The sequence below is a fragment of the Numenius arquata genome, chromosome 14, assembly GCF_964106895.1.
Source record: "Numenius arquata chromosome 14, bNumArq3.hap1.1, whole genome shotgun sequence".
Classification (NCBI taxonomy): Eukaryota; Metazoa; Chordata; class Aves; order Charadriiformes; family Scolopacidae; genus Numenius; species Numenius arquata.
The window spans coordinates 12,431,389-12,719,746 of NC_133589.1; the positions used below are offsets into that span (position 1 = coordinate 12,431,389).

General features: G+C 38.8%; 1 protein-coding gene across 1 annotated transcript; it reads left to right on the forward strand.

The window, feature by feature from the left end:
* Nucleotides 1–25,906: 25,906 nt before the first annotated feature.
* GRIN2A (glutamate ionotropic receptor NMDA type subunit 2A) lies at nt 25,907–206,264 on the forward strand. Its single transcript, XM_074158266.1, has 13 exons — nt 25,907–25,924; nt 28,471–28,893; nt 128,832–129,424; nt 141,473–141,587; nt 154,459–154,664; nt 156,054–156,222; nt 156,338–156,491; nt 161,112–161,237; nt 163,833–164,062; nt 170,591–170,751; nt 188,197–188,384; nt 202,662–202,900; nt 204,474–206,264. Exons 1-13 carry the CDS (start codon nt 25,907–25,909, stop codon nt 206,262–206,264), a joined length of 4,413 nt encoding a protein of 1,470 aa, XP_074014367.1.
* Nucleotides 206,265–288,358: the final 82,094 nt, after the last annotated feature.

Here is a 288,358-nt window from a genome sequence, read left to right on the forward strand (position 1 = left end):
TTATGAATCCTTCTGTAATACACAACATATAAGATCAGCGTGGCACTTTTTCTGTCAAAATAGTTCAGCCTGTCCTAAATTTGGATTTAATAACTGTGGGGGAAGAAGGTAGAACCCTCCTTCCTTTATCAATACCTCAGGCCGTGTGACAGCTCCTGTATCATAAGACAGCACTGTGCAGTCCGTTATTCATATTGTGTCTGTATTTGCACTGGTTTGCTGTGGTTTTCAGCAGGTTAAACTTTAATCTTAATTTGTGTCACGAGAAATTAAAGGTGATTGCCTTCTCATCCTACTTTCAGATACTTACATATACTTATTGTTCTAAGCAAAAAAAAAAAAAGCTTTTCTATAAGCTTTTCTATATAGAACAGTTACAGAGCTATGGGATGTGTCAGAATGTTCTTAAGGCTTCAGGTGATTTTTATTTTTCTGTTTCTGTTCAAATTATCTTGTAGCATCATGATAGTGAATACTTTAAAAGCATTTGTTCAAATGTATTAATGGTGCTAACTTGCCTGCAGTTGCTGTACCTTGGGTATTTATGCTGCAGTAGCATCAAAACAAGAAAATAGTTCAGTACTTATTGTACTTAGAAGATTTACTCTTTTATTTCAGAATCTGTCTCTGGGCTTAATCAAGATAGTTAGGGACACGATTTCCTGAAGTATAATTGGACTCAGTACCTTGCTTGGACAGTGTTCTACTTGGAGGCAGTGAAGATGTGAAACAGCATTGTGGCAGGTGAGCAAAAAATTGAGTAAACAGAAATAAATATAAGGATTCATTTCTGCAATAAGGAAACATTTTGGACACTGGCTGGTAGAATCTCTGCTACTTAGGGTATTAGGTATTATGATATTTAAATTTTTGTGTAATTCAGATCTTAAAAAAAAAACAAACCAACAAAAAACCAAACAAAAACCCAGAACAAAACAGATGAATATTATTTAAACTTCATATATCTTTTCTACCCTCCTCTGTTTTCCCCCTTTTCCTTACCTATTTTTGATCAAATATTGGATTGTAAGGTAAGGTTTTTAGAAAAAGAATCACTGAATTGCGGAACATTGGCATCTTAATCAGAGGGTAGGTAGGTTAAGGAATCTCTACTGTCTCTGATCAGGAGTCCTTAACTGCAGGATTCCCACTGTAGACTATCCAGCCATGTTCTGTGCATTGCAGTGTCTGGGGAGGTTCAGGATATCTTTGGGTTTTGCAGAATCCCAATATACTTTTGAAATCTCTGATCAAAAGGTAATACTGGAATTTCCCAACTGCAACTGGGTGAGGAGTGTGGTGACTATCTTTGTGCTGCATTTCATGGCTTCAGATGGTGACAATGGAATTAAGGAAATCTGTTTTTTAGGATTTTGTACGTTTTCAGCCCCATCTTTCCCTTTTAGTCCACAACTAAGAATAGGTTGACCAGTAAATGTGATTGAATTGGTCTGAAGTCAGGCTTTAATGGTGCTAGCAGAGGGCAGGTACAGCAAGAATTCACTTGTTAATGACTATTCAGTGACTTATGCAGGGAAGAGAACTTGAAACAGAATTATATATAAACAGCCAATTCTTTAGCATCTTCTATAGGTCTTTTAAAATTTTAATGCACTTTTTGGTAAGGTCAAATTTTGTGATTTTTTTTTTTTTTCCTCTGTTTGTTTGTTTTGTATAATTATTTCCTTAATGCTATTTAGACCAGAGTGCTGAATACTAGACATCTGCTATGGTCATCCAGTAGTTCTATCCAAGTGATTTTGGGGATAGGGAGTATCTCAACTCTGTCAGTAGCTTCCATGGACTAAATCCTTCTTGCATTTGACAGTAGTTACTGTTTTAGTTAAATCTGTATAGTTTTCTTGTCTGTTTTTCCTCTGCTGTGGTCTTGTGAGTCTCTAAAATGAGATTAGAGCTTGCTTTTCCTGGAGAATTTGAAAGGCTACATTGCACAAAGGATGCCCCTCTGATGCATAAGATGCACTGAAGCTTCAACTTTGGGCACGCTAGAGGTACGTGAGAAGCAAAATATCAGGGAAGTTGAGTGTTCATGTCTGTAGTAGTGAAACCACTGGAATTGTGCCTTTGTCCCACTTTCATCCAAACTGATAAACATAATTTTTGTCTGTGAAAGTTGTACTTTAAAAACACCTTCATTTCAAAAGTGGTTCCTGAAATTCAATGATACTGAATATTTCACAAGATTATGCTTGTAATTAAGTGGGTCCCAACTTTTTGGTAGCCAGACCTTACAGACCCAGTGTACTGGGTACCCAGTGGGTAACTAGATCCCCCTCTGAATGGGGAATACTGTAAGGGGCAGCACAACACAAGTTTACCACAGATGTGTATGCATATAAAAAGTCATGTATTAGCAAATACAGTTTTCAGTATTAGTCTTCGGAATTTTCCAGACATAATTGCCTGTCCTAAGATGGTCTCCTTACATACATTGCTACTTTATTTTTGTTTTTGATTTCATTACAGAAATATATAAGGAAGAACTATGTTGTGCTCATGTATGCTGCTTTCAAGTCATGTCTAAATTGCTGTGGAGCTAATGAAAGCACTGGTCTTACTGTTTATTTGTTATCCTGTTCTACTGCCCATACTCTCTGCAGATATTAAAGTATCTTAACCTCTGGCAATCATTTTGAAGCTACTTCCTATGTGCAGTGTAATTTGACCTGAAGGAATGTTTAAGTAGCTGAGTAACTGGATAAACAAACTGTGAGGTTCTGGAACTTACTTGCAGAGAAAATAGATGTGCCTGTGAAAACAGAAGCCCATTAGCTCTACCACTGTGGGGAAAAAATAATAAATCCACCAACCTAAAAACTATTTTGACTAATCTCTGTTATTCAGGTAGTGTTTGTTACTGCAATTTGAATAGCATGAGGTAAACATAAAACTTCTTTATCATTCTTGTATTTAATTTTTGTACTTGACAGTATAAATACTATAAATACTCATGTCAGCACAAATTATACCTATGCTAATCACTTAATATTATATCTCAAACAGTAGGAATACCTACTCAAAGACAGAATAATTTTGCTAGGTATTTCCATAAAAGTCCCACCTATTGTTTCAAGGATGATGTTTCTAGTCATCATCCACTTTTCAGATATCAGTAAGTCACTAGTTTTCTGGAGAACTTTTTGGGAGGGTAAGAAAATTGAGATACTTAAGCGTATCTCCAAAATGAGTACTTTATAGACATATAGCTAGGGAAGTAAACTAACTGTAGTTTTTTAGTAAGTGTCTTCACTTCTTCGCTGCACAGCTGGTATAAAATTTTCTTTCTCATTTAGAGATAAATAAGTGTTAAGTCAGTTTAATTCTGGTGATAATAAGCAGCTTGTGTAATTGTTCTTAAGTAATAAAAATAGAACTTATGTGATTTTTAACTACGTTTAGATACCTCATTCATATGCAGAAAAACCTTGAAATTAAAACATTCATTATCAGCGATACAACTGTTTACAAAGTTATCTCTTTTTTATTTATGACTGCTAAACTTGAAATTTATGAGCAGAGTTTCAAATAGGAGCTGGCACTCAGGATTTCCCCTTTTGATATTGGTTCGTCTAGTGCACCCTCCCTCTGGCTACATGAATTGTTGCACTGCACCTTGTGGGCTGAAGGAACACTTCCTATAGAAAGGCAAAGCCAGGAGTTTAGTGTTAGTCTAACTGAAGTCTTAACAGTCTAATTGAAGAGTTAGTATTAGTCTAGGAATCATTATTGCAGCGAAAGGACAGTACTGATGTAGAAAGTCTCAGTCATAATACGGTTAAATTTGTTATTCACATGCACTGTAGTATCTACCCCTCTTTTTCCCCTGGTGTTACTCATCCATGTGCTACCCTTCTGTGCCTGAAGGTCAACAGTCACAGCCTTCATCAGCAAGGAATATGGAGGGAGTTAACAGCCTGGCAATTTTTCATAAGGAGGGCACTGATGTTGATGGTGGTGGTTTATTCTAGAGCCCCCTTGGGGCTCTATTTGTTTTCTAATGCATGCTTGCACCTTGCTCTTTCCACTCTTATATCTGGTTTTACCCAGCTCCCAAATTTGCATGCATTTAATGACCAGTAATCAACTATTCATGACTTGAATATAGCTGAGAGCTCTCTTTCCTCTTGTACTTTCACGCCCTTTGCTGTTAACAACAGGACAGAACAGGAGGAACTGGAGCTCTGTGCCTGGTCAGAAAGTTATGATATCATAGGAATAACTGAAACGTGGTGGGGCAACTCGCATGACTGGAGAATCATGATAGATAGCTAAAGGCTGTTTAATAAAGATAGTCAGGGAGGAAGAGGAGGAGTAGTTGCAGAAGGGCTCTTCAGGTACATAAACAAGCAGAAACAGAAAGAAAATATTGGCCCATTGTTAAGCAGGAGAGATGAATTAGTCACCAACAACACTGAAAAGGCAGAGGTTCTCAACACTTTTTCACCTCTGTCTTCACCAGTACTGTTGGGTCCCAGGCCTTGGGAGCGAAAATCCAGGTTAATGCAAACACAGACCCACCACCAGTGAAGGAAGAATTGGTATGTGAGCTATTGCAGGAGCTTGACACCCACAAATCAATGGGCCCTGACAATATCCACCTGAGGGTGTTAAGAGGAATAACTGCTTGTTATTACACTGTATTAATCACAGAAATCTCTTTTCCCTCAAATTCTGCAGGGAAGAGACAGTCCATAAATGTGTGTTTTTGCATACTCTTGTTCATGTGTTAGGTTTTCTTGACATCTCTGTTCTGATCTCCCTGTTCATTTAATCTGGACATGTTAGGAGCTTTTTGAAAAACAAGTCATGATTCTTCAGTGTGTTCATTTCTTTGTAGCCTGCTTGGAGATGCACTAAAAGTGTATTTTAGGAAAAATCTTGGATATGTTATTTTTCATATCTCATTGCAAAAATGCTAATCACTTTTGAAGGTCTTGGCTGTGCTTTTGATACAAAGTTAATTATATGTTTTCTTAATACACTGTGAGAGGCGAACAATGCTTTAATGTTTGTGGAAGAAATGCAGATACTGTCTGAAAAACTAGTAGTGAGGCAGTTTTCCAAAAATGTTCCGTGCTACAGCTTGGTGTTTGTAATAGGCTATTATAATAAAAGATAAACTTCCTTATAGGATTTAAATCTGTAATTAGTAAGCATGCCGTTGAGGATACGGTCAGTTAAAGGAGTAAAGTGGGTATTAAAATTCCTGTTGTGCTTACAGGCCAGTGAGAAACTGACTGCCTGCCAACCTTCTTGACTCATCTTAATAAAGCAGTTCGCTTATAGACTAACTTGCTCAAAGATTGAAGCTAAGGATGAGATGATTGATGGGAGATTAAACTGGAGTTTTGTGGTGTAAATAGAGAATTCCCAAGTATCAGGAATAACAAGTTCATGTTTCCATAGTTCTAGAAGGAAACAGTGGCTCCCTGGACTTGAGTGTACTTCAGATGGGGTTGGCTGCTATATGTCCTTCAGAGCATGGGAGTAATAGAGACAATTTGATTTATCAATGAAATTTCGTTAGCAGCTTTTTACCATTGAATTTATTTTCTGGGCAGAGGGGTTCAAAGCATTCAGACATCAATCTCAAGTGTTTTTTTAGACTTGTAAATTGTTAAAAGCATTGAGCGTTCAGCTTTTGGCTATTTCTTTCCTACTGCTTTGTCCTTTACCTGACTTCTGATTGTGCTATGAAGATGTAAATGTTGTTTGCAGTGTTTGTGGAGTCAACAATCTAAATAGAAGTGCTTTAGAAGTTAAATAACCATTAAGACTTTACTGTTGCACAACTTGTGATGGTTTTGTTGAGGATTCTGTATACCAGATTCCTGAAGTTGCTATAACATGTCACATGGATGCCATTGAGGCTTTCTACCTCTGAATACACTATTCAGCATCAGCTGTTGGAAGCTTACTAGAAGCATCTGGGTTTTTTAGGCATTTTTCCAGTTTTTTAAAAAACCACAAAGTACCAAGGAAATTTACCCATCCAGGTAAAGGAAATCTAATCCCCAAAATCTGTGTGGTGCACCTTTTCCCTCTGGTAAGAGAGCTGCTTTTACGGTTTTTACATAAGACTCCGGAGAGTTCCTTGAAACTGTGGATTTATGGGCACAGGGGCAAGAGCAGGAGATTTGTGGAAGTTGTCCTTTTCTACGTGTTGGTAAATACAACTAAATTTCGGAGCAATTAGTTAAATATTTATTTTAACATATCCGAAATTATGTCCCTTTTCATACTAATATACAGCATCTGATTTAACTCTGGTATACAGAAATCTATTGCTTTTACATCTTGTGTAAATCTCATCTCATGAATGCTTTAGATGAGACACTCACTTCTGACATGCTTCTTAAAGGTCTCTAGATACAGCATTTGGAAGAATGTCAATTTATAATTAATACTTAAATGTTGAAAGTCGCTAAGCTGTAACTTGCAACAGAATGAAGCATGTGGAAAAAAGTAATACATGGTAGAATGAGGCAAACTACTAAATTTAGATCAGCCCTCAAATATGAGGGCCTAGCCATAAATATGATTTATTACTTAATTTCTTCAACTTCGCATGATTATGTAATCAGGGTCTCTTGAATATCAGAGTTCTCAACTGATGGTGAGTCTAAGCTTTGTTAATTCTTGAATATGCAGTGATGGAAATCTTCACTGTTCCCTTTATTGGAACAGGAGAAGGTCAAAATTCCAAACCCAAACCACATCCAAACCCCGTCCCAGGCCAAAAATTATAATAAAAAAATTAATCACAAACCTAATCATGAGGCAAGTAAGGTATGGACTGAAAAATACATAAAAGCCCATCTAGTGAAAATACAAGTTATTTTTCCTAGAAAGGGTGTATAGAAATCTGTGTGTCACATTTCAATTGTTACTACTTCAAGTTAATTTTATGTTGAATTTGAGAAGAAGCTTTGATTTGGAGTGTTGAGTTCTACTGCTTCAAATTGTACATACCAAAAATATAAATGCTGTGCTAAGTGCAGTTCCTAATATATTTTTGTCTGGGTGGGTGTGGGGCTGAGATGCATACTTGGGTGTCTCTTACTTTACCAGTTACCGCAGAGCAGCGTGACTGTGGAAACTATAAAATTCATTAATGTTTTTCAGTGAGCTTTCTTTATTGGTACCTCTCCGTATAGGTAGCCATATCCAAGTGAGAGGGAGAGTTAGCTAGGGAGTAAAATCCTTGGCAATGCAAATTAATTCCCTTTACTTTATTACTTGTCCAGCAAATAAAATAAAGAAACTGCCCATTAGGCAGTGGGAGTTTACTACATGTATCCCTAGCATCTCAAGGAAGTAACGTAAATTCAGCTGGAACACGGTGTGTGATGTAAATCATGCACAACTGCAATGCTCAGCATCATCATTCATTGAAGGTCGTTATCCAACTTTTAATTTAAAACATTATTTCAGCTATGACTGTAAGGACAGGATATTGAGTGTAGGCTGGAAATTACCTTTAAAAGGTAAATTTAGTAAAGCTAAAGAAACCATTAAAAATGATCTCATACAGAGCTGGAAAATAAACATTGAAAATGCTTTATCTACCTTGTAGTGATGAATAAGTGTTAATTAAAATGGTTCACTATACCTGTTCAACAACTGCTTTAGTGGTAAATGTTTTTTAGTGCTGCTGAGTAAGTACCTGATCAAGAATGTTTAAAGCAGTCACGATTATCTGAACTGACTTCTAACCATGACATTTGTGCTCTGCACTTCTGAAGAACTGTGCATTTAAATTTTCAGTAGAATAATCAATGTGGAGAGACAAGGTGTTTTGTTTGATAACAGAACAGTAACCCTTTGCTTTATTACACAAAACTGTTGAAGGTAAAATATTTTTTGCTCAAACAATTAAGCAGAAAAATCAAGCTCCTGGTTTGCAATATAAGATATTACTGTTGATCTCAAATCAAAATTTGGCCAGTATTCCTTTCTTGTTGAAGGGCATTAGTCTGCAAGTCTGAGTTTATTGGTCTGATACCATTGTTGGTGGTGTGAGTGAATGTGTTCTAGCTATTTTTAAGCTTAGTTAGTCTTAAGGGGTTTAGTTGCATGTCATTTAATTTTGCATGGAATTGGGCTGACAACCCAAACCAATGACAGTAATGACTTTGGTTCTAAGTGCATGACAGATTTGTTTGAGGGCAGCTTCTGATGTGAAGTGCTAGAGTTGGGAAACAAACATGGAAATTGTGGTCTGAAGTTTGTTTCATACATTTTATATATATATTTATATTAATTTATATATAAATTTTATAGATGCAAGTTAGAAAGTAAGTTTCTAAAGAAAATTAATGAAATGCATAGAGCAAATAGAGTGCATAGAACAAAAGGAGAACAAAGTAGGTAAGAGTGGGTTTATCGGGAGGCTCATCTGAGTCATTAGTGAAGACTAAATTATTCATTGCTGTGTTTATTATGAAGAATGTGGATTTTGATTACATCACACCACCACCCAGCCCTGCTCCTCCTTTTCTCTTTTCTTTTTTAATGACCGTTGACTGTTATTATAGCAAGACAGGAGCCTTCTTTTCTCATTTTGCATAATTTGGTTTTGATCCTTAGTTTTTTCCTGTTCTGCATGGAGATAAATCAGCTTCTTCCAAAGCTCTTGAATTGGGAGCCAGTCTCTTCCGCATTATGTGAACTGAGTCTTTGAGTCAGGGGTTTTGTATTCCAGGTTAGTGTCGGTGAACTGTTTTCTTTTTTGGGCCACTTTCTGTGGAAATTCAGTAGTGGATTCTTTATTGGAGCTGCTACTCCCTGTGGAAACATTTATTTTCTAGAAGAGCAGCTTATTGACAAATTTCTGATATGTTCTCTCTGTTATGGAGTGAGAGGTGTAGGTAAATACTGAGAATACCTAGGAGAGGAAAATAAACCAGAAGGGAAATGAATTTGTGATTAGCTCATAATGAAAACAAATAGAGGAAAGTGATGTTAGGGAGTTTGAAAGAAATGCGTCTAAAAAACCATAGCAAAAAGATGATGTTCAAGTGGCAGATGAGGTATTTGAAGAAGCTGGACTGATGAATTATGAGGTTGAAAATCTTGAGAGGAAGGAGTTATTTCACCCACATCTGCAAAGAAGGTGCAAGTGGTTGGAATAAAAGAAATACAGAAACATAGAAATGGCTCTTGGTAGATACTGCTGGCTGGTTTTCTGCATTGTGAAAGAATATTACATTTTGGCTTTTGTTGCTGGACAGTGCAGCTGTGGGACCTGCATAGCTGAAAGAGTTTCTTCTTGAATCGCATCTGTGTTCAGTGGCAGAAATCTCTTCCTTTCCTCTGATTGCCTGTGCTCAGTGGATTTCAGGGGCTCTCTTGCTTAATGTTCCTCAATTTCACAAAGACATGAGTTGGTTGGAACTGAATAAATGATGAAATCCTAGTGACTCCTGGGAGAGCAGGTTGCATTACCAGCTTGCTTGTGTCCACAGCAGAAGGCCGCAGTCGCCTTTGGCAGGTCCACCAGAAGTTATCCATCATCTTACCCTAAAGGATGGCTCCTGTAGGTTTTTGTTGAGAAGGAACAAATGAATTGGCCAGAGTCACTCTCCAAATTTTTTTTTGCAGCATGACACTTTCTGACTTAAACAGACTTAAAAAGCAAAACAAGTAACATGTAGTAGAATAAATATGCGTACTTGGAGGATAAGTAGCAGCTCCATAGTGATTTCTGTGAAATTCCTGGAAGGGGAAATCTGTAAAATAAAAAAGAAAACCCAACATCAATTCCCACAGTGTGTTTAATTTGGGAGATGGTGAGTAGTTTTCAGTCAAGTGAAGGGATGGCACCTGCTGTTTGCCAGTTGTGCTGAGGCTGCAGTGGCAGAATATGCATTGTCTTGGCAAAGGAAAAGTTTTATTGCTTAATTCTGTTTTATCCCTTTTTATCCTTATCCATAATGAACGAGATGAAAGTAGAAGAGAATAGAGGCATTTCTACTGCATTGCCAAGAAGCAGGTGTCCCTACTCAGTTATTTATAGACCACAAGAACGCATATCATGGAAATGGGCTGTGAATGGCCAGTTACCCATCTGTTTTATCTGCTGGGTATCGTAACTGATTGTGTGGAAACTGACTTATTTTAGCTGATGAAAATTGGGGTTCTGAACAAACCATTATACATCTGACTTCTTGTTTCTGCTATCCCGTTAGCCCTGGAAATTAGTCAAACGTGATTTAGGTTTTAAACAAAAAAAGGCTCTTATTGCAGATCTTTTATCATTCCCGCTGAGCAAACAGATTTCTTCTATCTGGCCTTGAATGCAGCATTCTAGCTTGTAGCTATTTAGTACATTTGGTTTACGAACTGATTTTGCCCATTTCTTTATTATGGGTCTAGTGGTTTCTGTGTTTGCTTGTTGTCCTTTTTGGTTTCAGACACTTAGCTGAAAGAAATGTCAATACCCTCTTTCCAATATTTCCTCCTCTCCCCACATTAATCTAAGCCTGTGTCCCAGAATTGTGGATGTCACTGAGACTATGTAAGCTCTGAATTCTAGCTTGGAAACATCCTGTTACTTAAGATCTAGGTCAGAAGCCAATTCAAACGTAATAATTTATAATAATGAAAATAGGGCAAAACAAAAAAATAAATGCAGCTTTTTCAAGTATGGAGAGAGAGGAATAATCCATTACAAACAAAATAGCCAGCACCTCATGAGTTGCTCTTTAGCAAATGAAGCTGTATGGACCCGCTCGAGCAGTTTTCTTTAGTAATCATTGTTAGTTCCTTATTGCTTAGTTTTTCCCTTTCAATTTGTGAAGAACTGTGACATCTACAAATACTGCTCTAGCTTTCAAAGAGAAACTATCCGACCTCCTTTAATGCACAGTGGTCTGCTCTATGAGCAGTGAAAATCTGCTCATCGGTAGATTAATTTCTTATGCTTATGCATTAAAACAGGTAAATATTCTTAAATGTGTTGCTAGTATCCATGCTGATGTTATAAATAAACCAATCCTGTGCCCCCTCTGTGATGATGAGATTATTACATCTTGGAGTTGCTAATATTGTCAGGTCTGCGTTTAAAGTATAGCTATTCTGGGTGAAATAAAACGTTGAAGAATTTCTTTTCAGTTTGTGTACTTGTTTAAAAATTTGAACTTGTAACAATGATGTTGCTTCTGTTGCTCTGAAGTTATAACATAGAGCTTGTCTTTTATTGAAATTTTGTACAAATAATACAGATCCTATGTTCCACAGAGTGAATGCAATATTAATCTGAATTGAATTTATTGGGGAATATTTTTATAATTCAAAGTGTAAGTTCCTTCTACAATGTATCTATGTGCAATTTTGCTGATTTATCCTCTCTGATATCAGAGGCAGCGTTCATAGAGCATGTTATGGGTTAACATTCCCAATAGTGCCCCGGTGGAGAAAGGCTTATTTTAATAGTCAGTGAATAAAAAGGTTTCCCTCCTGGGGAGTAAGGCTGTAAGGTAGATACTCTGGTGTACTTTCAGTGGTTAACAGCAACTAATCCTCTTTCTGAACTGCTCAAAATATTTCATGAGGAAGACAGAGGAGCCTTCACTGGAGGCACTGAGATCCTACAGGATCAGCAGTTCTTTTGATGGGTCAGGACAGATAAAGGGGCACACAAAGTGGGAAGCTTCTAATGAGTTCTACTTATGTGTAGAACTGGGCTGTATTTTTCTGGCCACTTATTCATTCTGTAGAAAATACAGATTTGGGTCAGCCAAAGGTATGCTATTGCTATGTAATCCTATTGAATTTGTCCAGTTGTTACAGAAATAATTTTGACCTGGTGTTTTTGAGACAATGTTATCTTGCTTAGATATGCATTTTAAAGGTTAATATCCCAGCCTTTCCTTCAAAGTAAAGTTTTGATTTAAAGCGAACAAAATTATTTTCCTGTCTTGGCTTAACCAGTGAACTGAAAATATCCTTCATTTACATAGTAATATTTGTGATGCTTCTGTTGGAGGAAGCTGCAAACAATTCAAAGCTTCAAAGTAAGTCTGCTTTAATGTGTTTAAAAAACATGTGAGATATTCCTTGATGGGAAACAGAACACTTCTATATTATTATATAATATTATGTAAAGATAAAGGAGCTGAGGAAAAAAGATTAAATGACTCATCACCAAGAAAGCTGATGGAAAAACATTCACCCCTTTTCTCTATCACAAGAGTCCTGTGGATAAACATATTAAGAGATTGGGAGATGCTGAAATACAAGTGGGGAACATATCTCTAGCTAGAGGAAAATCTCACACATGACACTTCCTCTTCCATCCTGACTTTCATGCAGAGATCACTTAGCTGCTTTCAGCCATAATTTTTTAAAGTTTTTGCAAAGGCAATATAGATTTGGTTCACAATGATTACACATACAGAAATGTTAGTATGCTGGGAAAAGCAGGATGTGATGTGGAAGAGTTAGGATCCATAGGCAGGTGAGGTTCCTAGCTGTCCTGCAACATCTCTTTCCCTTCCATTTAGTGCCTTTTCACCTATTTAAAGTGATAGGAATAGTTGGGACTGAGGTACAAACTCAGACCCATTGAAGCAAATCCATGGTCCCAGTGCTGAGGAATGTTGGGATAAAACCATTCGTCTGTCTGTCCTGGCATACAAAGCAGACAGAAGTTCTTCACAAGTCATGGTACTAACACTTCACAAAAAATTGTGAAATAGTTGAAGCCTGTCCCTCAATGAAAGCCAGCTTTCTTTGGCTATACCTTAGGTTCCCTTTCAAGTCTTTCTTTAAAATCTTATAAAGGAAAAAACACCTGAATATAAAACTTTTATAGTGGAATGGAAGGAAAAACTCAGTTATAACTTGGGAATGGCTGCTAAAACCTGAATAATCTGATTTGAGCTCTGTGTGTGTGTATAGGATGGAAAAGGGATACAGAGAGAGTGGTATCTGCTTTCTGTTCTTTGTTTTCTCCCCTCCAGACATTTCCAGGCAGGCCATGGCAGCCAGGTAAGCTGTAAACTTTTAAAGGGAAAGAAGCTATGGTTCCACTTACAAACTTGGCATGCTGTTATATACCAGGGTCAGAGTATATGTCCAGAGCCTTCACAAACTGATTAGAAGAGCATCAGGAGAAATAAAGCAATCCTAGTGCTGCATTTCAGAAAGGAAAACCCCTTAAATCTCCAGGCAGCGAACTGAAATGTTGGTCTCTATTCAGAAAGGTCTTGAGACTCATTTTTTTACCAGGGTCTGGGAATAAAGAAAGCATCATCTGTAATTTGTTTTGCTTGTGTGTATACTCCAGAATACTTGAAGGCACTTCATGTGCACACATGCTGTGACTGCATGTTTGTTGTGTTCTATAAATGTTCCCATGCCCCAAGCAGATTAGTCTGGTGAAGAGCTAAATAAAGTGATTCCTCCAATGCTAGCTATGCTTTTGCTATTTGATGTGACCATCTCTGAAGAGTTAAATGTGCTATTTTTAGGTCTATCTGTTTCTTTGCTTGCTTGTTTCACCTCTGATGCAATGCAGTGCTGGAACTGCAATGCATTGTCAGTTTATATCACGTTACACCAGTAACAATTTTTAAATCAGCACAAGGTTACATGATTTGTTTTCCTTTCCTGTGGTTAGGTGCTTACTAAGTAATCAGGGCTGCAAGATAATGACTCAAGAGTAGTTACAGATCATACCTTGACAAAGTAATTTGATGTGGACAGTATGTGGATAGCTTCTCAAAGAGTTTTTGTGTAAACAATATAAATATAGCTGTGCACTGGAAATCTTCAACCCAGTTTTGAATGTAGTTTCCATGCAGAAGCAAACTAAAATAACTTGCTTATGCTGAACACTCTCTTTGGGCTGTTTCTTGCAGGATAGACTTTATTTTGCAAAACAACATAGTTGACTAGAATCAACTGATTTACTCGGTGTTCTGTCCAACTAATACTCTGTAAATATTAGTACAGACTGGGGGAATTCTACATGGTGGCTACAGTTTTGCTCTGAGAGCAAATATGCCCAATCATATGGCAACCCAGTCGTAGGGTGGTAATACACTGGCACAGGTTCCCCAGAGAAGTTGTGGAGGTCCCATCCCTGGAGGTGTTCAAGGCTAGGTTGAATGGAGCTTTGAGCAACCTAGTCTAGTGGGAGGTGTCCCTGCCCATGGCGGGGGGGATTGGAACTGGATGATCTTTAAGGTCCCTTCCAACTCTAACTGTTCTGTGATATATTTGGTATCATTCTGGCCTTGACTTCTTGGACAGTTGGACAGAACCACAAAGAAATTTTTCCTTAGCTTGTGCAACAGGAAGTGTCCAACCAAGAAGCTTTATGGACTAGTTTTCTAGATCCAACTGAGCGAACTGCTGTACAGTTGCAGGTCTCAATTTTAAACCTAGTCTGAGGCAACTTTAAGCATTTGATTTGAGTACAGTTTCTTCTGATATTTCGTTTCACTGCTGCCTGCAAAAGTGTAAGAAACTTGAAGACTGACATTCACACCACACAGGAACAGAGTTCTCACTAGGTGGAATTAGTACCCATGACTCTACAAGCAGCCTGAATGGTACACAGTTTTAACAAGCTTAGTCATTCTTCTGCTGCAGTTGGAAGGCATGGTAACTGCTGAAGTAGCTGTTTTCATGTTTTAAGTTTACCTTTTCTATAGAACAACGTGCAGCATGCAGTTGCTTTGTGCTTATGCAAGGCTGCTGTACTCTGGTGACATGCAGCATATTTTAGGTAATTGCTATTCAAGACAATGTATGGAGTTGCTTTTTGTCTCCTTGAGTAGTTCTAATGTCCCTTGACTTTTAGACCATCTTTCCATCCATTTTGGGGAGTGGATTACATCCTGCGGTTCCCTTTCCTTTTGTCAGAGGGAGGTTGAACACTGGGATGCTGTTCAGCTTGATAAGAGTAGTCATAGTGGAACTTTGGGATTTAGCCAGAGCTTTAACTATTCAGAAGCCCTTGTGAACGAAGTGAAGTGTCATGTGCTCAGAATAATTGAAGAGGAGCATTTTATACAGTGACATACTCAATACTAAAAATAGGCATGATTTCATGTACTTAGATTAACAATCGCATGCTCCAAAGGTGACACATATACAATCTGTTCCAGTCTGCATGTGCTTCTTGAAGATGAGGTGTGGTGGGCTCTCAGCATTCTCTGTAGTCACTAGAATGTATCTTTGTATGATGCTTGTTAATGTGTTTATTTAGCTGCAGCCGGGCATGGTTTGTTGAGATACGGCCATATAGGCTGCATCTTGGGCCAAGTGAACAACTATCAGGTTGGACCTAATTTTAAATGGTAAATCAGGTTATTATGGCCCATAGCCCTTTTCTACAGGAACACACAAAAATAATTTGAATATAAGAAATATAAGGGAAACATTTTCTTTCTGCAGCAATCGCCTTGGTGCAGTTTCTCAGTAAAATACCTACTGGGTTTATAGAGGATTAATCATTTACCCTCTAGAGAAGAAATTATTGATTACCTTTTCAGTCTTTCTTTTAGACACTGCGTGCTTCATACTATAATGCTTATAAGTTCAGATAGAATTTTGACTTAATGCTCCCTCCTATCATATGCTAGTGTCTTTTATGGATCTATATATAGAATCAAAGGTTCTGGTTCTGTGCTGATTTGCCAGATCAAGCGTGTGTTTATTCTTCATACTTATAAAATGAATTTATTTGCAGAACAGTCTAAATGAGAAGATATTTCATTTATCCCTAGAAACTGAGGTTCATTCCTCCATATGCTCTTCTCACTCAGCAGTCTAAGTGCCTTAATTGATCATCTTGAGATAAGGTTTAACTCAGCAGTTAATTGAACTTCAGGGAGCAAAATACACTTTGTTTACAAAAGTGCTTTTGTATCTGTGAAGGCCTGCCACTGCTCTACTGTATTGAGTTAACAATTTGCAGACAAAACATATGATGAAATCAAGGTAAGAAGCAGATTATCTCAAAGCTTACAAGAAGAAAGAAATAATAAAAGCTTAACGTGTTCAAAGTACCAAACCTTCATGGATTTATTATGATTGGTTGGAGAAAAGAAAAATTGACAAAGTTATTCAGCAATCTTGCCTGAAGTGTTATATTTACAACATATACATTATACTGTGTGCATGAAAAGCTCTATTTTGAAATAGTAAATGTATAGCAGTTTTGTATATAGATTATTTAGGTGATTTCTTAATTAACTGAAAGTCTCTGTCATTAAAAGGATAGCTGAGTGTTGGGTTTGTTTATTTTTCTTCAGAATATGTCCAACTAAGATTGTTGGAGGACATCTCTTTCAGGTCAAAACTGTACATTCTTCTCAAAGGGAAAAGAAAAAGTTTTCTTGGCTACTTTCTTACTCAGTTGTACAGTATTTATTGGTTTTCTGTATCATCATGTACATTGGTCTGTTTTTTAGATTTTTTTTCAAACTGACCTCAGACTTTAAAAAGGAGATGTAATAGAAGGCAAACCTGTCTCTTGTCTTGCCCTGGAAAGGTGACTTATTGTGCAAAGATAGTCAGATGGTCTTCAGGTTCTCATTGCTTCTCTTAACTAATGTAGTTGCTAATAAGTTGTGTGGAGGAATGAGTGGAAGGTTGTATTTTTTTTTTTAATTTTAAGCTAAATTTGGTTGTCCTTCTACAGATACACAAATGACAGTGTCCACTTTTTAGAGTAGTTAAGAGCTACTGGTCCTCTGAAGAACAGGAAACTGGAGAGAGAGTGCAGGCTTGAGGCACCACTTCAGTGTGTCAAGAAGTGATGGTGGTTTGAAGTTACAGTGCAAGATATTAGTGAGAATGTTTATGACACTTCTGTATTTGTTTGCCATAGTCTAAATTGAGTGAGGCAAATGGTGATGGGAGGGAAGGGTGAAAGTTGGAGTGGTAGTAGGTAAAAAACAGGATGCTTGGCTTACCTTAGAAAGCATATTGAAACAGTCTCCTCCCTGTTACCTTTGAAATGGTTTTTATATCTGATATTAAAAACCTTTGTTCTGGAAAGTCAGTCTCTCCATCACCCTGTACTCTCTTCAGTAACACTGCTCTTCTAAGTGCTATCTTTAACTTTCTGGGTGCTTGTGTGTGGATGTTTTAATCACTCTAAATCTAGAGGAACTGGCTATGCCAAACATCAAGGCTCTCAGGATTGTCAACATCAGGAAATTGTCACCTGTGAGCATGTTTCAAAGGTCATCATGTTAGCAAGGGCAAAGCAACTCTAGTTAAAGTAAAACAGATGTTCTAGGTGAGCTAAAATGAACATCTGTAAATCTGTCCTTATACATGTATACAAGCTGATGGCTAGTGGAGCTGATGAAGGTTTGAAGAAGGTAAAAGACACCAAACACTTATGAAAGTGTCTTCATACCATTTACAAAAACAAAGGGTTAAAATTAATTGCTTAAACCCCATTCCATGTGTCCTATTTAAAATCTGAGACAAGTCCTACTTCAAAGCATTAAGATATCCTTGTCCCAGCCCCTAAATGGGGTTATTGAGGAAAAAATTCCACCCTATCAACATTATAATTCACTTCTGGAGTAAACAGCCAGTCTAGGAATTAGTGTTATTAAAAAGATTGTTTTGTTCAACTTGGATAAAAATGAAGGCTGGAAAATCTGCAAAGACTAAACACAGAGTCTATTTTTCGTTTTGTTTTTGAACCTTGAAGTGTTTGTCTAGGATGAACAGCTCTTACACCTGCATTCAAGGATGAATGTTGATAACCAGCAAAGATGAAAAGTCAATTGGTAAAATATATGATGTTTAAAGCTTTTCAGACTTACATCAAGGAGAACTCAGAACCATGAAATAAATCTGTGATGGACTAGGACAACAGTGAGATCAGTGAGGTCAAGCAGTTATTACTTTAACACTTGCATGGGAGTGAATATAAGCCCAATATGTTTTGAAATTTCTTAAATAATATAGCTGGTTTTATATTAAGTATCTTTAACTTGGTATACTGCAGAAGCACATACTGTTTCTCCTGCAAATGCTCACATATTCTGTAGATTTTGATATGGGAATATAATCAGTATATAAAGATAAACACAACAGAAGGTAAATACAGATGGAGTAGCTCATGAACTCTTGCCCAGTGTTCTGTGCCTTGGAAGAGCTCATTTTTCCGCACTTAGCAAGGAGGTCTAAGAGGAAAGTCTTACCTTTTGGTTATCTTCCATCATTTTAGCTTTCTGTCTAAAATCAAGAAAGCAAGAAATCTGTCTGATTTTTGCAGATGAAAGATAAGATCTGGCAGGCTTAAACTAGAAAAATTTTCTTGTTCCTACATATATCACAGTTATTTTGGAATCTGTGTTACAGAAAGGACTGGTGGGAACAGAAATAGTTATGTGAAAGTAGAGAGCATACAACTGTCTGCCAAGCAAGATCCCAGTTAATTGGCTTATAAAAATTAAGTGATTGTAGATTAATTCCAGAGAAGCGGGTCTGGGACCATTTTTTTTTTCAATAGGTTGTTGAAATACCTTCAGATGTTTAGATGATTCTGCATATGTAATTGTTGTCTAAAAAAAACCCACCCCCAGCCCTGCATGTATTTTAATGTGATTGAATGTGTGCACAGTATATAGATTGTCAGGTAAAACAAAACTGAGGATATTTACAGTTTAAAATATATACTAGAGCATATACTTGAGTTGATCTTACGAGTTTAAAAAGAGGTTTAATACTTGTCGATATATTAGTGCTATTGTTTAGCAGGTGGTATTTCAGAGTAGTTGAGCTCTATTTAAAGAATGTCAGTAATGTAAGGAAAGATTTCATTTGTATCCATTTAAGTTGCTATAATGAGGTCATGGTCATGAAGACAGTCCAGTGAATCATAGAAGCCTCCTTATTTAGAAAAAGTTACTTTTTGTTTTGCTTTCAGTTTCTGTATTTCTTAATGGCTATTACTATAAAGTTTAGCAGAAAGCACGCACCCATGTGTATTTTAAATATAAAATGCACTTGGGTGTCTATGTTCAAATAAGAAAAAACCTTTGTGCAAGTGATTCACATCATTGAATGTGAACAGAACTGTGTCTTGAACACTGAACCAGCTTGGAAAGATCAGCTCGTAGCAATACTGCAAGCAAAGTCTGCAGTCAGCAGTATCCTCCCTGGTATAACTGAGGCTCCCAAGTATAGTATTCATATAAATCTCAACCTCTGAACTTGACTTGCTTTTCAAAGCAACATAGAACTGTATTGTGTAAAACCTGGAGAACTAGGGGCTTCCCATCTCCAGTCAAGTGTTTAAATCTATAGTGTGACCTTTGAGGTTTAGAAGTAATGATGTATAAAAGCTATAAAATAAGCCTGTACAGTCCTTGACCTCTCTTTGCAGAATTCATACAGGAATTAATTATTTTCTGTTGTCCCCTTAGGTTGGGAGAGGAGGAAAGACTAGGGTTGTCAACAGTAACTTTTCTGGGAAAAGACCTGTTTAAACCTGTAACTTTTGACAGTACGGAAACCACCACAAGCAAAACTCTTTCCTCCTAAGGGTTAATTCCATATGAGTTACCTTGAAGGTAGTCAAGAAGAGCAGACCTGAAGATCAGGTGTTCAGCACCCAGAAGAGCAGACAATTTCTGTATTTCTTGCAACCTGAAAAAATTCCTTGAATTCTTCCTTCTTCCATCCAAATTGACCTTCCCTAACATATGAAGCAGAAGCCAGTTCTTTCAGGCTTAAGAGCTACTGTCAGTCAGACAAAAAAGTTTAGAGGCAGGTGAAATGGCATGTGCTTTTTGGGGGGGGGGGCAGATTCCAGAAGTGTAGGAATAATTGATTTGGATATCAGTTCCTAGAAGAATGTGGTCATCTGGGTAAGTTAAGCCTGCATTTTAGGTAGGAGACAACTGTGTTTCAATGTTATTTTATTTGAAGCCCCTTTGTCTTATTTGTTGTTCCCACCAGTGAGATTAAGCTATGCAAGTTTTGAAAATGCAATAGAATGAAACTAATTAGATCTACTAATAATCACAGTTGGTGTAGAGAGCACTGCAGCCTAGAATTTTCCTTGATTAGGGAAAAGCAAGAGGCTTTGTTTCTATAGGAAGCAAAGAATGGGGTTACTTAGACTAGGGCAAGAGCAGACTAAATGCAGAACCTGGAAGAACCACGACAATTGGACTTTAAAGGAAAGTAATACTCAAGTGGCTCAATAGCATTCCTGTATATGAACAAAAGCCACATAACATGTATGGCAGAAATAGGTAACAGAAGGCTCTGACTCATAATGTGGAACTGTAATTTAAATCCGATGGGGGTTTTTCTATCTTGGATCTATTCCTACTGGCTCAGATGTCTCATAAGCCTTTAGCACCTAGTTTTAATAGAGCTAGTGCCTACAATTGGGAAATGGGTTGGATGCAAGGAGCGAAATGCTACTTATCTTAAAAATATCTTCCAGCTAGAGCTGAGGTAACTCTGTGTTGATAGGAAGCTTCCATCGACCTTTACTAAACTTGATTTTCTGGATTTAGAAAAGTCTCAACTCCCTAAGCAAAAATTTGCTTAGTGAAGCACTGAGAAGCAGATGCAGTGTAGGCATCTTGGTGCTTCCCACTCAGTACAGCTTTCTTCTAACAACAAGTACCACCAATGAACAATGTGTGAGAGGTCGCTGCTGTCTCTTACCAGTCATAAGTTGTAATTTTCTTTGTGTTGAATCAAATTTTAGGTGAAATAAATTCAGAATATTCCATGAAAGTTTGTTTTACAAGTAATACTGATATTGGTAAGACTCATAGCTCACCTGTCTTTGAGATTCGTAAGGTGTTTTTCTGATTAATATTTTCAACCTAACAAGTCTGTCCAGCCCCTTGAGTACCTTATACTTATTCAAGGGACTAGGCTTTAGAACTCAATACTGTATTGTTTCCTCAAAAGATCAAAATGATAGGAATCTCTGACTTAAAACAAATTTTTGGTAAAACTTTGAAAAATATAATCAGCTATATACATAGGGGCTTTTTTAGGTATATAAAATATGTATAAACATAGACCATCACAAATATGGAGACACAGAGAATGTTCCATGTGAGGCAGAAGCAAAACTACCTCTGTTATTATACACTTCAAGAATCCGAGCATCCTGTAGATAGACTAATACAAGCTAGTAACAACTTTGGCTACGAGGCCCATCATGCTGTCCAGAAATACATACAGAAGCGACAGATTTGTATCGTTCAGGGGGTGAGTGAAAAGACTTAAAATAGTATTTTTAAATTCTGATTCATGAAGGGTTGTCACTTTTACTGAATTCAGTGAGCATTAGGAGATCGTATATTGGCCCTAAATAAATAATGGCAATTTTTGACTGCTCCTCTACTTGTTCTAGGTATTAATGAACAAGCTGTACTGGCTATGCAGTACTCGGGTGTTTTCTGGGGTGTTCTCAGCAGGTTTTATTACAGATATACTGATATCTTACAATTTCGGGGGGGGGAGAGCAGGAAGGGGAAAAGAGCAGCAGTCTTAAACTAGGTATTTACCCTTGATTTGATTCTCTGAAGCCCAGATCTTGTGCAGGCAGTTGGATGTGTAACGGGATTGTTACTGACACAGTCTTCACAGGACCGCATTGCTGAGACACAGATTTCCTTGTTAATAGAGCAGCTTTAATTAAAAAGTACAGAGTTCATAATGAAATTCTGGCTTGACCCTCAGAGTTAGATTTGACTAATTCAGTGATTTCCCAGAGAAAGAGAATTTGTCTTGGGAACTGCATAGCAGAGTTTGGAAATAAAACTAAAGATTAATTTGATGTGGAAAATTGATTACAAAAGAGGCAAAGACACAATCCTGGTGAATCTCGAGTAACGCTGATAATCGGAGGTGAGGTGGGAAGGAGGAACTCCAGCTGAACTGTCCCTGGGGTGTTCCTTCCCTGCTTGAAGTTGTTTGCAGAGAAGCTGAAGTGCTGTAACGGCCCCAAGCTCCATTCAGTGATGTTGCCTCCTTTTTTTCCGTGGCAGCCAGCTCATGTCCTTTGCAAAACTGAGAGTAGCTTAAGGCCATCATTTCATGCATGACTTGGTAAATTGTGCAAGAAAGGACACTGCCAAATGAGGAGCGAAGCCAGTTTTCAGTAAGAGGGCCATCTGTGACCAAATGTTTTAGCAAGTTTGAGAACAATTGAGTTCTTTCCCATTTTTACTTTAGGTTCATTTAGCACATATTTAACTCTGCTGCCCCTCAAGAGTAAGCTCATGTTACTGTATCCTTGTTTGCTATGCATTAAACTTTTGTTGAGACAAGTGGGTTCATTTCAGACTTCATTTTACGTGGTACTGAAAAATGACTTTGCATCAATCTTGCTTTCAATTCTTGCTTGAGAGTTATCTTGGGGGTAGGTGAATTCAGATCTTTGTGGCGGATAAGATAGATGCATGTAAATATATTGTTGCAGCAATATTCTCTAAACGTAAGATGAGTTTATTGCTGGAAGTAAAGTTTTTAAAGTTGGAGTTAATTCTAAATTACCCTCTCTCCCCTAACCACACCTGTTACTTCTAGTCTCTCGTTACCATTTTGTTTGACAAAACACGAAGTCTTGTGTGATGGTGTTTCCATGTAGCAAGGATTACTGAGTAGGTCTGCAATTTGTTTTAGAGATCTCTTGAACCACGGCTTAAACTTTTACAACAAAGACTACTTCTATTGAAAATACAGCGGCAATAATTCGATATTTAGTGTGTTGAAGTATTTTTCTTGGCTAACTTTAGTGTCATTGCATGAGAACAAATTCTTTTTTAAAAGGGTGACTGCACTTCCCGTCTAACACTGCTCTTTCTAAGAGCAAGAGGAAAATGATGGAGTTGTTTTCCTGAATCTGGGGGTTAAATCTGGCTTTCAATTTAGCTGTCTAACATGTCTGAGGTAAGCATTCTACACCTGGTAAAGTAAAGCAAATGGAGAGAAAGTAATAGACGCAGTGTCACTAATGAGTCAGCAACAGGGACAGAAATGTGCCTTGTGCCAGACCATTAAACCCCGCTGCCTCTCTCGCCTCCTTGGGAAACATTACTTGTACCTGATAATTTGGCTGCTTGTTTCTGTTGATGAATGCACTCTGCAACAGGTAATATTCGGAAAAGGGAAACCTTTTTGTAATTTAATGTTGCTTTGGAAGGGACTGAGTAAGAAGAAAGTTTCTGACCTTTAAACACGGGTTTCTGTAGCAGGCAGGAGGTAGGGAAACCCCCGCTGGAAAGTATCCTCAGAAGAGCAGGGTTCCAAACTTCTTGAAGTTATGGTGTAGCTTCTTTTAGATAACTGCACAGCTGTTTGTGTGGAGAAGGCAATCACTTATGTATCAATCCATCTGCCTTTCGGAATGAATGTTCTCCATGAAAATCCTAAATTTGTAACTTAATCTGCCAAGTGCAGAGATGTTAGTGTTTGTTACACTGCTTTTGAAGTAAGTGTTCCGTTTTTACACGCAAATTACAAGCCTAAATTCAAGACACTTAAATGCAAGTTTTGTTTTCTGAGTGAAGTTGATTTCTTACCATGTTTGCAGGTCTTCCTTTTAATCTTAAATTAAACTGTGCAAATATACCTAGAAATGGACTACAGGTGTCTATTAAAATAGCAGTCTAATTTTGCAGCATGTACTCCAGTCTGTAGGCAGTAATCTGCTTGACTTCAGTGAGGCTTTTGGGCAGACTGCACATGTACTGCCAAGATTGGTCCCGATGTGTTTGGGCAAACTTCTAATATGTTTTATTTTAATTCTAATTTGTGAACTAATTTGAACTAAGTTTTAATGTGACATTTCACAAACTTTTATAAGAGTGAGGAAAAATATTTGAAATAATGCTAAAGTATGTCTAAATTTAGATTAATAAAAATAACATGGCTCTGTTCAAGTTGGAAAACTTGGCTATTTCTTGTATTGGTCTTTCAAACTAAGTTCAGTCACTGTATTGTGCACAGCCTATTGTATCCTAAGTATTTTCCAAAGAAACCATGTCACTTCTAGTAGTTTGTATACTCATGTTAGAGCCGCATTTTTTTACCACTGTAAATTTCACTTGTATTTAAGGCTCTTGAATCCCTGGTTTCACTGCTGTTTCAATAAATCTACTGAATGATAACACCGAAACAGCCCTTGTGCAAGGATGGAGATGCAAGCTCATCTCCAGTAAATGCCACAAACTTCCCTGTAATATTTACAGGAGAAAAGGTGCATCAAGGGTGAAGTGCAAAGGTGCCATGAAACATCAAACTTATAGAAGGCACAATTGTAGCTGCTTAATTGCTTTGCTTAGAAAGACTAATGCAATGTCTAAGGAAGTAGTCTCTAAATAAGTTAGGAGATGAAAGCTTTCAAAGGAGAAAAAAAAAAAGGCATAGACCTATTGGGGAATTTTATGAAGACACTGTCAAAAGCAGTAAAGCTGATGCATTGTTAAATGTCTTTGGGAGCGAGTTCTCAGTATTCTGTGTCTTAATGTGGTGAAAAACAAACTTCAGTGAGTGGACACTTGGCATTATCCCATTTGAACCCAAAGGTTTCCTCTGGCATAGGTGCCTCGTTGAATGGGTCTGTCAAAATGTGTGAATTGGCCTTACTCTGAAGTATTCAGCTTAGAAATACACGCGGTTGTAAAGGATGGAGCACAGAAAAGGACATCACCTGTGCAGTAGTTGGCCAGTATGTTCATTCATGCAAAACCAAGTAAATTGTGGCAGCTGGAGAAGGATGGTGGAAAAGGGAAAGCAGAAGAGCAATGGAACAAGGGAGGAGGTTGGGGTGGTGTGTGGCGGAGGAAGGTCGTGGTGGTGTGGGGTCTGGGCAAGGAGGAAAGAGCTGCTCAACAGCAAGGTGGCTCTGACACCAGAGCTGTGCTAGATGAGTGGGAGATGGAGAAACGGGCACAGTGCTTTGAAGGGGGGTGGGGGGTGGGTGGGTGGAGTAGTGGGGATGCCCAGATGGAGCCAACTTCTACGGAGCATTTTTGTGATATTGGGCTGCAGTCTGGAGCTTTTAGGGCTGCTTTTAGTGTGGAAGCTGCTGCTCCACATTCGTTCCCCTGAGCCCATGGCAGGGATTTCTGGTTGACAGCCCCTGCATCAAGGGAAAGGAGAACACTCTGGGGTTTCCTGGGCTACCAGCCTTTCGCTGGGGCTGTTAACGTGGGAAGAGTGCTCAAGTTTGCCACTCTTCTGCCCCAAACCTGGCGTTTTCGCTTCTCCCCCAGATCTGACACCCCCCTCCCCCGATTGCCTGGCTTTGATTCATTCGCTGGTGCTTGTGGAAGCAGAACGGGGCGGGGGGAGCCTTCAAAGTAGCCGCGATTGGTCTCGGTTTGACAAGGCGCCCGTGAGTTTCAGCCCCTGCAAGGGCGGCGGTGCCGGGGGCGGCGGAGCGGAGCGGGCCGGCGCTGCCAGTCCCCGCAGCGGCGCGCAGGCGGCCCCCGCCGGGTGGATCCCGCCGCGCCTTCAGCAACCGGCGCTGCCGGTCCCCGCCGCTTCCAGGGAGCCGAGGGGAGCGCGGGGGCTCCGAGGCTGCCGTCCTGGGGAACTGCTGCAGCAATATTGCAATTGCCCTTTAAACAGCAAAAAAAAAAAAAAAAAAAGGGGGAGGAAAAAAGAAAGAAAGGAAAAAAAAAAAAGATGAAGACGCTTAAATGCCTCCTGCCAAAAGTAAAGAGCAAATCTCAGTTGCAATGGCTCTGCTAAAACTTGATCATGCGGGATTTCAAGCGATAAAGAGCTGCCGGGTTTGTATTTACTGCGGTGGGAACAAGTTGCAGGATGAAATCCAGGCGTTAAGGGACCTATTTTCCACTTCGTTGTTTCCAAGGGAATCTACTGAAATGACTTTGAGGATCTTTAAACTGGAACTATGTGGAGGGAGAATGCAGTAAGTATCGCCTTTCTGGCCAGCGCTAATACGCGCCCAGTAGTTGGGAAGGGGCTGGGAGCCGCGGCGCGGCGCAGGGATCAGGGATGCCCGCTGCCGGCCCCGGCGGTGCCGTGCTTGGCTCTTAGTTTCCAGTCCGCACCGAGGAGCGCTTGGGGAACGCCGGTCGCCTTTGCCTGGCGCGCCGGCGTCCTACATTTAACTGAGGTTGCTTGAAGAAGTATATTTACTAGAAATAGTGAATGAAAAAATCAAAGCAACCGGAGCTTTTGGTGGAGGATCTGCTAAAGTGCGTCTCCCTGGGTTTGTTTATGATAAATTGAGAATGAATTTGTTCCGTTACAAGATCAAAAATAGCTTTATCCCACACCGATTTAGCTGTTTCCAGAATATGCTTGTTTTGAACCTGTCAAGAAAACTCCTGGCCTTGATCATGTGAATTAGTTTGCTTCTAGCTGCTCTTTCCAGGTTGGATGCCTCCCCCCTTAGAGCTCGAACCGGTGCATTTCTCTTGGAAGCAAACGAGCAGTTGGGAGCCCAGGATTTTCCTGACCTGGATAGGATGAGGCATATTTCCCGGGCGGCTGCGGGCTCACAGGCGCTGCTGTTAGGAAAGAGCTTACATTTATTTCTAAGTGAAGCGGGTTGGGGCGGGGGGGGGGGGGGGGGGGGAGGGAAACTTTTGAGTCTCGTCACTTTATTTCAGTTCGCGTGCCACACGAGATTGAATTATTTATATATGTATTTTTCCCCCTCCGTCAAATCTTCATCCTGATTAATGGCTTTTCCATCGTCTCCTCTTCTCCCCACGTTGTCCCGTCCCGTCCCCCGCCTTCCCGTGTCCAGCCCCCCTTTGCCTGTCTCCCTGTCCGCCTAGCTGTCCTCCCGGGATGCGATGTCGCTCGCAGGCTGCGGCGGGGATCACGCGTGCGGCCAGCAGCGCGGAGGCTGCCCCTGAGCCCGGGCACCGAGGGGCGCGACATGCCCGCGGCCGCGGCATGCCCTGCACCAGCACCGGCACCACCGGCACCACCGGCACCCGCCGCCGCTCCGTCTCCTGAGGCGCTGGGTACGTGGGACGGCGTCCCGCCGCCGCCAGGGGGCGCCATCGCGCCGCGCCGCCGCGGGAGCCGGGGGCGCTTCCCGGTGCGGTTGGTTACGGGGAGCGAACTGTGCCCGAGGCGGGCAAAGAGGGGTTCTGTGGGTGGTGTTTGTTGTTATAATTAGTATTTCTCGGGGTCTGAAGGAAGCTGAAGCAGCTTCGTGTCTGCGGGCATTTAGGTTTGTTTATTTCTACCGCTTTCCGTGCTACCTCTGGTGCTGCAGCGGCGGGAAGCTGGCCCGCAGTGCAATGACTTCGGAAGCACGGTGGCACTGATTTGCAATTAAATGGTCTCTCAAGTGCTTATCTCCTTGTCTGGCCCGAAAGGAGGTGATGATACAGCAAGCCCTTGTCTCGGTGTCTGTTTCAGCAGCAGATGACTCTGATGGTGGAGATAGGGCTGGCAGGATGAGAGGGGAGATCTGAAAAATGCCACCCCCGATTGGACAGCCCTGCTACTGTTTTCTGCGTGGCGCTTTGCAACAAGCTTGGCTTTATGTGGCACAGGGACTCCCTTCTTGCAGCTAGAGGAGAGCCAGTTACGGGGGTGGAAATCCCTCAGGGCACAGAAACAGAAGGAGATCTTGCAGAGTCAGACCTGCTCCCTCTTCTCCCTCCTTCAGGTAGTTCAGATCACTTCTATGGCTCATCTCTCTTCCCGTCCTACTCTGTCTATATTCAGCCCCCTACAGAGATTCAGTGAGGACATGAAGTAAGCCAATGCAGTGATGCTCATTTATGGAACACCCTCCCCTTCAACACCAGTGACAACTTTGTGTCTGAGATCAGCAGTTCTGAGATGCTCAAGTGAATGCCACGTAAGAGGAGGGAGAAGAATTAAGACAGAATATTGTGCATCTGAATCTGTTCCAGAAATGCAGTAGTCTGTGCTTGAGCAGCACCTGTCTAGGAGAGATCTTCAGAAATAAAACAACATGGTTCTGGGATGCTGTGAAATGTATGGAGTATATGGACTGGGGTTTCCAGCAGACCTCTGACTCGCTTCTCTCATTTTGAGCTAAAGCACCTCTTCCTGTTAGACTGACTAAATTTTAAACAGAACGTTCAGGAGAAAGGAAAATAGATTTCTGTGCTTTACCTGTTTTAGGACGGCAAGGATGATGATGTCTTTTTTAAATGATGTCAGTCATTTTAATTTTGTTTGCCATCCAGGAAGAGTTTTAATGGGTCTTTCCTCTGAACTTCTGCTACGTTTTTTGCCTTGCTTGTGGGAGACCAGTTGTAATACTGTCATTGGCAAGCCAACTTTTTGAGGGGATATAAGAGGCTTCAATTGAAACTAAGGTGAAGAATGTCTTATAAAAAGCTGGTAAAGTTTGCGTTGTGTCCAGAAGCCTTCTGTTTAAAACCTTCATTGGAGATATACAGTATATATTTTTTTTTTCCTGTCTGTTTTTCTCATCCAATGTGATCACTTTTGCAGGGGATAAAGCTGGCAAAGATGAGGAAAATTGGCTGTGCTCTCCTGGTACTCCAAGCTCTTCTGGCGCCTCTGGATCTTGTTCGTGGAGCGGAGAAAAGTTATCCCATCCTGAACATTGCAGTGATTCTGGGAAGGACCAAGGATATCACAGAGAGAGATATCAGAGCTCTCTGGACCAGGGAAATGTCAGCAGACCTGACTGTTGATGTCAATGTAGTGACCCTTCTGGTGAACCAGACTGACCCTAAGAGCATCATAACACATGTTTGCGACTTGATGTCAGGCACCAAGATCCATGGAGTGGTTTTTGGAGATGATACTGATCAGGAGGCAGTAGCTCAGATTTTGGATTTTATTTCATCTCAGACTTCTATTCCAATTCTTGGAATTCATGGCGGAGCCTCCATGATAATGGCAGATAAGGTAGGAAAATTTATCTAAAGCTTTTGCTAGTCTAATGTACTTCACTGTTGGTCTCTATCATGAATAATCCCTACAAGCAGTTCCAAAAGGATGGTTCTAATTGCCTCTCTGTACTTTAAAAAAGAAAAAAAAATAGAGAGAGCAGTGTCCTCATTGATCACTCATCAAATATCCTGAAGTATTTTGGGGTTCATTCCTGAAACTCAACTTTCCATTGTAAAAGCAGTCCTAATGAAATCTTACTCTCCAGTACACTGAATGCTGGTCAGTTTAGTAATTTTGCTAGCAAATACGACATACGGCTGTAAAAACAACCTCAAAATAGTAGATCCATAAAATGATTTTAGGGATCAGATTTAAAATTATAAGCAGATATTCTGCAGTGCTTATAAGAAGTAGCAAGCAATACACCTGAATGTATTTGAGGACAATAGTAGTAATAGGACAATTGTATCAAGTTGGATTTTTGTGATCCACTACAGTCTATAAATTGGCTTGCAAACTTTAACCAACTCTTGTATTCACTATATTTATTAAATTGGATTTTGCCTAACCAGATATTTCTAATTTCCTACTGTAGTTCATGAAAGTCCACAATGGAGTTGTCTGAACTCTGGAGATAATGAGAAATTGCTTTGCTGGAAAACATCTCTTTATGTAATCTGTTGTGAGACTGTGGAATGACAAAAGTGACTGGTACCCAGTTTAGGTTCCTTAACATTGTAACAGTTTTAGAAAAAATCTTTGCTAGCACTGCAGCATTGATCTTGTAAAGTGATCACTGCTGTTTCTGAAACAGGTGCTTAGCACCGCGCAGGACTAAGCTCTCTGGCCCAGACTGCTGCTTGGCTTGGGAGTCCGAGAGGAGCTCCCACCGTGGTGTAAAAGAGGATAGCTGAAGAGGGAGTTTCAGTGTGGGAAGTCACTTACTGGTTTTCCAGCACACAAGGGTTTTCAATGTTAATTGCAACTTATTTCCTGATATTTGCACCATTTAGGATTTCTTATTCATTAAATATTGTTATTCCCTACAAGTGGATTTTCAGTAGTACTTGAATAGTAAAGAGCTCTCTGAATCCATCTAAAAATTAAGGGGTCCAGATATGCTATTTCATAATTTGAGGGGGGAAAAAGAAGCAGGAAAGATGCAATGATTAACTACAATTGAGGAATCAGCTTTGAACTTTTGAAACTTTTTACCTCTGGGAAAGGCTTTTTTCATTGGGATAAGAGATCTGTCTCTCTTGTTATTTTGAATGGCCTTCCTTTAAAACTTATGTCATACAAGGGGAGGACAGCAAGTGCTGAATTATAGCAGAGATTCTATAACAATAGCTTTGACATCTTGATTTATGTGGAAAGATCATTATAGTCAATGCTACTATCTTAAATGTAATTGTAGTGACCAAGTTAGAGGCAGTTATTTCACATGCTTTTAAATTACTGTACCGATTTACCCATCTTTATAAAGCTGGTTTTATCTGTATTTAGGAATTTTATTTGACACATACCTCACTCAGCTTTCCATGCCAGCATAAGAACATTTGAAGATCCCAGCCAGTGCTGAATGATGAAACACTGGCAAAAATCCTTATGGAATCGACTTCACGCTTGGTAGCAGATGCAGGATGTTACTGATCTATTTTTTACTTTTATGTAGGAGTCTCTAGAAAATGAAATAGATTGTATTTTTCTTGTCTCAGTAAGTTAATACTTTTTTCATTGCATGTTAACATTGTCATTATTATATCGCCGTCTTTGATTTTAGGGGTTATCACAGTTTGCTAATAAAACATTTTTGTGCTGAAACTTGGCTTCTAAGATTTCCACTTGGGAAATCAAAATTGTTCTTTTGTGCTTTAAGACAGTCTAACAGAGCTATCTTCGGTAGCTCGAATTGGCTGAAGGAATTGTTTGTTCAAGTAACTAGAATTGCCTTAATTTTTAACTTGGCTTTCGCAACGTGCAATGTCTTGCAACTGGGTTTGGAACATCACAGTAATGAGACTCAATTAACCATTCATTTAGGAATGAATTCCTGGGAGTTGAGGGTGAAATGCACATTTCTGTCATAAAGGCAGAGGAGATGAAGTCTGAGGGAGAAGGACTGCAAATGTAAAATCTGTCTTCCAAGTCAGTGTCAGGATTTAACTGAAACACATGGGTGTTGGCTAAATTGTGAAGTTAATCAGTGTTTAAAATTTTCTGGTTTGTCTCATACATTGAGATGCTGCATATGCAAAAAAGGTGCTTGGTCCTAATCCTGCTTGTGGATGTAGTTCTCTGGCACTCTAATAAGGCCATTTCATTTATGTCCTTATTGTGTGACTCTTAACAGACACTTTCCTCCTCTGTGTCATTATGTTGGTACTGTGTTTTAGATTACACACAGACATATTTTTCAGTAAAAGTAGTACCTGCTGCTTTGTAGTCTACCAAGCACAGCTGACGCAAAGGCTGCACAGTAGTTCAGTGAATTCTGTGCCAGGGCGTTGTTATATGATGCTTAACATCCTTAACAGGCCTAAACATGAACTAAGGTGAATGCACAGAAATGAGCAGTCATCTATAATGCTCTATACTGCTAAAGACTTTACTGGAATGACTCAGAGTAGATAAGCTGACCATATTCTCTATATCTAATAAATACTATGTTAATATGAATCTTGCATGAAGAGCCGTGTTTTTAATAAAGAAAAAAGTTTCCAGGCTTCTAAATATGAGATACGCCCACATTTGGAGTATGCAGTGATTAATGCAGAACATACAGCTTTTGAAGTACTGAGTCCCTGTGCAAACATCTGCTGTGAACAGTGCATAGTTTAGACTGCCTCCACCATCGGCCCAGCTGGCTGTACTCGGCTTCAGTTTGGTTGAAGTTTGCCTGCACCAGCTGAGGAGATAAGTTGCTTGATATAGACTATGAAAATTGACAGGCATGCGAAGCCAACAAAACTGGAATGTTTTCCGAACCTAGCTGATCTGCCTTCACCTGACATCTGCTGTCAAAACTCTACCAACAAACCAAGGCGACACATAAGGATGTATGGTACCTCTTTGATCCCAACTGTGCTATAGAGATACCCTTTGGACAGTGCCACATGCTGCTTTTCCAGCCGATTTTATCACCTGCTGTTGGCAGGAATTCTCCTTCCAGTGAACTGCTCCTTGGCTTTGGTCCCCAGTTCTGCCCCAGGCTTAAAGCATATTCAGATGTGGGATAGTCACTGAAACAAGATGATCGTTGTGTCTGGGGCATCTGTGCCAACCTGCTGTGCATCAGCATCCCTTGGAGGATGCTGAAAACAGACTGGTTGTTTATTTATCTTCTATCTGTTGACATTTGAGAGATCTCAAAACAAACATTGCTTAGGAACTGTTTCCTGACTTGAGCATTTGGTTTTAAACTTAGTTATGTTTGTTTCACCACGTGTTATCATTATAATGATAGCATTTGGGATACTTTTCTGAAACAGAACATCATGGTTAGTTCTGTGACAATAATAAAAGATTTGTTTCCTTCACAAGTGGGGAAAAAGCCCCTATGTATTATAAATACCTCCAGGAATACTTAGTATCTTTGAACCATACTGTTTTTGCATATTGCAAAAGTAAGTCTTTCTAACTTCTCATTAGAAATCTTTCTGAAAGGTGTAACTTGAAGCATTTTATTGTTGTGGAAGTACTGACAGTTATAATGCGTGGCCAATCAGCATTAAAGGTGAGGCTAATTTTCCAGAAGGGCTATTACAAAGCTTCTTGAAGTAGCTCTGGAAATGTTACGCAAAATAAATCTTTGCTTTTCTGAAAAATAAGTACTATATATGGTTAAATTATCATTCTTCATTATTTTTTCTGCTGATAATATTGACAATAAGCGCTTTTAAGTTGGTTTGGTATAAAACCCCTTTTGCATCTACCATCACCTTCAGCTTTCATTGTTCACCCACATCCTCCTCCAAAATAGCAAACATAGGATCATAGAGCAATGGAAGTTAGAAGGGACCACTGGAGGTTGTTTAACTCAACCCTAAATCAGTGACGAGCTGATATTGAAGTCAGATCAGATTGTCCAGACAAATTTTGAATGTCTCTATAGATACCACAGTGTCTCTGGGCAATCTGTTCCAGTACTTAACCTTTCTCACCATGCAAATATTTTTGTTATATCTCATTAGAATTTCCCTCTGTACCATGACCAGAGGCTCTTGTTCTTTTGCTGTGAGTCTGAGTCCAGCTCTCTCTCTGTGTAACTGTAGGCTGCAATTATACCTGTCCTTTCCTGTCCCTTTTCTGGGCAAAAGAGTTCTCTCAGCCCTTTCTTGCACCTCTTGTGCTCCAGTCCTTTGGAGGTGCAGGAATATTGAAGTCTTGTATGGGGGAACCTAAAACTGGACAGAGAGGAACCTAAAACTGGACAGCCGTGGCCTCAGGAGTAGCAATGAGGGGAATAATCCCTGCCCTCAAGCAGCTGGCTGTGCTGGTGCAGCCTGGTTAGCCTTCCTCACCGGAAGGGTGCACTGCTGACTCATGTTCAACTCATCTGCTGGGCCCCCCGCCTCCTGTAGTGCTGCTGGGATATTTATTAAGACGACTAACTGTGAATAAGTAGAGGGAAACTACTTTTAAATCTTGTTCGTTCTTTTGGTGGGTATTTTTCAGGTGTTTTGCTGAAATACTTGCAGATGTTTGCATTACCTGTCATTTTCAGCTTGTTATGGACATAGCTGGAATTGCTCTGTTTTTCCTCAATCTTGAGATACAAAACCTATACTGTACTTTTGCAAACCAGAACTCTTAGCCCAGCTGGTAACTATGACCAGAGCACACCCAGACTCCTGGCTCGCATACTGAGAATTTACACTCCCTTATATGTATACCACTTTTTACGCTGCTCTTAAGGTTCCTCTACACATGTTACAGCTTCTTTGCTATACAGTCCCCATAGTGCAGTGATCATGTTAAAAAAAAAAAAAAAAAGTTGAAAAGCCACGCTTCACATTTGCAGTATGCATCCGTGTGCTTCAACTCGATGCTTTAAAAATTGTTGTGACAAATGAAGGGTGTGTGTGTCGGGTTTGTTGTTATATCTTTTCTGGAGACCATCATGGAATGTGCTCATCACTTTGCATGGCTTCCATATGCGTTACGTACATTTCGGTACAGTACATCTAGTTGGCTCATAAAAGCAGTCCTGTGTTTTTACAGAAAATCTTAAATTTTGTACCTTTTCGTTCCTGCCCTTACTGGTAACTGATAATAGCGCGTGTATGACACTATATTTCTGAGATTGATATTAACTTTTGCTTTGGTTGGTACTGCAAAAGACTGGAGGATTAAACTGTAGTTTAGTAAATGCTTTAGTGCAAAAATACCTGTATTCATGTAACTGGTGTTTCAGGTCTAGATATAGTAGCTTGCACTATTCTATTGCACACAATAATTCCAGCTTCTGCCTCTTTTAAAGAAGCATTTGAATTTGACTTTCCTCCTAGCTGTACTAATCCTGCTATGCGAAGCATAACTTTCTGATATTCTCATTTTTATTTTGAACTGCAACAAAAATGTAGCATCGACCTCATCTTGCAAATCTGTGTTTAATTAACCATATCCATAAAAGTCAATCTATATTTATTTTTTAAAAATGAAGTTGTCTTGCACATCCGTAAAGATTTTTTAGAACTTGGCTTGTAATCTGTGGTAGTACCTTTTACGCACACATGCCATAATCACTGTTATTAAACTATTAAAAACATTCTTGAAATCTGTTATACTGAGGTGAACGGAGAGGATACAGTATCGTCAACAGGGGCTGGCGCTCTGGGAGCGTGAGGTGGTTATGATACAGGATGCTTGGCTTACATTTCTATTCTTGTACTGTCATCGCTATGAGACAGTAAAGCTTCAACAGCGAGAGCTGCAGCGTTCACTGCTTTGAGCTGTGTCTCAGAACTCGGAGGACCATTATATTAATGATGTGAGCCTTTCATGCTCTCCCCCCCATGCTCTCTCTCCCCTTTCTAAAGGATTTTCCTAGCTATTTCTGAGATGATTATATTATTCCTCATTCTCTTGTCCACACAAAAGTTTCCCTCTCAATTTCGCAAAGGAAAGCATGGAGTATTTCCTGGAATACTGTGAGAGTAGACTTGAACTGTCACTCTCGTGGAGTTGAAGGGAGGGATATTTGGTTTAATTTTCCTAAGTAGAAGGAAGATAGTTTCCAAGAGATTGGGAATTTCTGGAACTAGTAAACACAGTGTAGGAAATGAAAATCTTTTAGAGTTTACTTGATTTTTTTGATACAGCTGAGGTGTGGGTAAGTTCCTATTTTTTTAGCTTGCTTGAGTTGGCACAGTTAAAGGTGAGCCCACCAGTAAAAGGTGCAGGGTAGGGTCCTATAAACCACTCCTGTTAGGAGAGAGGGACGTTTGGTTTCCCTTGGATCTAATCATTTGCAGTAAGAGCAGTATATTTTCATCTCAAATTTACAGTTCTCTTTCTCTTCAAACTGTCTGTTCTTAAAGTTCTTGAAAATAAAAATCCATAAGTGTCTCTGTTTTGAGCAACAACATTTTAAAACTGCTAGTAAGTCACTGTTGTAGATCATCCATGCAATCTCTCCAAACTATTGCCTGCCTATAGGTAATTGTAACGCAGCAGACTCCCAAGCTGTAAAAGTAGGACACCAGACCTTCAGCATAATTTTCTGCTTGCAGACATTCCTGGTGGCATCTTTGGAGTTTTTTTCCCAAGGACATTCTCAAATATAAAATGCAAGATTGTCTCCTTTAAGCTACAAAATAATAGTAGACTATTATAAAGCACATAAGACATTTCTGGCAATCAGTATATATCCCGAGAACAGACCTGAAAATATTCATCCAAATAAAATTATGCATTGAACAGAACAGAAGAGCGTTGATGCCATGTCAAACACACTTTTCATGTTTCATCTATTAATTATTTTTGAGAGCATGCTTAGATTTTTGAACAGATAGTTTAATAGTGTGTTTTATTTGTCACTTATTTGAACTAACAATTTAATTAGAAGAATGTCTTTTTTCTTTCTTTTTTTTTTTTGGACTTGCTTGGAAGATATCTGAGGTAGATCTGCATCAGAGATGGTACAAAGAGCTTTGTATAGATGAAGAGAGAGACTTTGCAGTCCACAACTGTTTTCGTTTGTTAGAAATCCGGGGTCATTTTGGCCAGTTTTGCATTTAGTATTTTCTCCCCCTCTTCCCTTCCCGGCTCCCTCTTCCTCCTCTGCCTACCCTCTTTCCTGAAGCTATGAAGTTGTGTGGATTTTACTGAGGGAGCCCAGCCTGGATTGTCTCCACACCATCTGTCACCATATTGTTTAAATCCTTGAGATATTTTCTTCTGCACTTCACTGAAATAAATAAATAAAACTGTAGCAGCATCATTGGCTATTTATATTAGATTTAGACTTAATGTCCTTAGGAGAAAAACCCTGTGCTTGCAATAGAGGTGCATAAGCTAGATGCACAGTTTGTAAAAATGGACAGGGTTTAATTCTCTTAGTGCAGAGCTCCAGTTACGCTGTGCGTCCAACCGAGGGCCCCTCTGGCTTCTCAAGATGGGGGGGGTGGTCTTATGGCCCTTGGGAGGCAGTGCTGCACAAGGATTATGCTTGGGTCTCCCCACTGTTTCTAGGAAAAGTTCTTGTGCTCTTGTTTAAATGCATAGCAGCTAGCAAGTGTCTCTTTTTTGAGTATTTGCACTCGAAGCTGTGCTAGAAGGCCCCTGGTGATGATGTATCTTCCTCTATGCTGAGACTTGATATATTGGGTCAGGGAAAAGTTGTGACTCACAGGCTCTGTGTGAAACCAGAACTGGAGATAAGATTGGTTAGAAGGGGAATATTTCTTAGAGGAATTAAATTAAAGTGTGTGAAAGAAATGTAGTATAGAAGCTGAACAGCCAACAGGAGAAACTAGCTTCTTTCCTGGTGTGTAAACATAATATTCCAAATTGCAGATGGAGGTTACTTGGTGTCCAGCAGCTGTAAGTTTGTGGTATGCAGTTAATGCTGTCTTACCTTTCCCAACAGCACTTCCCCCTGTACTTTGCATACACATGAAGCTTAAGTGATCAAAAAGTCCGAGTGTTTGGAGGAAGGAGGTCCCAGGTGTATGAGTTATTTAAGGAAGAGCAAAATTCCTCTGGAGAAAGGTCTGTGCCTTTGGGACTTGGGTGTGAGGGGTTCATTGCTGCCTACTGGGGTGGGCTGAGGAGGTGGGCTGATCAACCTTTGGGATTGATTTAAACCTCTTGAAAAAAGCAACAGTTTCTAGTCAAAATTTGTGGATAAGGTTTTGTTTGAATACCGACTCTTTAAGCATCACACACAGATTAACGAAATCACTCATAAATGCATATATATAGACAGTTTGTGTAATCCATTCCTTTTTCCCTCATCTCCTCAACAGCCACAGAGACTGAACTAAAACTGACCTAGGAAATCCAGCAACATACCTGAGGTCACAAATTGGTCCTAAACCAGTTGAGCATGGTCAGTGAAACATCTCCATTTATAGAACAGAGAATGCCTAGCAAGATTAACCTGTATTTGGAGGGGCAAATTGAAAGCAAAAGTGCAGTCCCTTTTGGCTTTAATACACTAAAAAGCACATTGGAGGCCTGTGGATGAGATTTGATTGAAACACTGTAATATTCTGCATACAGCTCCAAAATGACTACCTTTTCTTTTGGAAGTCATCTTTCATTTCTTATTTAGGTGTGATCAAGTCTGAGAAAGCTGGGTCCATTTTACTGGTGTATATATGCAGGTTTTTCTCTCCGCTTTCTTCCAGATTCCCTTGCTGAAGGTGGGAAGGAAGGGTGAGAGAATAAAAGGTTGTCATCTTTATGCTTTTAATATTTTTCTTCAAGTACATTGATTTACCTGCTCCTCAGGATGGAGCCTACAAGTAATGGTAGTTTGGTGTGTGGAATTGGCTGACAGTAGTGTAATTTCCCAGTAGGATCACATACACCCATCTTTGAGTAGCCTGGATAAAGTAGATTTTTTCAGATTGAGACCATACACCTTTCAACTTTAACATTATGTATCTCTTAATCCAGGTTTGGGGTAAGCTCTCTTGGGGAGGTTCTTCTTTACCGTTTGGGGGGTCCTTTACCAGCTGACTCCAGTCAGTGTTCTAGGCTTTCTATCTCCATCATAGGTTTGGAAAAGTAATTTCCTTTTGGGCTTTTAATGAAGATAGGCTGGACTATTTCCTTGTCATGAGTTATTTGATGCAGCATGACTGAGAACACCGATGCTGGTGTTGCTCAATGGCCTCTGCTGAGTGTGTGTAGCTGTTTACAGCCTGCCTTTTGTGCATCTCAGAGCAAGATGTTTCTATGAACATCTTTCATTCATGAGATTGCTAAGTGGAAAGCTGCTTCTCTTTTCCTTTTGTTTCCTTTTTCCTTTTCTTGACATTTGGGTGTCTCTTTTTTTTTTTTTTTTTTTCAGTGTCCTAACTTCTGGTTCAAGATGATCTGAAAGGTCCCTTCCAACCTAGGCAGTTCTATGCCTATAATTTTGTTGATAAAGTTTTGTCTATTTTACTGCCCAGCTTGCCTCTTCACGTGACTAGAATTAACAGTAGGATTGCTTTGTTTTCACTACATTGATTTTGTGTCTAGTGGAAACATACTACATATGTAGAATCACTATGAAAGAGGAAAGAGCAGGGATTTTATAGCCACCTTCCAGCTCAACACAATTTACAATACAATTAGGAACGACAGTTATAATTGAATAAACAGAAAATAGAATTAAGGTAATCTGTTCTAAGTGCACGACATTTCTGTAATGAGTTGCTTTTAGGAGTTACAGAAACATATAATTACCAGACAAATTACATGTTATTTTTTTGTGTGTAAGACTAATTAAGAGTTCTGGGTAAATTGTGTTGGCAGAGGCATCAGAGCTGTATGAAGTACCTAATTGGGATGAGATAAGGCTTGTGAATTCATCATAAGAAAACAGATGCAAAAACTCTGGAAAGTCTCTGTACTCTAGTCAAGTACCATTTAGGATGGTTGGATTTATTTTCAATAGTCACATTGTCTTTGTAGGTAAATAAGCTAACCTTGTCCTTAGTTTTGTTTTGATCTGTTTGCCATCCCCTCCTCTCTTTTCTCTGTCTGCATTTTAACTATTGTTATCTGCGAAAAGGCTCAAATCTGCTGTTGTGAAATCTGGTTTCTAGTGAAATGCGTTGTGGGTGACTCCAATGCTTAGCATGCACAATGTTAAGCTCTATCACTTAACTGTGTAATAGCAAACTGTTACAGAAGTTGTAAAAAAAAAAACAAAAACAAAACCAAAAAAAAACCCCCAAAAAACCAACCAAAAAAACCCACAACCATTTGCTTCCTTTGCTTGCTCTTATTCTGCATTTGTCTTATCCAGTCCATTCTGTATAAAATCTCCTTCCACCAAAAAGCTGCTTCCAAACACTCTCCTGTTATGCCGCCTTCATCTGCATCCCATCTATTTGCTATTCTACTTTATACTTGGCTGTCACTCCAATGATAGAGTTAGGGTGGGGTTGGGTTTTTTTCCTATGTATTGCCTTAGTTCACTTTTAGCAGAAGCGAGGTTGGCTAGGAGAGAATGTACACTCTGCTTAAAATTATGTATCACTTAATGTTAGGAGTACCGGGTCTCTTCCAGTGTACGCAGAGCACAGATGATAGTTGTGCTAAAATAAGATTAGTTGGAGCAAATAAAATTTTGAAAAGAAGAAAGTAAAAACTGTTATGACTCTAAGCCAAGCTTGTTTGTATTTTAAAAGCAGAAAATAGAAAAAGGATGAGAAACCAAACCAGGTGAGCTAGGGTACAGTTGGTGGAGAGCTGAGGTGGTAATAAACCAGCAACAGAAATTGCTGATTGATCTATTTGTGAAGAAAGAAGTATAAGAAAACCAAAAGTATTCAAAACTCTGAACAGTTTCCACCTTAGTATCTCTTCAGGGTTCCTGGCCTTGTGATTTTGGGCAATTCTTCTTTCTTAAGTGATTTGTTCTGCATTCACTGTGACCACCTTTACGTACTCATATAGGGGAACAGTTGCTTTCCCTGGTGCAATGTAGGGACTCTGGGCTGTAGTTAAGCATCTGGGAATTGATGTATTTGAGTCTGTGTGTTTCTCCTCTAATGTCATTTAAATTTCCCTACTGCTTTTATTTTTTCGTTAGCATAGCCTCTGGGACAGGGTCAGTCTATAGGCTTTCCTAAATATACAACCCTACCTTTATTTTGCTGTGCACTTGGCTGGCTTCTGTGTCCAGCACTGATGTCCTTCTATGTAAACATCCATTTCTATAAAAAATGGGAAGATTTTTTCATAATTCTCTGCTTTGTAGTAATATATGTACTTTTTTCTATGTGTCTATGTTCACTGTGTTCAGGTGCTTTGTGGGGGTGCCTACTACTGTGGATTTTTAGGAACTGACATTGAAAATGTATTTATGATTCCCTTTTATAATTGATTTTCAATTCCTTTAATCTGAATTTCAGATCTCCTGTTAGGGGCTTCAGAATACTTGGGGACAGGACAGACTGACAGTTAAAATATATGAAAATAAATGGCTTTCCACAGTGATAGGTGGCTTGCTGATTCTGCAGTCTTCCCTGTACATGAATGAGTTTTGCTGTTGCTTTAAAATATTGTTCTGAGACTTATGTTTACTGGCACTTATAACTTACTGTAGTTATATGCACAGAACAAAGTTATGGATCATGAATTATATAAATGCTGATGTTGTCTAAATGACTGGTTGTATCATGAGGGTGAAAATGAGCAATGTCTTCAGAGAACAGAGCATCGGAAACTGTCAGGCAAGGGTGGTTTTGGCTCTTTCCAGGGTAAACTCACTTGTGGAAGGAAAAATAAGTTTATGGTGTTCTTTCCCCCCTCAGGTTGGCTAAAGTCAACAAATGGTCTTCATAGCTGTTTCCAGATATACTCATCCTGTCATTTTTCCACTCTTAACAATTTTAAAAGTGGTGCCGCTCGCTTTTCTTTTCTAGCCTTTCCCAGGATACAGGCTTCTGACTACAATCTTTTTCCTTTTCCTGTTGTTGTTCTTTACTATTCATTACCATTTTATAGCATGAGTTACTGGAATATTTCCAATGGTCAGTGAATAAGTGAAATGACACTAATAGCTGACTTAAAACAGGTCTAAATAATAGAAAATCTTCACATTTAAAATATCTCGAACAGTTGCTCAGTAGCTTCTGACTGTATAAAAGTATTTTCAGATTCCCAATTCCTCATGAAAACACATCCCGTGGTCTCTGAATTAAAACTTAAATGAACATGTGGGAAGTTTATGTAGGAGCCAGCTGTCACCTGCAGTATGTGTGCCTTTAATGGTCATTGAAAGCCTTAACAATTATTTTTTTGAGTGCCTGCTTAAGTTGTTTTCTTTCTGTTTAAGTGCGTTTCCTTGTATGAGGGACTGTTGGCTTGAGAAGAGCTGTTTTGTGATTTACCTTTTTTGCTGTATGAGGTGGAAATGGTAAAATAGGGAGTTTTTTCATCCAATAATAAAATGTAACAGTCCAGCTCAGTAATCCTTATTCCAATGTAAGTTCTATTTACTTATTAAGCTGCAGTGGACACTGCCTGAAAGCGGTGGAAAACTTAAGCCAAAATAAGAATGAACTATGCTCATTTCCCACCCTTTACTGCTTTTTTTACTGTCTGAAAAGTAAGTTATAGGCATGCAAAACCTCAGTTTTAAATAAGAGAAATCAATTCTCTAGGTCAGCAAAGACATTTCTAAATGCTGAGGAGCATACTTCTACAAGGAAAAGATAGCATCCAGGTCAGGTATGAGTCTCACATCAAACGCAAAAATTCTGCTTGTGGGATCCTGGCTACAGCATGATTGATTTCATTGTGAAGTAAAGGACTAGGAGCAACTGCAAAGTAAGGAAATACTTTAAATATTTAGTCCTTTAATGCCTACTTAAATGCTTTTCCTGAAGATTTGAATCCTGCAATATAAAGAGAAGATGGAAGGTTTTTTGCCTTTCTAATAAGGGGCTTAGTATGTTTATATAAAAGGCATAAAGATGCAGACATAGCTGCTTAATATCTGAGGTGCAAAGTCCAAGCAACACATTAGACTGAAGGCATATTCTGCCTACAAGAGCCGCCTCTAGCCAAAGGAATGATTCGGTATGTTAAGGGCTGTGATGGTACATGGGGTGCTCTCTTTCAAATTACTTACTGGTGAAATACCTTGCTGGCATGCCACCTGATTTTACTTAAGTTAAACCTGATATTCTATTTAACGTTCATTTTTTGTCTTACCAGGTCACTTTAAGGTTTCATTTGCATGTTTAAGCCAGTTAAAAACTTTGTTATTAAAACAGCTTTTCTGATTCAGCTCAGATGGTGGTATATTTTCCTTCTTAACAAGCATTCTGGTGTTGCATTAAAAAAACCAAACCACACATTCTCCCTCCCTTAGCTTCTTTTTAAATAAAGTATGTACAATAAGTCTGACTCCCTGTTGAGCTGGTTTAATCATTTGTTTTTCCATCTGCAGAGAGACAGTTCCCGAAGTAACTTCAAAGAACCTTGCCTCAGTAAAAGCTTCCAGCTTTGGAGCAACAAAGATTACAGAAATATGCTTATGCAATAGCTTGAAACCTCTGGCTATCTTGGCATGGAGGCTACAGCTGAGTATTTGCCTCTATTATTCTGGTACTATAGACCTTAAATCGTTTGTAACTGAAAGTTTTACTGCCACTTTGCTCTTGCTTCCCACAGTAACTGTGTGTAGTGTGATGTGTTACACGAGTGCGCAGACATGGCATTTGTAGGCTCAAGGGGAGCACTGGCTTTCTGGAACTTGAGATGATCTCATATGTAACTTCATCAAGAAAACAACCATACACTTCAGGCTTGACATAAATTGTCTATAGACAAGCCTGAAGACTTGCAGCAGCAAACACGGAGTATTTGTTATATTTCAGATTTAATCCAGCCTGATTTGTGCAGGCTTTAATCAAATGACGAAGAAGCTTCAAGTGAAATGGCTCCTGGGAGAGTGGTATATTCCCTCCTTCATTTTTAAAATTTTCTATGTTGACATGTGTAATCTCTCAGTTTGCTGAAGATAAAAACAATCCCCTGCCCAATACAGATAAATAGATATGAGATAAATGTTTTATATCTAATGGGTATCTCATGTTTTTGAGTACAGTAACAAATATAAAATAGTTAAAATTGCCACTAGGGTGTTTGTGAGAATCTGCTTCATAAAATCGCAATATAAGTAATTGCCTTTATTTCTGCGGTCTTCCTAACGGATGCTGTGCGTTATTCATGGCATTCCAATCCGTCATTGTCGTTTTGGAGAAATGCTTTTATTTTATTTTTTTCTTTTTTGACAAAACTACTAACTGAGAATCAGTGTATCTGGGATTTGTCCCAAATTAATTTCCTGTGGAGAGAAGGGCTATGAGTTTGATCTCAGTACAACGACTCTTCTGGATTATAATATCTGTCAGTAGAAATGCACTACTTTGATTTTAACTGAAGCTATTTCAGATCTTAATTTTTGGCTTAGTAGAATCCTTACCACAAGAAAATCTAATTCTGACATACTATTTCAGTTGCACAGACTTTCATTTCTGACTAAGGATTGGAAGGCTTAACCCAGATTTTAGCAGCTCTCTCCATGACCGGGTGGATAGGATTAAAATCTCTGTGCTGCTCATTGTGCCTGTTTATTTCAGTTTTTGAATAATAGTTATGTCTGTTGACTGGGACTGGAAATTTTCTGAGAATAAGAGTACAGCTAAAGGACAGTATATTGAATTCACTGGATTGCATTTTATATCAATTAAAAAAAAAAACAACCACGAAACAGGACCACAATGTGTAGTTTAGCATATTCTAGATGAATTTTGCAGCCTGCAGTATTAATAAATTTATTGGCTATTAGACATTGTAGCAATAGATATTTTAGAAAAAATGAAAGGGGTAAAACAAAGACGGGATTAAGTTTGATAGGACCAAATTGTAGCATCTTGCTAAGAACTAGTTGCATGCAACAAACTTTTCTGGGCCAGAAGCTGGCAGAGCGTTCCTGTATTTTTTTTCTGTCAGGGTTGCTATTAGAAATAGAAACAATTTCATTCTGCTGTGCAGGAAATAGAGGAACTTCTGGAATATTGTCTGCAACTAGTCTCCCACATTCTAATAAGCCCTGGCTAGCCTTAGAATGGGTTTAGAAATCAGTTATTTCAGTGACTGAGGAATGGAGAGTCTCACCTGTAGGAGATGAGGTGAGGTGGTTTTGTTTAATCTAGTAAAAGGAGCCTGAGAAGGGAATATGGTAGCTGGACACAGGATGAAGAAAAGCTGATTAAACAACATAAAATTATTAGTTGATAGGAGGACTAAAACTAGGGTGGGAATCGTTTGGGTGGGAAACTGGAGGTAGTGAAAAGTATTGTAGTGGTTTATTGTCTGTTCCAGCTGAAAGCAGGACAAGTATTTAGAAGGAAAATTAAGAAGTTCAGGAACGGCAAGAAGGCAGTTAGCGTTATGATGAACACTGGTCAATGAATGAAGAAGGATGAGGACTTGCAGCATGAAGTTCTTTCTAATCCTGCATTCTTATTTACATTTATAAAAAGCTTGAGATAGCCGTACAATACCATAAAAAGATTGTCTCCAAATCTAGCCAGGCTTGTAAAAATGCTAGATTTGGTGAAGATGAAGTGGGTTAAGTAGAATCCTGAAGTACAGGTGATCAGAAAGTCAAGAGCTGTGCTTATCAGTGATGGAAAGACAGACTGGCCTTGGGATCCTTGTAGGAATATAGTAAACCATGTTCCAAGAATTTCAAAAGCCTCAGCTCCTAGAAAAACACATACTTTTTATTTCCTGGGGAAATGTTAATTTTACCTTTTTATTTTAAGTAGGAGAATTTATGACTATTCTTTGGCTATTTCTGCCTTCTTGTGTTTTATTCTCTTGTGCCTCAGGCAGCAGCAGAATTCTCAAGAGAGATGTGATGAAGACACACTCCTGACTTGGAAAAATGGTGCTGTTTGCTGCATGTCATCCTGTTTTATTAGGGGGAAAAAGAGAATCTGTTAACAGCCGTGGAGCTGCGTGGTTGGAAGGTTATAGTATTCCTATCAGTGAAAGCCTTGTGAGTTCTGTGGCCTTGTCTCACCATAGTCTCGGTGTGATGTTGCCTGCATGTCAGACATGCTACGCAGTAGTTTACATTACAGAAATTTTTGGGCAGTCTGGGTTACAGTTGCAGTTGAACACCCAAAATGCTGCAGTTTTCAGTGGCTCTGCTGGACATTAATTGCCATTCTGTGGATTGAAGACAGAATTGGGACAAGCAAGAAAAAAATCTGATGTTTTGCTTGATGGCAATGTGTACATAATTATGTAAAAATCAGATCCCTGTTGTGGTTTCTTCCAGTAGCTGAGTGGCCTTGTTTTTCTTTGGAAAAGCAAGCCATTAGTACCCTGTTTGCATGAATATGTTCCACAGGATGCTTTTAATTTTGTTCTGTTTGGCTTATGGGTTACACAGGCATGTAGAAGCCAATCATAAACTGCTTATGTTTTTCATGTTCTTGCAGATTACCAGGTTTAACAACTTTCTCACTCCTATCCAATTGCTTCTGCCTATTATCAGTTACTGTGATAATTTCTTCCAAAGATCTTAGTTTTGTGACCTCCAAATACTGGAAAGAAAGATTTTTAAACCCCTGTATGCTCAATTAACTGTTTTCAGGTTCAAGTCTGTGGTGGTATTTCTGTGTCTGTAAAGAATCAGGAGTTCTAGACCGATGAACTGCCTTTGGCACTGAGAATTGACTTACTGAATGTGCTGACTGACTCTCATTCAAAAGTTGGGTTCATAGAACAAAATCCTTTAGTTCTTTCTTTTGCTCTGGAGAGAGGAGTTCTAGTGGGTGCCATGACATGCAGGGGATATGTCCTGTGCCATAAGCTAATATGTTCGTAGTGAATATAGAGAGGTAATGATGGTGTGATTATTTTAAGTAACCAGGTAAAGGAAGTAGAAAGTGCTGTGTAAGTACAATGATTTTTTTGTTTTTTTAGCTGATGGAATGGTGTCTGTGAAGAGATGTAGAACTGTGTTTCTTCATATCTGAGGAAGGATACACTTAAAAAAAAAAAATCTAGATAAGTGTACAGATGACCATTTTTCTGGATTTTAGGCACTTTGTAATTTCATTTCAGAGTCCTGCTCCCCAGTCCCTTGCCTGGCCACACTTGACTCCTGAGTTTGTACCTGGAGAAAACTGTTTCCCTCCAGATGGAAACTTGAGCTTGACAGGCAGGATAGGTTGCTCTAGGGTGTGCTCCTTGCAGGTAATAGTGTGTGTAGCAGATCTGCTCCCATGGGCACTAAGGGGAGCACAGCCCTAGACCTGGAGGCCAGCATTTGCCCTGTAGCTCAAGAGCAGCAGTAATGCAGGTGGTGCGACTTCTATTTGTGGCTGAATTAAGCTGCAAGAAAGTTTCAAAGACGCAGTGAGACAGAGAATGAGAGTTAGAGATATTGATAAGTATCCTTTTAAAACTTGAAATTTTCTCCTGGCTGTTTCCCCTGGGCTACTGTGGTTTTTCTACACAGCTGTCCCAAAGAACTGACTATTTCTGCTCGCAGAGCTTGCACAGTCTTCAGCTGTGGAGGGTTCCTCAGAGACAAAATGCTTCATCTGTCCTTGTTGAGCAATTGGAAATGAGTGTTACTATCACTGAGAATTTGATTTTATTATAGAATAGGTCTTAAAAAGGGCTACAGAAGGTAATGCATTTCAGAATCCATAATTTTTGTGCAGATTCAAGCTGGGTAAGGATGTATTCTCAGTATGCGAGAGAGGCTCTGCTCCAAGTGCAGGACATGATATACATATGCAGCAGAACATTAGCAAAGGAAGACTGTAAAAACATTAGTTACGCTGTATTATTTGTTTGCTGTTCTGTGTGGTTGTGCTTAAAGGACTGAAATGATGTCCTTGAAGGAATGGAATATCTTCCTAAAATACTTTAGGGAAATGGCTAAAGTCTTCCCTGGTAATTTACTGTGGCTGGAGAGGAAGGCTAAAGTGATGTGCTAATGAATGCTACATATGGGGGTAGTACTGTGTATAAAGAATTTTTTGCACCAAAAAAGGCTGAACAGCAAATAGGACAAAGTTCTGCTTCTAAGTGACCAAGCCTGTTTCTTCCCTGAAGCAATTCAGACTTCTTCCAGACTTCATTAATACTGGAATTATCATAATCTATTTACCTCTTACAGCTGTTTCATTTTCAGAGACCTGCAGAAGCCAATTATTTTGTGATAAAGTGCTTATCAATAAAAATATGTGGCCATGTGGAAAGAGAAGGCCAGTGTAGGTGTAAAAAAGTGCTTCAGAAAGTTTAAGGCACTCTTAGCTGTGCTTTTGGGAGAGAAGAAAAAAGTCAGAGCAGCATCCTTGGTCTTAGTGTTGTTTCGTTGTTTGAGTGATGACCCTCGCTTTCTTGCAGTGGGAGTGAGGTAAGAAGGATACATCTCAGTTTGAAAAATAAAACAGATGAGTGCTCTGTTTGTACTCATGTCACTAAATAAGGCAGTATGAAGTGCTGGAAAACGTTAGTGTTGTTTTGTGAATTCCTTGTCCAGGCACAAGGATTTCTTTTTGAAGTGTGTGGCTTAATTGCTGAGTTAGCGAGCACAGTATTACTTAGTGATTCCCTCTTCACCAACTTACCTAACAGAAGGGAGTACGTGCAGAGTCACGAAACAAAGCTGTGTTACTCATGCAGCCAAAACTCCTGGAACCGCCTTCGTGTGTACCAACAAAGCCAGTTCCTCTGAGCACCCAGGGCTTCATTCCCAGACTCTGCAGGGCGGTTGGTATCTTTCTGCTTGGGGCATTTTTATTATAATAGTTCTTCCTCCTCACAAAAGCATCTACTTTGTGAGCTTGAGCCCACATGTGATTTTCCTCATAAATATAGTTCTAATTGCATGGTGTAATGTTATAGTTCCCCTGATTCTTACAAACATTCTATGGGGAATGCCTTCACCATTTTGGATTTTTTTTCCCCCTTTGTTTCTTTTACTAATTGAGATTTAGGTTTTTGACGTTGAGATGCCAGCCATCTGCTTTCAGCTTTATGTTCTTCATATCAGTTGTGCCTTGATTCCCCTCTTCTTCCCCCGTGTTGCCCCCGTCTTTGTGTTCTAGACCTACTTCTGCTGCAGATAAACTCAAAATACCTCTCCAAAGCTCTCTGTGTAAGTTGTCTTTTACATTCTTTTGTTCCTTTGCCGCATCTGATCTAGTCTGACTGGCACACAGAAGCCCTCAGGGCCTCAGCTGAGTTGCCCATGGTCTGCCTCTGCTAAAAGTGAGAGTTGGCCTCCTGCCTCAGTTTTGTTTGAAATGCCTTGGAATGGCAGCTGTGCTTTGTGTGCTATTTTGGACAGAAAATTGGCAGAATTTACCACGTGCTTCTTCCAAAGTGAAGATCAACATGCTGCAAAGAGAGCAAAACAGTGAGAAACATCTAGCAAGTCAACAAATGAACAGTCTAATCTCTTGTTCAATGGTACTTTTGAAAAAAACCCCCAAACCAACAAACCAACTAAACCCCATGCATCCACAGTTTCTACTTTTAGTCAAGTTACAACATGCACTCAAAATCAGACCCAGATTTTCAAACTTGACTGTTCTCAGAGTAAGCATTTAAGTTTATAAGTACCTACATGCCCAAATAGACATGCAGGAAAATTTGTAATCTTCAAAGGACTTAAGTACAATACAAAGGCAGATATTAATGTGTAATTGTTGCTCACATATGAACAACTGATACATGTGTTGCCTTCTGTGATATCGTCTTCTATTGATGTATTTATTTTCTATTGCTTTTCTCTAAGAGGTGATCAAGTAGTCCCGGTAAGAGAGAAATTTGCTCAAAAAGTGGCGCTGCTCATGAAGAGTTATTTCTGTGAAGAGGGATAAATCCAAAAGGTTGCAGGCAAGAGTCCTAGAGAAGGGTGTGTGGGTCAGGTTCCTTTGCTCATGTAGGTACCAAGAGCTCTAAAATTCAGGCTGGCACTTTGTCCAAGGGACAGTAAATCTGGTTTACCAAACTTAATTTGTGGTTTGGGAATAGCAGTATTTTTTACTTGTTATTTCAGACTTGGACTGTTGAACCATGTTGCTGTGTTAGCTTATTCCATGTACTCTCTGCTCATAGACAATTTGTGTCTATATTTGTAATATTTTAGGGTGAAGCTGTAGACATTAGCAGATGAGCAGGTTTGGAAGAAGAAAATAGCCGAAATATAATGACAAGAATGAAGCAGAGGATCCTGTTTTTCATGCTGTCAGAAAAGTAGTTTCTGCCAATTCTATGACCTTACTCTCTTGGGGTGGAGGGGTGGGGAATCCGTAACCCAACATACTTTCCCAGTCTGGGACTTACTGTTCTAACTTTTCTCATTTTATCCAAGTTAGTCCAGTGAGCACAGTCTCTTATTGACCCCACCAGGTACATGAAAAGTGTTTTACTTTGACGTTTAGAATACCTGCTGTGATGATTAAAATCCTGCTGATCTATTTCTCTTTGGGAACTGCCTTGGTGAAGTTTTGAGTGGTGAGCTAAGAAGTGCCTGTGCTGCTGCAAAAAAAGTATCAGGTAAATAAGCTGGAAATCCCAACTGAGAACAAGTGCCCTAATAGCATATTAGGTCTGAATATTAATTTTGCATTACCAAGTATTCCCAGTAGACGTGTAATCCACTAGCTGTTCAAGTAACCTGATTTTCACGTCTGAATAATCAGTAAGGCAACAAGTACCTATGAAATAATGTATTGGTAATGAAATGTTCCCCTTCTATAATGTTTGATTGGACCTTTCATTGTGGACAACATAGCTTTTGATTACTGGAAAAGACAAACAAAGCAACAAACCAATCTACTGTTTATTTTTCCTTAGCTTAACTTAGCTTTTACATGGTTGCATGTGCATTGAGAAGAAACCTAGGAAATACATTTTTTCCACTGAGGCACATCTCTAGAGAGTAAATCAATTGAGCTAGAGATACATGCTGAAACATATTGAAATATACCAGTACTGATACTGTAAGCTATTAAGCAAGTGTTAGCATGCTCTTCTGTGAAAATACTTTTGATGTGAGGCTGCATTGAATTGCGGGTATGCATGTTGTATAGTAAAAGAATAGTACCTAGAGTCTTGAATGATGCTTTTACATTGAAATTATTTCTTCCTTTTATATCTGTAAGAGTATTTATCTCTGTGTCACTAGATAGTGACTAGAAATAAATCCCATCTCTGATCTTCAATTATTATTGCATAATACCAATAACTTACTGAATTGTTTCGAGCAAGTTTGTAACATCACATGTGACACTAACTAACGTTAATCAGAAAACTTTACAGACTCCAACACAGTCCACAACAATCAGGTTTTGCATTGTATCATTGGCTCTCTTTCTGCTCTTTTTGAGAAGAATAAGCACAGCACGGGAGAACCACAGGGGAAAACACAGTATGAGGAAAGATCACTGTGCTTTGACATCTGAAACAAAGCAAACAGCCTTGAAAGAAGGCTTAACAAACTGAAGTTGGCTGATGCAACAGTGGATGTGTACAAAATGAAAAAGCAAGCAGAGCTCTTTATATGGTGGCCATGTCTCTCAAGGAGAGACAAATTGTGTCCCGTCTGTGAATAATACCACAGTGTGTATGTAGAAGATAGACAAAACTGAGAATTTTTCCAATGTGGCAGTGTGCAAAGTAAGTCCTGCAACTAGTATGCTATTGAATGCAGTGATTTTAGTCCAGAAATAGGTATCTTGTTGCCTCTTTTTGTTGTCTGTCTTATACTTTTCACTTGAACTTGCTAGTCATTATTAATGGTAATTAATATTAGTTCACTCTATCAAATGAAGTTAAAATGGTAGCATTGGTGAGGTTATGGGGGGGAATGGCTATGTGAGATACTGTTGTAGTGGGAGAAAAACCACTGACTGACATATGCATAAATGCATTTTCTGCTTATCACACAAAAAGGTGTTATAATTACTAAGAGCAATGTGTTTTATGTAGTTCAGGCTATGAAATCCATTATTTAATGTAGCTGCACAGTGTATGCAAATGGATTACAACAGAAGCAGTACTTCCCATTTTAAAAGTGTTTTGTTCTGTCATATGAAAAGAAGATGAAAATGGACTATATCTACATAAAAGAGCAATCAAAACTTACCAAAGAAGTTTCTAAATAAGGTTTTCAATGGATCCCCCCCGTTTGTGTGCTTGTGGCAGGTAATTTAGGGCTTTACAAAAGATTGTTCTTGTCTTGAATACCCTTGAAGTGCTAGTTACAATTAACTGTCCCTTTCTTGGAATATGGAATAATGCTTTATCTTAAAAGAAAGAGGAACAGTGGTCTGTTTAAAGATAACTGATAGCTTGCCTCCTTCAAACTGTGACTAATGTCAAGATCCCCATCTTGGCATGCACTACTGAGCTATTTTCAGGATAGTGCAAATAAAAGCTGTAATTCCCCCTGGCACATCAGGGGTGTAATGGAGGTGTCTGGCAGCGTTTCAGTAAAACAATTAGGTTTAGTGAAAAGGATTCCCTCTTGGCGTGACTGACAGTCAAAGTATAAATAGGGTGAGAACCTACTACCCAGCCTTGGTAGCTCCCGGACAGCAAGTTTCAAGCCTTTACCAGGTAGCATAGGTAATATATGACTCTTACCACAATATTTTTGGATTTATAGCTTATGTATTGACAAGTAAGATTGAGCACGCTTGAAAATTAGACAACATGTACAATCTCTGAGATGGGGCAGAACCTCAGCTATTTCATTGTTCACAATTTGTAAGAAGGTATGTGTCAAGGGGAGGCAGCTGATATGTGGATAAATCTTTGGAAAGACTTTCAGACTGATTAATTAAAAATAAGCTTTAGGGAGAGATCTGAAACACTAAACTCCATTGGCTTAGGCTTTACATGTGCATGATAGCATGATGATTCATATGCTTTGTATAAGTTGAAAAAGTAGAAGCACTTGATATTTGTCATTTGCACATCCATAGCTCATTGAAGGGAACATAACAAGTGTTAAAATGACACACAGACAGGTACTTGAATGCTTCCCTGAATAGACAGGACTAGGAACAAAATAACAACTGACCAGTGGTTATTTATAGAAACATAGAATGTTGTTGGGGTTTTTTTTTTCAAAAGGTTTTATAATGAAGTGTTTTTCTGTAAACATAGTGAAATGTGCTTTCTTTAACTTTCATTTCTGGTGATTCAATCTGGTGAAATGTCAAAAGGGCACATTACAGCGGCATAAATGGTGACAATTCCTTCAGAGTGATTGCCTTTTAACAGAGAACACAGGGCTGCTCTTGAGGGCGCAGCTGTGCATAAGCTGCTGATTTATACTTGGGATGGGTATTTTGAAATCTAGTAACTTCCACCGCTTAGTTATGTAAAATATGTAGCAAAACAGTGAGGATAATTACATTCCTAATTTAACTTGTAAAATATAATATGTGAGACCATCATCTTCTTATTTTGTGTGTGGGAGATAACTTTTTTTCAGCTAGGATGTATAGAGCAGGGCACGAAAATGTGGGATGACTTTCTCCTTTTCATGTTAGAGTGACTTTCCTTAAAATACTTTTGCATTTCTTGTTGCAGCATTAGAAGTCTTCATTTCCCCTACAACATGGAGAGCCTCAGGGCTCTGCACTTCACTAGATTTCTCTGCCAAGGCGCTTCAAAGTGGTGAAAATTCAGATATTATTTCCTTGCGGTTAGATTCCACCTTTATCTCTGACTCCAGTGTTTTTGTTTGCCGTTGGTTGTGGTTGTGCCCTATCTCCTAGTTACGCCATAAGGCTGCGCCTGAGGAGGTTATTTGGGCAAGGGGTTCCACTTCTTTATCTCCACTAGTCTCCTGCAACTGACTCTCACAACATGGGGTTTTTTACCCTCTTGCTCCCTCCTCCCAGGAGTTTGCAATGACAGCTCTCCCGGGTATAGATCATCTGCAGCAACATTTCCAAAATTCAAGCTGATCTTCATGACAATGTAAATAATTGGTTAAAGCTTCAGGGTCCCAAATCCAGAATATGGCATGCGGTTTCATTCCGGGCAGTTACCCATGGATTGTAGAATATTTAGCTGACGGCTTGAAGACAGATCTTGTGAAAAAGCTCTCGCATCCTTTAGATCACTGCTAGAGATCACTAAATGAGATCGCTTTAAGCATATTGTATTCAAGCGTTTTACATAATGGTGAGCAGAAGGAAGACACACAAGCATCGGAAAAGTAAACCTTCTAGTTGTATCATTTTCTGATTCCTATTTGTTGGAAATTTCAACTTTTTTTTTGTGTTCTAGAAGCCCATTTTGGAGCAACTTGTCTGGTATATGGGGCAACTTATCTGGGCTCTCTGTTTTTCTGTTGAGATATGTAAATGAATCTTGCTTTTTTCATATGGAGCTGCCCTGAAGATCAGACAGACTTATTCTGTGGGAGGTGTGGTGTTTCACTTTTAATTTTAATGTGAATTAAGAGTTCAGATAGGTAAAAATAAACCTTTTTTTTTTTCCTAGTCCACCCTGTAAATTTTCCTAGCTACATTGTTTTCTCCGCTGTTATCTGTTTCCAAAGTTTGATTAAGTGCTGGTAAGCACATTATCATGTGCAGTCAAGGCTGGCTGATCAGAAGGAGGTTTTTTATAAAGTATGCAAGTTCCTTTACAGACATGTTCAAGACTTTGGGCAGGTGTATCAAAGTGCACTAAGGTTTGCATTCAAGGGGAGTGAGCAGCTTTCTGCAAAAAAGTAACTCATGCTTTAGTTCAGAGGAAGTACTTTTGATTTAACAAGCATCTTTCTTTCGTCACATTTAACATACATCCTGTATGCTTAAGCAATTGAAATGGAAATTGAGGTTGTGGAAAACTACCATTAAGAACAACTAAACGTCATGAATCAATTTTAGGTTTATTTTAAAACAGGGTTTTTAAAATTGAAAATGGATGTGACCTTATACTTAATGTCATAACTTTATGCCTTGCCTCATATAAACTATTTTGGTATGAATAAATCTCATTTATTTGATGTTTTCCATAACTCCGGTTTTCTTTGCGCCATAATTATTTATGTTCATGCATAACTGCACCACTGAGGAAAAAACAAGTGAGGCCGCAACAGTCATCTGGAAGATGACTTAAGCTGTTGGATAAGCATAATAGTTGGGTGTATTTGCTAGAATGATCAGTAGCGATTGGAAGTTACAATTCAGAAACGAGGACTGCACTTCCTAATGATCCCTCTGAGATGAGCAGTTTTGATTAAGTGATCTTCTGAATATTCAGGAAGATATTACCATAGCATTTTACATCTGCTTGATGTATTTAAGACTGGCTTCATCGGTATGATGCTAGCCATAAAACTCCTTACAAAAATTGAAATCTGGGACTTGGGTTCAGTATTTTGCAGAAGATGATAAATTTTTTGTGCAAAAGAGTTCCTTTTGCACTGTTTTTGCATCCTTTTGTACACTGAAGGTGAACAAAAGGAATCCCCTGGTTTATTACAGTGAGGATCTATCTTACACATCTTACATTTAATTCTTTCACAAATTGCTTGAGAGCTCGCAGGTGTCGGAACATGATGTCACCGGAGTGCTACATCTGTGGTTCCTGCTTCTAAAGATGATGACTTAGCAGCCATCATTTCTCTGCTGTAGCTTCATTTGTTGCCTGTATGAGGCTTTCAGCTGCAAACTTCAGGGACTGTCAGAACTGCTTGTCTCATGGAAAAATTGACATACTATGCAGTAGGAACTTCTGAATTGGTCTGTCTATATGAAGTTGTTCCTACTGTAACCGTACCTCCTCTGTACACTTAGCAGCCACTGTGTACTGTTTCTGTGTGGTTATCTGGTATGTGGGTCTCATGTCCATGGGTATAAATAGCAGCAGAACAGTTGTCTCCAGGTGTGGGACCTGTGCTGGTACTGGGCACAGTCACCAGGCTTCAGTGTTTAGTGGCCTGGTTCCACCATTGGAACCTTAATGACAATAGCCTTGGAGTTTGTGTTGGGGTAGGAACTCTGTCCCTGACAGCAGAGTTAAAAGGGAAACTGTTGTTGATTGGTGTCTGTACCAAGTCCTGAGGGTCTCCTGGCTGTTTCTAAAATTGTGTGAGTCATAACTTCATTGGATCCAAACTTACAGGATTAGGAATTATCTTGTGTGGGAGTGTGCAGAATAACCTTGGGAGGAATTGCAGTGTTTTTTCATTTCTGCCTGTTGTGAGGAACGCAGTAAGAGAAAAAGGAGTTGTAATCATGATAGCAATTATGACTACTGATTTTCTTTGCAACTTATGGTCAGTAAAGCGCCCCTCTGTTACAAGCTATAGGGTTTGAGATGACAATGTGCTCCCTCATAGCATTGGTTATTCTAGGTCATCATTGATGTGCATTGGATTTCAGCATCTATGAGTGGCAGTCTGCCACATCATTAATGTTTGGATTTATTTTTAGTTTTTCTAGTTGAGTAAACTTAGAGTTTGTGGAGATGCTATGGACTTCGAACGCCCAGGAGACAGAATTTCAGCACCTGCAGTCTTGTGCCTCACTAAAGAAGTAAATCTTCCTTGGCAGAGTGTGATGAATATCCTTTTTTCCTAAGACCACGAATGCAGTTCCTGCAGACTATTACAGCAGGCTGTTTGGTGCAGAGTACATGTGGAGATCCCATTGACAAAGTTACTGAATAATAATGTTACTGAATGATGCCTGAAGGTACAGGGATTTTGTTGAGAAGGGGTTAATTAACTGCGTATGCATTCCTACTTGTTCAGTTCCTGGGATGCTTGCCAGTTGAGGCCATGGATCCAAAAAAAAAAAAAAAGAAAAGGTCAACTGTATCCATCACAGTGTAAATCTCCAGTACCATGAATCTAAGCTGGATTCTCTTTCTCTGAGCCTACCAAACCTGGGACAAACATGGTTCTCCAGTATTATTTCTGTGTTTCCTACCATACATGCTTGGCTGTGCAGACCCTTCTTAAAAATTTTCTGGCAGCCATGCAAGGGGCATAACATTTTACTTTGTGAAGGTGGGAGACAAGCCAGTCTAGAGAGCTGTGGCGATTTTGAATTTGGTTTATTCTGCAACCTGTTTTGGTTTGGACTGTCAGTCTGCCTGGGGACAGCCCCACATCCTTGGTTTCCCTCTGCCCTGGGTAGCAGTGAATGCAGGTAGGGAACGCGCTGCGTGAGCTGCAGTGGATGCTGGGACTAGAATAGGGAGGGAAAAGCCTCATTGCAAGGCTTTTGGGAAGGTTGCAGGGGACTAGACAGTGAAGAGGATGAAGGAAGTGTCTGCTGATAGTTGGGACTGAGGCTTTTTTTAGGTTGGGGAGAGACGGAGGAGGTGGTTAAGGTTGCAGTGTATGACGAGAGGAAAGCTGTTTGAGACAGGCCACATACTGGAGTTATATGTACATATATGATGAAAGGAATGAGATGGGTAAGGAGAAGAGGAATGAAATTGATGTGGGGGTTTTTTGTTTGTTTGTTTTTTGTTTTGATGTTTTTGTGGGGTTTTTTTGTTTGTTTGTTGTTTTTGTTTTTTAAAAAATTTCCTGGACTACTGAAACAAATGCTTTTCTTCCATCCTCCTCATTCTTTCTTCATTCAGATCCATTGCAGCTCATGCTTGGCGTCTTATTTTTTTTTTTCCCCAACTCCATCAGGAGGTTTTCTCCTCGGTGGCCCTTTTCCCATGAGAGGAGGGAGAGCAGCTTGCTGCTGCGGGAGGAGAGCGTCTGTGAATAACTTCTAGTCATGTTCCATTCTGAAAAATCAATACAGCTGGGAGACTTCAATCTGAGGCAGTATGCTTGTTTTCATCTACAGCTCACATGAAACCTAAAATTTATGTGCATATTTCCTACAGAAGCTCCCATCTGTTACCTTAGAGTGAGTTTTCATATGTATAAATAAAGTTAATTTGCAGTTGAGAGAACATAATTACCTAAAGAGTCTTTAGGATCTCAAGGGTTGCCTTCTACATTAATGTGATGAAATGAAGGCTGTCCAAGAATTAGTATTAATGTTAAGAGTAACTCTTGTGATCAAGGATCAACTTAGATTGCACATTTCCCTTTAAAGGTATGTTTTCATTTTTCATAGAAAAGTTTTATTTTTATTCAGCCTGTTAAACTGGCTGAAAAAAGATACTTGAAAAGCAGAACTTTACTTTTTTGATACTTAATACTGTATATAACTACGTGAAGTTTCCAGAAGAGGAAAAATTGCAGCTTTGTAGTCAGCTGTATAAAAAACAGGTTACACCTTGTTTTGAGTGTAAATTATTATTGGTGTTTCCTAAGTACCTCATTGAAAGCTTCATTGCTGTCATATTTCTGGACCAGAAGGCAAATAGAGCAAGTCTGAATCAATTCAAATGAGCTGTTTATGAAATGGATCACTGGAGAGGTTTTATTTTGCAGCTTAAATTAAGAATGATGCTTTTAAGAACATCTTATTAACTGTTGCTTTTGCTGAGGGATTGTAACCAGTGCAAATTCACCTTCCTTTTCTAGGACCCTGGTTTTTAAACTTTCTGGCCACACAACTATATTGGTACTTATTCCATTACTGCAGTTGTGCTTTTCATGTGTAGTTTAGATTGTGGTTGAAGAGGGTCCATAGCGTTAAAGGACCAACTATGCAATTTCTCATGAGATTTTTCAAATTTTTCAAATTCAAATTTTCATGTCAGGTATAAGAAGTCACCTCCCTTCAGTTATCTTCCTCTTACAAAGCTTTCCTGCAGTACACTTCTGTTAAATATCAGTGACTTTTGACCAATGATTGGAGGTTTGTGACACTCCCCCGGTGTGCAGGAAAGTGAATTGGGAACGAACTCTACTTGTGTTTCAGAAATGGGCATCACCTCCAGGCTGGGGGCAGGGTGGGTGGACTTGTAGAGATCTCTCTAGTGCTGTTCTGCTTTGGATAAGTAAATACTCATTGACTAAAAAGTTTGAGCCTTTTTGGAGAGAAAAAGCCTTGAGTGGTGGATGGAAGGCCTTGTCTAGCATCAAGTAGGAACTGAATCCTGGTAGGCCAGAGAAAGCACATTTAATTCCAGGAATTCCACCTGAGTTGGAGAAACAGCAAGAGAAAGGCTTCAATAAATCACCTTTTCTGGTAAACTATTTCACTGTGCTGTTTCTACGATCAGATATGTTTTCCCTGTCACTGAAAGGTTATGCAGTAATAGTTCTCAAAGCCTCTTCTGTTCCTCTTGGATAGCTCAAAAAAGTCTTGTCTGTGGGGAAAAAAAAAACCCTGGTCTTCTCTATGATACTTTAAACAACAGCAGGTAGTGTTTTCTCAAGTGATGTCATGGTAAAGAAGACACCCTGTTTTTCGTAGTACACTGCCTTCAGCTGTGCTTGACAAACTTGTAACTGTATCAGCTATAATTAGGTAATATCCCAAATGCTATACTGCAAACACTCACACTCATCTGAACTAGAAACTACTTCATTTTGAAAACTTGCTGGGATTGAGAAATAATGGCCCATTTTGCATGAGAGAACAAGTAATGAAAATTAATGTGCAGTGAATTTGTCAAAAAGCATTAATAGGGAAAGTATGTGTGTGTTGGGAAGCAATTAAACCTGAGCTGATGAAGGAAGTTCACTGTACTGTGAGTGAGATTACCTGCCAAATATGCTTATGCAAACAAAATGTACATCGTAGAGAAACATTTCATGTCGTAGCCATGACCTTGAGGGATATTTTAAAAGGGTGTTTAATGATAAAACTCATTAATTTGTGCAAGTTACTCCTGTGTTTTTTAAAGATGGTTGGCTTTGCAAGCTTTGTTGAGATCTAACAGGGAAGCAGTACAACCAGGCTGAAAAGGTCCATTTCCAATAATATCACTGAACATGTAGGGTCCTGTTGTATAATGAATGATCTAGATTAAAGTTGCTGACATTCAAATAAATGCACCCAGTGAGAAAATCCCAACAGTTCTCTTACTGGTTCTACTCACACTTCTGTAATGTATTTTACACCTTCTTGAACAGATGAGTTTGAGCTTTCTCATAGTGTTTTCTTTACTCTATAAAGAAGTGTGAAGGAGCCTTCTGTAGAGAAATAGGCCAGAGTCACTAGAGGTTCTTTGACACATTCTCACAATCTTCTAAATTTTCATGACTCCATAACAAGAACTCCCATCTGATGTCTATTTTAATAAATACAAGCCATGCATTTTAATTTTAAATAATGGTTGCTTGTAGATGAAATACACAAGCAACTTCATAAATATAGCAAAGTGTTACTTAAACATCCATCAAAATTGCCACCTCATCCTGCCTAGTTTCTTAATGTAGGTAGGAAAAGAGATGCAGACTGCTGGCCTTGAGGCTGCTACAATAGATATTGAACCCATGGCTATTCTGATTATTTGTTCCTTAGGCCTCTACAGTTGTTTGTAGGATTCTGCAGTATAAACTGGATACTAGTTGATGGTGAAATGGTCAGGGAGGAAAAACTCTGTCCATTATCTCAAGGGATGTTTTAAAGCGCTTTAAATTAAAATTAATTCCAAACATTTTGAGACAATTAGCTGGATAGGAAATAGCTGTAAATGTCATATATAGCTTCTTTAACTTTTTATAGGGTTCATTAAATAGCGCTTTTTTTTTTTTCCCCTGAACTGCTGTCTAACCATAGACAGGAAAGTAAGCCACGTATTTTTTTTATCTGAACTCACATTCCCCATGTTTTGGTTTTCAGTGCAAAATTTCAGCATGATCCTTTCAAGAGAGTGTTGGGCTACTATACATGTGCAATGACAGAGGAAAAGGAATTGCTGACAAAGAAAGATATGCTACTCATATCTTTGTAGCAAAGGAGCTTATGAAAGGCTATCTGGGAAATTAGTTTAGATCTTGCCTGTAAATAGAAACTGTTTTTTTCCAATGAAGTTTTTCTTTATTCCTGCCCTCTGCTCTCTACTTTTGAATGAGACATGAGTCAACCATTTATTCACTTCTGCTTCTGAGTTCTGAAGATAAAAGAATGGGGGGATAATTTGAGTGGTGCAAGGAAAATGATTTATCTTCCTATTAGATCTGCTGCTAAAGGTAGTTTATTTTATTAGATCACCTCAACTGCTGCACATAAAGATCTCATTCCTATCTGCAAACCTTGTCAGTGATACTTAACTGCATCTACAGAACACGGGTTAGTCAGCTAAGTAGAGATGCTACACTCAGACTGAAATTTGCTGGATCCTGTGTGCGTGGATAAAAATATATTCGGGGATGTGATGAATAAGTCTCACTCATCCCATGTTATTCTAAGGAACCTGTCTGTATCCAGAGAAACAGAATTGCCCAGCATTTTTGTTTGCAATAGCAGCCATGTTTCTAATAAATCCTGTGTGAAGAAAAGATCTTTTCAGGCTTCTCAGAAGCTTTTCCTTCTATCTTGCAATACGTGCTTATAATCTCTTCCAGTCTTTGTCCCCTAGACTGGCTTTGTACTCGCCAATTGACAAATCTGCACAATGGAGGAAAGAGATCTTGAAATCAAGTAAGCCTTCAGTACTATGAAATTAATATATAGTATTTGCAGTTCCTTTGCTTATGCTTAAGTTAAGAATTCATGTTCCCCAAACAGATATTGAAGAGCAGTAGTTCATGCAGAGGACCCAAGTCAGGCTTTGTGCAGTGTCTGTGTAGGAAATGTAGCTACTTAAACTAGATGTTTAAAATGGTGATGTAAATACCCTTCTCTCCTGACCCATTTTACTACAAAATGTGCGTATCTTTTCTACTTTGTATTATGAGTTTAGCTTTTAATTCTGTAACTGCATTTAAATGCAAACCATTTCCTTTCAAATTTGAGTTCTTAAACGATGTTTTTCCAATTTAAATATCATGGTAAAATATATTCCCCCAGAGGCTTGGTACAGTGTGAAAATGTGCGAGTAATGGATGCATGTGCATTGTACATCTTCCTACCAGATGGTACTGCTCAAATTTATAGTGTTGCGTAATCACTTTAGAAGAGGCTGAACGAATTTCGTTAATTTTAAAATTTCCTTTGTAAATGTTAAAGGATTTTTCCTGCAATGTGTGACGTTAGTTTCATCTCCAGTTTTGCCACAGCACTGATCTAGGCCACAGAAACCTGAGTTAAAAGGAAAGTCAATATTGTGTCTGCTACCAGTTGGAGGGCAGACAGCTTTTGATTGCTGAAGAATCAAATAGTTTAGCTATTGATTTTGGCATATCAGTAAAATAAGAATTTTTGCCTGTAGAACTGCAATTCACATGAGGCAATGCATTAGTATAAGGAATGATTTTGGTTGATTATTACAAGAAAGCTTGGTAAGCTTCAATTTCTGCTTCCCTTCCCCCCGGCCGTTACATTCCTGTTGGGACACAATTGAGTGTCCAAGCTGTGGCCTTGCACAGCAGTAGTTGTTGGAGTACAGCATTTAGCTACTTCTAGTGCATGTATTTCCTAGTGTGTCAGAAATGACTGTGGAAACTGAGCGATGTTAATGTTGGCTTAGGATGCTATTTCAATGAAACATGTACTCCTTCAAATGTACTTAAACTTAAGAAAACCTTTTGTTTCTTAACGTTATGTTAAATGTAAAGAAAACCAGTAAAGCTGTCTGAGAAAAGATGGTTGACTCATTTTGTACAAGCAGATGTCTTCACTGCTCAAAATGAAGACCATTTGTGAAATACCAATTTTTATAGATGGGAATCATCAGACTTATGCAAAACTTGACCTTGGACAGAATTCTGTATATAACTAACAATATATATGCAAATATTACCTGTGTATGATTTCAGCTTAATGGCAGTTTACTTTGGAGGAGGAAGGAAGAAAATCTGAAAGGCTTAAGGTGCAAGCAAAAGGTTTGTGTCTTGATTTTTCTCTGCAACTTTATCTGCTGTCTTCTGAGTATTATGATCTTATTTCATCACCTATTTCTGTCCAGCTTATAACTCAATTTTGGTTTTGACAAGAGCTTTCCTAAGCATAGTGAAATACTGTCTTTGGATGAAAGACCTTTTACTTGTGTTTCAGGTTATTATGCGAAGTTTTTTTAAATTTTCAGCCTTGTTTTTAGTATGTCTTCCTCTCATTGATCTTCTAATCCATTTTGGTTTTGCTTTTCTCTAAATTCTAGTGTCACTGCCACCTCTTGTCTGAGGCTGAGTCAGAATAGAGATGATCTATTCAAAATTCAAGTAGAGAATTCTAATATTTAAGTGTTAGTGTCCATCTGGTTTAAAATCTAAATATAATAGCACAGCATAGTGCTAGACTAGCTGTCCTGTAATTCTGCCTGCTGCTGAATGTTCAGAGGATCTGACAGCATCTTTTTAATTTTCCTCTTCGGATGAAAGGAATGTTTTGGCTGGTCTGGAAAACCTTTGCACAATGACTCGCGGTCAACTATGAGCTTGTTTCCAAGTGGGCTGTGACTTACAGTCAAAGAACCTCTTTGCAAAGTTAGCTTTTTACATTTCAACCTCGTTAGTTTTTATCAGGAAACTTCCTCTCCCATTCAAAAACACCACTTTGTTTCCATCTCAAGAACTGTGTAACAAAAATCCCTCTCATAAACTGTGTGAATATTACATTAAAGATTGCTTGGTGCACACAAAATTCCTTTTAAAAGGATGATGTTTGATAGACTCTTTATTTTCATGGTTAGACACCTTTTCTTTATTTTTGAACCTAAATTTATTCAAGGTTGCCTCATACACACTGTGACTGAGTAAGCAGCATTCTTAAATTTAGACAGATCTTACACTTTGCTAATGCTCCTTTTTCGTCCCATTCACACAGTAGACAAGAGTCTCTCTGTCAGTCTTCACTTTGCTAGGCTAAACCAGCCTGTGTGAGGGCTTCTTGATTTACTCTGTCATTTCTATAACCTTTTTTTATACTTGTAGAGTTTCGAGTATCTTTCCTGAATATGGGTAACAAGACCCATACAAAATAGGATTATTTCAGATCATTGTCCACTAGTGCTTTTTCAACTATCACTAATATTTCTACAGCCGTGCTGCAAACACTGGCTGACGCATCCTGAGAGGAACTTTTTTTCTCAGGACTACGTTACATCATGATCAGTGATAAATAAAATTCATGCCAGGCTGTACATTTTTCGGATAAAATAGCACATTCAGTGATATGAATGTGAGGTATTTTAATACTGTTTATCTTGTCTACTAAGACAAATAGAAATATTTATTTCTGCAATAAATGTTATTTACCAAGAGTAGCTTGTTTACCACTTAAAGTGTGTTTTTTTTCAAGGTTACATAGTGTTGAATGTACAACTCTCCTCTCAATTCAACATATTCTACAGGAAAATGCTCATTGTAAGAGTCTATGATTTCTTTTATTTGCAGGGAGCAAGGTGGAAGCCCGGTTCTGCCTCAGATTGTCCTCCTTTTTCTTTACATTTACAACACAGTTCTAATCCTAAATTTGAAAAGCCCAACATAACTTTTTTTCAGTGCATCTAGAGTGGTATCCATATGACTCAGTCTCTAAGGTAAAAGCAGCCTGTTTTCTGCAATTAAAGTACTGTAACTTCATGGTACCTTCACGGTTCTAGCTAAACAGCTAAAATAAGATGGTGATTTAAAATCACTAAATGGTTTAAGAGCAATGAAAGTTTTCTATCTGTTTCTCATTATAACTTCTGAGAAATTTCTGGGACTCTAGACTTTTCCATAAGATCTGTGGGCTTGAACAGGATGGATTAGTCAGGGCTATAAAATCAGGAAGAAATAATAAAAAATGGATATAGCTGCTTTAATAAGCTAACATTCATATTCTGGTACAGACAAGATCTGTGAAATTAAACAGTCATTAACACCAAATTAACCTTTATGTTAATAAGTATTTCTTTTGGTCAAACACTGTCATTGGCAGTCAAAATGCTACTAATGACTGTTTACCAAGACTGGGACTATCTATCAGAGCAGTTCTTCAAGTGCCAAGACCAGCTTTCCTTGGTCTTTCCCGTACTCTGCCAGTTGCATAACAACTGAAATTATACCTGTCACTCAATTTGTCTGCGTTTTGATAATTACACAGCTTGCTGAACTTTGTTCTGAATCTGTAATTAGCTATTTCCAGCAGAAAAATGAGTTACTATTCTAGTCTACTTAAGATCTGTAATGGACTAAATTTGGATCTTCCAGGAGTCAGTATGTCTGTCTATATTTTAGCCTCATTTATAACTTCATGGAAGACTGATCTTTGCTTTGTACTTCATGGTCCGTTGTGCTCCCATAAGGTTAAATGTAGCCTACTTTGTATAACTGGTTTATAGATTTAAAAGAATACATTTATTTTACTAATGGTTAACTTCTAAAAGTTTCAGTCATACTTGTTCCTGTACTTACAGCATATGGGTTTCAGGCTAAAAGGTTCACACTTAATTATATTGCATTTAATAAATCTAGCAATCAAACCATGCAAAGTATAATTGATGCGTTGGCAATGTAGCCAGACTGTCTAGAATACAAAGTGATTTAGAGAGAATAGCAGGACCTTGGGAGGGAAAAGACTGTGCTATAACTTTTCAGCTTTCAGATGCAAGATTTATATTTTCACTTGTTTTCCCCTTTTCAGTAGAGGGATAAAAGAATGGAGTTTTGTTAGTAGAATAATAGCTAATGAGTTTAGAGGAAATATTTTACAACTGCACAAGGAGAGTAGGTTACGTGCATTACACATACATACAATACCATGGTTGATTTATATATGGCCCTGGATATTTGTGATAATTTATACCTAGATTTTCTATCTCTAAAACAGATAAAGAGAAGGATTGTTGTTTTAATGGATTTTCTCTTGTGACAGTGGTTGATATTGTTAATTTTGCATCTTCTCATCTCAAGGTTTTACATGGTGGATGGTTCCTCTGTATAACAGAGCCTGTATAACTGAGTTTTATCCTTTAGAATATTACAAAATCCCTTTGTTAGTACAGAGGTACCGTAGTCTAATCTAGCAGTAATAGAAACTGAAGTCACAAGGAAAACCATGTCCTAAGAATGTGACAGTTTGTGCACTGTTTTGGTGAGCTCTTGCTCACATGTTGAAGAATGTCTTGAAGGGGTAGAAGGAAGGGCTTGGCACCATTTGTTCTTACTTCCAGACAGTGCTGGTGACAATATAGGTTACATCTGTTCCTGTGGACATGTGATGCTGACTAGTGATGACTTCTTGAAGTCTGGCATATGTGTCAAAGCAAAGTGGCGAAGTGCAGAACAAGGCCAAACCATTTAAGACTTTGGCGTAACCTGGAACAAATCCTGGAATATTTTGCTTCTTGGCCTGTGATAGATCTGTCGCGCAGGTCTGCACCTCAGTCAGCATTACCAAAGCATGAGAGAGATCCAAGAATAAAAGAGTGAAAAATTGTTCTCTGTAAATGGCTATAGGCAAAGCTAATTTGTTGGAGAAGCAACTAGAACACCTGTGATGAACAGGGCAGCGTGGGGTGGGAGTGCACATCATGCTGTCTGCAGCATGGGGAGACAGGTGGTTGTGAGGAGCTTCTCCCCTTCCTCTGCTGCAGGCTGACCTACGTGTCTGTTGGCTTTGAAATGGCTACTGAATGCTAGGAATGCTGCAGTCCTCAGCCTGAACATCCTTCAAGGGAAACTGGGATTAAGGCTTCATGAAGTGTTGCTGGAGAGTGTGTGTGTAAAAATATATGCATATATGTATATAAACACATTAAAAAAAAAAAAGCATGAATTTCTGATGTGACATCAAGAAATCTGACTGTTTCCTTTGAAACTTCCCACTGTTCCCTTTACAGAGGGAATATCCAAGTCAACCTGAGGCATAAAAATCAAGAGCAGTGAGTTTCCGGCTCAGTGGAGCATATTTCACCTCTTCCCCAAGGGGAAATGTAGAACATTTCCTTATAATTCAGGTGTGTAAATGAGAAGCACTTTGGGTGCATTACATCAGTCTTCTCTCGTGGCTGCAGCTTACTTACAGAATCATTTTTTCAATGAGGGTATTTATTCTGTGGTCACTCTTATTACAAAAATAACTTGGTGGTTCTGATTCATGTGGAGCTGACTTAGATGTCAAATAAGAAATTTAGGATATAGCATGCTCATTTGCATAGTTTCACACATTGCAGGAGAATGAACATCAGCATATAAAAGATATATTTTGGAAAAGAATATCCGATCTATGAATGTACCAGCTTTTTCTTTAGACCTCTGCACTGTTCAGTTAAATAAATGAAGATACCTAATTTATTAGATAACGAAATACTGTTGTTGCTTACATTTATAGAGGATCCTGCAAGGTATATAAAATGTGAGTTTGATCCAAGTTGAAATGACAGCGCTGTCCTACCCTTTTATTCATTAGATACTTTGAGGAAATAGCCTCTGACATATACACCTCAGAACAAATGTATTTTACCATATTATTGACAGACTAACGGCCCTGTGTAAATCAGTGTTTTCTGCAGTTCAGCTGTTAGCCTAATTTGCCCTAATAGTAAGTTGCCCATGGGCTGAGATTGCTGTACAGAGGACTGATGATTCCTCATTCTGTTCTCTTGACATGACTTTCATCAGTCGTAGTTTCATTATTTCAATACTGCTGCACCATTAACCACAGAGCATTCATAGAGATGTGCATGGATATTCAAAGGATTTGCTGGATCAGTGAAACAAAATCACAGAATGGTTGAGGTTGGAAGGAACCTCCAGAGGACATCTGGTCCAACTCCCCTGCCTCATCAGGGCCACCTAATGGAGGTTGCCCATGACCATGTCGAGACGGCTTTTGAGTATCTCGAAGGATGGAGACTTCACAACCTCCCTGAGCAACCCGTGCCTGTGCTCCGTTACCCTCACAGTGAAAATGTGTTTCCCGAAGTTCAGAGGGAACTTCCCGTTTTTCGGTTTGTGCCCATCGCCTCTGATCCTGTCACTGGGCAAGAGTGAGAGGAGCATGGCTCCATCTTCTTTACACCCTCCCTTTAGGTATTATATGCATTAATAAGAAACAATGAGAAACATTCATAAGAAATGACTGGAAACAAAAATGGAAGGACAAAGGAAGCTGGATACTGCTGTCATACCACTTGCAGCTATTCAGAATTGGTGTGGAAAGGTCTTCAGCATTTCAAGTGATATAAAAATTGCCTGCCTTGAGGTCTTTATCTGGTTTTATCTTAGTATTTGTTATTTGATACGTACAGATGGAAACACCTTCCTTAGATTTTAACATAAGAACTGAATGTGTTTTAATCTTTTCACTGTTCTGTTTATGTTGAGATTATGATATGGGAATGATCAAGTGTTACAGTTGTCCTAGTTTTCTTGTCTGAGCATTTTCAAGGATGATGTGCTTTCAAAGAGAGACAGCAAAACAAAGCATGGATTGAAATATGGTGAGTGCTGCAAATCTATTTACATGAAAGAAAAATCATGCAACTGAATGCAATATTAACCAAGGAATGAATCCCTCATGCCTGGAATAAGGCATCTGCATTCACTTGCTACTGTTGCCTGAACCAAGTCCTTCCTCCCTTTGTCTTTCAAGAAGAAGTTTTCTTTAAAAGGGTTTTATATAGAGCAGGAATGTAATTAAAGTGGACTGCAGGTAATTTTGAATAAGAACTGTATGAGTCCTGAGGATATTTGCTTATGTATCTATTTACTTTTGAGGTTTCTTTATACACTTTTTTATTTGAATTCTGGAGAACCTTAAGTTGGCTGGAAAACTTTTCTCAAACTCAGTGTCCAAGACAAAGTTAGATGTGACTGGTTTATACAATGGAATACGCAGGGTCTCATTTGCATATCCTGTGCCAAAAACTGGAGAATTGCAATGCCACGAGGTTGACCTCATAGCTTAAAAATTTAGGCTTTAGAGCATAAAATTTAAGAGGCTGAAAAAAAAAAAGTGCAAGACTATCCCCAAAATCTGATAATTTACTAGTAACTTAATCTAAGTATATTTTTAAATTGTAATCTTACAAGTTGTAGAAAAGAAAACTTCTGGGTGAAGATGGTTGAGGCACCATCCCTGGAGGTATTTAAAAGACAGGTAGACATAGCGCTTAGTGACATGGTTTAGTGACGGTTTTTATCAGAGTTAGGTTGATGGTTGGACTAGATGATCTTAAAGGACCCTTCCAACCTAGAAAATTCCATGATTCTATGATATAATCTGAGAAAAAATAATAATATAACAGATTTTTAAAAGTAGATTGGATCATCAAATTCCACTCAGGTCAACTCACTACTGCAGCTGGCTCTGCAGGGTGTTTCAAGTAAAGATAATCTGCGTTTATGTGAGTATTTGTTAATGAAACATTGAGTAAAATACTGCTTCCTTTGACTCCATAAGGACCTTAAAAACCCTTTTGATATAGTAAAATATTGCTCCAATATAGCTTCTAAACTTTCCTTCTTTCTCTCTGTCCTTATGTACAATGTGATGTGGAAGTTTCCAAAGCTGTAAAAAATCCATGGGTTCTGGATATACCTAATATTTTGTTAATAATTTGGAATGTGTGAAGAAGTATACGTATAAATAATCCAAATCCCAGACAGAACTCTAAATTTTTTGAAAGAAGTGCACAGTATAATAGGAAGTCAGTGACCGCAGTGTGTATGAGTGTAATAGATTACTGAAGCACAAAGAAAATCTAATAATCTACAAGTCTAATTCAATGTTGCAAAGTTTTATTAGCTGCTAGTTTTAATATGATTTCAATTAAATCAACAGCAGAGGATTTATATTATCTTCATTTCTCTGTTTATCATATAAATGCTTTATCTTCTTTTCACTGGTGAATGTAGTGCTTAAAATAATTTTTCTCTGTCTAGCTAGGATTGTTTTTCTTGACAGAAGGATGTGTTCTTGCAGCATTGATAATGATCAGAACATATTCAGAGAAGCTCCATGCTGTTCTGTAACGTAGTACATGAAACACACTGAGATCTGAAAAGCAGTTAATCAAATTTTAGTTCCCCCTTAGCCTTTTTTTTATTAACTACAGAAGTATAAATGTGTTTCTTTAATGTATTCCTCATAATCCAATTTCTTTAGCCGTTTAAGTAATTTTATGTTCTTTAAGTGTCCTTCTTTTGTCTGACACTTCTACCACTGAGTTTTGAAATGGCAGACAGTTTTATAGGTGAATCTTAGAGATTTTCTCACAGAGGTTTTCTTGATTTGTTCCAAGTCTATAAAAGTGGCAAAAAATGATAATGGCTTTCTCCTACCTTTGGTACATTCTTTTATAGCTGGTTGAAAAATAGAAAGATGTTTAAGTGAGAACTTCTCTCTGTCTGTCATTAATATTCAGATAATTCATTTTTTGACATGTTCAGTGATAATTTTCTAATGGACCACCATTCAAAATGGCGTACAGCTTCTCGTAATTACAATCCAAGTTCAGTATCTTGTTTTCTATTGCCTATTGAATTACTCCAAGTTTTATGTTTTAATCTTACTGCCGCCATTGGCATTTGGCTGGATTGCTCTGTAGCTGTTGTCTAACCTCTACTGCTCTATTACTGCCTTTTAGTGTTAGATGTACAAGGTGCCCTGATTCATGCAAAGGCAAGGCTTGAGACTATACTGTTGATTCTGGGTCTGATGTGAAATGGCTACTAAAATATTCCCATGTTCAAAAAGCCAAAGTTGATTAAACTTTACATAGTGCTGAGAAAGCAAGTGGTTCAATGCACAGCTGTTGGAATAATAATCAATATGAATATTTGAGTCTAGACCTTAAACAAAATGCAAATCCATTCTCTCTATGGAACTTTTTTACCTATCTCATTGTCTGTTCTGTAGATCTGTCTCTGTCTTGTTGGCCAAAAAAATATAATGAAGTCCCTAGAAAAGTTTCAGTGGCATATCCCTGAACAACCCTTTGCTTAAAAAGGACTGCCTTCTAGCCCAAGAGCTATGTTGAAGTGTTTGTGACTGGAAACGTATCAGAAGGTCTTTGGTCTGAGGTGAAGCTTGAAAAAAAGCTCCATTCTTAAAACTTCACCTTGTAGGCCTTAAAATGCTTAAACAAATGCTGAGTCTCCTGACTATACTCAACTCACTGTAAAAATCAGACCTTTTTTTTTTTATTAAGGCTTTTTTTTTTTTTTTTTTTTTTTTTTTTTTTTTTTTGGAAAAGAGCTTTTTCTAACCCTGCCAAAACACCAAAACATACTTGAATGATTATTTTGGATTTAGTGTAGGATTCACTTTTGTCACCAACTGCAGAAGTACTGGCTAATGTAAAAGCAAAGCTGGCAGAAGCCAGATCTCTAGATGGTCTTCCAAGGCATTGTCCAGCCTGAGAACTCAATAATCCACTGTCAAAAAACCTCCCAGTTCTAGTAACTCAAAAAGTTTGCAATTAATTTTAGAGAATTTATGTAAGTCTGTTTCCCAGTGCTGATATTCCCATGATTTTGCAGTGTTCACATTTCACTTACAAGTTTGCAACCTGCCAAAGACTAATCTCGCTGCAACAAAGGTAACAACATTGGTGAATATTTAGATTAAGAACTGGGAGAAAATCTCAGTAGAGATTTACCTAATTGTTCACAAATGTTAGTCGTTATGTTTAGCAATGCCCTTTACAGATATGGAAAAGGGTATGATTTATTCTGAAGGAGGTACAGTATTCTTACCATCCTTTGATAGCTTCTCATTTTTTGTCATTTTTTCTCTGTTGAGAGCTTTGTCCTTCCCAAAGAGAATTCTGGTAGAAAAGATTATCCCTCTTCCAAATATACACATTGATATTTAATTTTTTAAGTGTTGTCCGTTTTTATGGTACCTGTGCAAGCCATGGCAATTTACATGTCAAATATGAGTACAATACCTTCTGTGTGCCTACAGCACCTGCCACAGATGGAAACATACTGAGTGTACCTGGTGAGAGGTTGAAGAAAACATCATACGTTTCATCATAGACTTTAGAGAAACGTCTGAAGATCTGTGGGCTGTTCACAGGACACAGTGAGATTGCTGCGGTCCATCGTGAGACAGGCATGGGAAACATCCAGTGATCCTTTCTGGTTGGATATGAACGTGCTTTCTATTGGAGAATGAATCTTTTCAAACACATTGGTGGATCTCAATAAGCTTGTTAATAAACCCTAGATGATAGGATATGTGCTGAGTGGTAATCCGTATAAAAACTCCGAGGGCACAAGGGCCATTTGCACAACGCTTGACTGCTGATTGAGGAAAAGAAACATCAGCAGTGAAAGGCTTCCATCTGCTTCTGACATACGATAACCTTATGACCTGTGTGCTGGATGGCCGTGAGGTTGTGGGGCTTGCAAGGGGTCTAGGGGAAATGTTCTATGTCACAGGCTGTTGTAGCAATATCTGCTGCACCGTTCCTCTCTGAAAAACAAATGAAGCCTCTATGGAATGAAAAGGAGGGAGCCGGATTTTTTTTTTCTTCTTTCAAAGTCATGGAAGACAGCAGGCAAACATCACTGCATATAGATAAGCCTACTTTGGGAGACCTTTGCTGCTTTCTGCTTTGGCATTTCTGTACTGACACTCTCCTGCCTTTGAGAGTCCAGTATAGTTTGATTTCTAAATAATCATAAATCAAACCATTCGACTAGCAAAGAAATAAAGGAGATGTTTAAGACTGAAGGGGTTTGCAGATCTTTAACGTGGTTCAGGAATTCTATGATATAATTTTTGTATTTTAAGACTGAACAGGAGGAACAGACGTGTCCTCATAATATTCTGAACCTGTTGCCTGCCTGGGCAGTAGAGGTGGATGATTAAATCTCATCCACAGTGCTAACTTGTGGCGCTCTGCCGCTGTGTTAACACACAGTGCACGCTCTCAGTGATGAAATACGAAAACATTTTGATGGTACTTAGGAACAGGACACAGCAATAAAATTTGCTTTCCACTGTGGTTTACTGCTGTCTCTTGAGCAGCATATGCTAGTGCTTTGCTTGTCTGCTTCATCACTGCCTGCGTTGTCGGGCAAACAGGTTGTCACAGGTAAATCTGCAGATGGTTTTATTAGCTTTGATCCAATTTATCTAATTTGTAGGTTCCCTCCGACTTCCTGCTTCTCCCCTAACTGTGAGACATAGCAACGTTAGAGCCACATGAAAACACCATGCAGCTCATTTTCAACTAAATTACCCTGAGCATGTAATTATAGCTATTAGTAAAGCTCCCTCTGTCTTTCAGCATTCTCCAAAAAACACCCTTCTCAGGCAAGTCAGGTAAAAAGCCCACAGAGGTTAGTAGCTAGACAGTTAAACAAGTCAGTCATACAAGAAATCTCTTGATGTGACCAGGACAGAGTTTATTGCATGCAATAAAATAATATCTTGACTAGGCAAAAGATCTGTTTAATGATACTGTTGTTTGGAATTCACAACTGGAAAAAAAAAAGAAGTCTTTGTTTTACAGTTTTTATAGTTACCTCTCTGCAGCATACTCATCCATTTGAATAGTGGGGGAATTCATAAATACCATTGGAGAGCGTTCAGAATGTTACAGAAAATATCTTTCCAGAAGATAGTTTCATTCCAAGGATCCGGTTTCTTCTCTACTTTGTGGTCTGGAATCTAAAGGTTATTTTTTGTTTGTAGGTTTGGGTTTTTGATTGTGGTTTGGTTTGGTTTTTTGTGTGTGTGGTTTGATTTTTTTTTTTTAAATTCAGGTTTAATTTCATTTCATTTAACTGCCAAAATGAGAATACTTAAAAAGAATTAAATATACAAACCACTGGGGTTTAAATTCTGGAAGGAAACACAGCTTTTAAAGCAAAATTTATCTTTCTTTATTGCTGATTCTGTACTGGGGTGGGATCCTTCTCATTGTTGGCGTAGTTGACAGTCCACATGGCGGTGTCAGAGTTCAACACTATTGAGAATTGGCTTGATCAAGTGTTCTCGAGGTAAAGACCATTCTGTGCCCCAGGAAAAATCTGTCTAGCGCTGCGGGGAAAGCTGAGAACACCAAAAAATGCAGCCATGTAAATGAGTTCAGCTCAAGACATTTGTTTTCAACGTTGCGTCCATGATGGCTTGGTTTAACTGGTTTACTGCTCTTAACTTTTTTGAACCGAATCTGTTAGCTGTGGGTATTGTGGTGGGCTTGTGAAGTGGGCGTTCTGCGGCATATTTCTTGGGTAATTCGAAGATTTGAAAGTGTTGCAGAGGTTACTGGATGGAGAAGTGTTGACTTTCTCTCATATTTTTACCTCTGCCCTCCCACCTACTTCAAAAAGATTTCAAGAAGAGTTTTGTACTGAAGCAGATTTCTTGCAAACTCCTCACTTTCCCTATATGTCTTTGCATAAGATGATAGGGAGTGGGCAATTATCATCTGAGGGATATTTATATAGATACTAGCTCTGTTGCTGCGTGTACGCTAGTATATATTAGTTCTTTCTTTTTATAGACTGGTGATCTGAAATAGAAGTGACTGGCAAAGAGAAATGTCTTAAGGGACTTGGGCATCTTAGCAGAATACAAAATGTTCCATGATATATATTTACCTACCTAACCAACAAACCTTCCACACGATTCCTATATTAGGTTTAAGTGGAATTGTTAATTATTCACACTGGTCTTCTCTCTCCTGATTTTACTTTTCTAATCATATTTGCTTATAAGTGTTCTCAAGACAATCATTGCACGGCACAATTTCTTAGTATATCCAGTATTACAAGAGGTGTTTATGCAATATACCAAGCAGTGTATCATTCTATGCACTTGGCCTGATATTTGTTTATGAATCTCACCTTTCGAGCTCAAGCTTGTAATAGCAAATGTGCCAGTCTCGGGGGGGGGCACAGACGTTCACTTCTCTCAGTGGTAGCAGAGGGATGGTCATTGTAGCACATTTTATTACAGCTGCAAGTAGACATTACCATAATCTACCCAAAATGCAAATCCTGATTACATAAAGTACACAAACACAATCAGTTTCTTCTCCAAAGACTTCATTGATTCAAATAAATTATTTTGCCCGTGTCATGATTTTGGTGACAGAATCTATATTAGCCACAGGATAGTATCAACTATAGGGAGATACCACTGTGTAAATGCTAACAACTAATAGAAGGCCAAACTGAAGATGACCAGCTGTTTTATGTGGGAGCTGATGTTAGCAAGCAGCAAGGGCAGGCTGCAGTGGGATGGAAGGGAAGCCAAGAATGAGAGCAAGGCAGTGTCCTCACCAAGTGTGCTGTCTTGTAGCCAAACAAGAAGGGCAGTGCAAGTTTGGTGATAGTAGCCAAGTTCAGCCACAGTCATTTTGAGAGAAGTCTGTGGTGACCAGACAGGTTGGTGGTCAAACTGGGAAGTCAATCGGCAACCAGTGTCAAGTCCAGATCGGTGAAGTAGGTGGCTTGCACAGACCTACTTGGAAAACAGCTTGTTCAAAGGCCAAGAGCCTGAGCTTTAACAGAACTCCCAGTGAGTCCCCAGGAAGGCTTCTTTCAGCTCTTTCTCCCACTGGTCTTTTCCCACCAGTCAGACCCAATGTTACATATCTGCACTGTATCAGTGGGTTGCCCAGCAGGCAACCAGACACACAGGAGAAGGGGGAGAGGTTGCAAAACCCTGATGGTGCGTACAGAAGCCTGACAGGTGGAAGATAAACTAATACTAATAATTGAATTTATAATATAGTTTGGAAACATTCTTGTTCAGTTCCTGCTTCTGACAAATGAACCTACTTCTACAATAGTAACTTTCTTCATCTCCTTCTCCTCTTTGCCCCTTCTCCATGGTTTGCCATGGTTTATCTTTCTTTTATCTCCAAAGAGAAAGAAGTCACAGATTTTAATAGTTTTCTCCTGACCTTTCCAGCTCAGCTCTTGAGAAACTCCGTATTTTGATGTGCTTATTCAACCACGTCTGAACAGCCTTATGCCTTAGAAGAAATATATTGTCTAATTACATCTGTGTGCCATAGGCAATTGAGAATATTTATTTGGGTACATAATTGGCCAAATATTTTTACAAGCATCCCTTATCTCTTGTGCTGCCCTTCACTACAACAAGAAAGAGAAGAAATATAAATGTCATTGGTAAGTGAATAAGTCATTGAAACAATAAAATCCTTTATGTTTATAAAATAGATAACTCAGTTAGTGTCTGCTTTCGTAGCAAAGCATGGCTTGTTGAACTGGTTGCATCACTTATAGAAGCCACATACAGTTTTCGTGCCACAAAAAGTGTGAACAAAGTCTTTCCATACTAACTTTTTTTTTTTCTCTGAGGTCCTTGAGGTATCCGAATTCAACACAAAATTGAAGTACGTACACCCAAGTAATGCTGATATACTAGAATGCAGTAAGGACCATGTTTGAGCTGGAGGTAATTAGATTAATCCCATGAATGAATGAAGGATAGCAGGAGAGCAATGAGCTACCCTGAACAAACTTTCACAGCGTATAGAATGCCAAGTAACATTTATCAGTAACCAGATCAGCTTCCTACCAGGTGCACTGTAAATCTCACTTGCTGCAGTAAGTCCCCTTGTGAATCCTGCAGCTGGAAAGGCAGAGTTAATATGAAAACCTTGCAATTACTTAAGAGGTTTGATTCTTGTAAAATTATATATGATAAATAAAAATCTGTTTCCATGCAGATTATGTCATTCCTTCTTTTACATAGGAAATGCTGTATTTTTACATTTCTCAAAAGTGCTGTTAAGTCTTCTGTGAATGATCCGAACCAAATACAGTGACTTTTTTCATGGATCTTTTTCATTTTTTAAAATATTTGTTGCTGGTACAAAGAAAAGGGACTTAGTTTGGGGAAAGGTGAATGTAGAACTAATTTTTTAGTCATTACTTTGAATCCTGCCAAGAACAGTCTTCACCAGCACTTTGCCATTGTGGGTGGCTTGTTCCTAGTCACAGGGGAAAGAATATCTTGCTGCAGTTCAGATGGAGGTGGGGTACTGTTTGTTTTGTAACTCTAAGGATGGTTTCCACACTCAGCTATAGGGCAAGAAATGGCATAAATATAACTCCAAAAATTAGACTTCTGGGGTTTTTTTCCTGCTGTGTATGTGCGCATAGCACAAAACCCTGGAGTGTTGCATTGGTCAGGCTGTGCCAATTTTGATTTTGGTTGTCTAAGTTCAGTGAAACAGTACAGTTAATGTTTCTGACTGATCTGTTAAGAACTGGCTTTTCTCATTTGTCTGGGCATGGCCACTCGCCCTGTATGTTAGATGCAGCTTTGTTTGCCTGTGGATTGTTTCTCCTGTTTCTTGACCTTGAAGGAGAATTGTGCTTCTGCTGTCATCGTGAATAGTTTTGAGGGGGCACATACAACCTTTTCATCCATGTACTTGACCACAGGCAGATGCTTCTTCAGTGTAAACCTTAGTGACCTCACCAGGTCTCTGTCTTTTTCAATTCTGTTTACGGTTGATAGTTTTGGTCTGTATTAATGTTCTCTGTACCAAAATAATAGTAGGACCGAATTATTCAATAACTGCAGTGTGCTTGTCTTATGCAAATAGATGAGAACTGCACAGAGGGCTGTACAAAGTGTTGCACAAATAATACGAAAGAGGTGGAACAAGAATGAATCCTCTGGACATTTCTTCTTCTGAATAAACGTCTAGGTAATTCACTAAACTACTAGTAATTAATCTGCTGGTCAAACACATAGAATCTACTATAAGAGTAATTGTGAAGAGATTCCTGGTCAAAAGTCACTGTAGTTATTATCTTGAATCTGATTATCCAGTTGGACTAGATGATCACTGTAGGCCCCTTCCAACTGAAATATTCTATTCTAAGTTTGAGTTAAGCTGTATGTATTTTAAAAGACTTGAATAGAGCTGAGCAGATGGAGTCGTCTTCATGTCAAAGACTTCATAAAAACAGTTTAAAAAAATAGGAATTTAATAACAACATGAGTTAGTTTTCAATGTCACTACCTACTGTGCCAAGTCCTATGGCTTTGTTACATACATATCAGCTTTTGCAAAAAAATAATTTTCTTTAAATGCAGAGTTATTCCAGGGCCGTTTGTAGTCTGGCCAGAATCCACCTTGGCAAAATACAACTAAAAGATTTGATTCAATAAATAATTCTTTAAGGAGCCGATCATTTATATTGTTGCTTTCCACTTGGAAAGAGTTTCTGTTCTGAAATGTGGATTTCCATGTAGGGCTGCAGCAAAGTTTTCCTGTTTGGGGTAATGATATGAGGTACCACTGCTGGAAATGATGCTATTAGGTTTTTTTTTTAATGTAATTTGCTGGTGTGACCTCTGTTAGAAGACCCAAACTAGTCACACTGGGTTTGATTCACTGCAAATGTAGTGACAGTTTTAACGGTATGATTTCTTACTTTACAAAAAATGGGTTGCTATTATATATGACTATGACTGCTTTGCGTTGTGACTCCAGATCTTCGAAATCATGTCTTCAGAGAAGACATCAGGCTTGTGTTCTATTTTGTCACGTGACAGAGGTGAGAAAGACCTATATATTGATGTATATATTCTATGTGTCTAGGGGAAAACGAAGGAGATGAAATGAAGGCAGGCAGGGAGGGAAGAGGACACAGCATTCATTGACTCTAAAAACAGAGCTCTGCTGATCGGAGTTTTCTTCCTATGTTGAACGTGAGCAAGTTGTTTAGCTGTTGTGTATAACTGCAGCTGCAGGGAATCCAAGTTATTCCCAGCTTCTGCAGCAGATCATCACTTGCTGGATTTGTTTTTCAGTAATCATTTTGAGCCAAGGAGGCTGAAAGAAGTCTGCTTCGTTTGGTGTCTGCTTCTCACAGATCAATATTGTGGATCCTGAGCTTCTGTACCACCTATCAGCCAGGTCCAGCTGGTTCAGGAGAGCTTCTTCTATCAGAGAGCACTTTTCTGTTGGCTTTAAAAATGGCTTTTAAAGCTGCAGATGCTGGACATAGATTTGTGGATTATTAGCTTGAAATTGGAAATATGAATCTGATACAAAACAAAAATACCACTGCCAAAAATAAAAATACATTGAAGTAATTAAAGTAGTAGAACAGTTGTATTAAAGTAGTAAGAAGAATTTATACAGCTTCTCCCCCAAAAATCCATGGCACATATCTAAAAAAGTCTAAGATTGTAACAGGAATAAATTAATCATTAAACATTTAACACTAGAAAAAATTCTGCTCTAATAGAGACACTTTAAAAAATACCCGTAATTAGAGCTCTGTACATAGAGGTTTTCAATGTCTTTTTTTTAAATCCATAAATCTTATCTTGCTAGAATTGGAGCATCTGGGATGTTTGCCCAGGCCACCTGGAAATCCTTGGTATATCCACTGAAATGTGCAGATGACCTGTTCCTATACAGTAAATTAATCATATTCTGATGTATTAGATTTCCTGACCAGATGGGTAACCTGTATAACACATGTACAAGGTTTGGAAATTCTAGAAAATAATATAGTCTCTATGTTGAAAAAAATACTGTATAAGGGTCAGTGGATATTATTATCCCTTTTTGCTGAACTGGGAGATGACAGTGTCTTTCATTTCAAAGCTCCTGTTGTATAGGAGTTGTTTTTCTGCCTGCTCTCAGGTCATTCTCACATTTTCTGAGATACAGTAAAGATCTGTTCAAACAACCGTGCAGATAAAAATGCATAAGAGCTACACTATATAAACTAAATGTGCTATATAACTGTATGGTATATTACCATTATGTAAAGATAGATACCATTTAAATCTTTTATTTTCAAAAAATTCACACAAAGGTGAAATGTTGGAGGCTTCTTCAAAGTCAGCACAAAAAATGAGGGCATTTTTTTTATTAAGCAAGCAAATGTTGGGGAGAATACCTGTAGTTATTAATTATAAAGCACTTCTAATAACCTTGAAAGTTGGAGGGTTTTTTGGTGGGGTTTTTTTTTGGTGTGTTTTTTTTTTTTCTCCTCTTTATGACAGAAAGATAGAGAACATGGTTATCTCAGAAAAAATAAATGATTAGACAGGCATGATTGGAGATGAGGGAGCACCCAAGGGACAACTTCACAAGCCTTTGCTCAGTCAACCCTGCAGTGAAGTGCAACCTTGTGGAAGTAAAGACACCCGAGAGGCAGCGGCAAGGCACATCCCAAACTTGGAAGTCTCTAAGTCTTCTATAGGTGCAGCTTCATGCTAAAATACTTAAACATTACCCTAAATGCAAACTGTGATTTGTTGCTGAACTTACCAAATCATGTACATTCTGCATGAAATCAAATGCATTTTGATTATAGCACACAGATGCAAGTATATACAATTAAGATAACTGAGTTTCATTGCTCTGGCAAATGGAAGCAGGCAAGGACTGGTCACTAGTCTGAGCTGATGTTAGCTCTAACAGCATAACGGGATCACTTTAGAAGGTAAAAAATTAAAAGGTTGCGTATAGAAGATGTCACATATTTGATTTGACTATTTCCTGGATCTCTTAAAATGAATTCTCACTAATATTTAAGGAGTTGCAGACTAGATCGAATAGTAATTTTTTGTTATTGTTTCAAATAAAGCCTCTCAAACTATTTTCTGATCAGAAAATCTATTAATACTGTATCTATTTAAATAAATAAAAGACTAGTGCATTGATACCATCTAACATATGAAAAAGATTTGTTGAGACATGGCTGGATACTGGCAAGTGTATTTTCAGGGAAGTGGGCAACGTGAATGTGACAATGACTTGAAGTGCTGGTTCAGTGATTGCTGGTGGGATCCGACTGTGCTATGCAAGTGTTAGTTTGATAGATCTCGAGGACACAAGGGCTGTTTGCACACTGCAGTGAAAGAAACAGGTCTCGTTCTTTCCGTGTGGGCAGTGATCCTCAAGTGAGTCTTTGCTGAGGTGCCTCTATGTGTGGAGACCTTGAAGGAGTTTAAAAAAAAAGTGAGAAAGATTTGATCTTACTGAACCAGGGGGCAGTGGTCCCACAGTCAGAAGAACTGAGATACGTCCAGCTCTGAGGAAGAGTTCCAGTGAGTATCAGAAGTGAGCGGGAAGGTAGTCATCCTAATGCCTAGATGTTGTTACAGATAGTTATGACTGAGCAATTATAGAAGTTTTACATTGGATGTCACGCTGAATCCAGCAGTCAGCCTTAAACGGCAGTAAGTAGCCAGCTTCCCAGTGAAACAGTCATGACGTTACCCAGGGAGCCTCCGAGGCTGTTCTGCACCTGGCATCCCAGGTGTGCCCAGGGAATGGAGTGCCTCGTGGTGCTGGATGCTCACCACGTTGTGCATTGGTGCATTACCCATTTCTGTGTAGACTATCTCCACAGGCAGATGGTAATTCAGCGGTATCAGAGAATTCACTTATTACTTGGTGCTGATATTTAGTTTCCTGAAAAAATGAGATTTGACTTTTCCAAAAGAATTACATGGAGGTTTTTGCTACCTGCTTGAGACCTAGAGGACTGTTTGGTGTTATGTATATTCCATACAGGTTTGGGATTTTGGAAAAGTTTAATAATATATTTAATTACATTTTATAATGCCTTCTGTTCCTGGATCCTACACTGACACCCAAAATGTCATTGGAAATAAAACTAATGCTCAGTAAGTGGATTAGAAGTAATGTCCAGTCCAGGCATAGATGTCTGTAGCTGTTGGGTAGTGGTTCTGTTCCAGACCTTCAGCAAAAAGACCTGCTTTTGCAGCTTCCTTCCCAATTATAGTCTGGTATATAGAGGGGCAAAATGATTTGACTTTGTGTTGTAAAGCTGTTAGTAACTATTTAAATTCCTGTGCTCAAAGCCTTTTAAAGGTTAAGAAAGATTGCACATGTACTTGCGCCGAGTTGGTGTTTGCTCTGAGGGATGAACTGCCAAAGGGCATCCTTTGCAGTAAAATTGAACAAATGGATATGATAAAGGCTGACATACTTTTAGCAGTGGTTTGTATAGTTAAGAGTTATTACTTTGTTTTTCCATTGTAGTTGGAGAACATAAGAAAAGGGAAAAGTTGCTCCTCCTTGGGCTGAATATATCAAATTGTGCCTGAATGGCTTTCGTTAGACATTCTAATTTTTAATGTTTGTGCAGGGAGGCAAGTATTTAAAAAAACATGGAAAAGCAGAATGAAGGCCAGTAAAAAAAGGTGGAGTGAATTTTTGCAAAGAGGTTTCTTCTAGCAGTGTCTGTTTTATATGTAACCAATCTTTGGTTACAGAATTAGCAGCAAACTTGATTATTTGCCATGACCTTTTTAAAATATTTCCCCCTTTCCTCCATGTGATGTCTGTTGAAAAGTTTTGGCAGTTTTTCTTCTTACATCATTTTTTTTTTTAGGCAGGTACTTGCTGTCTGCAAGAACCTGCTGGTGAAAACCTTCTAATTAAAGCGTATCCTCTGTGCTCGTAATTTCAGAGCTGGCCTTAGCTAGTTCTGCTTTCAACAGATTTTGTATTTTCAGGCTTAAGATAGGCTGCCTAAATCTTTGGCTTCTAGATAACTGTCATCTTTAAAATAAAACTAAGTTTTTAAAATTCATATGAAGTTAGAATAGAAACAACTTCTCTCCAAGTTATGATGTGTACAAAACTTTATATATAAAATTAAAGCAAAGGCGTGTTTGCTCGTTTGAGCTTGCTGACATGTTTTTCGCATGGTGCTCAAGGGATCATCATTATCTGTGCTCCGCTGTTCCTCATGTTACATCCTTCCATCGCGTGGTATGTCATGAACGCAGGGGAATGAGCTAGAAATGGAGGTTGAAAGGGCCTTTAGTATCTTGGATTTCTTCCTTCAAGTTTTCTGTAAAATGGGCAAGTTGTTAAAATCTGTTCAGATGCTGTTCAAGGCTGTGGTAAAGTGGAAATACGTCCTTGCACGTCAGCTGGGGAGGTGTTTATTTGTACCTGCACTATGCTCTGCAGAAGTATCTTTCGAAAAGCTTCTGGTATATGGTGTGACAGCCAAATGGTAGAAAAAGTCACCTGGTAGACATTGTAGGTTTTATTTTTGCTAGAAAGAGTGGGAAGATACCAGTATCCAGTGGCTCAGCATGTGTGACAGCAGCATTATATTTTCATGCATGTGTGTAGCTTGGGTCTCTGATCTACGCTAACATCTCATTGCTGTACAAAAGTGACTGGAACATTACTGCCCAGTGGCTGAATTTTGTGAATTACTGAGCATGAGCTTTGAAAGTATACAGCTGTTAATGCCACCCTTTTTATTGACAAGTTCTGCTTTTGAATGTCACTTCCTGGAAATGCTGGCTGCTGTGAGAGGGCATATGTGCCTGTAAAACCCACTGCATGCTGGGTTAACTTAATCATTTTTTGTAGATGCTTTGCTAACATTTTCATAAACTTTTTTCAGTTTCCAAGGTGCTCACTGTAGCACCTTGCTGCCTCCCCTCTGAGAACGGATTGGTGCTCTGGGTGGAAAATCAGGGGTTTTACCATGTATGCAATGAATCCTGTAGGTACAGTTACAAGTGATGATCACTATTAGCTATCAGATAATCATTTGCTTAAGGTGCCAGTCAGCAGGAAAATAGGAACTTGCTGGAATTAAAAAATATAGCATGGATGAGGAGCAAGCATTGTGCCCAGGACTGAGCTGAAATTTTTGGCAGATCCTGCATAATTCTTTGAACAGGCATCAGAATGATCACATTAGATCTTGAATACGAGCATCCCTCCTGGTGGGAGTGCGGGAGGTGGTTGGTCTAGGAAAGGGCTGTGAACAGGATGAAGGCTTGGAAAAGGCAGGGCCATTTTTCTGAAGGGATGCCCTGGACAGGAGGAGCCATTGGTGGGAGAGGACAGCGTCGGCTGTGCCACGTGAGGAGCAGAAGCTGTGGAAACAGCGCTGGCAGAACCAAGCTCTTGTGGTTGGTCTCTTCCAGCAGCATTCTGAAATGCTTTATGGCACAGGCTTAATTTTCTTTCCTGGTTTTCAACCTGTCCTGGCAATGTGTGCAGCTTGAATAGCCAAAGATACTTTATAAGGAATCCCACACACAGAAGAAAATTAGTCCTTTCTGCATTCAGTTACCATGTCTGTACTGGAGTGGCGAGGTGTTGGAGCAAGGCCAGCTCTCTCCCAGAGCAGACAACACTGCTGGGGCTGTGGAGCTAACCTAGCACTGTATATTCAGTTAAAGGTTTAGCACTGGAAATACATGAGCAATTATGACTTCACTTCCTAACTGGAGGGCATTTTGTGATTACAGAAGAGAACACACTTTATGGGATTTAGTGTATTTGGGGCTGAAACATGGTCTTACACAGAAGAGCTGACTGAAGACAAGACAAAGCAAAGTTTTCACCATAATTGTACCTTCTAGAGTGAGATTTATTTACATTAAAGAAAGCTGCCTGAGTTTGTAGTAAATATAATTCAAAGCACCATTTCAAATTATATAGGTTATTGTCTGTATTGTAAAGACCAAATGTTGCCGTAGAGATCGTTTTATCTATAGAGATCATTTTATCTACTTTCATTTGTATTATTTTTGTCATATTTTTCACTTAGCTTTTTCTGTGTAGAGATTTGCTTGTACCTTCTGAAAGCTGGTAATTGTGACATGAAGCAGTTGTAGTGGTAGATGAAATAGAAAATGTTATTTTTTGAGATAGAATGCATTTATCAGAATGAATTATTTATTTTAGTCATATATTTATTTACTTTTATGTGGAGAAGTGAAAGAAAGGTGATAAAGTTCTTAATACACTGAAGGTTTTTTTAGTTTTAGTTCAGCTATTTGAGTGCAAATCTTTCACTATTCTTCCTTGATTTTTATATTCCCTGTATACTGCTGAAGTGAGTGGTGCATTACTACTGCAGGTGACATTAGCCACAGCAGCGTGAGCGGATGTGACTGTCTCTGAAATTGCTTGGAAATCATGGTTATCCTATGGCTCTTTCCCCCTTTGTTCCCCCAAGAAAAAAAATGCATAGAATGTAACTCTGTTTGGGACTACTGCAAGTAGAAACTGGTGGTGTACATTTGGTTTCCAAGCAGTTTATTATTGGGCAATGCAAAACCTCAAGGTCTTAATTTAAAAAAAAAAAAAAAAAATTATTTTGATATGGAGAAACGCTCTGTAGGTGGCAGCATTGATGAGGCCTTACTGGCTTTCACTCTCAAGTGAAAAGCAGCAAAAGTGTGGTTAACTGAAGGCATTTTCTTAGTCTTTTTTTTGTACAAATATAGAAGTAGCACTTGGCATTTTGCTTACATAATAAATTGAAGTTGCTTCGTAGTCCAATGAGGTTCATTTTAATGCTATAGCTACTGTAGGTAGAAGGGTTTTTTATAATATACAATTTCCACTTTTAGGGAGACATATCTCTTTTCAAACTGTATATGATCAATTTTATTTTTGAGACTGGAAGCAGGCATTAACTAGATCAGTCATTGGTCCTCTTATTTGGTTAGATACATTATGAAAGATTTTCTGGCTTAACTCCGAAAATAGCTCTACATGGTGTATGACCAGAGGCGTCATTAGTGTTCTGTGTACTCCTCCTGAATTCTTTTATACCTAGTGTTGTCAGTAATTCTAAAAGCCTAGACCTTCAAGATGCTGTTCCCCTACCTTGATTAAGACATTTTTCTTGCTAAGGATCAAATAAGCTTTATTAGGAAAAGAGAGAGCACTTGTTTAATAACGTAGCATACGCACTCAGAAGCCACATATCACGTACACTGAAATTTTAGGTCCTTGCAGTAATTCTGGCTTCCTCCACCCTTGTTTGTCTGCATTGAACCTGTGTCGTCTTTCATGAAGCAGCCACAGGATTTTGTAAGCACACAAGGAAAGCGAGGTTTTAAAGGAAGTGATAGTTATTTAAATATGTTGACTTATTAAATAGATACTTATTTAAAAAGTGCATTTAAGTTCCAGGACAATGTAAGATGTCTTCTTTATATCAGTTGTATTTTCCTTTTCATTCATCCTGAAATCTATACTCAGGACTCTGCTAAACTGTAACATCAGTGGGGCATCCAGCATTTCCTGGTGGCAATGATGAACAGCAGACTGAAGTTAGTAAATTTTCCTGTCATCTGTTTGTAAGAAATACTCTTCTTGCTTGGCATCATCTGTTTCTGTCTATAGGGTAGGGAACCATGGCGATAGTGTTTGATGGTTTTTGTATCGTCTGAACACTACTGTTTTCTTATTATTTCTAAACTTAGCAGGCTTATCAAAAGCTTCCTTCTTTCGGATGCTTATAACTGCACGAAGTTGCATCCTTAAGTGTGTGTTGGAAAAAATACTGAAAAAAATGCTGAATAGATGAAGCTAAATTTTTTTTGCTGGCTTCAAGCTTCAAAATTTGCAACCTCTTATATTCACACAATTTTATTTTCAGGGGAGAATCTTAATTATTGTGCATTGGCAGTTACACTTGCTCTAAGTACCGGTTTTGAGAATGCAAATGAAATAACACTTAATGGAGTTGGAGGTAGCAAAGTGGTCAGAGTTTTATGATTTAATAATTGTCACTTGGCTGTAAAATATTACATTGATTGTTTTCCTCAGTCACTTCTGATTTTCAGTGTATGAATTGAGAAATATAAGTCTTGATCCTCAGAAGTGTGGACTGTGTGCAGAGCCTAAGCTGCCGCTGAAGTCAAGCCTAGTGTGGGAGCTCCGGGGCTGCAGCCTGCACTTGAGGCCACATTCAAACACGACTGCGTGTTGCTCAGTACATTGCTTTTGCCCCTGGAAGATACTTCTTGCCTTGTAGGGCATTGAGAATTAATTTCTTTGTATCAGTACATTGCTTTGAAACCCTAGACAGAAGAGTCAGAAGACTGTCAGAAAACTGAAAAATACTAATTGTTGTTGCAATATAAGCGTAATACTTTAATCACTGATGAAAATGAGACTCCCTGAGAATTAAATAGGAATGTTCTTGGCTTGCTAGCATATTAACATGCTAAACAGTCTGCTTATACCTTCATTTACAAGTGAGGCAGCCTAGATATTAGCTTCGAATAAGCCCAAAGCGGTTTTGATGACTTTTCAATCAATGAGACAAAATATAGATATGAAGGTAAAATCAATAGTAGCAGCTGCTCTACTGCAGCACCACAGAATGGACTGAGTAGCGGTGATGTACAGAGATTAAAAATGAAAAACCTCCTCTTCAGATATGTAGAAATCACTACTACAAAAGGTGTTAATTAAGTTGTATTAATAATAAAACAGGACTTACGATTTCATCCTGGTACTGCTTTGATGCCTACATGGACTTTCTGACAGTAATTTTGAGGAAAAATTTGACTTAGAGTGACTTTTTTTTTGCCAAATTAGATCTAACATAATTTGGTAAGTCATAATATCTTCCAGTTCAGAGCAGATATTGGATGGATACTTCATTTGCTGTTCCATTTCTATCAGCTGCAATGAAGTCATATTATAGACTCTGCTTAGTTTCTGCTGTTAGTTTCTGCATTATGCAAACTACTAAAAAGCCATATGAATTAGGGAAGAACCTTTTATGTACAGTTGAAGTGACACAAATGCACAATCTAAAAATAAATGAACTTCAGTGGTCTATTGTCATGTTAACTTTTTTTATTTTTTACATGCTGAAATATGGAATATTTTATTCATTATAATAAGCCCTATTCTTTGTTAGTCTGTTGTGTTCCTATTAGTTTGCATAAGCCTTCCTGGCTTTGAGAGCAAAGGTTTTTTAGGTGATGGCATGTATGTTGGTGCAGAATGCTTGCACTCCTCGCCTTTTTCTCTGAGACTGTGCGTTACCCCAAGTAATTTTTGAAGCATATGTTGGGAGCTGGATTTGTCAGCTAAAAAATGAGCTAGCATCATGCACTCTGCATATTGAAGCCCTCTTGGTATACTATACAGATAGAGAAGAAGCATTATATTTTCTCATCCAACCCTTTGTATTCTACTGAAGTTTTACCTGCAGAGCCCTGTTCTAAAATTTCTGAGATAATAGTACCTCTGGGGTCATACAGTTTTTCACCCTACATCTCCTAGCAAGAGCTGGTCAGCCCAAGGGATTAGGTGCTTGAAAGTGCATGGAGACCTTCCAAGTTTTTCCTTTGGAAAGTTCTGGTTTAACTGGTTATCATAAAAAATGTTTTATTTTCTGTCCTATGGGCTAGTGATTGCCTCTTTCTAAGACAATTTTTATAGTGTGGCTGATGTATTTTAAGATCATAGGAGAGAAACAGCAGTGAGGAGGAAGGGAATATCAGAATGGTTCTAGAGAGCACTGGTCTTATTAAAGTGATGCTCCCTCTACATACCTTGCATGATTTTAAAGCAAAAGAAAAACCCTCTAATATCAGCAGAGCTAAGTATTTAAATCAATTAGGATGGGATTTCCTAAAATGGCAAATGATTTCAGCATGATTAGTCCTAAGTTATAAGCTTTCTGCCATTGTTTCCTCAGCACTATATCAGTGTTATGCATGAAAACCAAAGCCTCTTCACTGCAGCGATGCTTGTCCTCTGCGGTATGAGGACGGTGCAGCGGCTGTGAATCACCCTTGTTCTGTGGGACAGTCTGGCTTTCACAATTTCACAGTTTGCCTCCCCTGAGATGGACTTGCAGTGTTTCTTTTTTCATATTTCCTTTCTAATCCTTCTACTCTGACCATGTTTTATATCATATGCTTCCTTGTTACTTTAGATATTTTACCATCACTGTGATTTAATGGACTGCATTGGAGACCAGGACCAAGAGGCATTCCTCAAAGTGACAGAGCATTAGAATTTAGATCTAGATTTTTAGCTCAGTGGTCAGTCTTTTAAGTCACTGCTTTATCTTGAAATACAGCTTAAAATAGCTATCAAATAGGGAACAAGACAGTTAATGTAGATATTTAATGTGGAATGATGGAGATGGGGGGGGAGGAGGAAATTGGGGCTCTGATGCTGTAACTCAATGTGACCCATTTCCCATGGGTACGTGTGACAGAGAAGGGCTGCTGATGCCCCAGTGGAGGACTAGGCTGTCATAGGGCATGTGAATGCCATGACAGAAACAAAGGTTTTGTACATCTCTTTGTTGCTGTCTCTGAAACAAATTGGAAAATTATGGACTTTCACACTTGAGAGGGAAATAGGTATAAGAGGAAAACTAAATTTTCATCTGTGACGCATATTACTCTTCTGTCACAGCACAGAGGAGGACTTCTATGCCAGAAAGAGGTAGACACTGCCATTTCTCAGACTACACAGCTTCTCTCAATATAAAATGACGCATGAAAATGTTATATCTTGATAATAGACTCTACTTAAATGTGAAATATGTCCTTGGAGCTCATTTTTACAGTGCTGTACTCTTCCTGTGCAAGATTTCCTTTTGTAAAATAGAGCAGGCTTCCATTAGTGCTTCTGGACCTTCTCTTCTGGAACAAATTTTTTTTATACATTAAACATGTCTTCGATGGGATGAAAGGGCTGTGGGATACCTGAACACATTGACTGTTCAGTTTGGCGTTGCCATGTTTATACCTCAGCACTAGAAACTGAAGGATTTTGTATGGTTTTATGTGAAGGTCTGTCTTTCATGTGTCTTTTAAAACAAATCCTATAAAGATTGTATCTAATAGCAAGGAAGGGATAATTTAATATCATTTCATAAGTTGACCTTGGTGAGCATTTAAAATTGTTAGTTTTCCCCATCCCTTTCTATTTAGCTGGACAACAGTAATGAGTAGAAGATATGCAGTAAGAGGTGGCTGAAGTTCATTTAGTTTTAAAGGTGTCTCATTTTTCTTTGCTTATTTTGGCTACATCCTTGATGCCCACAATCCAGACAAAGATTCTCTCATCAGAACTTACCTTTCATTAGTTTGTCAAACTGATCAGGTTCTCACTACTTGTAGCAGTGCAAAAAAGTAGGTCAGCTTTGCATGACCTGATGAATGCAAGCATTAATTATATCTTCGTTAAAAAAATTAAAAATTTGATGCTTATTAGTCTGTAAGAATTGGACAATTGAGTTGACTTGTGTCCTAGATTGCATGAAGTAACTCTGAAGGAACAGAAGACCTCTGTGCACTGAAGGAGCTGAGGTTATGATCTTCCTGTTCTGGACCCTCTGAGTAACACAGAGATGATTTACCAACCCGTGTAGGTCTGTGTGATTGCAACAGCACGTTTGAGTGAGGTAACATGAAGGAAATAGCAACACGATGGCTGGATTATCTCTTGTTGGTGACTCCAGACCAGTGAACGTTTACTATACAGCTTTCTTCTGGGATTTGAGAGCTAGATAACTATATACTTCTTGGTGTCAGTGTTAGCCTCTCACATCAGTGAGTCCTGAAAAGACACGTACTACAAAGCTGAGACCGCTGAATCACTTCCAGTTAGAGCCGGTATGATGTTATTTAGCCTGATGCTGCTTGGTAAGCTGTTTAGCACTTTGTCTCACCTATAATATGTGCTAGAGAACTGTGACTTTTTCCTTTGAGTGAGCCAGTGAGTTTCTGGAAGTAGTAAAACTGCCTTGAGATTTAGTCTGTTTACATGAGGACTGATTTCAGACAGGCAAAATTTCTCCTACTTGTGAAGCCCCATGATCCACAGCAGGTCCTTTGCTTATAATCTAAGTGAAAATTCTCTGTGAAATTGTCACATAACATTAATGTGTTTACCTACACGTTCAATCTAGAAAAAAATGAATATGGAACTGTGTGCAAAGCAGCTGAATTAATGCTGGCTTTATTCCACATTTCCTGTGCTTTTAGCTGTGCCAGTTCAATGTAGACTTAATTGCTATATATGCATTTTTTGCATATATTCATTCTTTTATAGAGGTGGTAGATATCTTGGAGTTGGCACTAGTACTTAAGATGTTGCTACCTACTGAAAAAACTTCAAGTGACTTAAATAATAATAGCATGAGAGAAGCTTAAATGCTTAAACTGGTTGAAATCTTTACATGGTGCAGGGTTTTAAGGCAAATAAACTACTAAGTGCTCGAATGGTTGTTCTGGCAGCTTTAAAGTGCTAGTTTGGCCTGAGAAAAATCATAAGATTACTCCAAACAGAGAGCACCTGCTTATTCACATCTGATCACCTAGAATGAAGCTAGGAAAATAATGTATATATCATATCATGTGAGCCCTGCTGTCTGAAACTAGGCTGATACATTGTCACGCATTCCTTAACTGAACAAAAGAAACTAACTTGAATTCCAGTTGTGTCTATTAAAAAAATGGAAGTTCCTCCATCCTCATCTATAAAATAATAAATACCTATTTTTATATTCTCCATGTACCATGGCCAATACCTATTCCATATCTTTAATATGCAAGATGTGTTTTTTAGGCTTTTATATAGGTATTATTATCAAGGCAGCTTCAATAGTTTGCATGTTTGATTCATCTTCCTGGGAAAGTTTTTGACAGTGCTGTCTTCTCAGCCTTCTGCAATGATGCTGGGGTTTTGCTCAGAAGTTCAGATAAACATACACATAGAGCAGAAACCTCGTTTGACCTGTCAACCCTCGAATGGCATTTTTATATGTATTTTTAGAAAGCTGTGTGTGCTGGAGGAAACGTAGTTTAAATATTGGGAAGCTTTTTCTGGTCATTAGCTAAACCAGTACTATTGTAGTTTTAATAGAGAGGTGTATAAAAATTAAGGAGTACCTGCTGATTTGTTAATACATATCAGTTTGTATATTTACATGTAATTTGAAAAAGTTTTGTAGCATGTTAATGGAAAAGGCTCAGTAACTAAACATGGAAGCAGTATCTTCAGCTGAGCACCGAGTACAGCGAATGTGGTGGTTTCTATTTAATTAGCTTTAAAACAGCCTTGCCTTGAGGGAGCTGTGTAAGATCCAATAAAAGTACATACTTGATAGATTAATAGAGCTCATGAATTTCGAATGAAAAGACGTTGGTCCTAGGATGCCTTTTTTCTTAAAAAGCTTTATTAAATACTCAGGAATGGTTTTGTAGCACTGACAAAGTGATTTCATCTGTTTATGCTCAGTAGGTGTTTTGTTTGGATTGACATGTCTCTTAGTTTAGGCCTTTCACAGAATCGCCTGGTGAAAATGAGGACTGGCACTTCATGTGACCATATGATAACTTTGACTATAATAAAACAAAGATCTCATCTTTGCCTCCTTTTGAGAAAAATAATGATATTAATAATTTAAAACTCAGTCAGTCTTATAGGGATTGCAGTACTGTTCAGCAGTCTAAGATTATAATTTACACAAACATTGATGCTGGTGATCAAAACCCTTAAATTTCAGGAATCATGGAGAAAAAGCAGCTGTAATGATTGCCTGTTGCAGTGCCACTGTTCATTTTGAACCTTTTACCCCATGCTTCTGAAAATGCCCAAACAGGATGCCCGTTCCTGTTTTGCAAGAGCTAAATTTTATAAAATTTCATGAAGCTCTTTGACTTTGAGAAAACAGCAAGCTCCACGATGGTGCGGTCAAAATTTCCCCCCCCAAGCTCTGGTCCAAGCACCTGTTGGCCTGGCAGCTGCCACGATCGCTGCTTGTCCTTCCCACTAAGGAATCGCTTCCATCCAATGCATTTCTAGGTGGAGATCTCAGTGGGGAAGCATCTGGCTCTTAGAAGTAACTTATGTAGAAGCTGTTAATGTGCAATTATTAATGTGGTTGGATGGGAATGTGATGGGGTGGGAAACTGGGAGAAGAAACAGATCTGCCGGGTCCCAGGCCCTCCCAGCAGTCACTGAAGTGGTTTTCTCTTAATCATAACTCTCTTTTTTGGTCATCTTATTTTCTTAGCTTATTGCTCCATTTGTTCGAAATCCTACCTCTAAATTATATTTCTCCTGAGGAGCAGGGATATGCGCAGAAAATTCATGACCTTAGGAAAAAGAAACCCTGAGTTATTACAAATAATCTAAATATTGTAAAGTGGATGCTTTCTCAAGGAGTCAGAGCAGTGTGTGGAAGATGAGCAGTGCTGGGCTCTTAGTACTGTTCTGAGTATGAAGCTCTTAAGGTTGTATTAGTCATTTATTTAAACCCCCCGTGCCTCACATTAATGCTGACTTTTCCTTCCTGACTCTTACAAGTCATCTTTATTTCATTTCTGTTTTTATGTACAAAGCTGAAAGGAATTCTCAGTTCAATTTTTTGCTTTCTTTATTCCATTCTCTGCTGAAAAATGCAACAGAATCATTTTATTAAAACAGTCTAAAGAGCATTACTCATGTTTCTGTAAAAGTCTTGAATATTTGGGAATCTGCAGATAAAATATAGATACTATAAATAAACTTTGTGATGTGGCAGCAGCTAAATGTTCTGCAGGCTTGGTAAACCTGTGTTGAGGATGGGCTCTCAAACTCCAAGCTTCATTTAAAGGGAAGCCTGTGCAACAGGGGGATGCTGACGTCTGCTGTTGTCAGATTTGATGGCAACTGCTACAAAATGCCATCCAGCATGGAGCACAGAATGGTAAAAAAAATGCGGCTCTCAGGGGTTCTCCTGTTTTCAAGCAATCTTTGTTGTTGGCTGGGCAATTCTCTAACTGGCATGGAAGCTTTTAGTAGCAGAGTAGAAAGTGATATTTGTATCATAGCAAGTCACATCAGACTCTTCTGCTCAGAGGAGGTTGGGGAAGACTCCAGCATGACAGGTGTTGCACAGATTTTATCAGGGTCTCAGTATAAATAAGCTGGCATTTACTGCTAGGGAGAGACAAATGATAAATAAAGATAGTGAATGCCCAGAAATATTCTTATCAAATTAAATGAAGGGAATAGTATTTGCTAACTGAAGATGCTGAGTGGCAAGGAATGAGATCAGTTTTAATTGCCTGTTTTCACCCAGGCGTGGTTCACTATGTTTCCTGCTGTTGTGTATCAAGCATTTGAGTGGAGCCTGAATGCTGGCAGCTGATGTGTCCTGTCTGGCCCTCGCTCCCATTGCACTGCGAAAGCACTCACCTCCTCATCAGCTGCAATCGTAAGAAGATTGGTGGCTGAGAGAGGGGCATGTCTTAGTGCAAAAAGGGTGCAGCAGAAAAGAGGAAAATGCAAGATGAATGTAAAAGGCCCATTCTGATAATTTGCCTAAGAAATCATGTCTGGTCTTCACCTGTATTTGTATCTAGAGCAGGTGTCTTTTCAGAGCATTGGTGTGTCGGGTTTTTTTGCAAGAACTTGTTAATAGTTTACAAGTTAACTAAGATTCAGTTTTTGTTCATTTTAGGCTTGAATGAGATTGGATGTAATTTCTCTCTCAGTCTCATTATTTTTCTTTTATATATTAAGGAGTTTGAAAGTCCATGTCTGATTGTTGTATACTGGATACTTGCCACAACATGATCTTTTTGGTGTTTCCAAGACTTTAATTACAGTAACTCTTTCAGATATCTTTTATTACAGTAGCCAACTTTTTTTTTTTGGTGAAGAAACTGTTGTCAATCTCTCTGGAGACAATTAAATGTGTAATTATCAGAACTTGGCTTACTGGCTGCTGTATGAAAACTGTGCAGTACTCTGCACCAAAATGACTTGTTTTGATTAGGAGTTTTGGAGTATTTTCTTTGTCAGGGAAAAAAAATGCTGCTTTTTGTTTTGGGGAATTTCAGTTGTGAGTAGCAGTAGCTGAGGATGGAAAACCCAAATACCAGTATAATGGGTTTATATTCTTGGTGAACTGCACAGTACAAGAACAGCGAGAATTCTTAGGTCAGGTCTGAATGAATCACTCACAACTCCTCAAATCATGAAAGATTAAACACTTCATGTCTGTATAGAGGCTTTATTAATGGGCAAAGGTGCTGAAAGAATAGGAGGAAGAGAAACACAAGATTGAAATTCAAGACTTTCTGAAGAAGTGGGAGACTTTCTGCTCCTAGTTAGGTACTGCCTCAAAAATGAATATGTTTGGGCAAAATAGAGAAGTTATTTGTGCCTCAGAGGAAACTCTGTCTTAAAGGTGATAAAAGCAGTACCAAAAAAATATGGCAGGTGTAGGCAGAGACTATGAAAAGCCACGTAAAGAAGGGAAGTGATAGCAGTTTCTCCCCACTTTCGATCCTCCAAGAAATGCACAGAAAATGGCAGTCTCCAAGCCAATGGTGTAGAAAAGTTGCAAGCTGGGATATTGAATAGTGCTTTCTTTCAACAGATTTCCTGAGGCTATTATGAATGTTTCAGAAATACCCAGACAGGCCATTTATGAACTTTCTACATAAATAGTTTTCAGTTTAAATGACTTTTATGAATATTAGCTATATGAAAATATGAACATGGGATGTGTGACAATTATAAAAACAGAGCACTTCCGTACATTTTTCAGTTGGGGTGCTCTAGAATTTTGAGATTAGTTTTTCATCCCAATTTTAAATTGGAATCTTTCTTTGCCTCAAATTTTTGTTGGCGTGGAAAAAGGGTTTCCCACTCATCTGCATGTTTTCAGAATCTATTTTATTAGTCTAGCACCAGCTATTTCCTGAGCATATCTGCATAGCACAGTGCCAGCCCATGAAGGGAGATCCTGACTGGTGTGAGCGTCAGGTGAGTAAAACTACTTCAAAAACTTCCCTGCCCCTCCTTGATAAGGCCTTCCAGGCAGGGACTCTACTATGTTTATTCCTCCTGCCTTCAGTAGCTGATTTTGATTTACCCTTACAATTGCTGTAGTAATTACAGTCAAGAAGGTACGGAGTCTTTTATCATTAAGAATCAAACACGCAGTTTTCAAGGGATGTTTATTCTCTAAGTGGCTACTTATAATTCCCATCTATTTTTCAGAAAATAGATAAGAAGTTAAAAACAGAAGCTTTCATGGTGTAAAGCTGTAGTCAGTACAGTCAGGAAGTTGTCAATAGAGAATAAAAAGCACTTTGTGTAAATAACGCATTTTATGCTTGAGGGTGCAGAATAATTAAATAAGGGCATGAAGTTTGATAACTGAAAAATATTTTCACTGTCTGAATCTATCAAAGGTCCGATTATATATAACTAGCACCTGAAGCAAAGCAGAACAATGAAAGTTTCCTGCCATTTGACAGTCCAAACATCCTGTGCCATATTCACTGAAGTACAGGATTATTTTTATGTAGTGAAAGAGTTTACATAGGAGGTAGGACCCTAGTTATGAGGATGTTGTTACTGTATATAAAGTAGATTTAAGTTTTTTAAGTGAAAATCCTTCTTAGATTTTCTTATGACTAGTGCATATATTGGGTACAATCAATTGCTTCTGGATAAAGGAGATTATTTGGTGGGCTTTGCTTCCAAGAGATTAATCTGTATTTCATTTCTGTATTTCAAGTTTGGGCATTAAGCATTCCAGAAATTAAAAAAATAAGAGTAACACTTTATGTTTTAGGTTGAGGAGCAAGTAATTTGTACCGAACCTTCTGCTTGAGCCAATGCCTCTGTAGATAATTTTCTTTCCACTTATCTTGTCATTGTAGGCAGGCTGGGTAAGTGGGCTGTGTTTCTTTGTTCCCCTCCAGAACACTTTCTCTCTCTTCTAGGCAGCAGTCTGTGTATCAGTAATAAGCAGTTTTAAGCCATAGCTGATTAACATTATATTTACCATTATAAGTGTGTACTTTTGAGGACTGTGTTAGCAGTGTGTTTTGATGCTGGGAAAACCACACACTGCAGCAGCTGAGCCGTTCTCTGAGGTGCTCCTGCACCCTGTAAACTGTGACATGTTGGCAGCAAGAAGGTAGATGCTTTTCTAGAGCTTTTATCCACAGAAGCTTGTATTTGAGATGATTATACATTGTGATTAGCCATATATTTTGAGTAATTACACAGAAGGCTGATTGATTAAAAATGCATGTCCTATATAAATCAATCTCAGTATAATCAAAAAAATTAGGTTATGAATACAACTGCAGTATTTTAGGGACACTCCTCGATCTGAAACTTGGGACACGCAGACTTAATGGCAGAAGCATTCAGGAATTTTTGCTCTGATTTTGAAAAATAATCAGGTGAACTTGTTCATATAACGATAGTGCAATACTTACCAACAGCTACTCACAAACTACGTAACAGTTACTAAAAAGACATTTAAAAATCGGTAGCACATATCTGACACCCAAGAAGTGGGCAAGGAGTTCTCCGTAGTGTTAAAGGGGAGGGATTTTATTATTATTTTTTAAATAAATTGTGAAGCACTAAATATATACCAGAGAGGGGAAAGAGAATGACCTGGGGATTTCTTGCCTCAGCCTTACATCAGTTCCAGGTAAAATAGGAGAACAGGTGATATGTGACTTGATTAATAGAAAATTAGGAGAGTAACATAATCAGTGTCAATTCAAGTGAAAACTAAGCTATTTTTAACTTGTAACGGGATTAAAAGTAATAGTATTGATTAAATCTATTTCTGCAAGACCTTGAATTTGGTTATACTAGATATGAGTTTTTAAGGAAAAGTTACACAGTGTCCAGCAGTCCTACATTCAATTGACTATCAACGTTGATATCCTGCAGACGTCCAAACCAAAATATAATTCCAAATGGAAATCTGTGTTCAGTAGATGTACTTCTGGCAGGCCTGGGACTGGCTGGACATCTAGAAGAAAATTAGAGACACATGCTCAGAACAGTGACTCTTTGACTCTTAAGACGGTTTGCATTTGCTGATTATCCACCAGAAACTCCAGTATTATGGGTGAAAGAGCAGATAGGATCTTTTTACTGGTGGGGAGCTCTGAGTAGCAATAATGAAGCTGTTCCTGACCTAAGGGTAACTGCTGTAAGAACTGATTGTCCAGTTCTGGTGACAGTCGTTAGGAAATCTGTTGAGGGAGAAAAGCAACCAGCCAACACTTTTCTCTCCCAGAAGAACCATGAGGAGACTTACAAAAATTGGAAACATTGCTTCAGCAATTTTATTTACCAAGATGAAGTGAGCTGATGTCTTGACCCACAGGACATAATTAAGTGGACAACAGAGCCTTCTCTTCTGTTGAGTAACAAAGATGTGGGATGAAAGGTATTTGAGCTTAAATTTATAGAAGACAGGCAAGTTTTTAACTCAGAGTGATTAATTATTAGAAGATTTTCTAATGTGATGGATGGACTAAGATGGATACTTCTTCACTAAAAATGTGAGAATCTAGGTTTGTCTCCTCCCAGGGTGTGTAATGGAGTCCCAGTAGGAATAAATTCACGGAAGGACTATGTCTGCCAGAGAAAGCCTGCTAGGTATCAGTGGCCTTTCCTGGGCTTCAGATAGACATGTCTTTTACAAAACAAAAATAGCACATTCTTTGGTCCAAACTTAGGCTGGAAGGAGCACTGCTTAATATCAGTGTTATATAATAGATTGTAGTCAAATCACTTCTTATGTGCAGTCTTGTCAAATTTTTTGGTATCATGCCTAGGGCAGTGCTTTTCTTCTTGACTAATGATAGGATAGCATTTGGATTCCATTTTTTTTTTGTACTGTAACTTCTTTTCATTTAAGCTAATGTTTGGAATCTTCTTAATTGTTGTCAGTTTACTATCATTGAACAACAAAGACTTTACAGAAAATGGAAGATATTAGAGAACTTTTGTTTCTTTGTGTCTGTTGGCGGCTGTACATTTTTCAAATGATTTCATCTTGGATTTATTTGTATATCGTCTGTGTATGGAGGCTATGGCTTCATGGTAAGTTGTCTTTGATAGCAATACAACATGAAGCATGCCTGTTTCCTCACCTTCCCCCAGACATCTGTTGTGCCAGCACAATGTTTGTACGGCTGTGCCGTGAACCAGATCAAGGAACTTATCTAGCTTTTAAAACAACCTTGTAAAGACTGTATGATATTTGGCCTCTTTCCAAAATGTGAATGAATTTCAAAAGGCAATGACTGTGTAACAATGTGCCCATACAGGTATTTCCTGTGTATGGCATGAACTTGTTTCATTATCAAAATGAAAGCACAAGTTCTCTTCCAGAAGCATTTCAGACCTGTGCCGTAACTTGGTGGGAGAACTGGTTAATGTTGGATGAAGAAGCAACTGTCAGTGAATTCATTCACTACTTTTACAAGAGGCTAGATGATTTTGAGATGAGAACAGTGAGGATGACCCCATCATTTTGAGAAAATTTCTTGGAACGTTTTATGTTCACAAAAATAGATGTTCACAAAACTCTGCAATGCCAAAACCCACTGATGTCACAGGGTAGTGCCAGTTCCTAAATTGTCTGTGCAGGAAAGAGTTTAATTTTAGGTCTTAGAGACCCTCCCTCCCAACCTGTCAACCAATCTAAGTTCCACAGCTGAAGATATTACAGACAGAGTAATTGTTGGAGGTTCTTTTTTTGAGTAACTTTGTATGGGATGTGGTACAGTCATGGAGTTGGGTTTTTTTTTGTTTTGGTGTTTTGTTTTTTTTTAAATATATAGCCAGTATGGGAATTGATCCTAGACACAGTGTAATAGTGTTGTGAATATAGCTCTTAATTTATCAGAAAATGCTGGAGGCTTTCCTTCACTTTCTCATCTATTTGATTAAGTTTTCACTCCATTTTCCACTATAATGGATATTTTCTTTGTAAGAAACATATTAAAGTCCTTAGGTGTCCTCCCACACACCTAAAAACTCATTTGGCAGATTGAAAACACTTTGACAGCTGGCTTTTTGGGTCAATTAAAAAATAATGCTACATTGCTAATGGTAATTTTCTCTTTACCGTGCCTGGTAGGATCCAGCAATCCTGAGGGAGCTGATGTCTGAATGCTATGTTTGGTTTTTTATAGTGGGTTGATAGATACCATCGCAAGTCAAATTTACTGTGTTTGATCCAGTCCACGTTTTACTTGGTTTAAAAATACTATTTTCCTACCACTTCTTTCTCTACCACTGACTCTCCTCAATGCTGTTAAAGCATCGCTCCCTTGTAGCTCTTTACTAGAAACTGTCTCCTAATATACTCCAAAAACACCCGCTTAGACTTTTAAAATCAGCCAGGCAATGCTTGCTGCTTGGTGTCCACAGCTGCTCTGCTCCTCACTGAAAAGAGTGTAAAAGCAGCAGTTGCAGATTTGTTTTCAAATGCCGATTTTGACACCAATCCAAGGAGCAGCCTGTGGCTGGCCTCCCGGCTGCCCACGCTCACTGGACCAGAACGGTTTGATCATCTCAGCTGGACGGGGTGAGGCTGAGTTTAAGGACCTGAAACTGAAACGTTGTTCGCTCATGTGCAGCTCCTGTGGGTAAAATCCTGTGAGAGAGGATCCCAAATGCATCAGGTTGTTCACTGCTTTGATCTGTGTCTGTATTTCTGTGCCTCTGTGTCTGTATGGATATTTTAAGAAAAAGTAATTATTTTTGTACACGTTTGATATTGATACAATATATTCAACAGCTATGGGCTATCTTTGCAGATCTAAGACCCGTATTTTGATCCATTTTACATTCTCAGCTAAGTGTTTTGGTTTTTTCCTGTTTTGTCTCAGGTACAAGTGTATTTTTCCTTTCAGTGATTTTTGGATGAGTGTTAAGCCCGTTGTATCATCTGCTGATGGGTGGAATACTGTGAGCTCAACACCACTCGATAATTAGGAATTATCTATGTCGCAGGGAGTTCAGCAATGATTTTTATTATAATTGCTAGACTTTTTAGTAACTCTCCTGATCATGCCTCAACTAACTGAGACCAAGGCTGGAAGAATGAAAAGCTTTGGAAGCCGTGGAGGCACAAAGCTGTAAAAACTGCATGAGGAAATCTAGTATTTTTCAGCAAAAATAATAGCGTTAGTCTATAGGGACTAATCATCTTTGGGGCTCCATTCTGTGTTGGCATTGCAGATGATCACTGTATCGCTGTGAAATGAGACAGGAGCACCCACCCTCTTGGAGCTGTGGAGGCTCATGTGTCACCTCAAGTGACAGGAACTATCTGCAGAGAGCTTGCATGGTGCTATAATTTTAATTTAAATTTCCGTGCCCTGAAAAGGCTTCCACAAGTTGACAAACTAGCTCAACTTACAGGAGTTACCGATGATGCACCACTTCTTGTTGATATATGCTTCCTTTGTTAAAATAATTTGAAATTCTGATGTAACATAAAGACTACTTAAGAAGTATTTTGGAAGCTGATTAAGAATTGATTTTTCTTGTGCCATGCTCTGAATGGTTCTGTGTAAGCAGGCTGCGATTAGCTGCCCCTCTTTAATGACTTAAATGTAAAACTGCAGCAGGTATCAAAATAGGGGAGTGTTGTAATATTTTGAAACATAATACTGTCGTGGCTTGAGACGTTCGTTTGTATACAAGACTCTTAAGTTTAACAACATTCTGTTAATCACAAACAGTTCCTTAGTCTTTGGGAAGGTTAATATGTAGATTAAACAATCAAAGAAAAATTCAGCTTCAAAAGTGCCTCTGGAGGTTGCCTGGTCCGATCATCTATTCAAAGCAATGCGATTTTTGGAGATCAGGTGGTTTGAAGCCTTACACTGCTTTACCGCTTTATCAGGGTCTCTTTAGTATTCTCTATCTAGAGACTTGCCAAGGCTGAACTTCCCTTTAAAGATCTGAGGTTTTTCCTTCTTGCATAAACTGGAACGTCAGAGGCTAAATTGTTCATGGAAGTTTTAACGGAAAAAGCAGGATAAACACTTCTGCTCTAACCATCCAGCTGTTGGAAAGACAGACATTGGGTAAATGAGATTGATTTTGTGAAATTTATACCGACTTTTTATTCCGCTGCAAAATGGTCTATTTAAGACTATTTGCAAACACAAATGCTGTATTTATGCACAGTTTATCTTACTGAGGATAATTAAAATTAGCATTTTGAAGTATGTATGAAGAATAGAGGGAAAATTTATACCTTGTGCAGTCAGCAAACATTTGTACCCTGCGTGATAGTAAATCAGATGCATCGTACTGTTTCTCCTCTTCTGGCAAGTTATGAAGAAACAGGTCAAAGAGTGCTGGCAGCCAGCACAGCCTCTTAGACCTAGGTAGCTGGTAACGTACTGCCTGCACTCTTCAGTTCTTGCCAGGGAAAAGAAATAAGATTTGGTACTGCATTTGATTTGTGCTGCTTTAAGTTCTTCAGTTTCTGCTGAGGCAGCAGAATCTCCTCTTCGTTTTACATGCTGCAGCCTGGTAACAGCTGCAGCCCCCAAGGAACTAGAATTTTGAGATTTTAACATTTGGTCCTCCTGTAAGTATCATGAAATATTAACCTCCTTGTGTGGCTTCCTGTGAAAGTAGAAATTATCTAGATTAATGTAACCATATAACCTCAGAACCTGTTAAATTTCAATACTGATACAAGTTAAGCAGAGTTGAGGGGACTGACTGCGAAGTCTGTTCAGGTAATGTTTTCTACCATGCTGCTTTCCAGCACTCCTGCATCTGACTGTTTTCAGACATATATTATTTCCTGCTTAGGGCAGAAGTCCTTAAGTGGCAGGTTCAAAGTCATTTCCCCCTCAACCGTATGGTACTTTAATGGTGACAAGTGAAAGTGAGGAAATATGCCTGTGTTTCAGTGTTAGCAAATGCATTAGTTTTGTGTGTTATGGGCTCGTTTCAAAGTGTGCTTAGCAAAAGGAATCAGAAAATCCAAGAAACAGGACACATGGATGATCCGCTCCGTGGTATCTCTTTCATCTTAAAGGCTTCAGGGAACTGGAATGAGATAATAAAAGCTTCAAGTTGTTTATATTGCTTCCAGAGGAATTGTTTTGCCTGGCTGGAAAGGGTGTAATTTAAAGGTCCTGGCTATTTAGCCAGTAATGTGTATTTTCTCTGTCTTCCAATGAGTCTTTGCACATGCTCAGAAATGCATGTATCCAGTGTCTTGATTCACCTTTAAATTGAAAGATAACCTTTCCGTCTTGAAATTTAGCTTTTAATTAATGTTTCAAGCATTTCCGTTCTTGAACAGGAAAAACTTTTTTTATTTTCTTGCAAGAGAAATTACTGGTTTTTATTAGGGATGATTTTTAGTAGGATTCTTAGTGAGAAATCAGTTTGTAGCATTTTGAAGCCTCTTTTCCTTTGCCTTGTCTTACAAAATGGTGTCTTCCATTCTAAAACCATTTTAGCACACCAGTGAACAGATTGTGCATTACGGTGTACTTTAATTTGTCCCTTTAGTGGTATTAATGCTGAGGCCATAGTGCAGGAACAGGGTGCGTTTGGCTGAGGATGAGAAATGCCTATATGCATAATTCTAATCTCTCTAAGAAGGTGGTATAGTTAGTGAGTTAGCCATTTCTGAACATACACAAGGAATTTTTGTTTAGGTTTATTCCAGGTCTTCCCTAGGGTTTTGTCTGTGCGGAAGCTGGGGGAAGGAGGATGAGGCTATAAATACAGGTGTTAAGGAGTGATTGATGGGATGGACTGAGAGAGATCCATCTCAGTATATGTTTAGGATAAAGATCTGTGACAGTGGTAGCTGAGGACACTAAGCAACTGTTTTCCAAAGCATGAACCGCTATTAGGGTTCAGAAGCTTGTGATTCCTGTTTGTTTTCAAAATTCCCAAGTGTTTAAATGGATGTGGAGCTGGGGTTTGCTTAAAGAACTGTATTTAGTGGCAGCAGATACTTAAGGTAAGCTTGAAAAGTTAGTGTTCCTGGCGTCCCTCCTCTCCCTTCCTTTTTTCCTTCTACTCCCCCACAAACTCCTGTGTTTTTTGTACACGTTAGTGATTAATTTTCTATACAATTTTTATGGTAGTCTTTTGGAAGTTGCTTGGCAACTACTAATTCTCATTTGTTAAAAGTGTGCATACAAGAGTCCTGGGCTTTAAAGTGTTTATAACAATCCTAGAAGAAGAGAGTCGTGTCCAGGAAAGAATTCTGACTCATACTGGGAGGCTTATGTGCCTCACAGAGGCTCTTCTGTGAGGATTCACTTTAGGACAACGTCTGCTGACCAAGGTAGTTCTTAGGAAAATGAGGATACATTTTCAGTGTTTCTAACAGTGATTACAATGAAATCAAAGGAGTTGGCGAGAGTCTTTGCATAATATGGGGAGTGCTGGATTTGTGCTCTCACTCTTCAGTTTGGTGGCACAAGGAAATGATAGGGATTTGGCCAGTACAGCCATGACTCAATCTTTTATTCAGTAGGAGCTTTGCTGACTGCTGGGAAGAGACTGTGCCCTACCTCTGGCTTAACTCCAACCTTCTGCTGAAACATTTCTCCCTGTGAATGGCTCTTATGCTTATTCTGTTCCCAGAAGGGCAAGAAATGCTATTTGCCACTTGTTTTGATAATGAAAGATATAATATGAATTCAGTCTTGACATCAAAGCACCATACTATCAGTTTCCTTGGTGGAGGTAGGTGTTCTTGGTATGTCAGTTGTCCTTATTTACGTCCGTCCCTCTCTGCAAGTGGTCCGACTTTCACCCGAGTTGGCAATGATGAACTAAGATGATCTGATTTTTGGTGGTCTTTGGAGATACCTACACAACACATGAATGTTGTTTGCTCTCTACACACCAATTACTTGTGTCAGCTTATGATTGCTGTAGTTCTGAAGCTTGTGCTTTCTTATTTTGTAGCCCTGTTCTGTCATATTTAAAATTGGTTTGAAAGTTCCTTGGGACAGTATAAAACCACTTATAATTAATCATGTCAAGGATCTAGCATACATCCAGTACAAGATGAATGGCCATAGACGATATCAGCTGACACTCGTGCATGTCATGATCTGTAAAGCTATGCTTATCAGAGGGGGAGAGTAAAGAATGGGGCAGGGGGGTCCAGAGCAAAGTCTATAGATAGTAGTTCTGCTTATACCAGTGTCTTTCTGAAGTTTCTAAGGACCTTAAGGCGCTGCAGTTGCCATTTGGCAGCTTTCAGAAATGCTGTCTCCACTGCAAAGGCAGATAGCTGTGGGGTTAACCTAAGATCTGTAGCCTTAATATGCTTAATTCCCCAGATACTGCAATGTAATCCATAGGGTATACAAGCTTTCACAGTTACTGTATTTTGTTGCCTCTATTGAAATTATAGATGATGCTAGGTAACTGTGATATTTCTCTCAGAGGAATACTGACAATTATTAAACAGACAGGACTTTTTGAAAATTCCATATGTGTTAGGAACATATTAAGAAATGGATCCCAAAGGAATTTGGGCTCTGATCTCACTTTGAACTTAACTGAACTGGGCACCTACCTAAATATCGTCAAGAATTTGAGCCTTGAGCCCATAGGACATTTTCCTCCTGCAGTGCATGTAGCCCTGGGAACAGCATTTAGCTTTCAGAGGAACTTGACTCCTGTAGAGTGAATTAAAACGAATAATGTTTTATTCTTGTAAGACACTCTTTTTTTCCTAAAGGAGAAAGAATTTAAAGCCTTTAGCAGTGCAAAGCACAGAGTTAGAAGTATCAAAGGAAAAAGATAAGGATAGATGGTTTCTTTGACAGTTTTGTCTCCCTGCTGTGCCAAGTGACAGCCAACATCTTATTTTAGAGAAAAGCTTTCCATGCTGAAAATGGTGGCACAGAAATTCTTTCATTTGGTCTGATCCAAACCACATCTGATCCTGGTGATGCTTCATGCTTATGGCAATTTACAGTATTGTGGATCCAGATATAATGGGATTCATTCAGAAGCCATCATAGCCAAGTGGGGCCAATGGGACATTCCCCTTAACACTTTTAAGTAAATAATGCTTTATTTATTTACATGTTTATTAGTTTGAATGGTATTTTGTGAAACAAAAAGTGAGTAATATCTATTTACTGTTAACCTAATTCTGATGGACAGTTTGGCTCGAACACTCCTGTCTAAAATTACAAAGCAGTTTTAATGACTGCATTTATTCATGGAAAAGTTAGATTTAGTTTTAGAAGAGCACAGCAAAAAGCACTCCTAATGAAATTAAATCTCTGGTCTCATCTGGCTATGTCTCTGGAAAAACTGCTAAATTCAGCATTTAGTCATGAGACTAAATTATTCTAATTTTATTTATTGATTGGAGCAGTGTTAGGTTAAACTAATATCACATTAAATTCTTGCACTGTTCAGCATTGATGTAGCATTTTGCAAAAGCACAAATAAGTATGTAGTTGTCTTCTGAAATTCTGAGAGATCAATTTTTAAACTCTTTTACAGACCTTGCCAAATTAATTTATGCAGTCATAAAAAATGTTTTCAGAGGCACTATTCTTTAGGACTATTATTGAAGATTTTAGAGTTATAAAAGGACACTTACTACCTGTTTTTAAAAACTATCCTCTGTCATTAGAATTTTTTTCACAAAGAATGCATGTATACAGGGAAGGATTATGTGTGTAAATGCAGAATGTGTGCTTTGAAGTAGGCAATTTTTGCTGGTGGACTATTAGAAAAGTCCATGGTTGAGTACCATGATTGGGACCCTGAGAGAAATGGAGGGAGTATTATGGAATAGCTGTTTCCCACATGTGAAAACGTGGTAAATCAATAACTCAGCTGGAATAAAGATGCTTCTATATATGTGCTCATAATGAAAGTTTGATGCAATCTAATTGGTTTTGTGTGCCTGTTTCCACTTCATTTTTCAAGCTGATTCAAAGAATTTTGAATGTTAATCACAGTTAGTTTGTTGATCACAGTTTTGAAGAGACAGGTAAATTCTTAAAATTGTGTTTTCTTTGTTGAGTGTACTTTGCTAAGTGGCAACATTTGCTTATTTACTTGGATAAACATATACGAGAAGGTAGAATCATTGGAAAAGACCTTTAAGATCGTTGGGTCCAACCACACACCTAACACTGCCAAGTCCACCACTAAACGATGTCCCTCAGTGCCACATCTACCCGTCTTTTGAATACCTCCAGGGATGGTCACTCAACCACTTCCCTGGGCAGCCTGTTCCAATGCTTGATAATCCTTTCAGTGAACAAATTTTCCTAATATCCAATCTAAACCTCCCCTGGTGCGACTTCAGGCTTTTTCTTCTCATCCTATCGCTTGTGACTTGGGAGAAGAGACTGACACCCAAAAAGAAATTTTGGGTAAAAAAAGTGTCAAATAAACACAGAAACAACCAGCAAACTCTGAAACCTTACTTTTTTTTTTTCCTTATATCTTTTCTACTAAAATGGAAAGCATCAGGGAACTAAAGAGGGCAATGACCAAAGAGTAGGATGCCAGCAAGAGAACAGAATGACAAGCTTTTCTTAGTAAGAGATCCCTTCCATTTTGCCTGGCGACCTGGTGACTTCTTAAGCATCTTAAGCATCGAGTGTGGGTGTTTCTTTTGGCTTGGCATGTCAGTTTGAACTGTGATTATACTGAATTACTGGGTGGCCAAATTGAAGATGTGATGATACAGTAGTGCTATAGTTAAAAATTCAGTGCACAGCAAAGGTAGTAAATCACACTAATTGGTTCTATTAGTATTAGTAATTCTGTAATAAATAATACGTTATTATTAATTTTTATTTAGTACTATACTACAGTATTAATAACATTATATATATAAAGTTATGTAGAAATAATAAATAACCTAAATTTTAAAACTGCAGGTTCGTGAAAAGAGTATATGTTTTCCTTGGTGGTAAACCAGTAGCAAACCAGACTGACACTGAAATTGCTGAGAACATTTTTCTTGGAAATAAAATATAGAGGACCTGGAGTTGAAAACTAGATGTCTACTATTTAGTCCCTGTAAAAACTGAGAGTCAGGGTTTTCAGTACATGATTTGGATCTGCCAGCATGTTTATTTTTGTAAATTTAAAATCGCAAGAATTGGTGGTGAACTGAAAGGAGAAGATGGAAATAATCTCTTTGCTCCTTTGGTTTGCATTTTACACGAAATAAATCTGTGAAATGTGGGCTGCAGTTCTCTGAACTGACTCCACTGGGGGTATACTGAGGCTGATGCTGCACAGAGCACTGCGGTAGTGAGCACGGCTGGGTTATCTCTGAAGGTGAGAGAGAATGTGCCACATGGGCAAGCCGTGCTCTCGAGAGGAGGAGATGGGCTGAGCTGCAGCTGCCCGAGTCCTGGTGAGCTTCATACTCGCTCTGGGCCCTGCCTTGCACTCAAAGCGCTGCCTTGTGCAGCTTAGGCATATGTATTCTGAATTTCAGTCCCTGATTAGTAAGGACTAGGATGGGAGCTACAGGACTCTCATCATTAATTAAGAACTTGCTTTATCTTTTTCTTGATCCATTAGCCAGGCCAGCAGGCCTGGGAGCAGACTGATCCAGACGACCAGCCTGATACATGGCAAACTCTGCTCTCAGAATTTATAGGCAACAAGCACTGCATCTCTGGCTGAGCCACTTTATAATCACTGCCATCTAATCAGTGCTGCATTTCTAATCTAAAAATGAAGGTTTCCTGTTTGCTAAAAAAACAGTGATTCCAGTCAGACATTTTATCTTAACCTACAAGAAACGGATAACTTAGCATATGCCATTTTTTTGGTCAAGCAAAAGGGAAGCGCAGAAGTTACTGTGAGATGTGGATTCTGGTTCAAGCTGATTGTTAAGGTGGATGTGCTTAGCTACACCTTTCCCTCTGCAATGAGCTCCCCTCCGCCCCCAAACTCAAATGGTTTTAAACTTAAAGCAAGGATGTATTGTAATAAGTAGAAGCTTTTAAAAATGTATTAAGTAAGAAAAATTTGAAATGGCTTTAGAAGAGAAGACAGAAATAGGAAAGGTTTATACGTTGTTTTCCCAGGAATCACTTTTCTAAGATGTGATTGCTCTGCCTGCTTTGCCTTCCTTCAACAGGATAATTACAGTCAGACGTGTTGGGATAAACTCCTCTATGTTTAGGAATCATTCAAACACTATAATGCTATGTTTATGGAAAGCCTGTAAATTAGCTGTGAGCACTCCAGAAATCATCATTATGGCTCAGCACACGTGGGGTTCAACACCCACAAACAGGCTTTTCTTGCTGCAAATGACATTTTTGTTTGTCTCAAATGAGGATCCATGCGCTATAGGTCACTTGGGAGCTATGTCTCTCTTCTAATTAAAACAACTCATTTAAAAGAGGAGGAATTTAATTTTCTCTTCGTTATTTGTAAAAAGCCCTAAAGTGATTTCTATCATAGCCTTTTAATGACAGAAGAAAATGTCTTCCACAAACCAGCAAGATTCCTCACTTGAGACGTCATGCCAAGAGATTCTGAAGGGGTCTCTCACAGATCTGGAAATTAAGGATTCACCTTTTTTAAAGTCTTATGGAAGAGGTTTGCACCCTTTTTGTTACAAAGAGACAGATACTTGCTTTCCTTTAGCAAATGTGAATGCTTTCTGTTCCTGGGTTTCAACCAACTAAGCACTTGGTTACTGTGAAGCTTTACATTTAAGTTTGGAATGTCAGATTTTTCTAATCTGACACTTGTCATGTATGGAAAACAGGGTATGCCAGCTCTGGACAGATGAAGAAAAAGGTTGTTTTCTTTTCTGCTTACTGTTTGCAAGTTTTCATATGCACTTGTAAAATGTGGGGAAAAAAAAAAAAGGTTGTCTCCAGTGTAATTCAATAAATGAAGCATAATATGGAATTTCCTGGTCAAGAAACTTTAGAACGTGTTTGGGTTATGTTTGGAAGTTATGAACATATGCCAGTTCTGGGACAATCCTGCCATTAAACTTCAGTAGTCCCCACTGCCAACGCTGCCGCCTTCTGATGACACTTCCTGGCCTTTTTGGATCATTTTTACCTGAGACAAGTTTGAATAGTTGAACAGCTCTGAGATTGTTAGTGGTGATGAATGTGGTGTACTGGTCATAAGAAGATGACCTCTGTATTTTGGAGAAACATACTCCTTACGTGGTAATGACTCTACTGGCATCCCTCATAGACCTAGAAATCAAAAAATAATTTAGGTTAAAATATTATGGAAAAGTCTTGCATAATTTGTAACAGGTAATAATATGGGTGTTCACTTTTTTTTGTTATTAGAAATGCAGGTTTTACAGCCATGGATGTTGACCAGCTGTAGAACTGTTTGAGAATTTGGTTCAGGCCTTGACTGTTTTAGGATTTTGCTTCTGGAAAACTGCTAGAAATATTTTTCTGGAAATTGATGAAGTCTTTAATTTCTTACCAGCACTAAAGGAAAGAGCTTCCCTGCAATCTTACATGTGTATTTGTATGCCTGATCTGCATGATGTGTTATGAAATTTGCTACTCCTTTCTGCAGTATTTCATCAGGCTGCCTGTGTGCAAGTGTAGTAAAGCTAAGTTCAGTTTCTGTCAGTACGTGGAGTATTACTGACATGAGAGACAGGGATGAAAGCACTGTGGAAGAATTGTAGCCTGAAGACAATTTCAGCCAGTCCACCTTCATTAACTTTAAACGGCCTTGGCAAGTCTGAGGTGTAATCTGGAAAGAAACTTGGAAGGCAGCAGGACTCCGGAAAGGGAGTTGGGATATGAAGAGGATTTGTGGCCCACGTTGGAGAGGGAATGCATACAGAGCTCAGAACGTGACCTGGGTTCTGAAAAAAAAAACCAACAAAATGCTTTATCACTTCTTGTCTTCATGACAAGTCTTCAAAACATCCTTTTAGATTAGTGTTGCTATTCTAGTGCTTAATTTGGCTGATGGTTAAATTATAGGTAATGTTCTTCCAGTAGTAAGCGAACTAGAAATCACTGTTCTTGCCCTCTACTGGAAAATAACTGAAAAAGTTTTGGCATTATAAAATTTGCTTGATTAAAATAAAATCTGATACTTAAGCCTTCAATGACTAAAGTATTAAATATCTTTGGTTCTGCAGTGGTTTCCTGGTTTCTTCAAATTACTCGTCAACTATTAAGGCACCACTTAGTATGATGGAGTCAGTATGACAGGAGGAATATGTTGTTGTGTGTATATCAGTGTGTATATAAACATTTGGGTATTTTTGGCTATATATAGGGATTCTATCTGTGTATTGTATGTATTGTACACGTTATTGTTCGTATTTTTTATATGCAGTAGTTGTTATATTGTGTAACAAATAGAGTCCACAAATTTGTTCTGAAACAGATTTTTATTACGTGGTCTCCAAATGCTGGATGTAGCGGTACCTAGATAAGAATAATGCCATGATGTGGAAAAGACTGAGAGTATCCTGCAGGGAACTGAACACCTTAATGACCATTTAGAAGGTAGAACTTGGTTGAGGAACAGTTTATTCCAGAGGTTCTTGTAGCTGTAGTCTTTGCTTTTAATCCTATAACTCCAGTCAGCTGGTGCCACTTACTCATAGCCCTCAAATTAACTGGATACTGGTAAGCATTCTGTTATGCAAGAGGGAAGTATGCTAATCATGCCTAATGAACTGTCACGACCTTATATCAGAGCCGTCACCAGTGCTATTTCAGAAGAGGTATGCATTCTGTGATCTGTTCTGATGGAAATTACATTTGTTACTCTTTTGGCTTATTCTCTTCATGTAGTTTACCCAGCACGTTCAGTTGATTGCATTGTTTAATTGGCTGCATCATTAGTATTTGTTCTTAAATGTACAGGTTATCATATCTCTCTGCAAAGATATTAAAAAAAACCCACAACAAAACAAAACAAAAAACCCCCCAAAAAGGCACTTCTTACGCTGGACTGCGTGGCCAAAATTAGAAATACCAAAGGTCAGTCAGAGGCCTGTGTTGTCTTCTAGTGTAACAGCATTACTTGGACTATCAGTTCACAATGGGAAAAGAGGATGTCATATCTATATGCTGGGCAGGAAGAAGAAAAATGAAATAATTATTTGTTGTCAAATAATTATTATATATTCAGGTAATCAAATAATTATTATATATAATTATTATATGTCAAGGTCTTAATAAGAGTGCAAAGCAGAATGAAGCTGAACAGCTGATGTGTAACACTTTACCTGCAAAAACTGCGTTAAATAAATGCAAAGCTTACTTAAAGTGTTAGGTTACATTTAATATTTCCAATTAGTCCCTTGATGCTACAGATCAGAGATAGAAAATATAAATCCTGCATATGAGTTTAAATAGGAGGACACGTGATTTTGAGATAAAAAAAATCAGATCAGGCAGATTAATTGGAATAGGGTATAATTTTTGCTGTGCTTTGCAGTTAGTAATATATATCATTACAAACATCACTGAGATTCTCTAAATGTAACCTAAACTTTAGAGGTATAATTAGTTTAATAAATTCCAATAACAGGAGACTAAGTGTATGATCAGATAATAATTGCAGAAATAAGTTATTTCACTCCGGTCTGCATCCCTTGCTCCAGTCCCTGCAGTATTCAATAGCATCTCTCTCCTTCAAGGCTACTGCTCTGGCAGCACTGAAAATCACCACACAACCTTCTTCATCTTCAGAGTAGAGCTGGCCATTTTTAAGATGAATGAGACACAAGAGCCTGTTTAAGACAACCTGACTGATTTTGCACTGAAGCAACCAAGGAGTATTCACATGAATCTTTCTTTCAGTTGCATGAGGATGACAGCTGTCAATGGGAGGTAACAAATTAGAGGTCAATAAAAGGGGGGGGGACGGGACACATCAGTTAAATAATTTCAAACACAGCAGGCTTTAATATTGATTATGATTTTTTGGCCTGAAAAATCCAAGCAAAGTCTGCCAAGCTATCTGTTTTCATGATTTACAAGATTTCCCAGCATGTAGATTGTGGAGTGAAAAACTTGTGCAATGGTAGAACATGTTAATAAGAAGGTCTTTGAGCAGTGTGCTCTCCCAAACTTTGATTAGAAGCTAAAATGCTTGGTCTGAAGGTCTAGTGCTTGAATTGCATACCTTGCCAAGAAAGTAATGGTAGTTCAAACACTAATACAAAGACTAACAAGATTTGTAGAAAGTTCTATTCAGCCAAAATGTCCTACAGTTAGCTATAAATTTGTAATGGTGTGACTGCTATGACTTCCCATGGCAGCTATTTAAAGATCATGGCTTACTTGTGATGTTTGAGATTCATCATCCGTCCCTCCCTCCCTCCCTAATTTTTTACCTTACTCCAGTACATAGAAATTGATCAACGTACCCTTTCAAAAAATGTACATTAAGCTCTTGGTGAGTATGGGACCACAGACTGGTCTTTGTGTAGAGACAGGGCTCTGAGAACCAGGTGATGAGCATAAAAGAAGTTGACTTCTCTGATTTGTGTGGTGAAGGGAATAAATGAAGCTGGTTTGTGAGTATATAGCCAACTGAATTGCACTCACTAAACTTTTGCTCCTCTTAGTCATCAAATACCCTGAGTCTGTCTGGAGATACTGAAGAGTTTAAGTGCATGGGTCCCATCTTTCTGAATTGGTCACAAATTTGTCCTGCCCAATTTATTTACCTTTATTTGCAGTAAATAAAGGTGCTCGTGTTTTTCTATAAACACATTCTTTACCTGCTGCTTGGTGGGAGTTTTAAGAAGTCTCTGTTAAAGATGTTAAGAAACTGTGAAAATTTTGAAATAGTTTGGGAAATCACCTCCTGTTTATGAGTAGGAATACGCAGCTCTCTGTGGGCTTCAGAGTGCACCTCTGTGCATCTAACTGGGTTTCTGAAAGAAACTGAAGAGATGACAAAGGCTTCCCAGACAGTGGGAATCAGGCCCCATTTGTATCTCTTCTGCTGGTTTGCTGAAGGAACTACAATAGTTTTTAGCAGTCTTCTCAAATTCTTCTGCTCATTGTACACCAATTTATGAGTTAGACTATCCCTTATGCATCTATTTAATTTTCAAATGCACCAATATATGTACAAATATCATTGCTCAGTTGAGCTCTCATTTTGATTTAGAAGTCTAATTTTCAAGTAATAATTCGAGTCCTTCCTTATGAGCAGACAGTACTTTTCTGTATATGCTTATTTCTGCCGTAGCACCAAGCACCAATATGTTATTTTAATGATGGTATTTTTATTTATTTTTAATTCTGTGCTTTGTGTTGTATTTTGCCGACAAATACTCCATAAAATCTGTTCTTTCTTGGGGTTTTAGGTGAGGTTGTAAGAAAAACAATTTTTTATAGAAAAAACAAATGGAATATTTTAACTGATTGCCACAAGCTGATTGATATTTTCACAGCAAGCAAGAAAATGTTAGTGTGTCTTGTTTCTATAGAGTGATTGTATAATAATAAACGTAACTCCTTTGTAAGATTGGTTGGGCAAGAAAAATCAAAGGAAAATGTGCTTCTTAAACTCCTGGAGAGGGATGAAGCACTCAGTGTGCAGAATTCTTTCAGTGTACATAATTCTATATGCAGTATATTTTACAGGTTTTAATATTTTGTCAGAATACAATAGTATTATGGGTATGTAAAGCAACACGTTATCATCCATATAGTAAAATTGTAAAACCATCTTTTTGACCAGACTTATGGGCGCTTGAAAGAGAGACTAGAAACTATTTCCATATGGACGGTTGTAAACCATTTCATGAGATGCGCCACTGTAATGTGACTTGTGCTACGTTATTCTGCGTATCGCTGGGGATAAATAAATATTCCAGGAGGGAAGGCTTACAAGGAAATGCATTATACTTGCTTATTCTAAGGCTGTACTCCTTATTACAAAGGAAACCTGTTATATCTTTGAAAATTGATAGCTGTTGAATTGCCGCTTTTATAAAATGCCTTTTTGTGATACAGTCATTGTGCAAATACTGTCTGAAGCGACAGACAGATTATTGCTGACTAAGAATAATGGATAATTACTGCTGTAATTTAGTGAGTTAAAATCAGTGAGGGCCAGTAAAAGTTTATTTAAAATCATGTTATTCTTAGTATTTGTTTAATAATAAGGATGATTAACTTAAAGAAAAAGGGCTTTTTTAAATGGCATTCCTTAACTGCTTGTGATTTGTGTCCAGTCACCTGTCACATTGTATTAATTCTGCTCTATGCTTTTTTTATATTTTCTGAAAGAGACTACGAATTCAAGTGACAGAGGATTTTGTGTTTATGTTTTCAAATGAAGGTGTTTCATTTTAAAATTGGGTAAAACTTTCATACTTAATATTTTCATCAAGAACCTGCGGCTGTCCAAATATTTATTAATAATAGATGATCCACAAATAGTGAAAGAAAATCTGCTACCGATGAGGGAATTAATTTGTTTTACAATATTCATCTATTTGTAATGGCGTCTCCAGCATGCTGAATGTTTGGTTCTGTCAGGTCTGGACAGCAGAGCTGGTATAGGATGTGTTGGAAATAGCTGAGCTGTCACCAGAAATGGGCTTTCCGAGGCAGTGCTGTAGGTGACATTTTTCCCTTGTGGGCTGCCTCACAAGGTGTCTGTTGGGAGGAGGAAGCTCAGCCTGTGGGTCTGTAGTTACTTTCATACCCGAGTCTTCCTCTTTTGTGGTGCTTTCTAACATCCACCCTTCTTGTCCAGGCTTACGCTGAGGAACTGCTCATTTTGCTCCCCTCCTTCACTCCTGTTATCCAAGGTCCTTCACAGTAGCTCAGTGATCCCGAATTCCTTGCCAGTGATTTTGAAGCCCGTGCCAGGCTGCCCTGTGCAATGAAAGCCAAGTAGAGGAAAGAAAGATGCATGTTGTGGGACATCTCATTCCCTGCAGCATAATACAAACACCATCATTTGTTCTTTGCATGTTTTATAGTGACACTTTTGTTCTTAGTACCTACTCCTGTCTTGATCTTCAGCAACCAAGTTTACTCCCATAGAAATCAGGGAGGATCAGAACAGAGCTTTTCTCTCCGTGAGCTTGTACTTCTCTGAGATTTCTAATGAACTGACAGACAGCAATTGTAGCAACAAGTGTCTGTCCAGTGAGAAGAATCATGGATCTCATGTGAACTTCCATCCAGCCAGGTATCCATCTCCTGAAGAGCTTCTTGTGGGGGAGCAGTTCTACTTTGTGTGAAGTGGAGCACGTCAAGCGATATGGCATAGTTTTTACATCACATTTTTCTTTTCTTTCCCAATTTTCAATACACACTGGGCAGGTAGTCTACCTTATTTGGTAGGGATTTGAAAAAACAACGCTTTTCTCCCTAAAATGAGCTGTATCTGTGCCTGAATACAGGATAATCCCTGCTTGCTCCAGAGATCCATCTTCCTTGCACAAAAAGGGGGGATTCAGTTCAGCTTCATTATTCATCTTCTTTTAATTATCTGTTAATATAACATGAAATATCATCATCTGCCGAACTCGAAGTCACATTGCTTTTATATAGAGAATTATGATTCATGGAAAGGAGTGCCAAAACTGCCTAGTGAGAGCTGTGCAGTGAAGCCTTCCTCTGCTCTTCCACATTTCACCCGCATTCCAGGAGTTTGGTGGAGTATATTCAAAGAATCAGGTCGGGGCTTGTTCTTTTCCTTTTTGGGAGTACATCATGTCACAGTAAGCCGTGGCAAGTTTGAGGATCAATCCTAAAATACTTAATTTAATAAGATGTTTAATCATAGTAAAATATTACACCTGCTGTGAAGAGCAAGAATCAGATGAAAATGGGTAGGATGCTGCTTTCAAGTCCTGGTATTTTTCAGGCTGGATTTTGGACACCAGAAGGTCCACGGGTTATTTCTAAAGGACACAACCTCAGGCAGCGCTACAGGCTTGGGGCAGAGTGGCTGGAGAGCTGCCTGGCAGAAAAGGACCTGGGGGTGTTGGTCGACTGTCGGCTGAACATGAGCCAGCAGTGTGCCCACGTGGCCAAAAAGGCCAACAGCATCCTGGCCTGTATCAAGAACAGTGTGGTGAGTAGGACCCGAGAGGTGATCGTCCCCCTGTACTCGGCACTGGTGAGACCCCACCTCGAGTACTGTGTCCAGTTTTGGGCCCCCTACCACAGGAAAGACATTGAGGTGCTGGAGCAGGTCCAGAGAAGGGCAACGAAGCTGGTGAGGGGTCTGGAGCACAAGTCTTATGAGGAGAGGCTGAGGGAGCTGGGGTTGTTCAGTCTGGGGAAGAGGAGACTGAGGGGAGACCTTATCTCTCTCTACAACTACCTGAAAGGAGGCTGTAGAGAGGCGGGGGTCGGTCTCTTCTCCCAAGTTACAGATGATAGGACAAGGGGTAATGGCCTCAAGTTACGCCAGGGGAAGTTCAGGTTAGATATTAGGAAATATTTCTTTACTGAAAGGGTTATCAGGCATTGGAATGGGCTGCCCAGGGAGATGGTTGAGGCACCATCCCTGGAGGTATTCAAGAGAGGAGTTGACATGGTGCTTGGGGATATGGATTAGTGTTGGGTGGTGTGGTGGTGTGTGTGTGGGTTGTGTGTTGTGTGTGTGTGGTTGGTTTTTTTTGTTTTTTTTTTTTTTTTTTTCATTGGTTGGACTAGATGATCTTAAAGGGTCCCTTCCAACCTAGGTGATTCTGTGACCTGCAAAAGAAGAGCAATCTTGCAGTCTGTAAACTTGAAATTGCTATTTTAGGGTACGGCACTAGGGGACACAACTAGAGACAAATCGAGATACACTAGTTAAAGGTAAAGCACAACCCCTTGTGCCTATTACGCTGAAATCTAAACGGCAATTGCAACTTTCTTAACAAGCTTTGTTACATAAGGTCTCTGGGATGTCATGAGCTCTCATGTTTTATGTGTGGAACTGAAGGCACTTAACAACTTGTAAGAACAGGTGTTTTGTTTGTTAGCAATCCTACACAAAAAGGCTTTTTTTCATAGGAACCCGAAGGATTGGCGTCTAAATCCCTTTGATGCACAGTTTCACTGATGAAAATGAGCAAGTACCCCAGTACCCCCGCTTTGTATCGGTAGCCAATCTAGTTCAGTTAACTGAGAACTTAAACACTTTTCTGAGGGCACGCATAGTAGTATAAATGTTTCAACTGGGCATGACCAAACTCTCACATCTGTGCAGATGTTCCTTTCTGCATGAGCGTACCCACCTTTGGAGGTTGTTGAGCACACTGAGCTCCCATTGAATTCAGATGTGAGCATAGTTACAATTTAATTGCGTTATGGATATTTGAAGAAATTTATTAACTGTTGTAGTCTATACTGAGATTAGTTAAAAATCTTTTGTTTCCGGCCTAGGTTAGGAAAACTCTGACAATTATTTTTATATTTTCATAGGAATCTGTCGAAGTCATTGATTTGTGTGGTTGTTGTATCTATCTAGGAAATAGCTATATGCATCGTGTTGTTGAATGCAACTAATAAACATTTCTGGCATTAAAAACATCAACCCAAATAATATGTTTTCTTACTTATTTGTATTCAGTATGAGAGTTGTTATGTCTCTCTCTTCAAAGTATAAAGATATTGTGCAGGTTAAGGAAGATAGCTTCAGTCCTCTTCACACTGTACTGAACATTGTACAAACATGATTTTTATAGCTGGAAATGAGATACTCAATTTGCTGTAGCAGTGTGGTATTTACTGTATCTAGTATGACTGTCAAATCTGTAGTAATTTCTAGAAAGAATTACTATGCCTTGTAAGGACCTAAACTTAGCATTTTGAACATGTCCTTTCTTGAAGTGATGTTTTCCCTCTGTTATTTTGCCTCTACTTAACTAAGGAAAAGTAATTTGAGCTGAGCTGTTTCATAGAAGAAATAGTTTTACTGCCCGTATAAAAATCTCAGTAATTTGAATATATGTTGGTAAAACTTGTCTGCCCAGAATATTATTTGCTTATGGGAATAATGTTTGGCAAATCTCTTGATGTGTGATACTCTTGCACGTAAGTCCTTAAACAGAATGCTAAAAAGAAAATGTAGATTTGAGTCAAAGGTGTGGACCAGAGCAGGTAGAGCCAGAAAAAGTAGGTACAAGAGAGTTTTATGTCTGAATATCTCTTACATTACTTACCGTCCATCACACAATAAAATGTTAAACGTTCGTGTCCTTTATCTGGTTAGCACATTGATATTGCAAAACTGTTGTATCTGCCTACAGGTGAATTCCACATTCTTCATTCCGCATTCTTCCTATGTACCTTCTGGTAGGGATGCAGGAGCTCTGAGTACTGGAAATTTTGCAACTACTTTAACGCAAATGTGTTCTGTTTTGTGATTTCCACTGTGATTATTCAAAGGCCCTGCAACGAATACCAGTGAAATATCATGCACTGTTGGTGTGCTTTGGGCTATGTTCTTATCAGTAGGATTCATTCTTAAGATATGCGGTTAGCCACTCTCTCCTCTTGAGCTGGGGTAATATGTAAGTACTGATATAGATCACTTACTTCTGACCTGCTGCTATTAAAAGTACAATGGAAAAGGATATTAATTGCTAGACTGACGGGCTGATTGCTCACTTTGAGAAAGCATGTAATTTCTATTAGCATAACAGAAGAGCAGCTGTAGCTTTGCCCAGAGGCCAAAGATGATGCCTAAAGAGGAGAATATAAAGGATAAGCATACATGGTATTTCCCTTGAGTATCTTCTTTTCTTCAGATCTGCTGATTGTACATAAAAGCAGAGGAGCATACTGAGTATTTTGAAACCCTTCCTTCTAGGAGAATTTAAAAGCAGCATGCACATTTTGGATAAGCTATGATTTTTGTGACTTTGCCTTCCAAAGGTGGGTGAATCAGGTTTGCACTTCTTTGGGTCTAGCACCCAAACTACTTGGGGAACCAAAATGCATGTCTTATCAAAGAGATCAAGAATTTTGAGTCTCTCGTCTTGTCATCATCTTCCTCTGCTGATGAATATACCCTACAAATCTCTGTTGCCATGGAAAGCTGCTCTGAACAGCTCCTTGAACTCTGTTAAGCCTTCCCTTTAAAAAATTTCCTTCCATCTGTCTGTCCTCCTCAGCTAACCTCTTGCTGTTGGATTTCTCTCTTCAGCCCAACTCCACTGAAGCAGACTGGGTGCACAGAGGTGGCTAGTCCAAGAGTGCTGCCTCATAAAGGAAAAGCATATAGTTACAACCAAACAGTAAAAAATTAAATTGGCTTTTTATTTCTTTTATTTGCTTAATATTTTATACTCACCATTTGGTGAAAGGAGGTGGAGGGGGAGGTTGTTTGTTGCCTTCATTTTTACTTGTTAAGTGTAGATGCATGGAAATGACTTAGTTAATGGTTTTCTGGCTTCTCATCATCAACACAAGTGAGAAGTATTTTAGCATTCAATTGAGACCAAATGTTTTCAGATAAGGAGATGATGTCTTAAGGCATTTTTATTGATATTAAATTATGGATATCATTCTATATAGCGTAGGGTGTTTAAGCCTATTTGGCTTGATTCAGCTGCTATTAAATGATAAATTGTTACTGATTCTGGATTTAATGCTGGATTCTTGGCCGTAGCATATTTCAATGTTATTGTGGGCCACTAAAGTTTTGATTCTGTTTACATGATTAAGCTTGGATGGTGTTGGTTTTAAAGCTCCTAATGGCAAAAACTGTATGAAAATACTTTCGCAAATTTTGTTGATGCGTGAGCTGGAAGTAGGTTGTTATGCAGAATTTTCTTGTGTAATATTTGTGCTAGATAAGATAGAAAATTTGAATAGAGAATCATACTTGTCTTCAACTATTCTAAATTCTCGTTCTGAATCACTTTTCCAACAGGTTGGGGGTATACAACACATATCTAAATTACTCTGTGATGTCATCTTGTAGTTAAATGAAATGGTTAGTGTGTTACATACCAAATAGCTGCAATGAAAATTTGTCCCAAGGATGAATTATTGCATAGCATTGATTCTTGAAAATTTCCATAAGCTATTCCAACAATTTATATGTTTTATTCCACAGCAATAGTAATGTAAGCACATGAAATTTTGCTTAGCTAAAATATTAGCATTAAACTGAAAAAATATTACCAAATCTATGTATTTTAATTTAGCAGGTACCCAAAAAGATGTCAAGTAAATTGGATTCTAGTAGATTCTGTGGATAGCTCACAGTAATTTGTGTGCGTGTTTAAACTTATGGCTGGGATAGAGCAAAATCGATTTGGAAAACTCATTTTGAGAAAAAAAAAAAAAAAGAATTAGGCTGGTGCTGGAAAAAGCTGTTAATCAGATAAAATGTGGCCACTGTGTTTTTTAAAGACTAATGACATAACCCTTTTGGGCAGTAAAATCTGTAAGACTAAACTATTAGAATGAAATTTTATTTGCTGAAAATTTAAAAAATAGAGATTAGCAAGCTTCACTTTTTATTGAAAGATGAAGATAAAACACTGCTTTTTCATTTGTTTCTTTTTTTGTACTTCCTTGGAAATTTTGGGGTCTTCTTTTGTGTCAGAGATCCATCTGCCTGTACCAAAACCTGGCTATCAGGGTCTCATTTTGCAACCAGACCCCATATACAAGGTTGTTTTCAGTAAGCATGGCCGTCAACAGCAGGATTGTTTTCAAGATTTATAATTAGAACTAGCTCTCTGTTCCAAGAAATGACATAACTCACTGTAAACTAAATGCTTTGATTTTTATATCCATTAAAGTTCCCCAAATTGCCCATGAATAAAGAGCAGCTCATTTCTGATGGCCTTATGGGAGCAGATGTGGTTCAGAGTAAATGAACTAATGGATTTGATAGGTGATTCTCTATAGTCACACACTGAAACTTGAGGAAGGCGAGAAATTCCACGTAGCCCAGCATGTTGTTTTGGTAGTAAAATACGTAGTTTCTCAAAGTTCATATGACAAAATGTGAACGTTGGTAAATAATGCCCCAGTGAGAATGTAAGAGAGTGGGATAGTGGGGATGGATGGTCATTATACCAAGATTTTTAGTTATTTTCCACAGACCTGTCCAGCTTATTTGGCTGGTGTCCTTCATTCATCCTATGTCTTTGTGATATTTTATTTCTATAGGTAAACTATGTGAGTTCCAATGAAACACCAGTACTAGGAGAGGAAAGTTATCCAGATTTTTCATTTCCTCAGATGTCTGTGTCTATCCCTGCTGGGTTTCCTGAGTCTTGACCTTTCACTGGGCTAATTCACAAGCTCACTGATGCTCTCTTAATGCTTTTTATTTCTGTTGCCTGGTGAAAAGCTTGCTATGATTCTGCAAAATGAATTTTTGTGCTTCTGAAAATAAGTTGAGGCTTTCCTTCTTCCAACAAGCACGTTTTGAAAATCTTGCAGTAAAATCATAGTTTGGGTTTCTTTCTGCCTCCTTCGTATCGTTTCATGGTTTATTTTTCTCATCCAGGTAGGTAACGTGTACAGAATAGATCATCATCAGTTTGTTCTAAACTTTTTCCCATTGCCATGGGGAGAACAGGAACTGGACCCATTTTCTTCTAATTTTGTTGTGGTGTATTGAATGTGAATTGTTGGCAGATGGGTGTTTACATAGAGCAGAAAGGCAGTTACTTTCACCAGTGTTGTTGGAGTATCTTCACAGCGATTGCCTTCTCTGACTCTGAAAAGTCATTAACTTTCCTGATTGCTCTCCAATCATTCATAACTTCTGTTTGAAGAGTTTTCACTGAAAGGACATACTCAAGAGCTCTCCATGTGAACTCAGGTGTTCCTAGAGGTGAAGATGTGCTGCATTGGCTAATTTAAAGTCATTTTCCCATAGAAAATGTAGTCTTTTGGGCTCTTCAAGAGACTGTTTACTTGCATCACTTTAGTCTTGACTAATTACATGAATAAAGCAGAAGGATGCTGCTTGTACAAACCATGAGAAAATCAGACACCCAAATTTAAAAAATGTCAAAACATTTATCTGCAGTCATGCCAAGGGGCATAAGAGAAATTATACACAGCTTAAGTCTATGGCCTGAAATTTGTCCTTGGTAACTAATTGATATATTAGGTCACGCACATTTTTCAGTATTTATTTTCGTGGTCAAATACCTAAAGGAAAGGAAAACCTTTTGTACAAATCTCATCTTCTCCAAAAAGGAAAAATCTTTTAGGATAATGCTAACACTTTGTGCTGACATAAAGTACCACATGATCCTGTATGGGTTAAAGAGTGACTGATGCACATTCAGGAAACATTTGAACATACAGAGCAAATTTAATCTGTCTGAAAATACTCTTTATTCACTCTCATCTTCCTTGCAGGCATCAGTACTCTACTTCTTCTTACATGTTGGAATTCTGTTTCACCCCAAAAGCTGTATAATAGCTATTACTCATCCAAATAGCGATGGTCCAACCAGCTCCATGCTGCCTTCTTGTAGAACCATGATTTTGCCCTTCCTCGGTGAAGGGTGTTCCTCATATTCACGGTGTAAGACATTTCTGTAACAGTGGAAGTAGGAATTTATCTAGAGAGGAGGCCTCTTGTGAATAAACCTTTCATCAAATGACCACACAAAAATCCCTGCTGGTTTGCACGAATCTTCAGGATTTTGTAAAGTTGGGTCACAGGCTTGTTGATATCATTTCAGCCTTTGAAAGCATTTTTCGCTTGCCTGTCCTGGTTGAACAGGAACCCAGACTGAGACACCATAATTTCCAATGTTTGAACAATCTGTGAATGGAACAATCAGTGAATGGAAACCCAGACGTGTTGAAAATCCAAAGGGTGTGCTTTAGCTCAGGGAATGGCTCCTGAGCTCTGTGCTAAACCAGTTGTCTGCCATAATTAAGTCATGTTGTTTCACTCTGATGGCATGTTGAGTTACTTCAAACCCTTTTCTCATTAGTTTTCATTTGTTTATTTGCTATTTGAGTATAGAAAAAATAGTGACAAAGTTCAACTCTTGTAGCAGGCCCAGATAAACCAAGCAGGTAGTATAAAATTAAATGGATATACTAAAGAAAACAAAAAACCCAAACAAAACCCCTTATCTGTTACCTAGCAAAATTCTTAGGATAAAACCATGACCTGAGAATACAGAAACCTCTGCAAAATGAATCCCTGCAGGCTCCCTCTGGAAATGGGAAAGAACATGCTTGATTAAACTCGTGCTAACCTTTCAAAATCATGTTTCTCTGATATTTATTCCTTGAAATAATAAAAGCAACATGTCAGATGTTGGAAAGCCATAATGTAGTCCCTTGCTGGCTACTGCCCTTTTCTAACTTGAGCGTTCCTCTCCCAGAGCAAACTTTAAAAATAAAAAATAAGGCCTTGGTTTGTCCTTTTTGTTGACCTTTATACATTTTGTGGCTCTGCATTTGAGCCAGTTCAATTACAGAGTAAGAGAATTTCCATCCCTTTTCTAGCTCTGCTCGAAGGCCTGAGTCTTTGGAGTGGCAAATGGTGAAACACATTCCCAGGTTCTAGGTGGGCAGATTTGGAGAGCTTCAAATCTGTCATGTGGGGCTGCAGGAGCCCACACGTCCTTGTCTGCAGAGCCCCTGCCCTGCTGCCCCCTCCCTCTCGTTGAGCTCAGCCCGTGCCTGGGGAGGGCTGGCATGAGGTCCAGGCACTGCTGGACAAGGACAGGGGATGAGCTGGGCTCCAGGTCAAGTGCAAGGAGCAAGTCATCATCCGCTGGGGCTGGGCATGGGCCTCACTGCAGCTGGGCTTGGCAGAGGGTGATGGCAGCTGGGCGTCCCATGTGGGGTGATGGTGGTCAGTGGGGGATGCCCAGGGCCTGGGCAGCTCCAGAGCCCCAGTGGGAGGGCAGGAGCACCACTCCAAAAGGAGAACTTGGTATCGGCAGAGAAACCTGCTGGTGGAGGTCCTGCATCTTTGTGCCACATGCGAGGCCAGAGAGGTGACAGGTCCTTGGGAAGCAAGTCTTTTCTGCTGTTTGTGATGATTAGTAAATTATTTCCACCCTCGCAGCTCTGCTTTGCCTGAAAGTACATAATATTGTATAATTTCCCCCAAATTGCTCCCATGGTGATAATGGGGGAGTTTTCTCCCTGGGCGCCTCAGTGAGATGTTTGTGTTGGGAATTGCATGTTATATGCTGTTAATGAATAGAGGCAGGAATTTAGTAACTTAAGAGTTTAGTAATGTGCAGGGTATCTTGGGAGGAAAGGTTTTCCTTTCAGCTCCTCCACTTCAGTGTTTGCATTTACTGAAAGTTTTGCATGAGTCTGTATAGTACCACAAAGGAAGATCGTATGGCTGAAACCTAGATATTCATGACGGATGAACATGATTTACTTCATGTTTACCTGGGGATCATTGCATCATTTCAAGTAATCCAAGAAAAATGGTACCGAGTTAACACACTGCGAGATACATTATTTACCTACATTTGAGATTGGTACAAATAATTTCTTTCTGTGTATTTTTGATGTGGTGCTAAATTATTCAGCTTAAATTAATGACTAATCTCTGGCTTTCAGTTTTTCCATAAAATGCTAAATAACTACTATCACTCATTAAACAGGAAACAGCTTGCACTGTATATGTAAACCTATCACCACATGCCTTAAATCTGTTATAAAAATGGAATATCTAAGTTATAGTGGTGTAAAAGAGGAGAAAAATAGTTTTTGCTGGATCTCTGTGGAAGATAGAAAGTGAGTAAGAGTGAAGTAATTAAGATAACTTTAAAGTCCTACTTTTAGTCCTGTCATAATAATCTTGTTTGTAGCTGAACAAAATCATCCTCCGGATTGCTTTTTAAACCGTATTTCATGTTGTTTTTTGCTTCCTGTCATAGTATTGTCTTTCCAGCGAAACAACTGTCCTCGACAAGTCTGCCAAGCGGAAAATCGATTTGGTCTTATGTTGACCCCTATTTTATTTTGGTTTAGCATTTCATTTTCATTTAACAGTATATTATTTTCGATAACAAATGTTTCTTTCTTTAACCAACTATTGCCGCTTTTTCCCTAGTAGGCATAAACTGCTGTCAGGGCTTACCTCAGCTGTTGGAGCAGCTGTGAGTATGCCCTGCTGATCCCAGGGAAAACCTGGAACTGGGAAACTTAAGATGTCGTGAAAATAGCTGAGGATGAGGTTTTGAGAGAAATATTCCTGTAATTTGTTGGAATTGGGGAAGTGAAATGTGTGATTCTGACAACAGTGACAGATTTATAGACTCAGTACGCTAATTAAAAAGCAACTTACTCTAATATATTAATCTAGGAAATGACAGCACCAGAGCGAGCTGTTCTGTTTTGTGCGCAAGCATGGGAACACTGAAGTGCCCTTCTCCTGTAATGACAGGATTTTATATTGTATACAAAATTCTAGAATAATGTTAAGCAAGAGGCAATTGAAGGATTACTTCCTTCTGGTGTGAAACATATGGGGAGATGTTTTGCTATAAACTGTTCATACAAGAACAGAAAGAAACAAAAAGTTTTAATTTGTTCTTTACCTTCTCTTTCATTGCTGTTCTTTGTTTCGGTGGCTGTGGTAGAATTCAGCTAAGAAGCTAGAACAGAAACATCAAATTAAGCATTACTTAATCATTTCTACAACTACTTCTAAATAAATTTTTGTTCATATCAGTGTAACGTCTTGGGATTTTCATGCTTGGAGATTTATCTGTGGAATCCCTTTCTATAAAAGTTTTTTTGTGTTGGATAAGTGGTACAGCTTCCTTGCATCCTCCCCCAATAATCTCAGTAGGTGGGGCCATCAGGAAAGAAAAAAAACATATTTCTGATGTGCATATAAAGCACCTCTGATATTACAACTGTGTATTCCTACTTCAGCAATGAATTAGAAAGATGTCTTGATAGATGACAAGATGACAATTAAATGAAAATAACTGAATAATTTTGGGTTTTTGCAAACATCACTTTAGTTTGCTTATGAATATAGGAAAGTAGAACTTAAATTCTACATGTGTAACAAAATACTAAGTCTGTGTAAAGCAAAGGAATAATAATGCTCTTCAGGAGGAACGTGAAGCTTTAAAAACCCCAAAATTAAAAGTTCTGTAGATGTTTAAGGTTATAGTAGTTGAATGTCTTATAGATTTATTTCTTTATTTGCTATTTCTTTCTAAACTTTCTTTTTATTCCCCCCCTTTCCCCCTCCCCCAAACTGAATGGATAATATGTCCTTGAATATTCTCCTTACAAGCATCTAAATATCTGCCAAAGTTCCTAAGGCTGCAATTTGCTTGTAATCTTCCATCTGTTTCAAATTTATTGTAAACACATGCAGTCAGATCTTCAGTTCTATAAAAGCTTCACATGAAGTCAGTGGAGCTACACAGAATGTCTTCAGATGAGATTCTTGCTTGTGATATTTGTATCTCCGCTTTTTCTGAACCCAAACTTATTTTCACCATATAATTACAATTTTTTCATCATTCGGTTCATAAATTGATATCAATTGCCTGATTTTACTAAAGTTCACATTCATGATTATGTGAAAAGGGTTCATCTAATATGGGTGTGAACTTTAAAAAAATGTTTAATCAAAACTCCTTTTATAAACTATTTTTCTAACAAAATGTTTGCAAAAGCAAAGGATTTATTTTTAGTACTTTACTTGTCTTGTCAGACACCTTTAATGGTGACACAGGCCGTTTTGCACAAGACCCCGTGGCCAGGGAAGGTGGCAAGGACTGCTCTAGGTTAAAATTCTGCATTTACTAGTTAGAAAGGTCATACTTGGGAATGCCTATGTGCATTGTTTTTTGCTCTCAAAGACTTCATCTTCAGTTCCCTTATTGGAGAAGTTCCTTGTGATGCATGAAAGACCAAGTTGTATGTATTGTTTGAAAGAATTATTCCACTATATTAGTAGCCATAAATGACATGGTGTTCCTTGGAAGCGTTCAAGATCAGGCTGGATGGAACTTTGAGCCAACCTAGTCTAGTGGGAGGTGTCCCTGCCCACGGCAGAAGGGTTGGAACTAGGTGATCTTTAAGGACCCTTCCAACCCAAACTATTATATCATTCTATAATATATAGACATAGGGTAGAGTGAAAGGGTATGATGGAAATAATATATTTTAACTTATTGTAAATTATTTTACTTATTTTTACTGTTATTTAGCATACTCACAAGTAGAAACCAGGATAAGAGCTGGGGAAGAAAACTAAAGTGATTGACTTTTATATAGCTTGACAGCATTATGTACTTTTTTTATGTTCAATTAGGAAGCTACAGCAACCTTGGATTCATGGCATTGTCTCTAGGTATCTCATTTACTTCGTAATAATAAATCAGTAACTAGACCATTAAATGCTGACTCTCAGCAGATTTTCTGTGTGCAGGGTTTCCTTAGCTGTAAGCTGTAAGTGTCTCTAGATGAAAAGCTTGTTAGTTGGTTGATTTTTAAGTATACAGCGAAGATCACCAGGAAATAGCTCCTAGAAGCATTCAGCAATCAAATCTTCCTAATTCAGTTCTTCTCCCAAATATGTTTTATAACACCTGTAATTAACCCCAAACCACTGCAGATCTGGGACTGGCATTCAGAACGCCCTCTTGGAGGTACCGGAGAAGCCATGGCAGATGATTTCCTTACCACCAGTGGTGTGTATTTTGTGCCTTCAATATCAGTCTTCGTGGTCTTACACAAGTTGTAAGATTTCTATTGCTGTCAAGCTATATAAAATCCTGGTGTCAGGTTCTTAACACTTGGAAATTAATAACACTCCTCATCTTCTATTTTAAAAAAAAAAAAAAAGTGCTCAGTTTGCCCTTAATAGATTTCCATAGAAAAAATACAGAACTTGTACAGCTGAGTTACTGTTCTCAGTAATCATTGGATGTTTAACACCACCTTGCCATGAAACCTAAGTCAATTAATCTGTTTCTCCGCAAGTGTAAAATAGGATAGCAGTTCACAACCACGTTCATAAAACTCTAAAAGCACCATGTGTCTCTTTCCTGTAAAGGATACGTAAGAAATCTTGCATGGTTAATATCTTATTTTTAAACCATAAGCTTTTCTTTCAGTGGGAGTTCGTGCTCTCTGTATCTGAAAATGATGCACTAAGTTGCCACTACTGGTCAGGAATAAATACTGAAGTAAAATGAAAATAAAGAATTATATAGCTTACTGTATATAGTTTTGGTACAGTAATAATTGTGATGTATATAAATCTAGAATGCAAATTTCAAAAATGAATTTAGATCATACAGCAACTTGGCAAAAATAGACCAATGAAAATGTTTGTAAATGTAGTGCTAACGAAATAGACTATTGTGTTGCCTATTTCTGGTAGATGTTGTTAAGATAAGAGGCACCTGACCTTAAGCTGTAGAAAATGTTACGAATGCTGTAAAAGCCTAAGACAAATATTAGAAACAAGTCTCATAGCAAATTGACAATGCAGCTGTGGCGGGCAATGCAGCTACCAGTTACAGATTATGAAACCAGTGTTTGAATTTACTTCCATTTAAGTCCTTTAATGAGGACTCTGTCAGCTTACTGGTTGTCCCTGGAGTCCCATCCTGTTAATTTTACATCAGACATCAATGGGCCATGTGCTCTGAATGGAGCACGGTCAGGAGTGAGCCCATGAACAGTAGTGAACCTGGCGACGATAAATCTACTTCTGCAGAGTTTGGCAGCTTCCACCAGGTCCAATAAACCTGTGGAAATGAGGTATCCCTCACACAGTAGATCTGGAAGTACAGAGCTTTTTCATATATATATACAGCATGTGCATTGCAATTTATTTCTATTGTAATTGAAAATTGGTATGAATTTATTGGGTCCTATTCCTACTAAGTTTGATCAATCTAAAGCTACCTGCTGGAGATGAGGTTTTTAACAGTGGGTGACTGTCTCTAGGGAGCTTCCTCAGTGAGTACTGCTTTGAGTTGTTGTCTTCAAGTGATCAAGCACTCAGAAATTTCCTACGTAAATATCTGTTTGTCACTTTTTGGCAAATATTTTAATTAGCTGTGGTACTTACTTATGATCAGTGTTGCTTGTTAATGATATGAATATGATAAGGCATAGAAAGTTATTTGAATGCAACAGAAGTTTGGTAGCCATGGTGGACTGAAGAGAGAAGAAGGATTAGAGATTCTATTCCCTTCAGACTTGTACAAAAGCAATAATCTTTCACTGTCTTTGGTATTCTAGGACGTGATGTCCACATTCTTCCAGTTTGGGGCTTCCATCCAGCAAGAAGCCATCGTCATGCTGAAGATCATGCAGGATTATGACTGGCACGTGTTTTCTCTGGTGACCACCACCTTCCCTGGATATCGAGACTTCATCAATGTCATTAAGACCACAGTGGAAAATAGTTTTGTGGGCTGGGACATGCAGAATGTCATTGTACTCGATACTGCCTTTGGAGATGCCAAGACCCAAATTCAGCTGAAGAAAATTCATTCATCTGTCATCCTGCTATATTGTTCCAAGGATGAAGCTGTCTACATACTGGATGAGGCTCGTTCCCTTGGCCTTACTGGCTATGATTTCTTTTGGATAGTTCCCAGCCTGGTTAGTGGTAACACAGAAATCACTCCCAAGGAGTTTCCTTCAGGACTCATTTCAGCAGCTTATGATGAATGGGACTACAGTTTAGAAGCTCGGGTACGGGATGGCCTTGGGATTATTGCTACAGCTGCATCAGCCATGCTGGAAAAATACTCCTTCATTCCTGAAGCAAAAACTAGCTGCTATGGACAACCAGAGAAAAATGACCGGCCATCTCACACCTTGCACAAGTAAGCTTTATTGATTTAGGGGCTTTTTACTGCATAACCTTGGTAATTTTTCTTTCTATTGCCATTATATGTTCTTGAAGGAGAATACTGTTTTTCGTTAATCCCGTCATGCCCTTTTTAAGCAGTGATTTTCAGAGGGAACATGCAAGAAGACTTGCTGCACTGGTAACTGTGTGCATGGAAATGATGTTATGTGCTGTGGAGAATAGATACTGCTCTGGATTTGATATAGAAAATGACAGAAATTGGTCTTAGAGGGTATAAAGCTGAGCTAATAAAATCATGCCATTGTGTACTTTAACTATGAGATAAAATTGCCAAAATGCTCTGGAGGCTGTGCCTGAATCACTTGCATCAGCAGGAACCTGGTAATAGTTTAGAAGACAGGAGATGTACAGCATTAAAGAGGTGTCCCTGGAAATTATTAAAGTATTAGATTAGTTAGGCAGCTTTTATCACCTAAGAACTGAAATCTGTCACTTCTGCTTGTGAGGATTTTATTTTTGTCACCTGAGCTAGAATAGCTGTAAAAATTAATCTGCGTTAATAATCCAAGTTGATATGGATGTTTTCTCAATACAGTTTGTCATATGGGAACTGCCAAGGTTTAAATCGTGATTCTTTGCACTTTCTTTTTTGCCTTTTAATTATCTCTTTTAGACAGGGTACTCCTGATTACTGCTACCCAAGATGTTGCATAATACATGCCACGCAGTAATAAATTTCTTTATCTGGTTTGTGAGAGGAAGTAAAGGGAATCTTGCGTGTTTTTTCATAGCTCTTTACAATATCTCGTATGGAAGCTACTAAGGAGTATTTATGAAATTTGTTCTAACCAGATATTGCAGATGAAGGGCTTCCTACAGAAAAGCAAGATGGAATTGGCACAAGAAGGAAAGTCAGTGTAGATTTCACATAGGAGATTGTGGAACATTTTTAATCTTCTAAGATGTATGTGCATATTTAGATTAGGCGTTGATTGCCATATGATGTCCTGAAACAGTTGTTTTCCATGAAAATGGGGTCTTTGTGCACAGCATTCTTTAGAATCTTTCTTAAAAGCCAAATACAGCCAAGTAAATGGATTTTAACATTTCATACATGTATTTCATAAACAGTGCAACCAAATTTCAGAAACTTGCACAGCTTTCCTCAGAGAGGACTTGCCTTTAGTATAACACTTCCACATTTTTTTGGTCTCCCCTTTCCTATTCCTAAGCCTCTACCTTGAAAACTGTACAAATTTACCAGAGGTGTTGCAGAAAACCTGTACTACTTCTCCTGCTGCCCCACTTGCCCCTGGGGAGTGACAGGAGGCAGGACCCCTATCCGATTGTTTTGCTAATACACTGGCATAGACTTGAATTAGGTATTCAGTATTCAGCGTAAGTTGTCTTTCTTCAAACAATCTTTTTTTTTTTCTCATTAAATCTGTATAACTACAAGAATAGGGCTTGTGAGTGTTAGGGCAGTGAGATTAGACTTCACCAGGAGATTCTGCAGTGTTCAGCGCGTGATGCACAGAGAAATTATTAATAGGAGAGGTTGTACTATAGTGCACTGTGGTTAATAAAGTCACTTCCCAATGCAAAACACCAAGCTGTGAAGTGAAGAATGTATTTCCTGTACCAGAGATTCTTTGAGCTTCTCCAACACCACAAGAACAAGAAGCAGGCTGTTTTTAATTTAGAAATGTCAGAATTACACTAAAATGAATAAACTTTAAATAGTTCTTCTTATGTAATAACTCCCCAAGACTATTCTTGTCACATATAATCTGCAAGAAAAGCAAGTATATACAAGCATTTAGCAGTGCTAAGTAATCTCTGGGAGCTGACCAGTCTCTCCATGCCAAGGTGAATTACACAAATTCCTTGCTCTTTCTTATCCTCATCACTAAACTGTAGGTTCCTTCCTTACATCAATGCCTAAATTGGGGTTTTATTTTGAGATGTAATCTTTACCATTTCAGGTCACAGATAGCGCAGCTTTGTATTTTAAACTACAAGATAAATGTATATCATGCTGTATTAAGGAGATAACTTGAACAATGGATTTTAGAGCATCCTTGCAAAAAAAGGGGCTAAAGTAATTGTAGACAGCTTATGGAGCTGGAATCTGCTGTACTGTGCCTTCCTGTTTGTGCTGGAAATCAATGCTGGAGAAGTAGGATTACACGAAGGGACACTCCTTGTGAGCTCAGGAGCAGAGAACTCAGTGGAAAGCAAAGAGGCATCACTGTAAGGTGATGCTTGAGCAAAACCAAGCTAGAGAATGGAGCACAAAATAGACTCCATCTATTTATAATGACAGTCTAATTCAACTTTAAACCCAGTATAGTATTCCAAGGCTATGCCATAATAGCTAATTTGCTTGTAAATGGAGGTTGGTTATGCTTTATGTGCGACTTTCTGCATCTAGATAGAGATTTTCATCTCCAATTATGAACAAATTCTATGAAAAGAAAGCCATGAAGTGAAAGCTCCTCCTCCCTCTTTCTCAAATCCTTTGAATATTAAATTGGTTTGAAGATATATGTTTTGAAGCACACAATTTATCCTTCCTCTGTCACTGTAATTTTAAGATACTTTTATTGGCTTTGTAGACCTAGAAGAAAAAACAGATTTGCTTTAGTTTTTGGAATTATTTGATCAATGTTCAGTACTGATACACATGGGAAAACTAGTTTTTCCCTATGAATAAAGGATTTAAAATAAAATACAGGGATAATTTTCAATGCATTAAAAATATACACATAAATAGATACATGTATGGATTCAGATCATCTTTTCCCATCTGTGTAAGACCCAGATTCTCCCAAGACAGAAAAATAGCATTGGTAAAATCCTGGTACTAGCACAGCAGGATAGATAGAATTAGCAGCTCATTAATGCAATGTCAGTTGAACAAATGCTTGCTCTCTCTCAAAAAAGGAAAACATGTAAGCAAACAAACAGCCAAACAAAATAACCCTGCCAGTCGTCATGGAAAATGCTGATGCTTTGTGAATAGAAATGCTTCTGCTTTGTCTAGAGGAGTGCTCATGTTGTGTATAAAAGTCATAACCCTGGGAGATCCATTTCACAACAGCATTTCCAACAGCTCTGATCTGTACAGGGATGGATGGAGATGGCAAAGCTCTTTCTCTATTGTCATTATCCTGAAAAGCAAAAAGATGTGTCTGTCCATAGGTAGGCAGGCATTTACCACGCCGTGCTTACATTTAATTGCATTCAGTTTCCAAATACAACCAAATAACTCTCAGGAATTAGAGACTCATCCTACTTTTGGTGGTGAAGGTGTAGGGGTAGCAGGCTGTCCGAGCTGCTCTGGGCAGGCTGTCCCTTCACACCCTTCCCAAGCAGTTTCCTTTATTTGTCATCACCCAGCCATGGAGCAGGAGCAATGTGAGGTCCAAAGGGCCAGGTACAAATGCATTAGTTGATCCTGCCCTGAATCACCCTTCCTTAAAAACTTGGGGACTCGGTGGGAACAGTGTTCTGAAACAAGCTACACAATGTTGCTGTCTTTCCGTGGCCTACCATGAGGTTCATTTTCTTCTCCTTGCTGTTGTGCTGGGCTATGAGACAGCGTCGTCTTCAGAGGGCCAGGTTATACTGTCTCTCTTGTCTTGATATTCACTCAGCAAGTTCAGTATTTTGATTCCAGCTTTTAGCAATGACAGATAAATTTTCCTCTTTTTCTTCTGAGCAAAATCAGGTATTAAATGGACACAACGGTTTGATGAATAATCCAGCAAATCTGTTTGTTCTTTTCCTGCATACGGATCAACAGCAAATTTACAGAGGAATTGTTCATTTAAGTTCTGTGAAAAGACTAGCAAAAATAATTCTCATCTGCTCCATTGTATGACTGAAGAGGTTCTTTAACTAATTATATATTAAGCAAAATGCATTTTCACTGGTAGCATACTTGCTGTGCAGAAAAACAAAGGCTCTTTACATTCACCTAAGACTCTCCAGTTTATTTTGTTTGTCTTTCCTTCACATTTTGTGATCCCACTGTGGTTTTACGGGAGCCACTGCAAGCTCACAGGAGTGCATTGCACGCAGAATGATGATCTGAGACGGTAACCCAGGTTTCAGTACTCACATGCATTGCTTATGGGTCATGGAGGGAAAGCAGCTAATTTGAGTATATTTTAAATTTAGTACTTCATTTTTGGAAAATTTAAGCTTGAAGTTTCGGGTTTTGCGTGCTGCCAGATTTGCTTATTCTCCTTCTTTGCTACTGTGAACACTGCTCTACGGAAGCAAATCCGAATGAGGATGATCCACCTAAATGGCTGAAGGCACAAAGGAAGCTGGAAGCCTTCATGGAGCATTGAGGCTGCAGGGATGTGGAGAGCAGCAGATTTCCAGGGAGGACAGTATTTTTAGGCAAGTGTCTCCAAATGAAGACGAGGCTGCCAGTCCTAGATTTAATGTTAAGAACTTATTTCAGACGTCCTGGATGACAAGAAATTATTACCGTCAACATGAAAAAATGAATGAGAAAAGATACTCAAGAAAAGAAAAAAATTTTGTCAGTGGCAGGATCCCACTTAGCCTCAAGCATTTGCGTGGAGATGCTTTCTGAACAGGAGACTCAGTAGAGTATTGTAGCAATTAGATTGGTACACAGAGATACACAGCCTAATTTACAGATTACAGATGAACAGATTTTAAACAGTCTCAACTAGATATTTGCACTTCCTTTAATCCATGTGCTGTAAATGCCCTTTTCTATAGTATGAGGGCATTTTCTATATAGTTGCATTAAACAGGAGGAAATGAATTCATGAAACTCTTGTCATGTTCCTCCGAAAGTAAAATTAAACTTCACCAACAGCAAAAGAGGGGTTGTGGAGGAGAACACTCCACCAAAGAGATTCCGACGTGGTGCTGGTTTGCTGATGAAGTGATTCAAGAAATTACAGAGAATCTGTGTCAGAATTTTCTCCCAGGTTAGGTCAGTTTAGGAAGCAGAAGGTACCAAACAGTTACCAGATTAAGGGCTTTTAGAACATTTACCCCTTTTTGTGATAATTATAAAAATTTTAAAATGAGAAAACAAGCATGGCCTGTGTTCTGGAATTGAGCCAGCCTTCAGGGCTGAAAGCAAGCCTTAAAATTCAAAATATGAGTGAAAGTTCTTGGACATGGAGTTGCTGTAGACACCATCCCCTTGAAGGAAGCCAGACAGGTTCATGGGAAGAGCTTGGGCTGTTTCTGAGCTGGTGCAGCAAAAAGTGACCATATTAGTGCTTTTTATGAAATGTTATTTCGAACAATAACATTAACTCACTAAACCTCCTGGTGTTTTATGAGTTACATTAGTCTGTGGCACACTCCCAGGCATCTGGGCCCTTTCTGATTTTGCTTCCCCCCCCCTTTCAGAGTGGCTCCCCAAGAGTTTTGTGGCTTGTCTGGCAGAGTTGGGGCAAAATTACTTTTCCAGACCTAGTGGCAACTAATGTTTTAAGGAGCAGCTGGCAGGAGGTACAAGTAGTTGGCATGCCATTACTTTTTTACAGTCACTGAGCATATTGTTCCCAACATTTTATTCATCCATGCTGGCTCAAGGCCTAGGGAGATACAGCTCCAAAGCAGGGTATCGTCATGGAGTTTTATTCAGGAGAGCGAGGGCTGGGGGAAGTGGAGGAGGAGGAGGAGGCACAAAGAGGAAGAAGAGGCTCTTTGCATCACTACGAAGGATTTGAATTTAGAAAAAAAAATCCTACATAGCCTAAGACATAAAATTGTCTTTAAAAAAAGCTTCACTGTTTGAAAAATGTATCCCTACCTTGTTTAATAGCGATCTATGTCAGACCTATTTCTATATGTACTTCAGACCACACATTATACATTCTGCATTCAACATTTCTTGATTTAATTTTATAGATGTTTTTAGGAAATTCGTTTCTTAATGTTAAATAGTTTGTCTTGGGGTTTCTATTGACAAGTGTCTTTCAGATTTCCCACTAGAATCATATTAAGGCAGTTCAGCAGTTCAGAACCTCAACAAGATAAAGAAGAAAAGACAAAATTTGGATTCAGTCCTTTTTTAGGTATGATGCTGGGTGAATGCCAAGCCCAGACAGGCTGGCTGTCTAGGTTATTATAAAATGGTTGGTTCATACTGTTTGGAGGAAAGAGAAATATCACCAGATGACACGTTGGTTATAAGGTATTTCATCTACTTTAAATCTCAGTTGGGAAATTCCTTCTTTGGGAGAGGAGGGGGAGAGTTTCTTTTATGAAACCTGTATTTCCCAAAGTCTCTGCTGTTTCCTTTCATTGCCTGCAGTTGTCAGGGATTTGAAACACTGGCCCATGGTGAAGAAGGCTCTCAGTAAAAACTGATAGTCCCCCAGTGATGGCACCTGAGGAATTTATCAAGTTTGATCATCTGATCTGGGCTGCAGAATGAGAGCAGGAAATGTGGGTCTGACCTCATGGCAGCAAGGAGTCCCGTGGGCTTTCACCTCCCTGCGGCTCTCAGGCCACCTGCGTTATTTTGCAGGTCTAGTAACCAAGTTCTCTTTTGTGGAGGTAGCTTAGGAGTGATACGTTTTTATTAATGCCTATGCCTTACCCATTATATTTTTCCCAGCCAGTGATCTGTTTGGGAGCTGGATACTAGGTGGATTTCACACTAGTTATAAACCAGCCTGTTATTGCAGAGCTGGCTCTGTTCCTGAGCCCAACGAGTCCTGAATTTCTACTTCTAAAAGTCTGGATCTGTATACATTATACAACAAAAAAAAAAAGGAAGAAGCAAGTATCAGAGCAATGAGAAGAAGGGACATCTGAGACAGCCTGTGCTTCTGTCTCTATACTTGCTTTTAAAACCACGGGAGGTTGGCTGAGGGTGTTCTTACGACCCGTTTGGTTTCTACACGTGTAATTCCCTTTGGGCGGGCAGCCCCTGGCCAGTTCCCCCCTGGGCTGGACCTCAGAGCAGTTTCTCCTGTGATCACACTTGCATCCACCAGACTGAAGGTTTTAAAGGTAACCCTGGGAATTCAAAACGTTCCCCCCCTCATTCTAGCTATTTATTTATCGGTAGATGCTGTAATGTTATGAAAAGAGGTTAGTGGAGAAGAAGGCTTAAATCTTGGCAGGGGAGAAACCAAAGAACCCTTTCTGTAGGAAAAGCAGCTGTTGTTACTAATTGTGCTCAGTTACAGAACTTAATTCTAGCACAGACAGTTTCACAGTCATATTTTAGTGGATAGATTGAAAGAAAATAAACATGAAATAGAGAAAAATGGAGAAAACATCAGAATATACAGTTTGGAGGGGAGGAGAGGGAATTTTTTTACTGTATTAGTTTTGGTGAGATAATTTTTTGTCTTATATATAATAATTATCACAACTATGTTGTATGCATTTATTTTTAAGGGTTCCGGTAATTAAAAAGTTTTAATTTATTGCATTGCTCCAAGGACTTCCTGAGTCTCTGTAGGGAGACTGGCCAGAGAGGTGCTTCTGTTTCGGCAATATTGTACTCTAGCAAATGGTCTTCTAAAAATAGAAATCTTCTAAAAATTGAGGTCCGATCCTTTTGGTAAAGTCTTCCCCCATTTGTTAATGGAAATTGGAGTCAATGAAGTTGTAATATAATATTTACAGGATAGGAAAACCCACCTTATTCAAATGTGTTCTGTCTTTCTGCGTAGAGTCAAAATTTTGACTTGGGTAAGTATTACACTGTTCTGACATTAATCTGAAGCTTTGTCTGAATTACTTGATCTTTCTGAGTGTATAAAAATCAAGTTGGAAACCTTGAGAGCAGTTTGTAACCTTGGTGCTTTGAAAGCTTGCTGTAAATACAACAGGAACAATGTTTTGCAGTGATGTTTCAACTATTCTCTTTTCAGTTTTGTTGGGGAAGGTGACAAGCAAAAAAGAATTGTATAAATGTTTAAAAATGTTTTAAGTATATCGTACAGGCTTGTTTCATTGCATGATAAAAACCTGTTTTGGATTCAGTGTGAGAATAGCTTAACTTCTGCCCCAAAAAATCCCCTTTTTCAAACATGTATCACCTGGGGAATCTTACTCACAAACTTCAGTTTGCAAAAGTTAATTAAGACTTCGGTGTCATAATAGCATCACAAGGCATTTTGCTATCATGTCTTTGAACAGGTTATAGCATTAATGAGGTATGAAAGCAGATTAACTACTAAGCCAAGGTGTATGCTGAATTGGCCCCTTAGAGTAACAAGCTCAAATAATGAAGCATCTCATTTAGTTAAGAACTCAGAAATGTATTTTGACCAATTCAGAAACTAACATCTTGCACGGAATTAATCTTGGGCTTAAGACTCTATAAGAATAATATATAACATAAATGGTTTCTTTTCCTTACTCTTCCTCACTAGGAACAGAAAAGCACAAAGAGACAAGCAGTTTGGGATCTTGGCCAGTAAAAGCAGAGCAGCACTTCTGTCCTTGGTGGAGGAAAAATGACAATTCAAAAGGGATTGTAGATTGTAGGCATTGGTTTCTGAACCATCAACAGAAGTGGTTGATGAATTTTGTACAGAAGAGTGTGCTTGGGAAAACAAGAATCTCTTTGAAGTTCTTTTTTATTGCTGCAATTTGAGAAACTGGGGTGGCTCAGTCTGCATCATTCACTGATACCTTTGTATATGACTCAGGCAATGCAATTTGAAGAGACTTTTACAGATTAGGGACTTTTTTTTTTTTTAACTTGCAAAATGTGTTTCACTGCTAAATGGCTGGTACATTCACACGGTTTAAAAATATGTGCTGAGTTCAGTTTTTTATTTTAGATTTGTGGTTCATCTTTCTATTTGGAGCATGTGAGCATCACTGCAGCTACAGCACTGCATCTTGTGATGGTCCTCGACTAGCTTCTAGGCTAGGGCTTTTGCATATTAATCCCAAAACATCATTTGTGATCACGAGTGGTGTTTCAAATCTGGGGTAGCGATCCTACCAAACGACATAAATTAAGGGTTCAACTCAAGTCCAATCACCAATGGCTACATAATTAAAAACCCAGCTGGACACAAAAGCCTGATGTAGTAAAGCGTGCGTGTTTGTGGTCCATCCCTTAGGAGCAGACAAAATGCTTGGTTTTCAGATTTATTGAAATGAGGTGATTTCTGCCTGGCCCCATAAGACAGGGGGTGTGTGTGTGGTTATTTAATGTGTATGAATTAGGAGGGAATCTGTGAGGACGGGCATAGAAGTAGAAATACAAGTAGTGCATGTTTTCATGGTATGTCATCTTCCCCGTGCAGTGGCTTCCTGGGCATTTTATTCCTTGGGTCACAACACATTTGATTTTCAGCGGTGAGCGAATGTTATGCCGGTTTCTTACATGGAAGCACAAGCAAATCCTGTCTGGTGGTTTGCCACTTGCTGTCAAGGTGGCAAACAAGCTTTTTAATCCCAAGCAAGCTCTTTCAGTGCTGGATAAAAAATGTAATATACAGGAAATTAGTTCAACTGAAAAGAAGAGTTCTGCCAAGGGGAAAATTTTCACGCTGAAAGTCTGTCACAAAATATGTTATTACAATGGGTGAATTTACAAATTGCTGTCAAACCGGTGCTGAATGATGTTAATATGTCTGTTTAGGGCAGCGCACATTTAATTATTAACTGTTATGATACACTGCCGTTATTTCTTCTGGGTGTATACACTTTTATTTGGTGTGGTTCTGCTATTGGGATTTTCAGGCAGCGATGTCAATACAAAACCTTCTCCTATGAATGTGGAGCTGAAGAGTTTTGTCTAGGTCAGATTCACCAGGGGCCCGTGCTACTTCTGCTACAAAAAAAACCCCAAAACAACAAAAAAACATGTAAAACATGTAAACCGGTGTCTGTTTCTTGTGGGTAAAACATTACAGAGCAATGTAGAAGAATAGTTAAAGTAACTTTGGTCCCCTTCAAAACACATATGTTTAAGGGATGGAATGATATAGGTGTTGAGTTGAATTCCAGAAGGAGAGCACCTTGGTGAGAGCTCAGACTGAATTTTGTTCAGTGAAATACACTGAGAATTCGGTAGAATTCAATGCAATTAATTTCAGACCATGCGTGTGGGCTGGAGAGCACATTATCTTCTGGAAGTGCCATGGGATCTCCAGGATCTGGAATTGCAGTTTTACCTCTCACCTGTGGGGTAGCCCTGTCAGGCTCACGTTAGCGGTCTGGAGTTTGGGTTTTTTTTTTTTCAATAAGACCAAAGAACAGCAATGCCAATACCAGCCTTTTACTCTCTTCCCTTTTGTGCCTGATTTTTATAGGTGAGGATATTTCAGATAATGTATAAAATGATAGATTTTTGCAATATCACTGTCTGGGGAGCTTGACCTGTGTGCTGTGATAGTTCAGCCTCTTAGCAATAAGTTCCCTGTATTTGTGCTTTAAATAAAAACTGCAATTTCTCATCACTCTTCCTGACCCTGGAGCAGTGGAAACAAGCTGTTCTCACTGAGAAACACTGAAGCTATGTGAGACTGGAGCAAATATAAATATGGATTTATGTTATAAATCTGTGGAAAATTTTGAGAGAAAATTATTTTTGAGGAAAGTCATGTTTGTTAGATGGCCAGAATGCTGGCATTTCTGAATCAACAAAAGGATAGTGCTTTGGAAAAGAGGGCACATGGTTCAATGACGAATGGAAAATAACAGTTAGAAATCAAAAACTGTACATACTAATCAGGAAATTGAAAGACTAGGTAGACTATATTAGAATTACTGTAAACTCAGTAATGAATTTAAGAACTTCAGGGTCAAATCAGTGGCTAGAAAAGCTCTAGGACTCTAGAGTTGAAGGATGTCTCTAAGCTGATGAGTGGAGTACTGAGATCCCTACCCCAGGGCAGATCATGTCCACTGCAGTGTGTGGCAGCCAAGCGCATCTGGTCCATGGCCGGTATTTGTGAAACCACCTGCAGTGTCATTCTCCAGAGTTCGGAAGTGTCCCTCAATGGCACAGTCCAGGTCAGAGCAATGACTTGTACAGTGGATGTAATCATTGCTAATGACAGGATTGCTTATAAGAAGTAGTATTCTATCCGTAGAACATGCAGGTTACTGTGGCAATACAGGAGAACAGAGAGCAAGCAATGGTATGTGGCGCATCTTAGGACAGGTGCCTCTTGTTGTAGCATTCCGAGTAATGTCCTTCTGTTGACATAAATTCATACAAAATTTTCAGTTGAATAAGTTTTCTCCTTTGTAGCTGAACAGAGAGCGTGTGGTTAATAAACAATTTTATTGATTCAGTGCCCAAACTGATAAGTCTAAAGGCAGGAAATTTGGGATTTAACTCACATTTTCAACAAAATTTTAAAAATTCTCTTTCTTCCTGTACATTTTATTCTGAGTCCCTCTATGGATTTTTTCCCATTAGTTTATGCATGTTTTGAAAACCATTGAAAATTAACCTAGATACAAAAAAGTTTTTTTAAAAAATCTTTTTTTCTTTTTGGAAATACTGAACTGAATATTATCAACCCCTTCAAAGTTTTCATGTCTCTTTTTTTGGCTGAAGGCATTCATGGAATTTACCCAAGTGTCGCAAAGACACTGTGTATAGCTACAGTGTCAGGAAGGGCTGATACAACTCTTGGAGGTCTAAACAGGCGAAGCCAGAGTAGATGCACTTAACTCTGAGTATTACTCTGATGAGACAATAGTATAATAGTACAAAGAGAGCTGATGTAGACATGTTTAAAATGGTCCTGAAAAACTGGTGAGCTTGCTCAAAGTGCCAGAGAGATTATTCATGGAGTGTACAGGTCATGCGTAATGTGGAAGCTGCTTTAAAAATGATGTTTGCATTAAAAATCATATGTAATCCATACTTGGCTTTGTCTTCTCTAAGGACTGCCTTGAAATGCTCATGCTCCCCATGACGCAAGCATAGGCTTTTCGCAGTGTTAAGAGGATTTGGTGCATGTATTTAATCAGTGGTTCTGATAACTGAACTAGCTTGCTCATTAACTGCTGGACAGCTCATTAATTTTTCAATGAACTTTTTTTCCTTGCCTTCTAGGTTTATGATGAATGTGACTTGGGAAGGTAAAGATTTGTCCTTCACGGCAGATGGTTACCAGGCGCACCCCAGGCTGGTGGTGATAGTACTGAACAACGATCGCGAATGGGAAAAGGTGAGCAATACCTCTCGGTAAAAGACGTGAGAGACTTGGTAGAAGCCTATTAATGACAAGCAGACAGATTAACGTCACAGATGTCAATGATGATATTCTGCTGTAGCAGGTTTGTCACAACAGTTCAGAAAAGATAATTTTACCGTATTCTGAGTAGGTCTGAGGAGTTTTAACAGGGAAAGCAACATATCAGTGAAGATATGCCATGTGGATTTCAGAAGATTTCTGTGAAACACACCTTGGGTTTCTTCTTACAGTTTAGTAAAATAAAATGGATGAGTGAAAAGTCTCTAGAAATTTGCACCTTAACTACGTAGATTTGTTTGGATTTGTATATGTTGGCAACTCCAGTCCTCTTATTTGCTTGGGTTTGTATTCTTCAACAGATTTTAGAGTAAAAGTACACATTTTAAAAAAACAAACAAACTGTAAAATTCCTGTTGAATTGGAGGATAACCCTTATAATGTTTGCCTAAAAAATCAAAATCTTGACTTGTATTCTCCTGATAGGCCAATGATCTCCATAAACTTCTATATTGACTAGAAGGAAAAATGTCTTAATATGAGGGCCAATCATATATGCAAGTAATAAAAGAAAAAGTTTATCATGAGTGCTTTTTCTTTAAAACTCCCACCTCAGCCTGTGATTGTTTTGGCTCTAAGGATTGCAGGCTATCTGTGCTCCCATGTTTTAAAATCAAGGGACTTTAGACTGTTTGCAATATGAGGCTATAAGGAAAAATACATCTGTATCATCCACCAGTTTTAATTTAAATTCATAAAGCATATCCTACGTTATCTAAATTGCCGATGAAATCTATGAACTCTTTTTCTTATAGTTTTAGGATCCCATAAAATCAACTTACAACTCCACTTTGTAAGACTGCAAGATTCTTTGTGATGTTGAATAATAATGTCGAAATAAGAATTACTGAAGGACATCTCAGTAAATATGCTAGTCATGCAAAAACAGAGAGAGTAGTCCTAGATTATGCTATGTATTTCTTTATGTTCATTTGATGCAAATTTAATTCTCTGGATAAATTTAATCCTATCCAAATGTGTCAATCTGAATCTTTGGAGGAATCTTTTGCCCAGTAACCATTAAAAAAATTTCTTACCCTATTTTAAATTCTTCAGCAGTCTGCATATCATATATAATGTTCTGGAAAAAATATTATAGTACTTGGGGAATATTAGTATGAGGCTCCAAAGGGAAGAAATGGTTAGAGAGGCAGCCAGCAATGCTTATGGTATAATAATTTCATATATTTTGTACCTTGAAACTTCTTTAAAGAGGCCACTCAAAGGACAAGGGAAGATAGGTTTGATGTTTTTGAAAAATGAGCTAACAGCAACAAAGAAATGCTGAATATATGAACTGATATAGTTTGCAAGAAATCACTTGAGCCTGTTTTAACCTTCAAGTGACTCCCCTATCAGAGAATGAAAGATTTGGTGCAGGTTTTGCTGTACCTAATGGTGCATCTTGTATGGCAGCAGTGCATGCTCCACCTGCTGCGCTGGGCTACAAGACTCTGTAGGCTGAGGCCTGTGTTGTCTGTGCAGTTTTCCATCTAGTAAACCCCTTCCTGCTTATCGCTGTGTTTGGGGGCCTTCTAGGAGGAAAAAAAGAGTGACTGAAGGGGGGCTCCTGGCCAGAAAAAATGTATGCATCTGCTCCTAGCTGCCCCTTTCCTTCAGAGCCCTTTTGGTAGCTTTAGTCGAGTTACTTGGGCAGAGACAGCCTGCCCCTAGCTGCAGCTTGTGTCTCTACTTCTGTCGTAGGACTACGGAAAGGGGGCCAGGTTTAATTATGTCAGAGGGGAGAAGTGAAAGGCGGCCAAGAACGGGCTGTCACCACCAGAATCATTCTTCTGACCACAAGCTGGTCCCTGCCTCTGAGGATGAAGACGAATAAACTGACTAATCAATTATCCTGGCAAGCTGGATGTAGCTCTCGGCTATCTCGGAGCACCCCACATCTATGTCAGCAGAGCGTCACTGTGCACTGCAGAAATAATAGGACAGTTCCTCACACTTAGAGACCTGAGAAGGTCTTTGCACACCCCCTGGTTTGTTTGAACATTCCTCTAGTATCATCTTGACATTCTTTCCAAGTTGCATTTCCCACCCCATATCTCTTAGCCAATTTTTTTCTCCTTGTTTCCTTCTCCTCGTGCTGTTTTGCTCAATTTCAGAACTGTCAGAGTTACTCATCAGAGATCTAACATTTCCTGCTTTGAGTTTCCAGACAGGTACATGCTTTTACTTCCAATTACAATATTGCAATGAGTATCACAGAATTGTTTTATTGAAGTCTTATTAAATATCCTCAATCCTATATGGAAAACATCAAGTCCTAGAATCTAATTAAATGATTTACTCATGTGAAAAACTGACAATGCAACAGCCTGCTAATCCTTGTAATGTAACTAGCGTACACAGAAATTGCGAGTAGCTACTTTATTATTTATGTAAGAAAGAGTAATTGTGTTTTATGTGAAGATTTTTTATCTGGTGTTCTCCTGAAAATACGAGTTCTAATTTTAAAACTCAATTTTCTTTGGTTTTGGTATAATAATCTGCTTTTACTTAAATACAATTTTCCCTTGGTCTCAAAATTGATATACTTGACTTGAGGCTTGAGGTTATAGAAAATCCATTCAACCATAGTTGAAGAGCATACATCTTACCCCTAGGAAACTAAGTTCCTTTTACTTTAGAAATTATCCAGTATGGAAACTTTGAAGTGGGAACTTCACATATAAATGGGGTTGACAAAGAGATTTGTCCCATATCAGATTCTGAAAAAAGCTGGTTGAATGATAATAGTTTGAAGACTGAAAATCACTTTTGGGCATGTTCAGCAGGCATCCAGCAAGATATTTTGACAGATCCTAAGGCAGCTACTCAAACTTCTGACATCAACATTCATATACTTGCTGCTAATCTTGACAGGCAAAGGGGCTGCTCTTCTCAGGCGAGAGATTTTTAAGAAGACAAGTGTAATGTGCTTGTTTCAGTGAAACTTGATAAATTTACCAAAGTTAACAGTGTTGCCCAAATATCACCAAAGCACTGCAGGAACACTGTGCTAGTGCTGAAAACCCCCTCAGAGGTCCAGCAGTACCAGCTGCAACTCCCCCATCAAGCTTATCGTGGCGAGGAGCCTATCTTTTTTTGTTGTTGTTTTTAATTTTTTTTATGTGGAAATAAAAGATTGAAGTCATACACTGGAATCTGATTAGCAGTGGCAAAATCAGGTGGTTTAATTAGCTGTGTGTATCATATATGTTAAGTAAGGTAGGGAGGACTGTATAGCATTTAAAGAAGAGTGTATTCCATGTGTAAAGATGAGTTACAGGGTAAAACTAATTTTTTCTGGTGCTCTCAGATAGATACAGATAAAATTACCATGGTGATCTGTATTCTGGGTGAATTTGGGAATATAAGTGTCCTACATTTTTGTAGCCAATGAATTTTTACAAGAAACAAGAATAACAGGTACTACATGGCACAAATGCTAGTTAAATGCCACTGCAAGAGCCGTTACATCGAGCTTTATTCTAAACGTAGCCAATTACCTTTAACTTTCTCCTAATGCAGGATTTAATGTAGAACTTGATTTTTCTCTGATTAACTAGCATATGCCAGATTGATAAGCTCTGTGTGAAGTTGTACACATTTGTGTCTAAGTAGGAATGAGTGGGCAGAGGGTACGCGATTCCTGCCTGGAATAAATGAACCAAGGTCTTCACAGAGAGCTCCATCTGGCTACTAACATCCACTGTCGTGTAGCCGAGAAAACACAGCTATCATGTCTAATGGTATGGCTGAAACTTCACCGGATGAGAACTGATAAGCCTAATGCTTGGTCAGATTTCTGTCAGAGCTTTTTGTCAGAATACTGAGATAATCAAAGGTCACTGAGATGATACAGGGTAGTTTCTTGGGAAATTTCAATTGATTTCAGAGCAAAGGTTGTGACAGCTGAAGGATCCTGATGCCTTATGAAAGACATTCCCTAAAAGTTGTGAAGAAATGCATATATTTTAACTAGAACAGATGAAATTGCATGATCTAATCATCCCTTTGCTGTTGTATCTTTTGTTGGTAGCTCTGCGGCCTAACATGATATATTATGTTCGCCCATAGGAGAAACAGCTTGCTCTTTAACATCTGTTGGATTGTCATTTTCTTTGTCCCATCCTTGTTGCTTCGTTTATTTGGTCTTCCTGTAAATATGCCTATCCTGACACTTACTGTTGGGTAAAAATTGCATATTGTTTCTGCATCAGTGAACTTTTACTTAGCCTAAAGGCCTTTCCTTTGACCTTTACTGTACTGAATTGTTTGAATTGCACCAATTATTATGCAGCTTCTCTTAAATCCCATATTCCCAAAGAGGATGGTTCCCTGCTCTCTGCTGCTGTAAAGGAATCGCAGCTACCGTGGAAAGCAGTGGCAAAGTGTGCTTTGCTCCTGTTCTTTGCAGCTAATATTAGAGAGGAGATTAGGAAGACTTTCAGGGCAGCTCTTCCTCTCTGGAGGTAAAGGTATGGCTGTCTGGGTGTTTCTGGCGAGCTGTGAGGTCTTCCCTGAGTGCAGAGGTGACAAAAAGTCTTCCCTGTCCAGAAGGTGGAGAAAGGGGCTGTCGATTTGTTTAGCTCTTTTCTTTTCTAATGACATAATCAACTCATAAAACGGCTTCTCTGGCATGAGTTTGAACTCTTGCGCTACATAGAATTATTTGGGACATTTCCCAGTACCAAAACTCTACCAACCACTGAGGATTTGGTAAGTGCTAATTACTAATTCTGTACGGAAAAATGAGGCTACAGGAGGTGGTAGCTTTTCTTTCTCCCACTGTTTGTTTATAATCTCGCTGGGTACTCTCTTTTCCTCCGAGCCCTGTCGGTTGCAGGGTTGGAGCCTTCCTGGCAGCGTAAGGAGCAGCCACAAGGGAAGAACGGTACATTTGCATACCCCCTCTGAGATTTTGCAGCAAATTTTGAAAACTTCAAAGCCTTTAAATGGATGTCTTCGAACCACCCAGGACTGTAAAACACTCCCTATTAATAAGACATGAAAGTGCTCGCATCATATTTTGTCATTTAAATTTAGAGTGTCATTGTGAAATACGGACCCTCAGAAATGTAAAGCGGCCCCAAGGTTTGGGGCAGAAGGTAGACAAGAGATGCTGCTTCTGGAGGAAGGATTTTGCTCTTGAGCTTTGTTCTGCAGCTGCCTGTTATTGCTAACCCGACAAACTCAATTTATGCTTTCTAGTTATTGACTTAAAACTTGCCAGCGTAGCTCTTCTTGTAAGTGGAAAAGTGTGATGAAATAAAAGTAGTAAATAGTTTTTCTATAAATCAAGATGAGTTAGAGTTTGCGTTTGCTCAGCATTATTTTCTTCACAAAAGTGAGACAGCTCAAAAAGTATGTTTGCAATATGTGTGTGTGTCTTTAATGTAGAAAGAATATCCCTGAAATTTTTTCTCTATTCACAGGTTTGGCCGGGTAGTCCTGGGAGTGCATTTAGTATCCATGTTGCTGTGTAACATTTTTTCTTACAAAAGGATGATGACTGTGTATTGCACACAGTTCCCATCTGCTGGGAAGAGGGTGATAGGACCAAGCTATTTGTTTGTTTTCTGTGAGATATGCCGGTGTGACAGACTCTCTTTCCGTGCCAGCATTGGCACACAGGGGAGAACATACTCTGCTCTTTTCTCTCTCAGCTCAGGATCTGGCCTTGCTCCTTTTCTCTGATTCAATGGTCTCTGTGAGGGTGTGTGATTAAGATTATGTCAATCATCCTCATATTATTTAGAGACTGCTTTAGGGTGCAGTGGGAGAGGGGTCTCTGCGAGGTACAGCAATGCGTAACTTTGCAAGCAGGCTAGCTGTATTTATCTAGCTGTTACACAGAAACACACCAAATACTTCATTATCAACCTCCTCGACTGCAATATTCAAAAAATAAGTAGGCATGCATGAGGTCGTCAGACCATGTATGTAATACAGTGAGTTTGTAAGGTGCTTTAGACAACAGTGGATGAGACGAGGACCCCATGATTGCTAATTCGGTCTGACGTCAAACAAGCTCTTCTGTGCTCTCAGCTATTTTCTGCTTTCCTTCCTGTATCCTATAGAGATTCAACCAAAGGGAATATTCCAGGCTGCGTATCAAGATGGAGAAAATAGGAAAGAATGTGCAAATTCAAAAGAAATACAATGGTGTATGTACCATTGTGCAAGTCCACACTTGAGTGGACACACAGCTGAGTTTTGCACCTACAATAGTGAATCATAGAATCATCTGGGCCGGAAGGGACCTTCAAAGGTTATCTAGTCCGACCCCCCCCGCAGTCAGCGGGGACACCCCCAACTAGACCAGGTTGCCCAGGGCCTCGTCGCGCCTCACCTTGAATGTCTCCAGGGAAGGGGCCTCAACCACCTCCCTGGGCAACCTATTCCAGTGCTCCACCACCCTCATGGTAAAGAACTTATTCCTAATGTCTAATCTAAATTTGCTTTTTTCCAGTTTAAAGCCATTACCCCTTGTTCTGTCATTGCCGGCCTTTGTAAACAGACTGTCTCCAGCCTTCCTGTAGGCCCCCCTCAGGTACTGGAAGGCCGCTATGAGGTCTCCCCGGAGCCTCCTCTTCTCCAGGCTGCACAACCCCAGCTCCCTCAGCCTGTCCTCGTAGCAGAGGTGCTCCAACCCCCTGATCATTTTCGTGGCCCTCCTCTGGACCCTCTCTATCAGGTCCGTGTCCTTCTTATATTGAGGGCTCCAGACCTGCACACAGTACTCCAGGTGAGGTCTCACCAGAGCAGTGTAAAGTGGCAGAATCATTTCTCTGGATCTGCTGGCAACACATCTCTTGATGCGGCCCAGGATGCGATTGGCCTTCTGGGCTGCAAGTGCACACTGCCTGCTCATGTCCAGCTTTTCATCCATCAGCACCCCCAAGTCCCTTTCCTCGGGGCTGCTTTCTAATGCCTCATCCCCCAGTCTGTATTGATAGCGAGGGTCTCATTTGCTGTTGACACTATTTTTATGAGAGTCCCAGTCTTCTGACCATAAATTAAAGATTTTTATAATTTGAGGCAGGATCTTTCCCCAAAATAATTCTGTTGCCCTTTTTTCAAGTGAGGGAGATTTGTATTTCTCTGGGATCACATCATGATCAGTCTGACTAGAAATGACAGAAATTTACCATAAATCTCTGGATATTTTGTGGCATTTCCACACAGTAGAATAAAGGTATTTGCATGCAGTTTTTGACAGTTCCATAATGGAGCATGTCTGCATTCTTTGAGCATTATCCTCAGCTTGGATTTTCTTTTTAAAAAATATTTGTTATACAAATACACACTACTGTGTTTATTACTTAAAAATCTTTCTTAATGCAGTTTCGTCTTCCCTTTCCATTTTTCAATGGAAATTGATATTTCATTGTATATGATGAAAAAAAGCTCATTTTCCCTTTTAATTTCTCTAGTAATGCTCTTTTTCCAGACACACTTGTGTTCTTTGCACTCCAAGCATGCTATTCCATTCTTCATTGCTCAACTTGCTATAGACTGTAACTAAATGTAGTACATTTGGTTTAAGGCTGGAGCATAAATCAAATTTTCAGACCTGTCTTTGAACTATTCAGTAGTTTTATCTTTCAGATTGCCTAATCCAGAAATCCAAATGTTCCTCCTGTACTTTATTTAATATTCCATTAAATAATTGTCATTCTAAAAAAGCCATGTTACCTAACTGAAAAAGAGATTTTACAGAACAAAATGGTTGTATTTTCCCCATGTTCTACATGTGCCTAGAGGTGCTAAGGAAATGATTCCTCAGCCCATGAGATTTTGTAACAGCATATGGTTGCGTGTGAAGGTGACTGTGTGTTACACCAAAATGGGGATCTTAAATACTCTTCATCTTCCAGGTTAGAGGCAAGGAGTAGGTGAGGAAAGGGATGCAGGTAAGACTGAGAAAATTGCCCTGATTCATCCACAGCAAAATTTCCTGTCATTAGGCAGTGGCTACACCAAGTACAAATGTTTTATCTTATATTGGCCTCATTTAAATTCAGCATGGCTGGGCCTGCCACACCAGCTGAAATACGAGAGATTCTTCTTGATGCAGTTGGCACATGTCTCTGGCTGCCTGCTGTTAGTGAGCTGTGCTTTCAGCTGAGTTCTCTGGGCAGCGGTCTTGCTTCCAGGAGCTAGGGGAAATTATTATCCCGACCGACACAGAGTTTTGAAATCTTAAAAATGTTTCCATTCTGTTTCAGAGAAAAAGAAGTTAAACTTTGAAATTCTATGAATCAGTAGCCCAAACAAAACAAAAAATAGATTGGAGTAGTTTAAATTCTTTCACCTCAAATTCACCCCTACATATTTTGATAACTTAGTATGTGTTTCTAGATAGCAAGTCCAGAACTATAAGTGCAATGTCTTTATTAAAACATCCTTATTTCTGTTTACAGGGTATTTCAAATGGTGATTTCATGTTTTGAACAGTAAAAAGCCCACTTTCTCAACTGTTTTCTTTAAGAAATTATGACAGTGGAAACTAAAAGGTCTCTGCTGCCCATTTCCCATGCTATCAAGATATAATTTTGGGAACCTGGCAGGCCTGTGCAGTATTTTAACTCCCTGTTGTCCTCTGGCTACCCTTTTCCAAGCAGTGGTGACTTGAAGACTGAGGAAAGAAAAAGCTCCTGAATGGCAAAGAGTTCCCTTGAGATTGATCAAGTACAAGTGGGAAGTTTTAAGCTGCAGATGGAAAGAATGAGTGTCATTCTTCACTGTAATGTTAAAATTTTCACAGTAGAGGCAGTGTGTTTCTATCCTACATGTGAGTTTACCACTGTTTTATTTTTGTGGACCTGTTAGTCTTTGATAGACTGGGTATGAAAACCGTTTCTGGACTCTGCTAAGAGTGTGTAGAGTTATTGTGCACTGCTGTGCCCTATTGGAGGCTTATAGTTTAACCTGCAAATTAATGTGTTCTAGTGTCCAAATAAATTGTCATTAACATGAGAAAATGTTGCATAAAGAATATCTGCATCGGAGATACCAATATTAGTATGTTAAGCATGTTAATTTAAACACAGACCCCTTCTACCTCAAGATGCTTGAACTTGGTCGGAGGATGCCATGTTTGGTTCATTTCATCAGTAGCTATAATGATCACAGAGTAGCACACTCTGAAAATGAGTGCTGCAAAACACTGGAGGCAGTTGAATTTTGAAGCTGTCTGGGTTGGTAAACTATTTCACTGTAAAATGGTTTGTTCAAATATCACCGTTGTCTCCTAGTGAGAGCAGAAACTGAACTTTTCATATTCTACTTTTCATATTTTACATATGAACTTTTTCATATTCTACAGCATTTATAATGACCTTCACAGGTCATGCATGCTTTTTTTAACTCGGATATTTTGCTTTGCTGTAATAGGTAAACCACTTTAAGAATCAGTGTTGAATAAGGACTTAACATTTGGGTTTGCACACGAATTCTTACACTTTATAAGCACACCTGTTTACAGTGTTCTGAAATAAAATGAGCATGTGTAATTGTTATAAGCTGTTGGGTTTTTTCCTAAGCATTTGAAGGTTTTAAAGACATTCAAAATGGATATTTACTGCATGTAATAATAGATATGATGTCCATAAGTGACATAAATGCCATCCTGCAGGACAGCTACAAAGGGATGCAATTTCATAAATTCTCTTTATTTCGATGAGAACCTGCTCATGTTTCAGTTTTGCATATTCTACAGCTTTTCTGTGTCATTTCAACCTTCATCCTGTAAAAAAGGGATACTATCAATTGCACAAGGATGTCAGAAAAATGAAATATTTGAAGATACAAAACATTGTGTAAATAATTAATATAATTCATATTTTTGATAACAATGCTGTGATTAGTTCTGCACAAACTAAAAGGCTTCTAATACAATTACAAAAATCCTCCCATATTTTGACTATGTGCTTTAATTGTATAAAACTAAATTCTTATAATCCACTTAAAAGAGAAAGAAAAAAGTGTTTTGGTCATTCAAACCTGTAGCAGAATGATAGAAGTGCAGCATGTAATCTTCAACAGTGTAACTTTTCAAAAACAAAATACCAAATAAACACGGAAACTGTTCACTTGTGAGTTCAGCATCAGCAGCAGAGCAAATCCAATGCCGGTGCTAACCATTTATTAATTAGAACAAGCAAATCCAACAGAAACATTTCCTAAACAAAAGGAGTAACCTACAGGCTCTGGCTAATTACTACCCTTCCTCATTTGCCATTCTTAGCCCACTAGTGAGGATTTTCAGAGCTTTTCTGCCATTCTTCATGACATTGATAGCTTTCTCCTGTACTTTTTTTTTGTTGTGCTTTCCGACCCTGTGGGTTGCTGAGCGTACGGGTGGTAGTAGGGCTGACCTGCAGTGGACAGGCAATGTGTGCACCATGTAAAGCCCAGATGAAGTTAGTGTGACTCCCTGGGACTGCAGCAGTAGACCTCTTTGGACAGAGAAGTAGGGATGCCCCGAAGACCCAAGATGTCATCTTAATTTTTAATTATTTTTAAAAAATTTAAAAAAAAAATTGAGCAGTGAATATTGAGATAAAGGAGATTATGAGATTACAAGGAGTGAATATTGAGATAAATCCATAGAATGCAACAGATGAAAAAAAATTGACCTAATGTTACAGACTCACTCAGCACATAACACTTCAATACAGATGCAACTGTCAAAAGAAATTAGCGTTTCCTAAATTCAACCATTTAAAAATATCATGGGTTTATCTTTCTCAGAACAATAAAATGGCAGTTACTCCAGTTTAAGTATGAAAGAGAATCATGATTCATTTTTGTAACAGCATCAAACCAGTTGTTACATTATTGGTGGGCTTAGAGTACTCATATTGTCATGGGCAGCCGGTATTGCGGTTGGTCCATGGGACAGTTGTTGGGACTGTGCTGCAGGTGCAGGGGGGCTGGAGAGGGAAGTGCTTCAGGGTCAGGCAGAGCTGCCTCCTCGCAGAATCCTGGAGCGAGTGATGTAAAGGCAGGTCCTCGACGTGCAAATGCAACTGACCCTTAGTCACGTTTCTTTTCTTCTTGCTGGTTGGAACAGGCAGACAGTAGGGCACATTTTCCACTTCTGAAATTCATCGTAGTACTTGGCACGTTTGGTGTTTGACTGAAGAACTGAACTGGCTGGAATTCTCCCTGTTCCAGATGGCCAACTTCATGGTGTACTTAGGGCATAGATATAAACAACACTGTGTAAGCTAACGTAAACCAGCACAGACTCTGCTGTGACTGTGCTTACATACCATAACTTGATGATTAAACTATTTGCAATATAACTGTCTCATACGGTGTTAAAAAGAGATGTTTCCCTGTTTATGAAATTGTTTTTCTCCCAAAGGCTTCATCCATTGTATTTTGGTTAAATTTCATACTAGAACTGTAGGTAGTATAAATCCTGTGCCCAGTTGCCATTGATTTAGGTGTGAATTCCTAATTCCCTTGAGAAATTTTGAATTTCCTAATTTAAGTGTATAGAGATTTGGCATTTCTGCCTCCTACGTTAAAGTTCAGCAAAACATCTTGACTTACGCACAGGATGGAAAGGAAATGGCGAAAGGCATGTACTTATAGGATTCCTTAAATAGTAATGGGTATAAATCATGTTCTTTGGGAATTTTTGTGATTAATTTTAAGATCTTTAGAAGACAGAAGGTACAGGACAGAAGAATGACAATTTCTTTACATTTTTGGGGTGGACCTGAGTATCTCATTGTACTGTAATTCCCACCATTTTCCTTGTAAAACAACTATTTTAGCAGTCTCTTGATTATGTTATAATTTATTTAGCCTAAGCAACTGAAGAATTATTAAAATGCATTAGGTTATAAATTTTGTGGATTGCTAGCTCATTTGTATCGTCGCTATTTGGATAAAACATGCAATTAGATTTATGGATACAAAGTAGCCAAACGCAATCTGAGGAAGAAAATGCAAGAGTTTTCAAAATACTTAAAATATATGCCCCTTTCTGGTGTTCTGGAAGTGGAAGTAAATGTAGGTTAATTTAGAAGGGATAATTTATAATAGTAAATAAATAAACAATTTTAATGTAAAGTGCAATATGGTTTCTTAAACTTCCTCAATAGTTGGCCTTAACTAAAGCAGAATAAAAGATGTTCTTTCTAATAAGAACTAAATCATGCACAATTGAACTTGTGTTTAATAAAAACATGGTTTGCCCTGGCTCAGGTGTGATGGAACCCAAGGTAAAAGCTTTCACAATGGCTTTTCAAACTATAAGAACAGAGGACTCTTCCGTTTTGAGAAGATACAGAAATGGTATTATGATACTTCGGTTATCAGTCTGATGTGTGTGTGTAGGGATTAATTCTCTTTTTCTTTTTTTTTTTTTTTTTTTGAGAGCTGTTTTCTTATTACTGCAATTGGTCCTGATTACAAATGGAGTGCCTCGTTGCTGTTCTGGCTCAAATAGAAATGATACATGCCAAATTTCAGTGCAGCTATAGCCAGGTGATAGACAGTGTTAACTGATGGTTAACTGATGCCATCCAGTCTCTATAAAGCTGTTACGTCTTAAAGCAACATTACCTTACTTGTCTTTACTACAGCTCATTTTCTCACTTCGTGCAATTACTAAAAAGTTCTAAAGTAACTTTGATTAAAACAAAACCAAGACAACTGTCTTTGAATGTAATTTCCTGTACCTGTATCCCAGCACATTTAATATTAGGTGTCATTTGTCAAAAACGAGCAAGCAGATATCAGCAGCCTATGTATCTTGGCATTTCAGGTGGGGAAATGGGAGAACAACTCCCTGAGCCTGAAGTACTCTGTCTGGCCAAGGTACAGCTCCTTTGCAGACAGCGACCCAGACGATAACCATTTGAGTATTGTCACCCTGGAGGAGGCTCCCTTTGTCATTGTTGAGGATGTGGATCCTTTGATGGAAAGTTGCCAAAAAAACACCGTGCCATGTCGTAAATTTGTCAAAATTAAGTAAGTAAACATACAGCATTCCTTTTTCTTTTTTTTGAGTGCAAAATATATTCCCCTATTTTTTCATTAATTCACTCCCTTGCTTCTTCAATTATATAATTGTATTCTGATACTTTGCTGTTCTTTTCCTCTTGCTTCCTATATTTGCTTTTCCTTCTCCATTTCATTTCCTCTTTCTTTTTCCCTTTCCCACGCGGTATGCTCTTGTTTACACATCTGCCTTTTTAATAAGTTGAAATGTTCTGGTTATATGCATGTAAGTCACATTGAATTAATGACAAGATAGTAGGTTTATAGAAAATTCAAAGTCAACTAGAATTAGCCCTTTTCAGTCACATGGAAGAAGATCGTGTTCTAAAATTGGATTGTTTTAATGAGTCCTCTTTGAATTGTTTCCAGTTATGTTGAAATATGCCTGTTTTAATTAGTCTTTAACAATTGGAGAATGTCTCCTATTGAAAATGCATGTTTATGCTGAAGTTTGGTAAAGTTTGAAAAGTCCCCTGCTTTGATTGCTCTATAACTTTGGAGTAGTCATTAGAAATCAGTGGAAAATTTCTCATTGTGCGTTTATCAGTATTGTTTCACCTGTTCTGTGCTTCAGTCTATATGTTTCTGAATGGAATATAATAATAACATTTTTTTACTGAGCAGATGTTAGGGAATATAATGAATGCTTCTGAATGTTTGCAGAGACTGGTTGTGCGCGTGCTTCCTCAGTCCAGAGAAACTTTTTTTTTTTTAACATAGCTGTACTCAGTCAAGTCCTAAACTATTTTCTATTTCAATTTTGAATTCTTTCAAAGTCTGCAAAATATTGCATTAGCTTATGAAGATGCTTATGCTGGAAACTTCTAGAGGTCATGAAATGAGCATTTCAGAAAAAAAATACAGAGAAAGTCCTCATCTTTGCATTCAAAGGTGGCCTGAAGTTCACCTTCTCAAAGCGTAGAAAAAGGTGCAGCATCCATTCTCATTATGGTCAACTGCTGTGCCTTTATATAGCTTACATGTTGGGGAGTTCTCTGCTTACTAAATGGCGTGTAGTCTTATGTCTTGAGAGTAAAAGTAATGAATATTTAATCTAAGCCTAAGAGAGAGATTAGTAAGAGGAGACTGTACGTCTTGATGGAGGAGTGAAGTGCAGTCGGCTGGATACTGCAGCAGAAAGCGTGTCATACAAGGTCTACCATTATCTTCTATTTATCTCCCTGCGTTATGATTAGTAAGAGCTACAAACACCATGTAAAGCATCCTCTGGGTTATTCAGAAAAGCATGGTCACTCACAAGCATGACAAAATATTGTTTCACAGTATTCTAAATCTTGCTGTTATGGTTCCTCTGTTTTTCCCAGTAGGAATGTTTATGTCTCTCCTTTCTGTTGACAGCAACTCAACTAATGAGGGAACTAATGTAAAGAAGTGCTGCAAAGGATTCTGCATCGATATCTTGAAGAAGTTGTCTAAAACTGTCAAGTTCACATACGACCTGTATTTGGTGACTAATGGGAAACATGGCAAAAAAGTCAATAATGTGTGGAATGGAATGATTGGTGAAGTAAGTTCTGTTAGGTAAAAGAGCTCTTAAGTAAGAACTTAGCAATGTTTGTTTTTAATTCTTTTGGAGAAATGAGGTATTCTCTACTGAGTGGTGTCTTTTCTTTGTGGCTCAGGTGGTATATCATCGTGCAGTTATGGCTGTGGGGTCTCTCACTATTAATGAAGAGCGCTCTGAAGTGGTTGACTTTTCAGTGCCATTTGTTGAGACTGGGATTAGTGTCATGGTGTCACGGAGCAATGGCACAGTTTCACCATCTGCTTTTCTAGGTATGATTCTCCAACTCCTCCAGATCATTTAATTGCATTCCTGTAGAGTTGGGTAGGTTTCTCATTGACGTGTTTCTGTTGAGTTTTGAATTTTACATTTGGAAGCTTGTACCATGTCAACATGCTGATTAACGTGATTATTAGCACATTGGTACTGTTGGTTTCAAATGCAGTAAGTGAAAACCAATGACAGTGCTTTCAGTATGAAAAAGAATCCCCCAAAATCATCGGTTGGGAAAATTACTTCCTCAAAAGCTACTTCTTTACAAACTATTTTATGCTTCTTTAGCCATTATAAATGGTTTAATATCTTTTACACTCGCATTCACAAAATAATTTTAAAACCCCTTGTAGAACAGTTAAGAAAAAGAGACTTCCTTATGATTCTAGAGGTCTGACAGCTACTTTGATAACAGTTACTTCTGGCTTCTGAACACCATACTACTGCACTGGAGAGCTTCTGAGCGTTTTCTCCATTGATGCAGTTGAAAAGTGGCAATACAGCAGAGAAATCAAAGGCTGGACAGAAAGATGATGGATACAGAGAAACAAAGATGTTGGTTTTCTTTCTGTTTGCTTCTTGTTTCAATTGTTCATTTCTCCTTTTATTATTTCCCTCTCCTTCTCTTTTAGTGCTTATTGTTTACTTCAATATTTGGTGGTTAGCCTGAATTTATCTGAAGCTGAAAAGAGAATGAGCCACCAGATGGATCAAAAGTGCCTGGAATGCTATGCTCCTCATAGTGTATTTGAGCCGAGTATTTATAAAGCTATTTTGCACAGGAAAACAGGGCTAGTGACACTAAAATCCTTTAAGTGAAATTGAACAAAAATATCAGTATATTCCAGATATCTTATTGAACAGTTTAGTATGTTCAAGTCCATTGGGTCAGCAGTGATGCCAATTTTGCAGCACTGACTGGATGGTTCCTTCTTAGATTGCTAAGTGTGAAAGTTCTTCACTTCCACTGAAATCGCATGTAGCCATTGAGGAACAGATTGTTGGAGTAGTTTCAGCTACAAGGAGGCAAATAATCCAGTTTTCTTGCACAAAAATCATCATTTAGCCACAGAGCTTTTTTCTCATACCTGTTCCATAAAGGCACATTACAGAGATGACGCAAATAAATATAACCCAGTGAGTAATCAAATAACTCCCAAACCCGGTGACCAGATTTTGGTGGTGGTTATTATTTTGCTTAATGAATGAAAGACTTTTTAATGAAATTACAACAGGCTGTACTTTTAATGAAAATATTCAGATAGTGGCTTTTCATTTCTATAACTTGTAAAGTTAATTCATTTTTAAAATTGCAGTTGCAGCATGTTGAAATTATCATTTGAAATAGAAGTACTGGGGTGTTTTCTAAATGTGCTGCAAGTGCAGTTGATTTTTATTGTGGACTTTGCTTACCTCGTAAAAACCTGCTTACAGCTGCCATCAAAAGAGGTGCTGCTTTTGCATTTTTCACAACAACGTAGTTATTAGTTTTCTAAAAGACATTTAATATTATTGGTTTAGTTGGACATACATATAATTCAAAAAGTAAAAATAACCCCTTCTTGTAAAGCTCTATAGAATAGCATTGTTTTGGAAGAGATCTGATTTACTGCACCGATAAATCAAGTCTGTGCTCTCAGAAGTATGTTCTGGTTTTTTAGACGTAGATGAAACTGTCACTTTACTGGAATTGACTGTGTGTTTCGATGAGGTGTGCATAGCAGTAAAGTGCTTTGCCCAGCAAAATGCTAGCAGGTAGATAACTGAGTTTATTCACAGGCGGAATTTGTTTCAATTAAGTGAATGTCTAAGAACAGAGCCATCTTACATAATTATTTTAAAAGATTTTTAAAAATATGTAAAATACAATATTATTTTTTTTTAATTGGCACTTGATTACAGTTCATGAAATATCAATTTTTTTGTGATCTGTTATTATAAATGTAGACAAGTGCAGGATTTTGTCTGAACTAGGTTTTCCATTCAGTGGTTGTGTCCAATAGATCTAAGTAACTGATGGGCTGACAGCCTCTTCCTCATTATCTGCTGTGTTCTGTTTCTGATGTGGGTGTCTCCTTCAAAGGAGAATTTTATCCACATTAAAACATTTTCATATCGTACTAGAAATTATATATAGTAGACCCACAAATAATGTTTTTAAGGATTCTGTGGATATTTTGTTCTACTTAATTTAAACAAACAAGCAAAGGGAAACCTCAAATCCATATTTCTATATTTTTAAGAGGGAGAGAGTTCATAGGTGAGGTCATTTTTCCCTTTTGGAAGCATTGGTGGAATAGGAAATCTGTGCCCCTGTTTAGTTTATGTATTGTTTAAGCATTGTTTGGGTGGTGGGAGGTAAAACTCGAAGTTAGTGGAGTACTGCATCTTTTTCATTGCCCAATATTCTCCACTGCCAATCATTTGAAACGCACACTGGCAAGTCATATATTAGTATTTTTCTGCCATATCATAGCTTTTCTGAAAATTCTTATAAAACCTGCTGCTTGCCTGAGGGAAGTTCTCTTTCTGTCCTTTGAGAATCAAAGAATGGTGCTGAATGTGTAATTTGAGCTCTAATATGACAGGAAGATTGACTTTGCTATTCAATTGATTTTGTAGTTGTTCAGTCTTACTGCTTGCTATTCTAAATAGCTTTCTATTTTCCTATTGCTTCTTTAATCCTCCACCTCATTACCAGACTGCTTAAATTATTAAAGACCATTCTGCTTAAACTGCTGTTGTTTATAGCTCACTTTTTCACATCAGCTTGTTTTGCCCTTTGCCTTTTTAGATTTTGACAAATTAATATTGCTGTTTATACACTGTTGCTTTTGATAAAACTCTTATCAGGCTTGCTTTCTTCTATGAAAATGCTCTCAAAATTGTATGATGGTTTTATGTGAATTCCAATTTATTCCAGTTAATATATGAATTCATAGAATATTTGTTATTAACTGCATTTGGCTACAGAATGTCCTTTTACCTGCCTGCACCTCAATGGATCTTTCTCTGCCTTTGAAGAATTCTCATTTTTTGCCAACTTACTATTCTCTTCCAAACAAATAATTATAGTGATTGAAGTAACTTCATAACCTCTCTCAAAAATAAAATAATTTTTTAAAAAATATTTTTTAAATAATACTGTTTCTTACCCTTATCTTAAAAGCAGAAAGAGAGCAGTTTGACTTAAAATTTCGCTGCCTTGCCTTTTTAGTTCACATCCAGAATCACCAGTGGGGCTATTTGGAATTTGTTCTTTTCTTGGTTCCAAATTTCTGAAGAAATTGTAGCAAAGGCAAATGATCTCATGAGATTTCCATGCTTGGACCCAAATTGTTACACTTCATTCTGGTTCTGGGTGAACCGTTCATGGTAACTCAGGCAAGGTTCAGACTGGGCTATTGGGTTTAACACACTTTAAGTCTCACTCATTATTGTTTCCTGCAATGATGGAAAATGATGGAATAATGGTTCAAATCTTAAGTACAAAGAATGAAGAAGTCAGAATGGAGGAACCTTTTGGGCTTTCAAAAACAGGCAAAGCATTGGAACATACTAACTTGTCATTTCAAGGGCTTCTTGATTCTGTCCTAATTTGCAATAGTATACTAAGTTTTTCTTCCTCACACTTCAGAGCCCACTCACACTTGCATTATCTATCAAAATGAGAATATAAAATGCCCCCAAATAACCTGACCTAATGAAGAGATATTACTTTGCCAAACAAAACCTTTGTTATGTATATCCTTGTACCATGACAGCCACCACAGGGATTCCTGAAATAACAGAGAATTTGTGATTGGGCAAAGGTGTTATTTAAGAACTTTGTGTTATCACATAGTATTACTATATCCAGTACTTTCAAAAAGTTGCTGCTTAGTCTGGTATTTGAAACTGCTTTTAGTTTTCTGTTCCAACCTACTCCTTTTACTTAATCATGTTTTTTTCTGTCTTTCAAACTGACATTCAGTTTTCCATGAAAACCTTTTGATTTCAGAAATTTACTCCCAGATGAGAAAGAGACTTTCAAAAGGATGTGTTTGCAATTGGTAAAAAACAATATCTTCATTTCAGGTAGATGAAAGTGAACACAGAAAAGAATTCTGAAATGAAAAGAATTAGTTGAATGCAAGTATTTAGCTTTTTCCCATAACACTTTTTGTTGGCTTGAAAATGAGAGAGAATTCACTGAGTTACTAAATGTATTAAGCATATGCTTAATTGCTTTTGCTCTGCATAAATACAGTCATAATGGTAAGATCGTTCTGTTGATACATATATATAGTATAGGATAAATAGAAATGGGTCACCTGATTGTAAACCGAATAAGCAACAAGTCAAACCAATTTGCCACTCGGTGTCAGTTAAGGCTTTGTCGAAGAAAAGTGTACAGCCCTTCTTTTTTGAATTGTAGCTTACATTAAGATTTTGACTGCATGAGTTGTGTGTATAGCAGTTCTTCATATATTGCTACTTAGTTATTTGCTAGCACTTTGGTTGGTAAAAGCTAATTTAAAGCAGGCCGCTGGGCTTGCCTAGCCAAAGACATTAGAATTCTTGTGCTGCAACTGGTTTAATGAACTGTGTTTCTGTTTCTCTTGTCTGTTTTGCTGCAGAGCCTTTTAGTGCTTCTGTCTGGGTGATGATGTTTGTGATGCTTCTCATTGTGTCTGCCATGGCTGTCTTTATATTTGAGTACTTCAGTCCTGTGGGATATAACAGGAACTTAGCACAAGGGAGAGGTAAGCTTTGCATTTTACACAACCCTAAAGCTATTAAAAAATCATGTATTTCCCATCCTTTGCCCTCTATCTTTTAAAATAAACATAACATAGGAATAAAACAGTAAAAGCAGCTATGAAATAATGTTTGCTCTTAATTTAAAATGTGATTTCTTGAGGCCTTATGTGCTTACGTTTGTATTCTAATTCACTGGAATAAAGACATATAGAAAGGTAAGTGATATCAGAGAGAGCTGTATTCAGGCAGTGTTTGGTTAGTATACTGTATCAGTTGTAAAGTGTCAACTTAAAAAAGCATTGGAGTAAGTTTGACAGGCTCCTGACTCTTATGAATTCACGCTTAGCTCAGAGATAATGACCTAAACTGGTGTGGTTTGGTGGATAATATGGAAAAATAGCAGTTATGTTGTATTTAGTTTTATATAGTCGCTATAAAAAGTGATTAACTCAGCCTTGAAATGAGGCCAGTGGCAGAAGGGCATCGCTTCTTTCTGTGTGGCATCCATGGTTATAGACACTTTGTTTTTAAAATATACCAGCACAACAAATTCAATACAGCACTTGCCTTTCTCAGTGAAAGCTGCAGTTATATATTATTAGCACTTTGACCCGAAAATGAGGATTCCATGTATTGTGGTGCCCTCATCCTTTCCTTTCTTTACTTACAGTTCAGAGTGCAGTTTGTTTTTAATTTCTAAATCATACTTGCCTCATTTTCTAAGAAGAGATCTTCCAGTTTGTTGAACACAGTTCTAGGGACTATTACAAGCTAATGGTTTCTTCTAGATTATGATTGGTTTGTGCACTGAAAAAGGAGACTATTGTAATGTTCGGACGATGTTATCAATTTGGTAAGATGATAATTGTATAACCTCTGTCCAAAGCAAACACTGTGTTTATGAAGGGGAAATCAAAGGTGAATAAAGAGACAGGGGATCCAAGGGCTAGGCTGTTCTCTTCTGTGCCACCTCATGTGCCGGAATTGATTATTTTGTGTACTTATGGCTACAAAGACGTATTATGGTACTAGACCAAGCTAACTTAGGTCAGGAAGCTTGCCATGTATCCAGCTGCCATACATTTGAAACGTGGGAAGCTTAAAATAAACGGGAATCTTTATGCAGATTACTCCTTTCCCTAAGCATTTTTGGCAGGATGAAGCTCAATGGTCGTACAATCTCCAGCAGCATAAACAGAACTTTAGACTGCTTTCTTGGCATATGCTTTCCTTATTGTTGCTCAGAAAATGCATATTGTCTCGGCATCAGCCCGATCTTAAATGCCTCTAGAAGGTGGTTTTATAAACCAAAAGTCAGCTGCATTTTACTGCACTCTATCTTTTTAGCACTTTTGCAAAATATAAGACAATAATCTAAGATGTTGTCCTTGATTACATTGTGAAAAATTTGCAGCGTATTAGAGAGCATTTCCACTGAAATGAGAATATGCACTGAGTACACCCACTTTGGGTTTCATTCTTTTAATAGTAATTAAATTATTATTAAAATAAATTATAATTACATTAATAACTAAATCAGAATTTGTAATGTGCATCCCCTTTGATAAAGGGGCAGGGAAGGAGGTAATATTACAGGTATCTGCATCAGACCTTATTGTCTGAATTGCTATTTAATTAAAAAATACTTACATAAAGGTCAAATGAGTCACAGTCAGGGGAGGCCTGTTTCTTTTGAGGATGTAGGGAGTCTAGATGATGAGCAGTATGTGATGACTGCACTGTGCTTACCTAGAGCTGGGTAAGAACAAACTTCCCTTTATTTTCATAGCGCTCGACAAATAAGGCCTTTTAAGTGGATAAGAGCGTTGCTAACCCCTATGTGGGCATGAGGGCGTCATGCTGACCACTTCTTCTTGCTTTGGGATGAATTTAGAATGGACTAAAAACAGGAATAAGAAAAATTACAGAATGGATTAGCTGGGTCAGGTTTTTACCTGTAATGCCAACAGGAGCTGACTCTGAAGGTGTGAGGTAGCCAGAGCCTGGGTCGCTGTAGGTCACGTGCCTGTACAGGTAGGTGCTTTGTGTTGCCCTGCTGATTTATCCTCTGAGTGCAAGGTTGCTTAGAAGTAGGTGACGTATTCACGCATTTTGATCTTAAACATGCTTACATAAAGTTCAAAAAGCATGATGTTGGAAGACTGGAGAGGATACAAAATAATTTGTGTGAGAAAGGTACTAGAATTGAACTATTAAGACCTAAACCCCCAGTTTTCCATTTTACATATCCGCTGGCACTGACGACTGAAAGGGGCAATACAGTGGCACGTACCTTACTACAAGAGCCGTATCACTTTGCTTCTCCTCCAAACCTGTGCTTTCCATGTTAATTTTAAAACTTTTGAAGTAAATGCCACATAGAAAAATGTTCAAATATTTTTTACAAATACAGAAATAAATGTCATTACAATAGAGAGTACCTATGGTAAATCCTGTGGTTCTGTTGGGAGTACAGTGAATATGTTCTGCGATATTTTTTAACTATATCTTTGTGAGTACTTTTTTATTATTATGTAGGGTAGCTTGCCAAGGTTTAATTTAATTGCAACAAAAATAGCTGCTCTTTGCAATTACAGATCCCCATGGACCATCGTTTACCATTGGAAAGGCAGTGTGGTTACTCTGGGGCTTGGTATTCAACAACTCTGTGCCTGTGCAAAACCCCAAGGGGACGACAAGTAAAATCATGGTGTCGGTTTGGGCTTTCTTTGCTGTCATCTTCCTGGCTAGTTATACTGCCAACTTAGCTGCATTTATGATTCAAGAGGAATTTGTTGACCAAGTGACTGGACTGAGTGATAAAAAGGTAGGTCTTCAGCTCAAAAGAGGTCAGTGTCCATTCTTCATAATCCTTCTACAAATGTGTACTTTGTGCTAAAAGTACTCTGAGCAAGATAATAAGCTAAAACTGGGTGAATGGATTCTGAGTGTAAGCCTTTTTCTAACAAACCTGAGACCCAAAGCACGAAAATATCAGACTGTTTTCAAAGTCTTTGACTAGCCTTTTCAGAAGTTTCTGCATTAATTTAAAAGTACCTTTTTGTCACATCATTTTGTGATGAAAATAAATTCCTGTTTGATTAAGAGGAATGCCTCACCAATATAAAAAGTTTGAAAAATAAAAAAGCTTGAGTGCAGGGACATTATTTGGACATCACTGTGTGGAATATTAATAATATATTAATAGGAAAAATATTCATAAACCCAGCAATTATCCAGTAATTATTGGAAGCCAGTTAAGGCTCCTGAAAAAGTGTCATTTTGCTTTCTATGTAGTGTGCAAGGAAGTTCTAGAAAGAGTTCAGATTTAAAGTGGTGCCAGCACAAATAAGCAAAGAGAAATGATAAAAAGTGATAGTTGTCTGTGTATGTTTGAATGTTTTCCTTGTATGAAATGGCAAGAGTAAATAGGAAAAATGAACAGAAAATTTTGGGGTTTGTGTTATCATATTGAAGTGAGATGTAAATTACATAGGATAAGGCGCAGAATTTTGATGTGTTTGTGGAATACACTTTCCTAATTCAAAAACTTTTGTGAGAATTGCACTTTGAGCAGTAGACTCTGACAATTCACTTCAACCCTGCTCGTTTCACACAAATTGACAAATAATAAATATGTTTATTTTTCATATTGTTGTAGCTTGACTGAACTTTCTTCTGAAAGTATACTTCCCAGGTGTTTGTACTTGTGAAGTTTAATCGATAGCCTTATAAATCAGAAACCTGGCAATTACTTCTTTTTTTTATTTCATTTGTGTGTCTGCTTCGTAACAGTGGTATTGCATGGAGGGACTGAAGCCCATTTGTAAAATGGTTGTTGAGGTGGATATGCACAAAATACACGAAGGCCATGCTGTTTTCAAGTTTGTGCCCAGTTGTTTCAAAATGAAACTAAATATTGACATTAAGAAGTAATATTTAAATATTACATAGCACAGGGGAGAACTTCACAAGGGATTTATCTCAAAGGACAGAAAATACAGGAAATCGTTATTCAGAAGAAGGCAAGAGCTCAGATAGCCTTGTGTCTGGTTTTTGTTTTAACTGCTTTTTATGACCCATCTTTGATTGATCTCCTGAAGTATCAAAGCATGAATTGCAAGCGTGGCTGGGGGAAAGACAGATAAAAAGAAACAAAAAATGATAGTAGTTTTGTTTTCATTAAGGTGCGCTGTCGCAAAACCTTTGAAAGACTATGAAGACTGTTAAATATACCTCTATTTTAAGATAATATTCTTAGTAAGAGACAGATAAAAGGCATTCTTCTCTTGAGGATAAAAAAAAAAAAGGATTTGAGAAATGTCTTTCTGCTGTTTGTGAGAAAGTACAGAGTGTTTTCCTGGGAAGTCTTGGTTTTGGCAGGATTTGGCTTGCACCTGGCACAGCGCTAGTGTTCGGGTCTGGCAGTGCACCCTTATTTTCCTCTCTGCTGGCTGTTTGCCACTCTCACCTATGGGCTGGGAAAATGTCAGTATTTATTCTGTAGCTTTTGGCTAATAACTTCCTTATTTTTGTTATTTTTCTATTCTCTCTGCTAAGTAGGATTTTATTTGCACAAAAAGCAAAATAAAAATAGAAAAATACTTGAATCAGAAAATGCCATCTGCTTTTGTGTAGTCTTCTGATTATTTATTTGATCTGCCACCTTTGTTTTTATTTTACAGTTCTTTAAATTTTGCCTGAAGCATATAGATGTAAATCAGGGGAGCCATGCCTTTTCTGATTAAATTAAATACGCTAGAAGTCCAGAAAAGCAATGATGATTTATTCCAAAATATTCCGTGTCATGCACAGTTTTTGCTACAATCCTGAGGCTTCTCAGATTTTAAAAATTCAAATAATTTAGGATAATTTATAGGGATATAATTAAATTATTTTTTTCCCCTCTGCCTTGTTGATGCAACATTGTTAGTAGGGGAGCAGTTCAGGAATTTGATTTTACTGTTGTTCAGTAGAGAACTCTGATCCTTGCTGCAAGCAACGTGGTAATAGGCAAAGGCCAGTGAGAAGGGACTGAAGTATGGGTAAAATTAATTTTAAGTAAGTAATATCTAGAAGTTCAATAAATTTTTGAAAAAACTTCTGGGCTGGTAAAGCAGTTTATGGTTCCCTCCTCTCCCCTTTTTCCTACTGCCATAACTGAAGAGTCGAGCTCTTTGTCAACGCTCTATTGTCAATGCAATAAAGTATTCCCAATTAGAGGTACCGAGGTTTCTCAGTCCGGCTCCGTATGTGACAGACTATAGAGCAGAGAAGCCGGGAAAAACCCCTTCTCTCTCTGAGGAGTCATCCGTGACCCTCAGCGTTTGATACCTTCCCGTTCAGGAAACGTGTTATGCTCTAGCACCTGGTTCACTAGGTTTGCTCAACATGTGATAACGCCCTCTTTACCCTTCTATGCTTTGAGACCTCTTGATAGTTTCCTCAGCCTTCATAATGTTGCTAATGAATTTCTGAATGCCATGTCATCTATGTGTCACCCAGAAATATATGGCACAGCATGTACTGGAGTTATTAGGGGTGGGTGTTCATAAACTCAAATGATTCAGAAGATGAGGAGAAAATTATATTTTGACATCCTTGTGTATGTAAAAGAATTTTAAAAGCTTTGTGTTCATAAAAAGTTACAGAAAATGAGTCCAAAAGTATCCAGCACAGCTGCCACTTGTAGCAGTTGTTCCTTTTGATACCATTTATGCCTTTTTCATGTAATGAAAGAGACGACATTACTGAGGGACAATATATAGCAGTGGACAGAATTGTCTTGCAAAGCATTTATCTGCTGTGATTCCTCCACACCGTCACGTTTTGAAAAATGCCCCGTGTGCATGTGGTCTAGGGGATTCTCTTCAACCTCCAAAAGAAGCCTTAGTTATGCCATTTACAGGTTCCTTATTTTTGCAAGATTCACAGTATTCTTGCAGTGTTGGCTTTCTATTTTTGTGCAATAAGATGTTACAAGTTCTATAGTTACTTAGAGATCTGTCTGTGTCAAAAGAGAGCAGACAGGTCAAAAGGCAGCGTGGATGATGGGGCAGTTAGGGTGACCCTCTTACCCCAGTCCATCTTTCCACTTCAATATTAGACCTTTACAGTGCTTTTTGAGAGCTGTCAGACAGATACTGACTGCATTTCAGTAACTGGTGATTATAATAATAGTCTTGGAATTGCTGAACACAGTAGCTATATTTTACAAAGATCAGAAATCAGATTGTCAGTGTTTTCCATCTGATAAAATAAGAAAGCAGAGAGTTCAATTATGGGGGTTTTTCTATCACTCCAAACCAGCCGTAATTCCCATTAAAATCTGAGGGAGAATATTTATTATTTTTTACTGTTTTAGTAATGTTTTCCACAGTTCCTTAAAATACTCCAGAACAATAACAAACAACTGCTCTGAATACCACCTTTTCAGACAAGCATGCAAATCTTCAGATTAAGTCAATATTTAATGTTTGTGAAAGATCTCTTTACTGACTTTAATGAAATTTTCAGTTGTATTAAGGCATATAGGTAAAATACAAGAAAACTAATAGGACTGTTTCTTCAGCTCAGCCATCCTGTTTGGGATTCCTAGATGAGTAGGATTTGAGTTTTGTTACCATGTGCCACAGTTCTAGCAGCTGGCAGAGCATGGGGGAACAAGAACTAATTGATTAGTCTTCTGAATAATAGTAGATCTCTCCACAGTTATGATTCAAGCAGGGGGCTCGTTCATTCAATTTAGGGATTTTATTAGCGATTAAAAAAAATTAATATTTCGGAAAATGTCTAGGGAGAAAATTGCTTCCTAGCAGACATGGTATATTTTATTTCTCACCATGGGGCTTCAGGGAAAATGAGTCCATGTAGACACTTGATACTTTTTTCTTTCTTGTCTCATGCCTGCCACATAGATCTTTGCTGCAGTCTCAGAGCTTATTTGCTTCTCCAGGACACGTCAGTTCACAGAATATAAGTTTACAATTATTGACAAGAACTTTATACACTTTAAATGTGAGTGCACCATTAGTAAAAAGACTTTAAACTCTTTCTTTCTTTTTTACAAGTAGTCTGTGAGCAGGCAGTAGTAGCAGACAATCGCTTTCAAAAAATTGTCTCCTTATGACTCTTGTATTTGTTGGTTAGGTGCCTTGTGCTGGGAAATTCTAGTCAATGGATGGTGTTTGGAACCATTTATCTGTCCGAATTTTCTGTATTTGAATTCCTGTATTAATTATTTCATCCCTTGGATTGAGTGTCATCCCCAAGATCTTTGAATGAACTAGTACTTTTTATTAATCTTTGCTCTCCTGCAGAAATATTTTTGTGTTCCATGAATGTTCAGTTTGGGACAGATACCTCAATTTCTTCAACCATTCCTATGGGAGGAAACTCCTCCCAAAAACTCAAACTCATATGCATGTTCTTGAAAAGTGAGAATAATCAGAACCAAACTCTGTTTCTGAATTACCAGGACACTCCACCATAACCTTCCTGTTCCCTCAATTCCCCTGCCATGCCCCAGGATTAGGAATTGAGCTTGCAGAATACTCACCACAGCTGAATTTCCAAAAAACGTCAGCTATAGGAACAGCAGCAATTTTTACAGGTCTTGAAATTCGTGTTGTTTCTTTAATTTTTTTTTCAGTTCTGTTGATTGGAAAATTTGATACAGACATTAGGAGATAATGGAAGTCATCTCACTACTTCAGGGATCTGTAGATTTAAGTAAAGTTAATAACAAGCTACATCTATATGAGTAGAATCTCTAGACATATATTTAAGTGCTGGGTTTGTCTCAGTGTTGCATAATAAACATTAAAGAAGATAGCAAATATAGACTAAGAACCATGACTAGTATACAGTGTAATTTTAGTGCATGGGTCAATTAGTATGTGTAAAGTAGTAGCAAAGTAATAATTTAAACAGTTAAGCTATGAAAAGGGGAAATGAGAAAAGACATCTGTTAGCTAAACAAATAGAGAAAAACAGTTCATTATGCTTTGTCAAAATATGCTTAATTAAAATGAAGCATTTAATTGTAGTACTGTAACATGAAAATATTGTTGCAGCAATAATTTCACAGTCAAGGTTTGATGGAATTGAAAATACTCCCAGTTGTTGTATAAGCTTATTTATATTCTCTTTGCAAATTGGCACTGTATCCTGGGAATTCTTGATGCACTGAGACCAAACTTTAAAAAGAGAAGCATTACATATGTAGCCCAAAAGAAGCAGCAACTGTATAAATATTAGCTGTCTCTTGCAGCGCAGAATATATACCTTGCTCTTCTAACTTCAATAGTAAAAACAGAGTGCATTTTACCATGGAGTTTATGGGTGACTGCTTTTATCAATGCTCAATTGAATCTCCTCATTAGCCAATAGTTCCTCTAATTTGAGTGGCCTTTTTCATTTATTTCTTAAAGAAGCATTTTAACTTAATCCTGAAGTATCACTTGGTATTTAAAGGGAGATATTGAAAAGGCGCATATAAAAGTTTTGGGTCTGTTAAGAAAAGTTTATGTGCAATTATTTGAATGATTTCCAAATCTGAAACCTGAGGGTGCTCTGAGCTATTGCTATTCCTTTGCAGATATTCCCTGGCTTGTTTGTCTCTGCTGATGCAATAGCGATATAGAGGGTAAAATGGTAGAATAAACCTATATGCCATCAAGCAAATGGTTTGTAGTTTTAAATTGTAGGGATAAATAGGGACTAGGATTATAGGTGTCAGAGCTCAAGAAACACTTTTCATGTCAAGTGATGTAGCTGCTGAGTCCCTGGGGAAGATGCAAGAACTTTTTTTCCCCTTGAATCATGGCGGTGGAAGGAAAGCCAGCCCTCACCCTGTCCCTCCAGGAGCAGCACGTTAGGCTCCGCTCAAGTAGCAAAAATGATCCTTTTGCCTTCTTTGTGTGGGGACCCACAATGTCTTAACTGAGATGAAGGTGTGAAACGACGACCAACAAAATACTCTTTTCTTTTGGCTGCTGTTTACCAGTGTGTCTGCTTGTAGTTTGGGTTCTCTAGAGAGATGTTGGTAGATGAGGAACATCTTCCAGTATCTCTCTGCTGCAGTTTCTGCAGTCCTGCTATATATTTCAATGCACGGGAGAAAGTCACATTAGAGTGGTGAAACTGAGCTGGTTTTACTTTGGATGTAGATGTTTCTGTAAGTTCAGCCAGTGTGAAGACACAGATTCTGGTATAATAGAGCTGAATTGACTCACAGCATTTGCCTAGAAGAAATTTGAGGCAGCTCATACAACTTCTGGATTTTTTAACCTGAAATTGCCCTTCTTCACATTTTGAATGCCTTAAACACTTCACTTTTCCCGTTTCTCTCTAGTTCCAAAGGCCGTATGATTATTCACCTCCTTTTCGATTTGGAACAGTCCCAAATGGAAGCACGGAGAGGAATATCAGAAACAACTACCCTGATATGCACCTTTACATGACGAAGTATAATCAGAAGGGAGTTGAAGATGCCTTGGTCAGCTTGAAAACTGGGTAAGCTTTTCCCGTTAGTTTTAAAGAATACTGTAGACTTTGCAGAAACTGAGAAATATTGATCTGTACTTACTGTGATACTGAACAGACTGATGTTAGGCATGCTGTGTACTACATGGCTCTTTTTTTTTTCCAACTGCACTGTACAGAAAGGAAAAGGATTGTCTGGGATTTGTATGACTTTTAAAATTGCATGAAAGCTTTAATGTCCTATATAAAATAGATTCAAAGGGCAGAATTAGTATTTCTCAAATTTAAAGAGAGATGATACAGATGGACCTCGATTTGGGTGGGGGCTCAACACAGAATATATTTTGTCCAGTTCCTCATTATCTTTGCAGAACTCTCTCTCATAGGAATGTGCTTTCACAGAGTGAATTTCTGACAAAGCTTGTTTTCCTGGCCAGTGTGCAACTACTTGTTATTTCTTTTCAATCTCCCATCCCTTTGGTATGCTTTTAGGTCTACTCTTACGTTTTCTTCCCTCCTCTAATTAGCATGGCCCCGTACATTTACTGTGGCATCTGAAGTATTGATGACTTTGATGTTCATAAAATCTGTACAGATGAAATAGTCTCAAATGCACTATCTAATCCTGCTTCTGGAGATCTTCGTAAATATTGTGGCAAATATTCTTGTCCTTCTTCCTCAAGATCTGAGATTTAGACTTCAGTGCCATCCATCCTTTTCTCTCTCTGAAGTAGCTCATTCTGCCTGGTTGGACAAAGAGACTAAATTCTCATTCTTAATCCTCAAAAGGCACAAGAGTTCCTCACTACTTGTATTAGTATTCATCTGGGGACAGGAATGTGTTAGCTGTAGTAATCTTTTCTAAACATATAGGCTTGATAATAGCATGTGTATTTTTGTTAATAACACTGGATTATAATAATCATAACTTATCAATACAGTTTGTTTAGGTTTGTTCTGTTTTGAAGTGAGAAGGCTAAGTTACCCATAGTGGATTTGAGTACATCTACTCTAGTGGCTGTTTCAAGGCACATCTTGCCTGCTATTGTTTATGGTGAACACGGACACATTTCTTCCAGTAGTAATTTAAGATGTCAATTTTAGTGCTTTTTTGGGAACCGCTTCTCCTTTTAATTTTTAGTCTCCTTCTCCCAGACATGTAGGGGATTGTAACATATTTCTTACCCAAAAAAACCTGAAGTCCCCAAATCTTCCCTTAGAGTGCAGGTTCCCATCTTTAAAATGTTATCCTTCCTTCCTTTTCCTTCTCTGCTGTCTCCATGTTGCTGTCTAGAGTCCCTTTGTCATAACTTCTCAAGGCATTCTCAGCTGGCATTTCTAAGCATGGTTTGTCCCATCCTATGATAGACACGTAACATAATGTGAGATGAACCTCGCCCAAGGTCTTCCAAACCAGAGGCAGAGCTCCTGCTCTGACCGAGCCTGTGGAAGTTGTATTTCCTGGGTGACAGCTAAATTATGCATTGTAGATAGTCAGCTGAATGCTGCTGTTCCTGCTGTGAATTTGTAAAGAAGAAGCTATCCTTAATTTCAGGCAGTGCTAGGGCTTGTTCAGTTGGGTTGATAGTTTATTTAGGGGGTGTATATTCCTTGTACTTTTTACCAACCGTTTGTGTTACTGAAAGCCCTTAAAAACTGCAGTTAGCTTTAAAATCAGGACACCTGTCAGACACATAAGCATGAAAAGGGGGGGCTACCTGACTGCAGGGGAGTTCAGGACATTCGCTAAAACTCGGGCTGGCTGCTCTTGTGCCAGCTGCTGCTTTCCTCAGAAGCTTTAGTCCTTTTTGACAGCATAAGCTATTCATTTTTTTATAGATAGATTATTTTTTTTTTTCCCTGTTGGAATTTCTTTCCTCTTCTAAGTGATTTCTCAGTGTGGACACCCCAGGTGTCTACTGTGCTCCCCATGACTGACATTTCTGTAGCAGATGGTGCAAATAAGCTACCACGTACAGTGTTTTCCAGATCAATATAAGTAACTGCTACATACACCTGTGCTCCTCAGTATTTTGTCTGATGGCACCTACAGAAGGATTAAACAGCATGCCGTCAGCTGCTGAAGTTTCTCACAATAGAAGTGTCACTTTGTGTTTGCTTATGTGGCAGGTTTGGACATTCCAGCAGGAGAGTAGTGTCAAGCGGGCTTACATATTCTCTGCCTTCAGTTTCTGTAGAGCAAGAACTGTGCAAAGACCCAATCAGTGTGGTAATTGTGGGCAGTAAATTCAGTTACAGACCAGGCAGCATGATTGTACCTTCTTTTTGCCTCAGAGCAGTTTCTTTCTGGAAAGGTGATTTCATTTAGCTGACAAAACTGATCGGGCTCTGTCATCCTCACCCGCCACTGTCACCTTGAGCCCGCCCAGATTTTCCTTTTTGCTAAGACCTTCGGTGAGGATGTGATGGAAGTTCCCGTGGGGGACACTTTAAGGATCTGATAAAAGTGTTCTGAATGAAAGAGATGAGACTGTAAACTGTGGGACTGTAATAACTTGCATTCCCTGTAGAGAAGACAGTAGAAAAGCAATAATAGGTATTTGGTCATGTATTACAATTGCTTGCCTCTTTTTCTCCGGACTCATATTCTTCAAAACATCATTTTTCAATTCTACGAAATTTTCTGTTCTGTTCCTCAGTATATGTAACTGTTTCCTCATTTTTTATATACCTGCTCTCTATCTTCTTCGTTTCTCCCTTGTGAATTATTTAACCAGATTGTTTCTCTCTTCCATGTAGTTTGCTCTTTCATCCTTATCTAGACTTGGTCAAGCTTTCACTTTCCCTACTTTGCTCGATCCCATGATTTTTAATACATCTTGCCCCATGGAGCCCATGTTGTCGCTGCTTTTTTCGGGATGACCTGTCTCTCCTTCCTCAAACTGCATCTTGCTTCTGTTTTCCTCTTCAGCATGTGTGTGTTCTGCTTACCTTATTACAGCTATTTTGTCTGTTTTCATCTTCATTTCTTGTCAAAGCTATTCCTATACTTTTATCTTTTTTATTTTTTCATCTTCATCATTGGTAGCATGCAACAAGCAATTTTCCTTACATATCATAAAGCTTGCTGCTTCTGCACAGCTTTTTGAAGATGAACTACTTGGTAATTATAGAGTCATAGACTATAGAGCTGGGAAGGACTTGAAAAGATTGTCTGGTTGATACTGCTGCTGTGAGTCAAAATAAATAGTACCTGTGTTATTCCTGAAGAATGTTTGCATAACCTGTATGTATTTCTAATCTCACTTTTAAAGTAAATTTTGCTTAATTGAAGACATAAGATTTAGTCCCCTTTAATTCCTTATGTATATTGTTCGACTCTAATTTTAAGTAGGAGCAAAAAATACCAGCAATCAGGCAATACTTAATAACTGAATAATGCTACACATGTGGCATCTGGTCTACATAGAATCAAACCATCAAGTAGCTCCTGTCACAGTTCAGTCTGGTTTTATTGTATCGCAAACTCTTTAAGTCTTTTGCTCAGCTTTAATTAGTATTAGCCTATTGGCATGTATTGGGAATATCTTGGTCTTTGAGACCATTGTGTTTAATACATAATGTTACTGAATTGAACTGGAAGGAGAAAGCGGGAAGGAGACAAAGCATAAAGCTACAGATGCACAGATTTCTCTAAAATTTATTTTTTGTTGGAGATGTGCTTGTGTTCCTTTCCTCATTCTGAAAACAAATTAAAAAATAAACTGGATTTTTTTATCTTGCTTTCTCACAAGACGTGAAAAATCAGCTGCCTGAGTCCAGTCCCTAACACAGCCAGGGAAAACCTCAAAGGCAGATATACCTATAGGAATGTGTATAAAATAAATTATGTTCCTGCCTTTATTTCCTGTCTGGTGTAGGGGTTAGATAGGTCTTTTGTTGGAGCAGAGATGAGTGTGCACACATTTGTGTCCAAGAAGCCTTGAACAAAATACCTAGCCCTAGCTCATGTTGGAGAGGTGAAGCTAATAGCATTTCAAAAATTAGCTTACAATGAAAGCATCTGCATTTGGTTTTTTTAAATAGAACAACTTCACTACATGGGCAGTAGGCTTGGACCTGTCTTGTTCAGTTAGCGTCGGAAGTGTTTAAGATCATTCTAGAAAGGAATCAACTGGGAAATGCTGCAAATCAAAATGGAAATGAGATTTTTGCTTTAGACTGGCATTGACATTATACCTCCTCCTTCAAGTGAATCCCCTTGGGGGGGTTCATTGCAGCTTACTCATGAAGGTTTGGTGCTATCAATGGTGAAGGCAAATTTATCAGCTATATTGGCTTTTCCCCTTCGTTAAGAAATCAACCTTTGTTTCTGAAAATATTAAAAAAAAAAAATCTATAAAGTCTCAGTAATATCTACCTCTTGTTATTAGTGTCTTATTTCTGTGATTCACAGATACAGTTCTCAGCTGCTGAAACACCATTTGAACAAACAGCAGAACTTGCTGTACTCCATTTATTGATTAAAAGTATCGGTTTGCAACCAGGCCTGTTAAAAAGGAGCAAAATTCATGCATCTTGATATTGAAGTACTGCTTACTGTTTTTCAAAATAACAAATTATTGTACCTGCTTTAATGCAATTTAGTACTGAAAGTAATCACAATCTTATGAGCTTGTCAAAAAAAAGTACCAGTGTTTTTCCCTAAATTTCATGCATTGAAGGGATCAGCTGAACCACATGTGCTGTGCTACCTGGGGAGCTTCGGATTGCTCTTTAGGCAGGAGTGAGCAGCTCAGAAATTCTCCAGAAGTTTTTTTTTTCCTTTTCCTTAATGAAAACAAAAATGGCTGTTATTTTCCTGAGCATTATTCGGAAGAGTAAAGTCTGTAAGACATTAGCTAATGTATTCTTGGCAGGTGAAGTCCGGCTCTGGTAGAGCCGTGGTGGCTCCTCTGTGTTTTTTAGACGTTTATTGATCAAATAAAGTTCTAAAAACGCATTGCAAGCATTTCTGTCTATGCTGTGTTCGATTAATCTACATTTCTAGAATCCTCTCTATCAGAGAGACAGATCCTATTGATTTTGCTTCTTTAAGAGAGAATAAGTCTTTGACTAGGAAGTAGCTAATTATTGTGTTATGTTTACAGTGGCTGTTTGGGTTTGTTTGCTTCTGTTTGCCATGCTATACTTTTCCAGAAGAGATTATAGTTAAAGAATGCTATCTTTTCCCAAGCAAAACAGCCTTCCCTGTTGTAATTCTTTGGTGTGGGTTGAATCGGCTCGTAGCTGTTGAGTTTCCATGTGGTGTTTCTCCGTGTATGAATCTTCTGCTGCTGTAAAACTGTCAGGAGTAGAAAATGCAATGGCAATAAACTGGAAATGTATTTCATGTTCTCACCTTTGCCCCAGCACATATACGCTGGAATATTGTCTGGGATTTAACTGCTAATGGCTGAAATCAGGAAATTTAATTGGGAGAGTCTCTTCTTACTATAGAGATAAAATGGGAAACTTTCACTTGCCTGTTGCCCATCACTACTGAATCCATCTGATTTTTTTCTTCACTTAATTTTCCTAGATATGAGGACTGCAGCTGAGTATCACACAGTGTATATCTTGTTTAAGAAAAGAGATGTTCTAACTGATGCTGTGCAGCATATTGATGTGAGGACTTGATTTCAGTTTCATTGCAAAAAAGCTGAGAATACAGCTCGTTTCAAGGAAACTGCAGTAATGAATCCCTTGTGTTCCACAGGCAAGCAGCCCCTTGTACAGCTGCAGACCCTCTCGCTGTCATGAGCAGTTTTCAGCTTTTATTTACAGCCACAGCTGTGGCTATATATTCAGGGATTTGAGGGTAAAGTTTACTTGGGACTCCATCTGCCTTCCTGTTAAAGATTGCTATGCTTGGTAGTTTATACACATCAAATTTAATACCTTGTTCCCCAGTCATCTGTGGCAAACTGGCAGAAATATGAAGCTGCTTGGGAAGAATGTTGATTTGAGTTGTCCCCCGAGAAGATGCTACCGGCCTGCAGGCATGTCCTGAGCTGCTAGTCGCTTTGGTAGAAACGTGATAATTCTATTCCTCAGCATTTTTTAATGATGAATAATAATGCTGGAAGAAACACCTGAAAGTATCTAACTGAACAGTGTGGATGGCATGAGAAGTTATTTCCTCTCTGCCAGCACACTATCCCATGTGAAAGCAACAATATGATTATTAATACTTTTTTTTAGAATCCAGTGGTACTAAGCAGAGAAAGTGCAAGCAGAGACCCTAGAAGGCTCTGATGCCCTTTTAACCCTCAATCTCTATGTTTATTGGCCTGAATTGGATTTTTGTTGTGCTTACAGTGCTTGTAAATTGTGTCCAATTCACAGCTTTGCACACTCTGTTACTGGCTGAGCAGCTACAAGCTGGTCAGAGGCTGTGCCGGCAGCTCCGGCAGCGCGGCTCGGGCATAACCGCGAGGCAAACGTCTCCGTTTCTGTCAGCTGGAACGCAGTTCAGATTGTGCCCAGCAGGTCCTTCTGTTAATTAGGTCTGTCAATTAAAGTGGTGGTGTACTTAAAATTAAAAGAAAACCAAACTTGTCTTTTAGGCAGCCAGCTGACATCTCCACTTCAATGCAAAACCAATTTCAATATTTTTTGCGGTATTTTAAATTTATTTTTACAGAAAAAGGTTATCAAAATTTTCATCAAGGGAAAAACTTGCTAGTTTTTATTCTTTCTGTGGTTCATACCTTTTCACCTAAAAAAAAGGAAGGAAGCTATGAGAGAAATTACCTGTTTGAGAGAAAAATTATACATTTTAATTTTTCATAAAAAGCACAAGTTCTTCATCATTCTTGTGAGCAGATAATAACAGCTTGCAACTGGAACTCAAAGAAATGTTCAGCAGACATAAATTTTTAAACTTTTAATCTAGTGGCGTGATATATTTTGACTGTTTCTGATTGACAACAGCTTACAGTATTTGTAATTGAGAATATTCATTCTTTTCTTAGATGTCTGTTAGAGCACATATAGCAATTCTTTTACCAAGTTTTTCAGACATTGCCGAAGATGGTTGACCGAAGCGTGTTTGAGGGAGAAAGGGAAAGGTCAGCGAGGCAGCATGAGGTATCTGTAGTCTGTCGTAGTTTACTGCTGGCAACCCTACTGGATGCCTGTTACGATACACGAAGAGAGAAGCTGTGCCGAAGACAGCTTTAGCACAAGCACTACTTTATGCAACTGAATTTAAAAATAATGTATCAAATCCTTAATATCCAGCTATCATTCTAAGAACATGGTGTTTTCCTGCTTTCTCACGGCCTACTTGTCAAAAATCTCTATTCTGAGCCTGCTTGGCTTTTGTGTTTTTCACAAGCTTCAAAAACAGGATTAAAAAAATCAAATACAGCGACTGGAATAACGAGTTTTTAGGTGGGTGATCCTTGCTCCAGTCACATTTTTAACATGTCACTGAAACAGCAGCCGGTAGTTGAAGCATGTACTGATCTTAATAAAGAGGGAATGTTGTTCTCCTCTTTCAAAGTGTCTTATAAAGCATGGAAGCCTTAGAGATCTTTTGGGATACTCAAAATTCACCAGTTTAAACTGCTGAATCTGAAACTCGTTTATTCACATGTGATTGGAAAATTATTTTCCTGAGTCTGCGTCTGCTGTTCTTACAAGAAAATTTATAATCTAAGGCAGGAATTAGCCTTTTTTTTTTTTTTTTTTTTTAAAGGAAAGTACTGAGTGATGAATCCAAGTGGTATCTCCAAATGTTGTTTCATTAAGGAGAAATGTTTAAGAAAATTACTGTCCATATTTTCACCAGATCTATAGGATATTAATTTAAAAGATTTTTGTCAGACGCTGAAAGGGCAAATTATTGTTCCAGGGGATCATTCCTTTAAGGGGGTGATAAATCCAAAATGTGAATGTGTGACATGCAATGAGGAATTAATATTTCAGATAATTCACTGTCAATGGTACTTATAACTAATGGTCAGGAATATAGAATAGCTTAGAGTATGATTTAACCAGCTCCTGGATTGCTCGGCTTCTCTGCAAGGGCACCTGCTAGACCATTTTTCTGGATATAACTTTTGGACATTTTTGGACACTGACACATAGAAGCATCCATTTCTGCAGCTGGTCTGAAAGACAAAACAATCAATAGAGCTGAGACAGGACCATGGGAACTCCTTAGAAAAAAGCTGAACTGAACTTTAATTTTCTCTATCAAATGAAATCTGAAACTGAGCTAGACCACATCTGAAGCACTGATGAGTTCAGGCAGCTTATGCCATAAATCCTATATGGCGTATCATACTTTATTTCTGCAAACTTTCTCCCTCCTAACCGGAGTGGAAATAGAGATGTAAAAAACTTTCAGAATTTGTTGTTCTTTAGTACTCTTTAGTGCTGACAAGTTGAAAGAATCACAACCGCAGAACACATGATGGCTCTTAATACAACCTCATATCTCATGAAATAGCCATTCATCAGAAGCCAAGAATATGTATTCAGGTACAACAGCATCCATACTTGCCTAGTTTCTTTTATTCCTCCTTAAGCATCTATTTTTTGCTAGTATCATAGAGTACTGGGACCCAGGTCTAAGCCAGTGACGACCTACTGCCCATGTATAGGGATTCCTAAACCATATATATCTCTGGGGAAACCTGTAAGTCAAACAGCATTGAACAAAGATTCAAAGCTACCTGAGAGAGCACCATGTTTGCCATGCTCCAGAATGTCTATTTATCCCTATCAGTTTTCACAGTAAGTACTAGATTATTGTACAAATACAAATACACTTTCCTTAAAACCATCTGAAGAAGCTAATAATGTGAATAATTATTTTCTTCCTGACATTCTGTTAAAAAAAAAAAAAAAAAGAAAAAGAAAAAGAAGAGTCTCTGCTAAACAGTTTGGTGCATTCAGTATTTTTTCCTGGTTGGCCAGGTTCAGGCAACTTCCACAATCATTAGCTTAATTTAGTTTGGCATCAGATGGTTTGGGTATCTTAATTTCAATTTACATTGTGATGCTTCCTTTTGGACTTCAATCCTATATTTGTTTCAGTGTTCATTCTAATATTCATTTTGGTATTACATTCTGAGGGGAATGATTTTCGATGGAAGTTACAACCGTAGTCACCTAAGCTAGGAACTGGAAAGTTGGTTTGCAACTGGACAACTGCTATGTGTGCCAAAAGACTGCAGAGATTTCAAGACATTTAGATTTGCTGTTCCATCGAGGCACATTCTTCAGAGAATCTGTTCACTAAAGTATCGATTCTGAAATGTAATAGCTTAAAGGAAATGTGTGCCTGAACCAGCATAGCTTTCCTGCTTTTACTGCTAAAGTGAGCAGGGTGCAGGGTTTGGACTACAAAACACCACCGCGCTGGCAGCACAGAGATAAAGACTTCCTATGGCATTTCCACTTGTGGCAAGATTTTTTGGCACCAGTTTTTCTGATGGCTGATCCCTGTTTTCCCATCACTTGTCGTCCTTTCAGGAAATGCAGTTATTCTCACATTCTTGTATTTCTTCTACATGTATTGAAAAGTCTAAATAAATAACGGACTGGGTAGAATCGAATGTGGTGTTCAGGGGACTTTCTAGGGGAGATGGATTTTTTACAGGCTTTGAAGAACAGGGAAATACTAATATTGGCATTTAAGGGATTATTGGGATCTGAGAAGGCACTCATTGAAATGTCTGGGGAAGTTCATACCTCCATAGTTTCAAATTATCCATAAACAGAAGCAGACATCATCATGTCCTTTTAAGCTAAGATACGTTCTCAGCAATTTCTTCATGGCCATAAGATAAATGTGCTGCCTTTCTTTTTTTTTTTAAAAAAAAAAAAAAGAAAACCAGCCTGTCTCTCCTGTTCAGCTGATCCATGGCAACATGCCTCTAAGAAAAAAAATAATTTATAGTAATTTATTTCTAATTCCTTTACTCAGTACCTGAATGCTCTTCTGATTTTTATTTTTTTTTTTAAAAAAGGTTATCTCCTGTGTCTATATTGCCATTTTTGCAGTTATCTATGTAATGTCTTTAAATATTATAAAGTACCTGGAAACAAAATGAACAGGTGAAAGTAGTTATATCCCATCTAATCCCTCTTCTTTTGAGAAGAAGCTATTCTAACTTTTAGTATTCATTTGATTTGGGGACAAGATCAGGTGCTTGGTGAAATGTGCTGAATTTATCCTTCATTATGCTATTGTAACTGGGACAAAACCTTTAATCTAAAAATATATTCCCCCTACTCAACTTTTCAAATTTTGTGTTTTGATAAACTGACGCTTTGCAAGTACTTCATTGCTTGGCTTCTGAGACTTGAAGTGGGACACTATTCTATTGCATAAATTAATCATAAAGGCACGCTAAATTTTCCATTCTGTTGTTGCTAAGGGAAATGCTGTAGGGCCTGGGAAGGCGGGTGGGCAGAGGGGCGGTGAAGGGGAGCTCCTGTGAGTGAGGGGGTGACTATGCCTGGTCAGGTACCCTCAGCCAAGTGATGCAGGAAGGTTTGCAGAGGCTTTTCTGGCAGCCTGAGATTGCCCTGACAGGTGAGGTGAAACCTCCACAATTTCTCATGATGGTGTTAATGTCTGTCAGAGCTTGCTCTTTCGAATTTTGTGTCTGCATTTTCTGGGTGAAGATTGAAGTGAGGACAGTTTGAGCTGGGAGAAAAGTTGAAGGCTCATTCCCTGCCTATGAGTTCATCATTTAACTGGGTTAAATTTTGCTAACCTGCGTTGTTGCAGGGGGGTGGTTGTTAAATTTTCCCCTAATGAATTAGCAATGTCAAGATGTCAAGAAATCCATCCAGTATATGTGAACTTAAGATCTGCGTGGAGCTGTTTGAATATGTGCTAAAAGATCAAGTCAGTGCTGGTAATGAGGTGCCATCAGATAAGCTGAAATGCATTTTAGTCAAAACTGGGTAAAAGAAATCATCAGTTCTTCATGCTAAAGGTTAAATATCTGTTTCTCTTGTTCCAGCAATATCAAAGTGTCACTTTAGAGCAGTTTCATTGAAGCCTCGTCTTCAGAGCAGCCTTCTTTCCCTTTGGTTGCTGCGTCATTCCATAGTGACCTTTTGGCATTAGATCCCCTGGACATAGTTTGAGAGATGCACAAATGACGTCGTGTCTCTCATTATGCACTCTTGACATACATTCTTTTATCCCTTCTGTGAATAAAGAAGGGATAAAATGTAAATGATTAAATTTGTAATATGTCAGTAAATCCATCATAGTTTGAAGCCAGTATTTTTGCACTTGCTGCCTTACCAACAATGGTATTGATGATCTCTAAAATATATGCTCATGTTTAATCCAGCCTTAAGTGGATAACAGTATTTTGCCTAATATCAAATTATGAATGTTTCTTTAAGGGTCGTGTAAGGCATCTATTCTGCAGACTATGCAATTTATTTTTAAAAGCAAAAAAGCTGAGAAGTAGTGGTTTTTTGCAGAATGTTTTGAATATGAGCTGTCTCTCTCCAAAATTATGTTTAGAAGACAAAAAGTATTCTTGATGATGTGGGTGGGGGTGAAGAGGGGGAGGGCAAAGGTGGTGTTAAAAGTACTGTTTGAGAATGCGCTGGACTACAGTTTGATATTTGTAGTAAGACAGTAATTTCAAATATCGTGCTTTCAAAAGACACTACTGGAACCTTAGTAAACAGGTATGACACTTGCTATGTAATAATCCTTGTAGTCTCTTTTGCATTTATTTAGAACTGAAGTTGAGGAATAAGATCTCTTAGTTTTTTAATTCACCTAGGCAAATCTAAAAAATAGATCTGATTTCATTAACTATCTTTCCTCAGAATAAAATTTATATAATTTATAATGAATAATTATTCTTAAATATGTAATTGACCTTTAATTTTTCAGAACAAACCCCAGAAGGTGCGTATTTGAGTTATAAGGTACCTTTGTTAACAATAGTGTAGAAAAATCATTGTGATACTGCTGTTTACTGTAAAATGCAGTGGAAGCAAATTGCTATGATGGTACACTTCATATATTACATGCATTCTGGTTTTGTGTAAGTCAAATCTGTGTTAATAGTAATACACAGCTTCTGTCTGGCCATGAAAAGAATGTATTTGAGGTGTAAGAAAACATAAAGAAAAGAGAGTGAGAAAAATTGGTTCTGAAGTTAATGCATGTCCTGGATCTGAGAGATGAACGCTGCACTGAATGGTGCCCCCTTTACCAAGAAATTAATTCTGCTGTAGATATTGTATGTTTGGATTTACTGAGTAGTTGAAAACTGGAAAGTGACTTCAGTCATGCTTCAGTTTCTCTGATCCTCAATGGAAACACAATATTATTTGTTCCATAGACTCCAGTGCTTGACAGTAGAATAGATGAATGTGAATAAACAGGACTGCATTAAAGCATCCCTCTCATTTTCTGTATACTATGACACAGGTCATAACAGTACACAAAGTAATTGAAAGAGATTGATTTCTAGCGTGCTAGATTACTGTTTGTGTCTCCAGAACTACGGAGCAGATTGCCAGTTGAGATTTTTCCCTCTTCTTTCCATCAAGAAAACAAAATCCCTGAAGGATCATGTATTTGCTTAAGGAAGCAAAGTAAGATTTTCCAAGTGAGCTATACTGAGGAAGAAGCAATGACTAGTAAAGGGACATTTTCCTAATCCTGCTTTTCAATTTTTATCATAGGAATTTGGTGAAAAGGATGTGCCAATAATAAAGATGGGAAAAAATATAGGGAAGTAGTTTCAGCTTTTCTGAAATTACTTTTCTGTACCTTTTCCTCTAACTTTAATTTTCTTTACACAGGCATTTTCTGAATGTGTACAGCAACACTTTAGAGAATGGGTTTTTGCAATAGCTATTCTGATTTTTTAACTGTTATACTTCTCGGTGACTCATAAATGTTTAGGTACAAGGCTGTCCACATTCGGTTTTCACAGATCTCCCACTTCAAATTATTACATTCTTTAATGCTCTTTTGGGTTATTTTAGAACTATTCCAGTTCATAATTTTGTAACACCTGATGTTCTCCTATGCTGTGTGAGCTGGAATTCTCCCCACAACCTTTTCTCTTTGTGCTTGCTAGGTAATGAAGGACATTTGCCTTTGTAGACTTTCTTATATAAATATCCCCAAATGTTTATTTTCTGTCCTACCTGGGATTATTGCAGTAGTTCAGAGGAAGTTTACAAACCTGCCCGTTGCTCAGATGAATCACAGCACTGAAGTCTTCTTCCTCTGCATTCATTGAAGAGCCCTGGTGTGTTTGGCTAGTTTGTGGCAGTTATAAATCTTGTTTCTTGCTGCATTCCACTTTCTGTAGTTCTCTTTTGTCTTTCTAATAATTCTTAACAGTTTTTTTAAACCTACACAATGTGATAAAGCTTTTCGCCCCCTGAAGTGGCTGCACTGAAATGACAAGTTAATTGATTCATTTTTACATGACTAAGGATTGCAGAAGGCTTTGAGCCTTTCTTGATGTGAGGTGCTGTACTCAGTGCATTTAAGCTGCTTTACAGTGAATATGTAATTTAAATGGCAGTGGTCAGCACTCGGAGCAATACAAAGCTTCTCAGCTCTGTGTGTGCCACAAGAACAGAGATCCTGGGGCTTGACAGTCCTTCTGTAGAAAAAGAAGAGAAAGAGGAAAAGGGTGAGGTGTAGAGCACAGCTCCAGGCTTCCCAGTCCTGCCTTGAGAATGGCAAGGCAAGGATGGGCTACTGCCTTCAGCTGTCACTGTCATGCACACAGCCTGGCTCTTCTGGCAGTGCCAAGCCAAACAGCAGATGTGGCTTTCCCCATGTAGACATAGCAGGAAGGAAGGTCCTCTGGGGCCCCGGCAGCCTGCTGGCCTGCACAAATGCTGCTTATGTCTTCCTCCAGAGATGATGCTCACTGCCATCCCTGCAAACAACTGGGAAAGGGTCAAATTTTCAGACTTGCCCAGATTATGCTGTCTCAGTTTTTGGAAACTATTATTGAGGAATGTTTGAAGTTGCCTGAAAGTTCTTAAAAAGTCAGAGTGTGAGGAAATTCACCTCCTAGTGAGGGAAGAGTTGGGTGCCCTAACATCTGAGAGCTTCATTTGTGGCTTGTTACTCCCTGCCCACGCTGCAGGGGTACATCATGTTCTGAAGCTTTGCTTTGCAAGGAATAGTACTTCTGTAATCAGCACATGGTGAAGAGATAATTAAGCCTTAAGAGGTTATAAGATTTGTGTTGGAAATGGAGAAAATATATTCTGAATATGAGTTTGCATTTGTAGAGAGAAAGACTTTTTCAGGGCAATCAACTTTTTGGTTTACAGTTCAGGCACTGGGCAGCAACTGATAGCAGAACCTTTCAGCACTCAGCATCATGTTTTTAAATTGATTTGCATAATAAGATTTATTATGACCTTATAGAATAGTATAGAGAAAACCCTCAAGTAAAGCCTTCTGTGTGCTCAGGACCTGCTTTCCTTGTGCGTATCCACTGCAGCTGATACCAGCCTCTCTAAAGGGAAGCTGGGGAGGGGGGGCCACAGTGAATGAGTGAAACTGTGGTTGTTCCTTGTCTTTCTGTCCCAAGGTTTTCCTGAACTGCCAAATAGCTGAGGAGGTGAGCTGCATGTGTAGAGTGTGATTTCTGAGGTAGCACAAGACTTCTGCCCTTGAGTCTTTAGCAAAGATACCTTTTTCCTCCGTGTTTCTGACTGAGTCTGTTTTGACAGAAGAAGAGCTGACTCTTTCCATTTTCTCTATGTTTACCAGCATGTGTTTTATATGCCTACATTGCAAAACTATAAATCACAGAATAAACAGATGCCAAATTCAAGAGTGTATTTAACTTAGGCCAGTTTGTTGCAACAGCGTCAGTACCCACAGAGAGGAGCATTACCTTCCAACCCCTTGCTTGAGCCAAAGGATTCCACTGAGAGGGGGAAGATCCTTCCTTCCCCACAGATAAAAGCATGAGATTGGATTGTATTGATTATGGAAACTGTCTGCTGTAGATCAGAATTGCTACAAGTATTTTGAGGGTAAGGCAAACTGTTTTTCTTCTTTTTTTTTTCCCCTTGTGTGTCTACCCAAAGGACGTGGATTTTTGTTCTTTTTCTCTACACAAACCAAAGATTGCCTCCGAAGTGCTGAATCAAAGCACAGCATTTAGAAGACTGTCTGGCCTTGTGCTGAAGGCTACCGGCTTGGGCAGTATCCCAACCTTCAGAACTGCCTCTTGGCTATTTCCAGTTTAGTTACCCTCATTGCTGGGTAGCCATATCTTATTTCTGGGGTGAATTTGTGACACATCACCTTCCAGCTCTTTAGCAATTTTTTTTTTTCTCTGTGTTCAATTCCCTGTTTAAAGGAAGGAGAGAGTCAGACTCCTAGCATTGATGGAGCTAAGCTGACTTTTAAGCTGAGGATTGCACCAACGGAGTTCTAGGGAAGAGTGGAAAAAACAAAAAAAATGATGGCCCAGCTATTTCTTTTAACAGTTGCATGAGCCACCTGTACATTCCCTAAATTAACTACTTCCCTAAATTCTGGTTTGCTGGCTCGAACGGTGACCGTTTGGGTAAGTATCCTTGAAGTGAAGCAATAAAGTACAGGAAGTAGTGACAGGAACTTCACTTTTTCACAGCAGCAGACAAAATCCAACAACCTCACCTTCTCTTGGTATTTTTCTTGGTTTAATGTGAGATGGATAGGAGTATTTCCTAGTGCCACATTTTTGCTATCTGGTCTAGAGTTCCAAAAACGTTAGAGTTCTGTATGAATCTGTTGATCGATTATTTAAGAACAAACATTGAATTATGTCATGAATGGAAGTATATCTTTTTTCTGTCAGCAGCCAAAATCTGATATACCTAGGTCTTGCTCTGTTCTGAGGATAGAAATGAAAAGATTAATCAACATAAACTGATTTAAGCTAATGGCAAGTATGATTCCAAAACTTCAACAGTAACAGAGTTCACAACTGGTACATACTGATACAATATAATTGAAATTGGTGCTCTTATACCTGTTTGTGCCGCAATTAATTTATTTTTCTAATTCCCTTTCCATGACGACAGGTCCCAACTGTTTATGAACAGCATTTTGCCAGCCTCTGTCATTTGCATCCCATCAGAAAATGTTAGCAGAGCTCCATAGTAATGCATTCCAGCTCTTCAAAGGCAGGGCAGGCAGTGCCAGCGAGGGTGGCAGGGCGAGACTCCTCCTGCGCCAACCTGTGAAGTCCATGGTGTGGCTGTGTCCTCCCCATTGCTCTGACTCCTATGGGATGGGCAAAGAGGTTGAAACGGGAGAATATGTTACTGGGGGAGGTAATAATTTTGTTTAAGAGTGTCATTTAGGTGGGGTTTGGGCTGAGAGGATAGTTTTTTCCTATTACCTCTATATTCTGCTAATCTTGTGCAAGTGGTAGAAATCTTAAAGGGTTTGGCTGTAGAAGAGGGCAGCGATACAAAATGTACTTAAGTTTTATCTTTTTCCATTTAAAGATTGAGTATGTATTTCTGTAGGTATAAGAATGTCTTTTCTTTCTTTGAGGTCTGGCAAGTGATTGTCCTTCCAAATGGCCTCCTCTACTTGTATATGCACTTTTATTGGCTTATATTAGATGCACTTTATTTTGTGAAATATCCATGCACCTGTCTCTTCTAACACTTGCTTTACAGTCTTTAAAAAAATTATCCCTGAAGAACACTGTCTCTTTTCCTTTCCTTACTGGTTTCCTTTTCCTCTATTTTGTTGTGTTCCCTGTATACCTTAGAGAATGGGATTATCCCATTCTTACATTTTTAGGTAGGTGGGCTGCAAGGCTTGAAATTTTCCACAAGTTCCTTTATTCCTGCTGTGCTCCAGGTACAAAAATAATATGTTTAGAACTGCAATTCATAAAGAAATATTTTCTATAATTTTAAAGCAGGATTTAGATAGTAATATCAGATATGCTCCAATACCTTCCTCTGTCTTAGCAAGGACTTAACCTCCATCTTCATTGTTTATTTTTGGAAAAAGACATAAAATAATAGTGTGTGTGGAAAACTGGTGAAATCACGTTTTCAGTCTCATTCAATATTTTAAATAAGCTAATTTGTTATTGTTGTTTCAATTCTAAATTCTCTGTTGTCATTTGTGTTGCTTTTGGAGATCATTTTCCATCTCAAGATATTTATTTTGAGATTTTGAGAGAAAAGATACAAAGATAACAGGGCAAGACGTTTTGTAGCTTGGTTTCTCCTGCTCAGTATTTTTTAACAGCATCTCTTAAAATAGAAATGCAAAACTATGTGTCCTACTTTCCCCTCACTAAAATAGATGCCTTTTGTTAATTTTAGATACAGCAGAGCAGGATATGTAATTAATGATATCAAAGAATCCATATGATATTCAACAGGGTCCTAACATCAAGGACAAAAGAAGTCTGACAACAGCTGTCCCTAATGATTTGGTTTGTAAAATGTTTTCTTTTATTTCAGGAAGTTGGATGCTTTCATCTATGATGCAGCAGTGCTGAATTACAAGGCTGGAAGAGATGAAGGCTGCAAACTAGTCACAATTGGGAGTGGGTACATCTTTGCCACTACGGGCTACGGAATAGCACTTCAGAAAGGATCACCTTGGAAGAGACAAATTGACCTAGCCCTCCTTCAGTTTGTTGGAGATGGTAGGGACCAACCTTTTTCCTCTCTTTTCTTTCTCTTTGTGTGCACAGTTAATGCAGTTTTAGTACTCTGAGCCTTTTACTACTGTTCTCTTACAGTCTTTAAAAAAACCAAACAAACACAATACAAATGAGTAACATTATTTCTCGATGCTGAGACAGGAATTCTCTTCCATTCTGTTCTAACTCACCTCACCACCAAGAGGTTTGCATCTATTTTCAGAAAGTGTTTTCATACACATCACAAAGTAATGCTGGCCTCAATGTTAAAGAGCATTTCTAAATTTATTTATCCCAGTATTTCTCTCAGTTCTGAACTGGTGTGAGTGATCCCAAATCTAGGGTCGATTAATTTAAACTTCTGGTAAATGAATGTTATGGAATTGAAGTACGGTGAATAGTTTTATTGGCTTTCAAACTGCTATTTTTCATTCTAACACAAAAATAGAAGAATTTAGGTCCTCTTGGCAGTTCTGCCCTGCAGAAGAAGAAAACATACTGCACATATTTGATATATTTGTAGACCGTAATAATGACTCGATCTCCACATAGGTCTTCAACTACATTTTGATTGTAGAAATGTCTTTGCCACAGTGAAACTTCAAGCCTTTCACGTGTGCGTGCAAATAAAAGTATGGTTTAAAAAATTTCTGTGTTACAACTGACTAAAATCCTCCATCAGATTGGAATATGGTGTGTGTTACATAGTCATTGGGATATTCTCTATTACCTAGATGCATGTTTTAATTTTGTTTTTCTCTGTCAAGAGGGCTTTATTGAAAAATAAAGATGTGCTTAAGATCACCAATAGCTTGCCATTGAGACAAAGAAGGGTAAATTTCTGTATTAATGTGACAGTTTAAATGGCAAAGTGCAGGACTTTAGCATAGTGGCCTCCTGTTCCATAAAGAACAAGACATTAATTTTCATACTGGAGACAGCGAGTGTGTTAGTCTTCCAGTACATGGATTATATTCCTATTATAATACTAAACGACCGGAGGAGATGCAATCATTGTGACTGATGCGTTTTGTCTGGTGTACATGTAGAGATACCAGTGTCATCATTATTGATCTGTTGGGTTTAGAGAGGCTTATGGAAGAAACATCGCGTGCTTCTGCTAAGGAATGAATATATGATACATAATAGCTAGGTTTCAAGCAATTACATATTCCTGGTTTAAACAGTTGCAATTAATTGACTAAAATATTTGCTTTATTTTTCTATTTGTGAATATTTTTTGAATAGAATATTTTTTAATGTGTGTAATACTACTAAAAAGTGTTAGGTGCTGTGATTCTGACGCATTTTTAGATGCGAAATTTGAATCAGAGAAATTGAATTATTTGTCCCATACTAAAGAAGAAAATGCTTCTGTAGCCTGAAGAAAGATCTGAAGTGTCTTTCTCAGTTGTGGGCTTAACCCCTCCTGATATTGCCAGAGCATCACTGAGGTTTTCATTCTTTTCACCATGCACTTCTTCATGCTCACTCTTTCATCATTTTTGATACTTCTCATCCAACAAAAAGCAATGAAATCACAGGGAAAGAAAATAAACTAAATAGAAGGGAAAGCTATTAAAGAAAAAGCTTGTCAAAATACCAAAGGTACTGCATTTTTATGCATCACTTTGTCTCTGAATATCAGGGAGAAAACAAAATGGATGAGAGGACAGAGGAAAAAAATCTTATCACGTATTTACACTTTGAGCTTTGGATTTACATGGCATATGAATGCTTATATCTTTAACCTATTTTCAGTAGCTGAAAATAATACAAATTAATTGTCTATGAAACTCAGTATTAAAACTTCCATGTGAACAGTTTATAGCATTGCAGTAGACACAGATGGCACTCGGGTGAATGAAACCTTGTCATGAAATGGCTGCTCCCATGTTCATCTTGCTCAGGTATTACTTCAGAAGACAAGCAAGTTTTGAATGGGCAAATCATGGGAATTGTGAATGTGTTTATGGCATCTTTTTAGTCATATTTTTCTATACCTTTAGAAGGTACTCTGAACAACCCATGAATGCTAAAATGTTCATTTTCTCTTGTAAAGTATCCCTAAATTTATTCAGAAAATGGTGTGGGCACTATTAAAGAGAATAGCAGCTGGACATATATGATGCGTAGCAATTATTGTAGGTAAGTTTCCTTTAGTCCCAGAAATGTTTGCTACCTTGTCTCACTTCATTGTGTCACTGGTCTAGATGATAATTTTCAGAAGAAAAACCCCAACCAAACAAACGGGGGCGGGGAGTGGGGGGGAACCAACCGAAAAACCCCTAAGAATGATATTGAGGTTGAAATTTCTTCTACTGATTTATAGCAGGTGAACTGGAACAAAACACCAAGAAATTAAAGGTAACGACTGATTGCCTGGAACTAGCATGACCTGTTTTTGTAATCTGCATCTAACTTCGGTAGTTCGATGAGTTTAGCTATGAACTTATGGAACTCTGTTTTGGTTAATTAGGAGGGATGAACCCAGAGTTCATACCAACATCGCTCCGCTGTATCAGTAAAAATCTCTTTGAGGTTATCAAGACTAAAAGCAAGTATGGTTGGGGGGAGAGTTTCATCTAAAAATGATACTCCTGGGAAAGCCTCCGGAGCCTGAATGAGGTTGTTTAAGTAAAGAGGCAAACACAAATGAAGACAGAAATACTTCTTTCACACGTACAGCTTCTACAGAATTTATTATTCTCTAAGACTAAGATATAAAACAGCAAAGCGCCTAGTAGTATTGAATTATTATTCAGTATATGTAATAGAACATTCATCACATTATGGAATAATTTCAATGAATGATTATAAATCTAATGAGTTTCATAACTGTAAGGAAAAAATCCTAATGAGTTGAACAAACATAATTTCTTGATGTGAATGTTATGTTAATAAGAGGCGAGAACCTTTTGGATGGTGCTAGATATTTGGATAAGACCAAGCAATTTGTTTAAGACGATATCTGATTGCATCTAAAAAACCCCATGATCTCATCTCTCTTTTACATTTACACAGTTCTGAGATAGCCTTTTGAAATGTGTTGTGAAGCTTTCCATTTCCTCTGCATGTATCTTTCTCCTCGGATTTTCTCATTTGATTTTTTCCTTGCTTTTTCTATATTGTTCTCCTGTCCAAGGCAGTTCACTTACAGATTGAAATGAAATTTTTGCCCAGTGGATGGGAACCTTTTCCCTCTTCCTTGCTGATATAACTGAAGTATTAATGAGCATCTCTTCATACTTTCCAAAGCACGGTGCTTTTTCTGCATTAAAGTAATGGCTTTGAACCCTTTTTTTTATCTTTTTGTCACTGGAAAAAAATTAAGGTAAACACAGAGGGATGTAGGTTTGTGTTAGAGATAACTTTAAGCTTAGAGTGGGTGGTTTATATGTATCTACATGAGTAGTGTTCTGATCCTGAGGGTAGTTCTACTGTGTGGACAAATTATACTGACAATTAACAATTACACTGTGAGATCAACTCTGAAGTCTCAGTGGAAGGAAACAGGCTACAAGACACCCAATTTATTAATCTAACAAAGAGGAAAAGAGACAGAGGGAAGGAGGATGGGAAGGAGTTGCTGAGAAATTTAAAGAATAGCTACCTAGTTGTCTCAAAAATCAAATTATCCCCAAAATGTTTTATCACTGGGTCTGTGTAGGTTCATATACGTAGCCCAGTTCATAGGAAGATGAGATAAATGTGCATGTTAGTATAAGATTCATTGCTTTGGAACACTGAATCTTTTTAATATTAAATGTTCAGAGTTTCTTTTTCTTGTATAAAGGATAGGAGTGAAGTGTATTACTAGTGAATTCCTGGCTGTGTCCATCACATCTCATTATCTGCAAAAACTTTCAGTTGATGATTAGTACCTGCAGTTTTGTTTAAAATAGTTGATCATCAGGGTAATCCTCTAAAGCTCAGTGGTGGTTGTGCTTTTATTTGGCTTGCTGTGGTCACAAGACGAAACTTTCAGTGTTTTTTAACAGAGAAATAAAAATATTTCTACTGAGACATAGAAGACTATTTCTCAATCTTCTGTGGGGAAATAGAAGCATCCAGGAGTTTGAAAGCAACTAAAATGATGTGGCTGCTGAGAAGCAGCACCATCATTTTGTTTGGATCTTCCGCCCACAGCCACAGGAATGTGTCAGAACAGAAATGTTGTGCACCGAAGAATTGCATGATACGTGCTTTGATTTCTTTTAAAAACCTCTGTAGAGAGCAGCTGGGCAGGCTGGCATACCCAGAATCCGGCATGTTACCCCAGCAGCTGTCAACTGAGTTTTGGTGCCAGCTTGCCATGTGAGAAGCGCAGTAGAGGCTCAGGCACACAGCCTGCCTAATTTCGCAAGTCTATAACTGCTGGACTGCGACATTTGTGAAGGCACCCATGTTCCTCCAGCCTTCAATAGCAGGAACTTCTGGCCAGCTGTCTGAAGGCCCAGGTATTGCTAATTCTCCTCTGGCATGGGCTGCAGGGTGCCATTTAAAGCAGAGTCGTACTTTTCTAAAAATATCCTGCAAAGTACTTTGAAACATGTTGCTCCTGAAACCTGTAGCATCAGGTCTTTGGGATCTGGAACAGAATCACTGGTGCCTAGTAGGTGAGGAGAACTTTTCTTTCTCTTTCTCTCTGTGTTTCTATTTATTTTTTTTTTTCATTTGTGAGCAAATGAGATTATTGAATTGCAAATGACAAAGCTGCTTCGGGATTAAGAGAGTAAGAGGGCTTCAGAGTCTGCATGGGATGGAGAGGAAGACAGCAAGGGGCCTTTAGCAGTGGGGGATGCTGCAGAAATAGAGGGATAAAAGACGCATGACAGCAGAAAGGGATGGAAACAAGGAACAGAAAAGTGCTCGGTAAAGAGGGCAAGTATGGGGAGGAGTGGGAGAATACCAGCCAGCTGGCCAGGTCAAGCATCTGCTACGTGTGAGGTGTTTGTAACCTCCTGCGCTACCTGCAGGTTACGGGCTCAGTTCAAATGAAGGTCTGGGAAGAGATCTCCAGGAAACGAGGGGCAGATGGTATAGCTGTATTAATCCCTTAACCCTTAAGGCTGCAACCTTTGAAGCAATTAGAGACACAGGGATGTAAAGAAGAAAACTGGTTTTGGTTTGAGTTTCCACAGGGAGTCTGTTATCCGCTTCCTAATAACTTTCAGTTCTGGTTAATCTTTATGCGCTTTTAGGGTGGCTTAGTGCACTACGAATTATTTTCCTGGGTGGATGATTGCTTCTCACTCCTTAGGGGTAATAGGTAACTGTGGAAATAAGATTTGCCCCCTTACATCTAGAAGAGGAAAGCTCTTTGCTATTTTTTTCATATTTTAGCATAAGCCTTCCAAATCGCTGTCTAGATTATAGGCAAGTGTAGCAGTGTGACTCACGCGGGCTGTTAAAGACCAAGAAGGAAATACGTATGTGATTATAAGGACATATTTTCAGTGCGTGCTGCTCAGGCAGAGCACACCCCCAATCCCAGTGATTTTCTGTTTATATATTTAGTGTCCTCCTTAAGCAGTGGGTGGAACAAATGTGACTGGAGAGTGTGAGTGTATAAGTGGAGGGTGTTTGTGTGGCTGAACAAGAGTCAGAGGGATTGTAATATTGAAAGTCGTGCTTAGCAGTTCTGTTAATTCATCCCTGCCTAATGGGGGCACGCAGAGTGCAGTCATTAGCTCACAATAAGTTTATTGCTGTCAGTCATCTGTGTTCCTCTTGCTATTTTTACGGGGGGAAATAACTCAGAAAATGAGAATAAGAGAGAGTCTTTTGGGGGATCCAGACAAAAAAAGTTGCTGTGCTTTTATATAATCTTTTCTATGAAACGTACTGTATGGATCATATAACTAGGTCAAATTGAAATTGATGAGCTTATTGAACCAAACACACATCAACCCATTTGACTTCTGACTCCTCTACTCAGGGTAAAGACCCTCTTATGTTCGGGGCTGCAAGTGATGGGGTGATGGGGTGCTACGTTCCTCCTCCATCATTTACTGGGAGCTCTTACCAGAGTAAGTGTGAAACTACCAGTCCCTAAATTTGAAAACTGCCTTTTGTCCAGTCTGAATAAGCGGATGATTTTGCTAGTGCCGCCACAGTCTTTTGAAGGTGATGCCCTACATCCGACCAATGTGAAAGTACATATTTAACCCTTTTATTCAAGATCTATAATTGTTCTATGTCAGTTTTCTTTACTTGCATGCTGGTTCCTCAGGCTGAACCTCAGGTTAGCGCTTTGCGCAAGAGTCACCACCCTTATACCGTCAATACCAGCCTGTTTCTTTTTGCACCTTCTGCTCTATCACATGCGCTGTGATCTCCTGCTGGGGTGGCCTCCTCCTGCCCTGCACCTTATACAAGTCTAGGGGATCTGCTGACACTTAGAGGTCTGTTGTACTCAACCGATAAAACAACAAAGACGTCGGGCTGCAGCTTGGCTTTCTCTACTTGGACGGAGCATCCTTTCCTTGCTTGCCCTAGGCACACTGCTGCAGAGCGTGCAGGCTACACTTCCGGAGGGACGGTTGCAGTGCGTGAAGCAACACAATTTAGGGGAGAGTTAATTTTTCCAGACAACTCTCATTCATGCAAGGCAATGTTTTTTGGGGTCAGAGGAGGGTGACTTTCCATGCAGAGTTGCAGTTAGTTGCCTGATACGCCTGCTGCGGGACCTGGCATTGGTGCAGACATATCCAGCGCTGGAGGTTTCCACAGCTCAGGCGGTTGCAGATGCCTTTGGGCAATGGATCTCACTGTGTGAACCTGATCTCTCACCCATGGTCGAGAGCAGTGGCCCATTTTAGAACTGCCACTGCCAGAGAAACTGCCATTAGATTATTTTTTCCTCAGTTTGTTTTAGATTTGCTGTTTCTCTTATGTTGTGTTGGCACCTTGATGCCAGGTTTTGGTTTGCGATAAGGTGAAGGTACAGGCTGGCATTCTGAACCACCCTGAAGTTGTCATTTGTGAACAGCAAGTGAAGTGTTAAAAATCCTTCTCTGGATTCAGAAGGGACATATAAAATAGATTTCTTCTCCCTTCGTGTGTGAGAATAATTAAATAGGTTAAAATTAAGGCAAGAACTTGATGAAAATACCCCTCCAGAGTACCTCAGGAAGTAGTTGAGGCAGCCCATGAACCATCAGTGATTATAGCCAGGAACCTATGGCTTTAACCTACATGGTTAAAGTAGGGCAGAAAAACACCTGTCTATTAAAGAAGAAAAATAAGGACTCAGTAAATTGTAGACTTTAGTGCTTATAGAAATATTAAAACAAATTATTCAGCAATTTACTTTGATCATTTGGAGGATAATAAGGGAATCAAAACTAAAAAGTCGATTTTCCAATTACAAATCTTGTAAAATTAATGTAATTACTCATCTGATAGCATAACTGTTCTTGCAGAGAATGTATATATGTGAAACAGAAGTAAATAGTAGATTCTTCCCAAGGGCCATTTCTGTTTCCTTTAGCGCTTGGTCAATGCTTTGACTGTAATCACCGTTTATATGTTGCTGCTTGTTCTTTCCTCCTGTAAGTTTTATTTAATGGCTTCTTGACAAGCATTTCTCATGTGTAGAGCTAATTCCAAAGTCATATCTCGGTTATTATTTCTTCAATTTCCCTCCATTGAACACTCTCTCCAAACCTCTGCTGGTGGTGTTTCCTCCGGGGGTGGCTGAACGCAGCACACCTTTTAAAAGCAAACAGCGTCCCGGACTTCTGACTGCTATTTTGGACTGTCATGAGTCTGTGCTCAATCTGCCTGTGTTTCCAAGTCACACTGAAGCCCAGGCCAGGCTTGGCTGACCTCCCAGGAGTGAAGATCAAAGGAGGTATATCGTGGGTTATGTTTGATTTTTGGGATGATTTTCTACCAGGATGGAGCTTGACCCACAGCTGCACTGGGTGACACTCCCAGGCACACAGCACTTCAGGTGCTTGTTACTTACTGACTGGTGTTGTACACTCATGGTTTTGCCATCAGGAACATTCAGGGTTAGATTCTGCGTCTCTGTCCCTTTTTTCCATGTTTTTATCCTCAGGGAGAGGGGGAGAAGATGCTCAGGTGCCACCCAAGCCTCAGAGGTCTTCCTTTCTTTCCTGGAATGGAACAGCAAGTTGATTTTGTTATTTGCTATTTAAATAAGCAGCAAAGAAGGTTATCCTAGTCTATTTGTTCTCATTTTGGATGTAAATGTTTGTGCTTCTTTATTTCTGGGAAGTTTGTAACTAGGTACATACTTGGGTAATAATGAAAGATTTTAGTTTTTTTACTAATCATGAGGAAGGCATCAGAAAAGTATTGAAAAATTGTTATTCCCTCTCAAAAAAAAAAAATCTTACTCTGAACTGTTTCTCTAGAAGTACATGTGGAGAATGATGGATTATGTGGGTTTGGGGTTTCTCTTTTTTATAAATAACGTGTTGTTTTCAGTATGTGTGCATCTTCTTGAACACGTGTGTAGATGTAGAGGAAAGAGCCCTCAGAAAACACAATAACATCAGTAAAATGACCCAAAAGTTACACAACTTTAACCGTCGGCATCTTGTGGCTGCCCATCGTTTGGGAAGTCGCTACCTTTTTCTGGAAGGTGGTTTTCTGAGCAAAGCTGAGAACCCAGGGAGGATGCCAGACCCTTACAAGATGCTGGGCCCAGGGAATGATGGGAATCTGGGGGTACCAGTGACCCCCCTAAAAGGACCGCTGAGAGCTGACACGTCTCCAAGAGAGACAATGACAGGGACTGAAAGGGACAGCATGTTTTTCAGCTGCGAGAGGATGACGGCAGGGATAGATGATGCTTACCACAGCCTGCAAAAACCGCTAAGGGCTAGGATGAGGAAAAGTGTGTAATTCTGCCCTTTGATCTGTATCTTTTCTGTGTCGGGATAATGATGTTTTTATTGTGAAAAGATTTGTCAGAGGGCACACTGGACAGTTTATCGCTCCTTCCCAGAATGATAAAGTGTCAAATACACTAGAGGTGCTGCACAGAATTTAGAAATGAGGGTATTTGTGACATATTCAGAGTCAGAATGGCCAACTGGGGCATTTCTGTGCAAACAGCAGTCAGAGCAGAGCATACCGTAGCCACAGGAACAAACCCAACAGAAATGCAAAGGCATTGGAGTACTGTTTGCGCTTTAACCTAAAAACATTGTAAATAGTCTTGAATTACCACTGAGAGAGCTGGAATTTTGCGATTTATTAGAGAAGACTATGCTGTGTTTCAAGTAAATATTGTAGAGTCTCAACACTGCTTGAAATATGGATCTTTAAAATACTTGCTTTTACTGATTCTTACACTATAAACGAGGCAGACTTTTTATGATACAGCACTACAGAAATTTTAAAAATATCTCACTGTAGGCATCATACAGTTACTTGTGAATTTTGCAGGTTAAATATACTGTGAGCATATTAAACGGAAAAGAAACACTATATTTTTGGTTAAATATATTGGGACTGTTAATTTTCTAATCTTGTGCTAGTGTTACGATGTACTTTTTGCTGAAGTCTAGAACTATTCATTTAATCATTAATCTCATCCACACGTGGACGGATGTAGAAAATGATTGTGACATTACGTTACTTTTAGTAAGTGCTTGAAATGAAAACAAAAAACCTTAAAATAAGTCTGATAAATATTTATAAGTAAGTTGAGACACACTCCCCCTATTAGATGCAGACTTGAACTCCATTAACACTTGGTTCATTGAGGCCTGGCATTTGTGTATATTGAGGTTGCTGACTTAGATTTCCAAGGTCTTTGTTATGGAATATTTGGAGCTCTTCCTTGCTAATTAGAATTATGCACACATTGAGCTGACTGAACCCTCCAATGCCTATTAATTACAATTTTCTGGCCTTTCAAGTGCCAAGACTAGTATATTGCTGTAGGTGTCATCACCCTGCACTTTCACCTCACAAGTTAGACCGCCCAAAAGGATTTGAAAGACTATAACATTCCTCCAAAAGGACTTGATTCTTTTAAATATTTTTTTTTCTGAAGCAAAGTTTAACTACCCTCAAAGTTCAATGTTTTGAATTCCAACTTCGGGCCAAGTTTGGAAGTGGCTGATTTTTATATGGAATGAATTGACACCCTAGTTAAAAAACTCCTCCTACCTGAGGATTTTATAATAAAAATGTTATGTCTTCTGTAAATAGCTTGGGTAAAATGTAATGGGCAGGAGGAGCAATTAATAATTCGGGCATTTTTTGCCAGTTTTATAGGATCAGCTATGCTGAAGTGTTATTACAGTTGAATTAGTAACTGTTTTGTCTGTGTTTCTGTGTATATACACACATGTATATAAATACATTCTGTAAATGGTAACTGATTTATATAGGTAGACTAGAATTAATAGCCTAATCTATCCATTCCCAGATAATATTTCACAAATATGACAATCCGATGATTCACGGTGCTTTGCAATCTATGAAGTTGTGGATTGCTTTTGGGTCTTAATCAACAGTGATTTCTGTCATTGCCAGATACGATGGAAGGGATAATGCAAGAGCAGGATCTGCGAGACTCTGGGATGCTTTGTTCTTTGTAGCTTGCCAGGGCACTGTCATTTATCTCGAGTCAAAACAAGCTTGGTTGGGTCTCTGTAGTGACGTTTTTGGAAAGGTTAGTGGATTATCAATAGTTACTTTAGAGGTACATGCCAAAGGGAAAGAAACACAGAGGAGACAGAAATAAAAAACAGGTTTAAATTCCTTTGTGAATTTTGTTATGAATTGTAAAAGGGCACAGCAGTCAAATCAAGTTGATGTTTGACAATCCTGGGAGATGTGAATTTTCCTGTGGGAAGTAATGAGAGCTGATTGTCAGAGCTTCGGCTACTAATGCAAAACCCAGAAATGCTGTGCTCTCTCTGGACTTGGGTTCTTTTCTATTGCCTCTGTGAGTTTTATTCATAGACCTTGGGGAGGACTTGAAAGGGAGATGAGGGGAAGAGTCCACTGAGGTTTAGCAGAACAAAAGAAATCCAAAAAGAGATGGAAATGCAATAACGAACTCCAATTATCCATGTAGTGACAGTGTGCAATCTCTATACTGTTACAATTAATAATTTATTGTCCCAATGTCCTGGATTAGAAGACTTTTAAAGATTCATTAGGATTGACTTTCTTCTTTGGGCATGCTCTTAGGTATTTTGAAGATTGAACACTGTAATTTGGGAGAAGATACACTGCCTTTTTCAGATGTAGAGGTTCAATTCATTCTTCAAGCACAGAACTAAACTCAGAATTAACTAGGAACTGAATAATCCCTCTTACAAATTTGTGAAATGCCTTTACTAAAATGCCTCGATACTTGTCCTTCCTTCTTCATTTTTTCCTTCACATTCTATGAGAAGCAATTTCTCCATCCGAGTCCTGTGTTCCAGCTCACACGTCCAAATTATCCGTCAGCTGCAGCTTTCCTAGTGCCTTGCAAAACGCTTTGGCACAGCAGGTCATTGATCTTCTAGTCTAGCTTGAAGGTAGCTGAAATGCCAATATAGGTTCTAGCTGGTTTTTTCCTGATCTTTACTCCAATGATGTATGGATTACAACATTGAAAATGTATTCCCTAATTCTTGGGTAAGGATTAGGGATCTGTAGCATGGGAATTTTTCCCTCAAATTGAAGCCATATCCTAAATTGGGAAACACACCAAACCAGCTAATACTGTATTTTCTGGCCCTCTGTATTGCCTGCTGTATTTTCTAGAAACAGTGAAGTTTATGTCATTAAAAATAATAGAATTACTCAGCTGAGTATATCCTCAAGAGTGAAAAAAGGCATGTATGCACATGCAATGCTTCAGCAAGAACAACACTAAACATTTGAAAATTAATCATATCATGCAATATAAAAAACAATCTTGGCAGGAACAATTGCAGTTTCTTGCGCCCCTCTGTCCATGTTGGCAGCAGCAACCACTGCTAAGTGACAGTGTCCTTCCTCGGGGGCCAGATCTCATTGGTGAAATGTGGATTCTAAGACTAAGAATATGCAACAGAGGGAAAGAGCAGATCTGCTTCCTTTAAGTAAATGAATTGTTTTCATGGCAGTGAGGATGTGGCAAAGCCAGAACCAGAAACCAGGATTTCAGGCACGTGATGATGCCATTTATTTTTCTGCCGCTGCCAGGGAGGCAAATGTGGCAGCAGCAGAAGCCAGAGGAGACTGGAAGAAGAAAGGGCAGGTGATCGGGGCAGGAGGGAGCAGAGGGAGGTGTCCAGGGCACCACAAGAGAGTAGGTGACATGGGAAGGGCTTGCAGTTACTGCATCCCCAGGCCTCTGGGGGAAAACAGAAAGTGAAAACACAGAACGGCAGGAGAAGAGCTGTATTTGAAAGGTACTGCTAATTATGATAAAAATTTAGAAACAGAAGCTTAAACAGGAAAAGGGGCATACTGCAAGTATCCCAGGCATTGTGTCCGTTATTTTCTACAGAAAAGCAGATTATGTATGAAAGACAATAGACTTTCTTAATACAGACTGCATCATATACAACTATTTTTCCTCACTTGCTGCATGTGCTGTATGGGTAAAGCTAGCCAAGCTTTCTATTTCCCATATAACATTACTGTAGCCTGCAGATATAATGATTTGGGGGATTTTACATCCAGTGTTGGTGATTGTCATTACTTTGCAATAAATAAAGGTTTTACTGGGAAGAAAACAGAAAGTTTTGATAAATAATGTATTTTCCTTCTGAAGTGCTTTGTAGATGAGAAGGTGGTTTAAAACCGCATCTCTGAATCAGTTCACCTATTAGTGAGATGCAGCCAACTATCAGAGGAAATGTGACTAATGACTAGGGGTGCCAACTGCTGGGCCTGCTTGCTGCTGCTCGTGCTGAATTTTTACGCTTGCCATTTAATTTTTGTTATTTGGATGGTCTGTCTTTTAACACTCAAAAAGATCTTCTTGGGCTGGAAGGCTGGAGTAAAAATGTGTTATGGAAGGGATATGTGGATGTAAAGGACATGCAGATCCCTGGATTTGGAGGTTGTTCATGAGGTTATCTGGGTCAACTAAAAAAGATAAAATAAGAACACTAATAAATGAAATCCCCAGATACCCAGACCCCAGGGAACAAGTGACACCAGAGACGACAGCAGAGAGCAGACCTGTCAGGAGAGGTTCAGCCAGAACATTGCGACTTACACAAAAAGGGGAAATAAGGTTATCATTGGTGTCACGGGAGAGAACTTCCAGCATGCTTTAAAGAGATTGTGGGAACATGTGAAATTTATTTTGCGATGTTTAAGGGAAGGGCCAAAGGCAGTGTCAGAGTGAATCAGGGAGGAACAAGTGTAGGACAATGGAGATGGGAGGGCATAAAAGGCTCTGGTTGTGTGTCAGGAGGCTTGTCTGACTGAGCCCTGTGTCTGGTCACTACAGCCTGTCCCATCTTTTCACGAATCTCAGTTCCTAGCTGGTTTTGATGTGATCTTGCTTTCTGTTCAGCGTTTAGGACCGTGGGGGCATATGTGATTTGTTAGGGAACTTCCGGAAAGACCCGAGGTCCAAGCCGGTGCCTGGATAAGGGGCGTCCGGGGTCTGGGCACAGATATTGCACAGACGTAGCCTGTGGCAGTGTTTGAGGGGACTGTGTTTGACTGGTGTGTTGGTGAATCACACGAGTGATCGTGTGTGTGTGTTTCACTAGCAAATTTCAGTCCTCAGCAGCTGGGCACGAGGAGGAGGACCAGGCCGTCTTTATTTGTGTTTGTGGGTGCCACTACCGACACCACTCTCTGTGAGGGTCCGTGCGTCCATCCTCACCTCTGGAGTACACGTGCCAGCTTACTGCCAGCTGGACCTGGAGGCGGGAGCAGCACTGGTGGCACAGGAGGAGCCTCCTGGGCCTGAGGGTGCACCAAACACAGCTCTCGTGGATGGGGGGGTAGGGAGGCAGGAATCCCCTGGGACGGGAACCCTCCAGTTCCTCTCTCTGTAAGAAGGGGTACTAGTTAGAGCACGCAGAAGAAAGTTTTACCCAAATCGCAGATGCTACTTTCTAGAGCAGCCAGCCTCCCACGTAATTTATGAAATCTGAGGACATCTGAAACTAGGGTGCTGTGAGTTGAAATCTGCTGTATTTGCAAATCCTTAGTAGATAAGACTAAAGTGCTCCACAAATGAAGCATTAAATGGTGCTGTATTTTTAAACTTGCAAAGATTTTCGAACACTGTGGGTAGTAACTTTCTGCATTCTAACTGGTCTGACTCCCTGCTCTCCCTAGGGGAAATGGAAGAGTTAGAAACCCTGTGGCTGACTGGTATTTGCCACAACGAGAAGAATGAAGTCATGAGCAGCCAGCTGGACATTGACAACATGGCAGGAGTGTTTTACATGCTTGCAGCAGCCATGGCACTCAGTTTAATAACCTTTGTCTGGGAGCACTTATTTTACTGGAAACTTAGATTCTGCTTCACTGGAGTCTGCTCAGATAGGCCAGGATTGTTGTTCTCAATCAGCAGGGTGAGTAGTACTTTCATTTTTCCCCTTCAGGCAACAGAGAGAATAAACTCTACCTCCCTAAAACATTATCTTTCCTTTTATTACCACTTGGACATTTGAAATACATTTTAGAGCATCAGCGTGATGCTCCAGAGCTGTCAATGGGCTTAGGATGTACTTGCGCTCCACGGGAAGCCTTTTCTTCATTGCATTATTCTAAGGTATGAATTATCATATGCCAGGATAATCAGTAATCAAGTGCTGAAAACTAATACATTTAGGGGAAATTTTGACGAAGAAATGGTGGAGCTGCTCAGATACAGAAAATGGATTAATTTCCATAAAAAAATCCAAACAAAATAAATGCTAAATTAATGAGAGACATTAGTTCTCGGTTTTGTGGATTTCTTAAGTCGATTTTAAGCAATAAAAATATACGTCAATGTTTTAATAAGCTTTTCTTGATGGCAAACTTGAATAAAGCATGTGAGAAAAGGCCAAACGCAAGTGTCATTGATGTTTGGTTAGACACTAAGACATGTTTTAATGATGACTTTACCAGACCCAAAGTGGATTTACATATCCAAATAACTGGTACTTGTCATAAAATAAGGAAGTATATGGTTTTCTTAGATTTTTGACAAATTAGTTGGGTTTTTGTCTTTTGGGGTTTTTTTAAACACACTACTTGCATTAGGTAATTGATTTTGCTGGATTTTTTTTATAAAGCTGAAGAGAATTGAAAATGATACTAAAATGCCTAATTGCTTTAAAATGTGCTGAAATTACCCTGTTGAGTAAATTGGACTGTATTGGAACTGCATTAAAAATACCCTGCCCTACCCTGTCGGGGATTGTCTAGAAAAGCAGATACGCTTTAATCTGCCCGTTTTACATTTGAACTTTATACTTTTGGCCTTTTACATTTGAAATTCTCCTAACCAATCGGGGGGGGGGAGTACTTATTTCAAAGGCAAATTTCTAAGAATTACGAGTTCACAGGGTCGGAAATGTCAGTTGAGCTCACAGGAGTGACAGACGGGGTTGGAGTTAAAAGACAGGCTTCAGCTTTTCACTCAAAATGAACTCAAATTCAGACTTCAGAAGAGATGGGATTTTTTCATAGGTCCTAGGATAGGAAACAGAAAAGCTAAAATACCATGACTAGAAGCTTTTTTATTTCAGTGAAAGCGAAGAGTACCTTAACCTCCAAGAAGGTTTAGGGGCGTTACTTAATCACTGGTTTAAAAGAATAGTGTCCCTTACTGAAGGTTAGTTACATTTTGTGATGGGAGTAGGGAACTTTTTCGGGTACCTTCTAACCTTGTTTTCTAGAACAAGCAGGGGATGCCAACACAGACCATTGGTTTGTAAAACACTGGCAATTTTTCTCCTTTACAGTGCTGGCAAATATGGCAGAAATTATTCTCCCATATCAACATAAGGAAATGTTAAAAGAATAGATATGTACTTTTAATCTTTCCAGTCATTAGACAAGCAATGTATAATTGTTCTTCATGGTTTAAAAAAAAAAAAAAAAGAAAGTATTTAAAATTGACACCTAATGATCTGTTTTATATTACTCATATTACAGGGTATTTACAGCTGCATTCATGGAGTACACATTGAAGAAAAAAAGAAGTCTCCTGACTTTACTTTGACCAATTCCCAAACCAACATGTTAAAACTACTGCAAACAGCGAAAAATATGACCAATATCAATCCTTCAAGAATTAACTCCCCCAAAAGAACAGCTGATTTTATTCAGAGGGGTTCCTTGATTATGGATATGGTCATGGATAAGGGAAACTTGATGTTTTCTGATAACAGATCCTTTCAGACGAAGGATAACTTTTTTGGTGACAACATGAGTGAACTGCAGACACTTCCTGGCAATCGACATAAGGACAATCTCAACAACTATGTTTTCCAAGGTCAGCATCCTCTCACACTGAATGAGTCCAATCCAAATACAGTAGAGGTTGCAGTAACAGCAGAAGCAAAGGCGAACTCCAGACCCAGGCAGCTTTGGAGGAAATCTGTTGAATCTTTACGTCAAGATTCTGTACGTCAGGGCCAAGGTTCCCAGAGAGAAAACGGGTCCGATGAAAACAGGCAGCTTTCAGTGAAAAGCCAAAGATACCTTCCTGAAGAGATTGCCCATTCAGATGTATCAGAGGCATCAAGCCGAGCTACTTGCCATATGGAACCTGAGAACAACAACAAGCATCACAAAACCAAGGACAATTTTAAAAAAAGGGCAGTAGCATCAAAATACCCAAAAGACTGTAGTGAAGTGGAACTGACATATCTGAAAACCAAACCGAGCTCTCCACGGGATAAAATCTACACGATTGATGCTGACAAGGAGCCAGGATTCCGCTTGGACACACCTCAGTACATCGAAAACATCGTCCTTCCAGATACTATAGAGTTTCCTGATGTTTATCAAGATCACAATGACAACTACAGGAAAGCAGAACACGCAAACAGGACTCCCTTGCATAATGAAGACAGTCTTCCAAATAATGACCAGTATAAACTTTATGCAAAGCACTACACTTTAAAAGATAAAAATGCTTCCCTAGTTGACATGAATGATAGATACAGACAGAATTCCACCCACTGCAGGAGCTGTCTTTCCAATTTGCCCACTTACGCGGGACACTATTCAGGCAGATCTCCCTATAAATGCGACGCGTGCTTGCGGATGGGGAACCTCTATGATATTGAAGAAGATCAGATGCTGCAGGATACAACGAACTTATCACTTCCTGAAGAAGTCTATGATCATAGTTGGTCACAAAACAATGCTCTGCAATATCACAAAAAAAATAAGTTGAGGATTAGCAGGCAACATTCTTTTGATAATATCGCTGATAAGTCCAGGGAAATGGATATTGGAAGACCTTCCCGTAGTATAAGCTTGAAAGAAAGAGAGAAATTTCTACAAAGTAGTCCATATGCAAGCATGTTTAGTGTTCCCTCAAGCAAACTGTTGAGCAACAAGGCCTCACTTTTAACTCATGCTCTAGAGGACAGTAAGCGGAGCAAGTCCCTGTATCCTGTTCACTCAGATGATAATCCCTTCCTGCACTCCTATCGTGATGACCAGCACTTATCTCTTAGGCGAAGTCCGGCTGATCTTTATAAACATTCATTGCCAACAAGAGGAAGAAATGATAATTATTTAAGGTCATCCATACAGTCTACAGCATCATACACTTCCAGGGATGGTCGGATCCATAATGACATGTACATTTCAGAGCATGTTTTGCCTTACGTTGCAAATAGGAATAGCTTGTACTCAGCTCCAAGGGTTTTAAATTCCTGTAGCAATAGACGTGTGTATAAGAAAATGCCTAGCATCGAATCAGATGTTTAAATTTTCCATGAACACTTATCTATAGGGAAAAAATAGTTGCCACCATCTTAGAGGGAGAATTTATCCTTTAACAGTATCCTGCTATGGTAAATGATATGTAAACCTCTCCCTTTCCCAGTGTACTTCTGTACATGAATAGGTAAACTAGTATGCTCTTCACCATCCTTTTAAAATATGTCTTGTTGAAAAGGATAAAAAATAGCCATTTATGTATGCTTTATATATAAATGGCAAGCTGTACGGAAATAGCCCCAATATATGTTGGCAACTATGCTGTTTTGTATCTAATTATTTTACTATTTCGGTTATTCTAATTTATGTTGCTAAGTATCATTCACTGTACTTTTGTCCTTAGAAATGTTTCATGATTTCCTAGTACCGGATAAGCAATATGGTGTGCATGGAGTGTGACACAGACAAAAAGAATTAGGAATGCATTTGCACAGTTTCAAAAGTAAGACTCTAAAAGAGAACAGAAAGCTAGACTTTCAAATATATATTTTAGCTTTATAAGCATTTTCAAAGCCAAATAATAATAAAAAAACCCCCAACCCCTGGGACCTTAATAAATAAAATACAGCGTGTTAGCACAAAATTAGTATGTTCGTTCTAGACTGACAGAAAATAAAGGGAAAGGCTGTAGGCCCAAACATGTGAACTGCTGTGTACCAAAAGGCAGCCCCATGGATACTGGTTAATGATATTGTACAAATGTTTTTCTTACATTTCACATGCACTTACCATTACAAACTAAGTTCATTGAAAAGTCTGCAGTCATCTTGTAAGAAATTTCACAGCTGCCTAATCCAGAGTATATATTTTTAGATATCACTATATGACACTTACCGTGGAGCTGTGGACTTTATTAGTAACCTTGAGGCCTAATGTGTACGCAAGTTTGCATTTGCCCCTTACTGGTGATTACTCAGGGCTGTATAGTATTTCTTTTATTCCTTCACTTCCCAAACCAAATCCCAACCCACTGTAATTCTTTGTTCATAGTGTATTAGTGACATCTAATTAATTGTACATTAATAGTATTAAAGCCGTTAATACAGTATCAAACACCGACAGCCATATATTCAGTGTAATCAGTGAGGAGCGCAATACTATTTATCTCAATGCACAGTGAAGGATTAACACCTTTTGAGGGACTTCTTCCTTCCAGAACATCGTGCATATTTGTTGAACATCAGACCATTTTTTAAAATTTCTCCAATCAAGTCTGTTATGTAAATTGAATATATGCACACATAACTAAGAAACAGTATCTTTCTTATCACTTACTGGTATACAAAGATATTCACATAACAGGGATGCGTTGTTATATGAGTTTACCTCTCGTAAAGATCAATCAGATTATTTCACAAATAAACCATCTGCTACACACCCCTCCTCACCCCCACTGGAAAAAAAGAAACCACTAGATTTTAATGGTATGGGAGTGTGGAAGGGAAGAGAGGAAGCCTTTCATGAGTAGAATGTAGAGCTGTACATTTAAATTTAAACTAAAGAAGTAAATATAATTGCTAATATACTTAAATACAAAAAGCATTCGACAGGTGCTGCTCTCCTGTTCTCCTGCTACTCTGAGAATGGCCTTAGGTTTTTTTGTGTAGAGGAAATTTAGATTATTCAAGCATCATCCTTACATTTCACTGAAGAACAGTGAGCAGGGAAACCATTACACTGTGAATTGGAAAATGTGAATATTACCCTAACTTTTCTCTGAATTTAAACTCTTTTCAATAGAATCGTGCCTGTCAGCTGTAACTGCAGTATCTGCATGCCAGAGGCACGGTATGCAAGCTGTTTAATTTGGAATAGCATACTGCAAAGCAGAGCTGCAAACTGGAGATAATATAAATGATGTATAGGGATAGACAAAATATAGCTTCTTCAATTCTGATTGCAATTTTTTTATTAAACAGATTTAAGCTGACATTAACTACCAAATAGTCCAGAATGAGTTTTCGGTATTTACAGATGTATTTGTATGTTCACCATAATGGTGAAGGATATTTTTTGAAGGAATGGGATATAATGAGGTTTGGGCTTCCGGGCCCCTTTCCAGCTTCCAAAAATCTTGTTATACTTTATTATAAGTATGTTCAGAAAGCATATCTATGGGTATCTGTATGCTGTCCAGAGCAAATATGTGTCGAGTTTTCTTTATTCAACATTTGGTCACAATTTTTGGCCCCAGTTCACCCGGTATGCTTTCTGGTTCCTCACTGGATGTACAGAAGATCCTCACCTGCCCTCAGAGAGATTCACATTTCTTAGGAACAGCCATATGAGCGAAGCAGGACTCGGGTGTTTATGGGATGAACGTTACTTTTCATCAACCAAAACCTTTTCCCAAAGACATAGGTATACTCTTTCTCTTAGGGCTACGGGAAGGCAAATGCACTAAAGGCATATACATTGTTGTAACGAGTTTAATAAAAATATTTCAGGCAAATTTTAATTTCCAATCCAAATCATAGTATATTAAGTAAAATCTAAAGTATTTTGAACTACCTGGTGTGTTTCAGCAGATATGGTATCTGCTGGTATCATACCAAAACCTGCCATGCAAGTCACTGGGAATTTTACCAAGTGAATCATGAAACTCAGTGGTGACTCTCGTCTTTCACATGATCTTAAAGCTCTCAAAATATTTGCTGATCGCTCCAAGTCTTTTGTATCATCACTAGACACGCGTAACTCAATATATAGGCAAGTACTGTATGTGAAGTTCTGGGAAAGAAAAACTCCCGTTTACAACCTCTTCTAAGTAAACTGTTGAGATCCAAATGTAAACATCCTAAACCCAGGTGGATTTATCCTTCTGTGAAATGTAAAAGCAAATTAGCTGTAAAGAAATACATTGCAGTGTTTGCTTTTTCTGATTTTGAGCAGATTTCTGCTGGCTGTAGAGATTTGTTACTATTAGCTGCAAATATGCAATAGAACCACCTCCCCTAAACCAAAACAAATTTAAGAGACAGAGGGAAGACTTGATAATGTTGCACAGCAGTTGTTCACATGGAATTAAAAGGTGCTGCCTTAAAGGAGGAAAAAAACCCAACAAACCCAGATACTGAAAGTAGAGGGAATAAGAATCTGCATGCATTTGTTGTTTTGACCTTGGCATATAATATGCGTGAATAAAGGGGGAAGAAAAGGCTAAAGAGTAGGGTTGTAGGCGAGTAGCTGGTGTGGTTGCAGATGTATACGTGTAAAGAAGAAGAAGCTGGGAAGTTGAAGAAAAGTCTTCAACAGTAGAGCCACAAGCCACAGCTTGTGAGGCTCAGCCGTAGAGCGCGTGGAATTCTGCATATTGCCTGAGCTTTGTTGATATATTTGCACTGACTTTCAGTAAACCGAGATCAAGACTTTCTGTATTTCCCTCTCTCTCACTCTAGCTGCTGCTATTCTTGAAGAGGAGAAAAGAATCTTCCTGCATAAGTGGCCATCCTTTCTGTACCTTTCTGGATGGTGCTGGTGACTTGTTACATTTTCCTGATTACAGCTCTAGCAGTTTGTTGGTCTTTCCTATCACCAAGATTTCCCGTGACTCCAGCTGGAACTGAATCAGGCTGTAAATGATATGGGCCATTCTTGGTAGCATGTCCTGTAGTGTTACACTGCTCCTGGACGACAACTTTTATGGAGGCAGGATATTGAATTGCTGAGGAATGCAGTAGGTACACGGAGGTAAAAACAGCTACATAGACATACCTGCCTCTCGCTTTTTTCCTCTTTTAAAGACATTGTAGAATTTCTTCATGTTTTTGTCTTTCCCTTTTCACCACAGTAAATTTTCCTTTTTCCTTTCAAATGGATTTTGTGTTCTGCTTGTGTTCCTTAGAGCAGTGTAGCCACCCACTAACTTAAACGCATGGAAATAAGATATTTTAATATATAAGATAAAATTAAGGAGAATTAAGAGTTTTTGTATTTCTAGAAAATTTCATTTAATGTTTTTTCAGCTTTTGCTCAGAATTCATTATTCTGCTATGTAAGAAGCTTGGTGAGGAGAAAGAGTGCTGTGGACAAACAGAACCCAAATCACCGTGTTTTAGCAGCATCTCATAAATACATGTCTCTTTCTCTGTGATCTTTGAAGAATACTTAGGAGATGAAGTAAGGCTCACAAAGGAAATTAGAAGTGGTGGGTTTTTTCCTGGTGAAAATTAATCTTTTTACATCGTTTTAAAGAAAGAAAAGCTATAGCTGTGTGTGTAGCGTTGGGTGTCTGTGCTGGAAGGCTCAGCTCTCTCTGTTGCCAGTGGGGGGAGAGAGAGAGGAAGCTCCCTCTGGACGGTAGTTCAGAGCACAAGGTTTGGGAGCAGTTCTGGGTGTGATGCATCCTGGAGATTTTACCTCTCTCTGTTGATTTTTTTAGAAAGTATAGGCTCCCAACGAAGACATCTGAGATAGGTGGGCTTAGAAAAGTAATGGTCTACTTATTCCCAGCCTCAAAATTTGCTAGTTAAATCTGCAAGTGAGTTCCAAGTTAAATCTTGCAGATGCATGGAGGTTCCTGTGCTTATGCAAGTTGTTACTGAGGTAGCACCTGGCACGTGTGGGTTTTGCAGTTCTCCCAGCCTAGTCCCCATCATCGTTTTCTTTGTACCACATGGCTGTCCAGCATGAAATAAAAGTGTCAGAATCTATTCCTTGTAGAATAACTTGCTATTTTCACATTTCTGCAGTGTAGCATATGCATCCTAGTGAAGGGCAAGATTTTGGTACTATTCCTTCCCTTGCTGGGTTCATCAATGGAGAACAGGAATTGTGGTACCAATTTAAGGGTATAAGAACCAGCTTGGATTTAGGAAGAACTCAAGAGGTGAATCTTTTGTTCTTTTACATTGCATTTAAGATGTTTGATATATAAAACCTAGTGAAAACAGATCTTTTATGCCAAAATCCTCTCTTGGTTAATATAGAACAGTAACTATCCTGTGGCTTGACTAGGTTGCGTTGTGTTAATCATCACATTGTGTGCTTTTTCAAGATGGAGTGTCATACATTCCCTTGCTAAACCTTCCCTTTCCCAGCTCTAGTCCTGTTTTAGCTCAAAAGTCTTTTTAAAGTAGGTATCTTTCCTGTATAGAGCAATCTGGTTTGCAATGTAAAAACAATTTTTCAGTGATACGCTTAAATTGTTTGTTTTACCAACGCTATTCTTTTAATCTAAACGTCCTTCCTATTGAGAGCTGAGCCTTCAAAGTATAACAGTGCTGGGGGAACTTCTGAAAGAGCAAAAGCGCCTTTCGAAGTACGAGTTTTATGATATGAGCCGTTTCCCCGCCCAAACTCACCTGTACCATCTTATTTAAATGTATTAGCAATATGTTAGTATTTACTATCACGAGGAGGGAGCACAGTTTGATCATAGCTGTGTATTTATTTGTGGACGTAAATGCAAGTACAGACAGGTATTTGATGTGTTAAGGACAGGCTCAACCTGCTCTGGCTGGAGTCACCCGTGAAGCTGTGGTTAAATGGGAGTAGCCTCAAGACCGTCACGTCCCTTACATCGCTCTGGTCATGCAGGCTCTCGTGTCTGATGTGCACATATTGTACATAGTGTAAAATTCTTGTTGATGCTCAGCTTTCATTGTGGAATTAATCCCATGTTCACCTTCATTACACTGTCACAGTGATGTTCGTGGGATGGAGAGGGGGTTGTTTGTGCTGTCTGGTGTCTGTTGCCCTGTTAAATGGGAGCAGAAATCCCGCCCTGCTGGGAAGGGTTACTGCACTCCTTGTAAATAAGCTCCTCCTTTATTTCACCTCAGTCAAGCTTTTAATTTTTTATTTTTTTTTTTGCCCTGCTTCTCTCAACCTGTGTACAGAGTATGCTCTCTACAAACATGCGCTCTTCCAATGTCCTGCAGCTTTGGAAGTCAGGAGTACAAGTGTGCATCGCCCTGCAATGCAGTGAAAATGCACTTAGTTCTTGCAGGTTCACGAGCTTTTTTTGTTACATACTGCAGAATATATCTGCTGCGGGTGAAACTGGGGGTTTTTTTAATGAATGCCAGTCTAACAACTGTAAGAATCCACTGCTGATTATGTGATGATTTTGTCATATCTATAATTTAAGAACCAGAAATAATATAAGTAAAATTAAGTTACCTCACTATTTACCAGGTTTTTGTTGTTTTGCACTTAAATGACACTTTTTACTCCTTTTGCTTAATTCTTTACCTGTATTGAAAACAATGCTAAATTAGTAGAGAATATAACCATGCTGTAACATTGTCATGCAATACCTTTATTAGTAGATAACCACACTAAGTATAGTATTACATATTTAAAAGAGAGATGGTTTTGACTCTCCAACTCTTAAAAAGTAGTGGTGATAAGCAGTTATACTCCTAGATGTTTTGTCCTTTCCCTTTTGTATTAGTATTTGTTTTCACTAATATATTTCAAAAATTATATTTCTATGTGCACGTTAGAAAACTGTGAAAATAAATACCAATAAATATTGTGATACTTATTCAGTGCACTGTAAAGTTCCAAGTGAGATGATACTTTGCTTGGGAATTGATGAAGGTTTCCTCACTTCTCATAAATGGTACTGAGCTTTAATGTGGGCAAATGGTAATATTTACAGTGACATTAAATTTTAATGGAGAATGTCTTGTTTTGCACTTCTAGTACTATTAGAAGAAATGATATGTTTTTCTCAGCAAATGCATTATAAGAATACATTTTTTAACTTGTTTTGTGCTTTGCGGTACGTAAGAATAGCTGTTTTGAAGAGATTTGTGTTACATCATTACTACAGGATTCTTTAGTCTGATAATTTTTTATTGAGCCCATTTAATAATGGTGTTTAATGGCAAAAACCTTTTGGAAATATATTTTGGCTTCTGTTTCACGTTGCAAACCCTGTGTTTGGACATAGTGATGCAGTTGAAGCCCTCATGAGGTTGCTGTGCCTTCCCGTGCTGCTGGGGAAGGAGACCTTCCTTGCTCGTTGTTAGAGGAGTTGAGAAAAATTTTGGAGGATGTCTTGTGCAACATTTGAAGTGTAAATGATCTTCAACAGTGAAAAAAAATAATAAATTGGAGGTTCACAGTTATCCACACTAGCGGGTGGTCTGTGACAGGCTGCAGGGTGTGTGGTTTCTGGAGGAAATGATAATTTTTAACTAAAGTGATTTCAATCTACTTAAGTTTCTGAAAGTCATTGAAAAACCAGGAGTTTTCTTTTTTCTTTTTTTAAAAGCCAAAGTCTTTATGTTGTCATACGAGGTTTCACAGGAAAATGGGCCAAAGAATACAATTAAATATGCAAAAGGTTAATCCTATGGAAAAGGGTATCCTATCATCGTGATATGCACAAGCATATTAATGGTAATAGGAACAATGTGTGTAATTTTCCTGTATATTGCTATGTAGGTTGCACTATTTTGAATGACACAAGCCTGATATTTTAATTACCAAATACCATAAGAAGCTGTTTATTAATACTTTGAACTTGTTAACCTAAATATATATACAGTATAGACATGCGTGCGTGCATACACTTCCTAACTTAGTCATGTGTGAGTAATCTCCCAAAGCCGTGGGACACATTCCAGCAGTGCTTTATTTTAAGTGATTCTTCTCTCTCCTTTCCAAACCTCCCAGATCCACTGAGCCTCTAGCAGCATTTGTTGTAGTGTTGATGATACCCATTACGGAAGAGGCTGAAGGACTTGCTGGGATCGGGATTGCTTTGTGCTAGGACACGTGAAAACACGTCAGAGGACAGTTCCTGTCTGAAAGAACTGGAAATGGTACTCACTAGAAATAACAAAGCCATAGGAAAAGGGTGTCTTCTAGTGCTGTTTTGAAAATTCATGGCCAGAGAGGGTCTATTGGCCTGATTTTTAAAATCTGTGTCAGCTTACACAATCCACACCTGGTCGTTAAACACATTACTTGAAGTAGCTGAGGAAGGACACCTAAAAAACAAAAATTCCCAGGAAAGCTCAGCTGGTGTGTGCACCAGTGGCCGCCCGTGTATTCTTCATGCAGACTGAGCAGTCTTCAAAATCGTATTTAGCGGTGGGGTTGAGTCAGAATCACTTCTCAGCGAGCAGGCTTTTGAGCTTGCTATAACTGATGGTGTGGAGATTTTTTGACCGAGATGATTGTGGTATTTGGCTTCTTTTCTAAATTTACAGTGCTCTAACCGAAACTTCTGATGAAAAAAATACCTTGGAAATCATTTGTTTGAAGTAATTCCTGAGTTTTTTTGCAAAGGGAGGGTTGGATAGTTATTAATTTTTCCACCTTAACCTGGAAACAGAAAATTCTGTAGGGTCAATTTTTGTCTACAGTTCATTGCAAGTGTGTCTTAGAGAGGAACTCGGTTCTAAGTCCTTTGTCTGCAAGAAGAAAATTTTTGGCTAACTCATTTTTACATGGCCTGGGTCTGGATTCCAAGCTTAGGCCAAACACCTTTTGACTTAAATAGGGATGTGTGAGTGAGTGATGGGAGAGCAGATCCTTAGTGCAGTCCCTGCTCAGAATTAAAAAAAAAAGAAACAAACCAAAACCTCATGTTGCAAAGGTATGGAAGTTGCATCATGAAAAATTGTGTGCAGCTAGGAAGGAAACTAGTGCAATTTTTAGTAAGAAGAGTTTACAATTTATACTTGATATCAGCTATAATATTTTGAAATAGTCTTACTCACTTCAGAACGTCCATTTTGCACTGATGAAGAACAGCTCGATCTCTCTGTCTTCACACCTCACACCCACATGCACATGCACAGGGTATCTCGTGTCTTCCCTGCTGAAACCAGAAGGTACAAACAGAATTCATTAATGTCTTAGGCAAACTCCTACCTGATCCTTAACTAAATATGCTATTTTTATACAAAATTTGCATCCATGCATTTCAGGGTCTCTCAGAAGCATTTCACCTGTGAGTTAATAATGTTCATTTTAATTCATCAGATTCAAATTTACACTAAACCTGAAGGGCATTTAGTGCTTCCTTTCATTCTGTTTAATAATTTTTGCTGGCTTAGATGAAACACTTAATATTTCTGTGCTGCTAAACAAAAAACATCAGAAATATTTTAAAATCTCAAATTACACTCTTAAAAACATTTTTACCTGCTTACTTGAATAATGTAAATTTAATGTGTTGTCCTGATTAGTCTTTGTATACATACACATATATATGTAAGCTATATATGTATAAGCTTTATATATGTGTGTATGTATAAAGTTTTTGGGGAGAATGAGGGGCAAGATAAAAATTCAGCATTGTGACAAAGATTCTACAAACACTTATTAACAGTTCCAAGTAATGTATTGCTGGTTTGAGTATGATTAGAAGTTATTTGCAGTTGAACTCTGAAAAATGAGATGTAACTGAAAATTAGTATCGGATCATCAGTTGTCATCCTAAGACCGGTTTAGTTTCTTGAGAAAATAAAAATTCACAATATTAACTTAGAATTTTGCTCAGAAAGAAAATTATAAGTTGTTAGTACAGTTGTTAGTACAGTTGGAGAAGTATTCTTGGAAAAAAACTCCAAGTGTACTAATTTGTACTGGTTACACGGAGCACGAATCTACCTTGCGGTAGAAGAAATTTGCATTCCATAAATAACATCCTACCAGAAATCTTGGAACCATTTGAGTCCACACACAGTGAATTAAAAAGCCCATCGCTTCTGTTATTTGCTAGTGCAATTTACTGTAAAACTCTCAAGAGTGTAATATTTCAAACCAAAGGGTAAGTCATAAATTTCCAATTGTTAGCAAAGAATAGTAAAGGTTTGAAGACCTCTTAACACCTGGGGAAATAAGTCAGGATGTTAGAGTAGAAATAAAAGAGTATTGGTGAAATGGAATCGAGCATAAAATAATTTTTAAGAGAATCCAGAATTTCATTATAAAATTCACAGTCTAATGGATTCTTCAAAAGAAAGGGTTTGGGGAAAAAGAAAATAATTAAAAACGAGTCTTGACATTCCAATTACTGCCTGTTTGATTAGATAGGTTTAGCAAAATGAAATGAATTTTTAACACAAGTGTCTGTACACACGCAGTTTTAACTGCTGTGTTACGGAGATACGCGTACACCCGGCTGCCCCTGCACCCATCTGCCCCCCCCCCCCCCCCCCCCCCCCGAAATCCTGGTGGTGGTTGGATCTACCCCACCCCGAGAGCCACACACTTCTCTCCCGCGTTACGCAAACTGTCTCACAGCAGTTCACCCCGACCGTATTTTAACCCAGTGCATGACTGAGTGCTAATACTGTATAAATATTTTGAAACATATCTAAAAAAAAATAATGTTTGCTTCAAACTTTTTACGATAGAGAAATATATAATTATTATGGTTGTCTTACAAATTGTATTGTGTTCTTCATTTTTGTTAAATATGTAGAAAAACATTAAGGGAATGGGGGACTCGAATGTCTGTGTGTACCGAAATGTATATAACTATTTGGGGAAAACACACGTGCCAAGTATAACATGATGTAAAAATTGTAAATATATGAAAATTCATTTTTCTAATAAAGATAATTTCTGCCAATTGATATGAAAACGAACAATGGTATCATTCTTGTCTGTCTTCCTTGTTAAGCGGTACAAGATGAAGCGTCAGCTGTGAATATGGCTTAACTTTGTTTCTTCGTTAGTGGTTGATTTGATTTGAAAGGTGTTAACAGCCACATGTTTTGAGCCATCCTTCGCTGTTAGAAATTATCTAAAGGTGAAGATGCCCGAAGCTAAAGCTGACAGTACATGCTTGATGTTCCCAGTTTAATTTAATTCACGAAAAGGACGGAGACAATTAACTTACGAAAAATTCATTGTGTGAGACGTCTACTTTGAATGGTGCTCCCTCGGCAGAGGAGCAGTAGGAGCTAAGTTAAGGATGGCCTGTCAACCTGCAGCACCGTTTTCCTGTATTCTGAAATACATACAAACCCTGGTGGGCCCGCATGAAGAGTCGGTCCCAGCTGCAGAAGGGCAGGAGCTCTTTGGGCGATTGTGAAGGCAGCATCCAGCCTGAGGAGGAGGAGGTGTCCTGCCAAGAACAAAGCCATCCCTGAGAAGAGCTGGAGAGCTGGGGGTGTGGAGTGCTCCTGGCACGGCCCCATTCTTGGAGGTCGACCAGGTGAGAATGGGAGACAGCATACCAGGGGGTGAAAAAATGGCAGACATGTGACATGTCTTTTATGACTTTGATACCAGCAGCCTTGTTTCATGGTCTCGTTAATAATGACCTAAATCAAAGTAGAGATTCTAGTGGAGCAATCAAAATCTTTTTCTAAGATCTGGCCTTGTGCCCGGCCAGGGGAGCGAAAGGAGCAAGGCTCACGTGGTGCTGCTAAGTGGTTCTGTAGGACCCCACATTCCAGGATGTCTAATCAGCTAATGAAAGTCTTCCTGTATTCCACAAAATGGGCATAAACAAACCCTTGGCAATTACAATAATGTTCTTCGAGGCAGTGAGATGAAAGTCATTATATAAATCCACAGCATCTTTTTGATAAATGTGCTTTGTGTTGAATATAAAAATAACAGACAGGAGGTGAAAGGTTGCTCACAGATGTCTCACAGCAGAACAGTCCCATCTATTTTTTCCCATGATAAACATGACTGCACGGATAATGTGAGAGATACAAAACTGGAATTCTGTCCTTAATGAGGTTTTTAATGAGTAAAGACTGCTGGGCTTATTGTCCTCTGCTCGAAAGCCATTTTAAAGGGACCCCACTTTATTTTTATCTAAACATCCCCATTTCATGAAATAAAATGAAGTGTGCCCAGGTTATTGAATCTTTACCTGATCTTGAATCTTCATCTTTATCCAATGGACAGGCTACTCTGTTCTGCACAATGACACACAGTGATCCCCATGGCTTTGGTTCACCCGAAGGACAATTCACGTCCTTCAGGCATGTAAAAGCCCCAGGAGTCTCTCTCTGTAGGAAACGGGTGATGCAGGACACAGACCCCGTGACTCCATTTGGAAACACTGCTTGACACCTGTCCTGGGCTGGTGTTTGTGTCCAGGCTGCTCCTCCCGGCGATACCTGCCAGCGAAGCTGATTTCTCTCCGTGCGCCCGCGAGTCATCGCAGCTTCGACTCTGATTCCCTTTGGGATCTGGTTCAAAGGTAGACATATTCTCCCAGATCATTCCTTGGAGTCTTTGCTGATGTGTCTATGGCAACTATCAGTCCTCTAAGACTTTGCTTACTAAAAAAACCCAAAATTTAAGTGGTGACTGGGAAATGGAAGCTTTTAAAATCTGACATATTGTGCACAGCACTGCTAGCAGCATTTGTAGCAAAGTGAGCAGTTCACCCAGTATGAACACAAGTGTCTTCCTGTAATTTGGACCCAAACCCACCTCTTTTAAGGCCAATTGCTGAGGTCTGCTCATCTCTATATAGAGAAACACTACCCACCCTACTTGTCACAGTGAGTGTTTCCCACTGATCACACCAGCCACCCGTCTCTGCTTCTTCCAGCAGTTTACCAACAGCATTAGCTCCCCTGTGCAGATTTGTTGCAGCATAAAAACCAAACTGTGGCTTCCACAAGCTGCATGAGATCTATCGTGTGATGCTCTGCCACTGCTGTTCCTCTCCCAAGTGGCTGGCCACTTCAGCAGGCACCTCCCCGTGTTACACAGCTTGTAACTGGGCCCTTCTTTCCACTGAAGAAAGAAAATTCCACACTGAAGGTCTCTGCATTGATTTCTATATTTTCATTCTAGATGGTCCCCAAAAAGCTTTCTGTGAGGTAATTTATTGACTATTTATTTGCCACTAGTTAGCTTACAGAGAATGACCGTTACAGGGGTTGACTGCATTCTGCTAAAATCAGTATGCTCAAGTCTTACTTATTAATCTATGTTTATAATGTAAGTGATGATGGTTCCTTAAGTATGGCAATAACTATTTTAATGCAATGAAGTTTCTTAGCATTGCAGTAGGCCACAGCGGTAGTAATACAGAAGACAAACATGATTAACGTTGTTTACACAAGGTTACTTCAAGGTCAAAGACATTTTCCGTGGTCTCCATCCAGCTTCAGCTGTAATGTAACGGCAATAATCCTGAAAAACCCCTTTTTGTTGCAAAAGCACAAGGTCTGGCAGTTTCTTTCTCTCTTTTTGGAGTGGACCTCAGCCTGCCAGTTAGATGTGACACATCTGGTGAGACCACTGAACCTTCTCAAAGACCCGGAGTGCAGCACACCGGCGGCAACACTTCACGCTGTATGTAAAGAGCTATGTAAGACACAAAGAGCAGAAAATCTGAGCACAGGACTCTAGAGAGAAAAAATACAATATTAACCAGGTTTGAAAGCGTAAGACCCTCTCATTATAGAAGTGTGTAGTTCCACTAATTACTTTGAGGACTGACGATGTTTGACACTTCAGAGGCTTGGTTATCAGCAGCTCTCTCCCTCCGTCCTGCATAGGGAAAAGGAATCAAGTAGGAACCAGAAGAGGATTTCTCTGTGCTCGAGAGAAAACAAGAGAACTTGGACAGGTTTTACTCCCAGTTGCAGAGACGGTATAGTTTTATCAGTTAAGAGGTGCCAAATGAAGAAAAAGCTTCTGCAGTGGTATCACAATATCATGATGCTGATTTTTACCCTTCTCTTTCCCAGCAAAAGAAATACGGCAAATTGTGTAATTCTCCTGGTAGCTGAAATGCCTCCGAGTTCCTTCAGTGCAGTTATAAAAGAAGATCCGTTTGTATACCTTGGAGAGGACAAAAGCAGTAGGAATGAGGATGACTAGAATAACTTTGATTGTCCTCTGAGAACAAAACTGCTGCTGCATTGATTTGGCCACAGTGAGTGTTTCCTAATATGGGTCTTGAAAACTGCAGTGCATGTTAATTTCTGTTACCCTTTTTATTTTATACGTAAATGCGTGTGAAGAGCTTAGGTTTAAAAATAGGGGTGGGGATAATGCTGAGGGGGTTTGCTATGGGAGAAACTTTTGAGTAGGACTAGGCAACTCTAAGCATCCTGCAAAAAATGGCACAAATTTCTTTGAACATATCTCTCAGCTGCAAGAACAGCTTGCAGTAGGTCTTAACCAACCAAGAAAATAATTAATGAAAAATCAAGTCTCAAATTTTTACTCCATTTAGATTTTTACCCTAAATAGAAATGCTGGAATGATAATCAGGACCCGTTTCGCTCAGTTTTAAATCCACTGCTGTTCCTGTCCACGGATGCACTATTATCTTAGCAAATGGGAGCATCCAATGTGACCTGAACTATATTTGTACTTCTGTTTGCTTTCACATATCTCTTCTCTGAACTGAACAGCTCTGATATTATCACCTTCCTTCTTATTTCCCATTCCCTCCGTCTATTCCTAACAGTTTTCTCCATTTCTGTCCCTGCTAGAACATCATGGAAGTGTGAGCTCCACCTTGAACCAGACCTGCACGGTCAGCACATTTCCCTGTGTTAGTTAAAAGCATTGTAATCTCCGTGTTCCATTCTATTTCTGTCTCTATAAAAACTAACGTTTCATTTACTTCTGCACTGCCACTCTGCAAAGAGAAGATGATTTCAGTATTCAGAGCATAATGACATCCATAACCTTTTTTTTTTTTTTTTCAGATGTTATTTTTGCACTCAAAACATTTGGATAGCTTAAATTATTTCTCCTTGTGTGTATTTATTTTCTGGTATTTCTAAACACTAACATTTTTTCCTTAATAAAGGAAAGTCTGATAGGTCATTTTAAATCTCCTTCAAATCAATCTAGCAAATTTGGAATAGCAAAGAAATGACAGGTCATCTACAGACCAGGGTTTAGGGGTGGGACTTGTGTGTTTTAAGGGATCCTGGATAGATTTACATGTTTCCGTGGCCTGAATGCCTACGTGCCGGGGTATTGCATTCCATGTGCTGAGGAGTTTCTGAGTTAATGTTCAGCACAAAAAAAAAAAAGGTCGATTATATAATGTGATGTACTGGGTTAAACCACTAAATGCTTTGAAGTCAGAGAATGAGAAAGCCACAGTTTAGATTATCAAGAAAGTTATTAAATATTGATGCCTTGAGAAAATGGCACACATCTTCAATTCTTTCACACTGCAGTCTGAAAAAAGTTTACTTCTTCGGGGAGCTGCATGCAGGTAGCAGAACCAGTCCTACAGGGAGAAGCTGAGTCAATGATGAAAGTAGTCCTATCTGATCATGGTATTTTTACATATTTCTCGGAGTGGTGGGTGGATAGATTTGGGGTGTTTATGAACCAGAGTTACCAGTTCATATCAGTGTATTCCCCAGCTGGTTCTGCAAACTTCTGTGGAAACATTTCTTCTTCCTGAGGCTGAGAGGGAAAGTAGGATGTGAGGTTATCTGCAGTGTGATGCTTGTACCCTCTTGCTGTCTGATTGCAATGCTATATCATATTTGCCTCAATGCTGTAACAACAAAATCCCATGATTTTAGGCAGGAATTTGAGATGTAGCTATTTACATGCAGGCAACCCACAATGAATTAAATACAAATTAACCCAGAGTGAACTGCAGTCTGTTACCCCAGTGAGCATGCAGAGTAACTCTGGCTCGGCAGCCTGTGCACGAACGGCTGTGCTGGTTTGCACAAAGACCAATTACAACCTGGCAATGCTTTGATCCTCCTAATTGCAAAGTGTTCCCTACTGGCTTCATCCCCAGTGTAACCCAGGGAAAACTTGGTCCCGGATTCTTAGCCTTTACCAGGCACTGCAGGGCTTGAGCAGTCTAGAAATGTGACTGTTACTAAGTCAGGGCTGCCAATATTTCAAGTGACTGGTTCTGTGTGTGTGCACACACTTGTCTGTATTTTAGAGAAGCGGCTTCTCAAATCCTCTCTAATGTGAATGCAACACTCCCAATACAGACCCTTATTTGTTGATTTTAGCAGCAATCATACGAATGATTTTTAGGGGGACAGATGGCTCAGTGGTCAGTAAGGCCAGAGGATGTTGCCTGTGTGTGCGGAGCAGACCCTAGCAGCACCCAGTGCCAGGGGCAGCTGGCCAGTTTGTGTGCTGCTAGTGTGTCCTGGATGAAGCTATCAAATCTTGCACCTTCCTGGCAGTAGGATTTTAAAGAAATGCTGCTTCATTTTCGGTTGGGAGCAGAACAGATTGCTGGACTGGCAATCCCAGAGACTGGTTTCTGGCACTACCATGTCAAGGGCTCTTGTGAGTTACTTCACCTCTTTTGTTTCCCTCCAGCTCCTCTTCAGCCTGCAAGTCAGGTCTTTGCTGGGGTTAATGTCTCTTGCCACTTTCTTGTATGGAGCAGACACTAAAGTAAGATGCTCTCAGTCATAGCAGAGGCAAATTGGCTTGGCAGCAATAAAATTGTTAAAAATACTCAATAATTTTTTTCCTACCTTGAAGGCTATTGGCATAACCTCAGTGTATCTGACCATTTGTCAGCAGAAGCCTAATGTACAGAGAGGTGTAACAAACCAGAGCACATCTCTGGAGCCACCAACATTGAGGATGAAATATAACAACAAAGATAAGCCTCCAAATTGGTCTCATTCCACAACTACCTGCAAGACGAACTGCAAATCCTTGACAGGACGGACACCACGTTACTCTCTCATACTGACAAGATGTGAGCACACAGAGGAAGTACCATTTTTAAAGATGCAGACCTGAAACCAAGAGCAACACATGGAGAATGCAAGTCTTTTTGACCTTTGTTGCACTGTTTGTACACAGAAACTTCACTTTCTTTTAACCTTGTATAAGTTACGTTGTTAGATCATTTCTGTTTAAAGACTTCTCATGTTTTCAGTGGACCACACTTATGTCATTTGCTGTGCATTAGGACCCCGCGAGCTGGTTGAAGTGTCCTCAGGGACCCATGAATATGAAAGTGTTTCCTTTTTTGGCTTCCTTTTCCATTGGTTTTGCTGGCTGGTTGGTTGTGTACAGTGCAGAGCCGCTGCTGAATGTTATCACTCTGTCCTCCTTACAAGGGGCACAAAGGAAAAGCCCTTTGGAGGAAACAGCTTTGTTTCCCCTTAAGAGCTTCAGCATGAGAAAAATGATTGTAAAGAGAATTTAATGAGAGAATTTGAGTTAACTATAACAAGAGGGATCCAAATATTTTTTTAATGAGATAGGTTATAAAAAGAAAAGTCCTGTAATAATGGTTTCTGAGATTTAATCAGAAGAGTTGATTCATATTCCAAAAACGATCTTTGTGCCAGAGTTACATCTTTATTAAGGGCCTGCATTTTAATGGTCCACCAATCAAACTATAGATCTCTTTGTGGATGTAAGATGGTGACAGTCCTATTTTAATATTGTGATGTCTTTTAATTGCCTCCCCTGCACAGCCTGTGCCAAAAAACCCAATGCATTTTTTCATGGAGCCCTTTGATGAACTGGCAGGTGAGAGGGAGGTGCAGGCAGAACACTTGTCACTGGGTAACTCAATAGGTTGACACAAGCTGTCCATCCACTGGCAAAAATACAGTACTGAATGGCTGTTTCAAAGAAAAAAAAATCCCTGGCAGAAACTCTGATTCAGGAGTACTGCAACTGTGGGTAAGAAGTTGTATTTGCTGCTGAGATTTATTTCCCAGAGCAAAAAGAGGAGTGACAGTGTTGGGGATGGGATGGAGAAGCTACACAGCAGCTGCTAGTAGTGCAGCATCTGACCTGGCAGTGCCCCACTCAAATTTCTCCGCTAAACATGGAAAATAGTCAGTATTCAGCCCATACATCTAGCAGAAGAAAGTCTTCCTTACACTGATAAATGCTTCCAACTGCTGAATAAAAATATTGTATTTTGAATAAGAGATGCTGCAGAACTTGTTATACAACAGCAATATTGATTTAGGGTGTGATTTAGTGTAGTGCTGTCCTGCTACGCACCATTGTCCTGGTTTCAGCTGGGGTAGAGTTCGTTTTCTTCATAGTTGCTGCTATGGTTTGGATTTAATATGAGAATAATTTTGATAACACATATTGTTTCAGTTGTTGCTAAGTAATGCTTATATTAATTCAATATTGTTGCCATCTGATTCGGATAAATCTCCTGTGTATGCGTGAGCCAGTTTTCCACTCCCTGTTGTGCCGGTGTAAGTGTTACACCTCCCAGAAGTGATATAATACCCCCAAATATTTGGATGATTTATTTGAATTCTTGTATTTATTTACATTTTGATTGCTACAGTTGGAATAATTCTCTACTTTGAAGTTTTATCACATTAATGAAGCTGGTTCAGTGCAGCCTAACTCATTTTGGAAATTCTCTTCAACCTTCCCAGCTCTGTGAAAGATAGTTTCAAGTAAAATACAATGAGGCCTGAGTAAGTTGTTTCAACAGATGGCACCCTGCTGGCCTCAAATGTATAGAGCGGAAGAAAAAGACACGTAGTAAATTTCTTAGCAAGAAGTTAAGCTCCCAACAAAATTAAGTGTTTTTCTTTTGAAGAACCAAGTTTTTAGAATAAATAACAATTTCTCTTTCAGTTTTTTTTTTCATTTGCCCCAGTACCCTTTCTCCTGTGATACCTTACCTCCTTCTGGGAATACGCACTGTGGAGCCACAAGTATTCAGTGGACTCTGGCAATGTTGTCTCCAGGTACATCACAGTCCTTTAAATGACCTGAAAATGTTGGCATCCATCTTCAAATACGTATTTCTTCTATGTTGAATCTCCAACAATTAACGAAACGAAGATCTGGTGAAAACCAGCATGTGGAAGTGGCAGGGCTCCCTCAGGGTTTATCCTCAGGTGACGTGACACTGAATTTCAGCCTTGTGCAAGGGGACGCGTCCTCTCACCTGTGGTTGTCTTGGTGGCATCAGGTTTGTCCTAGTTGCGGTGGAGCATCAGAGGGATTGGTTTCTATTCAGCCATCCTTGATGTTGTGCCCTTTCATACCTATGAGAGAAACTGTCTACGCAGGTGCTGGTGCGGAAATACATCAGTTAAGCTGTGAACAATGAACTACTTTCTTTATTCTAACACTAAATTCAGATCTGGAAAAAAAAATAAAAATAGGACAAGTTGCACAGGGAACAAAAACTTTCAGTTCAGACAGTGCCAGGGTAGGTTGTACGTGGTGGGTATGAAAGGCCTTGTCAGATTCTATGTTCAGCTGGTGTGTGCAGTGTAAGGAAAAAGCTAAAGTGTGTGTATTGCACAGGCAGGTACTGAGGATGCCATTGACTCCACTGACTTCTTTGTCAGACTGAAAAACTTTGAAAATCTGTTTTCCTCAGTGAGAATGTCTTATCTGTTGAGTGTACGATGTAGTAATGTTTTAAAATCCTTGTATTTTCCCACATGATTACTTTTGGAATAAAGTGCAGCTGCAGATGGGTTTACACTCTCTGATTTCCTTCCCTTGCAATGTGGCAACTTGCAGCTTGGCAAATACAGTTTTTATAACCTATGAAAAATGTGTTCATAACCTTGCATTTTAACATGAGTTGTTCACTGTTCTTGCCTTAATCTGAAAAAAACTGATAATAAACATGCAGGCAGGGAAAACTATTGAGACCATTGACTGGTTGCTAATAACTCTGATTCAATACCTTCAATGACTAAAATGAAATTGAACGTGATAACATCAGTTTTGTGCAGCTCATATTTTCTACCAGCTTTTAATCATTTTTCATAGCAACTCTTCATTAACACCCCATCCTGGAAAATGCATTTCTCCATTGTTCTCTGGCATTACAGACTCCTTTTTTGTTTTTCTAAATAATGTTTCTTTCTCTCATTCATCTGTGCTCCCTGCATATCACCAGGTAGATTTGATGGATTTCTCATATTGAAAACCATCTGTTCAGTTATTTTAGATAACATAAACTCATCCACCAAAATGAAAATTGACAGAAGGTCTTACTGAGCCGAAGCACTCATTTTGATCCTTCTTCTCAACACTTGCCCTATGGCCAGGCCTTCTCAGCTGAAACCTTCCAGACAGTGCTGGGACTCAAAATGCATCTTTAGAGATGTCCAGTTGGCCATGACAAGCACTGATGGGACCAGCTTGGGGAGGCTGGCTGGAGTGCACAGCAAGAGACAGATGAAGTATCCAAAGAGGGAAGGAGTCATATACCCCTGTAGTAGCTCACCGTGTCCGAAATAGAAGATATGGGAGAAACTGGGAGGATTTCAGAGAAAGTGAAGAAACTAGGGCAGACAATGTGGGGAACTGCAAACCAGGACATGCAGCATGAGTTCAGATGACCCTGATATGGAGCAGCAGCATGAGAAGAGGCTCTCCTGTGATGTGGGGAAGTTCAGCTCCTGTTCTTCTGGCACTAACGCTTGTGCAGACCATCAGAGAACTGGGTATGCAGGTGATGGGCTTCACAAAGGAAACAAAAACTAAATAAAACTGCTTATTTCTTTTAGCCAGGTTTGCCCTGCACTTGCAAGGTGGAGAGCTGTTTGTGCAAAAGGCCACATCTGGGGCTGTTCATCACTGGGGATGTCGGATGGAAAATGCATCTGCCATTGAGACCTCCAGTTGCGGGAAAAGCCGGAAGGACTGTGAGACATTCAATCAAGTCTGTAAGAGCAACACAGTGGGTCTGTCACACTCATGACTGAACAGTTGTATTTCTGCCGTGTTTTGACTGAGGAGATTTTCTGTTTGACCTGCCCTTGTGCAGAAGCACTCTGGCATGAACCAGATGTGCCGTTCTCAGGCTAAAAATGAAGTATTTCTTTACATTAACTTTTTCTTCAGCCATTTCTCAGCCCAACCAGTTCTAGTTGCTCAGGTCACTGCTCGGCAGCACACGTGTTGGGAACAGAGCAGCGCAAGCAGTGGGTTGGGCAAGGGAGGTTCTTGGGCACGGCGATGGGTGCTCCCATCAGGTGGCCATGGGGGAGGCAGAGTTATAAGCACTGGATCTTCTTTTTTTCTCAGCCTGAAAGACACTGTGGTATTACACAGAGCCCAAACGCCAATGACTGCATCCAGCTGCATGAAAAAGCATCTCCAGAGTTTGTGTCTTCTAAAACATTTAAGTTGTGGTATGTGTAATTTTCACCACCTCCCACAACGGGAGAGGTGGGATTTCTCACTCAGAGGGATGCGTGTTTTACTGACTCTGTAGAGTGATTATGTGCCTCCAAGTGGAATTTCACAGCCCGGCCCTCCTCCTTGGAGCTCACCGGGCTTCTGGTTTCCTTTGGCAGGAGGTGTGCCAATGGAAAAAGTCACTCCCAGAGGGAGAAAGTGTTACTTGGGCTAATTACCTTGCATTGTTTACAACCCTGGAAGCATCTAGAGTTGATCTGCTGAGTGCAAGAAGGGGAAAGTGGCTGCAACCTGTAATGTAGCTTACTGTGAACTAATGAAAATTTAAATAAAAAGAAGCAAACAAGTCCCTAATGAGCTACCTGAGCCATAGTTCCACAAAATTTAATTAATCTTTCCTTGGTATTAAACATTATGATGCAGGGAAGAATCTGTGTCAAGGGCAGCAGTGACTAATTTCATAGCAAGGGGTGAGCTTTTGTGTGTGATTGTATCTCACCATGTGCCTGGAAGAAGGTACAGAGGGACAACAACTGAGGACGTCAAGCACAGAGATAGCAGAAACCAGCTGCTGGATGGGGCAGGTCTGAAGCTGATGTCATCAGGTAAATATAAGTAGAAAGTGTTTGTTTTTTTTAGTCAAGAAGTAAAGGAAAACATTCTTAGTGCATGTTTGAAACACATCTGCATACTAACGGTTTGTCACTGGTTTAGGGTGTGATTGAAGTCACTGGTAAAGCTTGGTTACCAAAATACTGGTAAAGCACTGGCCACAAGCTTGCAAGCCCTTGAAAATACCTGGCCAAATGCTTCAGGAACACTAGGTATATAGAGTTAAAGCTTTATATCTCACATTTTACCAAAAGAAACACATCCAGAGGTTTAACACAACCATTTGGAGGGCAAGAATACCTATTACATGCTCACAACAGTCAGAAGTTCCTCCCAAAGTAGCCCCTACCCACAGTAGCTGGTTTATATATAACTGTGACATGGAAGCAATTACTGTAACATATTTCTATGTTACTATAGAGGTAAATATTTGTTTGCTCAGTAGATTTATGCCTATGTCTGGGAATGGGCTGAAGGTCTGCGTTTCCTTCAGCCATGATCCTATTTGCTACCCCACTTTCAGACATCCTGCCCGTAGCGAATGTGCCTGGGATTCACTGAATTCACTGCTTTATGTACCTCTGCCTCTGGAATCGGCTTGCAGTGCTGGCAGGAGCAGTCTTTACAGGAGGAGGCAGCTCCTCAGTCCTGAAGAAGGAGACTTTCTTCCGAGAGGTGAGCAGACAGGGGATGCTGGCAGCTGTACCAGCTGCTGCTGCAGGTTTTCTCCCTGTGATTTCCTTCTGATAGCAGCCGATGCTCTCTGCGTCTTGCCTACAAAAAAAAAAAAAACAAACCCCACAAAAAACACTTTCCCATTGCTGAATGAATGGATTCCCTGTCCTGGAAAAAGAAAGCAGATCAAGAAATTAACAGTCCTGCCTATAGTGCAGGCATTTTGGTGGGGGTTTGGAGGGCTGGAGGGTGATGCCTCAACCTTGGCCATAACCCACCATGGTCAGGTCACTGCCTGGTGCAAGGCAGCCCCAGCAAGCAGGGAGGGAGGTCTCCCATCTCCCAGGGTTGCCTGGTTTGAAGGGCACCAACTCAAGGACTTTGACGGTTCTGGGAGACAAGCAGTTTACCAAACCCAGGAACTTCCCACTGACTTTCCCTCTGATACCTAATGTCATGTGCCATTTGTGACCTTAACTGCTTCTCGTTACACCAGCAGTGTCTCTACCCTTGAACACTTTTCATGAATCACAAAATATTTGGCTGGTGGTGAAGGCTGCGTCTCCCAAACCTGGTGGTCAGCCAGGAGAGCTGAATTTGCACTCCTGCTCTGGGGAGTCATTATTTATAGAGCTAAAGACCCAAAATAAGAATTAAGAAATGTGGCATATCTCATGACAAAAATGTTGTCTGAACTTCTCTGACCAGTTTACTTTGCCACTCTCTGATGAGGTACTAATTTGACAAAAAGCAGGTGGTTGATTAAGTGTCATTTGGTGAGCAGAGTCTAGGTGAGATCATTCATCTCACGGGTCCAAGGGCCAACTGTCAGCTCGTGATGCTGGGTGGCAGCAACCCCAGGCCACCGCAGAGGAGGACACTTTGACAGGGAGAAGGAGCCATGTGTCATCCTGTGCATGTCTTGCATGTAATTTGTTGCACTTGCTGACAGCACTGTGAGAGATGAGCAGTTCATCAACTCCTCCCTTGCCTTTGCCCTCAGACATTTGATGTAATGTATGGTGTGCATTCCTGACTGCTTTGATGCCCGGAAATCTCTTGCTAAAGCATTTTGATTGAATTTAGTTTTTTCACGTTTTGTTGAGAACATTGTTTCACAAGAAATGCAGTATTGCTGCAAATCTTTCATTACCATTTGGTGCATGGGAAGAAGCTAGAATATTTACAAATCTAAAAATATTAACAGAGGAAAACAAACTAATGCATTGTGAATTAATACAGAGAAAAATACTTGTTTTTATTTAGAATGGGGATAGAGGAGCAGAAGAGGTGTCAATATTATTTTATGCTATGTAAGTAGTGATAACAGGGTCAGTCTTTTGTTAACACCCTGTTTCTTCTGTTTGACTTGAAATTGACTTACTGAAGCCAAAGACCTGCATTATTTCATAAATGCATTGGGCACAAATGCATTGTAAATGCACTGATGTGGGAAAAGCTAATTAGCATGAAGAGGGAAGCTGCATCCCAGGTGCAGGAGCCATTAGTATTCTTCCGCTCTAGTTCCCTGAACCACTGCATTTATTAACCTTTAGTCAGATCAGAGCCAATTTCTCCTGTTTCTTACATAATATTGGAATTATAATTGACAGTACCAATGAAAGGGAGAAGTCTCCCTGCAACTGAAATTCTTCTTGCTTTCATGTAGAGGGTTTTTAGAACAAGAGTCTTATCAGCTGTGAATAATTTCATCTCATTAACTGCTTACTGGAGATATATGTATATGCATATTCGTTGGAGTGGTGTATATATTTGGCTGGGAAATGTTATGGCATGCTTCAAGCAGCACCAGTGATGTGAAATTCAATGTGCACAGTATGTTTATGTAACCAGAGTGACATTGCTATAGAGGTAGGAGAAGATGATAGTCGGACATTTGGGTGCAGTTATGGAGGGCTTCTTGCTAGCAGGCTTCAAAAGAAAAGCTTTCATCCTCATAGTTAATTGGACAGTTTATCAACATTTGGTACTCTGTTAGTGAAAACAGGAATGTTTTTTCAAGGCTTTCGCTGTCCTCCTCACTCTGCCTGCTGCTTTGATGGTGCAATGTTTCCTGCGGGACTCGGAGCTTCCTGCCTCGTCACTGGGAGCATTTGCAATGATTTTCTCTGGTACCTCAATAGGTTTTGCTCTTCTAGGAAAAGTTAGTTTTGTGCGGGTCTTGTAAATCCTAATTTACAGCAGATTTTGGAGTCTCTGACACACAGAAAAAGCTGCCAAAAAGTAATTTGTATGATAGTGGTAAGTTGCCTTAGCCCTTAAATCATTTAGAACATTAGGAAAATCAAATAATCCATTCACAGTTTACTGATTACACCCTTTTTTTCTGTTTTTTTTTTCCATATGGTTAGAAAGACAATTCTTTTCAAATAAAATTAGGTGGTGTACTTCCAAGAGGGCAGGTCTCTACTCCTTAAAGTGACTAAGCGGTTACCCCAGAGAGGACCTTCCTTAGTTCAGAAGCTGTGGCTGCCACGTGGCTGTGCAACAAGGGGCTTCTACTTGTGAGATTAACCTGGCTGTAGTGCAATAATTAATTGCTTTCTGGCACGAGGAGTATCTTATTATTCCTTGTAGTTCAGAGACAATTCAACTCACACGTGCATATGCTGGCATGAAGAAAATGCCAATTGCTCTTATTTCCAGCAAAATACAGTGATATAATTGTCAAGCTGATGAAAAACAAAAGCTTCCTCCTAATTTATTTGTTATTAAATGAAGAAACAAAAAAATCTGCTGTTTAACTCAGGAACACTTTCCACGCTTTGCTGCAAAAACAGCTAACATTTAACACTGGGATAATTCATGATGAAGTTGTTGAAAGATCACTGTCACATGAATCCTCATGCTTTCTTTCCCAAATGCAAACTGCTGGTTTCTTCTTGCTCCTATTGGATTAGAGCCATTTAACCTAAGTGCAGGTTTTATGTACGGTTCGTTTCATCTTGTTGTTTTGCCAAAATTACAGTCACTTTATGTAAAGCATAACATGAAATTACAGGAATATTTCCTACTTTAGGCTACTTTATACTTTCCTTTAAAGAGGAAAATAAAATATCACCATTTTTTCCTTAAGAAGACTTATCCTTGCCAGCTTCATCTTTGATGTGACCCAAGGATTTTAGCAGCTGACCAGAAAGTGCTGGGAATCGAACTCATGGTGAGTGGAACGGCAAGTGCTGCGCAGTGTAGTGCGCAGCAAGGAGATGAAGAGACCACTGGCTGCATTGAGATGAACACCTAAAGCATAATGCTGCTACTGACTGCAAATAGTGGAACCTCCAGAAACAAACTGAAAAACATTCAGCAATATATTAATTACCAGTTAGAACAGAATATTGGTAGAGTTGCTGTAGTGATTAATTGTTTAGCTTATTAAATTACTTTCCTAGCATATGATTTTTTTCACAGACATAAATTACTTTCAGTATTATAGCTTGTGCTTATGTGAGGAAAAAATAAGGTATTTTCTAAGCCAGCAGAATTATTTTCTCCTGTATTTCTATGGTAAGTAATAGTGAGGATCCATCAACACTTGTGACTGTCTGGAAGAAAATAGATAATCAGAGACTTCATTATGCTTTCGAACAGGCATGCAAAATTTTGAACCAGACCCTTACAATCAGAGAAGTGTGCAAATGTAGGGACAAATTTTGTGAGGAGCACAAATTTTCTGATTGATCAACAAAATGTAATAAAAAGCCAGGATTATGTTGTCTTTGAGGAAAGATGGAAGGGGCTTAGTGAATTAATTTTCCAAAACACTCAGCATTATATTAAAGCAGAGATGGATGTCCATGTACGAAACCTTCCGAAACATCAGTCATGACCGAACTCCTAGCTGGACATCATACCAAGAAGTCATATAAAACTGACACACAAAGATGAATGAAGAAGTGAATCAGAATAGCATAAAACTTCAATTAATCCAAAGATCGGCTTCTGAACCATGTCAGCCCCTTCTCCCCCATTTTGTAAGGCTGTTGCTCAGTGCAAGCTACTCAAACTGGTCACTTGGTCAGTAGATACTATCATTCAAATGTGCAAGTGGATATTCTGTTGCTTCTTAGAGTTTTCTTCTAATGTTTGTTAAAAAATTTGATTATATGTTAAAGATTCATCTTATCTGTGAAAATCAATGAGATCAATGCTTTCTCATTAATCAGGACATAAGACCCTTCTGGTAAAGGAGGTCATATGAGCAGTTAGATTTCCATTAAGGAAATCTCAACGTAGTCTGTCCTTTCAACTTTATAATTCAGCAGGAGGAACATATCAAATACAACAACTTGTTATTTCTCTGAGCTAGGTAATGTGACTCATGCTGTTGCCAGGCCATAGTGACTTGGGGACGTGCCTGTCCTTGACCCAGATACAAGGATGGGTCCTGGCCATGCAAGTTGACTCCCTAACCCTCTGTAGTTGTGTCTATGTTAAGACATTCTTCCCTTCATTCTATGTTGAGGAAGAGTGAATCCCTTTTCAAGATGTGCTAAGAAATGGCCATAATTTGGCTGAGGAGAGCTATAAAACATAATAATGTTTGGGCTTGCTGAGCTGGTCAGCAAGAGCTCACACCATTACTGCAGCTTCATTTCTCTGGACAAGGCACCCAAATGGTTTCAGAGGATGAGTCACTGCCCATTCTGGGTGTTAGAGCATTAAAGAGTGCTGCTGAAGCAACTCCTACTGATTTGGAGGACATAAGAAATACAACTGGGTTGATTCAGTTCAGTACACAACGGCTCTGTGGCAGGATACACTTTTTTAATAGCCTTTACCTGTTTTATTATCCTGCTGAGGTGCAGTGTTGAAAACATTAGTCCATGTTTTGCACTCTTCTCCTGTTGCTGTACTGAAAGGTGGAATATTACCTTTGTGTCCCAAGAGGAATAGAAAATTAGACAAACTTTTAATCTGGGATCCCTCCGTCTGCTCACCTGTCCGTGGGTGGAAACACTATAGGAGCCCGTTCTTCATCCACTTGTGTCGTGTACCGATTGGTGCAAAATAGGCCAAACAAAAAAGCATCTAAAGTGTGTTCACACAGGTGGTGATATTGGTATCATTGTACCTGTTAATTTGATGATAAACGAGCTTAGAGGAACAGGCCCTATTCAGTGATGATTTTAGCTTCAGTGATAAGGTTTACGCTTTTTTAAAATACGTGTCTGAAGCAGGTATGTTGTATCTCTTTCAAACCTCCTTAGTGCTGCCTATAATCATGTCCCTATTAAAATGACACTTTTAGGGACTATTTGTTTGATAGACTCTCAAGTATTCATTACCTTAATTACCCAGTATAAATTACCCAGGATACTCTAACCTTGTTTGGCTCAAAAATAATTACTTGTTATTATTCAGGTGCTAATCACCAAATCTTAATCCTTTGCTACTTATTATGGATTTTCAGAAGAAAAATTAAAGGATAGTCTTAAATATGTCTATTCCTTAATTTGTTTAGTAACAACGTACGTCCATTCTGCCTCTGGAGAACTTCCACAGATCGTGCCAGGCTGCAGACACAGGTAATTGTCTGCACGTGATGCTGGGAGGTGACAGGACGGGTATCCCCCTTGCTGTGGGATGCTATGTGCTCCAGCTCTTTGAGAGCTGCACATGAACATTGCTTGCTCTGTTCAGATGGGATTTCTTGTTGGTACTTTTTATACAATTGCTTGAGTTGTTCTCCAGTGGTGCTGAGTGCTTGCCACAGCAAATGAAGTCAGCTCCTGATGATGTACGGTCTCTGATTCAGAGCAAGGCCTCGAGGTGGACCATCTGCTGGCTGTTTGCCTTTCCTTGATGCACTGCAACTGGTGAAGCTGCTGGGTGTTACTGGTGCTTTTAATGTGGGCATGTGAAAACGGATCTGTGATTGCATTTGCCCATATGCTTTCTGTTGAGGTAAGGCTTGAAATCCCTGTGGTTGACTGTATTGCACAGGTTTGGTTCACTAGGATTTTGCACTGGCATAAGTGAGTACCCTGCAGCAACCCTGGCTTTGGTTCACACAGAAGATGGTGGCTTTGGTGTGTGACCTCTGAGTTGCCAGGTGGCGGTGGCACTACAGGAGAGGTGTTGCCCATCTCTGATGGTGAATGAAGGTTAGCCTGTGGACAGTCAACCTTTTACAGGCCTGGCTGGGGTCAGTGGTGTCCGCAGCCATTACTGGTTGAGAGCCAGGTCTGCAGAGCAAGTGTCTGGAGTCTGAGCCTTCCAAATCCATGAATCTCGGAGGTTTGCATGCAGGAAAGTGAACACCCAGAAGCCAAAAGCTTTTCTTCAGGCCATTTTTCCTCTGCTCCCAGAATATGAGAACATGTGTGTGCAGAGTAGGAAAATGGTACATTTATAAATTGGTAGAGCACCTTATTCTTGCTTAGATTTTCTGTGGAGACCCTGCACGCATAGTTACAGCCTCCTGTGAACCAGACGGGTCAACAGTGACTCTCTATTCCCATCCTGCCTCCAACCAGAAGGTCACACTGTCATGCTGTACCTTGACAGATGCCATCCTGGCACTACAAAATCTGCTCATTGCTGCTGCTGTGTGCCCCTCACAATGGTATTTTTGGAGCATTTCTCAGTCAGTCGATCTCAAAGACATTTATAACAGAGTTAGTATCACTGTCCCCATGTTGCAAACTGATTGTAAAGACTTTTCATAAGGTCACCTATCAAATGCATTAAAGAGCAAAAAACCTGTGTTTTAAGTCCTGGTCCTATGCTGCATTTACTAGGCTGCAGGGCTTCACCTGCACACAAAACATACACTGAACCAAATCCTAAGGATATGGTGACTGATATCCTAAAAACATGATGAAGCTCTGCCTTGTAAAATAGTGTTTTTGGAGGTTGTAGTGTCCTTCGACGGTTCACTGTAATCTAACAACTTGGCACATGCCAGGAGAAGCCCACAGCATTTATCTCATTAGTGTCATCACTGGAATTATTTATGAACATTCCTGGTTTATCTTGGTCTATCTGCTTTCAGTCCTACTCTATAGGAAGAGCAATTTTTTAAAATCAGATTTAAGATATTTTTACTAGTGCTATTTCCAGATGATATGATTTTTCATGGCAATTAGGTGAGCAAACAATTACACAGTATGATGTTGAGGGTGTGAAAAATTTAATATAACCCAACTTGTCTATAATAATCAAAGTAATCCTGATCAAAAGATGGTGTGAATTGTGTGTGAATTAATATTATCATACAAATGTCTTTAAATGTTGATACTCTTTGATGCGACCATGTAGAAAAGCCTTAGGAATCAATGAAGATTAAGGGAAAAGTGAGTATTTCTGATAACAAATTCTACTCGCTCATAGTAATAGAGCCAGATTGGCTGTGCTAAATCACATTATGAGCCCTTTCAATGTCTTTTTTTTCTTTTTTCAAACTTGATTTTTTTTACATTTAGCTATCAAGATGTTGGGGAGAAGGAAGAAGAGAAAGAGTGTTGTCTTCAAGGGAAATACATATTTTTTATTATTAATATATGTAAACAGCATCTGATGTTCCACTCAGATTTGAATTTTCCTCTTCCAGAAATGCTAAAGAATTTTTTAAGTCATCAGGTGAAATGAAGGAAAGCTCTACATGACTGCTTATTTGGGCTTTACCGCTGCAAGAGTCTCAAACTATTGACTTCTACATGCCTGACACCTCCAAGGAGCCTCTGCCTGTGTAGGTCTGTGAATTTTTCTCTCCAGAACATACTGCATCCTCTCACAGTCTCAGGCTTTTCTGGGATACTATTTGTACAAGCATGCAGTTTTCCAAGTGCACCATAACTCTAGTCTGCTTTTTCTCTCTGCAACTAATTCCATTTTTCTCTTTGTTTCTAATTTCTAACAACTTTCTGGCCAAAAAGAGACAATGGTCCATATCATACCTGTCAGTAACACTTGGCACTAAGCCTGTTGTAAATGGAATAATGTATGTTTGGTTATATGCCATGTTGATACACTTCAAAAGAAGATAGTTTGAAGTGTTTCCATTTGAACACAAAATTATGAAAAAATGTGAAATATATGATGATAAAATGCTGGTGATTGTAAATGCTCAGGTGCCTATTTGATTAACATCATAGCCTGATTTTTATGGCACCCTGTTCAAACATGAATGTAAATGAATATGGTATATAAAGACAGGCCCTTGTTTGAATTTCATTGTTTGCCAAATGTGGCAGGACAAATCTGAAAAATTAGTTAAAAAGCAGGAAACTTTTTGTTCTGTTGGATACATTTGCAAATGCTTTTTAATGATATGTGAGAATATACTCTGACAAATTCACTGATGAACGGTATTGATTCAATAAGATGTATCTGTTCATTTGATTCCCTTATGTACCTCACATGCAATAGTGTTCTGCACTTCAGAATGTGCCTTTTCTTTTCAGTTGAAGCTTTTGCTTTTTACACTGAGAACCCTTTGGAACCAGCGCACCTGTTCTTAATGCTGTACTATCAATTTCTCTGCAGTAGTAAGTCATTTATTCATATTTTTCAATGTGTGCATTTGAAATTAGTAGTGCTAGTGTTTACATATGAGTACTACTTAACTTACACTTTGACTAGCAAGCTGTTGGAACCTCTGTTACCAATAACTGAAGGAAAAATAATTTCAAGCTATAAGCTTAATTTGGAATTCACTATGTGCCAAGAATTATTTACATCTGAAAGGGCTCCACAACAAAAGACTCAGTAATAGAAGAGGTATTGTTTGAAATTTAAACTTTCTTTGAGTAAGTTTCCAGACTGATATCTTGTTTGTTCACTCTCTGGCAAGAAGTAAAACTTTTTATCAATTAATGTATAAAATCCTGCAAAATGGAAATGCTGCTGATTACTCCATGGTACATTGAACCATGGGGGAAGATCTGGATAGCAAGGTCTTAATGGATTTGGCCTCTATTCTGATAATAAATTTCCTTTATTCTAGGAAGAGAAACTTCTCATAAATAGCACTTGTTTCTGGCAAATTAAATTAAATGGAGTGGGTTTCCTTGGCACCAGCACTTGTGACTGCTGAGGCCTGCAGTAAGAGCAGAAGTGTCCTACACCACACCTGAGCCGCATGTAAGATATTTGTGCTGGTGCTCTTGCACACTCGGCAAGGCCTAAGAGGGACTAAATATGACTGCAGCTGATGGATGCCCTGCCAACTGCTGCACATTTGTCTTTTATAAAGCATCTCCCATATAGTGGTCAGGCCCAGAAAATAGACTGAATTCTTATAAACTGCCCAATATGTCATGGCTTTATTAAAATAAATACCAGACACTGTGAATGAAGCACTTGAAGCTGCAAGTGCATGGAGGTCTGTTTGTGCCCACTGCTGAAGACAGATTGAGCTAAATAGACCTTTGATCTGAACGAGTGCAACATCCTTACATGCCTCTTAGTTTTTGACTGTGTAGGTTGCTTAAACGACTTGGTGTTCATCAGTTTGTTGGTCTTCTCAGGTGGAGTTATTCCCTGGATTTCTGTAAACCTGAAAAGGGCTTTAATGTGTGTGGAGCACATACTGTGTATTTGGTTACTGATGGTGTTGCTTAGTGGTTATATGTATGATTTTAGGAGATCAGAAGAAAACATTGAAAGCTCATTGATTTTGGTTATAGTCACTATGTAAAAACATGGCAGCGGATCACTGTATGTGAGTAGACACAGCAGGAGAAAAAAAACCCAGGTGCTGTTCACATTTCCAGTCATTCCCACAGCACTTTTGTGTGTGCCCATACTGTGAGGGGGTACTGTGTGCCGGACCTTAGCTCAATCTTTTACTAGTAGCTAATGCTCAGACATTATTTTCCTAAGGAAAAGGAGGTTTTGCTTTCTCATTTTCTAAGTTTTTTTTTCCAAAATAAAAAGGAAAAACAGTGATACTACATGTGTTGTGCTCTCAGAGGAGGGAAAAGAAAAATAACATTAAAACCAACGTGTGAATGTGTATCAGTGTTCCCATATTATCTGAGCAACATGCAACTTGGCACCTAACTGATTTGCAAATGCTATGCAGCTGAGGTAGGACTTAGCAGCTAAAGCTTCTAAGAGGAGTTTGCTAGTCCTAGGTGCAAGGCCAGTGAGATGAGGGTACATCTGAGGCCACACATTTAAGAATGCAAGGTTAACTTGCTAAAGAGAGTTAGAAAATGAGAAGTTGCATCCTGAGGCTGCTTACTCCCAACTTCTGGCCCTTGTTCCCAGGGCCGTTGAAGTATTTTGTGTGAATACATCATTGGGTAATGTGCATAGTCACTACTCCTTTGCAGCTGTCAACATTTCTCTCATTTCAAACGTAAGAAATTCCCTTAGATGACCTATTAATATCTTCTAAGTTTCATTCCTTCAGGGCATATTTCCATGGAGTTATTAAAGAATTTTATTATCTTTTCCTGAGTGCATAACATTTGCTTTAAAGTGTGGTCTGGAATTCAGTTCTGCTGGAAAGAACCGTTTTTCCTTTGTCCTTTAATTCTGTTGTTGTAGCAAAGAAGAAACTACTGCAGACAGTGCTATAAAATGTAAATAGTTAATGTAAAAATCTTTTCCTAACTGTGACAAGGTAATATCAAAATGTTCTGAATTGTTTACTGTTTCTTAATGAGAAATAAAGAGTATTAAAGATATTAGGAGATTCCCTAGGGCTAATGTGTTTGAGGTCCATGTACCGGAAGTTTCTAATGTCTAATAAATTATAAAATAGCAGTGTAGAATGTTTTTTAAGACTTTTAAAAATATTTTTATTTGTGGATTTGGTCTTTTTTCCCCTAGATTTTCTTGGATAATGAATACTAATACATTGCACCTTTGCAATTCATGTCTGTTCCCATACGAAATTCATGTTTACATATAGAGACCAGTGCACATTTGGGAAACGTATATGGACTCAGGCAGCTAGGTTCATTGTCCTCTTGTGTCTGCAGAAAGCAATCAGGAAAACATCTGTGCTTAGCTAGAGCTGATTTTAATGGATCAGGTTCAAATGTTGGCAGAAGGCGGAGGCTCCAAGAGCCGCCAAAAGATGGTTAATTGGCTGTCAGCTTTGGAGCCTGACCATTAGCTGGGAGACACAATACTTATTTACAGAGAGTCACAATACTTATTTACAAGGCAAGCAGAAAGCAGTGGGAGTCTGTATGGCTGCAAGAAATGGGAATGAAAAGCGACAGGGTAAATGGCACTGAAATGCTGGTGTCTCCTCTGCCAAAGGGGGGTAAACAGAATAATGCCATCAGCTACCGCGCTTATTCATTCTCCAGTTAAAAGTAAACAAAACCAAAAACAAATTAAAAAAAAAAAGAGAAAAATCCCTATAGTCATTTGGTGAGGGAGCTTTCTTCTGAACTTTGTGGCACTAGTCATAGCACTTCAAGAGTAGGGATTGTGCCAGGTTTACCAAAATTGTGGTGCTAAGTGGCTAAATTATCAACTTGTCTTACAGGTGTGTGGCTGCCTTTAAGGGGGGTTTCAACTGCACTTAATTAAATACAAATATTGGCAGCAGCTGGGTTTTCTGCCCCTTTAGAGTCTTGCCACACCCCTTCCTGGGTGAGAGGATAATGTTCTCTACTTTATTTTTCTCTCCTTGACAAAACTGGCTGAGTATGGAACCAAATGCTTGACGAGGTGAGTTATGAGTGCAAGTTTGTCTTCTCAATATGCTAGGACTTGATTGTTTGGCAGTTCCTCTTCTCTTTATGTGATATTTCTGAGCCTTCTGTAAAACATTTTTAATAAAAAAGAGGCTAGGAAAGTAAAGGATTTTTCCCCTTGTATTTCAGGAGAATAAGTATACTCAAACTGCTTGTAGATGTTAAAGCAATGTATGGCAATAGAATTAGGGTGTTTTATAGCTGAAGACAATAGGTGGGTTTTGACTTTCTGGAGGACCAGACTTCTCTGTTTTGGAAAGAGCAGGGCTGCTGTCTGGATGGACTGGTCTGGAAATTGGTTGTTGGAAAATAGTCCTGTGATGTGCCTTTGAATGAAAGAAAGCCTCATAACAACCATTGCTGTGGTGTCTTCCGACTCCGTTGCCTCACACTTGCACAGTCGTCTGCTTTTTGACCCCCTTCCCCGTTGTTATGTTGCAGCTTGGTTCCTTAGGGGAATGAGGGTTATGGGCTTTTGTTTTGTCTGCCTAGAGGCCCCTTGTCTCAGTGCAAGCTCAAGCTGCTGGCCAGTTTGAACGACAGCAAAGGACATTAAGTTTTGTCGTAATGTGGCTGGGTGGAGGAGGAAAACCCTATGGTTGCCTACAGAGTGCATTTGACTCGTAATTCAATGCCTATTAGACATAATAAAATCTGCTCAGATGCTCACCTGTAGGAGCTAGTCTAATAGTTTATCTTAATTTGTTTATCATAGTTTTTCTAAAAAAAAAAAGCACCTCATCAGAACACACAAGCAAAAGCCCCACTAGTCAGATTTAAAGCATAACAGCCAATGAATTTAAAATACATTGATATGACTTATTTTGGACAGACATGCAAGTGTTTTATTATGCCAATTATTGGCCAACATTTTTTAATGTGTGGAGTCTAAATAGGCTGCAGTTCTTAGCCTTTTGTTTCTGTACTGTTAGACAGCAGCAACAGGAGTTGGAACTGCTCGAATGAAGGAAGCTTTTTTTCACAAGCAAGAAGCAATGAAATCCTGGGACCTGAAAAAAAACAATTCTCCCTTCAGTTTGACAAAACGATATCTGCACTAAACTGATACGATAATTGAGTCTGGCAGCCTCCATTTAATTGTGACTCATTGCAAATGATCGAGTTAGTCAGCTCCTCAGTTGCAATTCTGTTTCTGTAGTGAGAATAAAAGAAAAGAGCTAGCGTATATAGTTTTACTTTTTTTTTTCCCAAAAAGGTCTACAATGTTGAATGTTTAAAGAGTTGTGATTTCCTTGATTTTTTTGTTTTGTTTTTTTTGGTCAATGCATTTCATATGGTTTCACCTGCAATACTTTTACAATTTACCTATGAAATTCAGTCTCACAACTTATTATCTGTTATCACCACCATTGCAGATTTAAATGCGTATGGGAAACAATTAAGCACAACTACTTACTTGGCCTAGTTATGCTACAACAATAATACCAGTAAACTTCAGTACTGGCTAATAAAAATAACACCACCTGTGACAATGAGTAGCCCCAGCATCTGGAACCAAATTTATCCCGCTGTAACTCCCATGATGCTGATGTTGAGTTAGAAAAAAACCAAGTGCTATGACTTCCTTCAACAAAGTAAGAAAGGTACCACCATGGATTAACTTCATGAGAAATATCCATCCTCTATATCTTTTTAGTCTGAAGAACGGTGGTGGAAAATAGGGAAATAATTCAGGAGATTAAACTTGCCTTACCTGGATGTAGCAAAGTAATCAGTCATTTTTATCTTCTGTTTTGTATTATACTTAACTATTAAGAAAACTTAAGTTAGGCTGAAGTCTTATTTTGCTGGGAGTCACTTAGTTTAATTGTACCCGTATTGAAAAGGCTTTTAGTCCAAGCTAACTGTCTAAGTTCAGAGAACAGAGGGTGGAAGGGAAAAGAATGACAAATGAATAATGATGCCTGCAAGGTCTTTGCAGAACTAGAATAGACTATTGGAACCACTGCTAAATCCATTTGGTTACTACCAATTACTTGCAGACCTAAAGAAATATTCTCCATCCAATTTGCGAATGTAGTCTGGTTTATAGATTACAATTACTTGATTAAATCCTCCAGAAGTATTTAAGCTTTAGAAGTTTCTTCCTGACTTCAGTAAACCGGAGTCCTAATGTACCTGTGAGATTCTGACTGTTGTGTAGAAGCTCTTCTAATAACTACATAGTAATATCCTGTGCTTTTAAAATGCTTTCCAAGCAGAGGAGAGAGTAAATTTTTATTTTTTTTTAAAGCAAAATTTGCAAAAGATAGAGGATAAAGTTTTAACTTAAAAAGGAATATGGGAGAAACTGGTGTGTCGGATACCGGTTCACAGAAATCCGCATTGGTGCGATTCTAAACTCTTGAAAGTAAGGACCCGCTAGGGTTTCTGCTGTAACAGTCAGTGTTTGCATTATTCTGAGAGCTCTCGCCAGTGACCAGAACATTTGGAATTGCTATTGTGTGTGTGTGTATAAACATATTATAATAACATAAACAAAAAAAAATTCCAGGATTCAGAAAAAAGAACTCAGTCTCAGAACAGCTTTAAAACATTACAATAATAATTGGTATTGATGTGCAATACTGGTTAATTAAAGGCCTACTACTCCCACCTCCCACATTAATAAGAGAAAAAAACCTGTGATTTAACTTCATCTATGTAGTATCTTATCTCAGAAATATAGGTTAGTAGGGCTGGTCCCTGATTCCTTATCTGAAATTAAAGATAATTCTTAAATTCTGACATCATATGGAGAGGCTGAAGCTTCCTTTTTTTCTGGGGTAAGATATCATTGCAATAGCTATGCCTACATAAAAAAAGGAGCTGTGTATAATTTACATAACTACAGCATTAATCATTGGAAGTATTTCTATTGTGCTAATGCATAACGCTTCTTGCATTGCCTTTGTAGGACAAACCCACATCCATCAGTAAAGCGTTATCTTGCCAGCTTCTCCACTGTTTTTATTTAGCTAATTCAACCATTGCATTACCTAAAAGGATCTAATTAATCATTATGTTCCTAATCTTGGCTTTTACTGAGACTACAGTTAATTAAGTTTACAAATTGACATGGCAAAGTTTGATCCAGACAAATTACCTTGGAGGAGGATTTGTATCAATAAAAATCTCTGGACCGGTATATCGTTGGCGTATGCAGCTGGTGATGAAGATCTAGCTGGGTAGTCCTGGGTCAGGGATGGCTCGTAAATGCCGTCATGAGATGCAGGCCAACTTGCTGAAACTACCTCAGCACATTCGAAGTTGGAGAACGTGACGAGCTCTTCAAAACGGATTTGCAGTGAAAGAGGCTGACTTACAAGGCGTTCGATACCCCAGCTCCTGCCTAAATCAATGGCTTCTCCAAGTCTAATACGGCACTGCTGAAATCAATAGGAACAAGAAGGGGACTTCCTCACGTGTCATCGGGAATTGTCCGGTGCCAGCTGGGACAGCCACCTCAGTGGCCTGGGCCCAGGGCTGCTGAGGGGCTGAGGCTGGTGGGGCCGATGGGCTGGCGCCCTGTGCGGGGCGAGGAGCCAGCGGCTGAGGGAGCTGGCTGTCCAGCAGCAGGGGGATAGAGGCTGACAGGATCTTCATGGAAACCCCCCGGAGAATGGAGCCTGAACCCCCCTCGCTACGTGCAGCCGTGCTTGGTATGGAGCGTCCCAAAATGGGGGAAGCTTGGCCCTCATGAGGCAGCTGCTGAGGGGTGAAATCTCTCTGTGGAGGCCTCAGAGCCAGCCACGCCTCAACAGCAGGTCTGCAGTGAGGGGGTGGAGTGCTGGGCCTGACCTGCTCCAGGGGGGGTGTGGGTGCTTGTTGGGGGCCCAGGGTGCTGTGGAGAGGCTGCTGGGGCTGCACAGGGGCTACTGGGGCTGCCCCCCCGTCCCCCGCCTGGTTTATTCCTGTGAGTGTCAGTGGCAGGGCCAGGGAGGCCTGGGGAGGGGACCCGGGTGGGGCCTCCTCCTGAAGGGATCCACCTGGATATGGGGTGAAGGCACCTTGGCTAGCTGGCTGGCAGCCTGCTGAGGAGAGCTTGAAACTAGGAGCCATGGGAAGGAGGTTACAGGCTGCTGTTAGGTGAAGCAACGGTGGGCAGGATTGAAAGCAGGGTGACGGGAGCAGGGGAAAGTTCAGGAATGGTGACCCAGGGCAGAGAGAGGCCCATCCCAAGTGCATGTGCACAAAGGCAGGCAGCATTGTTGGAATAACTGAGACCTGGCGGGCCAGCTCATGTGGCTGGAGTGCTGCAGTGGAAAAATGAGGAGGAGGAGATGTGAAGGAGCAGCCTGAATGTACACGGAGCTAAGTGTGTCAGGCTGCTGGAGAGCCTGTGGGGCAGGGCCGGCGGAGAGGCCTGGTAGGTTTGGGGTTTGTTAGCACAGTCCCCAAACGATTCAGTACTTGTGTTTCTAGAGTCACAGGTAAAAGGAATCCTTCAGGTTTTGTGCCAGGTAATTGGTAATACAGCATTAGGAATGCATTAAGAATGTTAGGCATTTGCTCTGGAAAAATAAAGCTGTGTGTGAATGTTGTGCTTTACTAGATTTCTTATTTTTTCCCCAATATGATCAATGGTGAATATATTTAGAAGTGTTTTTCCTGTAGTACCTGCAGGCTGTGCCCATTAGATGCAACAACTCATTTAAAATGAGTCTATTGTCCTTTGCAGAGAATAGACAAAGCACTGCAGGTGTTTTTGTGTATTTACTATGATACTACTTGTTTCGTTACCTTTTTTATCTTGATACGAAGAATTGAATCATATTAATTCTCCACCTTGCTGTCTGCTGTTGCAGTCTGAGCTCAGCAGATGACTAACCTCTGCTTTAAGGGTATTAAGAATCCTGTGCTAACTTTAAACCACATTGTTTCTGTGGCTGCAGTATAAATGAATGTGTGATAGATAGAGCTCTGTTCCTCTTGAGTGCCATGCTAAATAGTCTTGGGTGCTATTAGACCAAAACTGTAAAGGGCAGGACACTTGGTTCACACTGAGCCAGAACTATGTCTTTCAGGCACGTAAGACCATTTTAGTACAGTATGGCTGAATTTAGACCAAAGTAGTTTGCTGAATGACAGCACACCAGTTCTGAAGCAATTGGCACGGCGGTTCCTTTGAAAGGGAGACCAAGTGGGTGAATGAAGAAGAAATTCATGCAGTGGCCATGGAAATGCCATACTGTTTTGACGATCTTTGGCAGTATTCACGAAAGGGTGGGGAGAAGAATGAGGAAAATGAAGTGTTTTGTTCTTTGGAGAATTTTCAGAGAAAGGTTGTATGCCTTGCTGTATAGGTTTTCCTTTTAATGACAAAAGTCTCCTAAGTATTTTAATTCTTGGTTTTTATGTACTTTGGTCTCATTCCTTAATTAAATGTTGAAGGAAGCTGATGGGGAGCAACTTACTGTTTTATTCTGGGTCAAGTGCTGTTTGAGTCAGGTTGATCCAAAATAAATGGTTTTTGTGTTTTATTGTTTTCTAGCTCTCCAGGAAACTAGAATATTGCTGATTCGCCCAGCTTTTCTTTTCACCTCTGCGCCAGGAATATTTACAGATGTAAGTCTTTTTTAAAAAATTCCTCAAAGCTTAGACAATTTTGCCCTTAAAATGAAAATATTTTGGAAAAAAGAAAATCTGAATTTAGATATATTTAGGTATATTGTTATCTTCTGCTTGTTCTGAAAGCATTAGCAGGTGAAAATAAGCTTGCTTTTATAACATTAGTTATTGTGATACTTAAGTACAGAGAGACATCACTGCAGTTATTTTTCAGAGTAATGTGCTATTACTGGAACTAAATTATTCATATAAAAAGGATGATTGATCAAACACAAGCTACTATAACATGAGGGGCAGAACAAGGTCAAACTTATTTTACAGGTATATGGAAACTAATAAAATCGGTGAATTGCACATGCGGACAGGTATTTCCACTCATGAATATAATTGTTTTCATTGTTACATTTTATAGCCTGTTTTCCACTTCTGACTTTCTCATAGACTGCAACGTGCTTCTATTCATCCTGGCCTGTAAGCACTTTTCAAAATATTTATTAATGGTAATATTAAACTCGCATCGTCAGTTAGTTATACGCTCCTATATCATACAAGAATTGGTATAAACCTCTTGCAATATCTTGACATGTCAAGTAAAGATTATTCTGGTTCAGTGATCTCTTTCCCAAGTACAAGCAATCTGTTCTCAGAGGTACATAATTCACAAAAAATTTAGAGCCAACAGAATAAGAACCATGAGTGAATTTCTCAAACAGTTGTGGTATAAATAATTTATGTATGAATTTCAACATTGCATGCATTACCATTCCTAAGCAGTGATTACATCTTGTCAGAGAATCTGGGGACTCCAACTGTGTAATAAAGCAAATACAATTTAGGACAGGTCAGACAGAAGCTTTGTTAACTATGATCATCATGAGAAAACAGTCGGACAGCATCTTCCCCCCTGCTGCCCTGTTCTCTACCAAGTGGTTGCAGACCCAATCTATATACTCTCTCAGAGAAAGAAGCAAGGAAAAGCAATAATTTCAATGTTAACAAAGCCAGGTATCCATTGCTGGGGGGATGGACTCCTTAAGTAGCTTGCTAACAGTATATAACATGACAATATGGAGAGATGGATCTTGGTGGAGACTGGAGTGGCACACCCAGCATTATCTTAGCTGAGAAGTGGGGAGTTGGAAACAGTGGCAGACTGTTAGGTTTTAGGCAAAGGGGAACTTCCTTCCATTAACTTCCCAGGCACGCTTCTCAATCCTAAGTATTAATAATTTTACCACCACAGTCAATCCCTATCATGCATGCAGCAGGAAAAAGAGAAGTGCTGCAATAAGTGGATTGAAATGATGCCATGCAACTTCCTTGACAAACCATGCAGACAACACTGCTTGAGGAATTAAGATGCAGAATTTAATCGTTTCCACTATAATCAACAGCAGACATGAAAATGAGCATCAGTGAGTTTTGTATCCATTTAGGTGGCAATGCAGGCTGCTTCCTCATGCTCTGTTTAGTAAAGACATTGTCTATTCTACATTATGCTCTTGGATCCTGCTTTGCGTGTGCAAGGAAAATACAATTTTACACAGGTATATAGAGAATACGTGCACTTATAGGGGATATTTGCTAATGCATCAAAGAAACCCAAGTCAATTTGTTAATCAGAGCAGAGACATTACAAGTCCCAAATCTGGAGCAAAAACATTTTGTGATTTGGGCAGGGCAACCAAGCATGAGCGGAGTAACATTCTTGTCATCTTATCTTTGTCATTGTCACAAGCAGACTCGATTACCTGAATTCTCTTAACGCTAATTATTTGCTTTTATCTGAGCCCTCCCCTGAGTTCATCCTTGAAACAGGGGGCCAATACAAAGCATCATTACTCCTTATCTCAGCTTATTGCTGTGACCTTTGCAACAAATCGTTAATCAATTGCTTGCAATTGCAAATCAATAGCACTTTTCAGACATGTAAAAGTTCTTCCCCATATGTCTGGATTTCTTCCTGTTGCCCAAAGTCTGGGAAAAACAGGGAAAGAGTAATCTGAGAGAGATCACCAACCACTGAGAAGCCATCTAGAAGCAACCAAGAAGTGATGTATTTAGTTTTACTGGAATAATGTCCTACGATTTTCCCTGCAACTATTTCTATGCCAAGTTCCTACCTATTGTCTTTACACTGTTGACTCTTCCTAATTTTCCTTCATTCTGGGCAATCTTCTAGAGACAGGAGATGCATTTCCTGGGTTGGGTTCAATTTGACATGTGGATTAATTTTGGATGTGCAATGATTTGGTATCTAACAGCTGGACCAAACTTTAGCAATTTGCATACAGAGAAAATGAACAGGTGCACTGAACCTTGTTATTCCATATTATTTCAGAGAGTTGTCTTCTATATTTGCATATTTATTCCTCCATCTTAGCCTGTTATCATACTAATTGTGGCTATGGTATGGGGCTTGAGTTTTTCCTGTTGATTGCTTTTTCATTTAATCTTCAAAAATATTAAGAAAATGTTTATTGCTGGTTTCAAACTCTTGCAAACTGGTGTCTAGTCAGCAGCTGCTGCAGCTTAGATTTTACCAGGACTTTCTTTAGAATTGATTGCTGTAATGATTGTGTTGAAGACTGATTATTGTCTATTATTTGAGACATGGTTGAGAATCTTAGTTACTTGATTTACTTTTTTTTGCCAATGTTTTTATCTATCTCTCATTGTTTAAGTCACATAATAGGTCGCCTATATTATTAGGAATTTAAATTAATGTTTTAATTTTACATTTTAAGCTCTGCATTCCTCATTTTACTTATTTTTAGATCTGTTCATCAATGTACAGAGGCCTGCTACAATTTTTTAATCATATCATGTGACAATGAGCATAAAATTAAGTAAATTTGTAAAACAAATGAATTCATAACATGATTATTAAACTAAATGAAGGGTAACAAGTTATGAAGATCTAAAAAACTGAATTATGTTCTCTATTATGCATTTCTGAAAAAAAATAAGAATGCTTAAGAATTAAAATTTCAGCCTGTTCTGTAGTCTGGTGAAGCCTCGTGGATATGATTAGCTTATGGCAGTCCCCAGTATTGGATGTTGGAGAAAGCATTCACATCCAAAAATATTAAGGTACAATAACCAGTCTTAGGCTAATTGTGAATGTTATTTTGTGCAACATGTGATAAGATCTATGGACCTGTTGGAGTGAGGCCAGAGGAGGTCCATGAAGATGATCAGAGGGCAGGAGCACCTCTGCTATGAAGACAGGCTGAGAGAGTTGGGGAAGAGAATGCTTTGGGGACACCTTATAGTGGCCTTCCAGTACCTAAAGGGGGTCTATAGGAAAGCTGAAGAGGGACTTTTTACAAGGACATGTAGTGCCAGGATGAGGGGTAATGGCTTCAAACTAGAAGAGGGTAGATTTAGATTAGATATCAGGAAGAATTATTTTGCTATGAAGGTGGTGAGGGACTGAAACAGGTTGCCCAGAGAAGTTGTGGATGCCCTTTCCGTGGAAATGTTCAAGACCAGGCTGGATGGGGCTTTGAGCAACCTGCTGTAGTGAGAGGTGTCCCTGCCCATGGCAGGGGGGTGGAACTAGATGATCTTTAAGGTCCCTTCCAACCTAAACCATTCTATGAATGTATAAATTAGCTGTAAAAAGTGAATATAATTGTTTATATTGTCCCAGCTGTGTGTAACACCATCCTAAATTGACTGTATTTGCGTGGCAGTAAACTTCACTGTATCAAATTTAAAAACAGACTATTTTAACCCCCTTTTACTTGAACTAGTAGTTGGATATTGTGAACACCTCTGTGAGAGAAGTTGTGACGTGAAAATTATTTTGTCTGCAACACAGGTACTTTCTCTGAGTGATCTCTCCTCACAGCTCCAAAAACCAATTTGGTCTGCTTTGTTTCGTTGGAGCTGTTACTGAATAACGTTCCTGTAGCCATGTTCAATATTTCATGATTTGAGCCCTAGATAAAATATACTTCATCACATAGTTTCACTGCTCACATTTTTTATGTATTTAAATAGAACTGAACAGGATGTTTTAGAAGAACATACTTCATCTAGAAATGCCAATTTGTCAAAACCGGAATTGTGTGGGAAAGGGCTGATTTGATCCATTTTTTCTGTGGAAAAAGCTTTAAGAAACAGATTTCAACTGCTGAGAGCATCTCATTTCAACATTTTCAACATGCAAGTGGCAGTTTTCTTGGCTTGGAAAAAATATTTAAACTATAATTAAATGCAAAAAGAATAAAATAAATCCAGAGAATTTTAAGAGAATGAAATAATTCTTAGTGAACAAAAACAGACTTTTAGTACTTAAGACTTTAATTAGACTTCATGGCTCTGCATCCACACTGTTTTCAGCACTCCTGTGCTCAGATGCAGCTAGCTTATATGTCTTAATTTTGTCTGACATACCCTTGGTCTAATGCTACTCCCATTCAAACTGATAGTAAAATAATGCTACTTCCATTCAAAATGATACTAAAACTGCGTTGTGGCTAGGTCAGTGCCGAGCACTTGAAAAGCTCATCTGTGCTCCTGTGGCAGTATGCATGATCCAGGAGATGGCTACTGGCTCGAGCTGCACTGCAATGTGCTATCAATCCTACTTTATAAGAAAACCAAAAATAAAACTACTGCTTAAAAGGCAGTTTCACTGAGGAGAGTTGGATGCATTACAATATAATTTTCTATGATCTTTTGGTGATGTTTGAAAATGCATGGATTACTGGCTGATGAATGCAGATTTTTGTGCATCATCACTTATGAGAACAGTTGGTGTAAAAAAAAAAAAAAACAGTTACCATCCCATGTTGGAACGTCCCTTGGAATCACATTGTAAGGGATAAACCCAACAGAATTCAGTAGAAATTACCCTGAAATCAGTAAGTTATTACGAATTACTTTGATTTTCATTTGACAACAAATGTTCTTTCTGCACTTTTTTTTTTTAATACCCCTTAAGATTATATTTGGTATAGCATGCATATGTGTGTGTGCACACATAGACACCATGTTAGACTACATGATAGGATTTTGTATTTTTTGTGTGCATGTGTACAGAAAGAGAGCTCTGTCTTTAGATGGGTATAGCTAGGGGCAAACACGTATATTTAGCATCTTTGCTTTGCTAGTTACATATTTCTGGGTATTATTTTCCAGAGGCTACAGACTGTTTTATACCTGTCAGTTATTGTCACTCTAAAACTATGAGGTCTCTTTCTAGTGTGTATTCAGTGAAAGATTTTCTTTTGTCTCATTTGGGCTGTCATCTGTTAGAACTTGGCTTTGGAATTTATTTGCTTTGGAGGATAGGATCATATTGTTTAACTATGTGCTCAGATGGGAAGTACAATTTAGAAGTAACATCTGTGCAGCTGTTGGGACATTCACGGGCTCTGCCAGGCCTCTCTGTGATTACAAGCATGCGAGGATTGCATTCCCTCTGCTGGTTTCCTGTACTCAAATTTGAGAATGGAGATCTTGGATTCCCCCTTTATTAAAGATCCTTTCTTATTTCATTTGAGTTTGACTTTAGCCTTTCAGGGATTAGGAGTATTAAAAGGGCTGAGCATGGCTATGGGGGAAAGATTGTCTTCAACTGCTGCCTGTTAGTAATCCCTGCGTGATGCAAAGCGAGCATGTGCAGGTTGCAGAGAGCTGTAGTTCCCGTCTGACAAATGGAGGGGTCACAGTGATGCCAGGCTGTTAATGGGGCTTTGATTATAAAATGTTAACCAACACAAGGAGCGGGAGTGGTTCTGCTGCCCCAAAGCAAGCTGAGAAATGTCTATTTAGCTCTAAACACAGGCTGTGGTTTCAGAATTTGTGATTCCTTGTGCTTTCCAGGATGCCTTGTATTTGATTTCATATGGCCTGCTGTAATTTGTCATAAGAGTTGCAAGCTTAAAAAGGCTTTCATATATGCATAATGTAACAAAATGCTTGAAGATGAGCTTGGAACATTTTATGAATTTATCTCTTAATTAAAAAAAAAACCCAACCAACAACCCAACAAACTGTTTCACACAAGGTATGATTTTTAAGACGTTTAGGATGTTTTCTCTGATCAGCTCAGGGAGGGGGAAAGTTTATGGGGACACATGCCTAAGTGAAGACAAACCAAACCTGACATTTTTGGTATTTCATCAAAATTCACCTTTGTAACTTAGAAATGGAAAGCCTCGCAATTAGATAAATTAAAACAATGTTTGAACTTGACTGGCTTTTAGCAAGGAAAGGGTCCTTCTATGGCCAGACCTAGAAAAGACTTTAAGGCTTACAGCCCTGTTGGCCTAGACTTTGTTTATGAAGCCATGTGCCCAAAGTCATACAAAGCACGGGGTGCATCTGTACTGCAATTATAGGTTATTGACTTGTAGAGACTCTACCATCCTCAATTGGGGAAGGGGAATACGGGGCAAAGAATTTAGAAAGGCTTATTATTAGGAGCACAGAATGATGCCAACAAATGGTATCCTCTATTGAGAGCCTGTGCTGGGAGGTTCATATGGCACCACACTGCTTAGCCTTTTCGCTTGGTTCTCTGCAATCACACTTGCACCACAGACATACCTGTGGCTCAGAAAACGTGTTTAGGTTTGAATGCAAACAGTTAGACTTAGTCTGCAGTCTAAGATCTGCATCACAAATAAAAAGAAAGTGCATGCTGGAAAAACAAACTCTTAATCTGGTCTTGAATAGCAATTATGAAGCATTTAGCATAAAATAGTAGTTACGGAAAAAATAGGTTTTCTTTTCCATTTGCAGCAATGTGGTTCCCTGTGAGATTTAATTAATGGCTCTCATTTATTCTTATTTCTCCCTATTCTGTGAGCGCTGAGTATAAAAGAACACATTTAATTTGGCTTCTGGGCAGCAAACAAATTCATTTAATGTTGATATAGAAGCATCTATTTCGATTTTAGAGGGAAAAGAGAGGGAGGGACATGGAAGGGAAATGTGATTAGTAGCATTGATATCATAGACAGTTTGAATGGCTTTAGCAATCAGAGTGAATTTTTATGAAAACTGAATTTATACTCCTGCACAACAATTCAGAGAATGGGGAATTATCTCCAGAAGCACATTAGATAAATGGAGCCTGGAAGCTATAAGCCACTTAATCTGGATGTAACATTTTCTCTTTTGGGGGATATAGGAGACGTTAGAAACACACCTATGCTCTCTCTTCTCTTTTTCAATTAAGATAATAAGCCTTCCTTTGGATAATGTTGTCTTGAGGAATAAATTTCAGGTTAAGCAAATCTCCCAGTTGGATAAGACAGGTTGTACGACACGTTTCACTTGATCTTGAAGGGTTCAGAGGAGCCAATCTGCAAAGTTCCTCCTACAAGCATAGGAAGCGAGGAGTGAGGTGGGTATTGATGGATGGATTGAGCAAGTCAGCTAAAGGGCTGTGTTCCTCAAATTAATGGAAGTTTTGCTACCAACTTTCAGTTAATTCAAGATCAGGCCTTCAGGCTTTCATTTCTACCAAGCTTGGTTGCAGACCCACTGGCATCAAGAACTGAAATCCAGTGCTAGGAACTTACATCTGCATCTTTTACGTGAAAAAGGCTGCTCTTTAAAGGCAGGTTAACTTTTTTTGAGGAGCATGTTGTTCGCAGGAGAGGCTGGAACTGAAAGCAGCAGCCTCTTGTTTCATGTAGCAACTTAGTGCTGTGTTTGGTTCATAGGGTCCAGAAAGAAAATAAATGTGAAAAATTTTTGCTCCTATCTTGTTACACTCAAGGTAGCAAAAAACAGAATGAAAAGAATGAAAGAGAAATGGGAGCGTAATTTAGGGGTAAAAATTGCTCAGGACCCATTGCAAAGGGCCGTCAATAGGCAACAGTGAATCCTCGGGATTTCATAACATCAAAACCAGAAAGAGCAGTAACACTTCAGTTTCCTGATGACTGTACACAACATGATGTTTTGAATCCTGCTAACATCATCTGCCATCATCCCTGTAGATCAGGCAATATGGAAGTACAGGTATCTCTGTTTGATGACATGACTAGTTTATTTGTTAAAAAAGATTTCAAGTGGGGAATAGGGATTTATATTTCAGCTGCTGTAGTTGCATCATTCATCAACCCTTTGGCTTTGACAATGGATATATTCTCCTTTGGCACAGCACTAATTTTAGCTCTCTTAGGTTAATTTTTTTCATATTTGTAGCTGCTTAAAGACATGGGACTGGCAATTTACGTATGCCATAAACTTGGGCTGTTTATTCCCTCCCCTCCCTGCTCCCTTTTTAAAAATCTTTTTGACTATACTTTTAATAGAGTTTTGAAAACAAACAGTATTAGTGGGAGTGGCTGGCTGAGCTGAGTTGCTGAAGGCCTTTTGGCCTTTGTGCAGATCTCGTTGCCCTGTAATGCCATGCAGTTTCTGTTATTGATTCTTCTTGCCAAGTGTCCTCCGACGTCTGTCTTTCAGCCCTGGAGTAATGCACAATAACAGTGTACTCTGTCACTAGGTGTTGCTCTTCCTGATTTTAAGAATAGCTTATAATATTTGATTCCGATATCACCAATATGTTATTTTCCAGTGTCTTGGGTACTCTTTTGTGCTGGTAGGGGCAATGCTGAGTATGAAAGAAATTGGAGTTTTTTTCAGGCACAATTTCTGAATGAGTTTGAAGCATGAAACAGGAGAGGATTTCACCTGTGCCCTGTGAGGTGAAAGACAATGACTGCTATTTTTGACTCCTGAGTGGACATGTAGCTTCACAAATAAAATGTTTAAAGAAAGCAATATTCTGGGTCTCTTAGTGTACCACTGTGCTCATTTCTATTACATGGGAAAAAAGCAAGGAAAAAAAACCCCAAACAAACCAACTTAGAATGAGAATAAACAGCTCTTTGCATACAGTTATCTATTGGATTCATGAGGCGCCTTGCCTTGGGAAGCAGTTTGGATAGAAGATTGCAGATGTGCTTTATGAATTGCACTTGAAGAGGATTATTCAGGATCAGAGAAGTTCTTTTTTTATTCCCTGACATAGTTCTCAATTTTATTCTCAATTGATTAAGATATCTAACCTGGTAACTTCTATTATTTTTTTTCCAAGAGGAAAAACATGGAGTTGATGTGATTTGTGTTGGCTTTCAGATTAATTTGTCTTATTACTAGAAAATGCCTAATACAAAGTCAAAGAAACAGATGCTACTTACTGAATTTCTCTACTGCTTAAATACCTTCAAGCTCTTACTGTAAACTTGCTATAGGGCCTGCTGTCGGCCATCTTCCTGTTTTTAATGTCACTGTCCTCTGCAAGCTGTATGCATTTTGTTGTCCACAGTCTGCTGTGCATTTTAGGCAGGCTGTGAGCTAATGATAAGATTGCTAAGGTGATCACTGTGTTTTCTGCCAGAGATGAAAGGCCACATAAATATGCTTTTCTGGCTCCCTTCTCAGATGTAATTTCCCTGTTTTCTCATTTTCCTCTGCACTCTGCTGGCAATATGGAATCATAATATCTCTGTTTACCTACATGGCCTTCTTAACAGTGTTGTCAGAATGCAATTATTAATTAATCATTGCATATTTTTCCCAGAATACCAACTTATAGTTAAAATTTTGCTCCAGTTTGCACTTGTGTTTAAATTTTCACGAAGTACTTAAGAATGTTATAATAAAATTAGCCTCTGAAAGTGTGAAGTAATACCTCTTGCAGCAGAAGAATATCTGTTTTAGAGGGACTAAGTCAGATGTTTTGGAATGTGCTATATCCTGTACCCAGCAAAGTCATCCGAACTAACCTTAAAAGTAAAAAAGTACTGAGAGTTCTGCTTTGAGCTGCATCTTCCAAGGCTCCTGTTTTCTAACTGGAAACCTAGAAGCTTAGGACAGAAATAATTTTATGCTGTCTGCAGTCTTATGCTAGAGCTGCTCTGTGGGATCTAGCGTCATTGGGGAATTTCTGATCACCTGCCCAATAAACTCCTGTGGTGTCAGGTACATCTTTAGGAATCTTACTACTTTGGAGAGTATAAATGCCCAGAATGTAAAGTATAACTTACTTCTATTGCTGACAAAGCGGGCTGAATGTAAGCAATTTCCATGTTGAATGGGAATGTTTAATTAGGGTCTATATACGCAGAAAGAAAGAAAATGTTTGTTCATACACTAATTTTAAGGAACAATAAAATTCTTTGACGTTCAATTGCAAATGCAAGTTTATGCAAAATCTGCAACACATCCAAAGGCAAAACTGAGGTGCATTTGGAAATTTGAATGTAATTGAAGTTGTTCTCTAAAGGTTTTTGCTGGGGTCAAGTTGTGGAAAGAGCAGTTTAACCCTTCTTCATCCATATGCAGTCAATCAAGTTAGTGATGTTCCTATTATTTTGGTAAGTAGTCAGAATATGTGTGACATATATAGAACTATGGCATTCCCTCACAGTAGGTCCTCGGGCACTGAAAGAGCTGATGACATTTTATAAAATGCAGTTATGTAAAGCATTGCTGGAGGCAAGACTGTGAAGCTAAATCTTTACTGTTTCCAAGGCAGAAAAAAAGTTCTAATGTGTTTATCTAGCCTAAATTGTCATCGAAACTAGCCTAGGCTTGTTAGCTACAGTTATCAGGACTCTTCAGTTCAGCTACAACTAAAGGTATTTCTTAATTAGTGGAACCGGGACTCAAAATTATTCTTAGTATTTAAAGTTGGTTATACTCATTCATAGCTTATTGAACTAATTAGAATCCCCAGACAACCTCTTATTTTTATCTAAAAGAATAATGTTCCACATCCCATCACTGATTTAATATTTCTTTTAAAGTGAACTGCTGTGGAACCTAAATTTAGGAAGGAACTCTGAACAGGGACAGTTTTTGCATAGCTTATAAATGAATTGCTTATGAATCATTCCACGACAGATTTAGATGAGTAATGTATTTTTGTAATAAGCAGTACATACGTCTCTGTCAATCTTCAGTCTTAATTGGGAATACAGTCAACTCTCTCTGGTGCCATATGTAATACAGTTTTGGGGTCCTGTGTGATTAAAATGGGAATTACAGATGTCGGTGACACTACACTGGTGATAAACACTATGAGTTGGAAAAGTGGCATGTGTAGGCAAGGAAGGAAAGTATCTCCTTGCAATGATGCTTATCTAAAGGTGTACTAAATTTCTGCAACTTGAATCATTCCTGTTTAAATTTGGAAAAGTAATTACAACAGTTAGTTGAGCTTGATCGGTATAGGATAGAAGTAGGTTTTCTTTTCATTGGTCTTACTGATAACTTTTTAAAAAGTTTTCTGTTCCTGATGCTTCTGTTAGTAATTCTACTAGCTTCGGTCAAGCAATTCTCATGAGTGTCGTAAGGCTGAAAGTGCATTTACTTGCTCAAGAACTAGGACTTGGAACATCCTGTTTGAGGATAGATTATCCAAAGCTGAACAAATAGCTTGTTTTAGAGAATGACTCTCTTCTCCATTCCACTCCATAATACATCAAAAACAAACCCTCATTTCATCTAGTCTCATAAAATCATGCTTAAATTTTGCAGTTCTGCACTCATTATCCCCCTTTGAGGTTTGCTTACACAGGATTGCATGTGTTGTGGCTCCATCTAACTGTTGAAGACCTTCATGTTTTTGTTTAAGCCTACTGACCTGTGGCCTGACAGAAAAGGATAGTCCTCCAGGGAGCCTTGTAAGCCAAAATTCTGCTCCCATCTCTGTCGAAGTAACTCTTGAAAAGGCTAAAGGTGGCAGTAAAGCAAAGCATTGTGCAAACCACAATGGTATTCTTCCTGTGAAGTGCGGCAGTTGTTGCTAGGCTCTCTCATGCTTTAAAACGTTCTTTATAGTTTACTATTAGACCTGTGTCAAAAAAGCTGTGAAAACTACATATTCATTGAAATTTTTATTCACCAGAAGTGTCTGAAGTTAGTTCCTAATTCTGCCACAGAATCCCTACAGTTTTGCCTGTAGCTAGAAACACTCTAACACACAAGGCAGAATATTGCTCACCAGTGGCAGTTGCCGGAGGAGAAAGCTGTAGCTCTTCACAGCTGAGCTAAATATCCATGGTCCCTAGGTGGGGTTTTTGGTCACACCCATCCTCTTTGGGTGGGACAAACCCTGGAGGATGGAAGTGTATGTAATGCATATTTGACTGATGGTTCTAGCTTGCAGATACATGAGCGTGACCAGGAATGGAGTTCATGGCTTGTCAGAGAGACGAGTATGCTAATTTGGTGTCTAGCATGTTTCTTGCCCTTATGAAAATTGAAAAATAAAACATGGAAGAGTACTGGCAAAGTTAGCTCTAGGAAGGAGAGTCCAATAAATGCTATTGATATTTGATGGTGTGAGTTGTCCTATCTCCTTCTAATGGCTGGCCTGCTGGTTTTTGTTTGCTTATTTTTTAGGGAAAGATTCTCAATGGCAGGCTTCAGGATGCCTGGGATTAGGTTTTATTCCCTTGCTTTGATGTATGATAAAGTTGATTTGTATTGACCATAGAGTTTGCAGTGTCTGTGTATATCACGGTGTGCAAATATTGTTTGAAAGCTATGGTAGATTCATGCTTGGAAGTTATTATAGCATTTAATGGGTGAATAAGACAGGGGAGAAGAATATTGAGCCAAACACATGGATTATGACAGGCAGTCTTTGTGTAAATTACTGTACATAACTGCACAGTATTTCCTGCAAAACGTGCTCTACAAGTGGAAGATCTAATAAATGAAGTGCTGTAACAGGTTAGCATTTGAGTTATTTTTCTTATTATAATCCCCAATGCCAGCTGTGATAGTTTTATTACCTTGCCTGGTTTTGGAGGTTTATTTATGGAAGTTGTGGTCACAGACTAGGGAGTTATTTTCTTTGATGCTTCAGCCCACAGTTATGTGTGATTATTGGTTAGGCTTGCTGTAAATAACAACTTTTCTTTCCTAGGTCATTCTAGTACTTAGAGATTTCTAGATTTGATATAACATTTGCACATACGCACATAGATATGGCGCTTTATTTCCAACAGAAGCACTCTGGAAAACCAAACTAGGAAATAGCCTATGAAGTGTTACACAAGCATGTTACATGTGTACAGCAACCTTGTATTGATCTGGATGAAGAAGCTGGAGAAATCAATTAATGACACGGTGTATGGGAAGCTTTCTTCATGTATGTGTCTGCTTGCAGCTATGATCTGGTTCATGCCGCAGAAAGTATAATTTTCTGAGGGCGGTGTGTGTGTATTTGGATACATGAATGTACGTGAATATCATCTTTGGCTAAACTTAGCTTTAGGTCAAACCTATTACAGATTTTACAAACATGAGAGCCAGTGAGGATCCCAAAGTCGCCCGTTCCACCCAAGTACTACGTACTTTTCCTGGAGCAATCAAGGACTGCAGTTCCAGGAATTCATCCTAAAAATACAAATGAAGTGAAGTCTTGATCACTGGAATTCATGCCCTTAAATTAAATATAATTCCAGGACTCGTGAAATGGAGCACTCTGCTGCAGTGTGAGTTTGGTGCTGGATCTCTTAAACGCGGCACAAACCACTGGGGTACGATAGCAGTACTGCAGCTGAGCATAGATTGATTGTAACAGGATTCAATGATTTATTGCATCAGGTATAACAGCATGGTACAAGGTAGCATGCTATGATTAGATTTAAGCAACATAACTCAATGTGATCACTGAAACGTCAAGAGGGAAAGGCATCCGTTTTTCTGGTCAGCTAATATTAATTCCCCTACCTGATGGCTAGCATAATTTTTCAAAGAATCAGAACAGCAGGGGAAAGTTTACAAGGAGAGATATATGTAGTTTTTCTGAATAAGCAACATCATGAACAGAATGATTTATAATAGATGGATAATGATCTAAGTTTATATCTAGCTGTTTTAGCTGTAACTAGCAGTTAGATGGAATAATTCAAGACCAAATCATTCTTAATCCCAGTTCAGAGCTTCTGTTCTTACAGCCCATCTGTTGACATGACAAATTTGTCAAATTTCAGAAGACTGTTGCTCTGTAATGTTACCATACCCCAAAGTGGTGCTGCATAAATAAATCAAAGTGAAAACTGATGAACTTTGGCCTTGGGATAAAATATTTTGCCCATTATATCTTCAGAACAAGTTTTTTTATTCTCAGTTATTTCATGTTTCCTCTGATTATATTTATTTTTGTCTCTAGAAAGGAAGAGTCATTACTTTACTAAATTTTTTTCTCACCAAGTCTTTTTGTTCCAAACCATTTGCATGAGGTTTCACCAGCCTTTACCCACAGCTAACAATCACTCATGTTGATGACCTTTGTCCAGGCTTCCTAGCTGTAACTTCCTTCTACATAGGAATTTTGGGGAAACACCACTTGGGCCTTCCCACCTTCTTGAGGCACCAGAGAGCTTCCACCAGAAGGAAATATTGCATTGTCCTGAAACTTGTGGAACTATCAATAAGCTAGAAGGTATTTTAGGAGTTATCAGTTTAAGCTCTTCTAGGATTTCTCCAGGAAGGGGGTGTTAGTCACAACGAGGACAAGTTGGCTCAGGAAGTTCATGTGATGTAGCTGCAAATCTCCAAAGGGTTATTCTGATGGATCTCTTGAGATCCATCTCAATTTTGTTTGTTTTGCTCTTGTAGTGGTTGTGCCATCCTCTGAATGTGTGCAAAGAAGTCTTTAATGATGAAGAAAGCCTAATCATTGGGATAAGTCATGTTTTGGTGCCTCCTTTTAAGGCCACCAGAATTTAATATGCATGTAAGATATAATTAATAATGGGTGGCCAGTCATTCAGAACAGGATTTTCTCATCTAGCCACTGCAGCTTGTTCTATTGAAGAAATATTTCTCCGTGGAAAGAGAACAAGACTGCTTCTGAAAAGAAGTAATGAGATGGTACATGGCCATTAATGCATGGAAGTGTATTCATAAGGTGTCCATCATGCCTAGTGACACCTGCATGTATTTTCTGTGATCTGTCTTGATAAATTGAGCCCATGAAAATTCCCTGCACCATTTCAAAAGTAAATTACTATATGTAGGTTATTTGTCCATGCCACTGAAACTGTATTACCAGTCAGGGTGCATCATACATAAATGATTTTTAGAGTGAGAAACTTTCATACAGAGTGTGTGGAGTACCAGAGTATGTGTGGAATATCTGAATGGGTTCTTCTGTGGTCATAGAAGATTCAGTGCTTGGGAACAGACCTCGGGGAAAGAAGTTCATCAGATCTGTTACTGGGTAACTGCTATTTCACATGGAAGAGATGAGAATGTGCTTCAATGTTTTGAAGATCTTGCCTTAGATGCTATCACCCAGCTCTAAATCTGTGGTTCAGATTTAGCGCTGGTCCTTTGAAATGCACAGTTCTACTCAAACTGGTTAATTGTCTTGTACATTGGTTTGTAGTCTGAAGTGACTTCTTGCTTTGTATGTTAAAAATACCCTTAGCCTCAAGGTGTGCAGGTGTTCCAGGTACTGTTTTTGTTGTCCCTACCTGCTGGCTGGCAGGATGCTACAACAGCAGGTGGCTTATGCTGTAACCCACATCTCTTGGGTTGTAGCCCTCCTGAGAGTTGAGGTAACTCTTTAGCATTGTCAGCAAGCAGCTGGGCTTTCTTCTAGCAAAGCTTGATCTTTACACGTTAATGCAACAACATGACCTTATAACTCCTGCACCATGATAGAATTTGCAGAAAATCTTTAGTCTGTTACTCTTATGGCTGTTTCTCTCCTTCCTGCTGATAACTGCTTCTGAGCTATACAGTTTCTATTTCTATTTTCCTGCTCACTTGAAAAAAAAAAAAGTTCTAATTCATATTAACAAGAAGGAAACATCCAAGAGCTATGTCTCTGTCAGCCAGTGAAAAGTAGAAGCACTGTATGTTAATTGGCTATTGTTTGTTGGAAAAAACCTCCAATTAGCTTCTAAAAGTTTGGCTCCAAGAGAGATTTGACCTTTGTGTTTTAGGATGACTACAGTGGGTAAATCTTGTGACAAAATCTCAGTAGCAGTTTAATTTCTACTATTACCGTGATGAGATACAATTTCTAGAGAGGAGAATGGGGCACGGTATTTGCCACAGACAATTTTTCTGATTTTGCACCTGAACTGTCTGCTGATAAACTTTGTCATATTCATTAATCACACTGATTTGATGGCAAATGAATTTCACTTAATAGATTTCATGGGTATTATTCACTTAACCACTCTTACTTGAGTATTTTCTGTTCAGATCATGTAACTGGCTACCTGGATCAATGGAAAATAATTACTGCTTCTTCCTTTTATGTTTAAATAAAGGTTTGAATAAGGCTGTACTTCTGCAGCAGCTTTTAGCTGGCAAAGTGATACTTTTCAGAGGTGTCATGTTGTGCCTTCTGTCAACAGAATTCCTTAAAAAGGACACAATTACAGTGGCAGAAATGGGCTTTTGTAACTAAATTCTTCTGTTTGTGTGTGGTTCACTGGTACACCAGTATGAAACTGAACTCCGATAACACGAATACCTATCAGTATTTCATTGTTATAGGAAATAGAGGTTTTTCTCCTTTTTTTTCTAGAGACAGTGGCTAAATCATTTTGAATGGATTTATGACTCTCATTTTTCTTCTGTAAGCATTCTTGTGGCAGCAATATGGTCTCAGCACGGTGTTAAAATGCCCTTATTGACAAAAGGAGAAATAAGAAAACCACTTGAAAAAGCAGACACATGGGAAAGAAGTGAGGAATAATCCTGAGTTCTGGGGTGGGATGGGGGAAACAAACAAACAAAAAAAGTCTTCATAAATGTTTCCTCTTTCTCTCCCCCATAAATGCACGCACCCCCCCCCCCCCCATTGTTTTCCCTTGTTCTCCTTTCCTTGTTCCTCAGCTTCTTTTTCAGGGGCAAATCCAGACCAAGGCAGAAGAAAAGGGTATTAAGAGAATAAGACATACGCTTCTAAAATAACGATCTTTTTGTTTTGGTAACCTTCTTTTTAATTATGATGATTGCTTAGAAGGTTTAGCTGAAAACTGCATCAACTGATTTGGCCTTTTCATTATGCTGGCCAATATTGACTGTGCATGTAGTAAATTGGAGAAGTTTATGGCAAAAGAATCATTAACTTGTCAATGAGAAATGGCCTAGATGTTTAAACTTAACATGCTTTTAATCTCTAGTTTCAAATGCTCCTTTGGAATAACATCTCAAGAACTATCATAACTGATCAGGCATGCCTATAAATACCTAAAGAGTGGGTGTCAAGAGGATGGGGCCAGTCTTTTCTCAGTGGTGCCCAATGACAGGACAAGAGGTAATGGGCACAAACTTGAAAATAATTTCCATCTAAACCTGAGGTAGGGAAGATGGTTGGACTCGATGATCCCAAGGGTCTTTTCCAACCTGAATGATTCTATGATTCTACTTTGAGGGTGGCGGAGCACTGGAACAGGCTCCTCATAGAGGTGGTGGAGTCTCTGTCTCTGGAAACATTCAAAACCTGCCTGGACACGTTCCTGTGCAGCCTGCTCTGGGTGGACCTGCTTTGGCAGGGGGCTTGGACTAGATGATCTCCAGAGGTCCCTTCCAACCCCATATCATTCTGTGATTCTGTGAAATTCTGATGTATGGATCTTCTATCAATCTGCCTGTGCCTTGCTGAAATGAAGCAATTGTATATTAAAAAGGTACTATGTGCACAGGTTCTTTTATTTAGGAATTGCTTATTGATTTTGCTAAGATTTTCTGTCATCTGGAAGAAACTTGGGCTCTTCATTTGACAAATATGAACACAGTATTAAAGGAAAAGAAACTACTCCACTAATGTGGGTATGCTTCCAGTCATCTGCCAACATTGAGAAATTGAGCCAATATTATCACAAGAGAACGTTTTCTTTTCCCCAGATGCTCTGAAGCAATTACTGTGAAAACTCTTCTTGGTAATGAGTATCATCCCTTTTTCAGAGATGGAGGAAACAAAATTACAGTAAAATCTAACCATGGGCAGAAAACAAATGTTAAAAATGGGGAGGGATGTGGAGGGGGAGTGATTACTGGAGATTTCGTTTCTCTGACCAGAACAGTGCTTGTTCCTTGATCACATAGTTTAGACCTCCTTGAATAAAGTTAAATAAATCTTGAATGAATTCTGTAATAGTGCTAACCTCTGCTCTTACTTCAGTTGTGTAAAAATGAAACTGATCTCCTACTGTAAACAGTTTGGGGACGTGAAAGACCTGTTCCCTCTTTACCAGTGTTAAATTAGGCCTTGATTGGAAGAATTACGCAGCATTTCATAGGGAAGAATGCACGTTTCCAAGTCCCACAGAGTGTAGCTGAATGTGTTATCTCTAAGTGTTAAGCTGTTAGTGTCTTGATTCCCACCTTCATCTTCTGCCTTAAATACTTTGACAAGGATGCAGAGGTCAGAGTTTTCAATGTCAGCATCTTGGGAGGAGTTTTTCAGGGATGTGGATTCATGTTTGGACCTCTCCTCATCACCAGGGTGATGTTAATTTTCAGGCAGAAGCCTATCCAGGTGTTACTTCTGCAAAGCAGAAAGAAACCAATTATTATGATAGACTGCAAATCAACATGGGGAATATGATAACTTAATTCAATACCTGAGCTAACACTATGTTGGTTTCTCCATCTCTTGAAACTGTTGAAAGTGATGCTTCAGCTGTGCTACCTGCAATTGTTAGGTACTAGGATCTTCTCCTTATGTTTAAGCATATCTCAGATCTCCACATACAGAGAAGGCTGGCATTCATCTGTGACACTGAGCTGCAGATGTACCTAGTGTGGGCTAATTGCTCGTTATTTTTACTTCACCAAAGTTTCTTAGTGTACCTGTGCTGTATTTCACAGAAGAGATTAGATACCCTGATGTGATAGGTGCTATCCAAATACAGAACAAAAAGACGGGCTATGCCCCCAGGAGACTGTAATGTCTGTAGAGATCAAGAGAAAACAGGTAGGAAAGGGAGAACTGGAGAGCAAAGGAGTTAATATTGGTCACACTGATAAGGGAGCGCTCTTGGCATTAGTTGAACTGTTGTCTTTGCATGATGATTATAATGAACAAATGTTTTGGAAAAGAAAGAGGGATCATTAATGCTATCTGGCCTTTGTTTTTCCTTATCTCTGGGGAAATGTTTTCAAAAATATTTTTAATAAGCAGAACCCATTGGAGCAGATTGCTGCAGATGGTTTTGCTTAACAAGCTGCATCTGTCTAAAGATTATGACTACTTCTAGGTTGCCCTTTATTCAGCTGATCTTTTGAGATAGGAATCCACATATGATAATATTAAGATATGCTGATATTAATAACAGTTGTTATTAACATAAATAGTAAGAATTGTATTAATGTATCATTTTTATTAGCTTACAAGAGGCAATGGTATTAGCCAAGGTCCTTTGAAGTCAAGGCATTAGGTCAGATCCTGGTGCCTTGCCCCATCATCTCTCTGTCTAAACATACAACGTGGCCTCAGAGCAGGCATCGGCCCAGCCCTGTGGATGGTTCCCGCAAAGGGCAGCCAGAGCTGCTTGTTTAGAACAGGGCATGGCCAGTGTGTCGCTTCCCCTGCTTTCAGCAAAGAGCTGCTGAGGGAATTCCTGAGCTACTTCGCAATGTGCTTGCTGCTTGCTGTGTTTAACAGTGCTCTGGTCTATGGAGGTAATTAGTTCCTTTTCTGCTTTGGCTTTATTTTGGTTCTCTATATTGCTCTGCGTTTCACAACGTAATTATGCTATATAGATGCAATAGAGTTATTATTTCTGTTGATATAGCATAGTGTTTTTATAATATTTTTTAGTGACCAAGACACCAAAAATCAGAATGTATAAAGGAAAAATTCTTTTTTCCCCCTCAATAAATTTCTTCCTGGAATTTAGTAAAACTTTAAGTCGGACTTTGTCAAATGTAAATTGCAGAGGTTTGTCCTTAAGTCAACATAATTATTTTTAATGTTGCTTGCCTACTCAAGTTTGTGTTTCATACATAGTCAAATATAGGGTAAATGTTCAATGATAGCCACTAAAAGCTGAACATTATAGAAAATCTTTTAATATTTAACAGGGAGGGAATTTCAGCATTGAAATAATTCGTTTAAGGATAGGAGTGGATTTTATCAAATGCTGCGTGTAAAATAGGGCTATAAGATGATGAAAAGGAAAGTTGTAAAGTTGGTGCAGAAATTATTGGTTGAAATTTTACAGCCTGTTCCTTCTAAGAGGTAGATCCTGTTATTAGTCACTCCTGGCTTTAAAATTGGTGAATTTAAGTATGCAACAGAGTAATAAACTTGAAAATTTAGTCTCAAAGGTGGATGTTTTTGAAGCCTTTTGAAAAATCTGTATGGCCTCTAGTATTACTCCCTTGGGCAGATCTATTTTTAAAAGTATCTTTAGCCTGTTGACTTACTTTAAAAGCAGAGAGAAATAGAAAGGGTCCAGGAAATAGAATAAATAATCCCTTTCCTTATAGGCATATTTATATAATGAAGGTGAAACTGAAAAGCATTTCCAGGCAAACTGAGCTGATAGGCAGAATCCTAAGGGGTCTTAAATACTCGCAGGTTGCTGGTCTATTGGAAACGTCTGGTACTGAGGCAGTTACTGTCACCATAAGCACAAACTAAACACGCTTTTGTGAAGACAGCCTTGAGGCCAAATATTTTTGTTGTTGCGACAACTTTTCACTGTAGGAGGGAAAAAATATGGAATGACTCTGGATTTGAGTAATCTGTGTATTCCACTCACAGACTAAGGGGCATTGTCAGATGTAAAAACCAGTTATCTTTCAGTGAATTAGAATCCTACATTAAAAGAAATGAATAGTAAATGCTAAGATCTGCTTGGTTATGGACACATGCATTAACTAATATAATCACAGCTGTTGGTTGATATTACTGTGTGCAGTAACAGACTGTTAAGAAAGACAAAAGACTATTTCAGCAATACATTTCCTTGAGTCATCCTCCCCTGCAGAACTGTTCAGAAGTCTCCTGAGCAGAGTTGTCTGCAGGTGTTCCAGCAGAGATGGTGTATGCCTGTGTTTACCTTCCCTACTGCTGTCTGGAAAGACCTGAAGTTTCATTTGAAGGTCAAAGGTTGTTTAATGGTGTTCCAGAAACTTAGGCAGCTGGGTGGAAGGTGTTCTTTCCATGATCCCTGTTTTTACCCATTTTCCAAGAATTATAGGTGCACTGGAAGCATATAATTGGGCTTCTCCTGCTAACCTCTGCATTTGCTTGTTCTCAGCTTTAAGTTTAGTGTTTTGGTGAGGAAGGAGCAATTAAAAAGTCCACCCAGTCTCTGTATGTGTTGAATCTCTTCTTAGCATTAGACATGTCCAGTTTTCCTCCAGTGAATGATCACTCACCCGTCACAGGAAATATGGGGAGTCCAGAATGTGGTAGATTGAGTATTCCCATATAGCAGCAGCCAGCACACAAGAAACAGGGGAAATTGAATGGTGAGTCCGCTGTCTTGGCTCTCTGTTTTTATGGTTGGATTCTTCATTATTTGATTGTGGCTTTAGTGGGTGTTTTCAGTGCTGGTGTTTTTAATTGTTCTGGATCTTCATTCTTTTAAATGTATATTTCATGCTTTTTACATATATAATTATGTTGCAATGATCATAACCAGGGTGAAGGCCTATTAGTAACATTTCTTAATCACTATTATTATTAAACAGAAGATAAAAGTCCCATAGCTTCAGAGGGTAAAAGTGTATTTTTTTGGTGTGTCTGGCTAGTTTATGAACTTTACTCCTGCAGAATTCACTTAAGACAATCCTGGATCTGAAAGTAGAAAGGTGCAAGCAGTAGACCTGCAATGTCTCAGCTCTGTCATGGATCGTTATGGGACCCTGGGCTTTGCCAGCGAGGCACGCTCTGTCTCAGTTTACTCTTCTGCAAAATACTGTTCATTCTCCATTGCAAACTGCGGTGAGATCATCATAGAAAAGAAAAATTAGAAAAGCTAAGTATTCATTTCTGTTTTTCCCATCTTACTTTGAGCTCATGTAAGAGGGAGTATGTTGTTTTTATCAAGATGGACATATCTGGAATTGTAGAAGGTTATTTAGTGATACTGAGTTGGAGAGGATTGGTTAATTATAGTCAGTTAATTTGCTTTAATTTTTCAACACTAAGCTTTGCAAAACAGTTCTTTACGTGAATATTTTAAACCAGTGAAAAAAAAAAAGAATTTGTATTTCTGTTGTTTGAGTGTATGTTCTCAAAAAGGATGTGTAGCTTAGCTGATGAGCTCTAAGTAGCAGAGTGCTCCTCCACCGCAGCCAGCAAAGCCCTGTTTGATAGCAAAGCAGTCCTCTCACAGAAAAGTAGTACAGTACCTTCAGAGTCCATGAAGAGAGGGTGTGACACAGAGTAGTAACAGAAACATGTGGTGCTCAACCTTGCCTGTCTTGTGGAGATAATATTTCCAGGCTAAAGACCTTTAATTCATGGATTCTTAGGGGGCAATCCCGACCGTATCAAAATTGAAGTTTTTCAAATTAAAGACTTTTAAAATTTTGAAACAAACACACACCCTCCCCCCAACAGTTTTTCAAATTAAATTATTCACATTTAGGACTGCTGGTGCTGAGGTTTCTTTTCATCATGAAGATTCTGATAGATTCTTCATGCAAGGAATGTGTAACATTTTGAAAAGCGCAAGTGTCTTTGCAGATTATATCACCCTAGAGGCTTTTTGAGGTGCTGTGTATCCTATATAATTCTTGGGTGCATTTCAGCAGAGGATGAAATGGTGCAGACATACGCCATAAAAAGGAACTATGAATGTTGCTATTCCTTTGTATTCAGGAAACTGGTAACTGAGAGAGAATCCTTGTCCACTGTATAATTAGTTCTAATCCTGTATTCTCATTCTGAACATTACAACATCAATCAAATGAAAAATAAAAATCACTTTTCCCCTGAGCAGTGAACAAGTGCCATGAAGATGGATGGATAGATACAGATTCGAATGCATGACTGAGACGGAAATCTTCAGGGGGAAGTGTCATGGGTCAGAGGACTGGCAATGCCAGTGGCAGCCTCAATTCAGAAATGAGGAAGACCTATATTCTGCTTTTAAAAAGGGAAAAAAAAAAAGGAAAAGATTTATAATTGGAACAAGTAACGGCTGAATTGTGAAAACCTTCTCTATGACTGCAGGGTGAACAGCAGACTGTGCATCTGACTATATGACAGCTACTTTATAAAGGGTCCTGTTGAAACAATGACTGCAAGAGGGATTAGTAGTTGTGTTAGGCTGAGCTGGCTGATTGATTAGCAATTAGAGGTTTCTATTGATGACGAGACTGAAAAAAGAAATACTTTGCCTTGTTGGACTAGCAACCTGCATGTGAGACGATACCTTGATCTTGCTGTTCTGTAAGCAGAGTGCCAACAGTAGGTATTAATGCACTAAAGTAATTGGTGAGATAGGTCGGTGTAGCAGAGGCAGAGTAATTATTGCATCTCAGGGTTCCCAGAGTGGACTTTTATGGTTGTTTGCTGTCCAGAAACATCCAAGATGAAATAATTTAGGGGATCATGTGAAACAGGAAAATGCTCAAGTGGTCGGGGAGTCAGACTGTTCCTAAGCAAGAAGGGATTAAGGCATTATGCTAATCAGCATGCGGTACCAGGCAATGCTACCAGATTTATTCTTTTTTTTTTTTTTTTTTTCCTCAGCCCCAAGCTCCCTGTTCCTCTTTGTAATGGTGATGTGCAAAACCTCAAAGCAGTGCTAAGAACAGTTGATGACTTTACTTTTTCTGCCTAGTGAGTATTTATCAGTTTAGGAGAAACGTGTTTGGCATAAACCAGAGGTATGTAAGACCTTAAGCTGGACATCATAATAAGCAAAGAGAAAGAGGTCCTAGCTCATATGAATTCTTGTAAGTGCAATGATTGTATATTGTATATAAAATGCACATCTTCTAACTGACACAATATGCAAAATGTATAACTGAAATCTATCATGTCAGATACTATTTGGATATTGAAGCATGCTATGATTTGAGATTGATACTAAAAATGGCAAGGTTTTTTCACTCCTAGTAAGCACATATTTATGGTATATCAAGCACTGTGGAAATAACATATTTTTAGGGGAACATTTTCTGATTTATCCTAATTCATACGTTATTTTATAAGACAGAGAGAACAGATAAGTCCCATTGAAAGATGTGTTTGAGCCTGAAGGGAACAAGAATAAATCATGTTCATGTAGTTCTAGCTTGATTACTCAGTATCTGACTCACTGGAAAAATTTGCATCAACTTTGATGGGTTTGAACCATGGAGTATATCCCTTGAATGGTCCTGAGCTTTTTTCATTGCAGTTTGATGTCAGTAATTGTTAAATGTATTGCCAAAAATGCACTTTTAATTTTAATATCTCTGTAATGAAAGTGGGGGAAATGTTAATGTGTTACAGTAATTAATACTTGGCAGCATTTACCTGAAGACAAGAGTGAAATGGTTTATATATGGAAATAGTTTTCATCTACCCTCTTCTAGTGTCATCACATCCTTTGCTGACAGATTCCTGTGGTTTCAGTACAGTAAATGTGTGTGCTTAGAATTGCACCCAAAGCTCTTTGACGAGGAATATGGACTGCTAGTCCATGTGGTCAAGTGCTTTCTTAGTGCTTAGAGAAAATCTTGTCACAGCAATCAAAGAATTGTCAATGGCAGGATTTTTGGTTCGAGGGTTTGAGTGTGAAGCAGATAAGACAATTTTCACAGGTTGTTAGAACTTATGTTAGTTGGTAAAGTTATCTTTAAATAGGGATTATTTTACTTATCCTCATCAGATTTTTCTTTTGATGAACTCTATAAAAGAAAACCTGGTGTAGCTTGTATAGGTTCCAGCATCTAATGTTAGTTTTGTAATTTCAGAGCTAAAGTTTCTGAAAGACTCTAAAACTTAGCTTGGCTTCAGATCTGGAATCTTTTCCTATTTCATATAATTTAGGAACTTTTCCTTTAGCAGTTACAGGCACTCTACTGTCCTCTTGGATATAGTTGTCTATACTTGGTACAAGAACAAGATTTCAGGAACTTAAAGATCTAGAGTTACTCCACATTCACCTCGGAGTAGCCAAGGTGATGTGAAGTTTGTGAATCTGATTTGAAGAAAAAGGGCTGAGGATCCAATCAGAAGCTGCAAATTCTATCCAGAAGCCTATTCACAACTAATCTATACCTAGCAATCACAACATTTTAGCTAATCACAGTTTTAAGAAATTTATCTACCCAATGACCTTGTAATTATGGAAGTTATTTTCACATAAACCTAAATTTACATTGAGTCTTAGAACAGCCAAAGCACTGTCTTTTGGAGGCACTAAAGTTTCTAATTCCTACTGAATTCAGAAGGCTCTTGATCAAGATCCTGCACTAAGTCTGTACAGGGGTAGGTGAGTTCCGGTTCCAACTCCTGATGTATCCATCTCCATATGCATCTAGTGAATAGAATATTTCTGAATACTATTTCAATTGTATATACAAATTTAAGTGAAATGACAACAGCCGGCCCTACTTTCAGATTCTGAAATTCTTAAACTGAATGGTTGGAAAACCCCATGTAAACACACATATTTATCTAGGTCTTAGAAATTGCTGGTAAAATTAAAACCATTGAATAATCTTGTATCGTCTTGTACCTTCAACTGAGTTTGTGGCAATTCTTAATCATCATCTCAGGAGTCCATCTGAGTTTGCATTTCTTCTGAGTCTTCTCAGCTCACGGCACCTTTCTATGGAGCCAGCTCACCTAAAAGCCTTCTTTTCAAGGTGACTGATGCAAACTTTGCAGTACAGTATTTTGCTCAGCTGTTCTTTATTGTTTGCTTGTAATTTTTTTCCCCCTACTTTTCTCCACACTATTTTGCTTGTGATTTTTCTGCCCAGTACTTATGTTGTCATTTTTAGTACAATCACTTTTTGCTTTCTGGGCATTTTTGTTTAACTTTGCATGCAGCTCCTGTGTCTGTAAATTGATACATCATAAATAAATCAGGCTGTGATGCAAGTATGAATAAGATTTGACTTGAATATAGAATCAATGTCATTGCAGATGATGAAGAAAACAATCAACCTGTAATTGCATTCTGAATGTGGATTTTTAAAGCATTGGTAAATGATAATAAATATACCAAAGACAGCTTCTATTATATACCTATGTTATTGATATATACACCCATTTTTCTAAAATATTTATGACATAAAATGGGAAAAATAGATTTGCTACTCATTTGTCATCAAGAAGAACCTATAAATAAAACACATGAAGAAATGGAGAAAACACATACAAATAAAATAGCTTGGAGAAATTTTGTCCCCACTAGGTAATTTATCAGGCAGGCTGAACAGAGTTTTGTCCCAAGTTTGAATCATTCAAAATTTGCCTATTTAGTGGGAGGGAATTTCTCAATGTGTGCTTGATATACTCATGTTCATATATAAGTGGGTTAAGAGTAGAATGGAGAGGCTTAAAAAGCTTTGTAATAAGGTATATAGATGACTGACTTGACATTGTGCGGGAGCTGTAGAAAGCCACCCAAAGGCAATCCTGGGGTCAGTGTCATTGCTATGCCATCCCCAGAGCTGCCTGTACTGGAGAGGTACCGTGTGACCCAGGGATCTGTCCCAGAGCGGCGCAAGCCAGGCATGCTCTGGCCCTGCCCCCCTGCCCCACTGCCCTCCTGCCTCAGGCTGGGAGGTCAGAGCTGCCTCAGGAGGACCTATTCATAAAGTCAATTTTTTTTCCCTGACCCATGTCTGGATTTAACAGAGTTCTGTTGTATGATGCAAAGAAACCTGTTACTCCTCGTTCTGACTTGAACCACATGATTTAGCACTGTGGCATTTCACAGTGGGATACCTCTTGAATTTAAAGGGTTGTGATGTTTCAAAGCTGAACTCTTGCTGCACGATCCTCCTGTGGTGGTGCAAAGAATGAAATAGGCTGGAAGCAGGGAGGTTGCTTGGTGTTTTGTAAAGGCACGTGGGCAAGAGGAGTGTTGTGGTGAGTGAATGGGAAAAGAACGATGTTTCTGTGTGAAATGCAGTGACTGCAGCACAGTTACACCATAAGGAAACCATGTTGCAGTAGTTTGAGTGCCATGTATTGCTTCTTAAATCTTTGAAGTAGGTTATGTGATGCCGTCAACATGCAGTTTGGTGTCTTTTTCGTGGTAAGGTCTATAAGAAGGGAGTCTGTGTCTTACCAGATCTAAATCAAAGTTTTAAAAAGAATTACTTTAGAATGTAGCATACATATTACAGGATTGGGTTGTTTCTAACTGGCAGAAACAGATCTTGCATCAGTTCCATGAATCCTAGCAGGTCGTTCTGGAATATGGGTATTCTGGGTTAAATTTAATGATGTGCCTTGAAATGAAGGACAGCCAACAGACAAAACAAGTTGTTTGGTAATGAAGTAACTGAGTTGTAGTAAATCCACTGTTATTGTCACAGTTTTCCTAACTAAAACCAATTTTGATGAAAGCTATGACGGTCTTTAGCCTAAGATTTTACTGCTCCTTGAAGACAGACTACTGAGAAACAAATAACTAGGCTTTTCTCCTATTGGAAGTTTCTTTCCTCTACTCTGCGAATTGGAAGATACAGAGAGATAACACAAGTGGAGGCAGACAGGACTGAGTGAGAGACTATAAACTAGAGACTAGGCGTGAATCAGTGTCTGCAGATTAAGAAGCCAGGTGGAATTGGTAGTGAAGGGAGAGAAATATTTTCCTGATTTTTCAGTTCATAAATTAGTTACCACTATAAATATAACTATCAAAAAGCATAATTGGTAAAACAGCCACCATGCTATAAATTAGAATCAAGACAGAAGCCTTTTCTTACCCTGGATTTTTGCATTTAGAGATGATTAGGGAATCATACAATAACTCTGGCTGGAAGGGACCTTAGGAGGTCATATTTAAGTCCGTGAGTGTTGATCCATGTTTTCTCCATTGCTCCGCTTTTCCCCTTTGTCTAGAATGGAAATTTAGTTCCAGGTTTTCTTTGAGACGTTGCATTCATTGACTCTGTCAACCGAGGGGGGAAAAAATTTCCCCTGAAAGATGAAGAAGGTGCACACAGTACGTGGTACATATTCACATCCCAGAGTTCAGGGTCTCCTAGCCCTGTGAGCAAGGAAATGTGCAAAAGGTGCACTCAAGCACTTTCCAGATAGACGTTTAATCCTGAAATAAGAAGTCTGTAAGTCTGGGAAGATTCCTCTGAGTAGAAATCACCATCTGAACCAAGTATGTATTATCTAAGCAGATTGTCTGTGATAAGACATCACAGAGTGACACAGCAAGCTCTGGTTTTTTGTCTTTCACTTATAAAATGGGCTGAAATTTTTCATCTGGTCTTTGTTGGTGACTGTCTCTCAATAGACCATGGTGGAGCTGTTTGAATTCTAGTAATTTGTTCCTTCTCCAGAAGTCACTGGATGTAGATAGAGACTGAGATTCTAATAGCATCAGCCATGTTATCACCATGGTAATGAGACATCTTGTCTCAACTTGGGAGTTTTTGTTTGTTTATCACTATGAATTTCATTGCTATACAGAGAACAGCAGGTGAATTTGCCTGTACAACTAAGGAGAAAACGATGGCTGCTTTTTATATAATCCACTACAGATGTTATTTGGAATAATGTGCTTCAGAATACATTAATATGGCATTTGTACGCAGTTTTATAATTGGCAATACATTTCAAATGCCTTTGATGTTTGACTTGGACAGGAGAAGAAAAGCTGTAGCCATTTTCAAAAGTTGTATCTGAAATTCAGACTGCAGTCAAACTTTGCATGCCTATGACTTTCAGGCAAAATACATAAATAAAAAAATGCAGTCTATCACTTTTCTGTAAAGGACCAAACAAAGAGAAATGAAAAAGAGAAGGAAGCATAATAGGATGTGATAGCAATTTAGGTAAGTATCACTGCACTGAAGGCAGCAAGGTTTGAGAATAAGAGAAGGATAGAGGGAGTAAGAGAGAGATAACTGGCTTTGGTGCTTTTGGTGCGATGAGTCAAGTTGTCTTCAAGATGAAGGTCACAAATGGAAGAGGGTGATAAACCCATGATGAGTCAGAGAGATGAATGACAAGAAGGCACCCCTGTGATCGCTCCAGATTCCCTTTACTGCACACATAGTGGAATCCCACCTGGTAATTCATACCAAAATTGGTACTTGTAGGTTGTGGTCACATCAGCTCCAACTCCTCACCTGTTTGATTGCTGGAAATAATGATGCAAAGTGCATTAACGGCATGGTAAGAGCAGCATAGCCTTATAGTGGTTTGTTTCAAGAAATAGCAAATAATGAAGTCCAGTTTGGGTAGAATTGACCTAAATTGAAATATTGTGTTTAGGAATCGAAATACTTCTGGACAGGAAAACTGGGGGGGAAGCAAGCATTTAGTCATGAAAGAAACTTTTTTTTTTTTTTCCTGTATTTTCTACCAGAATCCTGTGTGTCTGAATTTGATGTACTAAGTCCTAAGAGATGCACTTCTGAGACAGTCATTGTTAGCAGTGGGGTATGGCCAGCAGCACTAGGCTCTGCTCCTGGGATAATCAGCAATTTAAAAAAGGAACCAACACAAATGGTGTTAGAAGGAAGTAATGATGTTCATGAGAGATAATCTTTCAAAAAATATCCATGAAATCATAAAATTCATCATTAACTCTCCAATGACAGTTGATAATAGCATTACTTTCAATGGATGGATTATGAAGATCTGAAAAAAGGAGATTTAATATATATTATAAAATTTCTAGTAGGTTAAAGGCTGCATGAAAACCTTTTCATTATTAGAAATAATCTAGGCAAGCAACACCTCCTCCTCCCCATTTCTAGCACTGCTCAAGTGCCTACACAGTCCTATTCTTTTCTAGCCATTATGGACGTATTAGGTAAAGGTACATTTCAGAAATAGGAAGCTATATTTAAGGAATCATGTCTCATTTCCTAGCTATCTGTAGGTTTTCCAAAGACAGCATTGCTTATATTTAGTAGCAGTTTTACCAAGAGGAGAGAAAAACTTCTTTGAAGAGATGTTGCCTTTTCAAAATGTTTTTCAAAATAATTTTCAGTCTTCAAATAATTTAAAACCATGCTAAGAAGCCACAGCAGTAAGTGCTCTTGCAAAGAGTAGATGGTGTCTGGAAGGGGCTGAAGGTTAAGGCAGTTCAGAGAGTTAATTTGTTATTAAGTTTGCTTTCTGTTTTTAAAGTGGACACGAGCTGATTGAAGTGATTTCACCAGTTCCTTTGCTAGTATGAATTTGCATTGTTGTGCTGAACATGATAAGGCTATTGGTGTCTGTGTACACACTGGCAGTTTTTCTCTAGGGACACCCTCTAGGGAGGCAGCCCAAATATTATATAATGATGCCTTTGTATCTCTGACAGCGAGAAATGCAGGCAGAAGCAGGAGACAGTCTAATTACTGGGCTCTGACTTGAACTATGTGTGATGCTAGCATGTGTCATGCACATGTGTTACTAGAACTTAACAGGAGGTTCCATCTGGTTCATGTAACTGTGAAACTCTGGCTGATGGTTGCACATGCCTTTGAGTGCAGCCCCAAGAAGGTGAAAGAAGGGCGACAGGGATGCTCGGGGACTGGAGGACTTGGATATGCAATGGGCTGAGGGCCAGAATATGAAGTGGAAAGAAAATCAAGTGAAAATGCTAAGGGCTCCAAGCAGCTGGTAGAGACATAGGCACGAGCTCATTGCTGCTTATTTTTTGAAGTTACGTACAAACTGCAGAGTGATGTATAACTTCGGGCAGTTCTGCATTTAAGAAACACATAGAAATCATTTTTCTAGCCCTTATTTGGGTTTTTATTTCATGTTGTTGAATTTATTTCTCTCCTAACCTCAGCAATCGACCAAAGGCCATTTTACAAATACTATTTTCAGAAGCTCTTTCAGAGAAGTGCCTATTACAAAATTTTGCTTTTCACTTGCAAAAAATGAGGAAGGAAAGGACTTGGGGCACTTAGAACTCCTTCAGTATCATCAGAAGTGAGTCTGTGGATTGCAATAGATTCACAACTATGCACTAAATATCATGTCTGTGAAACATTAGAATTTGAACACTACACATAAGATCTACTTAAGATTTCATTGCCTTATTATTATGAAATAAAATACTGAAAGTCCCTGATATTGGGTCAGAAATTCATGTTTTTGAGCTAATATAAACTGTAGATACCCAGAGTTGGATGTTAGGTGAATTTGTCCCATTAGTCCAAGCAAGAAGCAAGTTGTTAACAAATACGCTATGTGTATTCAGGGTTGAGTGATGCAGACTTAATATAGTAGATTAATGGCATATCAGATTCTATATAATAGCTGAGACGCCCAGTGGGGCTGGGACATATGACACAAGATCTAAGGAGACTCATGTCCCATTAGGGAAGGCAGTGGTATGCCATGAGTACTACAGCGTGCTACAGTACTACAGCTGAGTCACAGCCACTCTGTTTGTTGTAAAAATAGCTGAAAGATCCCAAATTAAATTCTAACTTTGTTGATGAATTTTGATAGAAGAAACACTTGTTGCTATTTTTATTAGTTATACTGGTTTTGTCAGTATTGGAGATTGCTGAATATGATGGGTTTTCTGTCCTAGAGGACTTAATCCTGGTTGGCCAGAACTGAATTTGGTGAACTACAAGAAATGGAATATTTCCCATCCCAGTCAGATGGACGTTTTCTGCAGGAGGGTGGGTTGGAGACCTCTAAAGATTCCTTCAAGCTTATTTTTTTCTCTTAGTATGAAGTCAATGTTATGTGTATTTATATCATAACTGTTGAAGTTTTGTTATGTGAAGCTATTAAATGATGTCTACTTGAACACATACTTACAGTAAAGCCAGTCATGTAAATCATTTTTTGATGCCTACTATTGAACTTTGTAATGGCACATTCAAGTTAAGTCAAAAGATTCTCTGATAGAGGCCAAGAGAATTATGTAGGCCAAGACAAGGTCAGGAAACACCTAGTATAAAGAACTATTCTAATGCAGATAAGGATTTTATAAAAAGTGATTTGTGATGTTTATCTCTTCATCACAGTTGAGTCAAGGATGTTAGAATTATTTTGGCTATGTGCTATGTTAAAGGTTTATGTTACTTCGACAGCTGGAACTTGATTGATTGATTTATTCTTTTCCCATCAACAGTAAGAATAAAGCCTTTAAACAACTCTCCACCTGTTATTTTTATGGGAATAGAGTCCAGGCTTTGACACAAAGCAAACAGTATTAATTATAAAATAATGTTGTTATATTCCAGCCATGGAAGTCATGAAATTAACTTGCAACATCATAACTTGGGGATGTAGTTCCTTCCTGAGGCTGCCAACAGAGTGATCTACCTTCTTGTTATTGCTGCAAGATAGAAACATTATCAGTTTTACTTAGAATGGTTAACATTTAATGCAGAGGGATGCACAAATCCTGAATTCTGATCACATGAGAAGGTGATGATACTGGTATTCAGGAATATTCTCTGGAGTGGGATTTTGTTACAGGATTATCTTAATGTTACAGTATTTAATAATTTATAATATGTGATTTCTTCCACCATTGTTGGTGGGTTTTTTTAAGCTATGAAAGATAATTGTATCCCAAAGAAGGAACTTATCTCTCTTTATCTACTGCTCTTTACTCTTCAGGCAAAATTATAATGTGGATTTCTGATGGCTGGTTTCAGGCAATAGATTATTTTAAATCCTAAATAGAGAAAGAGGTTTTAATTTCATTGCAAGAGCAGTCAGGATAAATTAGTTGGGAGGGGAAAACCTCAATAAATGACATTTTTTCAAGGATAATTATCTTTGAGAATATCCAAGATAAGCAAAGAATTATTGAGTGAGTAGAATTTTACTGCTTCAGGGTTTTGTTTTGTGGGGTTTTTTTTGTACAAAAATACTTCTAGCGTTAGATGTCTGTGAACATTTTTAAGACAGACACCTATTTCTGTTAACACAGAGTGTTAACTTAATCTGCCTTTCACTCTGCCCTAAAATTGCCACTTAAGTAGCTCCAGCTTTCATGGGACAAGATCCCAAGCAATCCCGTTGGTGATCCCTAGCTGGGGGAAGCTGTGTAAGCCGGCAGCCATCATTAACAGGTCAACCTTCTTAGCTCTTACTGCTCAGAAGGGCAAACCTCATGAGGTGTTGAACAGCTCGTGCCAGAGGCTTTGTACCCTGCAACTCCTCATCGCTCCACAAAATCTCAATGTAATAGAAGAGCAACAGAGAATTCCTAAAATGATAGCATGGATGATTGTCTGGGTGCCATAGAAACTACCACTGCAAAGAAGAGCTTTCCCTTCCTTGACTTTGCCATTCAAATACTGAGAATGCAGACACTTTGTATAGGAAAAAAAAAAGTGTGTGTTATTTTCATGTCATATGACTGTCCATTTGCTGCAGCTTTACTTGTCTTCCTATGTGGGATCAGATCTGTGCAGTTAACTCTAATGTCCAAAACTCACTTCTGTTTTATGATGTTATGTAATGAAATTTCATATCAGAACTTTTTATACTATGTTCCTTCCGGTTGTTGCTCTCCAGGTGATTAGATGACTTGACCTTCGTGGCTTTTCTAGTTATGTGAGGCAACGCAAGCTGTCTTGTTGGCAGTGTGTGGTGGCCACGAGCTCTGTACCTTCCTCTCCTCTACTGAGTTGTGGTGGTTTTTGTGTTTGATAGCAGGTGTGAGCAAGTCTCAGAGGATGTGATGCCAACCCCTGGTTGCTGGTACAGAGAGTGCCATTAATAGAAATGTCTTACTCTCTATGTGATGGGATGCCTAGCAAAGTCCCTCAACAGCCTGGTAGCTGTATCACTTAGCAAAAATCTGTTAATAGGGATGCAGGGAAAAATGCCATCCAGACAGATGGGAATGACTCTAGGCTGCCGAAATGCTGTTTGCGTGCAGTGTGTTTATTAAGGGAAGGATTCCCAGGCCAAACAGCTGTCCGCAGTGTGCTCCCACACCTACACTGAGAGGGATGTGTTAGAGAGAATCCAGGGCACATTTCAACATGACAAATAGCTTCCTAAAAAGAAACTGGGGGGTTTTGCTTCAGGTCAGCAAACTCATGATAGGGTGGGGAAACCTGTTAGATGATCCTTTAATTTGCTGGTAGAAAGAACTCCCATATAAATGACAGTCTTTATAGTTAGTTATTCTTTGCATTGCTTGTTGCCTGATAGGTTATTTGAATTAGTCTAGTCAGTGTTGGATGAGGGGTCACCAAGGAATGCTTTTGAGCTGCAGTTGGTGGCTTTCTAGCTAAAATCCTTCAGCAGTGGAGTTAATATGCGGGTGCTGTATCAGGATGGTGGGGACTGATCGACTCACGGAACATCTCAGATCTTGTTCTTTCAACGGCTTGTTGTAATTTTCACAATGTGCAGAATTTTTTTTTAATCCAATATCCTGAGCTAATTTTGAAATGAAAGTTCTGCTTTTCTAGATTTCCTCCCACATTTCATTTAAATAAGTTATTCTTCACCTTTTGTTCCAGGCTGCTGTGCTCTGTTAAATGCTACTTCAGAAATGACTGCCTTTTACTGATGGGTGAAATAATCTCTGTGCAAAGTCTGGAAATTCTTTTCAGTCAGGGAGGTATTTTAAGCTGCTTTGAAGTGAGAAGTGCAGGATAAGGGGGATAGGCAGTGCGTGGGACTATGAGGTAGGTATTATGCGTTTGTTATTGGCTTCTGATGTTTGGTGCTTTATGGGGTTTTGAGCATGTCACTTAATTTCTTATTATTGCCACTTTTTTATCCGAAAAGATGTCACACTATTTTGCCACAACACCTGGAAGAGGTTGGATGGAACAAATACGGTCATGGAATCACAGACCTATTTTTTATTAGCTCAGTGGAACAGGCATGGGTGGTTCTCTGTGTGATCTTCCTTTGAACACGTCTTGTCAGATAAATCTAGCAGTTTAAATTGGAGTAGCGGGCATGCTATACTAACATCCCCCTCAGACACCAAGATATCTTGCTCTTGTGCTGAATGCTGCTTTTTTGCTTTGAGTCCTTCACTAGGCAGGCATGTAGATGCGAAAAGCATGTTGCTGGTCATGATTGACCAGAAAATCATGATTGTATGTGCTTCTATTTACATATAAATCAGCTGAACTCTCTGCCTTTAATGAATGATTAATTTTTATTTGCTCACTTGTGTGTATCTCCCCTGGGTGTAGGTGCCTGTGACCAGAAGAGTGTTTGCTGCCCCACAGGTTGGAATAGATGTTCTGACACCTGCATCTCTGTTCAGGCTGGGAACAAGGGCTGCCATCTATTTTTCTCTGCCATTTAGAAGAGCATGTAGTTTCAGGACTTGCATTAAGAGTGACAGAAACACTGATTTCCTAGCACTGCTCACTTCTGCTATGTCTGTTTTGTGAAAATCCTGACTTGAGAAGTGCTCACAGGGGAAGGAAGAAAGGGAGGGTCACAGTCTGTGTGAAGTCACTGGGATCTCAGGGTGTCTCGTGCAGTAATGGCACAGATCTGTATGTCACTGTGCTCAGTAACTGCTAGCTGAGATACTGTGTCTGTATCAGACTGGTCACGGATTTCAGAGATGGCAATCATAACCCAGGGATTTATATATCTATGCTCATGAAAAGTAATTTTGCAGTGTGTTTCATTTGCAGCCCTTGTATTCTTAACTCCAATGCTGAGTGAGACACAAGGGCTTTAGAATAATACAATTCACGTGTCCCTGCAAAATCTGCTGTATTTGCTCTGGTTATGGTGTTTGTCTTCTTATCTGGTCCAGACATATGCTAAAAGACATGCCAAAAATTGGTCTCCTTGATAAAGCTGGTATTCGCAAAATCTTAATAAAATTAAATGTAATTTCAGTATCTCCTTAATGCTCCTGTAACCTGTATGCCTTTAGTCATCCGTACCGTTTACTGCCAGTTCAGTTATCAGGTGTAATAAGTAAGCCTAATGCTTTAATATTTGTTACTGGCCTACTTTCAAAATCCCTTATAGATGCAAGTTGTATATAATTTAAATAAGAAATGCTACATATAGTCATCACCACTGTTATCCAGAGGAAGGGAATGCCATTTCCTTTATTTAACCTACCAGCCTGTTTCCCCTGAGTACATTTCTTAGAGTTAAAACCAATAGTGTTCCAGTTTGTAGGTTGCTATTGCTCATTAGCTTTGCAAATGCATCATACTGCTGCACTCTCCAGTCTGGCTTAAAGTAGTCTTACTACTAGTGTCAGTGTTAGCCAGAATGCTAAGTCTGGAGGCTTTAATCATGTGCCAATGGCATTTTTGCAGTAAAATGGACCTGAAGAAAAGCCAGGCCTTTCGTGGGTTTTTTTGTTTCTTTGGGTATTGTTACATGTTTGTCTTGAAACAGAGGCTACTTCTAACACAGTGCAACTTCCTCATGTGATCCTGCTGCAAATATCTTGCGTCATCTCTTACTCTCCACTCCTATCATCTCTGTTTAGTTTTGAGGCCTTGATTCTGTGTTTTAAGGCCTGACAACTTATAACCACACAGCTTGTTATAATAGCCTGTAGAAAGAGCCTTCTTGATTCATGTGTATCAAAGTGCATGACTAAATCCTCACTGTATATTTTGTTGGTGTCTGGTATTAAACTTCCTTATGCTTTAGTCACACTTTTAAATAAGTGATGCATTTATTTTCATAACCAAATTCGGCATCCTAGCACTACCCTTTGTAGAAGGAAAGATAATAGAGGAAAGCAAACATTTCTACTGACTTGCTGTGGTGTGTGATCTGCCAGTCAAAGGAATTTAAGAGTTTTTTGTTTAGAAGAATGATGTTTAGAGGGAGAGAAAGAGGATTGCTAAAAGCAAAAAATGCAACTACTTGCTACTCATTTCAAATCTTTGTTTAGACTGGTATGAAGCTTAAAGAGAAAGATCCCTCACTCTCCATGTATTAACTTGACTTCACATGCAGATACATTATATTCTTATGCTAGTTGCAAGCATCTTAATGTAATTTCAGGGCTTTGCAGTTTATTTTGGCAGAACTCTCAAATGGGTACCTATTTCCCTGTTTTTTATTATTTCTTGGCTTTTATAATTTTAATTTCCTACTATATCCCCAAACTTTCAGTTTAGTTTCTAGCAGTGAAAAATAAGTTAAAACTTTTCCAGCTTTTTTTTAAATCTTGATCTAAGGCTCTCGTAACTATCCTTTAAAAGTGCTGAGCACAGCACTTTTTCTGATTTGAAGTGAGTGATTCAACATCAGTAGCTGACATGTTGATTAATATCCACTTGTAAAACTTCCAAATACAGTTTTGGGTACAATGTGTAATTTGCCTGAAAGGGGCTCCGGGAAGTTGTGAATCAACACGCAGAACTGAAGGGATGGGGCAGTGCCTTTTGCTCAATTTACTGGATTTTCTGGATGCTTTCTAGCACTTCTTCACTGCATTTGAAAGCTTCTTAGCCTTGATGTATTTGCTTTGCCTAGCTCCTGGAGCTGCTAACTAGTGTTTAACTGGTCCTGAATACCAGTGGAAGTTGTGTGGAAGAGGGGGCTCTGCGTGACAGTTGAACTCGATCCTTTGACAGAGGTACACGGGTGCGTGATGGGCAGATGTACTGTGTTTGGTGCAACTTTGCACAGGGACATGCAAACTAAACTTCAATGGGGCATGGAAAAGGGAAGAGAGGAAGGACACGGGGAAAACCAGGGTTGTCACTACCTTGGTGAAGCAGTTGGGTTGGCTGAGGTGGAATTTAGTTGCTTTCTCTTGCTGGCAATAGTTTGTCTTTTGATCTTTTTGCCACTCTTGCTCAGACCTCATCCCTTCCTTTCCCTTCTATGTGATAACTGCCCAGAGAATGGCATTATCCTTCCTAGTTTCTGACACCTCTTTTCTGTTTTAGCTCTTGTAACAGGCTTAGACGGTGTCTTCAGCTGCTGTTCACTCACTGTGGAATAGCATGCAGCATGCTGCTTCTGCAGTATAACCTTCTGTCTGCGCCCTTGGAGCAGATGGAAAACTGAACAGTCTTGACTATTATCATTTCCCATGCTATGATTCCTAATTCAGTTTATACAGTCCACTCACTGGCACTTGACAGAGCCCAGCAGGAAAGCATGTCCCAACACCAGGCTCAGAAGGGGTGATAGATCACAGGCCTCCAGCTTTAGCAAAACATCCTCAGACTCTTCTGCGAGAGAAAAGCTCTGGCTTTTGAAGCACAAATGGTAACTCAGGAGCATCACAACTTTGGGATCAGGTGGAACTGATTCTGCAGCAGCAGGTACTAGTGATGGATACACAATGAAAATGCCAGCATGGAAACTAGGAACATGTGAATTACCATGGAGATGAATACAAACTTGGTAAGGGCATTTTCAGTAGAACTGTCTCCTTGGCAAATTCATCAAAATGAAAACTTTTTGTGGAAACGTATCAGCTGAGAGGAGGAAAATCTTAGAACAGATGCTAGCTTTGAGCCCAGGATATTCAAACTGAGCTATGGGGGAAACAGAATCAGATCCCTGCCCTGAATATCATCTCCAGATCCTGCTCTTTTTCTCTCTGACTTATTTTCCTTTTAAGTAAAAAAATGTTGAAAGCTTTTGAAATCTTGATGTTTTGGGTAGAGTTCATGTTTCCTGATCCAGCTCATTTTCTTTGGGAACATTGACAGAAAAAACTCATTTTTTCAATCATTAGCCCTGCTGTTAAATCAAGGGTCTTATCCCCTTGTGTAAATGCATAGTAGTCAGGAGGGGGAAGGGAAGATTCTGCTAAACCACATATATGGAAAATAGAATATAAACCTTTTTAGTTTAACCTGGATTGTGCCTAATCATCCTTTTTTCTTTTTTTAAAAAAAGTGTGTCTAGTTCCTCTGAGACCAGTGAAGTGAGTGAGGCAGAAAACGAGGTGAATATTAGCTCCTTTTATATTTAAGCTATTTTCTCCCTGATTCCCTTCTTGTTCTCTCCTGAATGTGTGTGCTGTTTGTGGCTGGATCTGACATCCCACAGTGGCAAGACTAAAGCCTAAATCACAGGTAGTCTCATACATTGACTCCCTTATAAAAAGGGACATAACAGCCATCATTCCTGATTAAAGACCTAGAACAGGGCATGCTGAGCAGCATGAACTGGTATTTTCTCTATCAGCTCTTTTAGGGCTCTACATTGAATGTCAGCTAAGAGAAATTGATAATTTAATTATGCCTCTAACTACTTAAATTGTAATAATTTTTCATAATGGATTTAAGGGGTTAGTAATACATGCTTATCCAGAATTCTTTGCATAGAAAAATCTCAATAATCATTCAGACATTTTGCCCTTCAGTGAGCATTTTCTTAGGTAAAGAAAGCAAGCAATGTTTTGCCATTTAACATTAGGTTTACTAGCACACTGGTAATGTGTGCTGTGAGCGCCTGAGAGGATCCAGTTCAGAGGGAACTCTGCTGATCAGAAAAATTTAAAAAAAAAAAAAAAAAAGCCAGCTCTTCAACTCATCTAATCTCTGCTCTGGTCAGCTCCACCTTCAGACAAGGTGCTTCTGAGAAATCTTGTATGTCTCGTGTTAGCAGCACAAAATGCCTCACCTCCTGATGGGGTCAAACGCAACTAAAACACTATTTACTCCCTTGTGGGTTAGCAGGTGGGTAACCGCATTGCTCTTCTGGCCATATGTGTTAATCCAGGTATCTGTTGGCACCAGTCTTTCCCAGCAGGTGAACAATTTAATTCAGCTTCTTTTATTTGCATTATTGCTACTGTTTAAATGTTTTGGTCAGCCTTTTGTGAGGGTGGCTGAAAAATCAAATCCTGCCTATTATGAGGTTTTACCAGTATTGTTTCCTTCCAAGGCAAAGAACATGAAGTTGTGTTAAGAATAAACATCAGAGTACCTGGGTTTCTTCTGGAAATGAATATGAAAGATAGGAACAAAGCAAGTTGTAGGTTTGTCTCTGCTGCAGAGCTCAGATAAAGAAAACAGATGAGATAGAAGGGGAGAGTTATTTACGGGGGAAAAAGGTAAATCCTGTGGTTTGGGATAATCCTCAAAAAGTTTGCGATCTTTTGGGTGATTAGTTGGAATGAACTGATTTTTCAGAGGCTTTCCAGATTCAACTCAAGCTATTGAACTGTCAGAGGAAGACAAGGGAATCTGCTTTCACTCAGGAGGAAAACTTTGAAAAGTAGTAGAAAGCTCTTGCATTCACCCATCCCCAGACAGCAACAAACTGAGCAATACTGACAGGAAAGAATATGATAAGGAGCTGCTGTAGAAATCTGAGGGTAAAAACATTTACAGCTTTGTAGAAATGAAGAAGCCTCCAACCATAAAGGCCTCTGAGCATCCTGATGTTAAGTCCTTTTACAGCTCCTGGGAGTGAAGGGCTGCAGAAGGAGTCCTGTCCTCTTGCTGTGCTCTGGGAAGATACAGGCTGCGATGAAAACAAAACCAAAACAAAACACCAAAACATCTGTGGCAGCTGATAACTTGCATTTAATCTGGGATCTAATCGTACTGAGAGAACAGTGCTAGATATCAGATATAAGCCCCTCTGGGATGACAAATGGCTTTTCTGTGTCCTTTCCGAATGGTGATGTCGTCATGACAGAAGCAGGCGGACATGCTGCCAAGAGAGAAAGTGAAGTGAAGCTTAAGACAAAGGCAAAAGAAGCTAAACACAGCCATTATATTCTTTGCCCTCGACTGCTTATTGAGTGTATGTGGGGTAGAGAGAAGAGATATTAACTGAAAATTGAATCTCCTAAGAAAATTTCTTCAATTTGTTCAGCTACATTACTGCATTGTTGGCTTGTTCTGTAGACTGATAAAGAGAGGAGATGGTTTTGTTCCAAATAGAGTTGGATAAAACTTTTTTTTTTTTTTAAGGAAGAGAAAATTTAGCAATTTTTAGGGCTTTGGGGTGAATGATGTTAATTCACGTGGCCAGGGTCAGATGAATTAAATTAAGCCTCTTCCCTCCTGCACAAATGCCAATTAAATGTTTCATTTCAAAAAAGTTGAAATCTTCCCTTAGGAAGAAAGTCTTTATTTTCATGCTTTTTAAACTCAGATTTTGACTATCACTTTTAAAGTGGCATCTTTCAGTGAAATATGGATAAATAATGAAATAAAATTGTAAACTTTTAGTCTTACCCTTTTTCACAACACAAACACGCGCACAACCAGAAACACTCCATTCTGAAGACAAACAATTTTACTTTAGACCCAAATAGTGTGTTTCCTTCTTTCAACTGAGTAATATGGAAAAGAGTGATTTCTTTTCAAGCTTTTCCATATTTTATTTTCTTTCCTTTATTTTTTTTGAAGATGAACTGCCATATAAAATAAATCGCAGCTGTCAGCTCTCATTCCAAGTTTTAAGGTTAGCTGGGAGACATTTTATTGTCAAGTAAGTCTATGTTCACTAAGACTGAAGTTTTTTGGAAACAAGCATTGAAGTTCTTGTGTACCTAGCCGTGTGCTTTGACAATATTTGTTGAAATTCAGTGCTTTGAGACCTCTGCCAGATGTGGTGACAAGAACAACGGGTTTCATATCAAGGGGTGCACAGAACTTAAGAAACCAGGCAGCTACATCCAAATTGAGGAATATTGATTTTGGAAAGTTGTGTGTAAGTGAATGTTGAATGATGTGGGAGGTGAAATTTTTGCAGTTAAAAGGAAAAGACCTCTGAGGCTGCACCACCTGCAGGTAGGAATCTATGTCAGCATATCACTTTTAATCATTCTTTGGAGAACCCTCTTTCTTCCTCTCTGTAAGAAGCCCAGGAAGGCTAGTTCCCCAGCTTTAATGCCTATGGGTAGTGCATTAAATTAAGCAGTGTAAATCCACCACTGAAAATTTACCATTTGTCTAACTTCGTGCAGAAGGTGGAATTTCATTGGGCACAATTGATGACAGTTTTTCTTCTAGGACCATCTAAAAATGTTTGTTTTTTCTGTCACCAGTTTTCCTGTTTTCCCCTTGATAAGGCATATGTCTCACTAAATAGCCTGTTCATGTGGTTGTTGTTGATTTAGACAGTTCTATGCTTTTTAGTTGTTTTTTTTTTTTATATACATACTTGTCCTCTTTCAAAAAGCCACAGAATTTCTGGACTAAAGGTTATGTTTCACTCCCTGGCATCTCCATCTAGGAGGAGACAAGCCTTTCTGGGAAGTGAGCATTGCAGAAGATATGAACTGAGCACCGTCAGGACCACAGTGCATTTCTTTGACTGGTCTTTAGACCAGTCTTTAGATGAACCTTTAGATGAACCTACAGCAGTATCTCTATATTTGTGTCCATATGTGCATATGTTTGAGTGGTAAGAAAAAACGTCCAAAAGACCATTCATATTCCTTCCCCTGGAGAAGGATGATGGCAGATGTTAGTTATTTGTCCTACTGAAAGGGATGAGCTAACTGTGGATACAGAACTCTT

What these genes read in the sequence shown, in the direction of transcription:
- GRIN2A (XM_074158266.1), top strand. An exon ending in CCATGATAATGGCAGATAAG is followed by an intron (nt 28,894 to 128,831) that starts GTAGGAAAATTT and finishes TTGGTATTCTAG; the next exon opens with GACGTGATGTCCACATTCTT. An exon ending in ACGATCGCGAATGGGAAAAG is followed by an intron (nt 141,588 to 154,458) that starts GTGAGCAATACC and finishes TTGGCATTTCAG; the next exon opens with GTGGGGAAATGGGAGAACAA.